This window comes from Prionailurus viverrinus, chromosome D1 (genome assembly GCF_022837055.1).
Source record: "Prionailurus viverrinus isolate Anna chromosome D1, UM_Priviv_1.0, whole genome shotgun sequence".
NCBI classification, from domain to species: domain Eukaryota; kingdom Metazoa; phylum Chordata; class Mammalia; order Carnivora; family Felidae; genus Prionailurus; species Prionailurus viverrinus.
Genome location: NC_062570.1, coordinates 20,235,001 through 20,437,952, shown reverse-complemented (window position 1 = coordinate 20,437,952; position 202,952 = coordinate 20,235,001). Strand labels below are relative to the sequence as shown.

General features: G+C 46.8%; 3 protein-coding genes, 2 non-coding genes and 2 pseudogenes across 5 annotated transcripts; 6 read left to right on the top strand and 1 right to left on the bottom strand.

Annotated features, from left to right (window-relative positions):
• The first annotated feature begins 11,614 nt into the window (after positions 1-11,614).
• CLMP (CXADR like membrane protein) lies at positions 11,615-111,651 on the top strand. The gene is given in 9 exon segments (XM_047877926.1): positions 11,615-11,758; positions 12,162-12,478; positions 86,402-86,559; positions 104,749-104,950; positions 105,946-106,113; positions 106,575-106,697; positions 107,686-107,827; positions 108,407-108,651; positions 108,654-111,651. Coding segments are annotated over 8 exon segments (1,122 nt in total). The 5' UTR covers positions 11,615-11,758; positions 12,162-12,447; the 3' UTR covers positions 108,707-111,651.
• LOC125176320 (small EDRK-rich factor 1-like) lies at positions 90,637-92,930 on the top strand (annotated as a pseudogene).
• Positions 111,652-114,665: 3,014 nt separating the features above from the next.
• Positions 114,666-119,316, top strand: HSPA8 (heat shock protein family A (Hsp70) member 8). The gene is made up of 9 exons (XM_047879418.1): positions 114,666-114,779; positions 115,505-115,714; positions 116,047-116,252; positions 116,493-116,645; positions 116,738-117,293; positions 117,510-117,712; positions 117,950-118,148; positions 118,355-118,587; positions 118,896-119,316. The coding sequence occupies exons 2-9, from the start codon at positions 115,510-115,512 to the stop codon at positions 119,079-119,081; spliced, it is 1,941 nt and encodes a 646-aa protein (XP_047735374.1). The 5' UTR covers positions 114,666-114,779; positions 115,505-115,509; the 3' UTR covers positions 119,082-119,316.
• Positions 117,353-117,440, top strand: LOC125147341 (small nucleolar RNA SNORD14). The gene has a single exon (XR_007145154.1). It is a non-coding gene; the product is annotated as a small nucleolar RNA SNORD14 (small nucleolar RNA).
• LOC125147342 (small nucleolar RNA SNORD14) lies at positions 117,780-117,865 on the top strand. The gene has a single exon (XR_007145155.1). It is a non-coding gene; the product is annotated as a small nucleolar RNA SNORD14 (small nucleolar RNA).
• A 50,278-nt stretch (positions 119,317-169,594) lies between the features above and the next one.
• On the bottom strand, positions 169,595-169,779 carry LOC125147067 (COP9 signalosome complex subunit 9-like; annotated as a pseudogene).
• Positions 169,780-188,944: 19,165 nt separating this feature from the next.
• Positions 188,945-192,755, top strand: BSX (brain specific homeobox). The gene is made up of 3 exons (XM_047823415.1): positions 188,945-189,283; positions 191,284-191,480; positions 192,516-192,755. The coding sequence occupies exons 1-3, from the start codon at positions 189,022-189,024 to the stop codon at positions 192,753-192,755; spliced, it is 699 nt and encodes a 232-aa protein (XP_047679371.1). The 5' UTR covers positions 188,945-189,021.
• The last annotated feature ends 10,197 nt before the right edge of the window (positions 192,756-202,952 follow it).

The window sequence follows — 202,952 nt, the reverse complement described above, 5'->3', positions numbered from 1 at the left end:
AGAGAGAACCTCATTGTTCTCTGGAAAAAAAAATCTCTCATATTTGTTTCGTGTTCTGCAGTTTGCTCACCACATGCATAAATTATCTCATTGGATCTGCACATCTGCCTGAGGAAATAGTCAAAGTTGATCTTATATTTGACCAAAGACCAGGAAATTGAGGCTCAGTAAGAACAAGATCAAACAGCTAACAAGCAGTAGAATTGAGATTTGAATCTGGGCTTTCTGATTCAAGATTTAGCGATTTGAGTTCTATTAATAATCTCCAAAAGGTAGACTAGGTCATGGCTGAGCTGGACCATTTAGGAGTAGATTTTAAAATTATTTATTTATTTATTTATTTATGAAAGAGACAGAGTGCGAACAGGGGAGGGGCAGAGAGCTAGGGGGACACAGAATCCGAAGCAGGCTCCAGGCTCCGAGCTGTCCAGCCTAATGCTGGACTCGAACTCACAAACCGCGAGATCATGACCTGAGCTGAATGAAGTCGGATGCCTAACCGACTGAGCCACCCAGGCTCTCCTAGGAGTAGATTTTTTAAAAAGGAACCGACGTTGTAGAGGAATAATTTTTCTTACTGTGGCCAAATGCACGTAACGTTAAATTTATCATCTTAGCCATTTTTTAAGTGTACAATTCAGTGGCATTAAGTGCGTTCAAATCATTAGGCCACCACCACCACCACCCATCTCCAGAAATCCTTTCGTCTTGCAAAGCTGAAATGCTGTACCCATTAAACACCATTCCCTCCTGCCCCCAGCCCCCTGGAAAGTCTTGTTCTCCTTTCTGTCTGAATTTGACCACTCTACGTCCTTCATATAAGTGGAATCATACAATATTTGTCCTTTTGTGACTGGCTTATGTCACTTAGCATAGTGTCCTTAATGTTCATCCATGTGGTCGCACGGGACAGAATTTCCTTCCTTTTAAAGGCTGAATAATATTCCATTGTACGGGTATGCCACATTTTGTTTATATGTTCATCTGTCAGTGAGCGTCTGCGTTGTTTCTGCCTTTCGGCTATTGTAAACGATGCTGTTATGAACGTGGGCGTCCAAGTACCTCTTTGGGTCCCTGCCTTCAGTTCTTTTGAGAATATATCCAGACGTGGAATCGCTGGGCCATATGGTAATTCTGTGTTTAATTCTTTGCGGGATCATCAGACCTTTTTCCGCAACAGCTGCACCATTTTATATTCCCAACTAGGGTCCCCAAGGGTCTTAATCTCTCCGCATCCTCATCATCACTTATTACTTTCTGGGCTTTGTTCGTTTGTTTTACACGAGCCATCCTATTGAATGTATGGATGGAGATTTTTCCACCCGTGGTTGTCCAGGTTAGCTTTTTCGGAGGGGTTAAAGAATGGTCCCTGGGAAACCAGGTTAGCTTCTATTTGACATGCCAGCCCTAAGCTCAGCCAGGAATCTCACAAAAGCATTCACTGGTCACCAGGGAAAGCACTCGAATTATTTGGGCTCATCCATGAATTGCTGTTAGAGATAATGAACCAACCCCAAGCACAGAGCTTCCTTGTAGAAAGTTCATGTACCTTCACTGTGCATGGGAAGTCATTAGATGATGCATACTGGATAAAGCCCTCCCACCACCATAACTAGAGGGTATGTGTGAGTGCACACGCAGGGGAGGCTGTGCATCTACGTGGCTAAAGATGAAGGTGGAAGGTTCCATGAAGGCTGATGTGGCCAAGCCCAGGGGCCTCAGATTGTATCCAAGGCTGATCAGCAGGCTCTCCTTCCAAACAGCTCTAGAATCTCGAGACCTCCCTTCATGTCTGTGAGCCCCCTTCTTTATTGTTTATCCACCCCTGCCCACTATAGACGGATGAGTTCGATTGTATCTTTAAATTTTTTTTAAATGTTTATTTCTGAGAGAGAGGGAGACAGAGCATGAGCAGGGGAGGGGCAGAGAGAGAGGGAGACACAGAATCCGAAGCAGGCTCCAGGCTCTTGAGCTGTCAGCACAGAGCCCGACGCGGGGCTCGAACTCACGAACCGCGAGATCATGACCTGAGCCGAAGTCAGACGCTCAACCGACTGAACCACTCAGGTGCCTCAGATGGTATCTTTAAAGGACTCTGAAGAAAGTGCTCTGTGAGTACAAGATGTAATATCTGATTATGTCTGGCAGTTATAATTTTTCCACCTGGCGAGAACGGTTAGATTACCTACAACGTGGCTCAGAATAGTGGGGAAGTTTGGGGCTGGCGAGTCTGTCGCTGGGAAACATGTCTGATTCTCCCGACCTTGCTTGTTCAAGTTCTATCCATCTCAAATGCCACCTCCTCCATGAAGCAGTCCCTGATGACTACACAGGATGAAATAATAGTGTCCTCCTTTTAAATTCTACAGCACTTGACTATGCCTGTTTTAGGCCAAAGCCTTATCTTAGGTTTGTGGTTATGTAAGAACACATTAGGGGCACCTGGCTGGCTCAGTCAGTAGGGCATGCCACTCCTGACCTCCAGGTTGTAAGTTCGAGCCCCATATGGGGTGTAGAGATTACTTACACACACACATACACACACACACACACACACACACACACACATTATACGCTTCCCCTTAAAACTGGATGTTCTTTACAGGCAAAATCCATTTCTGGCTTACACATAGCATAAAGCAAATATTTACCAAAAACTCCTTAGCAAACTTCTCTTACTCCTGACACATTGGCCAGAACGACGTCACATGGACTTCCCCGGAGCAAGGCAGGCCCTGGAAAGGTTTCAGGTTTTTTTCAGTTCTCTCTAGGGTAGAGTTGTGTTGAGACTGGGGCTGGGCGATCCAGGGACCAGACTCACCCAAACTTGTCTTTGTGCTCAGCACATCCTCGGGGAAGCCAGAGGGGAAGAGCTACCCTGAGTCCCGAGCCCGGGTTCTGCTGCTTCTGTGTCTATCATGGGTAGACACTAAACACTCCTGGACTGATCGATTCTCTGCTCCAGCTGAGAAAGAGGGGGCCCAGAGAAGAACGACCAACTCAACTTAGGTCATTCTATTTCCTGCAATTTACACTCTTAACAATCCTTACCTCGCATCCGTAAAGAACTTGAGAGTTCGCAAAGCACTAGCATCCCTGTTTTCTTCAGACAGAAGCCTGAGGTTAAACAATTCGCTCAAGGGAACTCGGTGAGTGCCAGTGCCGGGTAGTATACAATCCTGCTCTCCTGATGTCACTCATCGGGCTCCATCCCCTACCCTCCACTGCCTCTCACACAGCGCACAGACCGCAGCTGGCCTGTTCCTCACCCCTGCTCCTGGGAATAGTATAGTCGGGACAGATGCCAGACAATGCAAGGGGCTGCATGACCACGACCCAAGTTGGTGTCGTGCGTGGTAGCTGGGAAGGTGGGAAATGTTTCTCCTCCCCTCCTGTCTCCTCGGCCTGGCCACCACACACATGAGTCTTGCCACAGAGCAGCTGCAAGCAGCTGTTGACAGCTCTCAGCATCTCAGCCCACAAAAATACGCGTTCCCCACAGGACCCTAGTGGCCTGTTCAGGCTTTGCATATGTTGTCTTGAGTTTTATGCTGTGGTTTTGACAGCCTTATCCATTTGTAGGAAGAAAGAAGAAAGAAAAAGAAAAAAGAAAGAAAGAAAAGAGAGAGGGAGAAAGCAAGAAAGCAAGCAAGCAAGAAAGAAAAGTGTCCCAGCTCCTCCCTGAGCCCTATCACACCTGTTTCTGCCACCATGGATTTTTCTGTTCTCATTCCTGACTGTTCAGGAAGAGGCTGTAAGCTAATTTGCACACAGCTGGAAGGAAAAGGGGGCTGGTCGCTAGGTAACTGGTCTCAAACTTGGCTCTGCCTCTAACTTGAGTTGTGACCCCCGAGACAGCACATGCCTTGTCTGGGGCTAAGTCTGCAAAATGAGGAAGTTCAACTGAAAGGAACTCGAAGGACCCATCCAGCTTGATAGTGGAGACAGCAGCTGCCCAGAGGGGGAACTAATGCAGGCTTTCAGGCTGGAACGCGGCTTTCAGGACTGAATGAATGAAAAGGACACGAGAGTTCGTGCTAGCTGGGGACAGCAAGTCACTGCTCCCCAGCCGGAAAGATATGAATTATTTCTGTCTTCTGGTTGGGCAGTTTGCATTCTCTGCGATGTGTTTACACGTCACAGAGGGAAACATGCTGGAGTGTTCTCGGAAAAATCACCCAGGTCTCTGTTGGGCTGCAGGATGAAGCCAGGCATGGGTCTGGTTACCCAGGGGACCACAGCAGGCCTGCATGAGACGCTGGACTAGGAATCAGACTAGGGCTCTCATAACTGCCATGCCACCAACTTAGCTGTGTGGCCCTAGACGAGGTGCTGTTCCTCTCTGAGCTTGTGTCCTTTCCGTAAAATAATCAAGTTTGATGAGTGGCCCCTAATACTCCTTTAGATCCGACGATCTGAAATTTAGTGCTTAATCTTATTCTTCTCCCATTTGGTTTCCTTAGGACAGTTGGTCTTGTGGGTAATTCTGAGTATTATTATTTTTTTAAAGTTTTTATTTGTTGGAGCGCCTGGTGGCTGAATCGGTTAAGCGGCTGGGTTTAACCAATCAGGTCATGATCTCACGGTTCATGAGTTTGAGCCCCGCGCCGGGCTCTGTGCTGACAGCTCGGAGCTTGGAGCCTGCTTTGGATTCTGTGCCTTCCTCTCTCTCTCTCTCTGCCCCTCCCCTGCTCACGCTCTCTCTCTCTCTCTCTCTCTCTCTCAAATAATTATTAAAATTTTTTTTAAGTTTTTGTTTACTTATTTTGAGAGAGAGAGAGAGCACAAGCAGAAGAAGGGCAGAGAGAGACAAGGAGAGCGAGAATCTCAAATCCCAAGCAGGCTCCACGCTGCTAGCATGAAGCTCCTTGTGGGGCTTGAATCCACGAACCGTGAGATCGTTACCGGAGCGGAAATCAAGAGCCGGACACTTAACCAGCCGAGCCACCCAGGTGCCCCTAATTCTGAGTATCATTAACCAAAGAAAAACCTTCCGGCGTCGATCTCAACTCAGAGGTGGGGAATGAGGGGAGGGAGAAAGCTACCGATGCTTTTACTTCTCCTTTTGCTGTGTGTTTCTAGGGAAGCTATAAGACTTCACCCTTCAAGGGAGGAGATTCTGTCCTCCCAGTCTCCGAGGGGTGAAAGGAGCATGCAGAGATCCAATTACCACGTAGACTGGCGTCAGGGCGCTTGCTGTTGCATTAATAAAGAGAGAACAGGGGCGCCTGGGTGGCGCAGTCGGTTAAGCGTCCGACTTCAGCCAGGTCACGATCTCGCGGTCCGGGAGTTCGAGCCCCGCGTCGGGCTCTGGGCTGATGGCTCGGAGCCTAGAGCCTGTTTCCGATTCTGTGTCTCCCTCTCTCTCTGCCCCTCCCGTGTTCATGCTCTGTATCTCTCTGTCCCAAAAATAAATAAACGTTCAAAAAAATAAAATTTAAAAAAAAAATTAAAAAAAATAAAGAGAGAACAGAGAAGGGAGCTTAACTCTTACCGACCACCCATGTGCCCTGTGTTAGGCTTTCACATGATCTTCTGATCAACCCCAAGAGACATCTTACAGCTGAAATAGGGGAGGCTGAGAGAGGTTAGGAAACTTGCCCAAGTTGGCCACAGTAAGGAGACTAGCGAGAATCTCAAACCAGCCTGCCTTTGGCTCCTGGCTAGCTTAGTCGGTAGAGCGTGTGACTCTTGTATCTCAGGGTTCTAAGTTCGAGCCCCGTGTTGGGTCGAGAGATTACTTAAAAATAAAACCGTTTTTTTTTTAATTTAAGTTTATTTATTTACTTTGAGAGAGACAAAGACAGCACAAGTGTAAGAGGGACAGAGAGAGAGGGAGAGAGAGAGACTCCCAAGCGGGCTCTGCACTGTCAGCACAGAGCCCGATGGGGGGCTTGAACCCATGAACTGTGAAATCATGACCTGAGCTGAAACCAAGAGTTGGACACTTAACCGACTGAGCCACCCAGGCACCCTGAAAAATGAAATCAGCCGGTCTTCCTCCAAAGTCTAAACTGCCTCTCCGAGGGTGTGAGTTTAGCAGAAACTGAAAGTGGGATGTAGGGAAAAGCCGGGGACCCCCAGATCTTGCTGACCTCTGGGAGGAAGGGCAGTAAAGATTCTGACTGTACATCCTTCGGCTCAGCAGCTACATACACCTCTGTGTTTCATCTTGGCTCTTGATTCTCCCACTGGCCCCCTCCAGACCCCAATGGGGTCGAGGGACAGGTCTGTGCATCCTGCCTTCTCAGCTGGCCACACGGATCAAAGTTGGGGACTGTCCTCTCACAGGGTGGGACAGAGCAGGGCCCGGCAATTGGCACTTCTCCCCCAGTCCCCGGCCCTCTGGGTGGAAAAGAGCTGCTTTCTCTACCTTTGGAAGAACTCCTTATTCCTTGGCCCCCATTAGCTCACAGGGATCCCTAGACACAGCCTCCAGTCATGACCCTGCAAGCCAGCCGTGGCCTCGTACTGTTCAGCCAGAAAAAGAACCAGCACACTGAAGAGCCAGGTCAAGAAGCATCCTTGCGAGACAGGAAAGAACATTAAAAGATAACCTTGTTTTAGTAGAAAAAGGAAATGAGACAGAAGTTGGCTCCTTTTTACTGCGGGGAAGGGGATCCTATGAACTCAAGTTATCTTGCCGGAACAAATATTTACTGAGTCTCCTGTGGGTTACACTGTGGTAGGCACTTTCTTCAGAATCTCCTTTCTTCCTCGGAACAGTGTTGGGGAAAGAGGAAAGGAAGGCTCGGTGAAGCCAGATGACCTACTCAAAGCCACGAAGCCACGAAGAGCTTCGTCACTTTGTTCCCTGCCCCCTATGTTTACAGGGCTTTTTCCCGCCCCGGGGAGGTCTCCCTGGACGGCTCCTCCGCTCGGTACAGGGTCCTGCCATCAGCCCCATGGTGCTGTGCCCTTTCCCGTTCAGATTACTTCTCATTGCCCATCGTGACTGCTTAAATTATCCATTCTCCTTAACTCACCATAAACATCTGGAGGGCAAGGGCAACTTTGGCTTTGTTCACCATTGATTTTCCACTGAATTGCCGATTGAAAGAAAAAAATAGAAAAAAATGGATGGATGCATGGATAGATGGATGACAAATGATGGTTTACCATCCCCTGAAAGTTACCATGTCTCAAATGTATCTTTCCCTTCCTGATAAGTTAACTTACTTGACTTCCCTAGTTTGTTAGTGGTATCATCAAAAGACAGTGAAGTATAGGGGCTTTCAGTCTTCTGACTTTATGTCCTGCCTCAGTTGTTTACATAGAACTATAAGCAATTGATTTAATCTCTCCGAACCTTAACGTCCTCATTATAATATGGTGTTGTGGGGCTTATTGATGATGTTTCTAAGCCCTGGAATTGACTAGGAGGTCAGTAAATAAATGTTATTAATCTTAGCATATATAACAATATATGAGATCACTTATTTTTGGTGTCTCTTTCATCCCCCCCACTACGATGACCATTGGCTATGACCTGTGTAATCTGTCTTCCAAGTATCTTCCTTGTTTGTTTCACAACCCTCATGTGATCTCCCCATGTGATGCAACAAGTCCTGATCAGTTTCTCTGCTTCAGGTTTTTCGTTTAATGTTTTCATGCACCCTGTGGTGGTTCTAAAATTCCCGTACAGGGGCACCTGGGTGGCTCAGTCCGTTAAGCATCCGACTCTTTATTTCAGCCCCAAATCATGATCTCATGGTTCAGTTCCTGAGTGGATCCGAGTTTGAGCCTGGTGTCGGGCACTGATAACTCGGAGGGAGGCTGCTTGGGATTCTTTCCCTCTTTGTCTGCCCTTCCCACATGCATGCTTGCGCGTGCTCTCTCTCTCTCAAAATAAATAAATAAGCTTTAAAAAAAATTAAAATTCCTGTACAAAAGAAATGTAGGGTGGTGCTCTTGGCTCCCCCATTGAGTGGGGAGGATAAGGGACTTGTCTTGAAACTGCATGTGTTATCACTTTAGAAGATACTGAGCTGGGCACCTGGGTGGCTCAGTCGGTTAAGCATCCGACTCTTGTGTTCAGCTCAGGTCCTGATCTCTTGGTTCGTGGGTTCGAGCCCCACATCCGGTCTGTGCTGACAGCACGGAGCCTGCTTGGGATTCTCTCTCTCCCTCTCTCTGACCCTTCCCCAATCCCTGCCTCTCTCTCTCTCAAAATAAATAAATAAACATTAAAAAAAAAAAGAAGAAGAAAACACTGAGAAAATGTTAGCTGTCACCATAATGCATGGGGGAGGGAGCCTGATGGATAGGAAAGGGGGTGCAGAAACCCTCCACCCTTGGCCGTCATTGGGATCACCTCTGGGCAAAAGCTGCCAATTTCTGTTTCCTAAAATATGGTTCTCATCAAAGTCCCCTCTGCTAAAAGTTTTGTCAGTGAGTCTGGAGAAGCCACAGAATCGTTTCCAGAATCCTTTGCCTCGCATTCAGGACTCCACCATTTTTGCTTCAGGCTATCCGTTCCAGGGGACTTCGCTTGTCCATCGGTTTTTCCTTTCATGTATTTCATTTCATTCAATACCCCCCCCCCAGTACATCAAACTCTACCTCTGCGTCATTGTCTAGAAATGCGCCCCCCCCCCCCCGCAATGGTCCTCCTCAGGTCTTCTCATCTAATGAAATTCTATTCTGTTCATCATCCCCCAAGGCTTGACTCCAGCGTTGTTCTCCCAGGGAAACTTCACCACCACCCAGCCGACAGTGCTCCCTCCTTTCTTGGAATGCCCAGTGTTTCGTACTGTCAGGATAATTTATTCAGGCACTTAACTACATAGCTTTCTCATATTGTTGCTGAAACAGTTCACATGTTGACTTTTCCTCTCCCACGGGACGGAGAGGTCCATTTAGGGTAAGGACTGCCACATGGCTCTTTTGATTCCCGTGTCACCCAGCTGGGTCAGCGTGGGCTATGGCGTAGGTACGCAATGGGCTGCTGAGTTATGAACCGTCCCAAGGCACTGTCCACTTGGGGCCCACAGATGCGGGATAGTAGATAAGAGGCTTCAGGTAAAGCGACAGTCATCTTCAGGGACACAAAGCTCTTTCCAAGGAACATATGCCAAATGTCTACTGGTTATAAGACTTTGGACCTGGGAAAACCGAGTGTTTATGACCTAATCTCAGCCCAGGCGATCCATTTCCTTTGCTGATGACTCATGTCTTGGAGTGAAGTCTTGTTACCTTCCAGCTTGAGCAATGTAGGTTTAAACACACGCATGCTTACACCCACACACATCTGTCCTGTGCACACCAGCCCTTAAGCAATAAATGGTGTCACAAGGTTCAGGAGAAAGGCCACAGTGGTAGGGGGATTAGAAATGGGGCTTTAAAACCTTTGCAAAAAGATCTCCCTTAGAAAGAAATAAAAAGGAGGAATCTGGGTGAAGGGTACCCAAGAATTCTTTGTACTGGTCTCGCAACTTTTCTGTAAGCCTGAAATTATTCCAAATACTAAATAAAATTTTAAAGCAGAAATAACAAAAAGCCACCTTCTCTATTTTCCCTCTCACCTTTGTCAGCCTTTAAGAATAAACCTTGTTTCAACACATTCCCATGTGAATTATAGTTGTGAATATTTCGATTTCTCCTATTGAACCAGAAGTATAAAATGGAAGATAAAACTACTCAGAGTCAGAGAGCTTTTAAATCTTTTATAATATAAAATAATAATATTTTAGATTATTAAATTAAAGGGGCGCCTGGGTGGCTCAGTCGGTTGAGCATCCGACTTCAGTTCAGGTCACGATCTCGCAGTTTGTGAGTTCGGGCCCCGCGTCGGGCTCTGTGCTGACAGCCCGGAGCCTGGAGCCTGCTTTGGATTCTGGTCTCCCTCTCCCTCTGCCCCTCCCCCTCTCATGCTCTGTCTCTATCTCTCTCAAAAATAAACAAACATTTAAAAAAAAAAGAATATTAAGTTAGAATATTAATAAAAGAGAGAGGTTTTAATATTTTGTGATATGAGGCATAATATTAATCTCTCTGGTTTCTGGTTTCCTCATCATTAAGATGGAGTTAGGGGCGCCTGGGTGGCGCAGTCGGTTAAGCGTCCGACTTCAGCCAGGTCACGATCTCTTGGTCCGGGAGTTCGAGCCCCGCGCCGGGCTCTGGGCTGATGGCTCAGAGCCTGGAGCCTGTTTCCGATTCTGTGTCTCCCTCTCTCTCTGCCCCTCCCCCGTTCATGCTCTGTCTCTCTCTGTCCCCAAAATAAATAAACGTTGAAAAAAAAAATTAAAAAAAAAAAAGATGGAGTTAAAAATGCCTCTTCCTGGCACCTGGGTGGCTCAGTCGGGTAAGTGTCCAACTCTTGCTTTCCCCTCAGGTCATGATCTCATTCACGAGATCAAGCCCCCCCGTGGGGCTCTGCACTGATGGCATGGAGCCTGCTTAGGATTCTCTCTCTCTCTCTCTCTCTCTCTCTCTCTCTCTGTCTCTCCACCCCTTCCCCACTCACACTTGCTCTCTCTCTCAAAAGTAAATAAACATTTTTTTTTAAAAACGCCTATCCCTTAGCATTGCTCTAAGAATTAAATGCAAAGACAAATGTTAAATAATTAACATAATTCGTGGTCTGTAGTCGGTGCCCTGACATATTAGTTCCAAATATTGAAATAATGTCCATAACCAAGTTCTACTTGCTTTGTGTCCTCACCCTAAAAAAAGCACCTGGTGCACAGTAGATGAATAAATCATTACTGAAGAAGCAGAGACAACACAGATAAACGTTGGCATTCTAAAGGAACTTACAGCTGATCCCAAAGCCGCCACGACAGCCCCTGCCTTGACCCTCCCTTCTGAGCGATGTGGCGAGAGTCCCCTACCTCTCCAAGCCTCTGCTTTCCTCATCTATGAGATGGGTTGGTTTTCCTTAGGACCAGAGGGTACTATACAGCTCCTGGGATCTAAGACTCCTAGAGAGAGGCCTGGAAAGATGGGGCAAATGTGTGATCAGGCAAGCCTAACAGGCCTGGAGGGGTTCATCTCTTGGAAAGCATCCCCAACTTCTCAGCGCGGGGTGGGGGGGGGGAGCAGCTCTCACTCATAGACACGGTGAGGCTGGAGAGGAGCGGGTCCTCATGCCTCAATGTGGCTGAAAGAGAAGTCACTGCTCCAGGAACATCCAGAGTCTGGGGACCAGAGAGCGCAGCTCCACGGTTTCCCAGAGCCCAGGAGGCGTGTGTGCCACACGTCGTGCTCCAGGCAGTGGAGACCCGAGCGTGGCCCCTACTGCCCTTTCCTCTAGTATCCTCTAGCCTCTGTGCTCCAGGGCCCTCTAGGGCAGACCTCTCCCTCCCTTAGGCCAGCTCCCACCTGTGCCACTGGCCGGCAGGCGGGTCCCAGGAGCGTGGCCCTGGCGAGGAGGGAATTGCACGCCTTCTGCCTTTTCTTTCTGGAAGGGAGTGATGCCTACTTGGGCCAGAGCCACGTGCAGTGCTTCCTAATGGACCAGTTCCACTGAGGTCTGGACGGCCCACTCCCCCGGGGGATCTGAGGATGGGCTGCTGTAAATACTGACAGCAGAAAGAGAGAGCGAGCGAATGCGAAAGGCCAAGGGAGGGCCAGGCGAAGGGTGGCTGGGGTTCCCAAGCAGGCAGGGAGCAGCCAGCGGAGGGCTGCCGGACCGTCGCAGTCCCTTCCACGCCTAACCGTCCTTATGGTCAGCCTGCGCTTTCCTACGACGCAGCCAGACAGGGAGGGCCGAGCAGAGGAGAGAAGGAGCGAGGGAAGAAGGGAGAGGAGGGAGGAGGTGAGAGGGGAGCGGCCAGAAGAATGTAAATGGGAGAGAAATGAAGAAAGAGAGAGAGAGAGAGAGAGACGGTGGCGGGAGGGAGGGCAGATGAGGGAGAGAGTTGGAAGCACAGAGGGTGAGTGGGGGCGAGAAAATGAGATGCCAGGGAGAAGGGGAGAGAGGCACAAAGTGAGAACGGAGAACGGAGCCAGGCCTCGGCCGATCCCCCGCGCGGGTCGGTGCGGCCCGGCCCCCTGCCCTCCCGGCCCCGGCGGCGGGCCCGGCTGCGCGAGGGCGGGCGCGGGGGGGGGGGGGGGGGGGGGCGAGGGAGGGGCTGCCGGTGGGAGGCGACCATGTGGTTCCAGCTCACTCTTTTCTCCCCCCCCCCCTCTTTCTTCACTTCTTTTTTCTTTCCTAACAGGGAAAAGTGTTCCGCGGAGCGGTAGCGTCTTCCCGCCTGGCCCTGTCCTCCCCGACCCTGGTCCCCGCTCCCGTCCGGGCTCGAGCTGCCCCTCGGCGCCGGGGGGGTGGCGGGGGGCGCGGGGACCGGGCGCGGGGACGGCTCCCGCGCCGGCACATGGCTGCGGCCGCCCCGCGCGCACCCCGAGGCGCCGCGCCCGGCTCGCCCGAGGTCCGTCGGCTGCGCCCCGCCGGCCCGGAGCCCAGCAGCGGCTGAGCGGGGGAGCGCCCGCGCCCGGGGCGTCGGGATGAGCCTCCTCCTCCTCCTCCTCTGGCTAGGTGAGTGCTCGCGAGCGCGGGCCAGCTCCGCAAGGCCGTCCCCGCGGCCCCCAGGGAGCGCGGGCGCCCGGGTCCCCGCTCGCCGCGCGGGGTTGGGGGGCGGGGGCACACATCTGGCCGCGGAGACCCGCCCGGTCGGCCATCGCCAGCGGCTCGCACATCTGGGCCCGGGAGCGGGCTGGGGGCCGGGGGCGGGGGGGGGGGGCGCCGTCTCCGGGGGGACTTTGGGCGTGAACCGTCTGATGCGGAGGATTGGGAGGGGGGGCTGGTGGTCAGTTTCAGGAGTATCTGGGGAAGCGGGAGGATCGGAGGAGGGAGGAAGGTTTATTCAGGAATTTTTGTGCCAGGTTCCTGAGGGTGGGGGGAGCTTTTTTGTTTCAAACGGGCGCCTCGAGGGCTCAGATTAGAAACAGATGTGTGGAAGGGTGAGAGGAAGGGAGTGGAGGAAGAGACGGGGGAGGGTGGGGGGACGAAAAGGAGGAGAGGGAAAGGGGCAGAGCGCAGGCAGGACCAGGAACGGGAAAGTGAGGACGGAGGGAGAGAAGAGGGACAAGGGGACCGGGCTGGGAGCTGGAGAGAAAAGAGGAGAACGGGGGATAGGAAGCAGAGGAGGAAGACTGAGGGAGATTGAGCAACAGAGAGTCGGGAAGACAGAGGAAAATGGAGTGGGAAGAGAAGAACAGAGAGGAACAGGTTCTGGGGCAAAGAAGAGCTTTCCCGGTGTCCATCTGGATGTCACCCGGGCCGGGCTCCTGAAACCTCACAGGCCCTAAGGCGCAGACGCACTTGGGCTGGAAGCAGTCGGGTTTGCAGGACAGGGCAGGACAGTTCCCATCAAGGATGTGTGTGGGCAAGAGCGGACAGGAAGACCAGGAGTGTCTGAGGCGCCAGGGGCAGGCAGGAGCTGAGCTGAAGAAAAGTCGTGGTGTGCACCAGGGAAGGTGGGGGCTCCCTGGGGACAGGACAGAAAAGTTAGCCAGGGTTCAGGAAACCGAACCCAGCTGGGCCTGGGAGCGCGCACGGCCTGGGACACCGGACCTCCCGACAGAACGAGTTTTGACTTTGAGCTGACTAGCTGGGTGATCTCGAGCAACTTTACTCACTACCCAGGGCTTCGGTTTCCTTGGCTCCAAAACAAGCACATTAGATGGTTCCTAAATCCCCACGTAGCTCCGACGGCCTGAAACACCGGGAGGGCGACAGGGCCTGATGTCTAGAAATAGAAAAACCAAACCCAAATCGAAGTGAAGAGGCACAAAATAGCCACCCTGACTCAGATGGCTAGAGCTCTCTGTCTCTCTTTTGTTTTTAAATTTTTTTTTTTAATGTTTTTGTTTATTTTTGAGACAGAGACAGAGCATGAGCAGGGGAGGGGCAGAGAGAGAGGGAGACACAGAATCCAAAGAAGGCTCCGGGCTCTGAGCCGTCAGCACAGAGCCCGATGCGGGGCTCAAACTCACGGACTGAGATCATGACCTGAGCCGAAGTCAGACACTGCACGGACTGAGCCACCCAGGCGCCCCTCTCTTTTGTTTTTAAACGTACAAACCAAGGAGGCCACGTGCAGGCCTTTGGAGGCCAGCCTCGGGCCAATAATCACCCAGGTTAGAGGAATAAAGAAGGTGGATTAGCCTAAACTATTGCTCAAGTAGGGCAGGTGTGGAACCACTGTGTTGTCCTTGATACTTGGCCGAGTCTTGCAGTGCTGCTTCGGTGCACAGCTGGTGTATCTGGATGGCACCTTGGTCCCCTTTACTGGCCCCTAGCCCGAAGCTATGAATCACCAGATGTTCAGTAGACTCAAACTTCAGAGCTCCCTTATGAAAAGCAGCTGGAGTTCTTTAAGTACTTACCCGGCGTGCTTGATATGCACCACCTTGTTAACTCATTTATCCTTCACACCAGCCTTATTGGTTACCCACTTTCATTATCCCCGTTTTAATGGAAATCAAGGTGTAAAGAGGTCAGAGAAGTTGCTTGAGGCTGTAAGCTCGTAGTGAACGGAGATGGGACTTGAATGTAGGTTGTTTGCCTCAAGAGATGGCTTGCTAAACCGCAGTGAGTACAGCCTTCTTTCACGACAGAAGGACTTGAAGGTGTTGTTTGTAGCGAAATCCGGTTTAGTCCTCGTCATGAAGCCTGAGGTGTCAGAGCGAATCTGCCAGTGGGGGGTCTGGGGAAGGGAGAGAAAACTAAGCTAAGCCTGTCTGAACACCTGCTCCATACCAGCACTGTTTGGGCACAGTTTACGGTGGAAAGTGAAAAGTGACTGTCCCACATGGCCCGTTGAAATCAACTGGCTGGCCTCGATGATCGTCATCCTCTCGGTTCATGAGAAAGAGGAACTGATAAGACAAGCATCAAAAAGATGTCACTGATTCACTGTCCCCTCTTTACCGCACGCCTGTTACGTGTGGCCATTCCTCTGGCAAGAAAATAATCTGTTGGGTTGATACTTTCTTTCTCCTAGAAGCTGCTTCTCCTGATTCCCTTGTTGGTTCTGTCTTTACGAAACTGGCACAAATGAAAGGCCAACATAGAAGGGGAAAAGTCAGACTATAGACTTAGCATTCTGCACAACTGGATGTTTGCCATTCACACTATCCAGCTTTTGTCACACCTATGTTCTTGGTCAGACATACTCAGACTCCTGACATCCCAGTTCAAGAAAGATGAGCCAGTCACAGAGTTGATGAGCTGACGGGTCTGGACAAGGGACAAAGCAAGAGACCTGAGGTGATGCTGGTGATCCAGAGACCGGCCACTGAAGGGAAAAACACTGGAAGGGACCCCTCTATGCCAGACATTCCTGCATGGGTCAGAAGCCCCCAGGGAAGCACTCCTGTGGGCTGGAGGAACCTCATTTGCTAAGTGGTTTTGAGCCATGGTATGCCTGGCACTCTAGCAAAGCCAGAAAGAAAACCCTCAGAGTTGCCTGAATCCTAAAGTCATCTACCGGTCCCTTAAAGGAACAGTTCCAGGGCTGCTTATGATCACTGCCGGCGTGATTTCTGGCCTCTTTTCTCTAGAGAATGCACAGTACTGAAGGGGAGTTGGGAGGGCTAAGAGTTCATAAGCTGAGTACGGATGGACCGGTTGACTCTGGACCTGCCGGTGAGTGAAATCAAATGCCACACCCCTCTGATGTGAATGAACACGTAATGCTCTGAGCTTCATGGAGCAGAGAAAAGGGATATTTCATGGCCGCCCCCAGCCCCAGCCCCTCCTCTGACTGCCTCCCTCCCCTGATGCTCAGGTTCTCTTTATTCCACCTTAAATTCTCACTTGGACTCCTGTAATGGCTGCCATATTGGTCTCCTGCCTGAACTCTTCCTTCTCCACCCTACACACTGCTACCAGTGGGACCTCGTGAGGCGGCTGGTATAATGCAAAGAATTTGGACTTAGGAATCTGGCAAGCTCTCTGGGTTCTTGTTCTGACTCTCTTGTCCCTAAAACAGGGGTAAAGAGATCTTTAATTCAGAGTTTCTATAATTCTATGATTTTACTCCCTTCGTCCGTAAACCTTTGGAAATCTCCATTGCTTATAACATTGAGTACCAACACCATTCTCGTTCAAAGATTTTACACAATGTCATTCACAACTCCTCTCCTCCCACCCCAGGCAGCTCTACAGGGAATCTGGATTATTTCCTGTGCCTTACACAAGCCCCATGCTTCTTTCTGTTTCTATTCTTTTGGCCTACGAGAATCCCTCCACCAAAGATGCCCTCTTATTCTCCCCCTACCCCAGCAGATCAAAATCTTGTTCACCCTGCACATCTCACCCCCAATACCGCTTCCTCCGTATGCCCTTCCATGATTTCCCCAACAGGATACACTTTCCTTCTTTTGAATCACAGTAGTCTGTCTGTGAGGCTGCTTGGCATGATAGTGATCCGGAGGCTTGTCTTTGCCCCGGTGAGAGCGTAAGCTCCATGCAGGCAGGTCAGTGTCTCCTTTATCCATGTACCACTTTCAGTACCTTGCGTAGACTAAAAGCTGTGGACCGTTTGTTAAGATAGTTGGATTTTTGGAACATTTAAGGTCAAGAGAGGTGAAAGATTGGAGGATTGTCACTCTGACTGTGGAATGACACAATTGTGAGGAGCCCAGTTTTAACTCAGCTTGCCTTGGTGCTTTCTTGTCCATTAATGCAAATGGGACTAGTACCACTTGAAAAAAAAATATACACAGAATTGTGGAATTGCAGACCCCACTGAGAATCGGATGAAACCCGTGAAACCATTTCTTAGAAAAAGGCATATATACATTGAATTTTGCCTGTAACCTCTAGGGATTCATGGACGTCCTAATGCCCTTCCTCGGGACGAGTAAATGCTTGATCTAAACCTACTCCTTTTCCTATGGTGAAGAAGGAACCAAAGTTCAGAAAGACTCAGCTGAAGTCAAACAGCTAGCTTCATAGAAAGGCCGAGACTGGAATCCTGATTCCATAATCTGTTCTGTCACACATTCTTGAAATAGAAAAGGTCTCTCCTTCCTTTTCAGCGCGTGTAGTTAAGCTCCAAGATCACAACTGCGCTTCAGATGCTTCAGTTAAATGTGCTACATGCCGATTAATTGGCATTGGTTTTGTGTTGAGAAATTGCCTGAAAAATAGGGCAGATGTCGTAACATTCCAATTTAGCCATCATAAGTGGAAATCCTGGAAACTTCTGCAGTGCCTTGTAGAATGTCTGGTGTGTTCAGAAAAAGAGAATTATACCCATAGTCCCAAAGAGGGTGTGTGTGTGTGTGTGTGTGTGTGTGTGTGTGTGTGTGTGTTTACAAGGAATAGATTGGAAAACCAGTAGCTCTGGCGCCTTCATAATTTTGCCGGGTTATTCTGGGTGAATTCTACCACTTTGAACCTCAGTTTCTTCTTCTGTGATGTGAGATCATTAGACTAAGGTTATCTCTAAGTTTCTGTACATCATTAACATTCTCTCTCTTTTTTTTTAATTCTGAGAATTTGCTGGCTGGTCTGAACGCGGTTGGGGTTTAGGAACACATGGGTGTTGGCATGCGTTTCTGATTTTTTTCACGCACTGTCCACTCATGGCGGTTGGTTGCATATGATTATAAATCCAGAAGGGCATCCTGCCTAATGCGAAGAGAGCAGAGACTTCACCATGGAAGTGCACTGTGGCACTGTTAACGAGGGAGGGAAGATCATTCAAGGTCAGGATGGGTGGTTAGAATCCTATGCCCCAGAAGGTTAGTAACTGAAATACTCACCTAAATGACCTCATCCTAAGCAGAGTTACCTACAAAACAGCCCCCGGCATGGACACCAGAGTAAACTTCTGCATAGAGGGTCTATTGTGTGAAACTATTTGCAAGCATTAAGCATGAAAAATAAGGTGTAATTCACATATAATAAAGTGATCTATTAAGTATGTGGCTTCATGGGTTCCTTGCACGGTTTTGAACTTGTGGTTAGGTTTCGAGATGTGAATTGTATATTATTAGGTTACTTGTAGTACCTGAGAGAGGATTATATGGGTAGGATTATCATGACAGTAGGATTCATGTCTAACAATCGTACAAGGTTGAGCAATTTACAAAGTTTATTAACATACTTTACCTCCTCCCTAAATCACTCTTTGAGGGCAAATGTCATTATTATGCCATTTTACAGGTAAATAAACTGAGGCTTAGAGAATTCAAGTAAGTTTCTCAAGCTTACCCTGTTAGTAAATAGTTGAGCCAGAATAGCAACCCAGCACTTCAGATTCCAAAGACCATTTGCTTTTCATTTACCAGGAGGGACAGAAATATTCTAGAATCAAGGATATATTACCAAGAAGCAGAGGCTTCATTGACTGGATGCCAGAGATTAAACCCTATGGTGGAAAATACAGTGAGGACATTTATCACTTACCCCCTTCCCCTATTCCATTCAAATGGTTAATCTGGCTTGTGTGGGTTGGGTTAATATGACTATTGTTTATGATTTAGAATTCCTGTGTATGTCTCACATGGATTACTAGCTCTTCTGATTAAGCAGAAGACTCTTGTAGTCAGTTATCCAAGGTTATTCAAATTAATATCGAGGTAGTTAGTATTCAAGAGACCTTGCCCTGCTTCGGGGTCAGATTCGTGAACTGTCGTCTTTAGCACACAGTCCTGTGGCTATGGGTGGCGAAGGTGTATGATTGGGTATGACTTGCCCTTTATGTGGCTTTTCTAGTTAAATCCCTGTTTTCAGCAGTTTTGACTTCTTTGCCTCCCCTTCCAAAAAAGAATGCAGACTCTACCAAAAAACAAACAAACAAAAAATCTGGTTATCTGAACTTCCTAAGTATCTGGATTCCAGAAAAACAAAAGCTTATTTCCTTTGGCACCGTATAGATCAAAATGGGAAGGAATGCTGAAATCAAACAACCTTTATTTTGTTAGTGACCGTCTGTTGGATCCCTGTCTGGGATCAGCATCAGCCAGAGTCTGGGAGTGATAAGACCGAAAGCTGCTTTGTTTCAGTAGAAGGCAGGGGAGAAAGCGGTCTCCCTTGCGCCCATGGGGAAGCGGGGAAGAGAAAATGGGCAACCATCCTCAGAATGGCTCCCCAGTCAGTGGGGGGATTTTGGAGGTTTTTCTGAAGTGACACAGCGAGGGAGGTAGAAGGGAGGCGCCTCGTGGATTCAGGTCCCGTAGTAGGCTCTCAGACCCCGGGATATGAGAAAGCCACGGTTTCTACCGCCTAAGAACTCAGGCCAGTGGGGGTGAAATAGGCATAAACGAGGAATTACCGATATATGAAAGCGCTCTCGTCGAGGAAAGTACCAAGATTTCTAGGAGTCCCAAGGAGGAAAGGAACTTTATTATGAGCTGTCTTGTGGAAATAGGGTATTCCTGCTCGTGTAGGTCTTCAGGGACTGGGCCAGCTGTCCTTCTATCCTTCAGAGCACTAACACATCCTGAGGTTGGTGCTAAGTAAACAGCTCGGGGGGTGGGTGGGGGGTGTGATGGATCCCCCCCATCATCATCAGAAAGGATATTTAAGTGGTGTGTGTCCTTGGCCTTCGGCCAGGTGCTTCCTGGAGGGATTGAACCTCCCGATGTCCTTGCCTATTGAAGATTATGGTCTCATCCTTCATCACAGCCTGCCAGCTCCCTAGCTACCTCTATTGCCTCATCCTTCGGGGGATGTTAGGAAAAAAAAAAAGGAAAGAAAAAGAGAAAGAAATACATCGATGAATTTGGATCTCGTGATTAAGAGCAGAGGTCTGTTCACCCACGGCTGTAATTGGTATTTGTCCACATGGAAAGCACATAGGATCAAGCCAAGGAGGACTTTTTGTTCCAAGAGAAATCCATTGTATTGAGCAGAGACTCGGCTCCCGTCATAGTCTTACTTTTCTGGTTGGAGGGCGGGGCAATCAGATCTCAGAGGGGGGGAAATTGCCTTGTGACTTCATTGTTTAAATTTAGGCTGGGCTTTGTCGGATCGTTCAGACTGGGAGCAGTAAGCCTCTAACCCAGCCTCTGTCACTTCTCATTACTTCCAGTGACAGTTCCAATTATTTCCAATCACTCTTCAAGGGAAGAGCGGGGGAAGCATGGAAGGACCAGCAGTGCAGCGACTTCAGTAAGAGCCAGGGCCCCGGGCTCCTCAGACCCCAGCTTTGAAGCCCTGCTCGGCCACCTCCCCATCACGTGACCCTCACCTCTGCCCTTACTTTTCTCCCCGGCCACCGGCCACCGCACCTAGTGACGATGTCACAGGTTTGTAGCGACGGTTACCCGAGGTCGTGCATGTAAAGAATCTCAGCGCCCTGCTTGGGACAAAGGAATCCAATGGCCGTGGTGATGACCGTGACTGTCCTTGCTGGGGGAGGGTCGGCCCATGGGGATTTGGCCGATGTGAGGATATTCTGCTTGAAGTCAGCTGACACCGGGCCGGCAGGGCCAGCCTGTGGAGCTCCGGCCACTGCTGCTCCTCCCCCATGCAGACAAGTCCCCAGATGTCCTCTGGGGATTGTCTCCCTGCTCCGGGACCCCAACAGGTGCACAGACCCCATCTGTGCCCCCCGCTAACTGCGTGCAGCCGCCCTGGGAGAGTAACGTTTGCGTCACGTAGCCCTGGGCAAGAGGTGCCCTTCCTTACCCCACTTGGCACCCTGTGTGCAGGTTGCTGAGACAGTAGCTCAGCGTGAAGCCCCTCTTTCCCCAGGCTCTGTCCTGGCCGCTATGTGCTCCCGAATGCCTGTGCCAACGTGGGCTGCCCCCACCGGGCAGACACTGGGTGCCTCATTTCTGCATTCGCCGTCAGGTAGTGTTTTATTGAGCATCAACTACGTACTAGGCATTGTGCTAGGGACTTCCATACAAGTGGTTTCTTGGATCCTCCTAACAAGCTGTGAGGCAGATATTATTATCCCCATTTTATTATTCTTATTTTTTAGTGTTTAGTTTTTAGTTTGAGAGAGAGAGTATGTGAGCAAAGGAGGGGCAGAAAGAGAGAGAGAAAGAGAAAAAGAGAATCCCAAGGAGGCTCCACACCGCCAGTACAGAGCCCGACACAGGGCTCGGACTCATGAGCCATGAGGTCATGGCCTGAGCTGAAATCAAGAGACAGACTCTTAACCGACTGAGCCACCCAGGCGCCCCCAGTATCCCATTTTATAGGTCAGCAAAGTGAGACAAGGGGTCAGGTGTTCTGTCGTACGGACTGGAGCTGGGTTTGCCTCCTGCTTCAGCAATGATCCAGGGAAGACGGGAATAAAGAGACAGGTGGGTAACCTCCGTGTAGTGACGCCCAGACGGGAGGCCGCTCAGGGACCAAGGTGTGCCTGGCCTTCCTCCGAAGGAAGTGTCAGCCCTTCGTTCACCCACTTTCCAGGCTGTCTTTTGTCCTGACCAGAATTAGACTGCAGCACGCCCAGCACCCACATTCAAGATGTGTTGAGTTATATTTCCTTTTTAAATTTGGGAGGACAGGAAAACCTCAAGGTGAGAAGGAAAATGTCTGTTTTTTCCACTGACCTGAACAACAGAGAGTGTGACAGCCCTCTCCACTGAACGGGGCTAAGCAGAGCGTCCCAGATTTCTGCAGACCTAGAATTCCCACTCCGAATGCATCCTTGGGCCAGGCAGGTAGGGTCTGGGTGTCCAGCCGAGGCCTGCTCTCCATCTGCTTCCCTCTGGTGGAGTTTCATCCCCCCAGGCTGCGTCGGCCAACGGCCCAGCGCAACAGGCTCCCGCCTTACCCTCTCTCCCCTCAAAGGAGAAGAGGCAGAAACGGGGCCACCTCTCCACAGCCACCCTCTCCGCTCCACTGCCTCTCCCTCCCTGTTCCCGGAGTCCTGCCGCTTCCCAGCCCTGAGGAATCCAGTCCCTCACACGCCTGCCGCCACGTTAACCTGACCTTCTCGCTCTTTTGTTCTCTCGTTGGGCCCAGTATGCCCTGCTGTCACAGAAACACACAGAGAGAGATGAGATACACAGGGAGAGACAGAAACAGACACATGCACAGAGGCAGAGACAGAGGGGGAGAGAGAGAGAGAGAGAGAGAGAGAGAGAGAGAGAGAGAGAGAGACAAAAAGAAAACAGAGTGGGGAGCCTGGGTGGCTTAGTCGGTTAAACCTCCAGCTCTTGATTTCGGCTCAGGTCATGATCTCACTGTTCGTGGGCTCGAGCCCCGCGTCGGGCTCTGTGCTGACAGTTCAGAGCCTGGCGCCTGCTTCGGATTCTGTGTCTCCCTCTCCCTCTGCCCCTCCCCCACTGGTACTCTGTCTCTCTTAAAATAAACATTTAAAAATAAATAAATAAATGACAAACTTATGAATGAAAAAGTTGATGAATATAAAGTATAAGCTTACAAAAATAAAAAGCTGATCTCTTCCTAGAGCATCTTTTTTTTTTTTTTAAGTTTATTTATTTTGAGAGAGAGGGGTCCGGGAGAGGGTGAGCAGGGGAGGGGCAGAGAGAGAGGGAGAGAGAATCCCAAGCTGGCTCGATGCTGTCAGCAGCAGAGCCCGAGGCGGGGCTGGAACTCACGAACTACGAAATCATGCCCCGAGCCAAAAATCAGGAGTCAGATGCTTCATCGACTGAGCCACCCAGGTGTCCCTTCCTAGAGTATCTTTAATGAGGATTCTTCATCATCAGAAAGACCCCGAGGAGGAAATGGTGATCTTAGGCACAAAACAGATGGTGGAAAGATTTCCAGATAGAGCAGCCCGTCCAGCATGCCTGGAAACCCTACCCCCCAGCAGACCAACCACCGTTGGTCGCTCCTGGAACAGGACTACACGCTCTCTTTGTAAGGGGATGGTCAGGGCTGTGCAGTGAGCAGGTGCATAGGTGGGAAGTGGCCAGACACCCTGAAAACCCTCTGCTTTCCGCCCGGTGGTGGGGAGCCTATAGTCATCAGCCCTTTTACACGTTGGGGACTTATTTTCCATGTTCCATGTGCTGTAATAATTTGGGAAACCTGAGGCTTTCCCTTCCGGCGTAATCTGAACTTTTAGCCTCATTAGTGGAGAAGGCCAGCCCAGCCATGCTGACCGACTCATTCCCTGGCCCTCTGGGGGTGAATGGCTTGTCCTTGGGCACACGGAGTTAAAAGTCCTCTCTCTCCTCCTTTCTCCTCTGCCTTGGCGGATTTACCCTGCACCTCACTAACTAGCGCAGTGTCACCGAGGCAGGGCGAGCAGAAGAAACGCTCATCGGCCGACCAACACCGAAAACAGGGGTGGGGTGTTAGCGATATTTTTACATTTTATTTTATTTTATTTCCAGGCTGAGTGCTTTTCTGCATACATTAGCTCTTCATGACAGCATGGTGAGGCAGGTAGTGGCAGCTTCCATTTTATAGAAGAGGGATCGGAGAGGTTAAGGGATGTCCCCATTAGTAGCAGAGCCAGAACGAGAAGCCAGTTCTCCTGGCCCCCGGATCATTGCTTGTGCCACTTCTCCACACGAGCTGGAGCCCCCTTAGGAGTGGCAGCAGCAGCATCCCACGGGCCTGACCTGGCCTCTTCCCTGCCCCCACCCTGTCGTCTGTTGTCCCGGCAACTCGCTGAGTGTGCGCTGAATGAAAGATCCTTGCCCGGTATGGCTGCCCTCCTCTTTGGGGAGGTTTGAGATTTCGTATGTGCGGTGACGGACCATGCTGATTTGCCCAGGATCGCGGGGTTTCTCAGGATGTGGACACACAGGATTTTCAGCGCTGAAACCACAACCGTCCCGGGAAAACCGTTCTGCTGGTCAACCATCTGGCTACTCAAAGTGTGGTCCTCACATCAGCAGCAGCGGTATCACAGGAGCTGGTTAGACAGGCAGAATCTCAGGCCCCACTGAACCAGACGCTGCAAGGTCTGTGCGGGATCCCCAGTGAACGTAAGAAACATCTGAGAAATGGGGCGCCTGGGTGGCCCCGTCGGTTGAGCGTCCGACTTAGGCTCAGGTGATGATCTCGTGGCGCGTGAGTTTGAGCCCTGCGTCGGGCTCTGTGCTGACAGCTCGGAGCCTGGAGCCTGCTTCGGATTCTGTGTCTTCCTCTCTCTCTGCCCCTCCCCTGCTCATGCTCTGTCTCTCTCTGTCTCAAAAATAAATAAACGTTAAAAGAAAGAAAGAAAGAAAGAAAAGAAACATCTGAGAAGCTACATAGAGCAGGATCTAAGACACCTTTGACAGGAGTTGGGGAAATGGCAGATTCGGACCCGAATTGTCTGACCTGGGAAAAGCTTGGCTGTGACCTCAGCTGATGTGCGTTAGACACACAAGGCTTATAGGCTGAGGAAGAAAGAAGTCAGGGGTCCCATGTGTGACCCAACTGGGGTGCGTGCAAAGTGGGAGAGTGTCTTGATGCTGTCTCGGCATGACATGATCCAGGGTTCAGCTTCTCCGTCTGTGAAACGATGATGTTCTTATTAAGGCTCTGAAGTTCCTTGGACTCACCCTCCCTTTGACTCGGGAGAGGCTGGCACTGTCCGTAGTGAGCAGCCAATTACCCAGACTTCATGCAATGGTGGCAGCGGGCTAAGCTCCCCACCCCGGGGCCGGGCACTCAAACACCTGAAATGAAAGCACAGGGGCGCACTTAACATACAAAAGAGCTACGCGTGGCAAAGAGCAGACCCACCCTCGGTGGTCAGTTATTGAAGGAATAATGAGGCTGTAAAAGCGGTATTCCGAACCCATGCGTTTTTTTTTCCCCCCGTTTGGTGCCTGGCTCCTTGTCACAAGAGCTGAACCCAGCGTTGCAAACAAGAAGTGATTGAACCCGTACTCCAGGAGAGGACGCGGTTGCCAGCTCCTGCTAGGTCCCAACAGCTTCTCTAGACCTTGGCTCTTCTCAAAGCAAACCGGGGTCAAAGCCTTGGTCCCAGGCCTTTCCGTGACGGTGCTGGCCCGTTATCTTCTGCTCGTCTCCGGGCCCTGCAGCCTGACCGTCAAGACGTTAAAATCGCAGGCACCGGGCAAGGTAGGAAAAGACATTCGTATTTCTGGGCTGGCAGCGCGGCCTCGGACTAAAAGAAGCATAACCCACATTTGTCAACTTTCTCTCTCTTCCAAGTCACACGGCCAGTAGGGACTCTGAAATAAGGGCCGCCCCAGGGACGGGGTGACAGGCAGGCGGGGAGATGAATGTGTTCATCCGTTCAGTGAGAGCGGTTTTGGGCAAAGCTGATTTCTGCCGTGATACTCGTCCCACCCTGACACCAAGAAATCAAACCGTCACCTCTGTCGTAATAAAGGGAGACGCCTGTGACCCAGGTCGGTCGGTTTTGTAACAGTTTCTTCTCGGCTCGTCGTTTTCCCTGGGATCTCGAAGGGCTTGGGTGTGGGCGGATTTTAAAAGAGGATAACCGATTTCCATCGTGAAGCAACGCTCCGTGCTTGGTTCCGAGGGTAGAGAAGGACCCGTTCGTGACCCAAGACCCCACGCATCAAAGTCTGGTGGGGGGACCAGACCGGCCGAGGAGAAGGAAATGGTGAAATATGTTGGACAGACTGTCATAAAATGCCCAAGTGTTTGGTACGGACAGGAAGTGGCTAGGAGTTTTGGGAAAGGGTAGTCATCGAGGTGCGAGGGCTTCCTTCAGCCAACGGTGGAGCAGGAATGTGAGGTGAATACAGAATGACTTGAAGGCATTTCATCTGGGGCCAGGGAGGGGCAGGAAGCCAGAGAGGCAGAGCCCGGAGCAGAGGAAGAGAGGGGGAAAGGGCACGAGATGCGGGGCCAGAGACCATGTGAAATAGTTGTTCCATCTGACTCTAGAAATAACACTCATTCAGTTTACAGGCCCCTTTGGGCGCCTTCCTCAGGTGGTGTTGAGGAGTGACCTTGGGCACCTCACTCTTTGGGCCTGGGTCTTCACCGTGCAAGAGGGGAGATTTTAACGGAGCATTTCTAGATCCTTCTGGCTCTGCAGATGGAGGGCTCTGCGGTATTCCTTTGTGGGAGGCCAGAGCCCCAGGCCACTCCTGGGGTTCTCACCTGCCCCTCAGCTCCGCACCCCCAGGCTCCCTGCTGCTGCTCGGGCTGGGCCCCCACTGCTTTCCCTTGCGCTGGAATGGACCCCACACACTCTGATCCTGCCCAGGCTTCTGTCCCCAAGAGGCCAAAGTCCCTCCAGGCTCAAGGTCTTTGCATTGTTTTTCCCTCCCCCAGGAATGCTCTTTCCCCCTGATTTTTGCAAAGCTGGCTCCTTGCCTTCCAGGTTTCAGTGCAACTTTTGCCTCCGTGAGACCTTTTCCTGAGCTCCACCCACCGTCCCTGGTCTAACCAGAGTTCTACCTGCTCACTCTCACCTTACCCTGTTCTGTTTTCTCCCTAATATTTATCACAGTCGGAAACACTCGTTTTCCCTCCATTCATGCACTTTTCTATTGTTCCTTGCTATGAGAGTCTGGACTTGGCCTGCATCATTGACTTCTGTGTCCTCAGTGCTAAGAACAGTGCCTGACAGAGAGCTAGAGGCTCAGTAAAGGTGTGACGAATAAACACGTGTGCTCTTTCCTGTGTGATATGCATAGCGACAGAGAAAGTTTATAGGTGACAAAAGTCATTTATGGGCCCAATTATATGCAAAGATCGTCATCCCCATGATTTCATTCCATGCCCACGGCCACTCTACTGAGTAGCTGCCACCAGTAGCTACTGGTGGTACGGAGGCGAACGTGGAACACTACAGAGGTTGAGCCCTTGCTGAAGACTGAAAAGCTGGTAAGGCATGAAGTTAGGATTTGGACCCAGGCAGTTTGACCACAGAGCTGATGCCATAAATTCAAGTACTACTCAAGTCCTCTAAGCCAGTGTTTCTCAGCATTTAGGATGCTTTTGAATCACCTGGGGATCTTGTTAAAATGCAACTCTGATTTGGTAGATCTGGGGCGGGCGATGGGGCTCAGATTCTGCTTCCACGTTCCCAGCCGGTGCTGCTGGTCTGTGGAAAATAGCGCTCAGGAAGGAGAGGAGAGATGGAGGGAGAGAAACTGAGGCTTACAAGGTTAGGTGGCTTTCTTTAGATCATGCGGATAGTTAGTAGCAGAGCAGGGACTCCAGCCCGGTGTCCCTACTTCTAGCTCCAGGCCCTTCCAACAGCTCACAACCTCAGGGATTTGGAAGCATGCACGCATTTTTAAAGACTGTTTGATGGGGCACCTGGGTGGCTCAGTTGGTTAAACGTCCGACTTCGGCTCAGGTCATGATCTCACAGTCTGTGAGTTCGAGCCCCGCATCGGGCTCTGTGCTGACCGCTCAGAGCCTGGAGCCTGTTTCAAATTCTGTGTCTCCCTCTGTCTCTGACCCTCCCCCGTTCATGCTCTGTCTCTCTCTGTCTCAAAAATAAATAAACGTTAAAAAAAAATAAAGACTGTTTGCAGGAATATAGCCACCTGAATTAGAGATTGCAAAGATGATCCTGTGTCCTCCATTGGAGCAAACAACAGGAAGTCAGTACTTACAAATGCTTCTTCCACTCTGAGACGGCTCTTACTACCGGGAAGGACATTCTACTCTGAGCTGGAGTCACCCTTCCTGGGAACTGCCCCCAACTGAGGCTACAAAGATTAGTTGCCACAGTTGCCTTGCAAGTAAAGGACCCTCCATTAAAAAAAAAAAAAAAAAAAGCTTATTTATTTATTTTGAGAGGGGCAGGGAGGGGCAGAGAGAGAGGGAGAGAGAGGATCCCAAGCAGGCTCTGCACTGTCAGCACAGAGCCTGACGCGAAGCTCGGATTCACGAACCATGAGGTCGTGACCCGAGCCAAAAGCAACAGCCGGACGCTTACCCTACTGAGCCACCCGGGGTCCCAAGGATCCTCCACTTTATGATGGGTGCTGTGCTAGATATTTTCATCTGTGTGTCACCTCAGGCCAATAACCATGCCTTGAAGTATGTAGTCTCAATCCCCACTTTACAAATACAGAAACTGAGGCTCGGAGGGAGGAGGTTAAGCAACTCGTCCCAAGATACACAGCCAATAGGCTGCACGGACAATGTCCTTTCTACCACAGTATCCCCACATACCTTCTTTCTGCCCCCAAAGCCCTGTGAATAAATGAGGGAAGTTGCTTTCATGTATGTCTCCCATCCTGCTCTTCTCTTTTGGAACCAAACCCTCCAGTTTCCTGGAACGGTTTCCCCTAGTTTTCATAATAGTCGGGCTCACCATCATTGACCGAAGCCATGAGATGTGCCAGGCACACAATATGTAGACTGAATTAATCTCCGTAGGAGCCCTAAGAGGTCTCCATGTTATAGATGGACGGAATGCTGAAACCCAGAGAAGTAACTTGTTCAGCGTCACTCAATTAGTAAGTGACGGCAAGCCGGGATTTGAGCGTGGGTCTCCTGGACTGTGAACATGAGGGAGGACGCTGGATGGAATGAGGACAGTGGGGATCCAAGTGGGAAATGACGCAAATCTGGCTGCCCTCCCGTTGTAACTTTCTGTATTGTGTTGGCACGCATGGCCTCCCCTACGGACAGACTTCGCACAAAACAGGGGAGCCTGATCTATGCAGGGGGGTGGGGTCTTGAGTTATTGAAGGCATTGGTCTGGGGAGGTTATTTAAGATCAATTCTAAGTACTTAAAAAAAAACAGCATCAATGATGGCGATATAACCGAAATACAACATACCATGCATATTTAAAATGTATGGTTTGTTATGTTTTGGCGTGGATGTATGTCCATGAAACCATTACCATAACCAAGATATTTATTTATTTATTTATTTATTTATTTATTTATTTTTGTGTATATGACTGTTAAACTGCCACCATAATCAATATAATCAATATATATATGTATATATGTATATGACCATTAAACTGCCACCATAATACACACACACACACACACACACACACACACACACACACACACACACATTATTTTGAAAGAGAATCCCAAGCAAGCTCCACTCTGTCAGCACAGAGCCCGATGCGGGCTAAATCCCAGGAACCGTGAGATCATGACCTGGGCCGAAATCAAGAGTCAGATGCTCAACCGACTAAGCCACCCAAGTGCCCCCATAATCAAGATATTTTAAATATATGTCACAAATCCACAAGGATAACAGCCCTAGTAATGAATTTTTGAGATTCTGATCTTCACTGTGAGGGTGGGCAGGAGAAGGACCCAGGGAAGATGAAAACCCATCTCCAGTCCCTAGAAAGCCTTGGGGAAGGTGTTGACCCAGATGATCCCGATGGTGGGGTGGGACCCTTCAGCCTCTTAGATTTCCATGCTACCTTGTAGCTTTCTGATTTATTTTGATCTAGACTCGCATGTGCAGCCCAGTTTGGCTTCTCCAGATTCCCATGTACTTTCCACTTGGGTTCAAGAATAAGTTAACCATCAAGTTCTTGGGGTTGAAGAATTTAGTAAAATGGAATCCAGCGGGGCTGGTCTTCCAGATAAAGCCTCAAATTTCAGGGTTCTCAATTCAGCCAGAATGAGATGACCCACCGGAATCTCCAAGAGGACACCCAGAAGACAGGAGCCACAGGGTCAGTGTCTACCTCCCATCTTCCCAGCCTATGTCCTTGTCTCCTGAACCCCCACCCCCAATACATACTGCATCAAAGGGAGCAAAATACCCTAAGTAGTGAGGATTCCCAGTGAAGGGCTCTGAACGCAAAGGGCTTACTCTAGGATGACTGAAATGGCCTGAATACCATCTTTACCCGAAGAGCGTTCTCATTCTCCCCAGTCGAGGTCATCTCTCTGTCTGCTCTAAACTGCCATCAACTTTCCATTATGTCAGCAAGCACCTTCTACCTTCTGAAACATAATTGTCCACACGCACATCTTCTTTCACTGTAAGCTCTCTGAAGGCATGATCCTGGTTTGATCGTTTTCGCCTCCCCTGTGGTGTCTGACCCATGGTACACGACCATACTTGTTGAACAAATGAATGAATGATGCACCTGTCCTAAACCTCCAGGAACAGCGGTACGGCTCTGCAGTGGGCTTGTCTAGGACTCAGAGCTGAACGAACGTTACCTTGGCGCCTCTCACACCAGATGTCACACATGAAGTATTACACCCCAAATGAGGATTCTCACTCGTGTGATATAAATAGAGCCAAGGAGATACATGCTCTGTCTTCTTCACGTACACTGTTAATGCTAAGCAAAGGTGAGGCTTGGCCTGACAGGCTTGGCTCACAGAAGGAAATTGACTGCTGTCACTGGTGAGGCTATCTCTTGAGGGAGACACAGCTCCTGCCTCCAGTGGTTCCAGCAGGTGCTAGTGGTTCAGCCAGGGGGTGTGGGGCTCAGCAACTGGGGTCCCATTTGCTCAATCTCAACCTTGGAAGGAAGTCTATAGAGCAGTAGAGCTCACGGATCACCGCTCTCATTCCTTGTCCAGAGATATCCATTCCTTGTGGGCCAACGTGGAATGGCCCGAGCAGTTAAGTTTCCGTTAGGTCACTCGAAAAGGAATTCATTTACGGGTTAGACAAAATTTGATCTGAAGTATAGGCATGCCTAAATCAGTGTTTCTCGGACTTTTAGGTTTCAGGGACCAAATACATGTGGGGCCCACTTTTCAAATATTGCTGACTACAGGTATTAAACGAAAATACAAACTACCGGCATGCCGTTAAAATTATTCCTAAAAGGAAATGGCATTTCAACAACAATAATAGCCAAAAGGCAAAAAGACAACCACACAAGAACAGCCCTCTGTCTACAACAACTAACACGGACTGAGTGCTAACTCTACGCTGGGCGCCGATTTAGGAGTCTTACTCTTATTTCGTTTTACGCCATTCATATTCCATCATGTATATTTTTTTCTTCTCTAGGAAGCTATGAAAATGTCTTCATGTTCCAGAGGTGCCAGTTTCTACCCCAGACTTAGAAAATCAATGAGGGGCGCCTGGCTGGCTCCGTTGGAGAAATGTGTAACTCTTGATCTTGGGGTCGAGGGTTCGAGCCCCACGTTGGGTGTAGAGATTACTTAAATAAATAAATACGTAAACTTTTTTTTTTTAAAGGAAAGGAAGGGGAAAAAAAAAATCACCAGATGAGAAAACTTCTTTGAGGTAACTCACAGCCCTAGGACTCAAACTTTCTATGACCCTTAAAGTTTGCACCTGATCTGGAGGCCAGGATGTGATCTTTCAGACCAGCTTCTTATGCAGGATCCAGGTGACCAACATCTTCCTCCGAAGTTTCTTTGCCAGAGGGACACCCCGAGTTCCGATTCCACTTGCACCTGAGACTCACGAGTTTGGAGTCTTCATTGACAAATGCAACGGCCCAAGTGAATCGCAATCCAGCCAGAGCTAACGTACTTCCAACTACATTTGCGGGTCTTGAACAATGAAGGAAATGCTACCACTTTTGTAAGATAGAGCCTCCCCCACTCCCTTTTCTTGCCTGAACTTTCAAAAACTTAATATCCCATTATAAGGTTTCACAATGAACACAAACCAGATGGCTTTGGCCAGAGGAAGGAATGCTGGATTGAGTCACAGGGTATGAATTAAATAACCCTAAACAACCATTAAAAAAAAAAAAAAAACAACCGAAGTGTTCCTTAATTTCGAGATTAAAGGAAATCCATGGGGCCTGAAATAGAAAGAGAAGATAAAGCATGTTAGGAGGCTGCCTCTAGACAGAAGGGCCTTCTTCAGAAAATGAACAGGCCAGCGGGGTCATCCACTGCAAAGCCTCCCCAGAGACCAAACACGTCTTCAAAAGAAGGAAGCAAGTGGGAGACTCTGTTATTTATTTTTCCAAAGCTTAATAAATCAGCTCAAGGAGACCCAATGTCAGGCTTAGCTGAGAAATATTACATTTCGGGAGACAGAGCCTTAGTATCCAGGTGGGAGAGGAGCCAGAATTCAGGATGATTTAAGTCCAGATGACCCTTGCTTGTGTTGTCCCTTCCTCTGGACCGTCTTGTTTCCCTGAATAAGAAAGAAGGCCATAGTCAGAACTTCCTATTACCCATGGAAAAAAAAAAATGTTCAAATTCTCTCCTGTTCCCAAAGAACTGGATTTGGAGGGCGATATGAGGAAGCATATCGTAGTAAGAAACGCATTTAAGTAAGTGTAAGAAGGTAAGTCCTGGCCTCTCCATCAGGTAGAAAGCTTAAGGTTCGCAGAAGTTTAGACGTAGGGAGCTGGAATTTTAAGATCGATAGGGAGGTAGGGAGCCCCAGAGAGCTCCATTTTTCTATCAGCTATGTCACTTGTCACTGAGGCTCCGTTTCCTTATCTGCCAAATGGGGACACAACTCCCATTTCACAAAGGAGGAAGGCAAGGCGCTTAGAGACGGAGGAACTTGGCCAAAGTCCCCACCCTCTACATATCTTGTTGCAAAGCCTGTGCTCTTTTCCCTAACCACACCAACTCTCGAGATGAGATCATATACATTAAAATGTCTGTCGGGAGCCAGGCGCTGTGCAGTCATTCCCTTGTGGTTATTAGGCACAGACTTCCATCTGGCATGCACAAAGAGACGTGTCAGCTCACATCTGCGTGCGTCCATGAATATATTCATCCAAGACTGCTTTGCAAACATGAGCAAGTTTGTGGTCTGACTAGCATAAAAATACTTTAGCAGTAACAGGACAGAACCAGGGAATCTTCCAGAAATCAGGCTCTGCAGTGGCTTCAGCCACATGAAAAGCAGTTCTATGCTCTAATGCCAGTGCTGATCTTTCGAGCATTAGTGACACGTGGCTCACTTTGGGATAATCCTGGACCTGCTGTCCCATCCCAGAAATGAGTTTCTTTCTTCTTTCTTTCTTTCTTTCTTTCTTTCTTTCTTTCTTTCTTTCGAGAAAGAGAGAGAGAGTGCATGCGAGTAGGGGAGAGGGGCAGAGGGAGAGAGAGAGAGAGAGAGAGAGAGAGAGAATCTTAAGCAGGTTTCATGCTCAGTGCAGAGCCCAATGTGGGTCTCGATCCCAAGACCCTGGGATCATGACCTGAGCTGAAATCAAGAGCTGGACACCCAACCAGCTGAGCCATCCAGGTGCCCCAGAAATGAGTTCTTTCTAAGAGATCAAGGCAAACCATATCTGCTGTTACTGGCCATTATTCTGGGGAATCTGGGAAAGAGGGTGTTAGCTTTGAGGCAATGATAAAGAGGAGAAAGAGGCTCCTGGTCTGGACCCAAGGGTATTCAGGGGTGACATGTTCTGCACCCTGAAAAGGTGTCCTCAGAACGGTGAAGAGGAAGAGTATGATGCTTTCAGAAGGTCCCTCCAGGAAGGCTCATCTACGATTAGTGGGGTACAGTTAGCACAAACTATTTTATTTATTTTTAACCAAAAATTGAAATTTATTTTTGTCATCTTATTTATTTATTTATTTATTTATTTATTTATTTATTTTAATATCATTTATTGTCAAGTTGGCTAACATATGGTGTATACAGTGAGCTCTTGGTTTGGGGGGTAGATTCCCGTGATTCATTGCATACATACAACACCCAGTGCTCATCCCAATAAGCGCCCTCCTCAATGCCCATCACCCCTTTTCCCCTCTCTCCCAACCCCCCCCCATCCACCCTCAGTTTGTTCTCTGTATTTAAGAGTCTCTTGTGGTTTGCCTCCCTCCCTCTCTCTTTGTAACTATTTTTTTCTCCTTCCCTTCCCCCATGGTCTTCTGTTAAGTTTCTCAAGATCCACATATGAGTGAAAACATATGATATCTGTCCTTCTCTGAGTGACTTATTTCACTCAGCATAATACCTTCCAGTTCCATCCATGTTGCTGCAAATGGCATGATTTCATTCTTTCTCATTGCCAAGTAGTATTCCGTTGTATGTACAAACTACATCTTTATCCATTCATCACTTGCTGGGCATTTAGGCTTCTTTCATAATTTGGCTGTTGTTGAAAGTGCCGCTATAAACATTGGGGTACATGTAGCACAAACTACTTTAAGGAGTAGTTTCGAAGTCTGCTTCAGGAATTTTAAGATTTTTTTTTTTTAAGTAATCTCTCCACCCAACGTGAGGCTCGAACTCACACCCCCGAGATCGAGAGTTGCACGCTCAGCCAACTGAGGCAGCCAGGCGCCTCTGCCTCAGGAATTTTAAAAATACTTATAGTCTTGGCCATTGTTGGGAACCTGTGCTGAAGAGATAAACAGAATGTACCAAGTTTATGTCCAAACATGTTTACTGCAGTAAAAACACTAGCACAAACTAAGTGTCCCCAGATAGGATCATGGCTAAGTAAATTATGTTCGTGGATCTGTACGATCGAATAGAATGCTGTTAGCAAGACATAACAAAGAATTTTCGTGACTTGGTAACGCTTACGATATCATGTTGACTGATGAAAACACAACAGAACTGGGCATACGGTACAGTCGCTACTTTGCGCTCATGTAAAGGCACCGAAAAAAGGCTGTAAGGAAGTTTTACTGGTGATAGTTATTTTCCTCATTATTTTGTCCTTATTGGCCAAGTTTTGTATAATAAGTAGGTATAACTTTTATTTTTAAATGTTTCTTCAATAATGGCTTAAATATCTAAGGGCCACCCCTCCTTAAATGGCTTTCTCTTTTGCTGGAAAAAGACCGGAGGCTCCCAGGGGCCCTTCCTCCTCTCCCGCTCCCTCCCCAGCCCAGCCTGTACTGTCTCCAGGGTTCCCTTCTATGACTCAAAGCTGACCAGGGTTAATACCCCTTGGTTTAGCACAGGCTTCAGCTGCCTGTTGCCTCTAGACTAGAAGACAGGGTTCAAGCTCCTTCGTGTGATTTGCTGTTCCGCATGGGGCAGACCCTTTTAGATCTTCCAGTCTTCATGCACGGTCTTCCCTCTGCTTACAACACCCTTTCCCCTCCTGGGGCACCTGGGTGGCTCAGTCGGGTGAGAGTCCGACTCTTGATTTCCACTCAGGTTGTAATCCCAGGGTCGTGGGATTGAGCCCCAAGTAGAGCTCCGTGGTAAGCATGGAGCCTGTTTGAGATTCTCTCTCTCTCTCTCTCTGTCTGTCTCTTTCCCTCTGCCCCACTCCCCCACGCACGCTCACTCTCTCTCTAGCGCTCTCTCTAAACAAACAAACAAACAAACACCGTTTCCCTTCCTTTTTTACCTGGGAAAGTCTTACTTGACCTTTATAGCCAAGATCAGAGGTGAGCCCCTTTGCGAAATCTTACCCCTCAGTTCCAAGCAGAACTGGTTGCTGTTGGCTCTGCTCCCAGAGACTTTGCCCATAGCGCCATTTGCGCAAATACAATTTGTTGTAATAAATGCATCTTTATGTCTCTTGCTCCCTCCCCCCTGCCTCTCTCCCCACATAGGACCATACGACTGGGAGAATGGAGTCTGAGACTCATTTGTCTGTAGGTGCCCAGGGATGAGTAGGTAAAAAACAAAACCAAATCTGGTGGTTGAGTTGGGACAGACGAAGCAGCAGGGAGTTCCCAGGCCAAGTAGGTAGTCTCTATAAGATGGCTGTGGCCTGACCTCCCTGGAAGCAGCAAGAAAAAGCAGGCTTCATTGCAGCCATATTTAAGTTAGCCAAAAGGAGGAACTTCCACAGGTTGCTGTCACTGGACTAGACGAGTGATGGGGGGTGGGGTGGGGTGATGCCTTCAGAATGGGGTGAAAATCTCCCTAAGAGGAGTTGGGCACTGCCCTTCTGGGAGCCCGGAAGGTAGACAAGGTGACCTCAGCCGGACCTGGGTTTCAGTGTATCGTCCAAGGCAACGCAGTCGGAAACTCTGCTTTCTCCCAGGGCCCACTGTGATTCAGCTCTAGGCCTGGGCAGTTTTCCATGTTCAGCTGCACTTCCAAACCCAGATCTGCAATTTGAACCTAACGCCCCCCAGACAAAGAAGACTGTTGCAAGTAAGGCGTTTGCTCCCGAAGCCCAGTAGGGCTTTGGCTCCACAGCCCTCATTAGCATCTGCAGTCACATAAATATATATGAGGACTGTGGATTCCCCTGGGAGTCCCGGAGGCCCTCACAGCCAAGGCAGCATCTCTCCCTCTTTGCACCTCCTCCTGGACCCTCTGAGCCCAGCTGCCTCTGGGAAGCCCAGCTCCGTGAGGCTATTCCCCAGCAGGGGCCCGACAGCTCATTTTCAGGGGGGCAACAATAGACGCTTGGTCGTTTGGGCTTTGGGGAACCAGCCCTGTTCTGGCCCTCCTCCTCCCCCCCCCCCCTTATGTTGGGCCAGGGTCTCTAAAGATCAGATATTTCCCCACTGCCCTCTCCTATGCCCCGATCCTGGAGACATGAGGGCAGAGTGAACCGCTGCATGGTACCCACATACCCTGCATGAACCCGCACGGCGGAGCCCTGTGCGGAGCCCAGATTGGATGCTGCAAAACTCAGGACGGAGGGAGGTGAGGAGACTCAGGGCTTTTTGTTCCTAAAGTCCTCCTGATCTAATGGGTCGACAAAATAGAGAAGGAAACAAAAATTAGAAACCTGAGACACAGCACCAACCTCAGAGAAATATACATGAGAACATAATCAATAGCATGTGAACCTTGTAAATTCCGCGAGGGGGTGGGGACAGAAAGCTGTGCTGTTAGATACAGTGCTGAAGTCTCAGAGGGCTTTCGGAGGAGGTGAATTTCGACTGGGGAAGGGCGGAGTTGGGAAGGGTACTGACTGGCTGCCCATCCCCCTCACGGGGGGCACTGCAGCACAGTCGAAGTGGTGGGGAGTAAAGCAGCCCCAAGGGTCCTCAGACTCCCAGTAACTAGCCCGCTACCACAGTTGTTTCCAAGACTGGAAGGAAGGGACTTTCAGAGAAAAGCCACAAAACGAAGCCAGTTGAATCCCGATGTATGGGGGGGAGAGTCTGGTGTGGGTGGCTGTCCTCCGGTGCTTCTGGCCGAAGCTGGAGTACCCTGGCCCTGACTTTGGGGTGCGATGCCACAGCACTGCCCTGGCCAGATACATGACCCCGCCCTCTGCAGCTCCTCTGTGATGGAAAGCCATGGATCCCTCAGTGGACTAGGGGAGGGCAGTGGATAAAGTGGAAAGAGGAAATGACCGTGGTAGATTTCCAAATGTAGATTTCCAGCTCAGGTTGTTTGGAAAAGGTTTCTCCGGTCCCACTTCCTTTGGCCACCTTGGTGGCCTGGTGGCCTCAGTCAGCTCAAGAACAGGCATTCTGCTCTCCGAAGCGTCCTTCACCCCAGGTAGCCTGTCTTCCCTAGGGCCTGATAAGAGAGCCCAAGCTCTTCATTTCTTCTCGGGGAACTCCATCATCTGTCCTCATCTGTGACAGCTTTCTCTTAGGGAAGGAGGCAGATTTCTCAGCCAGGGAGGAGCTCCCCCTTTCCCCGAGACTGGCGATCCCAAGTCACGGCACGTCATACTGGAAGGATCCTCGGAGGTCACTGATTTCAACTCCTGCTACAAGCCCAGAATGAGGATGTTGGAGGGGCATGGGGAGGGAATAATCAGAGCTGGGACCATAATCCGTGGTCATCTCCTTGCCACCACGGTATAGGGGGCACAGAATGATCTCTGCAACCAAACCAGCCTGGCTCCGCACTCCATCTTTCTGACTTGCTGGCCATGAATAAGTCTTTGAACTTCTCTGAGTGTCTGCATCCTGAGCTGCCAAAAAACAAAGGAGAAAGAAAGGTGATCTTTTTGTAGGATGGTCTACAAGATGGTTGCTGGTAATGGCTGTCACTTACTGAGTACTTACTACGTGCCAAGGGCCAGGCGAGCACTCTGTGGCCTAATGCCAGGCCTGGCATACAGTCACGTTTGCTGTAATTATTAGTATGTGCAGTCCCCGACAATTGACCCTGCTCACGGTCATGCCTCACCTCTGGCAGCAGACTTCTCAAATGATAAAACTCCATCGCCCCCCACTTTCTAGAATCCGGGAAGACCCCCAAAGCAGGAAAGCAATTCATGTTCAGTCTGAGCAGTGACTTGCTGACCTGCTCTCCAGCACTGAGGAACGGCCACCAGCCTTCTCGTCCAAACGCAGCCTGCTGTCTCTTGTTTAAACAAGGCCAAGGAGGCAGGCAGGCAGCCTGTGGTTGGGGAGGAAGAAACAAGGGCTGTTTGGGATTCCATGCAGACTCTGGGCTATTGAAGCTGTCAGGCTGATACACAAGCTCTGTCGGGCTTATAGCTCTTGGCATTCTGGCCGCTTCCCCCTGATGACCATTTATAGTCAATCCTTCTCAAGAGGGTGTAGCCCTGGGGTTGGGCAAAAGTGATGAAGTTGGAGGAAAGGCACCTGGCACAGGGGAGGCAGGCCGTAACTACTAGAAACTTCCCTACCTCCGAACACCACTGATTTCCCAGAATTTGGGCTCGGCGGCTCCCCCTTCAGGCTCGCAGGGTAAGAACAAGCCAGTGCCAGAGGGAGGTTGGAAGGTGGAACGAATGGAAAGATCAGGGCCACCAATCAAAAGAGGTTTTAGTGGACTTTAATGTAAGACAACCCATATGGCCTTGTGGTGGGGGATTCCGTTCCTATGCCCCTGAATTTTTCTTTTGTTTGTTCCCTTGAGATTACCTCAAGACCCTTTTCTGCACATTGGAAGTAGCAGACCTTTCACAGAGCTTGGAAAAGGGAAGGGTGGCTTACAGCACCCACAGTCCAGTCTGGTTGTTGACCTGTGGCAAGTTCTGCCCTTGGCATCGTCGGGACTTCCGTGGTCTCTGCTTGGGGAGAGCGCACTAGATTCCACGTGTTCTAGGTAGACCTCATGCTCTTTAGGTGCCCAGGAGGATGAAAGGGTAAAAAAGAGGGTCTGGAACTGGTCCTACAGACTTGGGGTTGGGCGAGAAGAACACTGGCCCTAAAGTCAGCTGGAGGAATTGCTAGGAAGTCCGGGAACTGAAAATAAGGGTATGAAGACAGGCTTGCTGCTGCTGAGGCCATGGTGGTCACCATGGGCCTGTGTCCACCTGCAGGAATGCAGAATAATAATATGTCCCTGTTAACCATCAGAGGGATATCCGAGGGTGGGGGTGGGGGGAGGATGATCAGAAGCAGGGATGGACGGGAGCATTGATGGTTATTTTGTTAGGTTCTAGACACTGGGTTTTATCTACACTGTTTTTTCAAATTTTTTTTTCTAAGGTTTATTTATTTTTGAGAGACAAAGAGAGACAGAGCATGAGCGGGGGAGGGCCAGAGAGAGAGGGAGACTCAGGATCCAAAGCAGGCTCCAGGCTCTGAGCTGTCAGCACAGAGCCCCACGTGGGGCTCGATCTCGTCAACTGCAAGATCATGACCTGCGCTGAAGTCAGACACTCAACGACTGAGCCACTCGGGCGCCCCTACACTGTTTTGTTTCTTAACGTTCATAACCTTGGGAAGTTAGTTTCATTCTTCTTTTACAGATGAAGAAACGAACACTCATGGAAGTCAGGGAACTTGCTCAAGGTTTCAGACTTGGCGGTGACGGAGCTGGGATCCAAATTTCTTTCTACTCTGTCAGGCGGGTTTTAGCAGCCTATACCAAGATTGGTTACTTGTTTAGAACACTCCCGCGGGGCCAGGGGCGGTTACAGGTCCTCAGGAGGGCAGATTACAGACCAGGGGATGCTGTGGTAACTAGAAGGATCCTTCCATTCGGCTGGTGTAACTGGGCAAGCCGTCTCCAGCTTGAAGAGGTGTCTGTTTTCATTAGAAGAACAGTCTGTTCCCTGCACAGGGTAGAATGACACCGTCCAAACCTCATTTTTCTGTTTCCTTTGTCCAGAACTTCATAGAGATCGCGACTCTTTGGTTATGACATCCGTTCTTTGGCCAAATGAAAACATACTGGATTATGTTATAACAGTCTTTGGTTGTTTCAGTCCTGGGGATTCCGGGGTCCCTTTTACTAACTTCAGGAGTCGATTATCACATTTCGAAAACCTTTGAGTGCAAACTACAAGATCATTCATTCGTCCAAATTTATTGAGCACTTACTATATGCCTGATGCTGGGTTCACTACTGGGAACAGAATGATGAAAGGTGTCTCTGCCTACGTGAGGCAGATACATAAACAAAACATCATGTGTGGGCAAACAGCATGATGTTTAAAGCGCTGTACAGGTAGTTACTCTCCCTCCATTGGTTTTCCATTCATTGAAACAAAACCCAAAAAATCAAGTTTAGTGTAAGACCTTATATTTAGTACTGGGAAACCAAAGAGGGTTTTTTTGGGGGGGGAGGGGGGGAGATAGACAAATAAGTAGATAAACTATATGGTACAAAAATGTACAACAAAAAAGGCAGTTTTGGGCAGGCCTGTTCTTACGGATTTACATAGAAGTAAATTATTTAGTACTTTATCTAGAACAGAGCAAGCACTCAACAAACGGTAATATATGTTGTTATCAACACTATTATTATTGTTGGCAAATGTTTGGTGACTTAATTTGGATTTTTTCCCCTATAAAATCTGGGTAATATCGTCATTTTTCCATTTTACAGAAGCAGTTGTACATAATATGATTTAAGTGGCTACACCAAACAGTTTGGACTCGAAGTAAAGATTCAAAAATTAAAACGAACATTCTGGCTCCCAGCATATCCCTCTTACTGTAGGCTTCTGAACCCACAAGCTGGCCATCAGTCGGGTCTTCTCCGCCTCCGCGCAAACTTATTCTGACTCTACCCCCTACTCTTTATGATCCAACCCTCAAAACATCTGACACTACCTTAAAATCCCCTTTCTCTACTCCCTACTTTTAGTCAGTAAGCTGTCTGGGCTGAGGAACAGTGCTTCTCTGCCTTTACTGTGAATATAGACCGCCCACGGTTCTTGTTAAAATTCTGGGACAGATTCTAGGGGTGCCTGGGTGACTCAGTCGGTTAAGCATCCGGCTCTTGGTTTTGGCTCAGGTCATGATCTCATGGGTTGTGAATCTGAACCCCATATTGGGCTCTGTGCTGACAGCGTGGAGCCTGCTTGGTGTTCTCTCTCTCTCTCTCTCTCTCTCTCTCTCTCTCTCTCTCTGCCCCCCACCTCTCTCAAAATAAATAAATAAATAGACATTAAAAAATTTTAATGCAGATTCTGACTCAAGTAAGGATCTGGGTGGGGCCTAAAGCCCCACATTTCTAATAAGCTCCCAGTCGATGCTGGTGCTGCTGGTCCCAGGACCACACTTTGAGTAGCAAGCTGTCCATTATAACTCCAAAGCCTCTCTTTCAACTCTCTCTCTTCCTTACGCTCCTGCTGCCCCAGCTCAGGCCATCCTTCCTCCTCTAGAGCTGAGACCCCAGCTCCTCAGTGACCTCCCTTCCTGGACTCCCTGCTTCCGCCCCATCCTACACGCTTCTGCTAAATTCAGCTTCCTAAAATGCAACTTCCTTCACGTTACTCTCCTGCTGTAACGCCTCCGGTGACTCCCCACTGACCAGCACACTGGACGCAAATGTCTCTAACGGAAGTTGAGATCCTGTAAGAGTGAGCCCCAGCTTTTTCGGTGTGAGAGATCCCATGGTTCCCATTGGTTTACCCTACCCGTGACCTCCATTGCTTCTTGCCTTGGGGACTTTGTGGACACTGTTCTTTCCGCTGATGCTCCTTCCCAGGCCCAACCGTGGCCCTAATCTCAGCACCCAAACCCTCTCCTTCCTTCAAGGCCTGGGCACCCTCTTCCGCAGCTGGAAGCATCTCAAACCCGCACAGCTCTTTTCCCAAATACGGTTATTTGTGTGCCTTTTCCCTTGTGCGTTCCTTCATCTCTCCGCAAACCCCACAGCATCTCGCGCCAGGGCCTTGCTCCCAGCAAGCCCTCAGTTAATCCATCCCCGGTGCCTGAAAGATCTATTTCCCAGTTCTTTTAGTGGGACTCTGTTCTACTTGCATTGTTTATGCCCCTGTGTTAGACGTGTTGCGACACTCTAAATCCCCTTGAATCCTTTTTGGAAATTGGCGAGTTATCAATCATAAGTAATCAGCTGCAAGGGTAGACCCTCAGGAATCGTTTGTGAACTAGAGGGATGCCTTCTTCAGGGCTGAGTCAAGAGCAGGTTACTGGCTTCACGCTTTCCATTCCTTCCTGTTTCCGGCCCTTTGGCTCGTCTGTCCCCTCAGAGGTCCTCCCACGGCTCTTTGGGGTCCTGCTCAGCTTCAGGATGCAGGGTGAGCTCGAGCCCTTCCAGGAGCTGCCCCCCGGACAAGCAGTTCTCTGGCCTCCCACACCAACCAGGCCTGTTGAATCCGATGGTTCCCAAACTTGAGTGCCTGCACGCGTCATATGCACCTGAGGGCTTGTTGACACGCAGAGCACCTGCCCCACCCCAGGGACTGCGGGAGGGGACCGACAATTTGCATTTGTAACAGGTTGGCGGATGATGCTGACGCTGTTTGAAAATGGCTCTTGGAGGACCACTGCCCTGGAGGTGAGGTTCTGGCTGTGAGGAAGAGAAATCACAGCTCAGGCAGGCACAGCAGGGGCTTGAGAAATACTTAATGGGTAAAATTATTTGCTCCACCTATCTTAGCTCTCCCTCCCCACATGGATTATAAGTCACTTGCACTTGGAGACCAAGTCTTATTAGACTACTTCTCCAGCAAATTCCATCAGGCAGAGCCCAGGGCTGGGCGCAGAGTTCCTCGCTTCTTCCCTTTTGGACTAGAAACGGAAAAGATCGGTTTTTAAAGTTCATTTATTTATTTATTTAATTTTTTGGATGTTTATTTATTTTATTTTATTTTATTTTATTTTTAAATTTAATTTATTTTTTTATAATTTACATCCAAGTTAGTTAGCATCTAGTGCAACAATGATTTCAGGAGTAGATTCCCTAATACCCCCCCTACCCACTTAGCCCCTCCCCCCTCCCACAACCCCTCCAGCAACCCTCTGTTTGTTCTCCATATTTATTTTTTTTTAAATTTTTTTTTCAACGTTTATTTATTTTTGGGACACAGAGAGACAGAGCATGAACGGGGGAGGGGCAGAGAGAGAGGGAGACACAGAATCGGAAACAGGCTCCAGGCTCCGAGCCATCAGCCCGGAGCCCGACGCGGGGCTCGAACTCACAGACCGCGAGATCGTGACCTGGCTGAAGTCGGACGCTTAACCGACTACGCCACCCAGGCGCCCCTGTTCTCCATATTTAAAGAGTCTCTTGTGTTTTGTCCCCCTCCCTGTTTTTATATTATTTTTGCTTCCCTTCCTTATGTTCATCTGTTCTCTGTCTTAAAGTCCTCATATGAGCGAAGTCATATGATATTTGTCTTTCTCTGACTAATTTCGCTTAGCATAATACCCTCCAGTTCCGTCCACGTAGTCGCAAATGGCAAGATTTCTTAATGTTTATTTTTGAGAGGGAAAGAGCGAGAACATGTGTGAGCAAGGGAGGGGCAGAGAGGAGGGTCGGGACAGAGGATCCAAAGCAGGCTCCACACTGACAGCAAAGAGCCTAATACGGGGCTTGAACTCATGAACCGTGAGATCGTGACGTGAGCTGAAGTGGGATGTTCAACTGACTGAGCCACGCAGGCGCCCCTTAGTTTATTTATTTATTTTGAGAGAGACAGCCGGCACATGCATGAGTGGGGGAAGGGCAGAGAGAGAAAGAGAGAATCCCAAGCAGGCTCCGCCCTGTCAGTGCAGAGCCTGACATGGGGCTCAAACTCACAAACTGTGAGATCATGACCTGAGCCAAGATCAAGAGTCGGACGCTTAACCAACTGAGCCACCCAGGTGCCCTAAAAAGAACTTTATTAAGCAACAGTTATGACTCAACTGAGAGCATTTGCAGAGAATTATGGAAAACGCCATTCCTTGTAGACGCAGGGCATCACAGCTGTCCTGTGGGTGTTCCCACACTTCATCAGGTCCAGGGTGCCGCTCCCTCCCCCGTGTGGCCCCCGGCACAGCTTGGCGTCTCCACCAGAACAGCACTTACCTCACTGCCTTCCAAAAGTCAGTTGACCATCCCTATTCTTTTAAGTGTGAGATAGTTAAGACTGAAGCAGTAAAGCTAACAGAAATTATAACCCATGCAGCACACGGCTTTTCAACATCTATTGACTCCGTTCAGCAAGCCACGTATTCTCATGTTCTCGTTCAGACATTACACACACTCAGATGATTCCCACACCTGCTTGGGGCATCACTTGTTGCCTGTAGGTGCATGGGGAACCTGAACAGACCCTAGGGGACAGTACTCACCCTTCTCACCCACTGGATCTGTTTCTCCCCCCTCCTTCCCTTCATGCCCAGGCTCGCCCAGGGTGGGGACAGCAGCTCTGTCTTCATAGTGGCCTGCAGGTAATCGTGAATGAGCACGTTCTGGAAAGTTCACAGCCTGATATTTATCTTCTCACTGAAAGTAGCTGTTAAATGGCTCCCAGGAGACACTGGCTTTTTGCTGAGCTTTCAGACACTGTCTTAATCATTTTTAAAAATAACACACACACATCCATATTTAAATACATTCGTTTCTTTAGTGTTTTGACAGATCATTGGTCTTTCCCACATTTTCCAAAGGTCTTAGAGCCAAGCCTAGATAGGAACGACCTCCTGAACCTCTTGAGAAAATTATTGTCTCTTATATTGGAATCCCCAGTGCCTAGCACAATTCCTGGCACATAAAGTGGGCTAAGGAATTAGATACAAGATAGAAAAAGTATAGCTAATATCCACTGAACATCTTCTCTGTGCCACACTGAGAAGTCCTTTATGGGATGATCTTATTTAATACCCTCATAACCACCTGCGACCTGGGCACTAACAACCACCATATTTGGTAAATGAAAACAACCCGGGGCTCAGAGGGGCCAAGTAACTTGGCCAGGTCCATCACCCAGAAGGGATAACACAGATTTTAAATCCAGGTCCGTCTAGCTCCAGAGCCCCCGTATTTACCACAACACGATGTGAGGTCAACAGTTGAACAAACTTTGATCACACGGACTGTAAATATTTGGGTAGTCTACTGGCTTTGTGGGTTTTTTGCACAACTAAAATGATATACCCAACAGCAGAACTTATATGAGAAAATAATTAGGAGTGCCTTTTTTTATGTTTAGTTTTGAGAGAGAGAGAGAGAACACAAGCAAGGGAGGGGCAGAGAGAGAAGGAGACACAGTATCCCAAGCAGGCTCCAGACTCTGAACTGTCAGCACAGAGCCCGACACGGGGCTCGAACCCACGGACCACAAGATCATGACCTGAGCCTAAGTTGGACGCTTGACCGCCTGAGCCACCTAGGTGCCCCGAGCAGTGCCTTTTAGAGAGGGAGACGGTGGGGCCCGGCTAGGTTAACGGGCCCGCCCAAAGCCAGCAGGCCACGGTCGTGCTGTCCATGGAGTCCCCAAGTCTGATTTCTAGCGGTAGAGATTGGCACTCAAGCCTTCCACCGTGCCTACGTTCTCCACTATCTTCTAGCCCTTACACCATCTTCCTGCCCTAACAGAGGCTTGCTGGCCATCAGAGTTTGAACAGAGCAGCATGGATTCCTTTTGAAAGGGGGGGTTGAGTGATCAGTGTGACCAAACTTCTGGGGTTTGTGCAGACGGGACCAGGTAGGAAGGAGCAGGAAGAAAATGCGTGACCACAGACGGGGGTGTGGTACAGTGCTGGTACAGGAGAAGGTGATAGTTCCACACTGTCCTCTGGAGGGAGCCCTGGAGGCACTTAGAACAGCCTGCACTTCAAATGCCAAGGCCAGAGCTCCAGCCCCGGCCGAATCATCTCCCTGCACGGCACTTGACACGTGGGCAGGGTACTGAGCCCCTGGGCCTTCGTGTCTTCTTGCGACATAAAGAAAGAAGTTGATTTCTAAAGTACTGGTGATGTCTGAGGTACTGTAGCTCTGACATTCTAAACGGGGATCGTTTAAGGTTAGGCCTGATGTCCTAAACCCACTCGGAAAATTCTGCAACGGTGGCAGTCACCTCTCCAAGTTCTTCTCGGAGCCCGCCGATAAATGGGTCCCAGGTGTTTAACCCCCACGATTCCTCCATTCTCCCAGGACTGAATGTATATCCCTCAGTGTTGCCGCTTCTCAAACTGTTAGACGTTACTGTGGTCATAAGCCTCAGCGTTCAATAGAAACATTAACCAAACAATTTATTAGCAAGGTAAAAGAGTTCTGGAAAGAAAGTGTCCAATTGGTGATATTCTTGGCGGTGGGGGGTGGGGAGGGGTGTGGTTCCCTGGAGCCACAAGCAGGGCTGAGGAATGCTCAACAAACCTTTTTAGGGAGAAGGAAGCATCATTAGGGAGATGTTACTCTGTGGGCCCGAGCACAGCTAAGCATCTCTCCACCATTTTGCAGAGCTGAAAGAAGGAAGCATCGAATGAGCTTTTTGCCTGCAGGATAGAGCAGAGCTGGGCCCCATCCCACAAGTAAAGCCCCATCCACGACTGCCGACTGCCGCTTCCTTCCTGCTGTTATGCAAAACGCCCTGGGGATAAATAGGGCCCCCTCCCTGTCCCCTGGCGTCAAGTATCTCTCGCTGCGAAACCAGTGACCCACTCCCCACGTTAGGGGCTTAAAACTACAAACACTGATTGTTTCACCGTCTCTGTGGGGCAGGGATTCAGAAGAGGTTAGCTAGATGGCTCTGGCCAGCGATTGCTCCCGAGTCTGCAGTCAGGCTGGGGCTGGTCATCTGCAGCCTCGGCAGGGCCGAAGGATCTGGTTGTCCGTATTAGTCTGACTGGCCTGCCGTAAGAAAAATATCACGGGCCCGGTAGCTTTGCCAGCGGTTGTGTTCTCACAGGTCTGGTGGCTAAAAGCCCACGATCAAGGTGTTGGCAAATTCGGTTTCTTAGGGGACTGTCTTCCTTGTGGACAGCTACCTTCTCACTGTGTTCTTACGTGGCCTTTTCTCGGTGGACGGGTGCAGGGGCCAGCACGGCTGGGGAGGGGAGGGGAGGCACTCTCCCTGGTGTCTCTTTGTATAAGGACAATAATCCTACCAGATTAGGGCCCCACCCTTTTGACCTCATTTAACCTCAGTTACTTCCTTAGAGGCCCCATCTTTTTTTTTTTTTAATTAAATGTATTTATTTATTTATTTTAATTCAAGTTAGTTAACATACAGTATATAGCCTCGTCTTCAGGAGTAGAACCCGGTGATTCATCACTTCTGTGTGACACCCAGTGCTCATCCCAACGAGTGCCCTCCTTCATGCCCATCCCCCAGTTAGCCCATCCCCCACCCACCGCCCCTCCAGCAACCACCAGTTTGTTCTCTGTATTGAAGACTCTCTTACGATTTGCCTCCCTCTCCGTTTTTATCTTCTTTTTCCTACCCCTCCCCTCTGGTCATCTGTTGTGTTTCTTAAATTGCACAGATGAGTGAGGTCATATGATACTTGTTTTTCCCGGAGGCCGCATCTTTCAATGGAGCCACATTGGGGGTTAGGGCATCAACATGATGATAATGGAGGAGACAGATTCAATCTACGACAGCTTCCAAGGTGGCGTGTTTAGAGGGTGCTGGCTGTGGGCAGGAGGCCTTGGTTCCTCCCCAAGTGGGTCGCTCCCACGTATTGCTTTATGGTCCTCATGCCCTGATGCCTGGTGTCCCCTAAAGAGTGCAGTCCGAGTTGTAAGCTGTGCACACGCTAAACCTCTCTGCGTCTGTTTCTCCATCAATAGGATAATTACAGCTTCCTCAGGATGGTTGTGTTAAATGACAGAACAGACGTGCTGTGTCACAAGTAGTGCCCTCCCCAACCTTCTCCAGTCTGTACAATGACAACTTCTATAGGATGACAACACAAGACAAGAATTCCAAATTGTCAGAACTAGAGGGGTTTCCGTAGCATCTAGTTGAACAGTCCCCACTTTTTTAACCCCCAAGGCTCTTCTGATTTTTCTCTCAATGAGCCCTATATTTTGAAATCCTTTTGATCCCAGGGGCACCTGCCTGGCTCAGTGGGTAGAGCATGCGACTCTTGATCTCAGGGTTGTAAGTTGGAGTCCCACGTTGGGTGTAGAGATAGAAAGGAAGAGAGACAGAGAGAAAAAGAGATAAAAAAAGAAAAGAAAAGAAAAGAAAGGAAAAAAGAAAAGAGAAAGAAAGACGGGGGAAGGAGGAAGGAAGGAAGGAAGGTAGATCTTTGATCCCCAAACAAATGTCATGAACTGCATGTTTCATTTCCCGGTATATTCATTAAAGCCTATATAACTGCTCATCAGAACTTCTGATCGGTGAAAGACCATCCGTGCTTCCACCTTGAGTTGGGATAATTTCAGTGAAAATCAAAGCAATCATTACTTTAGAGGCTTAGAAAGATGAAGGAATTTATCCAAGTTCATTCAGATTAGTTAGTAATAGATCTAGGGCTCAAACCTGGACCTCCTGATTCCAAGCCAGTGACCATCCCTGAACTCTAAATAGTCACCCTATCCATTTCATGTGCTGTGCCATATTTCATGATGTTGGACATAATAAGAGATCCAAGGTCTCCCTCAGTCTAACATTACAGAACTCTGGAATAAAACATCCACCTTTGCAAGGCCCCAGCTGCATGGATAGCACAAATGGGCAAGACCCCCAACCCCCCAAATGGAGGGAGGCCCATAAGTATCATAGAACAGGCCATTGCCCATGTGGCCTCCTTGAAGGGCTGTTCCATTAGCTGATGTGTCGATAACTTCTAGAGCTATTTAGAGCTTTAAGGTAGAGAGCTAGTTCTGTGTCTTCAAGTTCGCTGGCCCACACTCCAATCCCAAAGAGAAGCTAGCTTCTCACTAACAAATAGAAGTCAAGTCAGGAGAGGGGACAAGGAGATCATCTTTGACCCTACCTGCATGGAGCAGGGGGTGACAGCATGATTCAGCCATGCTCTGTCTTGCTGCCATGGAGAATGAGAGCTGAGAATTATGGGGGCTCTGTATTCACCCTGGGGCAGGCCATCAACCCACCATGGTCAGAAGGTCAGTATATGACAGATGTCTAATCCCAACATCTTCTCTGAAAAGAAACCAAAACAAACAAAAAAACCAAAGGAAGAAAAGCCAAAGAATTAAAGAGGAATTTACTCAGCCTAGAGGTGGAAAGAACGGTGCCTGTGAGCAAGCTAATTGGGCCGATTGTTTAAGAACAAATGTTTGTAAATGTTGTTCTGCTCCGTGTCCGCGTCTATTGCCCCCTTCCCTGTTAGTCCCTAGTCGGGTTCCTTTTGAATGTTCCAGCCGGCCTCTGCTTTATTCAAGGGCACGAAAACAGGGTTTGTATTTTCCATACTTCTGCCAAAATCTTAATTGGGGGAGGTACATCTCTGGGGATTTATGTGGTCCGGGCAACAGGACTCAAAGGAGAAGCTGGCAGGAGAAAAAAGGAACTCGATCAGATAAAAGTTTTGAGCTGCACCTTTCTCCGTAAAGAGAAAGTAGCTGGAGCTCTTATTTGCTCAACCCCCTGGGGGCCGTTCTGTGCCTGGGGAAAGGAGAAGAATTCAGTGTTCCAGACGATGGGCAAGCTTGAATGTCAGTGCTTGGTGCAACCCGAGCCTGAAGCCTGGGAGCTCCGTCAACCGCAGTCCAGGGAGATGCTTTAATGTCAATTACACTTAATGTCATTGCTCTGTACGCTCTCAGCCAGATGCGTTTCATCACGAGAGTTCATTTCCTGGAGAAAAACCTTTAGAAAAAAGAACGAGTGTCCTCAACGAACTTCCTTTGAGGGCAGTCTGTATCAGCCCAGTGGCTGAGACGCTTTTCCAACATGCTTCCCCCTTCAGGCATTTCTTATACAACCTCTGTGCTCAAAGTCCCTTACTGGGCCCTACTGAGTATGTGTAATAGACGACATGGCCCTGACTTTTAGTAATTTACAGCCTGCGTGGGACGTATACGATACACCATATGAAAAGATACGGGTTGGGGGGGGGGGCGGGGATACGGAGCCAAGTGAGAAAAAAAATGACAAGGTCCTTGGCAAATGTTTCCCTTATTTGAGCTCTGGAGAAAATTAGAAAATGGCAGCCTTTCAGCGTGGTATCACTTTGCCATCATAACAAAGTACCACAGATTGGGTGACTTAAACCACAGAAAGTCATTCTCACCATGCTGAAGGTTGGAAGTCCAAGATCACGGTGTCCGCAGGGATGTGGACGGTTGTCTTCTGGTGGCTTCCTACAGTCTTCCTTCTGTACCTGTTTGTGTCCTCATCTCCTCTGTAAAGACATCGGTCAGATTGGCTTAGGACCCACGTTAATGGTCTCCTTTTAACGTAATTCCCCTTTAAAGACCTTATTTCCAAATACCTTCACATTCTGAGGTACTGTGGGTTAGGATTTCAACATTCATAAGTTGGGGGGGGGGTGGGAAGGAGGGTGGCCCTAACTCAACCCATGCAAGGGGTGTTTAGAGGAGGAAACTATTCACACCCATTGAAAAGTGATACAAATCTATCCATGTGGCTGCCGTGCTACCTGCCAGGTGTGTGGTATTATGGGAAGGAGCTCAGGGGATGGGGAAATTGCCATGAGCCAGTGTGGTTTGAAAGGAGCCTATCCTGAAGCGTGAAAACTGAACCAGCTAAAAAGGAAAGGAGATACGATTCGGATGAGGGTAGAGTGGGGGTTAACAGGGGAGGAGGAGAGGACATTTCAGGCAGAAGGAATCGCCTGGAAAATGGTGCAGATGGGATGCTAAGAAGACGCACACGGGCGATGTGGGTTAGACCAATCCTGTAAGATTGGAGCATTCGTTTTGTTAGACACGAGGAGGGACGAGCCTGAGACAGTGGCCTGCAACTTGAGAGTGAAGGGTTGGGCTGTGGATAGACTCTCTCCCATGCAGGGCCCTGAACTTGGCTGGTAAAATGACAACAAGAATAACATACGCGGGATCTCTCCTTACACCCGTTAAGATTTTTCACAAACGTCGTCCCATTTCTTCGCCACAAATACGTAACAGGATCAGCAGGGCATCATCATAACCACTGTATACATTTCGGAGATCGAGGTGGAGGGAGTTTAAATTGCTTGACCAGCAGATGAGAGGGCCGCGATCAGAATTCACTCCAAGCGAATTAGTCTGACAGGCTGTGTGTGAGGAGCCCCTTGCAGACGGGGAGCAGGGGGCTGGGAGTTACTAGAAAGAAGGGGAGTGCGGTGGTGACAGCCCGAGTTAGAGGAGCGGTACTTGACCCGGAACACTTTAAACAGACATACTGTGCTGGTTTTGATCAGTAAACGGGCGAGAAATGAAAACGCTGGGAAATAAGCAAAAAATGCCTCTGGGAGGGGTTAGCGTATTTGGGTCTCATCGGACTTCAGGATCTCGGCTCGACTTAATCTTTTGGATTCTTTCCCGGCTTGGACATAGGAGCAGGGAGAACAAAAGCGCAGGTATGTCCGCACGTGCCCCTTACAGACCCTTGGTATGTTGTACCGTAACTGTGTGTGCATATATCTGTCCCCTCCCAGACTGTGAGTTCCTCCAGGGAGGTGACAGTCTGTTCTCCATCGTTGTATATCCAGTACCTAGTAAAATTCTTCAGGGGTTAGAAGCTCAGTAAACACGTGTTGAGTGAATGAATGAATGAATGAATGAGCGAGAGGAAGTGGGACATGAGCATAGGGGAGGAGAAGAACATATAAAGCAGAGAGGAAAGACCTTGAGGACAAGGGCTGGAGACTTCCCAGGTGTCCCCAGGACAGCCTCATGTGCAGGCAGGTAAATCCAACCTAAGAGAGAACTCTACAAAGCCCAAGAAACTTCAAGTAAGTGGTTTTGACCACCGGGTCACTGCAGGCAGCCGTGGCCTTTCTCGTACAGAATTAGCCTGCTTTCTTATGCACAGAGCGGACTTCATAAAGCTTGTGGACTCGATCGCACAGAATTGCTGGGGAAGCGGGACACGCGACACGAAATAACTGATTTCATGGAACAGGTTTCTAGGCAGAACCCAGTGGTTTCTTCGCCATGGCCTTCCCCATTAGTGCCGGAGCGGTCCTTTCCCCTCAGCTCCCGGATGCTCTCCTGTCCTGCTGCCCGCTGCCGTCCCCACGCTGTGTGTCTGCGTGGCACGTGGAAGGCCCCCTGCTGAGTGGACAAGTCCGGCTGTAAAAGGAACATGGTGAGATCAGGTGGAAGGACCCCAATACATCAGAGCAACTCGGTCTCCTCTCAGCGTGTTTATCAAGAAGCCTGCATGGGCTAGAATCAGTGGGCCTGCTGTTCTTTTCTTCCCCTGAGGATAGGACTGTAATCCGGGGCTCCTAAGTCAGTTTGGTTCAATAAGCAAGTTTTGTGAAAACTACCAAGACGGGCACCAGACCGCCCTGCCTCCCAGGAATCTATTCTCTTTGTGGAAGAGCGACGTCTTGCTGATTCGTGTTGAGTTTCTCCTATGCCCTTACTACCCTGAGCAAATCCCAGTCTCATGCATGCGGCAGAAGTGCTAAGATTTCCAGAAGTTCGTCTACATGCCGCCAAAGCAAACGCTAACATTTCCAGATGTGAAGCGACACCTTCCTGGGGCACCTGGGTGGCTCAGTTGGTCGAGTGTCCAACTCTTGGTTTCGGCTCCGGTCATAATCTCCTGGTTCATAAGGTCAGGCCCCGTGTCGGGCTCTGCACTGGCAGCATGGAGCCTGCTTGGGATTCTCTCTCCCTCTCTCTGCCCTTACCCCAATCGCACGCATGCTCTCTCTCGCTTTTTCCCTGTCTCAAAATAAATAAATAAACATTATAAAACAAGCAAACAAGAAAGCAACAACACGGGGCCCCCGGGTGGCCCAGTCGGTTAAGCGTCCGATGTTGGCTCACGTCATGATCTCACAGTTCATGAGGTCGAGCCCCACGTCGGGCTCTGTGCTGACAGCTCAGGGCCTGGAGCCTGCTTCGGATTTTGTGTCTCCTTCTCTCTCTGCCCCTCCCCCGCTCTCTCTCTCTCTCTCTCTCTCTGTCTCTCAGAAATAAACATTAAAAACAACAACAACAACAACAACAACAACAATGCCTTCTCACCAAGGCTCAGTGGGCTTTTCAGAGCCACATGCTGTGGCATATTCTTCACAGCCATGTCTTCTGGTGATCATCTAGGCACCTGCCCCTGATATCTGGCCCATCCATCACCACATCCTAGCCCAATTCCCCTTGCTTGAGCACATGCGTTGATTATACAGGAAACAGAATATAACCCTTGCCTTACAAAGCAGTGAACAAGTGCTCTGTGGGGGTACAGCCACGATAGGGTAGAAGTAGCCCTTAACGTGCGACTCATGTTTCAGCGAGAAGCCAAGACATCAGGTGGACACCCTAGACCTCAGCCTCTATGCAACAGAACAGAGGCAGTGAGTTAGTGAAGGACAAGTCTTGGTAATTTAAAAAATGTTTAGTACTGACCAGAACCACACTGGTTGACTCTCTTCCCACTGTAAATGCCAGGGAGATACAGATGGGGTGAGGGCGGAAGGTTTCGGGGATCTAGCGTTTAGACTTGGAGTCCTTCGGGGCGTGATCTGTTCATCTCTTAGAAGGTCTGAATTCTGGGGGTAAAGATCCCCACTGTCCAGGGGAAGAATCCTAGGCATCAAAATCCTTCCTCACTTTGATGCCCATTTTAACCTTATTTGACCAAGAATATCATCATCCACAAAGAGCTATCGAGAGTGTGATGTGTCTGACCCTATGCTAGATGTTGGGCTGTGAGTATGTCGTACCCTGCAGATTACAGATCCTTTACACACGGACCAAAGGGGCAGGCGTATTAATTACCTATCGCTATGTAACAAAGTACCACAAATTTAGCAGCTGAAAACAACACACATTTAGTATCACAGTTTCTGTGGGCCAGGAGTCCAGACGTGGTTTAACTAAATCCTCTGCTTAGAGCCTCTCGAGGCTACAGTCAAGGTGTTGGCCAGGACTGGGTTCTCATCTGGGGGCTCAACTGAGGAAGGATGGGCTTCTCCATTCACATGGCGGCTGGCAGCATTCAGTTTCTTGTGGTTGTAGGACTGAGAGTTTCTGTCTTTTGCTAGCTTGCTGTCAGTGACCACCTATAGTTCCCTGTCGTGTGGCGCTTTCCATAGGCAGAAAACATGGCAGCTTGCTTCTTCAAGGCCAGCAGGAGTGCTTCTAACTCCAGTCTGCTAGGTGGGAGCCTATAATTTGATGGGATCGTGGGAGTGACAGCCCATCTACTTGGCCACGTTCTATTGGTTAGAAGCTAGCTATAGGTCCCACCCACATTCAAGGGCCCGTGATTACCCAAAAGCATGAATACCAGGAGGTAGGGATTAGGGGGGCCCCCTTAGGGTCTATCCACCACAATGGCAATATCCCTACTTATCAGAGATGAGCAGTGAGGGTCAGGGAACATGATCAGCAGTAGTCACTCAGCTTGTAGGGGACTAAGGTCCATGTGTTCTGATTCCATTGGCCACTGTTCCTTCCACCAAATAGAGACAGTGATAAGGATCCTGCCCTTAAGCAGCTTGCCAAAAATTTGGGGAGTAGGACTAGAAATAGGACCCCCCAGAACTCCGGAGTGCCATCACACAGGAGAGGATTGGCCCAGGGGATAGGTTGTCAGGAACCTTCACTGGGTTCTTTTTTTTTTTTTTTTTTTTTCCAATGTTTATTTATTTTTGGGACAGAAAGAGACAGAGCATGAACGGGGGAGGGGCAGAGAGAGAGGGAGACACAGAATCGGAAACAGGCTCCAGGCTCTGAGCCATCAGCCCAGAGCCCGACGCGGGGCTCGAACTCCCGGACTGCGAGATCGTGACCTGGCTGAAGTCGGACGCTCAACCGAATGCGCCACCCAGGCGCCCCCCCTTCACTGGGTTCTTGATGTGTCCCTCCCTGGACGTACCCAAGAGACACCAGAGATGAGAGGTAGGACTTTGGCTTGGAGCTAAGACATCGTGAACTCATGTCCAGCAGCAGACTGACTATTTTCAGAAATCCTGTCCACCCAGGAGCCTCAACCACAACTTTTCCTAGGTGATTTTACAAGAGAAACCCCACAACTTTCGTTTCCCCCTTCTCCCACTTAGTGTTTTGCCTGTGGGATTCAGAGGTCAAAGCCACTTGCTATAGGTTCCTTTGTCTCCTCTGCCAGGTGCCATGGAAACTTCCCTAAAGATTGCTCTTTAATCTTCGGCTCACATTTCAGCTTTAAGATCATTTGAGTACCCGTAAGGGAAGCACCTAGACATTTGGATCTCCCATTGCCTCCCTTATCCCACCCCTGACCTCCAGGATCAAGGTCCCACCTGAAGAACTTTGACCGGATCCGCTTAAGTCTCTCTGGCTCTGACAGAGAGCTGTCCTGCTGGGCCACAGTGGAGAGGAGAATATTTGTGTGAATAAGTACTATTGAAGTCTTTGTGGGCACTCGTGCGAAATCAAAGAAGTTACAAAACACCGTCCCTGTCTTACCGAACACATTCATTACGCTTTGGGGGGTGAAATCGGCACACTGCAAATGATGAACCCAGACCAATATGAGCCACTTTATGAAAAACTATTTAAATTAACTCAGTAATTAATTTTTTCTGCTTAAGTGCTGAATTACAATACAGGGTAAATGCCTTACCGACGCACAGAGGGAAGAGCCCACTGTGAACCAGAATCTGGTAGCTTGCGCCAGGCTTAGAAAGAGACCCTAGAGAGCGGTGATTCTCAAACGGGGGCCATTTTGTTTGCCCGGAACCATCTGGCCATGTCTGAAGACACTTTCGATGGTTGCAACTTGATGGGGGAGGAGGGGTTATAGAGTGAGTGCACAGAGGCCAGGGATGCTGCTATATATCCCATAAAGCACAGGGCAGCTCCCACAACAAAGAATTATCTGGCCCAAAATGTCAACAGTGCTGACTTGTTGAAAAAAGCGAAACCAAACCAAAGTTGAAAAACTCTGGTCTAGACTTGTCCCAGAGGAAGCCTTTTAGCAAAGGTTGGGGGAGGCGGGGCAGCAGGGGAGCGAAGCAACAGATGGAGGGACGGTGGAGGCACCAACCACGGCCCCACAGGCTAATCTAGAGGGTTCTCTCTCTCCAACTAATGACAGCCCATCTTCTGACATATGGCTGGCCAGCCGCAGCGAACGTAAGAATTACCGAGTTAGAATCTTAAAGTGTTATCACTGAAAGGGTGCTTCGAGATCCAGTCTAACCCCTCAGTATTACAGATATGGATACTCAGCCATAAGGAGACAAAACTGAGTTCCTTCCTGCAGGTAGGACACCATCACCGGCTCTCAAACCCAGGCCCCTAGCGCCCAGCCCAGTCCTCTTTCTTCCGTTGTATGTTTGATTTTGTTTTAAGATTTTATTTTTAAGCAGGGTCCGCCCCCACCACGGGGGCTCGAACTCACGACCCCGAGATTCAGAGTCGCATACTCCACCGACTGAGCCAGCCAGGCACCCCTTTTTTTGATTTCTAAGAATACAATAACCTTTTGAAATCTCCCATCCAAGGTGGTTCCTCCTAAGTTGAAAACTGTTCTACAGCTCAGAAGTTTGCGTATTTCCGTATTCCGTATTCCGTATTTCCGTAAAGGACCAGAGAGTAAACATGTTAAGCTTTGTAGGCCCTGCAATTTCTGTTGCAAATACTCAGCTGTGCCGCTGTAGCGTGAAGGCAGCCGCGGGTGATGCAGACAGGAATGCATTTGCTCTGTGTTCCAATGAACTGGATTTATGGACACTGAAGTTAAACTTCGTATCATTCTCGTGTGACAAAGAACATTATTCTTTTTTTGTATTTCCGCCATTTAAAAGTGGAAAAACAAATTCTTTTTTTTAACTTTTTTAAAAGTTTATTTATTTTGAGAGACAGTGTGTGTGAGCGGGGGAGGGGCAGAGAGAGAGAGAGAGAGAGAGAGAGAGAGAGAGAGAGGATCCCAGGCAGGCTCCCCGCTGTCAGCGCTAAGCCTGTTTCAGGGCCCCAACTGTGAGATTGTGAACTGAGTTGAAACCAAAAGTCTGACGCTCAACCAACTGAGCCACCTACATGTCCTAAACCATTCTTAATTTTTAATTCCGGGTCATACAGAAGGGGGGGCAGGGGCAGGGACAGGAAAAGTGTTACTAGATTTGGCCTACAGGTCACAACTGCTGAGGGCCACCTGGGTGGCTCAGGTGGTTGAGCGTCCGACTTTGGCTCAGGTCACGATCTCTTGGTCTGTGGGTTCGAGCCCCGCATTGGGCTCTGTGGTGACAGCTCGGAGCCTGGAGCCTGCTTCGGATTCTGTGTCTCCTTCTCTCTCTGCCCCTCCCCACTTGTGGTCTGTCTCTTAAAAATAAATAAAGGTAAAAAAAAATTTTTTTTAAGTTAAAAAAAAAATGCTGATAAGTTACTATAGCCAATCCCTCTCTCTTGTTTGTTCCCCACTTTTTATAATTATAAATCCAATTTGGGAACAAAAGTTTGCTCTCTATAGTCTGGCATGAAACAACTTTCAAAGCCTAGTGAAAATAAATGGCAAACCATACACGCAACACGAATCTCATTTTGTTCTATGTGAAACCGAGTTTTCTATGTATATGTACACATGCATGTACGTATAAACTACAGAGAGGAAACTTTAGAAGAGCATTTCTAAAATCGCTACCAGGAATTACATGGGGGAGGGGAGGAGGGTTGAGGAGAATGAGAGAATATATTTCTGTATTAGTCTTGTAATTCTTTGAAGTTTTTTTTTTTAATTTTTTTTTTAAACCTTTATTTATTTTTGAGACAGAAAGAGACAGAGCATGAACGGGGGAGGGCCAGAGAGAGGGAGACACAGAATCTGAAACAGGCTCCAGGCTCTGAGCTGTCAGCCCAGGGCCCCACGCGGGGCTCGAACTCATGGACCGCGAGATGGTGACCTGAGCTGAAGTCGGACGCTCAACCGACTGAGCCACCCAGGCGCCCCGTGAAGTTTTACATTGAAAAAGGGTTAATGTGTCTCTTACACTACTTTGATATACATACCGGCCCTGGACCTTCACTCCCAAATCCGGCCCTTCTTGCTGTCTTACCGGAGGGAGTTGGGAAACCTCCTATAAGTAGAAAAATCCGGGAGACGGGGCTCGGAGTCAAAGGCCCCAGGCCTTGGGGTTTCTGGTCATTTTCTGGTATTCGGGGGTGGGAGGTGAGGAATGACCTTTCACTAAATTAAGGGGGACAATAAAAAAGAAAAAGCCAGCTACAATAGTGCTTTTTCTGCGGGGACACTGGTGGTCCAGGGCCCTGCAGAGGGAGACTGGAGTCGGAAAAGGACTCACAGCCTGCCACCTCCTCCGCCCCAAAGCCTGGTGGGGTCTGAGGCATTCTCGAACCCTCCAGCCCATGTGGTTTCAATCCCCAGCCCTGCGCCTTCCGCCCAGCCCACCCCCGTAAAGCCCAGCAGCTCGGGAGGCCCTCTGAGTTCTTTGTTTGCTCAGAGCTGGGCCCCTCGGGGCTGGCGGGCTTCCCCTTTCTAGGACATTCCGGAAATGGTAGGGCAGCCCCAGGCGAGGGCTGCAGGCTGCAGGCAGCGTGCTGGGGGAGCTGGGGCTGCCTGGGGCCCTGCTCAGGGTCTCTGGGGAGAAGTAACCCTGCGACCTCTCAGCCAGCGCTGGCCAAAGCAAACAGCGAGCACACGTCCCCAGCGCAGCTTCTGGTGACACGGTTCATTCTTAGGGAGATGGCCATCTCCCCTCTGGGACCCCACAGGCTTCACGGGCCTTTTCTCCTCTCACTCCCTACACCCGCCCACTCCCCTGCTTCGAACCGGTTTCTTCTGAATTTGAAAGGGGTTTGTAGGGGAAATTCAAGCTTTCAAAGGTGGAAGATTAATTTGGTTTTCTAGAAAAGAAGGGCTGCATGTAAACTTCTGTGGGATTCCAGGAACTGGACAGGGGAGGTTTGCTCTCGCCCAGTTTGGAATGCGGACAGACCCTGTCAGTCGGTGTGGGCAGCTTGCCATTCCTAAAACTGAGGGCTGTTGGCCAGCCCATACGTGAGATTCCACTTAAGGCAGGTTATGAGAAAGTTACACTTTGGGCCTAGATTTCAGAAGTGTTGCTTAAAAGTAATGATCTAGGGGCTACTGGGTGACTCAGTCATTAAGCGTCTGTCTGCGGCTCAGGTCACGATCTCAAGGTTCGTGGGTTCAATCCCCGCATCAGGCTGTGTGCTGACCGCTCAGAGCCTGGAGCCTGCTTTGGATTCTGTGTCTCCCTCTCTCTCTGCCCCTCCCCCGCTAACGCTCTGTCTTCTCTCTCAAAAATAAAAACACATTAAGAAAAAAAAACCTGTCTCCCCTTAGCCTTGGCCATTCGTGCCTATCGTTTGCACTCCACAAATCAGGATTGCCATTTTCACAGAACAACCTTACTTTCTCAGAACATCAGCATGAACATTGCAATTATGTTTGGCAACTTTCTTGAGTATTTTGCTATGCTTCTCTCTCTCTCTTTTTTTTAAGTAGGCTCCACGCCCAATGTGGGGCTTGAACTCACGACCCTGAGATCGAGTTTTGCATGCTCTTTGGACTGAGCCAGCCAGGCGCCCAACGTGTTGTTATTCTTGAGGTGAATAAGGAAAAGGGAAAATTTTCCCAGGATCAAAAACAGTTCGTTTGTTTATTGCTGCTCTCAGATTCATTGCAGTTGGCCCCCGTGATCCAGGCCCCTTCTTTGCAGTTAATTTGTCACACTGCGAACAGAGCTGTCATGCTAGAGTGTCAATGTGGGCATGAGACACCCCTGCCTGCAATTCCTCTGGCTCCCGGTTGCCCGTGCTTCAAGGAGAAATTCTCGTCTCCTTAGCATGTCGCACAAACTCTTCCTGGTCTGGCCCCATCTACTTTTCCAGTTAATTTCCAGTCCCTAGCTCCTGTCAATTCCCTACTAAAGTCCCTGGAAATTTCTCATCTTTCCCTGAGCATTTCTCCGGGTCATCCAACAACTCTGGAATTCCTTTGGGTGCAACTACAATGTCATAGTGCAGAGAAATAGGAAACACTGTGGTGACTTATTAAAGAAATCGTTTTCTCCACATCCACCCTCCAAACGGCTTCCCCTGTTCCACACTTAAGTGGGATCATACCGTAATTGTCTTTGACAGGTCCCCAAAGCAATCATTCCTTTCCCAAATGCCTGAATAAGGGCTGCTGCGCACTTACTGGCCTGTGTCTGTGTGGGGCTCAGTCAGCCTGAAGGAAGATAGAAATCCTGTCCTTCCGCAGTTTGGTCGGGAAACTAGAGACCCTGTTTCCATCTTTAGGGTTGGTTCTGCTGCTTCCTGAGAGGTTTCTTGCCTCTATGTCCTCCCTCTCACTAGGATTATTCCTTTCTTTCCACTTTTGTACTCCTTGTTATAATAGCTAAGGTAGATTTCATACTGTGTGCTTTAAACCCAGCTTTCCTGTGATTAATCCTTACAATAGACCAGCGAAATCAGGACTATTGTTAGGCAATTTATGGATAATAAAACCAGGTTTATTAAAGTTAAGGATCTACGTTAGGAAAAAAAAAGGGGGGGGGAGGGGGATCTTACTGAAGGACTCCTTTTGGACCCAAGCCCACTTAGGTGACCGTTCTCCATGCTGTCTTTTAAACCTACTATTTTGAGACTTTGGAGGAGTAAGTTTGGGGCTTATTTTGTTGTTATCGTCTGTTTGTTTTGCTTTGCTCCTAATCTTAAATACATAAAATTAAGCTAAGAGGAGTGCAATATTCCCTCCAAGACTCCAAATATTCTTTTCCCTGTTTGTTGCCTAACCTCTGTGGCTACCAGGAAATATTTGTTAATGGAACTGACAGGGCAAGTGAAATTTCTTCTGTACCCTTTATATCTGAGGGAGGAGAACAAAGAACTCGAACCAAATGCGGTTTGAGGGAAGGAAAAACAATCATCTAGATCCCATTTTGGAATGATGTCTATCATTTTTGAAATCCATTTAGGGAAGAAAAACAAAGAGTTTTTGGGTCTTAGCACACCTTTTTAGATGGGTGTGAATATCACACCCCCATGGAGAGACCATGCATGATGGTGTTTAGAAGAAGCAACTTCCAACCAAGTTTTATTTTTTATACATTTTTTAAGTTTATGTATTTATTTTGAGGGGGGCGGAGGGGCAGAGAGGAGGGAGAGAGAGAGGATCCCAGCAGGCTCCGCACTGCCAGCACAGAGTTCAGCACTGGGCTCGAACCCACAAACCGCGAGATCATGACCCGAACTGAAACCAGGAGTCGAACGGCTTAACCGTCAGAGCCACCCGGGGGGCCCCTCAACCAAGTTTTAGATCTTTGAACTGTTTTCTGACTCGTGAACTACTTTTCTACCCCCCCAACCATTTTCAGAAGCCCAACCCTCATCATTCAGAATGCTTGCTGTACATTCCCGGCTCGTGCAGAAGACCCGGGTATGACGTTGGTCACATTGGGTGCCTGCCAGGGAAGGTGAGAGTGTCACTTAGGGGCTTTCCACCGTGTGTACCAGAAAGTGTGCCGACCTTGTTCTTTCCCTCCTGATCTGCTCAGACACCATCCAGCCCACACCGTTGCTCTTCTTGACCCTCAGTGCTCGGATTGCAAGGATGTTTTTCTTCCTTTGTAAGAAAACGCTTTCTGCCAACGCTTTCCAGAGCGCAGGTCAAAACACCTGAGCCTCCTTGCCCCGGGGGGGGTCACTTCCCAGCCCCTCTCGGGCTGTTCTAGGTAACATGTGAGTAAGTCGCTGGGACGGGACTGATCTTTGTCCCAGTGGCTGGGACAAGTGGCTGATCTTTGTCACCAAAGGGCCAGTCCCAGGCCTCTTGAGGCACTTACACATTTGGGGTTTCCCTGTTCGGGCCCCAGAGCTTCACATTTCTAGAAGGTAAATACCATCCAGTATTCTCTATCCCCGCCTCTAACTTTCTTAACTTCCTTTTCTTTTTAACACATGTGCTTTCTCACCGTGTCCATTCCTGGGAAGGGAGGCTCCCACCCGATCCTGCCTCAGCCTGTTCTTTTCTGAATGTGGGCGGCTTCCTGTCTGTGGCTTAGTGGTTTCCACTGCAAACAGAGTAGGAGATGAAATTCAATCCTTGGTTCTCTAAATTATATTTATTTCTCTAGTATTTTGGGCCTAGAGCTTCCATGGAGGAAAAATGTGTGTTTTGGTGAAAAGGAGGAGTGAGGGGGGAAGGATTCGACGTGAAAGGAGCACATAGTTTCTGGAAAAAAAAACAGCGCCCCCAGAAGGCCCGGGTTCCTGTCCCAGTCTTGCCATTAACTTGCATCGGTGTGACCTGACACTCAGTCACCTACTCTCTGTAAGGCAAAGTGGCTAGACGTTGTGAGGACAGTGGTTAAGCCCACAGTCCTTAGTTTCAAGTACCGGCTGTGCCATTTGTGAGTCATATTTCCTTAGGAATTTACCTGATTTCTCCAAGCCTCGGTTTCATTGTCCGTAAAATTAGAATAAAAGTTGTACCTATTCTATAGGGTGGCTGTAAGTATAAAAAGATAGTGTTCACTGAGCGCTTAGCAAGTGCTCAATAAAATTAGCTCAGCGAGCACTATCTTTTTATACTTACAGCCACTCTATAAAATAGGTACAACTTTTATGATGAGCGTAGGGGCTCCACAGGGTTCTTCCCACATCTATACAGTTTATGACTTGATTTTTAAAAAGATCACTGATGGAGCGCCTGGGTGGTTTGGTCGGTTAAGCATCCGACTTCGGCTCAGGTCACGATCTCACGGTCCGTGAGTTCGAGCCCCGCGTCGTGCTCCGGGCTGACAGCTCAGAGCCCAGAGCCTGCTTCAGATTCTGTGTTTCCCTCTCTCTCTGCCCCTCCCCTGTTCATGCTCTGTCTCTCTCTGTCTCAAAAATAAATAAACGTTAAAAAAAAATTAAAAAATAAAAAGATCACTGATGATTACATTTTAAATTAGTCTTCCAATTTTTTTTACTGGGAGTTCTATTTCAGTTTTGTTTTTTAAGAAGTTCCTCTTCTTCCAGGTTTGCTGAGAATTTTTTTTTAATTCATGAATGGGTGTTGAATTTATTATGTTCTTTTTCTTGATCTGCTTAAATGATATTGCTTCTCTCTCTTTCTATAAATATGGGTAATTACAATGATTTTTAAAAAATGTTTATTTTTGAGAGAGAGAGAGAGGGAGAGAGAGCGTGTGTGTGTGTGTGTGAGGGGCAGAGAGAGGGAGACAGAGGATCCAAAGTGATCTCACCAACCCAACCGTGCGACCATGACTCGAGTTGAAGTTGGATGCTTAACTGACTGAGCTGCCCAGGCAACCCACAATGATTTTTTTTTTTTTTAATGTTGAACTAACCTTACATTCTGAGGATAAAACCTACTTGGTCTGATTCATTATTTTTTGTATTTGTTACTTGATCTGATTTTGTCAAGAAATGATCGCGTATGTGTTCACATGGTCTGCGGTTTTTGTGTGTGAGATTTGTGTGTGTGTGTGTGTGTGTGTGTGTGTGATATCTTTATCTGGGTTTTGGAATCAGAGTAATATTGATAAAATGTGGTGGGAAGTGTTCCTTCCTTCTCTGGTTTCTGAAAGATTTTGTGTAGAATTGCTGTCATGCCTCCAGAAGACCTATCTCTGTTTGTTTGGGTTTTTTTAGAGATTTTATTTTTAAGTACTCTCTACACCCAACGTGGGGCTCGAACCTGCAACCCCAAGATCAAGAGTCACATGCTCTACCGACTGAGCCAGCCAGGTGCCCCTATCTCTGGTTTTTAAATGTGAAAGAGATTGTCCCCTTAATACCCCCTTCCCTGTCCAAGCAGTCTTAATTACCAATACGGAAAAGAAGTCATTGTCTCAAAAGGTGGAAAAGTCTAACAATACGGTTCAAAAAGAGCTTGAATAGGTGAAGGAAAAGTTTAAAAAGGAAGAATTCGGGGCGCCTGGGTGGCGCAGTCGGTTGAGCGTCCGACTTCAGCCAGGTCACGATCTCGCGGTCCGGGAGTTCGAGCCCCGCGTCGGGCTCTGGGCTGATGGCTCAGAGCCTGGAGCCTGTTTCCGATTCTGTGTCTCCCTCTCTCTCTGCCCCTCCCCCGTTCATGCTCTGTCTCTCTCTGTCCCAAAAATAAATAAACGTTGAAAAAAAAAATTAAAAAAAAAAAAAAAGGAAGAATTCTACTGTACTCAAAAATTATTTAGCTGTGTAGGATATTACGAAATCAAATATATTTCATGATGAAAGTATAGGTTTATAGCTTCCCATGCTTTTCCTTTATAACATTTATCACATTTACAGATTTGATCTAATTACTTAATCATATTAATTTATCACATTAAACATAATTAGATACTTATAATTATTTTTCTTTTATTCTTGTGAGTCTTCTTTAGACAATTATAAGCTTCATTAGGGGAGAGACTAACTCTGTTTTCCTTACTATTGTCTTCATACACCTGGCTCAGTAGTAGAAAACTGGTAAATATTTAATTCGTGACTGGATAGATAAGGAATAAACCCATTAATACTCTTACAGAGGCTGGTGGGTACTGAATAGGTGCTCAGTAATTGTCTGTTTAGGGCGTGCTCACTCCTGCCGTGGGAGGGGGGTCTAGGAAGCAGGGAGCGTGAGTTCTCAGCAAGGTGGCTCGGGACCACTCTTACAGATATAGAACGTGGAATGCTCACAGAGGAGTTTCCCCTTGATCCTGTAGGCCAAGGTGAGGCCATCGGAGGCAGTTAAGGAAGGCAATGCTTTGCAGACTTTCCCCCCAAGTACGCCTAAAGGCAGAGGAAGGAGCCTGCATGTGTACCCCCGGGGACTTGGGAACACAGCCCAGAATAACCTGCCACAAGGGCATTTCTTTACAGTCTTGCTTTAGCTGAAAACTGCATATGAATTTTGTGTTCTATATTTTTAAAAAAAATACAGGTCCTTGTTTTCAATTACTCACCACAAGCTTCCCCGAAGGAGGCAAACCATAAGAGACTCTTAAAAACTGAGAATAAACTGAGGGTTGATGGGGGGGTGGGGGAGAGGGGAAAGTGGGTGATGGGCACTGAAGAGGGCATCTGTTGGGATGAGCACTGGGTGTTGTATGGAAACCAATTTGACAATTTCATAAAAAAAAATAAATGAATGAATGATGGCCATGAAATGACATAATCTGACCAGATACTCTTTTTTTAATGTTTTTATTTTATTTTTTTAAAGTTTATTTATTTTTGAGAGAGAGAGAGACAGAGACAGAGCACGAGTAGGGGAGGGGCAGAGAGAGAGAGAGGGAGTCACGGAATCCGAAGCAGGCTCCAGGCTCTGAGCTGTCAGCACAGAGTCTGATGTGGGGCTCGAACCCACAAACTGGGAGATCATGACCTGAGCTGAAGTCAGATGCTTAACCACTGAGCTGCCCAGATGCCCTGAATGTTTTGAATGTTTATTTATTTTGAGAGAGAGAGAGAAGGAGAGAGAGATAGCGTGCACACTCACAAGTAGGGGAGGGGCAGGGAGAGAGGGAGAGAGACAGAGAATCTCAAGCAGGCTCCGCATTGTCAACACAGAGCCCAACCTGAGGCTTGATCTCATGAACCGTGAGATCATGACCTGAGCTGATATCAAGAGTCGGGAGCTTAACTGCCTGAGCCACCCAGGCGCCCCCTGACCAGATACTGTAAATGGGTTTTTTTTTTGTTTTTTTTTTGAGGCGGGTGGGTGGAGAGCATAAGCAGGAGAGGGGCAGAGAGAGAGGGAGAGAGAGAATTCCAAGCAGGATCCATGCTCAGTGAAGAGCCCAATGCAGGGCTCAGTCTCACGAACCAAGAGATCATGACCTGAAGAGCTGGACACCCAACCGACTGAACCACCCAAGTGCCCCCTGACCAGATATTTTAAAAGGTGACGTGGACAGGTGGCTGTTGGATTATTTCAGAGACGCAGCCCAGTCATATTGGCACTTCAGTCCTCTGCTGCCCCATAGGCCTGTCTGCTGAGTTTTCGAGATAGAGCCTTGTCCCTTTTCATCTCCATTCACTCACCTGGACAGCACAGTCCACCAAAAGCGTGGGAATTTAAGAAAGTTGGGGCGGGGGGGTGGCAAAAATAAGTCTCCACTTGCCTCTGATTTAATCCCAAACAGTGGCTAACCAGTGAGCTGGGAAAATTGTACATAAAAACAGAGACAGTTGTTCAACTAAAAATAACAACAACAACAAATTAGAGCTGTTCTCGAGGGGCCGATTCAAACAGTGTTTTTCTAGAAGCTTCCCTCTCGTAAACCTCACCTCAGATGACTCACTCCTTCCTCTCTGCAACCTTGAGTGATGAATCCACTGCTGCTCGAACGTCCAGGACTCATTCCTGCCTCTCTGGCTTGGCCAAATCCCTTCACCCTGTCACCCACCCCACCCAGTGATCTTTCACACTGGAAGTTTCATATCCTTCACTGATTTCATCATCCACAGGCTGCCACCTCCTCTGAGTTCCTGTGGCTTTCCAGGTTGTACCAATTTTGTGCTGTCTTCTGGTGTTCTTTGATTCTTTCATCTAACTTAGCACTTTACTGGACGCTCCGTGAGGACGGAACCGGGACTCCCGTGTTAACCCTACTCCCGTTGTCTTCCACAGCATTCCCGTGCAAGGCTGGGAAGGGGTACCTGGGCACGTGGTTGGTTCACTGGTCGCTACAGGAGCTGGTAGTCACCGAAGTCTGCCTGCCCGTCCCCCGCAGCTGCTCACGGGGTTTGCCACCAACTCATTAACGAGAATCTTCAGATCTCTGCTAGAGTCCTGTTAGAGTTCGTGGCCCCAGAAAGGTCACAGCTGGAGGCCAACGTATCATGCCCAGAAAAGCTGATTCCAGGACTAAAAACCACAGTGGCTTTTAAAGACCACAGAGAAAACGAAAGAGTTCAACAAACATGTGTCCTGAGAAGGCCTCAGTCTCTGGTAGGGTTTCCAAGTTGCAGACACAGCAGAAGAGAGGAGGGTACAGGCAGGAACTCTGTCTGGCAGAACAGGGTTTCATTTATGCTGAGCATGGTGACTTCGTCCCCAGGATTTCTGCACTTCCTTCATGTGGTCTGAGAACCTTCACGCGTTTTGCCCCAGTCTGACCAAAATAGCTTAAATGCAACATGCCTGGTGAACAGAAGGGAAGGGAGGAAGAAGGGAAGGAAGGAAGGAAGGGGGGGAGGGAAGGAAGGGAGGGAGGAGGGAAGGAAGGAAGGAAGGAAGGAAAAGGAAAGGGTAGGGAAAGAAAGGGAAGGAAAGGAAAGGAAGGGAAGGGAAGGGAAGGGAAGGGAAGGGAAGGGAAGGAAGACATTCACAAAATTCCCGCACACCTTTTCTCTGTGCATTTCCTAAATCAAGATTAGCAAAAGGACTCACGGTTTTCTCATTCCAGACGAGACTTGCTTTCACATTTTTCTGTGCCCTTCTCTCAGGCAAGATCTTATGCAGAAGAGACAGAATGCGCTGGGAAGCAGCAGCTTCCTTTCCCTCTTCTATCATGCCGAGCAAAGGCTGTTCCAGCAGAAATGCTTTCTGGCAGGAGCGTGACCACCCTGTCCCGATGCGCACATCCCAAGTGCAAGAGTAAGCACTTCTGTTCCCAAAGAATGACCCCAAAGGGCACAGGGTTCCATGGCAGGATCCCAGAGGAGGGACATAGCCCTGCCAAGATGACTGCCTGTTGGACAGAGGAAGAGGGAGGGTCAAAGGCCACAGACACTATCAAGCCTTGAGTTATTCTCAAAAATGGTGAAAAGAAAGTGTCTACAGTATTGAAGACAACAGGGGCACCTGGGTGGCTCGGTCGGTTAAGCGTCCAACTTCAACTCAGATCATGATCTCAGGGCTCATGAGTCCGAGCCCCCCATCAGGCTCTGTGCTGACAGCTCAGAGCCTGGAGCCTGCTTTCGACCCTGTGTGGCCCTCTCTCTCTCTCTCTGCCCCTCCCCCACTCATGCTCTGTCTCCCCCTCTCTCTCTCTTCCAAAAACTATAATTAAAAAAGAAAAAGTTGGGGCGCCTGGGTGGCGCAGTCGGTTAAGCGTCCGACTTCAGCCAGGTCACGATCTCGCGGTCCGGGAGTTCGAGCCCCGCGTCAGGCTCTGGGCTGATGATGGCTCAGAGCCTGGAGCCTGTTTCCGATTCTGTGTCTCCCTCTCTCTCTGCCCCTTCCTCGTTCATGCTCTGTCTCTCTCTGTCCCAAAAATAAACAAACGTTGAAAAAAAAAATTAAAAAAAAAAAAAAAAGTTAAAAAAAAATCAGGGCAGTATCCAAGACGATACCTGCCCCCACCCAAATCACTTACTGATGTTTGAGGTCATGTGGTCGATGGAACACCGTTGTGTTTCTCTGCTCCCCGAATCCCATTGAGATGAAAGCGAAGGAGTAAAATGGATATAAATCCACAAGGACAAGAGAATGAGGGAGGAAACAAAGGAGAAAGAAAGGCTGACAAATGTTTGGGTGAAGCGAAGCAGATGCAGGAGAGACAATCGACTTGCCAAACTCTCTGGGATCTTGAAATTTTAAAATATGCAACGAGGGCCTTTTTGTAAGGAGTGGAAACCCCTTTAATGACCATTCCTAAGTGTTAGCTTTGGGCCGAGTTCTGAATGCCACGCACGTATATTTGCTGCATTTGTTTCTTTTTTTTTTAAGGCTGCTTTTTTTTTTTTTAATTTGATTTTTAAGTAATCTCTACACCCGACAGGGGGCTTGCCATATTTGTTTCCTTGTTTATTTTCACTTTCTCGCGGTGCACGTGCAATTCAGCCGCCTCCTTGCAGAACGTGGGGGCACCTGTGACTCGAACAAGCCCCGGTTCTTAACGTCAAAACGGACGCGGTGAACCGTGTCTGTGCGTGTGTATGCACGCCCACTGTGTGCGGGTGAGCTGCACAAAAACGGGGCTGTCTTGCGGCTGTGTGCAAACACTGGCTTTTTCTTTTCAAGGTGGAACCTCAAGAGTGATCTTTTTCTTGTGTCCCATCTCAAAAAATGAATATTTTTTCCCCCGAATGCGGTATCGACCAGGTTAAAGACAGAGTATTCTAAATCTAGTAAAGCTGAGCCCCCATTGCTTATGGATGGGGAGCCAGTTCGCGAAAAGTCTCAGGAACTGGGGGCGCCACAGATACAGCAAAACGCGGAGCAGAGACATGGTCTTAAAGCTGGGGAGTCAGATGAAAATCTGTTTAAAAAAGATCTCAGGGGGCGCCTGGGTGGCGCAGTCGGTTAAGCGTCCGACTTCAGCCAGGTCACGATCTCGCGGTCCGGGAGTTCGAGCCCTGCGTCGGGCTCTGGGCTGATGATGGCTCAGAGCCTGGAGCCTGTTTCCGATTCTGTGTCTCCCTCTCTCTCTCTGCCCCTCCCCCGTTCATGCTCTGTCTCTCTCTGTCCCAAAAATAAATAAACGTTGAAAAAAAAAAATTAAAAAAAAAAAAGATCTCAGGTTCTCCTGGTGGACAGTCCATGGAACGGCCCAGCTCCTCCCCCATCCCACAGGAGAAGGGAGTTTGAGAGGCCTTCTCTCTGAGGCTGTTTGATTTGCATTTCAAATTGGACTCCCCAACCCCTTTACTCACCCGGCTGGGAGATCATGGGCCACTGCCCACCTCCCACTGACAGATGGGTGATTTAAGAATTCTCCTCCGGAGAAAGAGAACAGCTTCCGAGAAGAGGCCTACAGACGCTGACATTTGGGAAGGCCACGGTGAAAAAAAAAAAAGCTACAGAGAAACCCACCGTACAAAGCCATTTGCGAAAAGTAAGAGGAAAACAAATAGAAACAGAGATTTTGCAGGGAACCCTGTGATTAATATCCTCGGAGACGTAAGGGAAGATATTGTACGATGTTTTGCAAAAGGAACAGATTAATAATAATAATAATAATAGCAGTTTTTATTGAAAATTTACTGTGTACCAGGCTTGTATGCAAGCTAACTTTACCAGCATAGCATTCCTTTACTCCTCTTTTAATGCCTGTGAGTTGGGTACCATTATTTCTCCTCCATTTGATACATGAGACAGCTGAGGCACAGAGAGGTGAGGGAAGTGTCAAAGGTCATATACTAAATAGATTGAATCCCTGATTTTAACAACTACCGTATTTATAACGTCCCCTGAGAGAGCCTTTGAAAAAAATTCTTGGGAAAACTCAATCAAAAACCATGAGAAAAACATGAAAAATAGAGGATCAATCCAGGATCAATATAACACATATATATATACTAACGGGAAGAAAATAAAATGAAAGGAATTATTCTTTATTTATTCGTTTATTGATTTATCTATCTTTGAAAGAGAGAGCACGGGCACATGCGGGGGGAGGAGGAGGGGGCAGAGAGAGCGGGAGAGAGACAGAATCCCAAGCAGTCTCCGTAGGTTGTCAGCATAGAGCCCAATGCAGGGCTCGGGCCCACGAACCATGAGATCATGACCTGAGTTGAAATCAAGAGTCGGATGCCCAGCTGACTGAGCTACCCAGCGCTCTGGAAGGAATTATTTTTAAATAGTATAATAACATTTCCTGACATTTAAATAAAATAGGCTTTCAGACTGAAATGAACAGAACAAGAGACTTGCAAACAAAAACCCATCTGGGCACCCATCTTCATTCTGGGAATGAAGATAAGACCCTAAAAACTTTCAGAAAAAAGAGGTCACTTACAAAAGATGGGAATTAAATTTGGCATCAGATTTCTCAACAGTAACCCTGGAAAGCTGGAAGTCCATGGAGCCATGCCTTCTGAAATTTGAGTGAGAATCCTATCCAGCCTAACATTCTATACCCAGCCGAACCGTGAATCAAGCGTGAGACACAGAATGCACAGGAACTAACAAGTGTTCCCTGTAGGAGGGAAACTGAGACCCGGGTGCGGGCAAGAGGCTGACTCTTCACCATATGCCATTTTGTTCCGTTTGTTTACCATACGCTTATATTATCCCAAGAAGTTTTTTAAAAGCTTTTTTACGTGGTCCTAATAATGACCTGGATTTGGAAGGCACCCATCTTAAGTTATAAAGCACTTGGGTGATGTCTCGTTCGTCACCAGTCCTCTCCCGTAAGCGTGAAATACACCTGGTCAGGGGGCAGGGGGAAAGGGAGGTCGACCGGAACCTGTTTGCACTGCTGATGGCGAAGATCATCTGGAAGACAATTCTTGGGCGTTGCAAAGCCAAGACTCATCATTAGGCCATTTGAATAAATACATGAGGGAATGAATGAATAAATGAGCAAGAAGCAGCCATGTGAGTCATCTGGGTGTGGGTGAGTAACAGGAAGAGAGCAAAGTTAGGGGAAATTACTTGGCATTACGAATCCTCCCTTGCAGAGAACTGACATGTTCTTCGGGGATATATCCTGAGTGCAGGGAGCCAGATCGCAATTCTGGATCTGTTCTTGCCACCTTAATGTGAGAAGCTGCCGTCTGTTGTAGCTGATTTATCTGCAGACCGTCATTAAGTAGCATACAGATCAACGTCCAGATTTTTAATTGCCATTATCTGTCTCTGGGAGAAGAGAAACTCTATGTTTCCTGTGAAGCGTGAGCTATACCTGATTACAATTCTGCTCATACACTTGATGTAAGAAGAATATTAAAGCTCACTGCAGTCCTTAAGAGCTTATCTAATACACTAATCATTTTTAAGCCCTTTAGGAAGAGTTGCTGTTAAGTGAATAGTATGATGAATATGGTCAACTTTTTACGAATATGTTAGTAAGAATGTATTCCAAGCACTTTACCTGAATGATCACAGCTCGGTAGCATCAGCCTCTCGGAGAAAGATTAAAATAGTCTTTAATGTTGGATACAAACACCATATGGGGAATTACTGTCTTTTGCCTTCTACCTGCCATAATCTCTGAAGACAGTTCTGCCCCCCCCCCCGCCCCCAAACACACACCAAGATCAGGATGGCACAGCTTTTATAAAAATTTTCCCATGATGGGGCACCTACGTGGCCCAGTCAGTTAAGCATCTGACTTTGGCTCAGGTCATAATCTCATGGTTCATGAGTTCGAGTCCCACGTGGGATGAGCACGAGCCCTGCTTGGGGTGAGCTCCACTTCTCTCTCCCACTCTCTCTCTGTCTCTCTCTCTCCCTGCCCCTCGTGGAATTCTCTCTCTCTCTCCCTCTCTCTGCCCCTTGCTCACTCACTCTATCTAAAAAAAAAAAAAAAAAATCCCATGACATAATTCTAGGAAAATGTATTATCAGAGTGATATGAAGATTATAGTTTACCTTCTTTGTAGAGCATAGGAAGTCTGACATCAGAATCTTTAGGCTGGAATTTTGGCTCTAGATATTATTAGCTCTGGAGTCTTAGCAAATTAGTAGCCTTTCTGAGTCTCCAGTTTTGTTCTGTAAAATGAGGCAAAACCCTGCCTCATAGGGTTAAATGATTAAGTGAATGATTAAGTATACACACACACATACACACACACACACACCATATGTATCCATACGTAAATATTCCTTAGCATACAGTAACTGGTATATAGTAAGCGCTCAATAGATGCTAGTTATTATTAATATTATAAAACGTTTTTGTAATTTTCATAGTACTTTCAGATAAACTAACACTAAACTATAATTCCCACTTAGTCTGCATAGCAAAACTGAAAATACATGTGGGGAAGAACTGTGAAATCTGAACAGTGCTATGCAAATATAAAAGTGGTAATATCAGACTTACTATTGCATTTCCATAAAACAGAATGAAAAATTCATGTCATCACCTACTCTTAAGGGAAGTTGTGATTACCAAAACATTAATGAATGGTTAAAGCACTTTTAAGTCTATAAGACAATGATTATCATTGTGAGTGGAGAGGTAGAGGAAGTTATTGTATAATTTTTAAAGCTTTTATTAAGTTGGGTAGTAGACAGCCTCTAAGATTGTCCCTAATGATTCCTGCCTCCTGCTGGTCCCCTCTCCTTGAATGTGGGCTGGAATGATTTGATTGCTTATAACAAATAGAATATGGCAGCAGATGTCTCCTCTGAGTTTCCATCTTAGGCACTGTTTTGTGCTCCCTCTTGGATCCCTCACGCCGAGGGAAGCCAGCTGCCATGTGGTGATGTAGCCCTGTGGAGAGGCCCACGTGGTGGCTGAGACCTGCCACCAACCACATTGTAAGCTGACAGGTGGATTCTCTGTGCCTCAGGTGAGCCTTCAGATCAGACCACGGCCCCATCCAGCAGTTTGATTCCACCTCATGAGAGTCCAGAGCTGCCTGGCTGAGCTATGCCCGGATTCCTGCCTCCCAGACACTCCGAGATAAGATATGTTGGTTATTTTGAGCTGCAGAGTTTAGAAGAGTTTGTTATGCAGCAATAGATGATTAGTGAAAAGTGTAATACATAAAATGCACAACCCGTAAGTGTACAGCTTGACAAATTTCACAAAATGAACATGCCCCAACAGGCACCCAAATCGAGAAATAGAACAGGGGCACCTGGGAGGCTCAGTTGGTTAAGGGTCCAACTCTTGATTTTGGCTCATGATCTCACTGTTTGTGAGTTTGAGCCCCAGATAGGGCTCCACACTAATGACCCAGAGCCTGTTTGGGATTCTCTCTCTCTGCCCCTCCCCCAGTTATGCACGCATGCTCTCTCTCTCTCGCTCTCTCTCTCTCTGTCTCTCAAAATACATAAATAAACTAAAAAAAAAGAAAAGAAAAGAAATAGAACATAGTCAGCACCTTAGAAGCCTCCCTACGTTCCCTTCTACTCATCATCTCTTCCTCTGAGTAACCACTCTTTGGAATCCCGACAGTATAGACTAATTCTTTCTGCGTTTGTACGTTACGTAAATAGAATGATGTGGTACGTACTGTTTTGTGTCTGTCTTCTTTTGATCAGCATTATATTCATATCTAGGTTCTTAAAAGTGTCCTCTAAACTGCCATTGTGTAATCACAGTATTTAATCTATTCCAAATAACAGTAAAGAAGAGTGTGAATTTTTATATATGCAAAAAATGGGAGCGTAAGTAGAGAGATATTGAGAAGCAATTCTGTATGTGGCCAAGAGTAGAAAAGATGAAGAAAAACTTTGAGGGAACTCCTAAGAATGCTAGCGTGACATTTGATCAATAAACTTTTTGTTACATATATATCCTGGGAGGCAGTATAATATACCATTAAGGGTATGGTGTTAAAGTTAAAATGGCTGGGTTTGAACTGTGGCACCAGTCCTTACTAACTTTGTGATCTTGGACAAATTCATCTCTCTGCATTTCAGTGTCTTTGTCTGTAGAGTGTGGGTAATAATAGTTAGTGCTTACCTTACAGGATTGTTGAGAAGATTAAAAATGGAAACGAATAGGGGTGCCTGGGTGGCTCAGTCAGTTAAGCGTCTGACTTCGGCTCAGGTCACGATCTCACAGTCCGTGGGTTCAAGCCCCGTGTGGCGCTCTGTGCTGACAGCTCAGAGCCTGGAGCCTGCTTGGGATTCTGTGTCTCCCTTTCTCTCTGTCCCTCCCCCGCTCATGCTCTGTCTCTGTCTCTCTCTCTCTCAAAAATGAATAAACATTACAAATTTTTTTAAATGGAAATGAATAGAAATCAAGTAGCACAATGCCTTGCCCGTAATAAGCATTCAAAAATTGCTAGCTATTGTTAAGAAATGCTTCCATAGAGGGGTTTTAAAATATACTGGATGGCGAATGTGTATTACCTATCATTTCGTCTCATGTAGGAAATGATTTGCCTGTGAGTAGAAAATACAGCTTGCTTGATTCTTTTTGTTTGTTTTGTGAACCTTGAAAAGAAAATAACCAGTGAGTTTATCAGCAAGATGAGTTAATCAAGGAATAGCAGAGGAATTGCAGTTTGGGACATGCAAAGCATGGGGAACCATAGGCAAGTCCAGACAACAAAGGAGAGGAAAGAAGGAAGTTGGGAGGGGCTGTTTTAAATGAAAGTCTATTGGACCAGAGCAAGAATTTGGGGTTATGGTGACTTCTCATTGGCTGAGTTGCAGTGGTTCTCATTAGCTGAGTTGTTGCCGGGCAAAAAGAAAACCTTCCTTCTTCCTGCTGGGGTATGTAAAGTAAGTTTTGAGGAGTGGTACCTGCATAAGCACGTCCCTTCAGAACTTCCCAACTCCATTTTGGTGGACATTTTTTCTTTATTCATTTTCAAAGTTTCATGACTCTCCTCTCTATCCCTAGAGAAGGTGACTGAGGGAGAAAGAGATCTTCTCTCTGAAGATCATCTTCTCTTTGTTACTAGTTTTTATAGGAAGGTAGATGGGATAGATAATGGCTGAATTGCTGCTTTAATTTATCAGTGGATTTTTATCAGCGTAATCTCAATTTTCTATTGCCATGAGTCCCTAACAACGGACTATCGCATTCTCAAGTGTAAGACTGTGTTTTTAATTTCCTCCCTCTGTTCAAATCTCTGCCGAAGGTAATAAAAGATTTAGATTTAGAAAGAGACTTAGCATTTGAAATGAGACAGAGGCTATAAATAGACATGTCGATGAAATAGGTTAGTGAGGGATCTAGCTCTCAGAGTCTCAGAATCAAAAGGCTCACATTCTTGTCTGATCTGTGTACGGACACAGACATGCTTGTAGGGTTCTCTGCACAGGTTTTCCCATGTATAAAAACGAATACGTGTATGGAAAATGTACTAGCATGTTTCCAAGAACAGAATTCCGAGGGATAACAAGTGTATTTCTGAGCAGCAGGGTGATTGATCCCTGTGGACCAGGTCAGTATCCTTTCTCTGACAATTGTTACTAGAGGTATCAGGATAAAACTCTTGCACAGTCAACAAAGTCAACCCCCAGTCTGTAGGACTGTGGCACAGCTCACATGCCGTTTATGTGATATTACTGCCCATTCCGTGGGAACTTGTCAAGACCAAGGGTCCACGGTGATGTTCCAATCTGGCAAGTACTGAGGTCGGCTTTGCAACTGGTTTCCTAAGCAGTCAGGCTGCCGTTTTCAGTCTTTGGAGTGCCATCCCCTCAGTTATCACTGCTAAAATTCCAATCTGTTCTTCAGGGTCCAGTGCTCCCTTCGGCAGCACATTCACTAATAATCCTTCAAGGCCCAGGTGACATACTTCCCCTTCTATGAAGCCATCCCTGGTCACCTTGGTGATCTTCCTCTTCTTAATTCCCTTACCACTTCCTGACCGTCACGTTGATATCGATCACACGCCGTCCTGAACTGGGTTTGTTGAATACCTGTTTTGTTTCTTTATTATTGTGATCTCTTTATAGACAAAAGACAGTGTCATTGATCTTTGTTTCCAGCAGCATCTAGTAGGGTAGCAGGAATGCCACTCATATTCGTCCAACAAAGGTGAACTTCTAGTTACTCCCCTCGGGTTACCCACCATGTTGTCAGTGTTTCTTTTGGGGGCACCCGGAATCTGAAGCATTGAGGATAAGGTGTTTGTTTAAGGACATTCCATAGAAGTCAGTATCCCTGATTATCCTACGACATAGAAGTCAATATCCCTAAGCATCTCCTGATTGTACAATACTAAAAAATGTGATCCTAACAGATATCAGTATCTTGGAACAGTTTTGCTACGATTTCAGATTCTCAATGATAATAAGAGAACATGAACTATTTGATACGTTTCAGCAGACTGGTTTTAAATATGAAATTGTCCGGAAGGCAAGACAATGACCTTCTGCAGCCCTTCCCAAACTTGAGATTGTGGATTACGTATAACCAGGACATTCCAGGATTTTGTAATTCAGTACGATGCCGGCCTAGAACAAAGACTATACTTCAAGACTGAAAAGACCTTGAGATTTCTTTTGCTGATTCCTCAGTCCTTCTAAGCCATCTGTGATGGATTTTTGTTCCTTCCCTTTGTCTTTTCTTATTGACTCTCTGCTAAAACAATATTTCACAGCGCCTGAGTAATCGATTTGCTTCATAATAAATTCTACAAGTAAAATAAGGTTTTTGATCTCAAGGTAAACATCCATTTCAGTTGGAAAAAGTTAAAATCGTGAACTTAAGCTACTAAAATAGTATACGCTTCTCTTTCCTTGATAAGGTTCCTCTCAAACGTCTGACCATATTTTCTGATTCGTGTTGCCCTTGAAAACTAAATGTGCATCGTTTGAAATTTAGTATATAATCACAAGTGGCAACAAAGTGCTTATCAAGCTTAAATCCAAGGTCATCTATAAGTCTTTGTCAATTATCATCCTTCTTACTAATATAAGAACTGCATTAAAGAGGAGGCATGGCTAAGCCTCTCTAAGTAAATTCTGCCCCCTTGTGGATTTAAACGTCCACAGATAGGAAAGAAATGTAACTGCTCGGGTCAGTTCCCTTGAATTCTTTCAAAAAGCACCTCAACAATCTTTAAAAGCAATGATAACAATGAAACCAAACTAGATCATTTGTGTAAATTGCATGAGAGATGATTGATGGTGGGGCGCCTGGATGGCGCAATCGGTTAAGCGTCCGACTTCAGCCAGGTCACGATCTTGCGGTCCGCGAGTTCGAGCCCCGCATCGGGCTCTGGGCTGATGACTCAGAGCCTGGAGCCTGTTTCCGATTCTGTGCCTCCCTCTCTCTCTGCCCCTCTCCCGTTCATGCTCTGTCTCTCTCTGTCCCAAAAATAAATAAAAAACGTTGAAAAAAAATTAAAAAAAAAAAGAGATGATTGATGGTGACCAAACACACTATACTGACAATAGAAATACATTTTATCTTATACTTTGCATCCCATTCAGCTAGGACAATGCCTTGGATATTAATATATCAATTAATACTTCATACAATATTATAGTTAGAAAGGACTTTGATGTTGATTCAACATCCATGTATAAGGATCCCTCTTATAGCCCCTGACGCATCCCCAACTTGAATGATGCCGGTAATGGAAAATCCACGAAATAAGGGGGGGTGCCTGGGGGGCTCAGTTGGTGAATCGTCTGACTCTTGGTTTTGGCTCAGGTCACAATCTCACGGTTCTGTGCTGACAGTGCAGAGCCTGCTTGGAATTCTCTCTCTCTCTGCCCCTCCCCCACTTGCTCTCTCTGTCTCTCAAAAATAAATAAACACACATAAGTAAACAAGCAAACAAACAAACAAATGATACAGCTCATTCTCCTGTCAGACAGGACGGTTAGAAAGTCTGTCAACATAGGAAGCTGAAATGGAATAAGTCTTTTGTAAGAAAACCATATCATTTGAGAACTGGAAAGAGGTGTTGGAGATCTCCCAGTCTATCATTTTATGGTGCGAGCTATTATGCCATCTGGACCCAATCCTACCTTCTAGAAGAACACCCAACAAGTAACAATACTTGTTTTGCAGCCTTTTAAATGTTGGAAGGTAGGTACTGTGTGGCCCCTTAGCCTCCCATCTTCCTAAGTTTTCCCCTATAATTGTGTCAACCCTTACTCATCGGATGTTTTTCAGACCCCCTCCTCTGGCTAGCATCGAATACGATGGAAGTGTGCCACCCCATATTTGGGACCTCAGACCTCTGTTAATGCAGCCCAGACTCTTGTCAGTTTTCTCCGCAGCCATATCACACTGGTGGTCACTCTAAATCTTGTAGCCACCCAGGTCCCCTGGCCTTCCTGTTCTGGGCTTGTGTCTAGCTGTAACTTCTAACATTTGTCTCTATTAAATGTCATCTCACTTTTGGCTCAGGATCCCAGCTAACAAGATAATTATATGTATTTTTTTTTAATTTATTATTTGAGAGAGAGAGAGCAGAGCAGGGGAGCGGGTGCCGAGCATGTGCGCACGAGAGAGAGAGAGAGAGAGAGAGAGTCTCAAGCAGGCTCATGGCCATGAGATCATGACCTGAGCCAAAACCAAGAGCCAGACGCTTAACCGACTGAGCCACCCAGGTGCCCCAAGATAATTATATATCATTTTATTTTATTTTATTTTATTTTATTTTATTTTAGAGAGAGAGAAAGCACATGAGCAGGGGAGAGGGGCAGAGGGAGAGAGAGAAAATCTTAAGTAGGCTTTACACTCAGTGTGGAGCCCAGTGTGGGGCTGGATCCCACAACCCTGGGATCATAACCCGAGCTGAAATCAAGAGTCGGACGCTCAACCGACTGAGCCACCCAGGCGCCCCAAGGGAGGTGATCACTTTTAATCCATCTGTGTTTAGTCTGAAGATGTCTTCAATTGCCTTCTGTAGCGTGAGGCTCTCCGTTCCCCTCTTCCTCTGACCTTCCCCCACTAGCTCAGGCTCTTAGGCTCCTTCTTCACTCACCCCTCCCCCACTCCATCTTCCTGTTCCCTCTTCCTTCCTCTTCCTTCTCCCTTTCTCTCTTTTCATCCCCCAGACCAACCCACAGACGGGAGAGGGGGAGGAAGTTCAATATCTGGCCCCCTGACCCGAGCCCACCTCTCAGGCTGCCACCTGGGTCCTTGCACACACACACCACGAATTTTAGGGACTTCAAGAACAAACAGTCGCCTCGGGAGGGACACAAGTAAGAAATCACCCGCCCTTTCAGATGCCTGAAATTCCACTGATGACCCACCAGCCTCGCTGAGTTGGCTGTAGGCTTTCTCTAAATATCGAATATATGTTTGTGTTTGAGAAGACATGAGAGCATATCAGTTGCTTAATAGGTCACAGTGAATGTGGTTTTCCTTTTCCGAAGACCTCATAAAGGGAACTGGCCCGAGAGATTCTGGGGTGGAACTGGGAGGGAGTAGGTTGGGAAGGCAAAATATATAGAAGAGAGACTTCTCCAGTTGTCAGTGAGGGAGCTTGAAGGAGGGGACAGGAGAAGACCGTGCTGCCTTCTGTCAAAGTTGCCCCTACACCACCTCCGGGCTGCGCAGGAGAAGCATGTCTGTCTTTCCAGAACTATCTCAATCCCACTTATCACCAGAGCCTCCTTCACCCACTCTTGTCAGAAACGATCTTCCAGGGGCGCCTGGTTGGCGCGATCAGTAGAGCATGTGACTTCATCGCGGGGTTGTAAGTTTGAGCCCCATGTTGGGTGTAGAGGAGATTAATTAAAAATAAAAAACCTTAAAAAAAATAAATGAGCTGCCATATAGTATTATTAACTTTCTTAGGTGTGATATTATGGCTGTGTAGAAGAATGCTCTTGTTGGTTTTTTTTTTTCGTGTTTGTTTATTTTGAGAGTGAGTGTGTGCGCAAGCTGGGGAGGGGCAGAGAGAGAGAGAGAGAGAGAGAAGAATCCCAAGCAGGCTCCATGATGGCAGTGCAGCACCTGATTCGGGGCTTGAACTCCCAAACCATGAGATCACGACCCGAGCCGAAATCAAGAGCCGGACGCTTAACCAGCTGAGCCACCTAGGCGCCCCGAGAATGCCCTTAGTTTTCAGAGGTGCTTGCTGAAACATTTAGAGGTTAAATGTTCTGCTATCTGCGACTTAGTTTCAACCAGTGCAGCAAAAAATATACATAGAGAGAGAGAGAGAGACAAAGCAAATACGGCCAAATACTAACAGTTATCCAGCAAAATGACTTCCAAACTCCTCACCATCCTGCTTTATCTCCTCAGCATGTTCTTCTGGTTTTTCTTGCCTTTTGAAGTACAGTTGTAGAATTATGAATAATAATAATTACCATGTGTGACTGGTTACTGTGTACCGTGTATCTGTGCTAGGCACTTTACATACATCATATATAATCCTACAACAGTCTTTCCGGGTTGATGTTTTTCTTCTCGTTTCGCAGGGAGGAAAAATGACCTAGAGTGGTCAGGAAATTCATTGGACTTATGGGTACTGTTTAAGTCCCTGTTGATCTGACTCCAAAGTTTATGCTCTTTCTATTACATCATGCGGTCTCTTGAATTGTACATAGTGTTCCAGAAACAGCCAGGAAGGCGCATGCCTGCAAACACACACACACACACACACACACACACAGAATTGTATGTATGTCATTAGTCTAGAAATCAGGAGGCCTTTGGGTGAGTCACTTCTCTCTGAGCCTCAGTTTCTGGATCTATAACACAAGAGAAGTTGATTTATTTTTTTTTTAAGTTTTTTTTTTAACGTTTTATTTATTTTTGAGACAGAGAGAGACAGAGCATGAACGGGGGAGGGGCAGAGAGAGAGGGAGACACAGAATCAGAAGCAGGCTCCAGGCTCTGAGCCATCAGCCCAGAGCCCGACGTGGGGCTCGAACTCACGGACTGCGAGATCATGACCTGAGCCGAAGTCGGACGCTCAACCGACTGAGCCAGCCACCCAGGCGCCCCGAGAAGTTGATTTAAAAATATCCCAAGTCCTTCTTATTTTCCTGACGGACATTTGATGCTTTTGATTCTCATGAGGCTTTCTGGAACATGTGAAGGGAAACACAAGAAAATTCTCTTCCCATTCAGGTAAGCAAACAGGCCCAATGAGAAAAATACGATCCCTAGTGGAAGGAGGCCTTACCCACCCCAGAAGCCCATTGGTGGGGGCCCCACTGTACATGAAACGGGGTGAGGTCACAGCTCCTGTACCCGACATCAGGTAGTGACTCTAACTGCCGCTCTCTAACTTTGCTACTTGCAAACTGCATGTCTACACAGCCTGGTAAATAGCTCAAGTCTTACAAAAAAAAAAGCACCTATCTATCGTTGACCTGTGCACCAATCACTGTGGCCTCTCCTAGGTAGAGGCGCCAGGGAGCATTGGGTGCCTGTGTCGACGACAGGTGCTGGAGGGTCCATCCTTGGCGGGGAGTGAGCATGCAGACTTAACCATGAGGTCCTAGGGCACCTTGCACCCCGTGGGCATCAGGGAGTCCTTGAGAAGCTGAAGAATTCTCCGTTAGGGAAATAAGAGAGAAGTAGATATTTTACATGCAGCATCCTGGTTGCTGTGAAAAGCTCTCCTGTTCCTTTGCCTCCTTGAATCCGCGACAGCAAGACGGGTACCAGCAGCTCTAGAGGAGCCCTTCGAGAAAGTTCGCCAAGTTCTTGCTCTTGCCGCGTCTGCCCAAGCTGACAGAATTGTCTGTATGTCATTGGTTTGATCCAGAAATATGGCCTCCGTATGTGATGGGACACAAGCGTGTGAGGAATAGAGGCTTCGTGTGGTTGGACTGCGTGAACCTGCTTGAACGGATCGTCCAAGACATCTGTCTACCTGACAGCAGAAATGATGCTGGCTCTCTGAGCATAAAAGTGGTTAAAGGCTCAGATTCTGTCTGTTTTCGTGTGAATGGAACAGTGAACTGGTTATAGAAACCTCCTTTTTAAAATGTCCTATTATCTCCTCAGCGGATTCACCTTCGAAACAGATACCTTATGTCCCTCAGTTATATAAAAGTATTTATGCTGAAAAACCAAACGTTACCCCTGCCCCATCTCTTTAAAGGAGGTTCAAGAGAATCTTTAGGGGGCGCCTGGGTGGCTCAGTCGGTGAAGTATCCGACTTCAGCTCAGGTCGTGATCTCGTGGTTTGTGAGTTCGAGCCCCACGTCGGGCTCTGTGCTAACAGTTCAGAGCCTGGAGCCTGCTTTGGATTCTCTGTCTCCCTCTCTGTCTCTCTATTCCTCTCCCGCTTGTGCCCTCTCTCTCAAAAATAAATAAACATTAAAAACAAAGAGAAAACAAAAATCCTCCTTCTAGTAGAGGAAAGCAGGGGAAGGGAACTGACGTTTTGGCGGCGGGGGGAGACTCCCATGTGCCATCACACAGCTGGGTGCCTTACCTCCAGTGTCTTGGTTAATTCCCATTTTGCAGATGAGAACACTGAGGTTCAGAGAGGCTAATTCTCCCAAGCTCAGGCTCCCAAAGGTCCTGTGTTAAGTGCCTGAGTTGCATGCCGAAGCCTTCCCTCAGGGAGAGCCCAAGGCTTCCATGACTGCCTCTTGCACGGGCACACAGAGAGGATTTGCACCCCTGCTACCTTCCAGCACCTCCCCGCCACCAACTACCACGAGTGTCCCAGACACCCAGTGGAGACTTCCGTTGACCCTTGAACAACACCGGTTTGAATCGTGTGGATCCACTTATATGTGGATTTCTGACAGTACAGTAGTGTGCAACTGTTTTCTCTGTGATTTTCTTAGTATTTTCTTTTTTCCCATCTGACTTTATTGCAAGAATATAGCGTATAATACGTATAACATGTAGACTATGTGTCAAATGATCGTGTTGCCGGTGAAGATTTCCGTCAACGGTAGGCGGCTAGCGGTTAAGTTTTGGGGGAGGCAAAAGTTATACGTGGATTTTGGACTGCGAGGGGCACTGGTGTCCCTAACCCTGCTTTGTTCCAGATCAGCTGTATCTTCCTACTACCAGTTCTGCCGCTAACCCTGTGACTTAGCATTTCAATTCTCTGGGTTGTGGTTTCCTCCTAAGTTAAGTTTTGATGACCTCTTAAGGTCTTTCTTTTTTTTTTTTTTTTTTAAGACTTCTAATTTTTTCTTAATGTTTATTTATTTATTTTTAATTTTTTTAATGTTTATTTTTGAGACAGAGAGAGACAGAGCATGAATGGGGGAGGGGCAGAGAGAAAGGGAGACACAGAATCGGAAGCAGGCTCCAGGGTCTGAGCCATCAGCCCAGAGCCTGATGCGGGGCTCGAACCCACGGACCGTGAGATCGTGACCTGAGCTGAAGTCGGACGCTCAACCGACTGAGCCACCCAGGCGCCCCTTAATGTTTATTTTTGAGAGAGAGACACACACACACAAAGTGTGAGCAGGGGAGGGACAGAGAGAGAGAGAGGGAGACACAGAATCCGAAACAGGCTCCAGGCTCTGAGCTGTCAGCACAGAGCCCGACGCGGGGCTCGAGCTCACGAACCGCGAGATCAGGACCAGAGCTGAAGTCAGACGCTTAACCGACTGAGCCACCCAGGCGCCCCTCCTACGGTCTTTCTCGATGAAGATGAATCCTTCGATGCCCGGGAGCCCACGGCTGGCTTTTCCCACTCACCCACCAGGCAGTGGACAGACACATGCTTGGCCGTCCCCTTACACACTGCCAAGCCTGAGAATTATAAATAGAGCCCAGGCACCTGTGTGTTCAGGCCATCCGCCACAGGGGAGGGGTGGGGGGAGCACAGAAGGAGCAATCTGAGAAATTTGCAGGGATCCCAGCAAACCCCTGAAGTCTGAGATTCCCTGCCTTGGTGGAGTCATTTGTATTCGCTGGCTGGCCCCCTCCCTGCCCTGCTGTATTTAATTCTGGACATGGTATAAATAGAACTTGGCACTCTGGTAAAATACACCACCCTCCGCTTTGTTCCTTTCCTTTGGGGACAGCAACCAAATCTGAGCCTTTGAGTCCCTCTAGTGGCTCCAATCGGCAACTTGCCTGGTTGTTTCTTGGCCTGTATTTAACGTATAGTGCCTACTGTATGCACCAGATCGGTGCTGGGTTCTCTCGCTTTGCCAGGGGTGTGGGATGCTGGTTTCATTTGATCACTGTTGTGTCCAGGGGAAAGTGAGCAGGGGTAGAAGGCGGAACTCCTTCTTGGGCTAATCTCCCTGCTGCTCTATAGGAAGTGTGCCTTCCCGGGACCGAGGGAGGATGGGTTTTGTATGGGCTATTTCTGCCTTTAAGTGATTTGTAGGACCTCAGGGCGACTCCTTTATCCCTGGGCCTCAGTTCGCTCAGGGTGAAAGGAGTACACAGGTTAAATTCGAGTCAGTCCAACAACTATTTAGTGAGCACCTGCGATGTGAGAGACCCTGAGCCGAGTGCATTGAGAACGTAGCGGTGGATGGTACCTAACCTCAAGGAGCCTAGAGGCTAATGGGAGAACCAGGTGTCCGGGAAGCCGCATATGACACAGGGGGGACGCGGCACAGAATGGCCGTCAGGGCGTGAGCTTTGCAGCGGGACAGATCTGGGGTTGAGCCCCCGATCTGGCACCTTTAGCGGCGTGACCTTGAGCAAAGTGCTGAGCTCCTCTTCCTGTTTCATCCCTAGATGCGGATAACATCGCTTTCTTCATGGGGTTTAGCGCTCAGCGTTCAGCCAGGGCACACAAAGGGTGGCCACTCTCAACGCGGTTTAAGTTCTAAACAGAAAGAACAGAAACCTTACTGGGAGCGTCAGTAAGACTCCGGAAGGGGCTTATCCCGTTGGTTCTGAAGGCCCCTTTTTAGGCCCAACGGGTTTCTGTGGTCTCCTTTCTTTGCCTCCGAGCTTGGGAATCCACCTGCTGCTTCTCCAGGGTGGATGCCTCTGGGGGTCCCGCCCTGCAACGTCAAACCAGTCTGCCTCCCCGGAGAGGGAACTACAGTCTCTCCTGCCCCCTTCTTCCTTCTTTCAGGCTCTTTTCCTTCCCACAGAGTTACTGCTAATCTATCTTGGGAAATGAACACAGAATAAAAAAGGTAGCTTACATGCTTCCGTTAGTCATGATCCTTGATGCTTAGTGCTTAAAACTCTCTGAACTGGCAGAGTGAGTTCTCCCCGGGAAAGGGGACTTCGTAGAAACCCTGACGCTGGGGGCTATTGCAACTCAGAGGTTGTATGATTCTGTTACATGGTGAATGAGGCACGGGGACGTTGTAAGTGACTAGAAAGAGAAAGAGACCATTTTCACGCTGAGCCTCTTGGTCACTGTGTAAGGAGACAAAGGAGGACCTTACAGCCCACCTTAACGCCAGACACATCACACCTAGAGTCCAGGGGAAGTTCTTTAATTCTGTGGATTTAATGGCCAACAATGTCTGAGATTAATAGGAAGGAGAGAAGGTGAGCTTTGGAGCCCGGAGTTGCTGACGGAATACCGTTCCTGGAACAAGATAAAAATTAGGGGCGCCTGGGTGGCTCGGTCGGTTAGGCGTCCAACCTCGGCTTAGGTCATAATCTCACAGCTCATGAGTTCAAGCCCCGCATCGGACTCTGGGCTGACAGCTCAGAGCCTGGAGCCTGCTTTGGACTCTGTGTCTCCCTCTCTCTCTGCCCCTTCCCCGCTCACGTTCTGTCTCTCTCTTAAAAATAAATAAACACTTAAAAAATATTTTTAAAAAGATGAAAATTAGAGGTAAAGAAAGTCAAAAATGGAACCGAAATCCCGGTGGCCAAAGGGATACTGGATGGGTGGAGGGACGGGATCCAAATGTGGGAACTTGGAATTTCACTTTGGATAGGAAGGGTTGCCTCTATATTTTGAAGCCATGTGGTGTGAAACTATAAAGAATGGAAGATAGAAGTTGGGGTTAAGAGAATGAGTGTCCCTAAAGGAAGTAGTAACTGCCTATAAGAGCCCACTTATTCTCCGAGGCATCCTGCGCTCCCTGTAGGTCTGTGGGGGGATCACCTGTCTCTAAGATGGCTCAAGGAGTGAAAATGGTACCTAGAGCCTGTTCCGGGGAGGATGCCAACCCCTGCCTTTCTCCTTCGGTCTCTGTTCTTAAGGAAGCCTCTGCTAGTAAGGGAGAGAAGGTCCAGATCACACAGTTGTTGACCTGAGTCATTTCATCACTCATAAAAAACCAATAAGGTAGGTAAGAGTGTAATCTGGGGGGCCATGGAAGATACAATGAATTCAGTTAATGGAGGAACCACTGTGCGATTCCAGGACTTCCGGTGCTTCTGGTCTAGGATTCTTCGGACACCTTGATTTGCCCCTTGCCTGCAGGAACATCCAATAATTATTACTTGTAATAGTTGCTTCCTATACGTTGCTACCCAGTTTCTGCATTACTCACTAGAGGCTCTTCTTTTTCAGTGTCCTACTATGTTGGAACCTTGGGGACTCACACTGAGATCAAGAGAGTGGCAGAGGAAAGGGTCACCTTGCCCTGTCACCATCAACTGGGGCTTCCGGAAAAAGACACGCTGGATATCGAATGGCTGCTCACCGACAACGAAGGGAACCAAAAAGTGGTGAGTGTACAACTGGCCAGACCCCTCGCCTCCCCCGGCTCCCCTCCCCACCCTCCTACAGTCGCCTTCCCTCAGTCCTCCAGTTTTCTGTTTCTTCCATCTGGCTTATCGTTGAAAGACTCCAGATACAAACATTATACATAAGAAAAGGTATTTGGGTCTTAAAGACAAGAGAGTCTGTACTCTTTGGGCAAGCAAACACTCCTAGGAATCCACCTGTCATTTGCCCGAGGAGGGCATCTGCAGTATTAGCGTCTTTCCTAAGAAGGAAGCAAAGATACAGTAGCTTGGCTCCCTAGCCAAGTGGCCAGAACCCCAGATCTATACTAGGAAGCCTGCTCCTCCCCATCCTCGGAAACCATTACCACCTGCCTACATGTAAGTTTTGCACAAAGCCATGACTCGCAAGCTCGGAGATTGTATATAATACGACAAACCACATACAATGCAGGACGCGGCTGAAAATGTTAACGCTTCAATAATTGGCCAGCAGAAGAATTGATATGGGTTCTGGAGTTGGAAAAATGAAGGAACTGACCCCGGGTCTTCGGTGGTCAGGATGGGAGGTCCGTTGGTGTTTCTGTGCTTTTGGGGCAGTGTCAACAGAGCTTGTAGTGAGTGCTTTGCTCCCAACGATCCGCTGGGCTGGTCTCTACCGAGTGAGAACTAAGTTAGCTACTGTATTATCCTGTCTGACTTGGCTGCATTCAGCCTCTGTACCTTTCTCCACCTGGCTTTTCTAGCGTAACTCTTCCTATCCCATTTACCCACTGACTTTTAAAAATTCTTTGGGTTGAGGGCCACCTGGGCTGGCTCCGTTGGTGAAGTGTGCAACTCTTGATTTCGGGGTTGTGACATGGAGCCCCGCACTGGGTGTAAAGATTGCTTAAAAAACAAAATCTAGAGTAAATAAATAAATAAAAATCTGTTGGTCGAAAGTTTTGTGATTTAAAAACATCACACAGAATACCAGGGAAGCTGACTTTTTAGACTTTTTGTCCTTTTCAGAACTTTACCTCTTGCCCTACTAAAAAGTGAAAGGTGTCCTTTCTTCTTCTCTGTCTATACCGCCGATTTCATACCATGGTTTGTGCTGGGGGAAGCTAAGGTTTTTATTATTTTTTATACATTTTTTTAATGTTTTTAATGTTTATTTTTGAGAGAGAGAGAGCGTGCACACACACACACACACACACACACACACACACACACACAAACACGTGAGAGTGGGGGAGGGGCAGAGAGAGGGAGACACAGAATCCGAAGCAGGCTCCAGGCTCTGAGCTGTCCGCACTGAGCCCGACCCTGGGCTCAAACACAGGAGCCATGAGATCATGACCTGAGCATAAGCCGGACGCTTAACCTACTGAGCCACCCAGGCACTCTTAAAGAAATGATTATTATTATTTTTTTTTTTTTAGAGAGAGAGAGAGCGTGCAAGCAGGGGAGAAGGGCAGAGGGAGCACTCAGCACAGAGTCCCACATGGGGCTCGATTCCGTGACCCTGGGATCATAATCTGAGCTGAAATCAAGAGTTTGATGCTCAACTGACTGAGCCACCCAGGTGCCCCAAAGCTAAGATTTTCACTAAAAAAAAAAAAAAAAAAAAAAAAAAAAAAATCCAAGGTAACTGTTGGATTTTAGCTCCTACATCACTTTGTCATTTTGTTCTCATAGTACATCGTCCTGAGACTCTCTGTTCTCTGGAGAGCAAGGTCACCTTAACCTGAGCATATTGATTCCCACGGGGTCTTAGTCAATCATAGACATGATAGTCTCAGTTCTGCATGAAGCAAATAAGAGCCATGCCTGCTAATAAAAATTAAAAAAATGAAAAACTCCGCTCATCTAACTTTTTAGCCACGAGTTTTCATTTAAAGAAAAAGAAAGGTTGCATGCTTATGTAGCCAAGTGAATATAAGGCTGAGAAGTTAATGGTTGATTCAAGCAGGCCTTTCAGAGACCTTTGAAGCAGGGACAGTTCCCTACTTGTCTTCGATTCATACTCCTGTCGCAGGATTTTTTTTCTCAATACCCGGGATTCGTTGTCTCACCACTTGGAAGAATGAAGAGGTGGAGGCAGAATGAGCAGCAGGCAGAAGTTTATTAGAGTGGAAAATCAGAGAGCAAGAATAGTGTGGAAGCTCTCTTTCCAGAGAGGGGGCATTTCCAAGTGTGAATGCCTGCGACGATAGACACGCGTCTTTGTTTTATAGGGTTCTGGTTGCCACTCCCCTTCCCATCCCCCCCTCGTTCCCTCTCAGGTCACACCCTTACTGGCTCAATAAGCTCTAGGTGCTGGGTTGTCCATTCCCGATGGCCACCACTGCACTGTACGAGGGGTGGTCTATGGCCATGTCATTCCTTGTGGGTCATATGTTTTATGACTACTTATTTTAGTTAGGTCTTTTATCAAATTCCTGAGGGAATCCTGAGGGGGGTAGGTGGTGTCTCTTACGTTCTTTTTTTTTTTTTTTAATTTTTTTTATTTTTTAATGTTTATTTCTGGGAGAGAGACAGAGCATGAGCAGGGGAAGAACAGAGAGAGAGGGAGACGCAGAATCGGAAGCAGGTTCCAGGCTCTAAGCTGTCAGCACAGAGCCCGACGCGGGGCTCGAACCCACACACCGCGAGATCATGACCTGAACCAAAGTCGGGTGCTTAACCGACTGGGCCACCCAGGCGCCCTGGTGTGAGTTATAGCCTTAAGAGGAACTTCAGGCCCAGGGGAGTTTGCTGTGGTCAGACACTCCCGGCGGTGTTCCAAAATATGTGCTTCCCCTGCCACCCCCCCTGCCCCCAGCCCCCCAGGGACCTCAGGTCCTATCCTTTCCCTGTCTGCCTACTGAATCCTATCTTTTCCTATCATACTCCAAAGTAAGAATCAATCATTTATTCAGTCATTCAGATTACATGCATTTATTCAGCACCTACCGTATGCCATGGTAGACACTGGCTTACAATACTGAAGAAGATGTCCAAGTCCCTGCCTTCATGGGGCTTACAATGCAGCCATTCCGTGATTTAAAACAAACAAAAAAATTTTTTTTTAAGCAGAGAGCACTATTAGCTACTTGCCAGGTTCAAGTCTGTTTAGCACATATGATCTCATTTAACTTAATCCTCGTAACCAGGATTACTAGTCCTATTTTGCAAAAAAGAAAGGAACCACATACAGCATGTGCACCTACACACACACAGTGAGAAAAATGCAGAAGTTCACCCATTTTGCAGTTTGAGATGAGGCACTGTGATGTCAGTACCTGGGCTGTTAACTGCTAGCTATGTTCCCTTCGTAAATAATTTGAAGTTATAATACGTGCTATGTGGGAAATCAGGAGAACGTGGGAAGAAAATTGTTCCAGACAGAACGAATTATGCCAGGGCCCTAATTAATGCTGGAACAAGCCTGGCACTGTTGAATGTTCTAAAAGTTCAAAAAGCAATTTAGGTTAAATTGAATAAACCCTGGATTCCCACTATACACGTACTCTGTCATGAAGGAGGTGGTTGAAGAGATAAATGTGTAAAGAGACAATTTGACATAGATCATGATAGAAGCAGAGCGTTCTAGATGAACATAAAGGAGGAGCCACTGGCCAGAATTAGTTGGAGGAGGGGGAAAGGCCAAGGGCAGCTCCCTACAAGAAGTCACAGCTGATCTGTTGTTAGAAGGCGCTGCCCTGAGGATCTCCCAAGAGCACAGACTCAAAGGCTACAATATTCTGGGAAATGGTAAAGTAAGCAGCTAGCACAGGCGCAGCTCAAAACGTAAGCACACAGAGGTTGCAGGACCAGAACGTGAAAAAGGTCTTGTGTACCATGCTAGGGAGCTCAGATCCTTTTCTATGATGTCATGGAGTTTCTTGAAGGATTTTAGGAATGAAAGGGACATATATGCATCTCAGATGATCACTCCGGCCCCGCGCAGCGCCGCACTGATTTAAAGCAGACTCGAATGGAAGCAAGGTCAGTTGAACAATTTCAAGCTATACAATAAGGGCTTAAACTATAGCCATGGGTAGTTGGAATATCACGATGGGCATAATAAAAAAGGTAGTGGGTAAATTTGGCACCATGTCCGGAATGAGAGTGAGGGTGGGAAAAAAATCCGGGAGGGGCTGGAACGGAGGTGGTGCCTAAGGTAGGCTAGCCAATGACCTAGACCCCAAGTTTAGCTTTGCGTTGGCTCCACCCCTTTTGTCTAGGATGCTCAGAGGTGCCGGAAACGCTTGGGGGTGGGTAGACAGTTTGGGGAATATTTGAATTTCAGTCCAGGTGGGTAGCATGGCCGCTAGAACTCTGGAGTTTTCCTCCTGGTTCTAGGGATGGGCACATAGTTAATTTCCAAAGTCGGAGTGACCACCTCCCCCCCACACACAATGGACACACAACGGAGACCTTTCCCCTCTATTTTTCAGACGAAGAAATTAGGACAGGGATGTTCTCATTCCCCTGCCAGACCTCTCTGGCACATCCTTTCTCCCTTTGCCCCTTTTCTTTGATACCGAACAGGAAAAACCCTCATCAAAACCACAGAGAGGGGCCTACGTCCATTTCCGTTCAAGGCAGTTGCACGATTACTGCGCGGGGCCCTTGGCGCAGCAGAGCCCCTGCTAGAAAGCTGAGCTGCTCCATCTGTTCCATCAGGTCCTAACAAACCGTCCTCCTCCTCTCAAAAATGCGCTGGGAACGGGTCCACCTGGAATGTCAGAAGACAAACAGCCCCACAGCAGCTGCAATTCATGTACTTCATTTGTTGTCTGTTTGCAAAAGGATTGAATGTATGTGCACTGTTCTCCCGTCACACCTGGAACAAGGACTTAGCCTCGGCTCTGGGTTTCCTAGAATTAAAACCACAACAAAGCAGGGCCTCGGCGGGCGGGGCTGTGGGAGGAGCAGAGGTGTCTGCCCTGCAGAGGGCGCCCCTAGGGGCTTAGCCTTCAAGAGCTGCGGGTGGGCACGACCGACAGCCTCGCTGAGCGACCTGGGAGGCCGCTGCTCTCTCCCCAGTAGCTCTCTTCCGGGCTCGGTCCGGGGTCTGCGTGGCCCTCGGAAATTAGCGAGAACTTGCCCGCCAGAAAAACATGAAGAAACCCCAGGAAATTAGCAAGGGAAAAAGAAACTGATGTGGTTTTGGAGTGGTGGGCGGTGGTCTGGTGCCGATGGCCAGGAAAGAATTCCTGAGAGGTCTTTGGGGCGAGAAGGTGGTTTTATTTTTTTATTTTTTTATTTTTTTTTTTCAAGTCAGCTGGCTTTATTCACATTTTACCAAAAATTTAAAGGAAAAATAAGACCAATTACCTTGACACAATACAGAAGCAAAGACTTTGCAGAAAAATCAAAGCACTGGCCAATATCTGTTATGAACATAAATTCAATAAGTCTTTAAAAATAAAAAATGAATGCAGCAACTTATGAAAAGAATAATACATCAACACTAAGTGGGACATACTGAGGAATGCTAGGTCAGTTTAATGATTGCAAATCAATGTAATATACCATACTGATAGATAAAACACATGCACACACAAAAATAACAATCATTTCAGTAAATAGAGCATGTTCATCATCAGGTGACTTGATACACAAATTGTGTTATATCCAACACTGAAATACAACTCAGCAGCAAAACAGAATGAGTTATTTATACATGCAATAACATGGGTAGGTGAATGTCAAAATTATTATGAGAAGGTGGTTTTATTAAAGCACGGGGACAGGACCCGTGGAGTCGGGGGAGGTAAAGGCCAAAGGGAGGTTCCCAAAACGACTTTCATATGCTAAAGAGGACTGCGGAGGCCTTGTTATTGTTGAACTAAAGTTATCTTCCCTCCAGTAAGGCATTAACATTAAGACTGAGAGTTCCTGGAGGAATGTTTTACTCTGCCTAAGTATTTGTCAGTGGGCTGCAGGTTCTAAAGAAACTTAATTTTATGTACCATTTTTTTCTTGCCTTTGTTCCCTGCGGCACTATGAAGGGGAGGGTGATGTTGGGGCTCCGGGAAACTGAGTCTATGGGTTTCTGGAGATTAGGCTATTGATAAGATTGCTTTTTTCTTGTAATTTACTAAGACTTTTGTGAAGTGATGGGAGACTCCTATCCTGGCTAACTGTGATCTCTATCAGTCAACCATTGGTTTTTCTCTTTCCTTTGTTCTTGGGCTGCCTGGAGTGCCTGAGGAATGTCACACAGGTCCCACCTGGGGCGGGGGGAAGGGGGTTGCGGGGTGTCAGCTGGCCTTAGGCTCCCTCATCAAAAAGAGGATAGCTTGACTATCTCTCAGGGAAAGCCGAGGGACTCTGAGATAATGCAACAAAAGCAGAAGGCAGCTAATGAGAAGACGTCTGTGCAGACCAGAGAAAAATGATGACTATTTAGAAAAACCTGCCCGCTGCTGCCAAACAAAATAAGCTCTATGATCAAAATTTGGTGGCGTGAACAGTCGTATGTTATAACATATCCTTATAAAACTATTTTAAACTAAAAAAAAAATCACACAACAAAACAAAGAGACACAAGTATCTAAGATTAAATGTGTGTCTGAAAAAATGGAGACAAACTGCAAGGCTGTAACTGATCCCCAACCTGTGTCATAAATGAGTGTAAAATGTTTATATTAGGTCATGGTTATTTAATTATAGTCAGATTATTATGGAGTTGTATAATGTCCGCTCTCCAAAGATGTTAACTACTTACCTTGGTTGTCTCCCCCCGCCTTTTTTCTTTCCATTAATTAATGGGACGGCGGGGGGGGGGGTGCTCCTGGCTGGCTTAGTCGGTAGAGCATGTGACTCTTGATCTTGGGGTTGTGAGTTCAAGTCCCATGTTGGGTGTAGAGATTACTTAAAAATAAAATCTTCTAAAATAATAATAATAATAATAATAATAATAATAATAATGGGGGGGCAGGATTTGGGGGAAAGGAGAGAAAAGTTCTCAGGAGTCAGCCCTACCTGAATGTATTAAGTGCTATGGTGGAGATTTGCCCAAAGGGCTGAGGCTTGCTGGAGGAAGTCAGTGATTCTACACAGGGAGCCAGGAAAGGCTAGAATACAGAGAAGCTGACCCTTGAGCTTGATCTTGAGGCCTGTAGGTGTTGTGTAGGCAAAAATAAAAGAGAAGCATTTCAAAAGAAGAAGACTGCATGATCTGAGACAAAGACACATCTGAGGGTGTTGTTCCAGAATCAAGGGACATCGAATTTGGGGACTAGGCTCTTCAGAGAGGTGAGGACAGGGACCAAAGATTAGGTGGAGTCCAGGCTGTACTGGCCTTAGGTGCCACATTCAGAGGGCTAAGCTTTGGTCCATAGGGCACACAGGTGATGGAAAACAAATGGAGGCTTTCAGCTAGGGAAGCTTTAATATACAAATGTATGGAATGACTAATGTTGTTTGGGTACTGGGCTGGACAGTTTTGGAAACCTTAGGGGCTTTCGTAAACCCGGAATCAGACTAATGAAAGTAATTGTGAGCGCTTATTCTCTCATTGCCACAAAAACCCGATGAAGTAGCTTATTCCTGTTTTACAATTGAGGAACTAAAGGTTTGGAAAGGTTGATTAACTGACCCCCATCACACAGCTCTAAGTGGCGGGGCTCCCATTGGAATGTAAACCGGTGGACTTTCCAGCCAGCTCACTCTCAATCACTGTGCCCTGGTGCAGCCCTGGGGCTAAGGTTTTCAAAATCAAGGCCCTGTAGTGGATTCTAAGTGAGCAGACTTTTTTTTTTTTTTTTACCACCGACTGGAAAAGCTATTTCATGAAACTCACGCTTTGGTTGTATGTACCTGCTATGTGTAAAGGTTCACCAACTTCCCAAAGCCCACAAAACCCCAAAATGCATAAAAATTACCCAGCTCTTGGGGTGCCTGGCTAGCTCAGTTGGTTAAGCATCTGACTCTCAATTTTGGCTCACGATCTCATGAGTTGGAGACCGCTTCGGGCTCCACGCTGACAGCACCTGGGATTCTGTCTCTCCCTGGTCCTCCCCTGCTCGTGCTTGAGCTCCTGCGCTCTCTCTCTCTCTCTCTCTCTCTCTCTCTCTCTCTCCCAAAAATAAAAAAAAAAGAAAAAAAGAAAAAATATTACCCAGCGCTTTACCGGTTTCTAGGTTTAGAATCTCTTCATTCTTCCTAGGAAGTACAAACTAACTTCCTCGTAGTGATTATGCACCTACGAGGTAATAGGAAGAAGTCAGAAAGAAAGGGACATTAATTGGGCACCTGTTAGGCATTCCCATCTTACTCCAAACATCAGCCCCCAACTTTCAGTCTTAGGAGATAAGATCCCAGCCTTCCAGGTTTTTTCCTATCACTAACTTATTTCCTCCTCTTGCTATTGTCTCAGCGATTTGGCATTTCTTTTTTTTTTTTTTTTTAATTTTTTTTTCAACGTTTATTTATTTTTGGGACAGAGAGAGACAGAGCATGAATGGGGGAGGGGCAGAGAGAGAGGGAGACACAGAATCGGAAACAGGCTCCAGGCTCCGAGCCATCAGCCCAGAGCCTGACGCGGGGCTCGAACTCACGGACCGCGAGATCGTGACCTGGCTGAAGTCGGACGCTTAACCAACTGCGCCACCCAGGCGCCCCAGCGATTTGGCATTTCTATGGTCACTCCTTCCACTAGCCCCCAAGAAACCTATCCTTTCTTTTTTAAAAAAAATATGATTCTCTTTTTTATTTATTAAAAAAACCTTTTTATATTTATTTACTTTTGAGAGAGATAAACATAGCGTGAGCAGGGGAGGGGCAGAGAGAGAGGAGACACAGAGTCTGAGGCAGGCTCCAGGCTCTGAGCTGTCAGCACAGAGCCCAATATGGGGCTTGAACTCATAAACGGTGAGATCATGACCTGAGCCAAAGTCGGGCACTTAACCGGTTGAGCCACCCAAGTGCCCCAATGTTTATTTATTTTTGAGAGAGAGGAGAGGGAGAGAGAGAGAGAGAGAGAGAGAGAGAGAGAGAGAGAGAGAGAGACAGGGTGCAAGAGGGGGAGGGGCAGAGAGAGAGAGAGAGAGGGAGAAACAGAATCCGAAGCAGTCTCCAGGCTCTCAGCACAGAGCCCAACGCGGGGCTCGAACTCCTGAACGGTGAGATCGTGACCTGAGCCAAAATCGGGTGCTTAACCAACTGAGCCACCAAGATGCCCCAATGAGCTGCAAGTTGTAGGGAAATTTAATTTTATCTATATTTCTTTTGCCTTTCTTCTCCACATTACTGGCTGTAGCCTGGCACACAAGGTTGGTCACATTTTAAGGGATAAGAATAGGAAAGAAACCTCTGCCTGGCCCTAAGAACTCCTTGCTGGGATGCCCAGTCTCCATGGGAATGCAGTAATGAGTTAGTGAACATAGGAGGGCCCACAAAAACAGCCCCACTTGAGTAGGACCAGACTGCAGCTGCCCCATTTTAGATTGGGATATATGTACCCACTTCGTTGAAGGCCTTCTCTAAGTATTTGTGAAACAAAAGAACGGCCTTAAGTCTAAGCAGTTTGTCTCAGAGACTCACTTCCTTAATCTCCTTAATCTCGTGAACGTTTCACTGCCAAGGTTTTCTCTTTAATGAGAGGAGTTAATACTTGTAAAGTATTTAGGACAGTGCCTAGCACAAAATAAATACCACATATGTGTTTGTTAAATAAAAACACAACCCCCTGGCCGAACGTATTGCGTCGTGTTGATGGATTTTCGTTTCTAGGCCTGATGCATATTTTCCTAACTCCGGGGCCGAGTGCTGAATTTGTCACAGTGTAGTCACTGAATGGTCAGTGAGCAAAGGAATGAGGTCCTTCCACAGATATCTGCTCTTAAAATTAGTACTATAAGCTTGTGGAGCTAAGAATTGTTTTTGTAATTTTCTTTTAATACTTAATACGTGAAGAAAATTAGACCTTAGGGGCGCCTGGGTGGCTCAGTCGGTTGAGCGACTGACTTCGGCTCAGGTCATGATCTTGCAGTCCGTGAGTTCAAGCCCCGAGTCGGGCTCTGTGCTGACAGCTCGGAGCCTGGAGCCTGTTTCAGATTCTGTGTCTCCCTCTCTCTGACCCTCCCCCGTTCATGCTCTGTCTCTCTCTGTCTCAAAAATAAATAAACGTTAAAAAAAAAATTAAAAAAAGAAAAAAGAAAATTAGACCTTAACTCTTCTCCAGAAAACTTGGGCTTCAAACCTTCTTTTTTATTTATTTATTTATGTATTCATTCATTCATTCATTCATTCATTCATTTTTAAGGTTTATTCAGAGAGAGAGAAACAGAGGGTGGCATGGGGAGGGGCAGAGAGAGAGGGAGACACAGAATCTGAAGCAGGCGCCAGGCTCTGAGCGGTCAGCACAGAACCCGACGCGGGGCTCGAACTCATGGACCGTGCGGGGCTTCATACCTTGTAGACTTTAAAAGGTGAAGCCCCTTGCCCAAGACAGATTTCAGAGCTAGGATCTAAAGCCCAAATTCCTGAAGCTACATCCCTTTCTCTCCCTCTGTCGCCACCCCCGTAACTTACAGCTCCCTGCTGAAAAGAATGCAGAACTTCAAGGTAAAACTTTTGTCCGGAAGTAAACACTGCACATTTGATTGAAGTCATGCATTTCCTGTACTTTCCAGAATATGCCCCTGCGTGAAGATGAAGTTCAGGAGTGACCTCCCTGTGGTGTCTGTGGGAGGCTGTGGGCAGGTGTTCAGGCTGGGGTAGGGAGAGGTCTTCTATTTGCATGATAATGAGTGCAATGAACCCCTTCGAGGCTGCTCCCCCTGCCCCTACTCCCCTCCTGCCTCCTGCCTCAGCAGGTGGTTTCAGGGTTCAACTCACTGAGTCTCTAGGAAAGAGAGGGTTGGAGGGAGAGGCGGTCTCATCCAGGCGTGAGGCTGGAAATGGTGAGCAAAGGCTGGACTTGAATAGTCAGCAAAAAAAGATCCGAGATGGCATTATCAATTTTACTCTGAGGTTGGTATTTTAAGTTTGTTTGTTTGTTTATTTATTTTTAAATGTTTATTTTTGAGAGAGAGAAAGCGTGAATGAGGGAGGGGCAGAGAGGAAGGCAGAAGGAATCCCAAGCGGGCTCTGCGCTGTCAGCACAGAGCCCGACAATGGGGTTCCATCCCACAAACCTCAAGATCGTGACCGGAGCCAAAATCAAGAGTCGGACGCTTAACCAACTGAGCCACCCAGGCGCCCCCCCCCAACCCCGTGGTATTTTAATGAGTTTTAACCTTTGTGTTTAGATATCCACCATTTGGATAGCCTCCTTATGCCTTCTTTTCTTAATCTGTAGATTCGTGCCCTCCAGGATCTTATCCAGTCTCACAGCCTTAAATACTATCCACAAGCTTAAATTCCCAAATGTACATCTCCAGGACTACCGCCCCCTGAATATCTGACTCATTTTTATGCAACTGCTTACTTACTCTATGCCTCCTCTGGGAGTCTAACAAGCATCTGAAACCAAACTCCCGATTCCCCTCACTGTGCACACTCTGACCCCAAACCTCCTCTCCCTGGCTTTCTTCTCTTGGTTAGTAGCTGTTCTCTCTTTTCAGAGGCTCATGCCAAACACCTGAGCGTGGTCCTGGACTCCTCTCTTTTTCTCATACCACAAATATACATTTAAATAAGGTGGTCACGGGACGCCTGGGTGGCTAAGTCAGTTAAGCATCCGACTTCTGCTTAGGTTATGATCTCGCGGTTCGTGAGTTCGAGCCCCGCGTCGGGCTCTGTGCTGACAGCTCGGAGCCTGGAGCCTGCTTCGGATTCTGTGTGTGTGTGTCTCTCTCTGCCCCTCCCCCGCTCATGCTCTGTCTCTCTCTGTCTCAAAATTAAAATAAACATTAAAAAAATGTTTAAAGAAGGGGGTTAGTTTATTGGGAGATCCAGTTGGTTTCATCTTCAAAGTACACTTTGAATCTGATCACTTCTTGTCTCTTCCACTGTTACCACCGTAGAGGCTGTGCATCTATTGCCTGGATCTTTACTAGAATAGCCTCTTGACTGGTTTTCCCATTTCCACTCTTGGCCTCCTACAGCCTATTCTCAAAATAAATCATATCATGATGCTATTCTGCTCAAGATCCTATAATAGCCCCCCACTTCCACAAAATGAAAGCCATCATCATCTTTATAATGGACCAGAGCCCCGCCCCCGCAGGATCTGGTCCCACTGCCTGACTTCGTCGTTGACAATTCCCCTGGCTTACTCCAATTACCTGACCTCTCTGCTGGTCCTCAAGTATGTCAAGGTACTCTTCTGCCTTAGGGTCTCTGCACTGGCTTTTTCCTCCACTTAGAACTCTCTTTCCCCTAGAAAGCTCCAAGGTTAGTTCCACATCTCAAGTATTGACTGTTCTGTCTCATTCCAATAAGGTCTACTTTGACCACCTTATTCAATTTGCAGAGTTGATCCGTGAAGCCATCTGCTGACAGAGGAGGCTGTCGGGGAGTAGGGGCAGGGCAGAGGGGAGCGGTCTTCAAGGACTCTAACCCTTCGAGGCTCCCCCCCTAGCCCAATAGGAACACTTGCTTCCACCTCCCACATACAAGGTCCCTCCCAGACATCATCTTCATGCTTAGACTCCATATTTTCCAGAGATGAATTAGGGTCTAATTTTCCTCACGTATTAATTTCTGCAGAAGTAGAAATTAACTCATGGAATGCCCATAGCGATTTCCCTGTTTCCTACCCATCGCATAGCTGTGGTTCCTGTTTGTAGAAATGCAAATTAAATTTGTCCGAAGGAGACTATGAATCTTAGTCCAATTCTCATTTGAACCTGTTGCAAAATCTTTCTGGTTCCATCATTTATTAGTGACTGAAATAAAATCTTCGACATGGGCCTATTTCTATGCATATGAGGGTCATAATTTTCCCCTTGTTTTTAATATTTATTTTGGGGAGAGAGAGAGACAGAGTGTGAGCAGGGGTGGTGGAGGGGCAGAGAGAGGGAGACACAGAGCTGGAAGCGGGTTCCAGCCCGACGCGGAGTTCGAACTCACGAACTGCGAGATCATGACCTGAGCCAAAGGCCAGACGCTTAACCAACTGAGCCACCCAGGTGCCCTTTACCTTTTTCTTTTCTAAGTTGTCTTTTAAAACCGCAGGAGAGGGAAAAGAATATCTTTTCCCCTTTCTCTTCCTAGGATCTCCAGCTGGGGCACTATAAATTGGACTGACAAAAGATTTTTGTTGGTTTGTTGTCTCTCTTTAAAAAGTGTAAAATTTTTTACTGAGATGCAGTTGACACATACCCTTATATTTCAGATGTACAACCCTTATATTTCAAGGGACAGATGAACAGGAAACTGACAAACAAGTTTGTAACTTCTGTGTACCATTTATGTAGCATGCAGCGAATACCCACAGATGAGTAACCTCAAGTGGTGGCTAGAATTCGGCTGTCTGCCTAACTTAGTGGGGGAAAGGGAAGAGGAGGGAGGGCAGTTAGGGAAAAGCAAATGACTTCTGAGGAAAAGAAATGGGCCCTCAGAAGAACAGATGGGAGATCTGCTAGTCTGTGACCTTGTCTGTCCGGGTGGGGGGTGTGGTGCCAGATTTCTGGTCTCCTCGAAGAGATTAGAGTTGCTCTCAGGAGGGGATTTAGGACAAATTCTTTTGAGAGGCTCTGCTTTTAGGTCTGATAAGGAACTTCAGGAACTCAAACGCCTTCAGCATTTGAAGTGAATTCTTAGGCACGTGCAAAGTGGCGTATTTTGGCACGTCCTGGTCCTCAACACGTTCATAAAACAATTTTCTCTGAATTGGTATCCTCTCTAGCACAGGGCCAAGCGCAGAGTCTGTTTTCAGGGACTGTGTATTCACGAAAGGACTGCCGAGTTGCAAAACAGCCTAGCCAAAGACCATTCAGGGCAACAGACACATAAAACCCGAATGCCCTCAACGCTCTCCTGGACGACACCCAGCCTTACAGGAAGGGGATCCAGCAACCTATGAGACCAAAGTCTTTCACGATTTCTCCTCACATAAAAATGCTGCAAAACAAAACAAAACACAAAAAACCGCTATGGGTGAGAGCAAAGAGAAGAGACCATTAATCTGAGTGTCATTAACAGGGAATGTGTCACGCAAAGTTAACGTTGATTTTGGATTTAAGAGAATGATTGGGAATTCTTTATGTGGAGAGATGGAGAAAAGGGAGTTTCTGTGTGGGAAAATGCAGCGGGCAAAGGCATGGAGTACAAAGAAAGCATAACCCATATTAACGGAAGGGAGATGATGTTACCTGATAGTATGCAGGTAGGGGAGGTGGCCAATAGGAGCTGAGATTGGGAAGGTAAAGCAGAGGTCATTGTGAGGACTCTAGACTGAATCTGGTCATCATTCAGAGGTGGCCGGGAGCCACTGAAGTCTTTTGAGCTGGAAAAGAGCCCCTGTGAGTTTTACATTGGTATTAACTTGGCATCCAATTTACAATGTTACAGGCTGCAGAGGGCAGAAATACAGACGCAGCCACGCAGCTGGAAATATGAAACTGGGGCCCCAAACCGTGTTGGCACAGAGAGATGAGAATGATCACAACAGTAGTGCTGGTTGAAACGAGTGGGTGGAATTGAATACTAAACATGTCTTAAGTCTATTTATTTTTTATTTTTATTTTAGAGAGAGAGAGAGAGACAGCGTGTGTGAGTGGGGGGGAGGCGTAGAGGAGACAGAGAGAGAGAGAGAGAGAGAGAGAGAGAGAGAGAATCCTAAGCACGTTCCATGCTCAGCGTGGAGCACAACACAGGGCTCCATCCCATGACCCTGGGATCATGACCTGAGCTGAAATCAAGAGTCGGACGCTCAACCAACCGAGCCACCCAGGCACCCCGAAAATGTCTTAAGTTTAGTATCGGTTGCAGGGTCTACCTTTACTTTTCTCTTACTTTCTTCTCCCCAACGTGTCGCCCACAAGAGTGTGAGGTCCTCAGGGTAGGCTCTGGTGTCTTATTCCTGCTTGTCGTCCGGCACCCGGCCCTGTACCCTGCCATGCGAACGCAATACATGTTTGCTGATGAAAAAGAGTACGCAGAGAAAGGAGAAAACTCGTTTCTCAGAAAGATGGCGAAGGTAACATGGATGATGCCACTGAAGGGTTTTGACATAATGGAGAGAGAACGGATGGACGTTTTCTTTGATGGCTTCAAATCTTTTCAGGAAAGCATTTGATGCATTGTAGAGCATCCTGTGATGGAGGACGGGGTTCAGGGCTTGAGCGGAGCGAAACAATTTGAACAGCTGCAGCCAGAAATGTGCCTGGGAGACTCCCCTAGGCCTGCAAGCCTGTTTTTAGTGCCTTCTGTGTATCTGGAATGCTCCCTGCAGCCCGCTTCGCCCTGCCTCTGTTATCTCTTACTTCATCTACTTATCTTTCAAAGCCTAACTCGAATGCTTCCAACTTTTCTGGGACATTCTCTCTGATACTATTTCAAGTTAATTAATCCTTTTTCTATGTTTATACTTCTCTCCTTGTTAATCCCATTAGATTTTAAATCACTTGAACACAGGAAGAGGGTTTTAGTCATCTGAATAGCCTCCCCCGGACCTGATGGGAAGCAGTCATTCCAAAAAAATGTTTGCTGGCATTTAAAATCAAATGAATTTAAGAATATGATTGATGAGTGGTAGGAAGGGCAAAGCTGAAGTTATATAGCTTGAAGTCTTGGTGGACTGGATCAGTATGGTTTTTGTGACTAACAGGGGTGAGACAAAGGAGGAACAGAACCCAGGAAGGATTCGAGAACTATGGGCTGTGATGCAGGCAGATGAAACTTCACAAAAACTTTTTTTTTTTGCTAAGGAGATCTAAACTTTGGTTTCCCTGCCTTCAAAAACAAAGGCATGATGGCTCACATGTATTTTATGGAAGGAAGGGATGTCATTTTTTTTCCACCCGACTTCCCTTTACTAATTGTCAGTGACACCCCCCACAAAGGAAAGCCAAACAATGAAGTCCTCAGTATTAGACTTGAATTTTAAGCATGGACTCCTACTCTTTAACTCCTCCAAACCCTTTGGCTGGCCTCTAAACTTTTGATTTTTTTTTTTAACGTTTATTTATTTTTGAGAGAGAGAGTGACCAGGGGTAGGACAGAGAGGAGCGGGGGGGACAGAGGATCCCAAGCAGGCTCCATGCTGACAGCAGAGAGCCCAATGTGGGACTCGAACTCACAAACCGTGAGATCATGACCTGAGCCGAAATCAAGAGTTGTACACTTAACCGACTGAGCCAACCAGGAACCCCTGGACTCTAAACTTCTCTAAGAACAAAACAGATTGATTTGATAGTGTCGCTTTTCCTCCTTCACTTCCAAACTTTCTAGAAAAGCAGTTAATGAGCAGTGAAATGAGTGGAGATGGCCACAGGAAGTGGCTGAGAGATAACTGGTATACCGGGACAACGAACTGACTGGCCTTAGACGGTGATGTTCAAATCCGAGTTCTGCTACTTGTCTGTGAAATGGAGATCATGAATACACTGTCCCCCTCTTACCCACGTGGGATGTGTTCCAAAACCCCCACTAGATGCCTGAAATCATGAATAACGCCAAATCCTATCTGCACTGTTTCTTCCTATACATACATACCTGTGATAACATTTAATGGATAAGCAAGGCAGAGTAAGAAATTAACAATCATTAATAAAATAACTAATAATAAAATGACCCTAAAGCTATATGACCATAGTTTTTCTCTCCCCCTCTCAAAATCTTATTGTACCATAGTCACCCGTCTTCTTGTGATGATGTGAGATGATAGAGTGCCTCTGTGATGAGACGGACAAGGAGAACGACACAGGCGTTGTGATACAGTGTTAGGCTACTGTTGACCTTCTGACAATATGTCAGAAGGACAATCATCTGCTTCCAGACCTTGGGTAACTGACACCATGGAAAGTGAAACCACAGATAAGGCAGGAGGAGGGCTACTTAACTTGTAAAAATCATGTGAGAAATAAGCTAGATGTAAAAGCACCCAGAACAAGGAGTGTTGTGTATTTTTTTTTTTTTTTTTTTGCGACAGAGAGAGAGCATGAACGGGTAAGGGGCAGAGAGAGAGGGAGACACAGAATCGGAAACAGGCTCCAGGCTCCGAGCCATCAGCCCAGAGCCTGACGCGGGGCTCGAACTCACAGACCGCGAGATCGTGACCTGGCTGAAGTCGGACGCTTAACCGACTGCGCCACCCAGGCGCCCCTGTTGTGTATTTTTTAAAAAAATGTTTTAATGTTTGTTTATTTTTGAGAGAGAGAGACACAGCACAAGTGAGGGAGGGGCAGAGAGAGAGAGTGAGAGAGTGTGGGGGGGGGGGGTGGGGGTGGGCGGAGAGGAGCAGAGAGAGAGAGAGACACGCAGAATCCGGAGCAGGCTCCAGGCTCTGAGCTGTCAGCACAGAGCCCAACACGGGGCTCAAACCCACGAACCGCGAGATCATGACCTGAGCCGAGGTCAGACCTTAACTGACTGAGCCACCCAGCTGCCCTGAGTGTTGTGTATTTTGAACAGCTCACATGCAGTTCGTAGGAAATGCAAAAGTTAGAAAGTCTCCTTCCCGTGCCATTCTGCCAGTTCTCCTCACAGCCAGCTCTTGATGCATTTATTGTGCGTCAGCTTCCTTCCTTGCCTTAGCTGTGTGGTCATGATTACACAAGTAACTCAAGTTTAAAATTCCTTACCTATGGAATGAAATGGTTCTGGGGCACCTGGGTGGCTCAGTCGCTTGAGCAGCCAGCTTCGGCTCAGGTCATATCTCACAGTTTGTGAGTTCGAGCCCCGCGTCGGCCTCTGTGCTGACGGCTCAGAGCCTGGAGCCTGCTTCCGATTCTGGGTCTCCCTCTCTCGCTGCCCCTCCCCCACTCCTGCTCTGTCTCCCTCCCTCTGTCTCAGAAAGAAAGAAAGAAACCTTAAAAAAAATTAAATGAAATGGTTCTGAGAATTTAGTGAAACAGTTGCTACTCTGTAATTAAAACGTGCACAAATATGAAGTGTTGCTATTTTGGGAAGGAGGAGAAAGGCCTAGAGAAACATATTGTGCTTTTAACTTCATTTAGAACAGAGGTCTTTTGGACCCTTAGAATCAGCCCCAGTCTTGGCTGCATTGTTCCATTAGGAGTGTTCTCATCCCTCATCTTGACATCAGCAAGAGAGGAAGGCTGAGGGCCACATTGCTTGACCCTGCCTTGGTCTGTCCCACAGGTGATCACTTACTCCAGTCATCATGTCTACAGTAACTTGACTGAGGAACAGAAGGGCCGAGTGGCCTTTGCTTCCAATTTCCTGGCAGGAGATGCTTCCCTACAGATTGAGCCTCTGAAGCCCAGTGATGAGGGCCGGTACACCTGCAAGGTGAAGAATTCAGGGCGCTATGTGTGGAGCCACGTCACCTTAAAAGTCTTAGGTAAGACAGCACCAAGGTAAACGCCTGTATCTTAGTAATAAGGTTTCTGTGAGGAATAGCCAAATGCATCATGGGGGTATGAAACTTTTCAATACCCTGCATTATGCATGCAGAGATCAGCTAGTCCAGTTTCCGGAAAGAAATGTGTATGTTCTATAGTTTATGTTCTATATTTTAGACGTAATAAAAGGAGAAAGAAGAATCACAATTTTCCATGGTAGTGCATTACAAAATTTAAATCTCCTTTGACATTTAAGTGGTGTTCTTGTATTTAACTTAAATCTCACAGGTACGATTCAACTCCCTTTCTGGTTTCTGACAGCGAGAGCTGCTGAGTTCCATTTAATTGCTTCCGAATTAACAGACTTCTGTCCCTGTTTCAGTATTAGTAAAATCACACTCAACTTTCCTAAAATTTTTTTATTTAAAAAAAGTTTTTTAATGTTTATTTGAGAGAGAGACAGACAGACCACGAGCAGGGGAGGAGCAGAGAGAGAGGGAGACACAGAATCCAAAACAGGATCCAGGCTCTGAGCTGTCAGCACAGAGCCCGACGTGGAGCTCGAAGTCAAAAATCGTGAGATCATGACCTGAGCTGAAGCCAGACGCTCAACTGACTGAGCCACCCAGACACCCTTAAAATTTCTAATTAAAGAACAGTGTCCTCTTTGAGAAGTGATGAGGAGGTTTCTGAGGGAGCCTCTGCAAATTACAACAGCACCACTGGAAGCAGCCAGAATTGTGTGTGTGTGTGTGTGTGTGTGTGTGTGTGTGTGTATGTGTGCGCGCGTGCGCACACACACACACACACAGGGGATGGAGGGGGCGTATATTTCTGGGGGTGGTGTAAAGCATAGTTAGGTAGCAAAAGGCTACTGAATCCCCACCCAAAAGTTGACCAGATGACGGCCAGCTAGAGAAACAACTCAACAGGACATAGTTCTTCCATGGAGTCTGGTGTGTGGCCATCTTTGAAGCTTCTTTCTTTTTGCCAGTGAGACCATCAAAGCCCAAGTGTGAGTTGGAAGGAGAGCTGACGGAAGGAAGTGACCTGACTCTGCAGTGTGAGTCAGCCTCTGGCACAAAGCCCATCGTGTATGACTGGCAGCGGGTTCGGGAGAAGGAGGGAGAGGATGAGCATCTCCCTCCCAGGTCCAGGATTGGTAAGTCACCTTCCCATCAGTCTGCTGAGACCACAGAATGGTACTCTAGCCATGAATCCTAAATCCAGTTTGTCAGCAACTCACCACGTGACCTTGAGTGCACGGCCAAATCTCCCTGAGCTCCTACTTTTCATCCGTCAACCGGGACAGGAAAAGAGAAAAATCCATCCTTTCCCTCCTCAAATGGCACCTAAAAGTGGCAGAAGAAATGAGGAAGAAATATACTGCGTAGCCATTGTATCTAAACGATCGTGTTTGGTGTCCCTTACACGTTCAGTCTTTTGTAACTCTTGGTGGACGCACACGTTAAAAGAATGTTTGCCTTTTCCGTCTTCCAAGAAATCTACCATCTCCTCCTCACCAAATTGTGTTAGAGAATCTTAGGTCAATGATGCACTGAAGCAAACAATACAGAGGCCCTGTCACTCAGGGGATTACAGTCGTTCCTTCTGCTTATGTAGACTACAATAACCCTGGACGCGTTCTGCTGCAGAATCTCACCATGTCCTCCTCTGGGCTCTACCAGTGCACAGCAGGCAACGAGGCCGGGAAGGAAAGCTGTGTGGTGCGAGTGACTGTACAGCGTAAGTATCCAAACGGTTTATTCCTGTGGTCGCGTCGTGGTTTGGCGTACAGCACCTTTCATCGCAAGTAAGAGTAAGGTCAAGGCCAAAATCTTTCTTTCCGGGAGGACGTGGTGACCGTGAAAATAAATTCGGTAGTTGCAGTGACCATTCAACTGGTGTAGCTAACTGTATTTACAAACGTGTGAATCTGTCAGCTCCCTAAAGAAATGTGTTAGGTCCAGGAGGGGACCGGAGGGAGATTTCCTTTATAAATGTAAATTTCCCTTATAAAAGGGGAACTTGTGCTTTGTTTTTAGAACTTCTCCTGTGTCTGCTGTTTCTCAAAAATAATCAGATTAAGGGGGCATCTGGCTGGCTCAGTTAGTAGAGCATAGGACTTGACTCTTGATCTCAGGGTTGTGAGTTCAAGCACCACGCTGGGTGTGGAGCCTACTTTAAAAAAATCAGCTTAGGGGCACCTGGGTGGCTCAGTTGGTTAAGTGTCCGACTTTGGCTCAGGTCATGGTCTTGTGGTTGGTGAGTTTGAGCCCCGCGACAGGCTCTGTGCTGAGCCTGGAGCCTGCTTCAGATTCTGTGTCTCCTTCTGCCCCTCCCCCACTTGTACTCTCTCTCTCAAAAATAAACATTAAGAAAAAAAATTAGGTTAAAACAGTCCTAATGGTAAAGAGGCATATTTTGAGGTGGCATATTCTGCCACCTTTCAATACCAAGAAGGACAGTCATACATCAAGGGTAAATGGGAAACTCCAAAAGATAGAAAGATCTGGAAATACCCATCCTGTCCAGGACTTATGGGTTTGTTTGTTTGTTTGTTTGTTTAAGTAAACTCTACCCCCTATATGGGGCTCAAACTCACAACCCCAAGATCAAGAGTCCTCAAATCAAGAGTAAGCCAGCTAGGCGCCCCCAGGGCTTATGTTTTTAAGTTCATGCGTTCCCTAGCTTATGTTTGGTTTTACTTCTGCTTTTGTTTCTGAGAAAATAGATGTACAAAGCATCGGCATGATTGCAGGAGCGGTGACAGGCATGGTGGCTGGAGCCCTGCTGACATTCCTCCTGGTATGGCTGCTAATCCGAAGGAAAGACAAAGAGAGATATGAGGAAGAAGAGAGACCTAATGAAATTCGGTAACCCTCCCTCCAAAATCCCTTGTCCTAGGCTTCCTTTCCAGCTCCGTAGTGACCAGGGAACATAAATGTCCCATTTGCTCTTAACTGTGAATCTGTTAAAAGGATTATTCTGGTAGGCAAGGAGTTCCTGCCTAGGGACAGAAAGTCCGGTTTCCCTTGCCTTTATCGTGAAACTGTCTATCCTCAACTGGTAATTAAAAGATCAACTTTACATTACTTCTGATTCGTGTCCACTTATGAAGGGCCTACAATAAGGAATGGGCATAACCGATGGGCCGTGAAAGGGTTTGCGTAGACAAACCCCAGGTCAATCTCAATGGTAAGCGTGTACTCTCCCAGAGTAATAGAGTTGACTTCAGGGCTGACAAAACATCCATTTGCCTAAGTCAACCGCTAAGTCTCAGCGACTGGGGAAGTCCCTCTTCCCCTAAATGGCTGCCTTCCAGTGGTGTAATGTGAAGTTTACGGCTTGAGGAATTTATTGGGAAGCCTCAGAAGGAAGCAACCGTAGTGGAAGGTGTTATCATAGTCTTGCCGGTGTTAAAGTTTACCTTTGCTGGTTTTTTTCCTCCTCAGAGAAGATGCGGAAGCCCCGAAAGCCCGCCTGGTGAAACCTAGCTCCTCTTCCTCAGGCTCTCGAAGCTCACGCTCTGGTTCTTCCTCCACTCGCTCCACAGCAAATAGTGCCTCACGCAGCCAGCGGACGCTGTCGACGGAAGCAGCACCCCAGCCGGGGCTGGCCACCCATGCATACAGCCTGGTGGGGCCAGCGGGGAGAGGTTCTGAACCAAAGAAAGTCCACCATGCTACCCTGACCAAAGCAGAACCACACCCGGCATGATCCCCAGCCATAGCAGAGCCTTGCAAACCGTCTGAATTAGAGTGGACTTGACTCCTGTGCTTTCCTAGGAGTCAGGATCTTAGGACTCTTCTAGGCATTGAAGCTCAGTCACCAGCCACACAACCCCCTGGAACCAGATGACCGGTCATTTAAGTAGCGGCGAGCATTGCGTGGAATGGATCGAAATGAGCGCTTTCTTTCTAGGACACCGAACAAGAACAAGGATGTAAACTGTTCATCTCCAAAAAGGCATCTCGTGGTGCCTTGAGACCAGAGTGGGGAAAAGCGGGGGTCCAACTCCGTGTGTTTGTTGGCCAGGACCTGTGGTGGAAAAAGTGGGGAAAGGGGAACTGAACACACTTAAAACTTCTCACCGGAAATGTTTTGTATCAATACTGATTCACCATAGTCAAGGGGAAATGAGGTGGTGTTCATACATTTTCTATGCATTTCTGCAAATCTACTGGATTATTGTGATTATTCAGAGTCAAGGGGAACCCACAGCCTTATATTACACCTAGCTGCACCAGGTACTGGGCATATCACTTCTGAGAGATTTCAAAGAAGGAAGTAACGTTTCTTCTGACCTGACTTCATTTACCATAAGGTTTGGATGTTAATTTCACAAGGCGCCGAACTAGTGGGCGGTGCCAGTTTTCCCACTCTATCCACTACTAATCTCCCTACTTCTAGTGAACAGTAAGAGAACTAAGAGAGGAATCCAAAACGTGTGACCAGGGACTGCAAAAAACTTTCCACCTTAATCATGTTCAGAGGGTCACTGACAGATCTCAGAAATCTATACTGGAACAATTGTGGACTTTCCCTCAAATCTGATGTCTCTAAGGACTTTCCTGCTGGATATCTCTGGAGCAAGAAAACGTTCACTATGTGTCATTTGACAATGTTCTCAGAAGTCTTCTAGAGAAAAAGAGCTCGTTCAGAGATGCTGAAAGATCATGTGACATATCCTTGCATTCTCTTCTGAGAACATATGAAATCAGAATTTCAAGATTGACTATGACTAGAAAGGGAGCTTAGATCGGTTTTCTCTTCATATTCCGTAACATGTCAAGGAGCGGTATAAAGAAGTTTACTATTATACCAAACTTGGAGCTTCCTCCATTTCTTTTCATTTTAGGACAAGGACGTGAACCTGGGACTTTTGATAATTCTAAGCCTTAAATTATCAAAAAGATCAAGGATTACCGTTTCCTAATGGCATTGCAAGTACTTCATTACCATTCTCTCCTGAGAGGGTGACACAGAATTTCGGTAATTTCCCAGCCTAGCCTCTGAGGAAGTCCAGGTGTGGGCTGGAAGGAAAGGGAATTATATTTAAGGAAGAGCTGGTGAGGATAACTAGTGGGTGGCAGGACAGGGCTGGATTAGTGACTGCTAACATTTGAACTGTTACCCTCCTGGAAACAACAGAAATGATTCACCAGGATAACCATCAGAAGGGTTGATTCATGGGGGAAAAAAAAAGGTGTGTGAAAAATAAAAAGGAAGCGGCAGCCTCCAATACAAGAACTTGCCTTTTTAATCCTTTTGACTGTTCTGTTAATCAAAACGGACCAACTATTCTGTTAGTCTGATCATGTGGCAAGAATGGGAGACCTGAAACCGCCCTGCAAGGACCCCGGTGCAGATGTCACCAGATCACCGTTGGTATTGCAAAATATTTATTATTAAAAGGGCAGCAGGTTGCAGGGAAGAAAAAAATCATGCGGAATTTGGAGATGACAGCATGGTTTCTAAAATGGGAATCGGATGCTTAAAGAGAAATGGTGGATCTGAGATTTTGCCCCATTTCTCTGTTTTTTTCACGTCTGTGTTTCTCACAATAGAGCCCTCGGATATTGCAAATGCATTTCCTTCTAAGGTTCTTTAAGAAACAAGGGTTGATCCCTGGGTGAAAATTGTAATTTGAGTTTTATCTTCCTCTTAAAAAAAAGGTGGGAAATAGGAGACATGGAGGAAGTAATGTAAAGAATGTCTATTAATTTAAGAAGGCTGGCATATTTGGAATGCTTCTTATACTAACACTGCCTCATTGTAAGATATTAACTCCCTTCCTTACTCTACTTTTTTATTCTTCTGGTAGTGTGATAACATATCACTTCTGCTATGTGATTCTGAGAATTCTTATTCCTACCGTACCTGAGCCAAACAAGTACACTACGGAGGCTGTGGCTGTACCATCACAAGCAATTTGTTCTTATCATTATTTGTACCTTTGAACCTAAGGTTTCCTGCCTATGCCTTTGAAAGCAGGAATCGGTCCCCTTTGCATGATATGGAGATTTAGATTATTTAAGCCTGTTAGTTATTAAAAGACAAATACCAGGTGGATATCCAGATTATTTTGGAAATCTATTCATAGTGGAAATCTACAAAAAAAAAAATCACAGATAACTACCTAATATCTGAGAAATTCTAAGGAATTGAAAATTCTGAGATAAGATGTTCAAGTCTTAGCAATGATAGTGCACTTCTCTTGGAGTCTGGCTTTTGGGTTCAGACATGGCAAATACTGGGCTTAAGACACAGTTTTGAGACACTACAGGTTTCAAGCCATATTTCCATTAACACTACAAGTCAAATACATTTGATCCTTTAATGGGAAACAAACAAAATGGTAAAATAACTAAAAGGTAGAAGGAAAAAATGTTTGTGGAAGAAGACAACGGTGGAATGGTGTGAATGTTTAGAGAATAACCATTTCAATAAAACATATAAACCAAACTGAAATTTGGAAAACCATGAAGTTGATGCCCTTGCTGTTACACTGTGTAAAAATATTTTCCGAATGGCTCATGCAAAAAGATGGAGAATTTTGCTTCATTTCTGGTGTTAAACTGTTCATATTTTAACTTCTAAGTTGCCTTGTAATTGAGACTGTATTTGATCACAAAAACCAAATATTTATTACAGATGCATCTGTATCAGCAATTAAAAAATAAATAAGTAAAGGCGATACTGTAGAAGGTGAAGCTCGTATAAGCCGCACTGGAAATTTGTTCATTAGCTTGCTGACAAGAGAGGAATGGAAGAACTCAGCCTACACAGGGTCTATTATTTATTGATTTCAGTCCCAAATATACCAAGTACTATTTTCTCACAAGGCAAGATGCTAAGCAGTACTGGAGATACCAAGTTATGGCAGAGTTCCTGCTCTAAAAGACTTTACCAAAATAAATAGTATTTCTTAAGCAAATATTTTATGCCAAGGTCAAGTGCCAACAGAACTCCACACTTGGGGGTTCCAATAAATCTCAAAAGAAGTCAATACAAGAGATTCAAAGGAATCTGAAACAAAGTTCACAGAATTAGAGGAGGTGATACACACAGAGCACTTAGAACATGTGACAGGCTCAGATATGTTAAGGGCTCCATTCCCCAGTCAGAAACCCAAGCCCTCAGACTTCTTCACTGCAGTTCCTATGCCCCCAAACTTTAACTTTCCATCCTGAATGTGTTTGAAACCTTGTGCATTTAAAGAGGTGGAGACAGGACAGTCATCTTATTGACCTTTAAATCCACAAACTCTGAATCATTCTATGTAATAAGAGCATAGTTCAAGTCCTACAATGTACTTTTGAATGACTGGAAATTGGTTATCTACTCTACTTTAATCACTGCTGTTAGGTGGCTTGGCCCTTGTTCCATTTTCCAATGGTTCAGTAGTTAAAATGTGGGTAGTTCAGAGGTTAGTTAAAAACTGTGATATGTAGGGCATAGTTCAGAGACTGTCCTTGATAGGTTGAGTGGGAGAAGACTGTAGATACCAAAGAAAATTGAAAGGAGCCTCCCACAGCACACATCTTCCACTTTCTGGAGTTGAAGTTATAAGTGTTTCTAGAAAGAAAATTACACTGTAGTGTAACTAAAAAACAGACCAGGGGCACCTGGGTGGCTCAGTCCATTAAGCCTCCGACTTCCGTTCAGCTCACCATCTTGAGGTTTGTGAGTTCGAGCCCCTCATCGGGCTCTGTGCTGACAGCTCAGAGCCTGGAGCCTGTTTCAGATTCTGTGTCTCCCTCTCTCTCTGCCCCTCCCCACTCACGCTCCGTCTCTGAATAATAAATAAACATTAAAAAAATAAAAAAAACAAAACAAACACAGACCAAAGATTCTGGAATCAAAAGAGCTAAGTTCCATTTGAGCTCAGCTAGCTGTTAATCCTTCCACAAGTAACATCTCTGAACCTCATTTTTCTCCTCATACCGGATGTACATCTGAGAAAACTGTTTTGATGATTGAATGATATAACAAATGAAAGCACTTTATATGCTGCGAAAACACCATATAAAATTAATATCTTGGGAGGTGGGAAGAAATTAAGTATATACCTCCACGTACTCAAGCCAACATTGCCCCGGAAAAAGCAAATGTGAAAAGAAAATGTCTCCTTCGTATGTTTGAATCTGTCTGTAGGCTTTACTGGCTTTGACAAGGACAAGGTGTCCTCACTCTTGTGACACCCTTTCTGGAGGCACTGTCTGGAAGGTCTTTCTAATTCCGGCCACACCACTGTGTCAGATAGTGTTAAAAAAATCTTTTCATCTATCTGCCCCTTTATCTATCAAATAAGAGTATCAGCTGCCCTGCCTGTTTGAAAGAACACACTGGAAAACATTTCCAGGTACTGAGAAAGGCTCTTAGAATGACAAGGCCTAAATACCTGCCACCATGCACCACAATTTTAATTCTAAGTAGTACTGTTTCGTGGACTCGATTAGTAATGTTTTCAAGATGCCTCTGAACGATCTGTCGCTTAGTTTTTTATAAGTCAAGGCAGGAAAGACATTACATCATGTTACTGAAAATAAAAGCAGCTCCGAGAGTCTAAATCAAGGACACGGGGCTACCGGAACCCAGGTTCCTAATGCCTGATTCTCCTCCACGGAAAAATCTGGCTAAGCTTTTCTTTTTCACAAGTAACTGCGAGGTGCGGGACTTGGGCAAATGCAGAGGCAGAGCCGAGACGCCAAACCTGTTCTTGGCGGGAGGTGGGGAGTGGCGGAGTTGTCTGGGGTCAAGGAAGCGGCTTTGGCCACTTATTTTGTCGAGGGTCCAGGCACAGCATCCGGCCTTAAAGGCTCTGAAAAGCCGGAGCCCCTCCAACCTCGGCCTCGAGGGCTGCCGGCCTCCAGGTGCCACGGTGACTGAGGGTTCTGGAGGCTTGGCCTGGCTAACCTGTCTCTTCCTACACCCAAGTGGGGCCAGGCGGCTCCCTCCAGCCACAGATCTGTGTGTCCCTGGGCAAGACACCCTAGTAGCGCTCAGGGGTGGGGACATTCCTCCCGGTTCCTGGAAGGCCGACTTAGCCCAAAGGCACCCTAGATACGAAACATAGGAACGTGGAATCCGGGAGGGCCTAAATGAGCCTCTACAACGCCGAAGTGGGGGGTGGGGAAAACAGAACCAGGACGGAGGGGGGGGGAGGGGCGCAACAACCTTCGCGGCCATTTTGTCCTCGCTCCACTTCCGTCTTCGCTCCTGGGCTGCCGGGTCCGGACCCCTCCCTTCAGGCCCTGCGTTCGTCTTCCCCCGGTTGCACGTAGATCCAGATTGCGGCTAGTGCTGCTGTCATTGGCTGGTTCCAAAATTGCCCGCCCCTCTTCCTCCACCTCCTTCCGTCCGCTCCCGCCCGCGCTGACGGGGAGCGCATGCGCAGAAGCGGATGCACCCCCCCCCTCCCCCGGCCCGGCTCCCCGCGCCTGGGGTGACTGAGGACTCCCGCGCGCGGGCTCTCACGGCTCCACCCTCCCTTTCCCCGGGGCCGTTCGGAGAGCGGGGGCGAGAATGAAAGTTCCAGAACGCTGCGGTGAGTGCGTCATCGCGAGGTGGGGTGGGATGGGGGCGGGAGTGGGCGAGGCCCGAGGGTAGAGCCGGCTTAGTCATTGGGGCTCACAGAGATGGTCGCGTGCCCATTGGTCGAGGAAGTCATGATGGGCAGCCGGCAGGGGTGGGCCCCTTCTGGAAGGTTCTGAGGCAGGGTATAAGAGACAGGGTGGCGGGCGGAAACCGGCCTCATTCAACGCGGCGTTAGCTCTCGAGGTAGCTGTTTGTTTGGCAAGCGGGGCCGGGCCCATACTGAAGGTAAGGCCTGTCTTCTGAGCTTTTGGGAGTTTCTAAGAAATGTGTAACCTACCACCGGGCTGGTCGGGATTGCAGAGGCCCAGAGGCTTCTGATCATTTTCTTGTAGGTGGGGGGCCCCCCAGGCCCCTGCCCGCCTGGGGCGCGCTCCTTACGGGGAGGCGGCGGACCCGGCCTTGCTGGCAAGCGGAACGTGGGCTGCAGGCCGTGATGGTCGCCGCGGGGTCAGGGCGGTGCCCGCGAGGAGGGCTGGGCGTAGGCCGCATCCGTTTGCGGGGCACGGGAAGTCCAGCCGGCCCCCTGGAGCGGACCCTTCCCTAGGCTCTCAAAAAGAGGAAGCCGCTTTTGGCAGGGGCCCAACACGGGGGGAGGGGGCTTCTGAGCTCGCCACGCAGGCCGTATTGTGTTGGCTCCGGAGCACGGGGTGGGGGGTGGGGTTGGAGAAGGTTGCGCTGAGTCGAGGCCACGTGCTCCTGTCGCAGACCCTCCGGGCAGGTGCTTAATTCAGGGCCGGACTCGCCCGCGGTTGGCCCGGTAACACCCCGATTGCAGCATTTTTCGCTCTGGCCCTCCCGCGTGGTTTCCTCCGACAAGGGCAGTGTTTCTGGGGGGAGGTGCTGAGTGTAATCTTCTTACCAAAGTGTCCATACCTGATAGCTTGAGGAGCAGGAAGCGTTTCCAAGTGCTGGTGTTTTTTTCCAAACCCTGGGCTTTTTTTTTCTTTCAGCAACTATGTCTAAGGGACCTGCGGTTGGCATTGATCTTGGCACCACCTACTCCTGTGTGGGTGTTTTCCAGCACGGGAAAGTGGAAATAATTGCCAACGATCAGGGAAACCGAACCACCCCAAGTTATGTCGCCTTTACGGACACCGAACGATTGATCGGTGATGCTGCAAAGAATCAAGTTGCAATGAACCCCACCAACACAGTTTTTGGTAAGCTGTTAATTTCGAGCAACATGCCTTGAGTTTTAAGTGGTGTAGACTGAATGAGAAAGTTCAAAGTTTATCAATGTAAGGTAGCCATGAAAGTTTTGAAAATGGGAAAAGCCTTTTTAAGAATTTACCTGGTAATTTTGTACTCTTAAATGCTAAAAATAGGGTATCAGATAAGGAAATCTGAGCAATTCTGCCAGAGAGAACTTGAGTCCATTTGACTAATCTGGAGTTTGGTTGCTAGGTCTCTGATCTTCACATTTCAGTAATGGTGTACTAGGGTTCTTACTTGGTAGATGCAATGTAACACTTGACCTGATAAACTTTTATAGATGCCAAACGCCTGATTGGACGTAGATTCGACGACGCTGTTGTCCAATCTGATATGAAGCATTGGCCCTTCATGGTGGTGAATGATGCTGGCAGGCCCAAGGTCCAAGTAGAATACAAGGGAGAGACCAAAAGTTTCTATCCAGAGGAGGTATCTTCTATGGTTTTGACAAAGATGAAGGAAATCGCAGAGGCTTACCTTGGGAAGGTGAGTAGCCTGCTAATCCTAGAGACCACGTGGCTGGAAGTTGAGCATTATGCACTAGATTCCCTGATGAATTCATGCATGGGGTTTTGATTGAAGGATCCACATTAGTAATCTGACTGCCTTATCTTTAGAAAGCATGTGATTGCTATCTTCAGTACACGCAGAAGTAGACGGAGATGGGAGTATTGCCAGATTTATGAACTGATCTCTAACACGGTTTTGTTTTTTCTGTATTTCTAGACTGTTACTAATGCTGTAGTCACAGTACCTGCCTATTTTAACGATTCTCAGCGTCAGGCTACCAAAGATGCTGGAACTATTGCTGGTCTTAATGTACTTCGAATCATCAATGAGCCAACAGCTGCTGCTATCGCTTACGGCTTAGACAAAAAGGTATGTATGCTTTGTGGAGCTGGGATTCATTTAACGACTGACTTGAGCCATTGGAGATTTGGATGAGTAATCACCTTGTATTCTAATTGCAGGTTGGAGCCGAGAGGAATGTGCTGATCTTTGACTTGGGAGGTGGCACTTTTGATGTGTCAATCCTCACTATTGAAGACGGGATCTTTGAGGTCAAATCTACTGCTGGAGACACCCACTTAGGTGGAGAAGACTTTGACAACCGAATGGTAAACCATTTTATTGCGGAGTTCAAGCGCAAACACAAGAAGGACATCAGCGAGAACAAGAGGGCAGTCCGTCGCCTCCGTACCGCTTGCGAGCGCGCCAAGCGTACGCTTTCTTCCAGCACCCAGGCCAGTATTGAGATTGATTCTCTATATGAAGGAATCGACTTCTATACCTCTATTACTCGTGCCCGGTTTGAAGAATTAAACGCTGACCTGTTCCGTGGCACGCTGGACCCTGTAGAGAAAGCCCTTCGGGATGCCAAGCTAGACAAGTCTCAGATCCACGATATTGTCTTGGTGGGTGGCTCTACGCGTATCCCCAAGATTCAGAAACTTCTACAAGACTTTTTCAATGGGAAGGAACTGAATAAGAGCATCAACCCTGATGAGGCTGTCGCTTACGGTGCAGGTAATCCACTATTCGAATTAAATGGTTGTAACAGGTGGTCTTGAAAGCCCCACGCTGACTCGCTATGATGAGTGATTCTTAAACATTCGTAGTTTCCACCAAAAGCTTAAGCTGATGATGGTCTAACTTCCTTGGATGTCTGAGCGATAGACATTAGTTAGGTAACGAGGTTGTTTTTATTTTATTATTTTTTTTAACTAAATGTTTTTGTTTTAGCTGTGCAGGCAGCCATCCTTTCTGGAGACAAATCCGAAAACGTTCAAGATTTGCTGCTGTTGGATGTCACTCCCCTTTCTCTCGGCATTGAAACCGCTGGTGGAGTCATGACTGTTCTCATCAAGCGCAATACTACCATTCCTACCAAACAGACCCAAACCTTCACTACCTACTCTGACAACCAGCCTGGTGTGCTCATTCAGGTATGTTTTACTGTATTGGTACCAATTGTTATGCTTCAGGTCCTATGAGATTTTGGGAAGACTTGTCCTGCTATGATGATCGATTCCAAAACCATTCGTAGTTTCCACCAGAAGTCTTGTGTTGGCCAATTCCTTCCTTGGATGTCTGAGCGAGGTCTTTCCTGGTTGACTTGAACGTCTGTAAACTGGTATGCTGTGATGCTTGCAACTCCTTAGTAATTCTCATTTCCTACCAAGGTTTATGAAGGTGAGCGTGCCATGACCAAGGATAACAACCTACTGGGCAAGTTTGAACTCACAGGCATACCTCCTGCCCCCCGTGGCGTTCCTCAGATCGAGGTCACCTTTGATATTGATGCTAATGGCATTCTCAATGTCTCTGCTGTGGATAAGAGCACAGGAAAAGAGAATAAGATCACCATCACAAATGACAAAGGTAGGCACAACTTTGGCACTTTTTCCTTTGTCTTAAAAGATCTGATCTGGGGTCCTAGGGACCATAGATCTTATAAAATCTGTCCAAGGGCATTGAACCCAAGGGCTCGCTTCTAATGGGCTCGGAGCATTAACGGCTAAGGTTGGCAGGATAACTGAAGGTTCAATGTCAAAAGTCCTGTCTAAAAGACCAGTTAACTTCCACAGGTCGCTTGAGCAAGGAAGACATTGAGCGCATGGTCCAGGAAGCTGAGAAGTACAAAGCTGAAGATGAGAAGCAGCGAGACAAGGTGTCCTCCAAGAATTCCCTTGAATCTTATGCATTCAACATGAAAGCAACTGTCGAAGATGAAAAGCTTCAGGGTAAAATCAACGATGAGGACAAACAGAAGATCCTGGACAAGTGTAATGAGATCATCAACTGGCTGGATAAGAACCAGGTTTGTAATTTCTAATAAATTGAGAGTGGAGAGGGTATGGGGGTTTCAGCAAGATTAGATGGGATTTTACGATACACATCGGTCACAATGATGAATGGTCCATACATTCGCGGTTTCCACCAGAACTTCTGATGTTGGCAACTTAGATTCCTTCCTTGGATGTCTGAGTGACCCAAGAGTTCCGTTGGTAATTAAGACTCCTATGTGATGGTAGGTCTTTGCATTTTAGGAACATCAGGTTGACTTGGTGTAGGAAGTTTCCTCCTTTGAGGAACCTGTAGTAAAGAATTTTGTTTTGTCGTCTTCAGACTGCAGAAAAAGAAGAATTCGAACATCAGCAGAAAGAGCTGGAGAAGGTCTGCAATCCCATCATTACGAAGCTGTACCAGAGTGCAGGAGGCATGCCTGGAGGAATGCCTGGAGGCTTCCCTGGTGGTGGAGCTCCCCCCTCTGGTGGTGCCTCCTCTGGGCCCACCATTGAAGAGGTTGATTAAGCCAACCTGAGAATAGGTCTAGCATTGTTCCACACAAAACATTTGAAGGACCCAAATTTGTAGCAAATTCCATGGCAGTGAAGTTGAGCTGCTATAGTTAATAAACTGGGCATTCTTGATACTTGAATATGGAATATGTGCACAAGAAAAGGAAATACAACATTGCACTTTATAAGCACTGTATTGTTAAGTGGAAAATGCAATGTCTTAAATAAAACTGTATTTAAAATTGGCACCATATGATTGTCTTGAGTCTATACAAGGGCAGCAGGCATTTTTGGTTTGGGGCTGGATGGATATTTATTTGGCTAACTGCAAATCACACAAAATAGTATTTGGGCAGTTATATCTTTCAAAGAGGCCTTGGGTTAATGAATTCATGCTAATGTTGTATTTGGGGTTTGAGATTAATAGTAAAGTGAACTTCTTGAATTTGCAGATTTTTCAGTGTTGGGAGAACTGTTGATGGGAAGGAAGCATTAAAAATACCAGAAGGGGTTTTTGTGCTTGGATGGTCCGTTTGAACAGTGAAATAGCCAGTCCATGGAAGTAGCATTAAGCATGTGAAACTGACCCACGTGTGGAACTGTAAAGCCCTGCACCAGCACGTTTGATAACAGTTCTGTTCCTTTTTCTCAACTTGGCTGGGTGGGAACTTGAAGGGGGTGGCAATGGAGTTTGAGGAGGGTAGGGTTTATTTACCCATAGAATCAAACCATGAGCATCTAATTCTGACTTTAATACTAAACACCGATTAACCTTCAGGGACTTTGTTGAACAAACATTGCTACATTTCCACTTAAATCCACTTAACTGGATTGCCTTTATGTGATCCTGGTTTTGGAGCAAAGCTGTACATTCGTGGCCTTGATTCTTGAGGAATGTTAGCCAAGGTATTGGGCTACACAAGTGCTGCCATGAAATTTCAGTCCCAAAATGTCCTTGTGTGCAATGTATAGCTCTGTCCTGAGAACCCTCAAGTAAGGAAACAGGTAAAGGGATTGTTACCCACAGTGCCTGGTGACACCTGCCATATGGTGGTCAGTTTAGGAGAAACCTGCTGTGTGTTGGCGAGGTCTTAATGCTCCCAGTGGAACAGTCCAACTTTAAGATCTGCTTGGAATCTTTCCCTGCCTTTATAGAATTGTTGGTTCCTGGGTGACTCCTGTTATGACAGTTAATATTAGGATTTCAGTGGTAATTGCAGAATGGTCGTTTAGTTCAGTGAGTATAGTGAAGATGTTTGGAAGTCCTCAGTTTTTCTCTAAATGAGGTTATTACTACATGGACTTCACTACATAGTGATTTATGGCCATGCCCATGTAGTGCTTGGAGTCTACAGGAGACTTGGGGTACCATATGTGATTTATATTTATTTTCCCTTAGCTTATCCAAAATTTGAAAGCCATGCATGATCCTTGGGAAAGGCCCAGGGTGGAGTATTTCTATAATTTGGTTTCTTAATCTGACTTGTTTTAGTCCCTTTTTGTCACTGCATTCTTTATGAACTGGAACAAAACTGACTTGAGATCTCAAAAGGGAACAGTAGTATAATCAGTGGAACAAACAGATTGAAAAGTGGTGGCAGTCCCTTTATGCAAATGGGAGAAGCCATACCTGTGCTAGGGCAAATAACGGGGCTTTGTCAAGAAGGTGGAAATTAACTCTGCTAGAATTAAAATTAATCTGCATAAGGTGGTGTTTACAGTTGACACAGATTGAGTTGGATTGATTTCAAATTGCACGGTAGGAGAGCAGATCGAAATCTTCAAATAATGATCGGCTTTATTCCAAAACCTGTGTTTTTTGCTCCTTCATTACCATGGTGAATTCTGAAACTCTGGCTCCTTTCAACAGAGAGCATCTGGGATTCATACTGGAAAGAATATTTTCTTAAAGGAGTTTCATGATCTTGGTCCTCAAAACACATGCAATTGTGTACTTAGTAACTTGGTCCCAATATTCATCTGAGCATTTTTTGAAAAAATTCTTTTTATTTTTGACAGAGACAGAGCATGAGCGGGGGAGGGGCAGAGAGAGGGTGACAGAATCTGAAGCAGACTCCAGGCTCCAAGCTCTGAGCTGTCAGCACAGAGCCTGACACAGGGCCTGAACCCACAGGCTGTGAGATCGTGACCTGAGCCGAAGTCAGACGCTCAACCGACTGAGCACCCAGGCGCCCTCTGGGCATTTGAGAAGCACAGTGATTCAAATCAACTTTCGTTTTTGTGATTAATTAGGTTCCTGCTGTGCGAGAGACCTGGTTTGTGGTCATAGATACAAAACCTGGTAAAAATGTGTTTCAGCCTTATGTGTCTATAGGATAGCAGGAGAGAGTGACTGAAGATAAATTGGTAACTCCGAAGTAACAAAGTATAAAATGGCATGCTTGCAAGAAAATTCTGGCAAGAAGAATGCTTAGAAGATGGAGAGAAGGTGGCCCTAAGGAAGGAACAGTAGTGTTTACCACTTATATTCAGTTTAGAGTTAACAGGTAGCTTTCACTTTTCCTACTTTTTTTAAACAACCTCCTAGGGGAAGGATGGGTGGATGGTCAGCTGTGCACTCGTAAATCTATATAGGGTGGCAAAGGCAATTTTACTAACGGTGATTTGGGGTTGTGGTTATAAGCGGTAACATCATGGTGCTTGATGGCTGGTTCCTAAATTTTGCACAGGATCCCACTGGACTGGGGAGAGGGAGCAAAAAGTGCACTGTTCCTCCCATCTCCACCTTTTTAAGAGTTAGTGTTGGTTTCAGCTAAATGTATTTGGCAATAGCTTAAGTTTTTCGTCAACAGTAATTGTTAAACTACTAAGGGCGTAGTTTTTATCTGTAAAGCCACAGCAAGACATTTACTTTCAACAGCATTGATATTTATATACTTAAAACATAGTACAAAATAGCGTGGTAATACTTGCAAACAATCCTTTGCTCAAACAATATTTATGGAGTACATATAATTTTCCAGGTCCTCTACTTTCATAGGAAAAACAGCCTTTTGGATTCTGGTAAGGTAGCGTGGAGTGATGGTGGAACATAAATAGGAAAAAAGTTCAGAATTTTCATTGGCGGGGTGGGGTCTGCATATGGGTGTAAGGGCCTCTTTTCCCACTAGATGGCAGTAGCTATTTAGAAAGCAACTGCAAAGGGTAGCTGAGGAAAGTACAGGTTTTGCCTAACCCGAAGCATAGCAAGTGCTGAGGAAGAAAGCCCCGTGTATTCACATTCGTGTTCTAGGTAAAGCATTTCCTGGTTGGGGTTATAGCTTTGAGTAGAGGTCTCCGAGTGCTTGGGGTTTGGAGGTGGTGGTTAGATCTAGAACTTTGAAACTTGGGAGGGAGCGGTGCCTGGGTGGCTCCATCGGGAAGGTGTTTGACTCTTTGATTTCTGCTCAGGTCAGGATCTCAAGTTCTTGAGATCGGGCCCTGCATCAGGCTCAGTGCCGGCAGAACCTGCTTGGGATTCTCTGCCTCTCTGCCCTTCCCCCACTTTCTCTCAAAAAAAAAAAAAAACCCCATAGAGGAGAAAAAGGGTTAAATCTCTGTGGTTAGAGTAGTCTTAGTGGATACACTGTCCCCAGTTGAAGCCCCTGTGTTATTTTGAACTTCTCCCGAGAATCCTATTTGTATGAAATGCTTGAATTCCCACCTACCCCCAGACTCAAACCCAAGAATGCAAGAGTATTCACACACTCCTATATTTCTAGTGTTTGGCACAAGTGAAAGAAAAAGGAGAACAGGCACCCAATGGGTTGGTGGCAGAATGTACTCCCTTTGAGCTTTCTGAGGGTGTGGTCACGGTCATGGGTCTTGGAGTGGTGAGTGGCTGGCTGGCTGGCTGGCTGAGCTCAGGCCCCTGACAGATCGGCTCCTTGCAGAATTTAGGAGCCAGGATTAGAGTTGGTGAGAGGAGGAAATGATCAGTCAAGCCTGGAATAGGTCTAGCCAAATGAAAGTTGGCGGCAACAGGACTGTTGGAACCTTTGGCCTAATGGACCCCCTGATGTCTTTAGGTTGCCCTGCAGTTGGGGCAGTATGTGGGGGTGGGCTGGGTGAGCAGAGGAGGCACAACTAGTCTTTGCCATATGAGAGGACAGACAGCACAACTTGGAGGGAATAGGGCCTATTCTAAGGAGCTGGGCCACAGATCAGGGCATTCAGAGGATGCAGCCAGCCCCAGAGCTCCAAATCTTGACTTGGGTTAGGCAAGGTTTTCTTAGATACGACCCCAAAAACGCAAGCCACAAAAAGACTTCCTGAAAATTAACTTCCATAAAGGATACCATCAAGGAAGTGAAAAAAGCCCACAGAATTGGAGACAGTATTTGCAAACCATATATCTAATAAAGGACTGGTATCCAGAAGATCTTTAAAATATATTTAGGGGTGCCCGGATGGTTCATCGGTTAAGCCTCCGAACTTCAGCTCAGGTCATGATCTCACAGGTCGTGGGTTCGAATCCGTTTACCAGCCCATCATCCCTGTGGATTCCCAAACAATGCCTAATTCTATTCATGCTCAGCGATTTCCCCCGTGGGCAGCAGTTTATTTCTGTCATCAAGATTCTGATGAAATCTTTAGCCGTGAAACGTTTAGTCCAATCCGCACAAATCGTGTGTAGTGTTAACATGTCACAGGCTGCCGGTGGCCTGCATTATGTGGTAATTTGGAAGCGAGAGAAGTGATAATATAGGGCTGGGCTGCTTTTGTGAGCTCGCATTAATGCTGGAGCTGGTGATGTCAATTGACAGCCCATTGATTTGGGCTAATAGTGCCTGGAGGGGGCAGAATTGGAGCGAGGTAGGGAATAAAGGATATCGACGACTGTCGCCAGGATCCCGGCAGCTTTTAATCTATTACTGCCCTCTTTTAATGCAGCTTCCATGTGGACTGCATTTACTTCCACCAGCTCTGCCTGCTGTGCTGAACTGCGAAGCCAGGGAGGTGCCACCCCCAGAGTGCTCCAGAGTTCCCCCGTATTGATTTCTTTGATGCTCTGGGGTGCGAATTATAATTATTTCATTAAGCCCTTTAATGGGTATCAACTATGAACTTTCCCCAGCCCAGGCCGGGGCCGCCAGGGCGAGGTCTGCATCATTAATCTATGCTCGTGTCCTTGCCACCAATTGTGCCCCCCCCCCCCACCTCGACCCTTTTTTTTCCCTCCTATTATCGCGTCTGTGGTTTTAGTGGGAAGCAGGTCGATCTGCTCTCGGAGAGGAGCTGCGAAGGGGAGTTGGCCGATTTGGGGAGGCTGGAGGGGAGGCCACGGTTGAGCAGATTGTAGTGTTGGCTGTTCACACCAAGGGACTGGCTAATCGTGCTGTTAGATCTGCTCTGCCCACTTCTAGTTTGCCTGTGCAGGGAGGTGATGAACCGTACCTTGGGATAAAGCGAGAGATCCCGCAGCCGCCTCCTTGTGTGGCTTTGAGTCCTGTTGTAGCTCAGAAATCTGCCACACCCTCCCTGAAAGTCGGGAGTCTTTCTTACCAGGGGTGCTGTGAATACGAAGGTGTACAAAATCGTGCCTTGTGCCCTCAGGGAGCTTCAACTGCGGTAAAGGGACCAATAACCAAATAGGCAGCAAGACACTAATGGGCCTTGAGAAAGGGCGAAGTACTGGGAATTATGGGACCCCACGGAAGGGGCCTTGACCCAGGCTTGGGGGTTAACAAGGGCTTCCCGGAGGGGCAAATGCTACACTAAACCTAAGAAGGACTAGGAGATAGAGGAAGGAGGAAGGGCATACCAATCAGTGGGAACAGCATGTTTAAAAGGCCCAGAAGTGGGTTGCCTGGGTGGCTCAGTCAGTGAAGCCTCTGACTCTTGATTTCGGCTCAGGTCATGATCTCATGGTTTGTGGGTTCGAGCTACGCGTTGGGCTCTGCACTGACTGTGTGGAGCCTGCTTGGGATTCTCTCTGTCTCCCCCTGCCTTTCTCTGCCCCTACCTACCTCTCTAAAAATAAACAAAAAAACTTAATAAATAAATAAAAGGATTGGATGTGAAAGACAGAAGGCACGTGAAATTTTGGGGACCTCCCCTAGGTGAGTAAGGTCAGCACTTTGTATGAGGTGGGGAAAAGTGCCCCCAACCCCCAGTCTGCTTTCTTGGCTTTACTCACTTGCCATTGCTGATTAATCCCATGGAAGTCTCAGGAAAGCTCTGAGTCTTAGGTGGCATTTCCCATTTAATCAGAAGCTTTCTTGTTTCTACCATGCTTTTCTTTAGGCTCAAAGTGAGTTTTATGTCAGGTTCTTCACTTGTTTGGTTCATGCGGTGGCTTTATTTATTTATTATTTATTTATTTATTTATTTATTTATAAAATTTTTTTTAACGTTTATTTATTTTTGAGACAGAGAGAGACAGAGCATGAACGGGGGAGGGTCAGAGAGAGGGAGACACAGAATCTGAAACAGGCTCCGGGCTCTGAGCTGTCAGCACACAGCCCGACGCGGGGCTTGAACTCACAGACTGAGAGATCATGACCTGAGCCGAAGTCGGCCGCTCAACTGACTGAGCCACCCAGGCGCCCCCATGTGGTGGCTCTAAAACATGTCTGCAATTTTTTTTTTCTTGCAACTTTTTTTTGACATTCCTTGCCATGAGGGTATGGAATCTAATTCCTCTTCCTGTGGATATGGGCTGGCTTTGGGGACTGGCTTCCAACAGATAGAAAGTGGAGAAAGTAACTCAGGGTAACTTCCGAGTCTAGATTGTTAAATCCATGCCGCTGTCACCTGATTCCCGGGACCCTCACTGTAGGAATCTTCAGCTACTCCTCAGGAAGTCCCGCCCCCCCCAGGAGGCCCATGAGTAGAAAGACCCAGAGGAAGAAGAGCCCCCGCTGTTGAGCGGTCCTGGTCTGCACCCCAAACACGTGAGTGACAAAGGCTTGAATATGATCCAGCCGCGGCCATCAACTGACTCCATCTTTACTCAGAGCCCAGTCGATCCCCAGGTTCGTGACCAAAGTAAATGATTGTTACTGTTTTAAGCCACTGTTTCGGGATGCTTTGTTACACAGTGATAGATAATTGGAACAGTGAGGTTTGATTAAGTTTGTATCTGATTAAGTCTGATTACTATAGCTTTATGGTTAGTCTTAAAATCAGGTAGGATGTATGAGTCCCCCAACTTTGTTTTGACCCTTCTAGATCTTTTGCTTTTTCATGTAAATTTTTAAGAACAAACTCATTTTCTACCATAAATGTAGCTTGAATTATAATTGGGATTTTAATGACACTACGGATTACGTTGGGTAAAGTTGACCTCTTAACAATATTGAGCACCAATCCAAAAGTGTGATATTTATTTAAGTCTTTTTAAGTTTCTGTCAGCAGTGTTTTATAATTTTATTTAAAAAAAAATTTTTTTTTCAACGTTTATTTATTTTTGGGACAGAGAGAGACAGAGCATGAACGGGGGAGGGGCAGAGAGAGAGGGAGACACAGAATCGGAAACAGGCTCCAGGCTCTGAGCTGTCAGCACAGAGTCCGATGCGGGGTTCAAACCCACGAACCACGAGATCATGACCTGAGCTGAAGTCGGACGCTTAACCGACTGAGCCACCCAGGTACTCCAAAACAGAACTGTTTTTAAATTTCATTTTCCAATTAATCACTCCTACTTTGTAGGAATGTGATTGAACTAAAATATTAACCATGAATTGTGTGACTTGCTAAATTCACTTATTAATTCTAGTAATGGTTTTGTGGAGTTCTTTATTATTTTTGCCAGAAGCAATCATGGTATCTGTGAGGAAAGATGGTTTATTTCTTCCTTTCCAGTCTGTATGCCTTTTACTTCTATTTCTTTCCTTATTGCTTTGATCAGGACTCCAGTAAAATGTTGAGTAGAATGACATTGACAGAAGACATCCTTGCTTTGTTTCTGATCTTAGGACAAAGCATTTAATATTCCACCATTAAGTGTGATGTCAACTTTGGATTTAACAGAGTGGGTTTGGGCATTATGCTTATATTAAGGGTAAATTTGTTGAGCATGGCAATCTATCCATGACAAAACCGTCTGCAGGGACCAGGATGGAGGAAGAGGGCTAACATAAGTAAACATAGGTCTCCTCATTTAAAGGAAGTGACTGGAAGTAGCAAGGAGTGTTGTAAGATGTGGCTTCCCAGAAAGAATGGAGACTGGTAGAGCCAAGAGAGAATCACATCCTCCGAGCAGGACTTGGGGGCTTAGAATGGCTTCTTTCTTCTTCTCTACCTGGTGATCTATTCACTTTTCAAAAGCCAGATGAGATATTCTCTTTCTGGAATTCTAGGCGAGGCTGGTGACTTCCCCACCCAGAATTCCCTATATGCTTTGCACCTTTAGTATAGCCTTTTCCACACATTTGGGAGATGTTTTGCAAGCCTGGCTGTCTTCCCCCTGGATAGGGAGAGCCTCTGAGGTCAGAATGGTGGCTTCTTTGTTTTCATATATGCCGCTCCTATCGACCCTGCCTCTCTTGGAATCATGGGGCAGAATTGGAGCTCTGGGGTTTGCATACCATATTTCCCCAGCTGTGAAAGCCTCAAACAAGTTTCCCTCTCAAAATACTTTTAAATATATAAATACTCTTTAAAATAAAAAGAGGGGCGCCTGGGTGGCGCAGTCGGTTGAGCGTCTGACTTCAGCCAGGTCACGATCTCGCGGTCCGTGGGTTCGAGCCCCGCGTCGGGCTCTGGGCTGATGGCTCAGAGCCTGGAGCCTGTTTCCAATTCTGTGTCTCCCTCTCTCTCTGCCCCTCCCCCGTTCATGCTCTGTCTCTCTCTGTCCCAAAAATAAATAAACGTTGAAAAAAAAATTAAAAAAAAAATAATAAAATAAAAAGAGAATAATAACACTACTCTTAGAGGTAGTTGCTACCTGCTTTTTTTCTGGCAGTGCCTATTTGTTGAATGAAGGGACACAGTTTTGTTTTAGAACAGAGGTGTGGCCTAGAGATGAACAAAGGCACAATCTTGCATGATCCCTGATTTGAATGGAAACTTGGTTAATTAAATCCTACCCATCTTTAGAAAGTGTATTAACAATGCAGCGGGGTTCCCAAGCCTATTAGAGCTCGCACCTCTGTTTTTACAAGAAAGATTTTGTAATATCCTCTTTACCATCGTGGGTAGTATTCATAGATACATAGATTCATATCTACTATTCACAGATAACCAACACATTCTGTGGTAATTGTAAATCTGAAGGAGAGTTAAAGAAAAACAACTTGCAATAAGATACCGTGTTTCGATAGATTCATGCTCAAATTCAGATAAGCTGGAAGGCGCAAAGGACTAAGTGAGATGCTCAGTCCTGCAGAAACTTTGTGAAAGCAAGTTACAAATCCACACGGATTCAGGCCAGTGCGTTGATGGCTCAGGTATCAGTGCACCTGGGTGACTTGATTGATTAAGTGTCCGACTTCGGCTCAGGTCATGATCTCGCGGTTCCTGAGTTCGAGCCCCGCATCGGGCTCTGTGCTGACACCTTGGAGCCTGGAGCCTGCTTCGGATTCTGCGTCTCCCTCTCTCTCTCTGCCCCTTGCCTGCTCACATTCTGTCTCTCAAAGGTAAATAAACGTTAATAATTGTAAAAAACTACAAAAAATCCTTCATGTGATTGTTGTATACATAGTTAATTCTGGAACGTTTGTTTTCACCTATATGAATATTTGGAAAACATTCCGTAGTCACTTGGGATGCGGACATTTCTTCCACGTATAAAACTGACTTGAATGTTGCAAGATGCTAGGCACCCCTCTCTTCCATGCACTAAAAGCCAGTGGAGCCTCCAATCGTGGCAACAATCAACAATGTTCCCACAGATTTCCCAAGTGCCCTGTGCGGGGCAGAACCACCCTGAGCCCAGATTCTGGAGTTGGCCTTCGGTTCAAAAACCCTGGCACTGCCTCTTTTTGTCTGCGTGGCCCCTTGACTTTCAGTTTCTTCACCTCTAAAAGGGGGGGTGTGTGGGGCGCCTGGGTGGCACAGTCGGTTAAGCGTCGGACTTCAGCCAGGTCACGATCTCGCGGTCCGTGGGTTCGAGCCCCGCGTCGGGCTCTGGGCTGATGGCTCAGAGCCTGGAGCCCGTTTCCGATTCTGTGTCTCCCTCTCTCTCTGCCCCTCCCCCGTTCATGCTCTGTCTCTCTCTGTCCCCCCCCCCCAAAAAAAAACGTTAAAAGTGGGGGTGTGTGATGTATCCAGTCACAAGGTGTGTAAAGGTTTAAATGACAGGGTAGTAAAATGACACTTAGCACCGTGTCAAGTACCTAGCACTCGGAAAGAGCTGATACATACCGAGCATTGATTATTTGTCACGAATAGCAACAATCCTTTGCGTTCATTATTTACTCTAATTTTCAGTTGGGTAAGCGAGGCCCAAGTTACTTGGGCCAAGGTCACACAGGAAGTGACATGCAGTCTGACTCCCGGCCCTGTTTGGTTGCCTCCCTCCCCTGCATTATGCCAGCTCTGTTGCAAACAGTACAAGAAGACTACCCCTGTAGCTTGCCAAGGGTTAACCCCTCTTCAGAGCCCACTACTCTTTTTTTTTAAGTTTATTTTGAGAGAGACAGAGACAGAGTGAATGAGGGAGGCAGAGAGAGAGAGAGGGAGACAGAGAATCCCAGGCAGGTTCCACACTGTCAGCCCCGAGCTCAATGTGGGGCTCCAACTCGCGAAACCATGAGATCATGGCCTGAGCTGAAATCAAGAGTCGAACGCTTAACCGACTGAGCCACCCAGGCGCCCCAGCCCATGACTCTTATAAAGGATCTCTACTGGCCGACTCTCTAGAATACTGAGGAGTCTGAGGAGGAAAGACAAGCTAGGCCAAGAGCGAGGGAAAGGTGCAGAGGGCATGCAAATTATCCCACCAGTCCCTTCTGTGTTTTTCTCTCAACCCACTCCCTTGATTGTGGGACTGAACTGTAATCAGACCAGGGAAACTGAGGCCTGGGATGGGTGAGGTGGTTTGCCCAATTGGATAAGCCACTTGCTTTGAGGATGGGCTGATTTGGGCTCAATACAAAGACCAATTTCTTTTTTTGTTTTTTGTTTTTAATGTTTTTATTTATTTTTTGGGGGGGGAGGGGAGGTAGTGAGAGAGGGAGACACAGAATCTAAATCAGGCTCCAGGCTCTGAGCTGTCAGCACAGAGCCCAACGAGGGGCTTGAACTCACAAGTTGCGAGATCATGACCTGAGTCGATGTCAGACGCTTAACCGACTGAGCCACCCAGGCGCCCCCCAGAGACCAATTTCTGAACGTTTAGAACAATCCGACAATTCACATCAACTCTGAGAAAGCCCCTGGTGTGGTCATGGTGTTAGGCTGACTCCAGAGGGGCGCAGAAATGAGTCTCCCAGACTCCCTGTCCTAAGGAGCCCACTGTGGAGAAATCAACACAGAGGCTCTGTTAGGCTGGAAAAGGAAAGCATGGGGAGGCTGGGATGGCTGTTTTTGCCTAGTTGGAGAGTATGAACGTACTGGTATTACTCTGGAGGTCAGGACCGGCTTCTGTAGTTGACTTGAAGTAACAGGCAGCAGTTTGGGAGCTAATGTGCCAATTCTTAAGTTATTGCCTCTGGTTCCAAAACCATTCTTTTTTTTTTTTTAATTTTAAATGTTTATTTTTGAGAGAGAGACAGTGCGCATGCACGTGCATGTGCGTGCAAACGGGGAGTGGCGGAGAGAGAGAGGGGGATGGAGGATCCAAAGCGGACTCTGCTGACAGCACACAGCCCGATGTGGGGCTCGAACCCACAAACCGTGAGATCATGACCTGAGCCGAAGTCGGATGCTTAACCGACTGAGCCACCCAGGCGCCCCTAGTTTCTGGTTTCTTACCCTGGACCCTGACCTAATTATTATCAAGAAAGCTTTTGCTACGACCTATTCTTCCAGTTAACTCTTCATTTCTGAAAGCATGGAATCACGGAATTGGTAGACCTCGAAGCATCCTTACGAATTATGTGTTGCACCTCGTTAATTTATGGAAGCCCAGAAAATTAACTGGCTCACCGAAAAGTACGCTATTTCATTTAATAATTATATACAGCACTTACTATATGTGAGGCAGTTTAGACAGTTCCTTTAAGCCATAACAACGTTCTTGGGTTGGTACTATTACTCCTTCCTCTTTTCCGAGATCCAGAGAAGTTACGTAACTTCCCCAACGTCACACAGATAGTACATTGCAGAGCTGAGATTTGGACCCCAGCCTTCTGGCTTGAGCTCCTACCATTAAGAAACTCTTTTCTCTGTGTTGCTGTTAACTCACAGCACCGGTGCTCAGACTGCAGTCTGGGGTGGCTCACTCCCATTCTAGCATTCTCCTACTGCCCCACTGAGGGTAGGGCAGATGGCCCCTGCAGACCATTTGAGCCCTCCAACACACTGACGCTAATTTCTATCATATTTTTATACACTTCCGGTTACCCACCTCAAGAAATTCTGTGTTCTTTTTTTTTTTTTAATTTTTTTTTCAACGTTTATTTATTTTTGGGACAGAGAGAGACAGAGCATGAACGGGGGAGGGGCAGAGAGAGAGGGAGACAGAATCGGAAACAGGCTCCAGGCTCCGAGCCATCAGCCCAGAGCCTGACGCGGGGCTCGAACTCCCGGACCGCGAGATCGTGACCTGGCTGAAGTCGGACGCTTAAACGACTGCGCCACCCAGGCACCCCTAGAAATTCTGTGTTCTTTTTATTCAGCACCTACACTTAAAAGTCCTTTAGAGCCTTGCAGTGTCTGGCAGAATGGATACTCTGTTATAGTCTGATAACAGTCTGATATACTCTGATATGATCCCTGTTCATGTTAATAGTAGCAGCAACACTTAACATTTAAGTTTAAGGGTTTTTTTTTTAACTTTTTTTTTTAATTTCAGAGAGAGAGAGAGGGAAAGAGAGGAAGAGTGGCAGAAGGGGAGAGAGAGAATCTTAAGCAGGCTCCACACTCAGCGTGGAGCCCAACGCAGGACTCAATCTCACCACCCTGGGATCATGACCTGAGCCGAAATCAAGAGTCGGACGCTCAACCAATCAAGCTACCCCAGGTGCCCCATTTTTATGATTTAAAAATGTCTTGTTTGTTTTTTTTCTGTTTTTAAATTTTTTTTAATGTTTATTTATCTTGAGAGAGGGAGGGAGACAGAGAATCCCAAGCAGGCTCCACAGGAGCAGCATAGAGCCCAGTGTGGGGCTTGAACCCGTGAATCATGAGAGCATGATCTGTGCCGAAATCAAGAGTTGGACACTTAACTGGCTGAGTCAACCAGACGCCCCTAAGATGTTTGTTTTTTTTTTTTTGCCTGTGGTGAAATACATGTAGCAAATGTTCCCATCTTCACCATTTTTAAGTACAGAAAAGTGTTAAGTATATTTACGTTGTCGTGCAATCAACTCCCAGAACTTTTCCCTCTTACAAAATGGATATTCTGTATCCATGAAATCACTCCCCATTCCCCACCCCCCCATTGACAACTACCATTCTAATTTCAGTTTCTAGAAAACTGACTACTCTAGATACCTCGTATAAAAGGTTTACAAAACCTTTTTCTAAAAAACCAACTTTACATTCTTAATATTATTTGATTACAACAATAATCTTAAAAATTTTTTTTTAATGTTTATTTTTGAGAGAGAGAGACAGAGCCTGAGTGGGGGAGGGGCAGAGAGAGGGAGACACAGAATCTGAAGCAGGCTCCAGGCTCTGAGCTGTCAGCACAGAGCCCGACGCGGGGCTCGAACTCACGGACCGTGAGATCGTGACCTGAGCCGAAGTCGGACGCTTACCCGACCGAGCCACCCAGGCGCCCCTATAATCTTTTTTGTTGTTAAGTAATCTCTGCACCCAACATGGGGCTCGAACTCACAACCCCCAAATCAAGTGTTGCAGAAGGGGCTCTACCCACTAAGCCGAACAGGCGCCCCTGATTACAACAATAATCTTACAAGCAGGCAGGACTCTTGGAGGCTTGGTCCATTTCCAATTTTTTAGGCTCTCAAAATATAAAGAAATACCAAATTGATATTACAAAAATTGTGGTACATTAAAAATTTTACCCTGAATGAATGAATGTCTTCAGAATGTAATGCCGTGCACTTGTCCCAGAAAATATTTATTTAAAAAATTCCTTAGAGTGTGCTGCAGGTGTGGCCCAAAATGTCACATAAGTTTCAAATCGGGGGGCGAACACCTCCTTCCAAGGCTGTGTTTCTCTGTGGCTGAATGTATATTTGTTTTGAGATGATGTCAAAATCTAAATGTGAGACATTCAGTAAATGCAAAGTCTGGGTAAAAGGACCATTTCTCCCTCTCCACCATCGCTTCCACTTTAGGAAAAGGTAGGCATCATCCCCTCAGTTTTACAGACCAGAAGTGTCTCAGCAAGTATTGTTCCCAGGTAAAAATATAACCGCACGTTGGTGGTGGGGATCAAGACTTGAACTCTGAACACAGCAAGCACCGAGCCCAGCTGACCGGTGCTGCCCACCCTTTTCAGTTCAAGAATGTTAGTGTGGGTGGCTCAGTCAGTTGAGCATTGGACTTTCGATTTTGCCTCCGATCATCAGAGCTCACGGTTCGTGGGATCGAGCCCCATGTCGGGCCCTGTGCGGAGCATGGAACCTGCTTGGGATTCTCTCTCTCCCTCTCTCTCTGCACCACCACCCCCCCTGCTCTCTAAGTAAGTAAATAAATGTTATCGTGAAGAGAAGGTATCTGGGTTCTCCCGAGCATGCTAATTGAAACAGGTTGCTTTGCAGGTAGTGAGATCCCAGGCTCTGGGGGGCAGTCAAGAAGAGGTTTGACAGCCATCGTCTGGGTTTGCTGCAGAGGAGATTCAGGAATGGGCAGTTGGGAGCGAGGAGGAGGGGGAGTGGCGTTCGATTATTTCCGACTTCCCTTCGGAGCCCCAGCGCAGGGCCCAGCCCAAACCGTCAGCACATCTGTGTGCTCTGGGGAGAGGCAGTCTGGGCCACGCATTCAGCTCCCCACGGTTTCATTAGCAGCAGCCTGTCGCCGGTTGTTGGGCAGCTCCAGCTTAATTTGAACAATTGGGCTCTGGGTTCCCGAGGAAAACAGTCTGGGTGCCTCTGCCATCCATCAGTATTCTCTTCAGTCCCCCGACAGCTGCTCACTGCCGGCTGACTCAACCCGCGCTGACCTCATCTTCCCACACAGAACAGAGGAGGATTTGGAAAAAATTAGTTATATTAGTGACTCCCTGAAACACTCCGTTTACTTGTGATATGACAAATATTTCAGCCATTAGGATCTCTCTGTCTCTTATCATCTTAAATGCACTCACTTACATTCCAAATCACTACTTAATTTAAAAGCCTATTTGTTGAGATTGTGACAGACCCAGGGAGAAGGAGAGACAGACACTCACGCAGCTCTGGCTGGAATAGAATCAGACTTGGAACTTTGATTGAATCTCTCTCCACAAGACTTATGCTCAGTCAGGTACAACCTAAACACGTAGGAGGCAAGAAGCTTAAAGGGAAACCCACCCTATAGAGATTTACAAGCTCTGCTTTAAAGTGGCAGGGGGCATGGTGACCTTGGGCAAGTGACTTCGTTGCTGGGTGTCCTCATGTTCCCCGAGCCCTGGAGATAGTGACTCACTCAGTGAACGTTTACTGAACCCCTAATATATGCTAGGCAGTGTGGCAGATTCTGAGGATACCTAGATGAATGAGCAATGCCCCTGTGCTCAAAGCTTTTCTCAGTTTATTAAAAATAAATATTTATTGAGTACTTACTATTTGCCAAGTATGCTAAATATTATACATGCTTTTGTTAATAAAGTTGTTTTATGTTAATTTATTTTTGAGAGACAGAGCGTGAGTGGGGAAGGGGCATAGAGAGAGGGAGCCACAGAATATGAAGCAGGCTCCAGTCTCTGAGCTGTCAGCCTGACGTGGGGCTCGAGCTCATGGACCGCGAGATCATGACTGGAGCCAAAGTCAGATCAAACTGACTGAGCCACCCAGGCGCCCCTATACGTGCTTTTTAAATTTAATCTGCACCATTATCTTACTCCTAAATGGTGCAGATAATTCTATTTCCATGTTACCAATGAGGAGATTAGTCTGTCTCTTTGATTCATAATATTAAACCCTGTGCAGTACTCTCTCCCCATAGAAAAACTTCTCCTAGTGGAATTTATGAACGGAAAGTTCCCAGGACAGACCGTGTTCAATACATACGTGTACCGCATGGTCGGGATATTAGTATATTATTGGATCTGTGATAGGGACAAAATTATTCTCAGCATATGACGTAAGGACCGATGGAATTCATCATGCCTGCCATCACTGGGTAGTTAGCACTCATCAGGAGCCCTGTCACTTAGATTATTGAATACCTCTTATTTCTCTTTATTTTGGTCTCTTTGGTTCCTCTTGAAGTTCTGGCAATTTTTTTTTTTTAAGTTTCCCCATTTTTCAGCTCTTAGAGGGAAGCGAGGAAGGAAAACCATCCATCCTCCCTGGGCTTGGATTTGAAGGTTAAAAGCAGACAGAGCAAACTCCTTGGGTCAACGTGTGTGTGTGATGGGAGATACACACTTGGGTGACCCCCTGGGTCCCCTGTCTGTGCTAGGAGGTGGCCTCGCCTCCCTGCCACAGCTGAGTGATTCAGACGTAGACTCCTGGCTCAGACTTGGAGCCAAGAGGCGTGGACGCCAGACTTTGGAATAGTCACATTAATGACAACTCGGACAGATTTGCACAACTCCTACTGCGGAGGGCCCATGTAGCAGTTATCTGTCTCTGTGTAACAAACTGTCCCCCAAATGGAGAGGCTTAAGACAACAATTAGTTATTTCTCAGGATTCTGTTAATGTGTTCGGGTGGTTCTTCATCCAGGCCCACCCATGTGGCTGCATTCCGGTGGCAGATTGACTGGGAACTGAGCCCAGCTGGGAGCCTGGCGTGGCTTCTTTTCACACGGACCTGCATCCCCGGGCAGTCTAGGCCAGGCTTCTTCACCGGGCAAAGACCGTGTTCCAGAAGGCAAAGGGCAGGACTGTATCTGGACACTGCCGCACGGTCTTCCCTGCTCTTCTATCGGGGAAGGCCTTCTAGAAGACCCCACGTCTTCTACCATTCAGTATGCGTTGCGAGACCAGTCCGGAATCACGGGGTGGAGATGTGGACTCCATTACCTGATGGGAGGACCTGTGGATAATTGTGGTCTGAAGATAGACTTAGCTGATTGACGATGCACAAATTATCTGTGGCCTTTCCCAGTAAGAGGCGGGGTCTGGTTCCTCAGCCCTAGAATTTGGGATGTCCTGGTGATGTTCTCTGACCAACGGAAAGTAGCAGAAGCGATAAACAGCTGTCAAGATACAGCTCCCGTCGCCCTCTTGGAACATTTCCCATCACCGGGGGAAGAGGCGACAGAAAAATAGCTACGTATGATATTGACATAAAACAACCTTTCATCTCACAGCAACCCAGTGAGGTAGTGGGTTGGTGTCAGTCCTCCTCCTTATAAAAATGAGAAAACGGCCAATTAGAGGGGTTAAGTAATTTACCCAAGGCTACACAGCTAATATGCGGCCGAGGTCAAGTTGCCTGACTTAGGCCCCGTGGATTCTCTGTGGATCTATTTCCAGGAGTGAAACGTGGAGCTTAGGTGTTTTGCTTTTAATACAGGATCCGTGCGTGGATTCACATCTCTGACCCGGGACCGCTGCAGGAGGTTCTGTCATGAGTGGCCCTGCGGGAGGGCAGGGGGGGGGGGGCCTGTGCTTGTAAGGAGAAGGACCTGCCCCGTGTGTCACCTAGAGGCACCCAGCACACTGGGGCATTTTGCATCTCCGTGGTGGAGCACGACAGTGAGTGGCCTGCAACCTATTTAATTCTGTTAGAGAATCAGTGAGGTGCTTGATGAAGCCATTAACTGGGGTTCGTGTCTCCTTTCTACTTATAAGACTCCAGGAGGGCAAATGCTGATGGAAATTTATTGATTTCTTTTTCTGCCTTTACCGAATGGGTCAAAAACATGGTATAACACTGCTGGTTCCAATTAAAATCACCTGTTAGCTTACAAAGGTTGGCTCTTTTCACCCTCCCCTCCCTTCCCCCCCGTTTAAAAAGGGTTTAAAAGATTTTCATTTAATTGATTTGCTGTAAAATGCCCTTTACAATTACCCAGATAAACTAGGCGTCACCTGTGGAGTAAGAGCCAATTTGAGCTGTTTATCAAGACTTTGCCTCTGGCCACTTCTCACCCTGGGATCTTGAGTCTCTGTATTGATAGCTTGTATCTGTCAACATTGGATATTTTTAGTGGGCTTCAGAAAGCTTTTAGGGAGATGCGGAAGGTAGGGCTGCATCTTTGAGCAGGTGAAGAAAGCAGGAAGGGTTTTTGTTGTTGTTTGAACCGAGAGGGCCTTATTGTGCCGAAAACAAGTTCAGAAAAGCAGTCTTGGCCCCACAGGCCTAAAACTAATCAGAGATGGCCCCATTTAGAAACCGGGCAGCGAGCCTCAAGGAAATGGGGACGTGGGCAGCGGATAAAACGGAGTAGCAAAATTTGCCCGGTTTTTCTTGGTTTGGGCTTGAGGTCAAGCTGTGTTTCATGTTAGGAGGGAGACGTTGGGAGGTCTCTGCAAGAGATGTCTGCGAAGTGACACTTATGTTCTTTGAGCTGGCGGGGTAGTTACAGAGAGGGGAACAAAGAAGGAAGGACACAGGGGTATTTAGTCAAAGTCTTGTGTATTTCCGAAACCATACGCCCGCATCATGGCAAGAGTGTCAGTCCTGGCTAAAGAATTCTGAAAAAAAAATTGGCATCAGGAAACTAGACACAGGTAAATACGGAAGGGGAGAGGTAAATTCCGGGGGGCATAAACCAATCATCTTGAAATTGATTACGGCAGAGTTCTAGAATAAATTATGGGAAGAAACATTTGGGGAGCCTTTGAAAGATGGTCGCTGAGAATGAAGTATAATTTCCACTCTGACTAGCATCAAACAGGAAAGTGCTCTAGTCATCGGAAGTCTAGGAGGATGTGACACAGGAAGTAATATGGCGGTCAAAGAGACTAAATGACCGAATATTTATGAAAGCTTGAGGCTCTAGGTGGATGCATGATAAGTATTAGCTGCTCTGGTTCAGGCTTGCATTACATCCATAATAGTCAAACCACTTCAGAGACTTGTCTACACTGCCATTTCTACTTCTTCATCTGCTTCACTCTTGACTCTGATGAGAACCCCCCTCCATCCACTGACGCTGCTCTCTCCCTATTACCAGTGACCACACGGTCACTAAATTCAGTGGATACACCCAGTTCTTATTCTGCTTGAACTCGTTGAGAATTTTGACATTGCTAACTTCACCCTTTTCTTTGTCTTTTTTTTTTTTTTAAATTCTTAAATGTTTATTTATTTTTGAGAGAAAGACACAGAACATGAGCAGGGGAGGGGCAGAGAGAGAGAGGGAGACACGGAATCTGAGGCAGGCTCCAGCCTCCAAGCTATCAGCACAGAGCCTGAGGCGGGGCTCGAACTCACGAACTGTGAGATCATGACCTGAGCTGAAGTCAGACATTCAACCGACTGAGCCACCCAGGAGCCCCTGGATTTTTTTCTGTTCTATCCACCCCTTCCTAAACTCTTTGGCCTCATAGCATTTCTCTGCTGTTCCTTAACTAAGCGTGTTTCCCGGGTGCTTTCCTAGATTCCCCTTCTCATTCTTCTCGGGAGCAATTTCAATATATTTCCTCTCCGAATTTCATCAAGGTGAACAATTAGATTTGCACATGCAAAGTAATGAATTTAGACCCCTACAACACACCATATACAAAAAGGAACTCGAAATTGATCAAAGCCCTAAAGGCAATTCTAAAACTATAAAACTCTTACCACAAAACATGGGCGTAAATCTTTGTGACCTTGGCTTTGGTCAGTGGCTTCTTGGATGTAACAAAACAGCAAGAGAAAACAAAACAAAAACGGCGAGAGAAAATGTAAACACGACATCATCAACATTAAAACCTTTTCGTGACAAAAGATATCGCCAAGAAAGTGAAAGACGGAAGCCCGTGTGCAGTCGGTTGGGCATCCGACTCTTGATTTCGGCTCAGGTCGGGATCTCACCGTTCATGAGATTGACCTCGGTGCTGTCAGCTCAGAGCCTGCTTGGGATTCTTTCTCCCCTCTCTCTCTCTCTCTGCCCTTCCCCCCACTCACATGCGCAATCTTTCTCTCAAAATAAATAAACATTAAAAAAAAGGTGAAAGATAACCAAAAGAATGGGAGACAAATAATGCAAACCATGTATATGGTAAGAGATTTGTATCGAGAATACATAAAGAACTCTTACAATTCAACAATAAAAAGAAAAATAACCCAATTTAAACATGGGGGAAGATCTGGGGCGCCTGGGTGGCTCAGTCGGTTGAGTGTCCAACATCGGCTCGGCTCAGGATCTCACTCGCAGCTTGTGAGTTCGAGCCCACCCTGCATCGTGCCCTGTGCTGACAGCTCAGAGCCTGGAGCCTGCTTCACATTCTGTGTCTTCCTCTTGCTCTCTGCCCCTCCCCCGCTCATGCTCTGTCTCTCAAAAATTAAGAAAATATATAGATCTTAAAAAAAGGGAGTTTGGTCTTTAGCTTCATGGTTGTGGGAAGCCATGACAAGATTGAGGCTAGAGGTGAGGTGACCAGTTTGCCCTTCAGAAAGACCTCCAAGCCAGCAGAATGGAGGCAGCATGGTCAGTTAGAAGGCTTCTGTGGTGACCCAAGTCGATGATAGCAGGCTGGACAGAGAGAAGTGGACAGATTTGAAGGCTGAGTGAAGTGACCATTCACGAAGGTGAAAGCACTGTGCGAGGAGAATTTGTTTTAACACCTTCGTGGAGACATAATTCACATACAGTTCACCCCTTTATTTTAAAAAAAAATTTTTTTTTCAACGTTTATTTATTTTTGGGACAGAGAGAGACAGAGCATGAACGGGGGAGGGGCAGAGAGAGAGGGAGACACAGAATCGGAAACAGGTTCCAGGCTCTGAGCCATCAGCCCCGAGCCCGACGCGGGGCTCGAACTCACGGACCGCAAGATCGTGACCTGGCTGAAGTCGGACGCTTAACCGACTGCGCCACCCAGGCGCCCCCAGTTCACCCCTTTAAAGTGTCCAAGCCGATGACTTTTAGTATATTCACAGATAAGTGCAACTATCACCACAAGCAATTTGAGAACATTTTTGTCACTCCAAAACAAAGCCCACACCCATTAGCACTTACTCCACATTTCTCCCCAAACTCCCTACCGCACAACTCTATGCAACCACCAGTCTGCTCCCTGGATTTGCCTGTTCTGGACAGTTCAGACAAACAGAATTATAAAACACGTGGTTTGCTGTGACTGGCCTCTTTTACTTAGCACGCTGTGGTCAAAATCCGCCTATGTTTTAGCACATACCCGTGTTTCATTCCTTCTTATGGCTCAACATTCCATTGTATGAATATACCATATTTTGTTCATCCATTTAGCAGTTGACGGACATTTGTGTTGTTGACTTTTTGGAGCTATTATGAAGAACGCTGCTAGGAACACGCGTGTACAAGTTTTTGTGTACAAGGATGTCTTCATTTCTCTTAGGTATCTGAGTAGGAATGGACTTCCTAAGTCTACGGTAAGCCTCTGTTTAGCTTTTGGAAGAGTGGCCAGACTGTTTTCCAAAATGGCTGCACCATTTTACACACACCAGTGGTATACGAGAGTTCTAATGTTTCAACATCCTCGTCAGTATGAAATGATATCTTGTGGTTTGGAATTGCATCTTCCTGACGGCTAATGGTGTCGAGCAACTTCTCATGTGCTTCTTGGCCATTTGTATGCCTTCTTTGAAGAAATGTCTATTCAGGTCTTTTCCCCGTGTTTTTTAAAAATTAAAAAAAAATTTTTAAATGTTCATTTGTTTTTGAGAGAGAGAGAATCTGAAGCAGGCTCCAGGCTCTGAGCTGTCAGCATAGAGCCCGACGTGGGGTTTGAAGTCGTGGACCATGAGATCGTGACCTGAGCTGAAGTCAGACACTTAACCAACTGAGCCACCCGGGCGCCCCCAAGACCAGACTCCTTAATCCAGTTTAAAAGGCCCTGTGTGATCTTCCCCCTGCTTGCTTAGTTCCTTAATCTCGTTTCCCACACCTGACCGGTCACGGCTCACCCCTCCAGACATCCACATCTTCTTTCAGTTTGTGAATCTGTTTGCCTTGTCTTGTTTCCGGACCTTTGCAAAGGCTGATCGTTCCACCTTTTGGGTCTCAGCTTACATGTCACTTGCTCTGGAATATTTTTAAATACTCCCCTTCTCCACACCTTCGGGTTAGATGCTCCCTCTTCGTGTGTTCTTATTTCTTTTATACTGCTTACTGTGCACCAGGCACCATTCTGCGTGCTTCATAAAATAAACTCATTGAATTTTCGTAATCACCCTAGAATGTACATGCAGTCATTGTGCGGATGAGAAAATGGAAGCACAGAGAGTCTCGGTGATTTTTCCCAAAGTCACACAGCTAGTGGTAGTGCCTGGAATTGAATCCAGACAATAGAGCTCTAGAGTTTGTGCTATGATGTCATGCTGCCTGCAATTGCTTAACACATCAAGCACTTCGCATAGTACATTGTAATTGACTAGTTATGTCTCCACGGGACCTTTGGTTCCCTGAAAGTAAGGATTATGTCAGGCCTATTTATTGTCGTGTTCCCAGTATGAGGCTTAGACTACAGTCCTTTAATTAAAAGAAAAATCATTGCATGAACGAAGCAATTAGTTAAGATACAGATATGTGAGACGTACAAGAAAAGAGTTTGTAAGATTTGCAAAACATTACGAAAATAGTACAAAGAATTCCTATGTGCTCCTCACCCAACTTTCCCAAACGTTAACACATTGTATAACCTCCGTACGATAATAAAGCCAGGAAATCACTATTGCCAATATACCATAAACTGTCCACTAATGATCTGTTTATGGTCCAAGGTCCAATCCACGATTACACATTGTATTTATTCGTCATGTCCCCTTGGCCTTTTTAAAACTGAGACAGTGTCCAGGAGCGCCTGCGTGGCTCAGTGGGTTGGGTGTCCGACCTCGGCTCAGGTCGTGATCTCACGGTTTGTGAGTTCCAGCCCCGCGATGGGCTCTGTGCTGACAGCTCGGAGCCTGGAGCCTGCTTCGGATTCTGTGTCTCCCTCTCTCTCTGCCCCTCCCCTGCTCGCTCTGTCTCTCTCTCTCAAAAATAAAATGAAAACTTAAAAAAAAACCAAGAACACCCTGAGACAGTGCCTTGATTTGTGTCCAGCTTTCATGTACTTGACAGTTTTGAATAGCATTGGCTGCTTGGATTGTAGACTGTCCCTCAGTTTGGGGTTTGCCTGAGTTGCCTCATGTTTATTTTATTTTTTTAATGTTTACTTATTTTTGAGAAAGCACAAGTGGGGGAGGGGCAGAGAGAGAGGGGGACAGAGGACCTGAAACGGGCTGTGTGCGCTGACAGCAGAGAACCTGATGTGGGGCTTGAACTCACGAACTGGGAGATCATGATCTGAATCGAAGTCGAACACTCAGGCTCAACTGACTGAGCCACCCAGGTGCTCTGAGTTTCCTCATGTTTAAATTTGGTTATATATTTTGGTTAGGACACCACGGTAGGGATGCAGTATCCTTCTTATCACATCATATCAGGAGGCACATAGTGTCTATGCTTTTTTTTTTTTCAAAGTGAACCCCATTTTATTTAGTTAGCATTTTCCTCCAAAGAGAGTAAGGCATTTATTTTTACTGCAGGCTTATGTTTTTATGTTTTTATTTATTTTTATTTTTTTATTTTTTTCAACATAAAACTTTATTTTTTTAAATTTACATCCAAATTAGCATATAGTGCAACAGTGATTTCAGGAGTAGATTCCTTAGTGCCCCTTACCCCTTTAGCCCCCCCCCCCTTCCCACACCCCCTCCAGCAACCCTCAGTTTGTTCTCTATATTTAAGAGTCTCTTATGGTTTGTCCCCCCTCCCTGTTTTTATATTATTTTTATTTCCCTTCCCTTATGTTCCTCTGTTTTGTCTCTTAAAGTCCTCATATGAGTGAAGTCATATGATATTTGTCTTTTTCTAATTTCACTTAGCATCATACCCTCCAGTTCCATCCACGTAGTTGCAAATGGCAAGATTTCATTCTTTTTGATTGCCGAGTAATACTCCATTGTATATATAAACCACATCTTCTTTATCAACTCATCCATCGATGGACATTTGGGCTCTTTCCATACTTTGGCCATTGTTGATAGTGCTGCTATAAACACGGGGGTGCGTGTGTCCCTTCGAAACAGCACACCTGTTTCCCGTGGATAAATGCCTAGTAGTGCAATTGCTGGGTCGTAGGGTAGTTCTGTTTTCAGTTTTTTGAGGAACCTCCATACTGTTTTCCAGAGTGACTGCACCGGCTTGCGTTCCCAGGTGTCTATGCTTCTTTACTGGTGACGTCAACTTTGATCACTTGGTTAAGGAGATATCTGCCAGGTCTTTTCCCTGTGAGGTTGTTATATTTCTCCCTGTAACTAATAAGGATCTCGTAGAGAGAGACCTTGAGGCTCTGTAAATATCCTGTTTCTGGTCACATGTTCATCCACAACTTTTATTTACTTGTTTGTTTGTTTATTGAAATGTTTATTTTTATGTTTGAGAAAGAGTGAGTGCATGAGCGGGAGTGGGGGAGGGGCAGAGAGAGGAAGACAGAGGATCTGAAGCAGGTTCCGTGCTGACAGCAGCGAGCCAGAACTCACGGGGCTCGAACTCACGAAATGTGAGATCACGACCTGAGCCGAAGTCCAATGCTCAACGGACAGGGCCACCCAGGCGGCCCTCATCCGCAAGTTTTAGCATCCGTTGATGATACTTTCTTGAAACAATTATTGTGGTGGTGTTTGCAATCAATGATTTTCTATTTTCTCCATCACTTCTATGTTTATTAATTGGAATGCAATAAGAAAGAACGTTCCCTTTCTCTCCACTTACTATCTGTTTATTCATTCAATCAATCATCTATTTGAAAACTTGTTCTGTGGATTGTAATTCATTATTGTCATTTCTTATTTTTGGCCCAAATTGTCCCAGAATTTGGATCCCTATCAAGTTCGCTTGCATCATCTCAAAAGGTTCTTATGTTTTTGAGCGCATCCTTACCTGCTGGTACCACAAGATGTTCCAAGTTCACCCTGTACTTTCTCTGCCCCAGCTACGTAATCAGTTGTCTATTGGAGTACGCCTGGTTCCTTTTTATGGGAGCATAGTGTTTAGAAACAGAGGTCTGAATGCTATAGGTTCATTGCCACTGGAGTGTCACTATTTCTTCACTCAGTGGGCAGAGCTAGGAAATATATGTATGTGTGACATACAAACCCATCTGTACTAATTTCCACATCTGGTTGTCTATCTGTCTATTAAAAACCATAACTGGATACTGATCCCTCCGATTCCATCCAACACTGGGTACGTTCTATCCTTTCTCTTTCTTATTCAGATTCCTTTCTCTGACAGTAAAAATTCTGGTGCTTATTATTAACAATATATTTACTTATTTGCTCAACCTTAGAATACATGTAAAGCAGCTTCAGAGTTGCTAATCTACAACCTGTTTGAAAAACAGATTTATTAACTGGGGTACAATACTGTGTACTTGTTAGTCTCAGTGCAGACTGTTTATATTACTGTCCAAAGGTTCTTGGGTAGATTCTTTTTTCATTCACACCCTTTACTGTGGTTATGTTGTTAATTTCTATTAAAGTCCATACATGTTTTTATTTTTTTTTAAAGGTTTTTTTAATGTTTATTTATTTTTGACAGAGAGAGAGAGAGCGAGCATGAATGGGGGAGGGTCAGAGAGAGAGGGAGACACATAATCTGAAACAGGCTCCAAGCTCCGAGCTGTCAGCACAGAGCCCGACGTGGGACTCGAACTCACGAACTGTGAGATCATGACCTGAGCCGAAGGTGGACGCTTAACCAACTGAGCCACCCAGGCGGCCCCATACATGTTTTTAAAAGTGGATACTATTTGGAAAAAGATTTTGAAAAGCCCCATGTATAGGGGACTGTTTCTTTCTTCCACGCATAACACAGAAGATTTGGAGAAATATTCTCAAGCTGGGTCCTCCAGAGCCTGTAGGGAGGTTTGAACCCTATCTCTTCCCACCCTATTCCTTTCGCCAGTAGCCTTCTCCGCTCCTGTATCGCCTATTTCTTCAGTGCCCTGGGAAGAAATTCTCACAAGTGATTTCAAAGGCCTCCATTTCAATCCACCCACCTCCACTGAACTCTCTGCTGCTTTGGCCCCCAAGTAAAACCTTTTGAAACCTGGAATACCACGTTCTTCCGTAGGGAATTTTCTATACCAAGGATCAGGCCTACCTGATCAAACCCCTGAATTCAACCCCTTTTCCTTTTGCTTGCGCTGTAGGTGGCCACCAGGTGGCGCCTCAGAGTCGACTGCAGTTCTGCTTTAAAGAAAAGTCTGCTTCTCCCGTGCTTAGGTTTTGCTCCAGGAAGCAAATGCATTCCTGAAGGGGGAAGAGACATTCTAGTTGCATTTTTAATATAGTTAAGACTTTTTTTTTTTTTTTTTTTTTGCCATTTAGGTCTTCAGCTCAGCTTTCAGCCAAATAACAAAGGAAGCACACTGTAGCCTGTGTCTTCAGCTCTACCTAGAAACCTTGGGCTCTTTGCCTTTTCTTTTCCTTAAAACCTGCTCCGAGGAACAACAAACATACCTTCGCTGACAGCCATAATGCAGTTACCTGCCAGGGGATGCTTCACAGTAAGTGTCACCGAGTTGCTTGGTTGGTCAGGCTCTCTGCAGAAGCAGCTTAGGTAGGGTATCTGGAAGCTGGAAATCGTGCAGAAAAGTCCCCCACTATCCATGCCTACTCAAGGGGGCCACTTAGCCTTTCCTGGAATTTGATGTCCTTACATGTAAAATGAAAAGATTACTGAACTCCCTGGTCTCAAACACAAATCCCTCAGAAGCTAGGGTGGGATAATGGAAATCTACGAAGAGGCTGAAGAGTGGTTTAAGACAATAGGAAGCTGGGTTGACTAAAGTAGAATTGGAAAGTGCACACCCTGCTGAAATGCTTTCAAATTTAACCTTTTTTTAATTAAAAAAAATTTTTTTTAACATTCATTTTTGAGAGACACAGAGAGACAGACAGAGCACGAGTGGGGAAGGGGTAGAGAGAGGGAGACACAGAATCCGAAGCGGGCTCCAGCCTCCGAGCTGTCAGCACAGAGCCCGACGCGGGGCTCGAACTCATGAACTGTGAGATCATGACCTGAGCTGAAGTCGGATGCTCCACCGACTGAGCCGCCCAGGCACCCCTCACATTTCAACTTTTACAAAACATCGAGGAGACCAAGTAACGTACGTCTGGGTGCTAAATGCATCCAGAAAGCTGCTAGTTTGCAGTTCATGGGCTAGAGAATCTTTATCACCATGGTTTCTCCCAGGCCTGAGTTTCTGTACACACTCAGTAATTTGTTTATGCTCTTCCTCTTTTAAAAAAAATTACTTGTTTTGAGAGAGAGAGCCAGAGACAGAGAGAGTGCATGCACACCGGGGGGCGGGGGGGGGGGAGGGCACAAAGAGGGAGAGAGAGAATCCCAAGCAGGCCCTGTGCTGTCAGCACAGAGCCCGATGTGGGGCTCGATCCCACGCACCATAATTTCACGATCTGAGCTGAAACCAAGAGTCTGACGCTCAACTGACTGGACCACCCAGACGTTCCTGCTTTTTTTCTTCTATCTGCTTGTGGTATTAGCCATTACTATCATTCCCCATCACCTCTGCATGACTGAACCCTAATTTCTTTTTATCACCTCTGCATGACTGATCCCTGATTTCCTTTTACAAAACCCACTCAAATGCCACCTACTAGAGGAAGTTTCCCTTGATTTATCTCTCTCCAAACTGGAAAACGTTTTCCCTCTCCCCTGAGTTCTTCTAGCATTTTAAACTAACTTCTTCATGGCTCTCACAGTATAGCTTTTTTTAAAACTATGTTATGGTTATTTACTTGCTATATACATTTTAATCTCCTTGTGGGCTGAATTCATGTCTTATTATTGAGTTTTATATTTCCACCATCTGGAAAATCAGCTAACACATATTTACTGAGGGCCTAGTCTGTGCCAGACATGGTTTTTATTTTATTTTATTTTATTTTATTTTATTTTATTTTATTTTATTTTATTTTATTTTATTTTATTTTTTAGTATTTTATTTTTTAAATTTTGTATTTTTTTAATGTTTTACCTTTTGTTTATTTTTAATTTTAATTTTATTTATTTATTTTGAGAGGGAGACAGAGAGAGTGACCTGGGGAGGGGCAGAGAGAGAGGGAGAAAGAGAATCCCAAACAGGCTCTGTGCTCTCAATGCAGAGCCCGACGCAGGGCTCTATCTCATGAACTGTGGGATCATGACCGGAGCTGAAATCAAGAGTCGGATGCTTAACTGACTGAGCCAACCAGGTGCCCCTCTTCGCGTGTGAAAAAAAAAAAAACATTTTTCTCTGACCTTCCTCCTAAAGAAGTTTCGTTTGCTCTTAAGCATCCTCACCAGAGCAACTCGGGCAACTGTGGACCCTGAGAATCCAAGGTGGGAATTCCAAAGGGAGGGCAAAGGAGTTGGACAGGAGACCCGGGGGATCTGCCCTGGGGAGTGTGAGGCTGCCTGCAGGATCTGCATTGTGGGATGCTAGAGACTAGGGGGGCCCGAATGCCCGTGCTTGGTTATAACGCCCCAGGGTAGCCCCATAGGCCCTGGATATTTACCGAGCACTTCCTCTGTTAGTTATTGTAGCATATCAAACTACTCTGAAACTTAGTGGCTTACAACACTGATAATCGTTTCTTTTCTCTCATGATTTCTGTGAGGCAAGAATTCAGGAGCAGCTTGGTTGGGTCATTTGGGCTCAGGATGCCTTGTGAGACTGCAGTCAGGATGCTGACCCAGGCTGCCTCATCTGAAGGCTTGGCTGGGGCTGGCCGGTGTACTTCTAAACTGATTTCACCCACACGGTTGGCAGCTGGCACAGGCTTTTACCCGGAGGCCTTCATTGCTCTCCACAGTGCTGGTTGAGCATCTATATTAGTATTTTAATGCTGCATATTTAATGCATATTTAAATGCAAGCACTTAGTGGCTTCAAACGGCACCCATTTATTATCTCCCAGTTCTGTAATAAAAAAGTCCAGGCAGGCTCAGTTGGGTTCTCTGCCTAAGGTCTTACAAGGCCAAAATCGAGGTATCAGTGGGTCTGGGCTCTTCTCTGGAAGCTCTGGGAAAGAATCTGCTTCCAGACTCATTCAGGTTGTTGGGAGAATTGTTCCTTGCAGTCATATAGGAGTGAGCTCCCCATTTGTTTACTGGCTGTCAGCTGAGGGCGGCTTCCCGGGTTCTAGAGGCCACTTTTAGGCCCAGCTAAGTTACAACAGTGCATCACATCTTTCTCATGCTTTGAATTTCTCTGGTGCCCCCTTCTGCCACCAGCTGAAGAAAAGCTCTCTGCTTTTAAAGGACGCCTATGATTTGAGGCACCTGGGTGGCTCAATAGGTTGGGCATCTGACTCTTGATTTCGGCTCGGGTCACGATCTCACGGTCTGTGAGATAGAGCCCCAAGTCGGCTCTGTGATTGGTGTGGAACCTGCCTGGGATTCTCTCTCTCTCCCCGTCTCTCTGGCCCTTCCCCACTCTCTCTCTCTCCACAAAAGAAAAAAAGGGACTCATGTGATTAAATGGGACCCACCCAGATCATCTCCCTATCTTAAGGTCAACTGGTCAGTAACCTTAGTGACATCTACAAAAGCCCTCTCGCCATGCAACCTAAGATAATGATGGGAAGACAGTAGAGAGCAAAGGTCATTGGCGCCAGCAGAATATGAAGACTGCTGTCCATCCTCCCAAACACTTGGTATTATATGTCTTTTTCTTTTTCATTATTCTGGTTGGCCGTTTAATACCATTCATTTAGCAGGCACTGGTCAAGCCCCTACTATGATGTGCTAAGATAGCATCTAAAACCATGTCTAATCCAGATGGCCAACCGACACATGAAAAGATGCTCCACATCACTCATCCTCAGGGAAACACACATCAAAACCACAATGAGATACCACCTCACACCTGTCAGAATGGCTAACATGAACGACCCAGGCAACAACAGATGTTGGCGAGGATGCGGAGAAAGAGGATCTCTTTTGCACTGCTGGTGGGAATGCAAACTGGGGTGGTCGCTCTGCAGCACGGTGTGGAGGTTCCTCAAGAAGTTAAAAATAGAACTGCCCTATGACCCAGCAATGGCGTTATTAGGTATTTACCCAAAGGATGTAAAAATACAGATTTGAAGGGGCACATGCACCCCAACGTTTATAGCAGCATTGTCAACAATGGCCAAACGACAGAAAGAGCCCAGGTATTCCACGACTGATGAATGGATAAAGAAGATGTGGCATACATATACAATGGAAAATTACTCAGCCATCAAAAAGAATGAAATCTCGCCATTTGCAATGACATGGGTGGAGCTAGACTGTATTATGCTAAGTAAAATAAGTCAGTCAGAGAAGGACAAACACCATATGATTTGTGGAATTTAGGAAACAAAATAGATGCATATATGGAAAGGGAAAAAGGGAGGGAGGCAAGCCATAAGAGACTCTTTTTGTAAAAAAAAATTTTTTTTAATGTTTATTCATTTTGGGGAGAAAGAGGCACAGCACAAGCAGGGGAAGGGTGGAGAGAGAGGGAGACACAGACTCTGAAGCAGGCTACAGTCTCTGAGCTGTCAACACAGAGCCCGATGCAGGACTCGAACCCATGAGCCGTGAGATCTTGACCTTAGCCAAAGTTGTACGCTTAACTGACTGAGCCACCCAGACTCTTGAAAAAAAATTTTTTTAATCTTTATTTATTTTTGAGAGACAGTGTGAGCCAGGGAGGGGCAGAGAGAGAAAGGGAGACACAGAATCTGAAACAGGCTCCAGGCTCTGAACTGTCAGCACAGGGCCTGACACGGGGCTCAAACCCACGAACCGTGAGATCATGACCTGAGCTGAAGTCGGACGCTTAACCGACTGAACCACCCAAGCGCCCCCAGACATCCAAGACTCTTAACGGTAGAGAACAAACTGAGGGTTGATGGAGGGAGGTGGGTGAGGGGTGGGCTAAATGGGTGATGGGCATTAAGGAGGATAGTTGTTGTGATGAGTACTGGGTGTTATATGTAAGTGATGAATCTCTGAATTCTACTCCTGAAACCAATATTACACTATATGTTAACTAACTAGAATTTAAATAAAAATTTGGAAAAAATTAAAGAATAAAATGCTAAGGGGCACCTGGGTGGTTCATTCAGTTAAGCGTCTGACTCTGGGTTTCGGCTCAGGTCATGATCTCATGGTTTGCGAGGTTGAGCCCCACACTGGGCTCTCTGCGGGCAGTGCAGAGTCTGGTTGGGATTCTCTCTCCCCTTCTCTCTCCGCCCCTCCCCTGCTCCCTCCCTCTCTCTCAAAATAAATAAACTTTTAAAAAATGGGAAGAAACATATTTATTTCACAAGAATACTGTTAATTAAAGGATAATGGTATGAAAAAAGATAACACATAGTCATTAAATATATCTATAGAAAAAACCTCTATACAGATGGGGAACACTGCCCAGAATCACAATAACAGACAACGTCTATTTTTAAATGGAAAGAGGAAGGTTCAGAACAATGTGTATATTAAACTCTTACTCTGTTACAAAAAGGATGTTTGTAAATATATACTGTATAGGGGCAGCGTGTCTCTGGTAGAAGATTGCCTTTTGGGAAGAGAACTGGCTCTTTGGAGGCAAGGGTGGGAGGGAGATCTCTCTTCATCTTTTGTGCCTTTTGAATCCATGCACATGTATTATCAAAAATAAAGTCCTTTCTTGGAAAGAGATAGTAGGCGCTCACCAACCATTTCCTGCTTTCCTACTCCCTTCCCTTAACACAGTCACACACAGCTAGAACTCTCTGCACACCCCCCCGACACCTTCCTTCCACATGTACCCTCTGAACAGTAAACACACAGCCAAATGTTCTCCCTTGCAACCCCAGAGCCCTGGTATGCTCACAAGGGAAGCCGTGCATCTCTGTGCTCAGACATCCCCATGCACACACCCGACAAGCCTGCAGTCCTGTGTGTGACATGGTCGTGTATGTGTGTGCGTATGTGTATATATGTGTACACACGCATACGTGTATATGTATATACGCACATGTATCTATATGTATATGCATGTGTGTATGTACACGCACACATGTATGTATGTGTATATGCACATGTGTCTGTGTATGTACACACGTGTATATATGTATGTGTGCACATGCATACATATATATGTGTATGCATATGTGTCGAGGTGTGTCTATATGCACATATATGTATGTATGTACATGCATATGTGTATATATGTGTGCACATGCATATATATGTATATGCATACATGTCTATGTGTATATATTTGCATATATGTATATATTTATGTGTGTACGTGCATATATGTAAATACATGTATGTGCACGTGTCTGTATGTATGTACATGCATATGTTCATATATGTATTGTGTACATACATACGTGTACATATGTATATGCATATGTGTCTATATGTATATATGCTTGCGTGTATATGTGTGTACATGCATACATGTATGTATATGCACATGTGTCTCTGTGTACATGCATATGTGTATATATGTGTGTACATGCTTCTGTATGTGTGCACATGCGTACATATATATGTATATGCATATGTGTCTAGGCGTATCTATATGCATATATATGTATGTGTGCACATGCATATGTATATATATGTGTGCACATGCATACGTATATATGTGTATATGCAGACATGTCTACGTGTATATATTTGCATATGTATATATTTATGTGTGTACATGCATACGTGTATATATGTGTATGTGCACGTGTCTGTGTGTATGTATATGCATATGTTTATATATGTATGTGTGTACATGCATGTGTGTATATGCGCGTGTATGCATATGTGTCCATGCATATGAGTACATATGTATGTATATGTATGTGAACATGTGCATATGCATCATGTGCCTTTGACCTAGTCCCTTTATCCTCTACCCTCACCGGTGCCTGCTTCCAATGTGCGTACACCTGGATGGATGCCCCAATTACAAAGTGAAATAGGTTAAAAGTATCCTATTCAAAAGCATTAAAGGGGCCTAATTGTAGGTGACTGTAAAACTCTAATTAGGGGAGGCCTCATTAGCTGCTAAACAAGGAGGAGGATGCAGACCCGAATGACAAAGGCAGCCTCCTCAGACAGGAGAGAGGGGCTTAATTGCCCTTTGACAAAACTGGAATGGGGGGAAGGGAAGGAGGGGAGGCGGCTAATCAAAGGAGGGGGGTCCCCCGGGCAAGGCCTCTCCCCCCTGCTCCTCCAGCATCTGCCTGGAGGCCATTTGTATGTAAACAGTCACTTAGCTCCCATTGCTGGCAGACAAGTAGGGGACAGCATCCTGTTGTCCCCTTGCTCCCCTCTCTGAGCTGCCTCTGAGCTTCCACAGGAATCCCAAGTCCTTCGTCCCCTGCCACCTGTCAAAGTCCATCCTCTGGGGGCTGCAAACACGGGGAGGGCACGTGTTCCAATCCTGGCTCAGCCACCCTCTAGCTGTGTGACCTTTGTGAGTCATTCACCCTGAACAAACCGGTTTCCTCAGTGACAAAATGGACTCACGACCCCTACCTTCCAGAGTTGTGAACAGGCACGGAAGGGTAGATGATGAGAGCGCTTGGCAAACTCCAAGTCGCTACCGAATTATTACCCGTGGTGGTCACATCACGTGTTCCTGGAGGACGGGAATTCGGCCTTAGTCACCTTTGCTCTCGGTCTCCTGGCACGTGTATCTCACAGGGTGGAATTCAAGAGTCATCCTCACGGAGGGTGAAATGGAAGAACGGGACGAATCAGTTGTCTCTGCCTTGGTGTGGACAAATGGACAGACTTCCACAATGGGACGGAACGGGTGGCTCTACCATTAATTCTTTTTTTTTTTTTTAAGTTTATTTATTTATTCGGGGCGGGGGGAGGAGGTGCAGAGAGAGAGGGAGAGAGAGAGAATCCCAAGCAGGCTCTGCACCAGCAGCCCTGAGCCCGACGCGGGGCTCGAACTCAGGAACCTTGAGATCATGAGCTGAGTGGAAACCAAGGGTCAGACGCTCAACTGACTGAACCACCCAGGCGCCCCTGTACCATTAATTCTAATCTTTATCGAGCATTTACGGCATGGCAGAACCATCCGAAACAGTTTCGGTTGCATTCGCTTACTTGCTCGTCACGATGTCCTGAAGAGGAAATGACATAATCAGCATCATCCCCGTTTTGAAGATGAGGAAATAGAATCTCAGCTTTAGGGACTCACCCAAAGCTTTGCTGCTGGTAAGTGGCGGAGCAGGTTTGGAACCAAAGTAGCCTGGCTCTCAGCTCCCACTCTTGACCATGTAGTTTAGGTACCAGCAAGCTGGGTGGTGAATGACACTTGGGGTTTGTGGCTTTTTTTTGATGCTCTTGAGTTACAGCTAACACTTCTTGAGTGCTTACAATATACCAGGCACCGTGCCTGGTAAGAAGTTTACGTGTGATCTCCTTTACTCCTTCAAACCACCCAATAAAATAAAGGCTACTGTTTCTTCTTCCCATTTTACAGGTGGAGACACCGAGGCCCAGAGAAGTAAAGTAAATTGCCCAAGATCACGGTGAGAGATGCCTTTGGAGTTAACGTCGGAACCTTGTTAGTCTGACTCAGTAGCCACATCCTGAACCGCGTATTATTTTGCAGGTACTTTGCCTAAGCGGTTGCCCCCTTTGTTGAAGCATTAAGACTATTCTGTGAGGTCTGGCTAGTCTGGTTCTGCAAGAGGAGAAAGGTCTGGGCTGGAGGAGGGGGAGGGGGAGCGGCCTTGGAGGTAGAGAAGAGATTGGGCCAATCAGGACCATGTGACAATGACAGTGTATCTTTTTTTTTTTTATGTTCTTATTTTATTTTTGAGAGAGAGAGACAGAGTGCGAGCAGGGGAGGGGCAGAGAGAGAGGGAGACACAGAATCCGAAGCAGGCTCCAGGCTCTGAGCTGCCGGCACAGAGCCCGACTCAGGGCTCGAACTCACAAACTGCGAGATCATGACCTGAGCCGAAGTCGGACGCCCAACCGACTGAGCTACCCAGGCTCCCCGACAGTGTTATCTTTTAAAAGCAAGATATTTTTCTAGTCTCTTTGGGGTGAAAGCTGTTAGAGGTCTTCAAAGAGTTTGTGGTCTCCATGGAGGTGCACAAAACTAACCCTCAGATGATCCTGCTGTGAGGCTTATGTGTTGAAGAGAGGTGCAGTGAGCTTTGGAGGTTCATCACGGGGAGCATATGGTGGATGGAATCTGAAAAAGCATCATGGATAAGGAGGAAAGGGTCTTGAAGGGAGGAGAGGATATCAGTAAATGAAGGTAGCTGAGAAGGGCTTTCAGGGGGCTCTGCTTGTGAGGCCTACACCTTTCTCTTGGCAATGGCCCCACACTTGAAAGATTTTGCCTCTCCAAGTGGACTTACCGAGTAATACATTTTCCTATTTATAATTAAAGTCAACAAAACTGTCGGGGCGCCCGGGTGGCTCAGTCGGTTAAGCGGCCGACTTCGGCTCAGGTCATGATCTTGCGGTCCGTGAGTTCGAGCCCTGCGTCGGGCTCTGTGCTGACAGCTCAGAGCCTGGAGCCTGCTTCCGATTCTGTGTCTCCCTCTCTCTGACCCTCCCCCGTTCATGCTCTGTCTCTCTCTGTCTCAAAAATAAATAAACGTTAAAAAAAAATTTAAAAAAAGTCAACGAAACTGTAGATTAAGGGGCGCCTGGGTGACTCGGTTGGTTAAGGGTCCAACTTCGGCTCAGGTCATGATCTCCTGGTTCATGAGTTTGAGCCCCGCGTCAGACTGACAGCGCAGAGCCCGCTTCGAATCCATTGTCCCCCTCTCTCGGCCCCTCCTCAGCTCGTGCTCACTCTCTTTTTTCTCCCTCAAAAATAAATAAACGTTTAGTATAAAAAAACCCCACAAAACTGCCGATTAAAGCTCCTGATCATCACAAATTAGCCAACGTTTATTCAGCAAGCCAATACTTAGCACCTTCTTTGCGTGCTGGGTACTTGGAATACATTCACAGTAGATTGATAGATAAGATACTGCCCTTCCTTCAGGGAAGTCTCTGAGTTTAACAGTTGAAATCCTGCGTTATGTCGGGTAGAAAAATGTACATCTGTTAGCAGGCCTTTTGAAATATTTGAAAAGAAAAGCCGTTACCAGGGCGCCTGGGTGGCTCAGTCGGTTAAGTGCCCGACTCCCGGTTTCAGCTCAGGTCATGATCTCACGGTTTGTGAGTACGAGCTCCGCAGTCTCTCTCTCCCTCTCCCTCTCTGCCCCTCCTCTGCTCACTCTTTACCTCTTTCAAAACAATCAATAAACTTCAAAAAAATATATTAACAAAAGAAAAGGAAAACGGTTACTATTTATCGAGAGACAGCTGTGTGCTAGCCACGCCTTGAGCACTTTACATGCATTCGGGTTTTTTTTATTCATGTGTCCTTCCCACCTTCTGTTGGAGGCAAGCTCCGTGTTTTGTCCATTGCTGTATCTCCGGGACCCACAGTGATGCCTGCCACGTATGGGTGGTCAACAAATACTAGCCGAACCGGCCAAGTGAGTTAACTCTTATCTCTCAACAACCCTGCAACGTGGTTGGAATTATTTTTCTTTTACTGATGAGGCATCCAAGACAGAGAGACTGAATACGTTGGTCAGGTTCGTGCAAACATCAGTGACGGGACAGGAATTTAAATCTCAGATGTGTTTGACTCCTCCTGTTCTGTTCTTCTGAGCCGCAGGTATGCCTAAAGCCAGGCACGGTAGGCTGGACAGCTCTGAGCTAGGACGTGAATATGCAACAGCCTGTTTGAGCAGGGGGAGTAGTCAGCATGCCGGGCAGAGGGAAACAAGGAATGGGGCAAGGCAGTATGGAGGGCCCAGAAGGCTGAGGATGTGACCGGATTTGGAAGGCACTGCGTAATGCAGATTTTCAGTTTGATTGAAATTGTATTTTGGAAAGGTTAACAGGATGTAAGAGTGGTTTGGATTTTAGAAAGGTGGGAGGTGACAAGTGTCATTGATTTGCCGACTGGGGGAGAGGTACCCAGTGATGGAACGGAGGCAGTAACAAGAATGGACAGGAGGGATGATGGTGGAGTAGACTCAGCTGTCCCAGGATAAAGCTCGGAGATCAGTTTGCAGCGGGTGAGGCAGCTAGTGTGGATGGTTTTCTCCCACTCCTTAGAGTTATCTCCAGGTGGGTAACAGCCTCTGTTTCAGGAGCACAGCTTCACGCTAGTCATCTTGGCTGAGTGTATGACTAGCCGATTCTTTTTATTTTTTATGTTTATCATTTATTTTTTTTGATATAGAGAGAGAGACAGTGTGTGTGTGTGTGTGTGTGTGTGTGTGTGTGTGTGTGTGTGCGGGGGAGGAGCTGAGAGAGAGGGAGACACAGAATCCGAAGCAGGCTCCAGGCTCTGAGCTGTCCGCACTGAGCCCGACGCGGGGCTCGAACCCACGAACTGCGAGATCGTGACCTGAGCCGAAGTCGGACGCTCAACCGACTGAGCCACCCGGGTGCCCCTGGCTAGTCAATTCGAGAGAGCAGATGTTTATGGAGCACTTAGTATTATACGCTCATGGCACCACCAGCAGTTTTCTTTGCTACGTGGGTTTAGGTCAATAGAATACCTTAAGGCCATACGGTGTTAGGGTTTGGAGATTCCAGGAGAACAGATACGCGGGACCCTATCAGGCTTCCTAGTTCCATCCGTATGCAACCCCTGCCTGAGGAGTTGATGAGTTAATGCTGGTTAAGCAAATAGCACAGTGCCTGACATACAGTAAGTGACTGGTGTTTGTTTAAGACTAAGCCACTCCCCTCGAGGTCACAGTCATGTCATTGGGTTCATCCAGTCCATCAAGACATTGCAATAATAGACATTCATGCAAGGCACAGAAAGTGTTCGAAAAGGAAGTGATTCTGTTTTGTTTCACGTTTATTTATTTATTTTTAAACATTTTCAAAAATGTTTTATTTATTTTTGAGAGAGGGAGAGAGAGAGCATGCAAGCAGGGCAGGGGCAGAGAGAGGGGACAAAGGATCCAAAGCGGGCTCTGCGCTGACAAAGCGAGCCTGATGTGGGGCTTGAACTCACGAACTCAGAGATCATGACCTGAGCCAAAGTCGGACGCTCAACCGACTGACCACCCAGGTGCCCCTATTTATGTATTTTTGAGAGAGAGAGAGAGAGAGAGAGAGAGAGAGAGAGAGAGAGCAGGGGGCAGAGAGAGAGGTAGAGAGAATCCCAAGCAGGCTCCCTGTTGACAGAATGGAGCCCAATGCAGGGCTTGATCTCACCATGAGATCATGACCTGAGCTGAAATCGAGAGCGGGACGCTTAACCGCCTGAGCCACCAGGCGCCCCTCGAGGGAAATGATTCTTATAGATACTTGTCTCTTGCTCAGCCCCATCCCTCCCCCTGGCAGCCAAGCTCTTCATAGTCCCTGAAGCTACTGTGTCACCCTCATTCTTCTCTGCAAACTCCTTGATGACAAAATGACTTATTAACTCGACCCAAGCCCTATGGCGCTAGGACTTCCCAAGAGTCTGCAAGAGTCAGAGCCTGGAGGCAGTTTTGGAGGTGACCTTTATCCCTTGCCAGCTCAGCAGACCTGCCAGGAATTAAATCTTTGCTTGGGACAAATGAGATTATGTTCCCTTTGGAGAGAGGGAAAAAAAAAGATAATCTTCAACTCTCCTCGGACACAGATATTCATTTGCCTGATCACCTGCAAAGCAGATGAGCCTCTGAGACGCCCTCTTTCTTGTTCACTTAGGGGTGAAAAATTACCAGCAAGAAACCAATTAGCATCCTCTATGAGTGGGTCCCAAGCCTTCTGGAGTCCATTCTTTTACTCTCTCTTCTGTACATAAGCAGCATCTGCTTTGGGGGTCTTGTCCTAATTGGGTCGAACCTGTGCTGTGATCATTTGTTGATCGTAGCCCCCAGAGGAGAGAGGGAGGGAGGGTGGGAGGGACGGGGCTCTGTGCTTCCTTTGTCTCCAGCCTAGGAGGCGGCAACTGAGAGACAGGGTGATGGGACCAAGGGGTCAGAGGTCAGCCACACAGGAGCCACCTAGATACCTAGGTGGCTGGTTTATATTCAGTGACGAAGAATGAAAAGACTCTTTCTTGAGCGCTTACTATGCACCAGGCACTATCGTAAATGCGTTGTATGGATCAACAGATGTAATCATCACCACTCTGTAAATTAGGTGTTCTCATTCGTTTCCACTTGACATTGAGGAAAACGGAGGCACCAAGAGGTTACGTACCTGCCCGAGTCACGCAACTGGTTGGAAGGGAAACCAAGATTTGGGCCTTGACGTTCCTGCTCCTGCTTCTGCGCTCACGGCCACTCTGCTGCTGTTTCTCGCCTCGGCTGGCCCGCTGCTGTCCTGGGCGAGCCCGGTCGTCAGGTGCACCGTTGGACCAAAGACTCCGGTTCCAGCCGCTGCCGCTGAGACATAACCAAGCCTCCATCTTCGGGAGCTCCTAGTGGTCTGCTGGGAGAGCCTTGATGAGCATCAGGTATGGGCAGGTCCCTGAATGCAGAGCGCTGACCTGGCTGCAGAGGAGGCGCCGAGGCAAGAGAGGCAGCGTCTTTCTAGGGAGCCCTGGTCTAATGGGGAAGCCGGATGCACAAAGAATCAAGATCAGCGAAGGCAACGGTTTGAAACCCAAAGCCCAAACCCCCGAGTAAGGCGAGCGGGCCCCTCACTCTGTGGCTTCTGGCAACCTCCCCGTCTCAGGGTGCTGCCTTGAGTGGGGACTGAGAAGAAGAAATTGTTTTCCTCTAATACAGCTTCTTCTCCTGTCAACCCTACTGGCAAAGCCCGACACGTCTCTCGCTGGAGTAAAACTGCTTGGGTGTGAATCCAAACGTCAGATTCCAGTCGTTCTGTTTCCTAGAGCACAGGGCTGCATGCTCAAGTGCCCACGTGGGCCAGGCAGGTCAAACCAACAAATAACAGAGGTACAATCCACTAGTGAGCGGCCCAGCCTGTCTCAGCCGGAAGAGCACACGTTTCTGCCTAAAGGCATTCAGGGTAAAACAATAAAAAACCACTGGGTGTGTAGCAGGCAAACCCTCCGGGTCCATCACTGTAGGCTCTTAGCTCCCAAGGCGGGAGGAGCGAGCGGAGGGGACCCGGAATTTCTCCTTTCCTGTGGATTCCTTTATGGTAAGGAAACAGCACAGCGGTTCGTCCACACCGTAAAGGCATGCATGGATGCTGAAGCCAATGGCGTGGTTTTGATGCCAGCTCTGCGGTTTATTGTCTCCGTGACTCTCGGACAAGTTGTACACCTTCCTTTGCCTCAGTTTCTTCATCTGTAAGATGGGGAGAATGTTAAGTACCACTTCATGAGAGCAATTGTATGAACTAAGTGAGTTTTATGTAAAGTGCTTAGCCAGTGTTTGGCAAGGATTTTTTTTTCTTTTTTCAATATATGAAGTTTATTGTCAAATTGGTTTCCATACAACACCCAGTGCTCATCCCAAAAGGTGCCCTCCTCAATGCCCATCACCCACCTTCCCCTCCCTCCCACCCCTGGCACACATTTAGTGCCAACTTTCTCTCTTCCTTCATTTCTTTCTTCCTTCCTTCATCCATCTTTCTTTCTTTCTTTCTTTCTTTCTTTCTTTCTTTCTTTCTTTCTCTTTTTCTTTCTTTCTCCCTCCCTCCCTCTCTTTCTTTTCCTTCCTTCCTTCCTTCCTTCCTTCCTTCCTTCCTTTGTTTCTTTTTTGAGAGAGAGAGATTAAGAGCAGGGGAAGAACAGAGGGAGAGGGAGAATCTAAAACAGGCTGCATGCCCAGCGTGGAGCCCAATGCAGGGCTCAATCTCACGAACCTTGAGACCATCACCTGAGCTGAAATCAAGGGTCAGACACGTAACTGACTTAAGCCACCCAGGTGCCCCAACAACTGTGTCCACAGCACACGTTTCACAGGTCCTGCATGCTGTGCACGTATAGCAATAATCTACAGTTCTTTAAGCAGTCTGCCAGGAAGGAGGTAATCAAGAGTTATATTTGTGGCAACATCTCTAGCTTTCTGGGTTTCTTAGAGCCCACAGTTACATCTCTACTTATTACAATTAACAGTGATAAATAATTAGCAATACTGTTAGTATTACGTATTTATAATTATATAATATAATTATTATTTATTATATAATAATAAAATAAATAAAAAGTAAGCATGGTAATAGATTACACAGAGTGCTTTCTGTGAGTTGGGCAGCACACTAAATGCTTTCCGTTGGTGTTCTCTCGATCTTCACGGTAAGCCCGGGTGGCGAGAGCTATTACTTTCTCCATTTCACAGATGAAGTTACTGAGGTTTTGAGAAGTTCAGTAATTTGCTCAGTTTTTAAAAAGCACCCCCAAAATGTGCTGCCTAGATTTAGTAGACTCCTCTGCCAATGTCTGCGAATCTTACGGACAAGAAGGGCTAGGGGGTAAGGACCACTTTCTAAAAGGAAGCTTGTCTGGTGCCTGTTTCCAGGGAATGACCTGTGTGCCTAGACCTGAGACACCTGCTTGGAGCAGAAGGAAGCAGAGAAACTTAAGGCTCAGAATGTTCATTTTGAACTTCTGCGTAGCATTTGACATCGTATTACAAAGGTTCTGGCTGCTGCAGATCCTTTTTAAAACAAGGCATTATGTACCTATACACATAGCGTTGTCACATTCTTTTTCTTGAACAACCCTCCACAACAGAACTGGGAGCCAGGCATCATGATCCTCATTTAAAAAAATTTTAATGTTTATTTATTTTTGAGAGAGAAAGAGAGACCGAGCGCAAGCAGGGGAGGGGCAGAGAGAGAGGGAGACACAGAATCTGAAGCAGGCTCCAGGCTCCGAGCTGTCAGTACAGAGCCCGACGTGGGGCTCGAACCCACGAACCGTGAGATCATGGCCTAACAAAAGTTGGACACTTCGCCGACTGAGCCACTCGGGTACCCCATGACCCCCCATTTTACAAATGGGGAAACTGAGACTGGGGAGGAGAGGTTAGGTGACTTACCCAAGTTAAGTGCAGGGCTGGGATTCAAACCTGCATCTCACTAGTTACTATGTAGCATTCTTTCCCTACGCCGTGCTGCCTAAACAAGTTCATGTCACTGCTGATGGAGTCCGTCCAGTTGCCATACCCGCCCCACTGTACTAAATGCCACAGAGGAATCAGAGAGTATCCAGAGTATCCTTTACCCCTTATGGTTAAAGTGGACGGGCTGGATACACCCGGGGCAAGAGTTGATGATAGGAGAAGTGTCCCAAAGCAGTTCAACTGGAAATGGAGGGAAAGCAGCTCTCAAATGTCGATGGGGGGGGGAGTCAGATTCTGTGCACATCAAAGATTTGTGCACAAAGTATATGGAAGATACTGACCCAATAAAAGAAGCCAAAGAGGACGGAGGCTACTGCCCCGCCCAGCCCCGCAGCCCTACCCGGCCCCCGGCTGAAGTCTCAAACACAGAATCCTGTATTGCCACAAAACTCTCTCCTCTTTCCTCTTCTCCAGTTCCATGTGTGTTTCACTTTGATTTTGACCAAGGGCTGGGTAATTCACGTCCTGCAACTCTGCTCTCCAGCTTCCTCCTATCACTCTGCTCTGCTGAGCTGCCTACTTACCTAAATACTTCTGGCCAACAGGCGGGATAGGGACGTTGCGGCTGGTGTACCTATCACCTTCCTCCTCTTCCCACTGCAGTGCCGCCCCCATCTCAATTCCAAAGGCCCAGCAGTCTGCATGGGAGTAGAGCAGCTCCATTTTCCTCCAATATTAATAATTATGACATTAGAAGGGTGATCTGTTGCAATTCAGCCTTTCTATTTGCAGGCTGGTGGCTGCATATCAATGGCATGATTAGGCAAATGAAATCAGATTGGCACTGTTATGAAATATTTACATGGCCAGAATGCATATGCTTCAATCTCATTGTTCCCATTATTAAGCCATTTTATAATCTCATAACATTTAGACTCACACTTTGCATTTCTAATTAACTTGAGGAGTGACTTCGCTGGGAATTAATTGCAACTTGTGCATTCTTATACACACAAACTCCCTGAGAAACAAACTCTGGTTGGCAATCATGCAATTCACCCCTAAGATGGACCCTAGGCTGACTTCTGTTCGAAACCGTCTTTTCCGTCAGTTGGGAAAAGTGGCTGGGGACATTGGTTTTCATTAAAATTTGGCTACAAATCACAGGCAGGAACAGTTTGAGTGTGAGAGTCCCTTCGGAGGGACTAGTTTCCACCTGAATAGCTTTTCACAAAGAAGCAGTTTGATATGGGGTGATGGTTTTTCAGCCTTTTGGATTTCGGGGATCAATTACATCCCAATAATGATAATGATAATGATAATAAAAAAAGATTTGGGACATTTATTTTTAAAAAAATATTTAGTTTTGGGGAGAGCGCAAGCAGGGGAGATGCAGAGAGAGAAAGACAGGGGATCTGAAGTGGGCTCTGTGCTGACAGGCTGACAGCCGTGAGCCCAACGTGGGGCTCGAACTCATGCACCATGAGATCATGACCTGAACCAAAGTCAGATGCTCCACCAACTGAGCCACCCAGGTCCCCTAAGATTTGGGGTATCTAAATAGCTGTTAGAGTGACTTATTATATTGCCTTGATTTAAAATTGCTTCCGTATGAAGAGTTAGCATTTGAAAGTCTCTAATCAAAAGTCCGTACCTCTCAAGTGACTGCTACGGCCACCTCGGTGAACTTCTCCCCCTGTTCACACCAGCGTTTGCTACTATGAACAACTGGTGTCAGAAAAGGTTTTTTTACTGGCGTTATGAGCGGTGTTCAAGATACGTGGATTGGTTAGAAATATCGATCAGGCACTTTCCTCTCAGGGACGTACAGGGAACGTGCTGCAAGCGTGCCCGGTAGCCTACACCCTTTGGAACACTGCCTAGCCCTAGAAAGGTCCCTGGTTATACTCTAGGAAGCTTGCACAGGATCTGGTCGCCTGGCTCTGATTAAGAATTAATATATGAATCTACCATGAGCGAACCTTGCTTGCAAGATGCCTTGTTTTGGAGTGAGGATTCTCAGCTGGGGACAATTTTGCCCCTCCCCCACCAGGGGAGGTAGGGGTGAGGAGGATGAGGCAGGGAAGCATTTGCGATGCCTGGAGACGTTTTTGTTGTCGCAATTGTGCGTGTGTGTTGTGTGTGAGGGTTGCTACTGGCGTCTAATGGATATTGGCCAGAGATGCTGCCCAGGACAGCCCCCTCCCCCAAGAATGACCTAACCCTGAATGTCAATAGTGGCAAGAAATTCTGGAAAAGGACGGAGAGCTCCAACTTCACTGAGCTCACGGAATTGTCTGTATGGCGGTTACAAAAAACAATTTTTTTTAAAGCTTTATTTATTTATGTTGGGGGAGGCGGGGGAGGGCAGAGAGAGAGAGAGGGAGAGAGAACCCGAAGCAGGCTCCGCACTCTTAGCACGGAGCCTGACGTAAGGCTTGAACCCACCGACCTGTGAGATCATGCCCTGAATGGCATTCAAGAGTCGGATGCTTAACCGCCTGAGCCACCCAGACGCCCCTGTGTGGCTGTTTCTATATCTAATTGCTAATGTTTGTGCGTGTGACAGTGTTGCAGGATTTTTTGCCTCAAGACCTGGGATTTGTCGTCTCGCTGCTTCGAAGAATGAAGAGGCGGGCACAAAATGAGCAGCAGCCGAAAGTGTATTAACAATGAGATCAGAAAGTGAGAATAGTATGAAAGCTCTCTTTACAGAGAGGGGACATTCAAAGGTGAACACCCCCGACTATAGGCAAGGGACTTTGTTTTACAGAGTTTTGGTCTTCCCCCCCCTCCCCTTCCCCCTTGCTCCTTCTCAAGTCCTACCTTTGTTGGCTTGATAACTCTGGGTGCTGGGTTGTCTGTTCCTGATTGGCTCGATTCTGCTGGGTGAGGAGTCAGACTGTGGCCATGCTGTCCCTCGTATAGCGTAAGTGTTATGGTTTACTTCTTAGGTAGCTTGATCGTCAGACTCCTGAGGGGAACCTGAGGGAGGGTAGGTGGAGCCTGTTCCAGTCTTAAGAGGAACCTTAAACCCCAGGGGGTTTGCTGTGGCCGGATGCTCCTAGCGTTGTTTTAAAATGTGTGTTTTTCCAGGCGCCTGGGTGACTCCGTCGGTTAAGTGTCTGGCTTCAGCCCAGGTCATGATTTTGAAGTCTGTGGGTTCAAGCCCCTCGTCGGGCTCTGTGCTGACAGCTCAGAGCCTGGAGCCTGCTTTGGATTCTGTGTCTCCAGCTCTCTCTGCCCCTCCCCTGCTGGTGCGCTCTCTCAAAAATAAACAAACATTAAGAAAATAAAGAATAAATAAAATATGTGTTTTTCCCCACCCAGGGACCTAAGGTCCTAACCTTTCCCACTCTGCCTATTTTATCCTATCTTTCCCTATCATAACAGAATTTGGTCTGTGGCTCTCTTAGTAACATACAACCTGATGGTGAAATTGCAGGAGGGAAACATAAAGCTTTTTTCTTTTCCTTTTTGAAATTTTATTTATTTGCGGGGGGGGGGGGTGCAGGGAGGGACAGAGAGAGAGGGAGAGGAATCCAAGCAAGCTCCACACTGTTAGCACAGAGCCCGATGTGGGGCTCAAACTCACAAACTGTGAGACCATGACCCAAGCCAAAAACAAGAGTCGGCCACTCAACCAACCGACTGAGCCACCCAGACTGAGTCCCCACCTAGATCTTTTTTCTATGTCAACTAGTTAGTGGAGGTTATCAACGTCCATCAAAAAGAGCCCCGTAACTGTGCATAACCACGTTGTCTTAGGTCAGTTTGAAACAATGATGCAGATTCTCAGTTTTTTTTTAAATTTTGGACAAAACTTGAAATTTTGTGAATTCCTGACTTTAAAAAGAAACAACTACCGGGGCGCCTGGTTGGCTCAGTCATTGAGCATCTCATTCTTGATTTTGGCTCAGGTCATGATCTGAGGGTTGTGCGATCAAGCCCCACGTTGGCCTCTGCACTAACAGCATGGAACCTGCTTGAGATTCTCTTTCTCCCTCTGCTTCTCTCCCCTGCTTGTGCGCTATCTCTAAAATGAAAAAAGAAACAACTACTGTCTACTATTATCATGATATAATAGCAGAATAAAAAGCTTCAAGACACCAAAGACATCATAAAGAACAATGCTTTTAATAAAACGTATTTCGGGGTGCCTCACTGGCTCAGTCATTGGAGCACGTGACTCTTGATCTCAGGGGTCATGGGTTCGAGCCCCACATTGGGTGTAGAGAGTACTTAAAAATGATGAAATCTTAAAAAAGAAAGAAAAATAAATTTAAAAATATGTTTAACTTTTAAAAAAATCTTCATTTTTCTCAATTCATCACATTAGGATTTGGTCTAGTTTCCCCTTATACTGAAGAACATGCCCAATTTAGAAGCAAATGTTGCTCTGTCTTCAATGTTTTTGTTTGTTTGTTTTTGTTTTTAGAGACAGAGAGAGAATTGGTTAAGTGTCTGACTCTTGATTTCTGCTCAGGTCACGAGTGAGTTCAAGCCCTGCATCAGGCTCTGTGCTGACATCAGGTGGAGCCTGCTTGGGATTCTCTCTCCCTCTCTCTCTGCCCCTTTCCTGCTTTTGAACTTTCTCATTCTCTCTCTCTCTCTCTCTCAAAATAGATAAATAAATGTTAAGAAAAAAAGAGACAACTCGGGGCACCTGGGTGGCTCAGTCGGTTGAGTGTTCAACTTCAGCTCAGTCATGATCTCATCGTTCGTGAGTTCGAAGCTCCGCGTCGGGCTCCGTGCTGATGGCTCAGAGCCTGGAGCCTGCTTTGGATTCTGCGTCTCCCTCTCTCTCTGCCCCTCCCCTACTCACACTCTGTTTCTCTCTCTCTCTCTCTCAAAAATAAAAGTAAACATGAAAAAGAATCTTAAAAGACAACTCTTCAAGAGAAATTGAGCTGTATGAAAGATTCATTACGGTGTCTTTATTGAACTCGTTTTATCTTAATAAAAACCTCATTACGTGTCACATGGTCCATAGACCGGCCTCTGGGAACTCTGGATCTACTGCTTTTGTCTCCTTCCAGGGACAGATCCCTAAGTTATCCCAGATGGAAGGAAATCAGAACAAAATTTAGATGTAGTCTGGGTTCTCACAGGGCTCAGGGTTCATGGCTCAGGTGGGAGATGGCAGGCGATATGGGCGCCATGGGGTAGTGTGAACCAGGTATCTGTGCTCACAATGCTTGGCGCTTTGGTGAAACCAGTAAAGTGGCATTTTCCACCTGACCTTACTTTGTCTGCCTTGTCTACACCCTCGATAGGAAGTTTGGAAATCCTCCAAAACATCCTAGGCAACTTTCTGCGTCTCAGTTCACCGCTGCTTCTCAGCAGCCCTGGGAGGCTAAGTTCATTTCACGCTTAGGGAAACTGAACCCCAGGAGGAGACCATCTGGTGAGGCTGGAATGGCTTTAGAACCAATCCCGGGATCTACTCTGGGAACGAGTCAGAGAGTCCTCTCTGTTCGGAATAGAAAAGGCTGGAAACATATTCTCCAGGTCTCTGTGACAGCAACCTGGTTTGTTTTCTCTCCTTAATTGTTTGGGCTCCACCTCTTCAAAATCCCCCTTCCTACTCTGTCCCAAGCAGTGACCTGGGAGTTCAGGGCAATGAGTTTGCACGGCTAATATCTCTTCCTCGCTGAGCTGTCCAGCAGGCTCCGAGATGGCAGCGATTCAAACACTGAAAATTATACCAGAGAGAGAGCGTCATGAAAAGACAGCAACAAGAGGGGGGAGACGCAGACCCGAAAGTCTGAAACTGGAAGCTTGTTCAGTTAGCTTCCCGGTGCCACCGAAATCCTACATGTGGAAACGAGAAGGCCAGGATCTTTGTCCTCGCTTGACGGTTGACCAAGCTTCCCCTACTCTGCGTGAGCGTGGTTGGTTTTGTTCTTGGGAAAGGGAATCCTGGCTGGCTGGGATCTTTGGGTGACATCATGTCTCTCCTTTGGCCTCCAAGCAGGGCTGAGTTTGCATTATTCCTGTGGCTTACCAAGATCTCTCTCTTTGGCCTTGAGAAGTATGAAGTAACTTTGTGAGGAAGATGCCCCTCTTTCTCTTTGATTCTTTAGGCCAAGGCTAACAATGAATGTGTGGTCTCTGAGCCCGTAACAACTGAAAGCCAAAGGGAGAATCCCAGGAAGCGTGGTTGGATTGAGAGCAACATCCTTGGAATTAGTGCTTGGTCACTGATAATCTTCAACATGCACCATTAAGAGGTCATTTTTCTGGAGAATATTATTTTATTATTTCGTATTGAGATATAATGATCATGCAACATTCTAGTTTCAGGTGTTTGACATCGTGATTTGCAGTATCTATTTGTAGATACTGCAAAATGATCGCCACAATGAATTTAGTTATAATCCATCACCATACGTAATTACAGATTTTTTTTTTTTTTTCTGGTGACGAGAACTTTTAAGACCTTCTCTCTTAGGGAAAGAGACAAACCAAGAAACAGACTCTTTTTTTTTTTTAAAAGTATTTATTAATTTCTTTTAGTAATCTCTACACCCAGTGTGGGGCTTAAACTCACAGCCCCAAGATCAAGAGTGCCATGCTTTACTGACTGGGCCAGCCAGGAGCCCCAGTGGACTTCTAACTATGGAGAACAAACTGATGGTTGCCAGAAGGGAGGTGGGGGCGGGGATGGGTAAAATAGGTGAAGGGAATTAAGAGCATACATATTAGGGCACTTGGGTGGTTCAGTGGGTTAAGCATCTGACTGTTGATTTCGGCTCAGGTCATGATCCCATGGTTCATGAGATCGAGGCCCACATCAGGGGGCTTAGGATTCTCTCTCTCTCTCTGCCCCTCTGCTGGAGTGGGTGTGCTCTCCCTCTCTCTTAAAATAAAATAAAAAAAATAAATTTATTTATTTTAATAAATATCTTTAATTAATATCTTTAAATAAATCTTATTTTTAATGAGACACGTGAGCACACATATCTTTTTTTTTTTTTTTTTAGAAAGCCCACAAGTTCCGGTGGTGCTCTTTTTATTTATTTATTTATTTTAATGTTTATTTATTTTTGAGACAGAGAGAGACACAGCATGAGCAGAGAAGGGGCAGAGAGAGAGGGAGACACAGAAGCAGAAGCAGGCTCCAGGCTCCGAGCTGTCAGCACAGAGCCCGACGCGGGGCTCGAACTCACCAACTGTGAGATCGTGACCTGAGCCGAAGTCGGACGCTTAACCGACTGAGCCACCCAGGCGCCCCCAAGCACACGTATCTTAATGAGCGCTGAGTAATGTATAGAATTGTTGAATCACTATACTGTATGCTTGAAACTAATATAACACTGTATGTTAACTATATTGGAATTAAAATTAAAAGCTTAACAAAATTTAAAAAAGGATTTACTCTCTCTTTGCAACTTGCAAATGTACAGTGCAATATCATTATCTATAGTCACCATCCTGGAAAGGAAATCTTGTATATATAGCATTTATTAAGGTATTTAATATGTATATCCATCTATGTGACTAGCTTAGTTTCTGCTGGCAATAAATGTTGGATTAATTAGTTAATCAATGAATGAAATTCAATATGTATATCTATCCAACATTATCAGACCACACTTGGACTTTTAGGTGCAGTTGAGGCAGGCGCCCTTTATTTTTTTTAATTTTTATTTATTTGTTTGTTTGTCTTATTTTTATCCGGCAAATGATGCCATCATTTTTTTTTTTTTTTTAATTGAAGGACAAAAGTTGGTCACATTCGGAGACTAGTGGGCCTCACACAGAGGGTTAAAAGCATCCTTCTCTTTCTTGGGTAACCATCTCTTAATTTCAAGTACTGTCCACAAGTTCTTTAGAACCATTTGAAATTGTTCTTTATTTAAAAAAAATTTTTTTAATGTTTATTTTTTGAGAGAGAGGGAAAAAGAGAGAGAGAGAGAGAGAGAGACAGAGCGCAAGTAGGGGAGGGGCAGAGAGAGAGGGAAACACAGAATCCGAAGCAGGCTCTAGGTTCTGAGCTGTCAGCACAGAGCCCAATGTAGGGCTCAAACCCTTGAACTGTGAGATCATGACCTAAGCCGAAGTTGGATGTTCAACTGACTGAGCCACCCAAGCGCCCTGAAATTGTCCTTTGAGGAGATCCACCACACCAATACGTGACAGAGTTGTGACCACACGCATCACTGGACCATACCTCACTGGATACCATCATCATCAAAGAGATCTTCAAAATCATTAACCAAAAAAAAAAAAAGTCTGTATGAACTGCCTTTTCACTGGTTGCCAAGTTCATCAGGAGCCCGGTGCTGCCTCCTGCCTCTTCCAGGTCCACGTAGAGCCCAGCGCCCTCAGGGAACACCTCATCGACCACTGCTGTCATATTGCTTCCGGTGCCTCCCACGTCCTCCAAGGCAGGTACCCTTTAAAGTTGAGAACCCCAAAATTGTAAGAGGGTGTAAAACTCCTATGTGATGAGGGGCTGTGCAGGTTCTGGGTAAGAGAATACTCAGAGCAAACAGTAGAGCTTTTAAAATGTTTGCCTTTGTTGTCGTTGTTGTTATTGTTTGTGTTTTAATATTGGAAAAGCTTCTCTGTAGCAGAGTTTTCCAGGTGATTCCGGAGGTCAGAACAGGAATCAGTAGTTAGAGGTTATCCAGAAGTAAATTGAGGCTTCCTCTGGGGAAGTCATTGAACTGTCCCCGACGTTTTAGGTGGGAGGCCCACTTTGGGTGGAGGTTGGGCCAGATACCCGTTAAGGCCCTTTCCTGCAATAAATTTATACTATACAGGGGTGCCTGGATGGCTCAGTTAATTAAGCGTCTGACTTGATTTCCAATCAGGGCACGATCTCACGGTTTGTGAGTTTGAGCCCTGCATTGAGCTCTGTGCTGAGAGTGCAAAGTCTGCTTGAGATTCTCTCTCTCTTTCTCTCTCTGCTCCTACCTCCCTCATGTTCTCTCTCTCTCTCTCTCCAAAATAAATAATCATTTTTTTTTAAAAGAAAAATACGCTATACAGCTTACCCACGACAGCACTGGTTGTAAGTGCACGGGTTCACCCACACGCAGATTTGTTTCGGTAAATACAGTGCCGTACTGTCCAGGTATTTTCTCTTCCTTATGAGTTTCTTAAATTTTTTTCCTCTCGCTTACTTTATTATAATACAGTATATAATACGTATGATGTGTAAAATATGTGTTAGTCAACGGTTTATGTTATTGATAAGGCTTTGAGTCAACAGTAGGCTGTTAGTAGTTAAGTTCTGGGGGAGTCAAAAGTTATACGTGGATTTGTGACTGCATGGGGTGGGGGTTGGTGCCCCTAGCCCCCCCATTGTTTAAGGGTCAACTGTATGTGTGTGTGTGTGTGTGTGTGTGTGCGTGCGTGCGTGTGTGTGCGTGCGCGCATGTGTGTATGACCTATGGCTCTCCTGTACTCAGATGTAGGTTTTTGTTTGGTTGGTTTTTAATGGGTAAAATGTGGGTATGACTGTTCATTCTCTGAAAGTACACTATTTGGGGGAATGTGAACACGATCATATGTAGATTTACATGTAAAGACGTATAAGCACATAACAGGATTGCTTAGACACACCACTTCCCAGGCACTGTCTTATTTAAAGATCCCCACCATCCTGAGAGGAAGGAGGGACCATTTATTTATGTCCCCATTTTATAGATGAGCACGAGGCTCCTGGAGGTCACAGATAAGATACCCAAGGGCACCCAGCTAGGTGTGTTGAACATCCAGGTGTATCTGATGACCAGCCTTATAAAAGAGAATGTGTGTGGGGGCACCTGCGTGACTTAGTTGGTTAAGCAGCTGACTTCAGCTCAGGTCACGATCGCCTGGTTCATGAGTTCAAGCCCCACGATAGGCTGTGTGCTGACAGTTCAGAGCCTGGAGCCCGCTTTGGATTCTGTGACTCCCTCTCTCTCTGCCCCTCCCCTGTTTGCTCTCTCTCTCAAAAAAAAAAAAAAAAAATTAAAATTAAAAAAAAGAGAATGTGTGTTATTTATTTATTAAGCATTTATTAAGATAAATAATATCTTTTTATTTTAGAGAGAGAACACACGAGCAGGGGAAGGGCAGAGAGAGAGGGGGACAGAGGATCCGCATCGGGCTCTGTGCTGACAGCAGAGAGCAGGATATGGGGCTTGAATTCACAAACCCCGAGATCATGACCTGAGCCAAAGTCAGACGCTCAACCAACTGAGCCACCCAGCTGCCCCGTGATTTGTATTTAAACACGGACACACATCCGAAGGCCGTGTATATGTTACGGAGACAAGTTTCAAAGGGTAGAGCCACGTAAACACCTGCTTCTGTGCAGTTCAGTCACCGGCTCGTCAGATGATGGGAATGAAGAGGGGGTGACTTTGTCTTGATGATCTACTTACCGCACCCTTAAGGATGCCGGAGGCCCGTGGCCATGCTGGGCCCCTGCCACAGCCCGTCACGGGATGTAAATAGCCTCAGGTTTCTTTAGTTAAAGCGAATGAAGTGTTCCGTGACTTATTTCTTTTTGATATTTGCGTGCTTTGCGTCTGTGTGTAGCTGTGCACGTGGGTTTTCTTTTTTTTTAATTTCCTAGTGGATGAAGTTAGCTCAGCTCTTTTCAGCCTAGCAGAAGCCTCCAGATGAATAGGGATGGTTAAACGAGAGGAGACGCTTTCCATAATTTGTCTCGAACAATCACATAATGGGCCCAGAACGTTTCTGCGAAATGGGTGAATAGCGTGGGTCCAGGCCCTCAGTGAAGGAAAGCCCGCTGGCTTTTAAGACCCAGGCAGCAGACAAAAAGTGGTCTTTATCCTCACACACCAAATCTGTGCGTCAGTAAAGTGCAGGCCCTGACAGGAATTTCAATTATTTAATCAAAAAGAAAATGAAAGAGGTCTTAAGTGTTGTGATTCGAAGACAGCCTTTTCATAGACCAATCTAGTGTGTGCTCACAGTGAATATGAAGCAAAATGGGAAGGAAATTAAGGCAGCTTCGGCTTAAATCATGTGATTGCAAATAGTAAATTAGTTTCTCGATGTTTTCATTTAAGTGTTTAAGTGGAAGGTTTTATTCCTAATGTAGTGTAGTGACACAGAAGAGAACCCTCAGCCAATTCCAGCTTCCCCGTCCTCACTACTGTGATGCATTTGCCCTTGGGAGGGAGAGGGAGGAAGAGAGGCTAAGATATAGAGAGACAAGGAAAAAGCAAAGCCTCAGGCACGTTAAGGTGCTTTTGTTTCAAATTGCTACCAAAGTACGCTTTCACCGCAAACTCATTAATCGAGCAGATGAGTAACGTCTGTTGAAAATGTACTAAGCGAAACGCATTTAATTTGGAAGGGAAATCAGGAACTGCATTAGTCAGAGCAGATAAATGGCAACATCATCCATTCTGCTGTTGTTTTGTTTGATGTGGACCCACTGAATTTGTTCTGAAGGGATAAGGGCCGGGTTAAAAAAAAAAAAAAGGTCAACATTGAGCTTGAGAGAAAAACATACTCCTCGGGCTTTCAAAGGCTTCTGGGTGGCTTTACGCTGGCTCCAGCTAGAGCCTGCTGTTGGGATGGGCTTGGAGGTCAGGAATCTCACGGGGAAAGTACTAATTGGGTTGGACTGAGTTGACCTCTGATGGTGCAACAAGTAGCTGTGGGTCATTTCTTTGCAAATGAGCGTCCCTTTGTGTTTGTAATTAGCTTTGATTATTCGGCGGCGGCTGGGAGCTCACGCGGTGCACCGTGCACCGTGGGAGGTCAGGCTCTGGGTTCACTCTCTGGACCAACTGTGAGTGGACTTTTAATATCAAATTAGGCAATGAGGCTCGGGCACCTTTGAGTGTCAGACTCACCAGCATCTCTCCTGCAGCCCACGTGGGAGAAGCGTGGAGGTGAGTGTGCCTTTAAACTGACACTTGTCCAGGCTCTGCTCAGACCCTCCGTTCTTTCTGCCCGTGCACCTTTCTGTTGCGTTCACCAAGTCCCTCCCCAGGCCAAGACCGCTTTCTTCTCCAGACTCCTAGAAAGCTGTTGGTCTGTTCCTGGGCTGCCTTCTGGACGCTGGGTACTGAGCGTACCCTGACTTAACACACCACGTCCGACCTTTTTTTAATGGTTGAATAATATTTTTGCTTTTTCTTTTTATTATGGAAAATTTCTGACAAATACGCAAAATAGTATAAGGAACTTCCATGTATTGATCACTAAAATTTAAGTTATTTTTTTTAATGTTTATTTATTTTTGAGGGAGAGAGAGAGAGAGAGCATGAGCAGGGGAGGGGCAGAGAGAGGGAGGGCCAGAGGACCCAAGCGGGCTCCTCGCTGATAGCAGCAAGCCCAACGCAGGGCTCGAACTCTTGGCGAGCTGTGAGATGGTGACCCGAGCTGAAGTCGGGCGCTTAACCGACTGAGCCACCCAGGCACCCCGAAAACGTAGCAGTTATTAACGTATTGTCATATTCATTTCATCTCTACCCCACCCCTGAAGTTTTCTTAAAATATATTCAGACAATATGTTTCACCTAAATTACTTAAAAATACACCTTTAAAAAAATTAGAAGGAGGGGCGGCCTGGGTGGCTCAGTCAGTTAAACCTCCTACTTTGGCTCAGGGCATGATCTCACGGTTCGTGGGTTCAAGCCCTGCATCGGGCTCTGTGCTGACAGCTCAGAGGCTGGAGCCTGCTCGCACTCTGTCTGTCTCTCTCCCCCTCTCTCTCTCTCTCCCTCTCTCTCTCTCTCTCTCTCTCTCTCAAAATAAAGAAACATTAAAAAATTTTAAAAAGATATTTTCCTATATAACCACAATGCCATAATCACCTCTAACAAAATTAACAACAATTCCTTAATATTTGAATACCTCGTCTATATTCAAATGTCTCTATTTCTCTAAAAGTATTTTTTTTTTTTTTATGGTTGGTATGTTCAGCATCCAGTCAAGGACTGCGCACCGTGTGTCTTAAGTCTTGAGTCCTCACTTTATTCTCATTTTCCTCAGGGCATTGCCTTTGCCGAAGGAAATGGGGAGCAGTCCATACAATGTTGGACCTCCTGGATATTTCTGAATGCTTCCACATGGTATAGTGTAGCTTGTTTTCTATCCTCCGTACTTTCTGTAGCTTCAGGTAGGGTCTAAACCTGATTGGGCTCAGGTTAAAATATTTGGCAGGAATATTTTGTGGGTGATGGTGTATCTAATGATCATAAACTTATTTATCATTTAGCATCATCACAGGGCACCTGCGATGCATGTCTGGTTGTCCCACTGTGACGGCTGGTCAGATTGATCCCTGGGTCGACGTGGTGACAGCCTGATCACATCACATACAGTTGCACTTGCCTGTTTGTAAACAGCAAGTAACCTGTAGGGGGATACTTCGGTACCAGGCAAAAACCCTAGTTTTCCCCATTTCATTGCAAAATCAAATGAGGGCCAAAGAACGCAGCTTTAGAGAGTTTCCTATTTTCTGTACCGCTTAGGAGGATGAGATATGGAGTAACATTCCCCGAGACCGACTGGTTGAAGGAGTGAACGGATGAGTGGATGGATGCGTGAAGTTTTGAGGGAGTAAAATGAAAAATTGAACATACTGAGAAAGTGTGCCAACCCACGGTGACTGACGTATCGGTGAAAGAATCCAACATCATTGGGAATCACGAAATGGTAACACTTCAGGGGGTGTAGAAAGACTTTTTTTTTTCCTACCTCGGCTCTTCCAATAATTTGCTATGTGTGACTGGACAGACCACTGACCTTCTCTGGAGTTTATTTGTACAACAAGGAGTACAAAGAGGAAAAAAAAATCCCCAAAGTTGTACCCGCCTTAGCATTCTAGGGTTCTAAAAAAAAAAACACACACACAAAAACACAAAAAACTATTTGGGCCGGGTAGTTGGGACCTGCAGATCTTACACCCATTCGAATCTGGGTTTTTCCAGGGCACGACGGGCTTGTGGTATTTGATAAGCTTACAGGTTGTCATAGCAACCACCCTCCTCTGGACTTGTTATCTGCTGACCAGCCATTCCAACTCCACCGCCACCTACAATCTCGGCCCCATTTGCTACTGAATCAGAGAGGTGACCAGGGAGGATTAGCCTTCGCGCCACTCTGTGAACAACAGAAAACACTTGCTTCTTTCCCATGTAAAGTCGAGTCTCTCCGGCTGGATCATCCGAGTGGCTTTCACCTATGTGCTTATTTAGTTATTCACATTACAGTTCAGGGAAGGAGATAAACGACTGAAGAGGCAGTTGCGATACAGTGAGAAAAATATGATGATATCAGAAGTGCGTGGTAGCACACGGGGGGCAGGGCACCCCTCACACCCTGGGGGCATCCGGGAAGACTTCTGGGAGGAAGCAATTTTTTTTTATTTTTAAAAAGAATTTTTTTTTAACGTTTATTTATTTTTGAGACAGGGAGAGACAGAGCATGAACAGGGGAGGGTCAGAGAGAGAGGGAGACACAGAATCTGAAACGGGCTCCAGGCTCTGAGCTGTCAGCACAGAGCCCGACACGGGGCTCAAACTCAGGGACCGCAAGATCATGACCTGGGCTGAAGTTGGCCACTTAACCGACTGAGCCACCCAGGCGCCCCTGGGAGGAAGCGATTTGTTCTGAGACCTGTCGAGGAGTGAAAGCCAGGGTTGGAGAGATGGTTACAGCAACACATGTTGCTGGCGGGGAAGGTAACAAAACATGCTACCAAAGGATTTTAAGCGCGGACTACGGACTAATATAATCAGATTTGCACTTTTGAATCAACATTCTGGCTCCTGAAGAAAGGATTAGAAGGAGCGATGAAAGCTGTTAGCAGTTAAGATCGTGCCATTATCATGAGGTTTGAAAGTCTGAATAGCAGAGACCATGTGGTATTTATAGTTATATTTTCTTTTTTTTTTTTTTAAGTTTGTTTATTTATTGTGAGAGAGAGAGCGAGAGTGAGCACATGTGCCAGCAGGGGAGGGGCAGAGACAGAGAGGGAGAGAGAGAATCCCAAGCAGGCTGTCCACACTGTCAGCACTGAGCCTGATGTGGGGCTTGAACCCACCAACCCGTGAGATCATGACCTGAGCAGAAGTCAGAGGCTTAACCGACTGAGCCCCCCAGGCGCCCCTATATTTATATCTTCTGAGCTACTCTTACCATGTCTGACATCCAGAGAAAGGGCCTAATAAATATCTGTTGAATGAACGGATGGTTGTTTTTTTGACTGAATGGCTGCATGGACCCGTCTGGAAACATCGATACTTTCTGCACTTCTGAGTGCCTCTCCTCTAACTCCTCATGCATAAAGACTTGACATAAAATGTCCTACCACATTATCATCCACAGTTACAGCTCTTTTCGGAAAATCTTTATTGGCCAGTACCCTCACCCCACCGCCCTCCAAATTAAGAATGAAGTCTTCTGAACTGTCTTCCAAAGTACCCATTAATAAGGCCCAAACCACATTTCCAAATCCCGCTCCCAGTCTCCACTCCAGTTTTGATGGTCTCAGGATCCCGAAAATACACTTGTTCTACCCTCTCGCTCTGAATACTCGTATTTGCTATTCTCCTCTATGGGAACGGTGTCCTCACCTCCTTCCCCCCAAATTCTACCAATTCTTTTTTATTTAAAAAAAAAAATTTTTTTTTTCAACGTTTATTTATTTTTGGGACAGAGAGAGACAGAGCATGAACGGGGGAGGGGCAGAGAGAGAGGGAGACACAGAATCGGAAACAGGCTCCAGGCTCCGAGCCATCAGCCCAGAGCCTGACGCGGGGCTCGAACTCACGGACCGCGAGATCGTGACCTGGCTGAAGTCGGACACTTAACCGACTGCGCCACCCAGGCGCCCCAAATTCTACCAATTCTTCACGGTCCCTGGTTGTGTCTTGCAGGAGACCCTCGCTCTTTCATTATGTTTGATAGATTTAAATGACATTTTATAAAAATTAAAGCAGTAATACTGTATTTATTTAAATTACAAGTCAAATGCCCAATCATTATATTGTATACCTGAAATTGACAGAACACTGTATGTTAATTACACTGGATGAAAATAAATACATAAATAAATAAATAAATAATTGAATGGAAACAAATTATGAGTCAAAGTGAAGCCCAGTGGAAAGAGCCCAGTCTTTGAACCTGTGCAGACCTGGGTTTCAATCCCTCTTCTGTCCTTACCAGATGTGTGGCCTGTTAAGTCTAAGTCCTGTCTCTGAGCTTCAGTTTCTTGAAATAGAAGTCCAAAGCAATTATGCTCACTTTGCAGTATAGAGAGAATACATTTAAGCGTGTAATACAATGCCTAGCATGGTTTAAGGGCTAGAAGCTGTTACCCTTAATAGTAATTAACATTTTCCTCTTGCTGGACAGTTTTTAAAGCTCTTTTGCCAGTTTTCCTCACAAAATAGTCCCTACAATAGGTCTCTGAGGTAGGTGGCATTGTACCCACTTGGCGGGTAGGATAACTGACGCTCTCAAGGGTTAAGTGACCTAAAAACCAGGGTTTTGTACCTGACATCATTTGCATGTGAATCACCTGGCTTCTTTCATGTGCCACGGAAGAGAATATAAATTGGCACTCCATTTATGGGGTACAGTTTGGCAAAGAGAGTCAAAATTACAAACTCGAGGGGCGCCTCAATGGCCCAGTCGGTTAAGCGTCTGACTTTGGCTCAGGTCGTGGTCTCACGGTTTGTGGGTTCGAGCCCCACATCGGGCTCCGTGTTCACAGTGTGGAGCCTGTTTGGGATTTTCTCTCTTTCCCTCTCTGCCCCTCCCCCATGCATGCTTTTTCTCTCTCTCTCTCAAAAATAAATAAAATTGAAAAAACAATAACACACTTAATCCAGCAATTCATCGTCTAAGAATGCCCATGTGTAAAATAATATGTGTATATGGTTATTTATTGCATGTATTTAGTGCAGCATTGTTTGTAACAGCACAAGATTGAAAACATCCTAAATATCTTAAGAAATCATCCTGGATCTCATAGAAAGAAACTGGTTAAATAACCGTGGCACATCCGTACATGTTACAATGTGCAACCAAAAAAGAGTTAAGTAAAAAATCAAGGTGTAGAAAGTATGTAGGAGGCTACCCTTCTCCCTTTGTTTAAAAAGAGGGAGACGGGGTGTGTCTGTGTGAGGAATGTATATACATATAGATTTCACCCATACATTTATTTATTCACAGATATGTTTGTTCATATATACGTATGTGTGTGTATGTACATATATAATCTGTATACGCTTAAAATATGTCTGGAAAGATACTTAGAAAGCAGTAACAGCAATGGGCTCCAAAGAGAGAATTGGCCAAGAGAGGGAAAGGGGAGATGTTTCAATTCATAACTTTTTCTAATTTTTGACTTTGGAATTATTCGAATAGACAGCCTATAAAAAATGATCTAGTTGGAAGACAGAACATGGCAATGAAAAGAGATAAACCGCGTCAATATAATATTTATCCTATTTCAAAAGTGAGGGGCACGTCTGCCAATATTATGGTGATTCAATACCAAGGAGGAGTGGTTTTCTGATGGAGAAGGGAATGATCTAGGTGTAGATTTGGATGGAAATTACCTATGTAGATGGGAGGTGAGAAGGATGATCCTTCCAGAAAGACAGACGAAAGCAATTTTTACTAATTGAGTTAGGTGAGGCTAAGACCTCAGCGTGCAAAGCAGAGGTTCTATTAAAAAAATTTTTTTTAAATGCTTATTTATTTTTGAGAGACAGAGACGGAGCGTGAGTGGGGGAGAGGCAGAGAGAGAGGGAAACACAGAAACCAAAGCAGACTCCAAGCTCTGAGCTGTCAGCACAGAGCCCGACGCGGGGCTCGAACCCACAAGCTGTGAGATTATGACCTGAGCCGAAGTCGGGCACTTAACCGACTGAGCCACCCAGGCACCCCAGAGGTTCTATTTTAGTTCGGTTTGAAGAGACTTCCCCCAATTCACCAGTCCATATCTCTTCCCCCCACCAAACCACATGGCATTAAAAAAAAAAAAAAAAAAAGATATGGCGTCACCACACCTTCTTAAGGAGCTGCCTGCCTTTCATTCAATGGAGAAGGATCTGGTAACCAGGACTCAATTATTTTACCTGGCAACTGTCAAATAATACTGCAATCAATCATAGAAGTATTTTCGTGTCAATTTTGGGAAAGTCCACTGTGCAGTGGAAAATATTAAAGACATGGTAGATAAAATTAAATCCTTGGCTTAAAAGTGGAAGCAAAATAAACACCTATGAGAAAAAGTCTCCGAATGCATACCCACCTTTTTCCAAGGTACATGTTCAATAAATGTTTGCAGATGAAAACTGAACAAATCACAGAGTTTTTGGCCTTACTGTCTCTCACTATTATTTTCTATTCTAATTACAACTGAGCCTATATCATCTTAGTGATGTTTTCCTAATGAAGCAAAATACACACAGAAGCTCTTGGTTAGTTTTGTTTGTTTTGCATGTTTCGAGTTATATGTATTGTGTGTGTGTGTGTGTGTGTGTGTGTGTGTGTGTCTGTGTATTTGAAGCAGACATAAGCCTACTACTTTTCTTTGTTTCCTGTACTTCACTACCCTATCTCTCCAAACCACCTCATACAGAGCCTAGCAAAGGTAGGATACTTGGTAGACAATAAATGCTCTTTGTCAGATTGTTCTCTTCTGGTAGAGAACAACACCAGACTTGGTGTTGATCTTACAGTATTTTCTAGTTTAATGTTTTTAAACTCTGGCAGGGGAAAGTTGGATGATGCCATCTTCAATTTTTTTCATAAATCTTTTTTTTAAATTTTTGTTTTAGAGAGCACGAGAGGGGGAGAGGGGCAGAGGGAGAGAGAGAGAAGGAGAGAGTCCCAAGCAGGCTCCACACTCAGCATGGAGCCTGACGCAGGGCTCGGTCCCATGACCCTGGGATCATGACCTGAGCCAAAAGTCAAGAGTTGGATGTTGAACGGACTGAGCCCCCCAGGAGCCCCAGATGCTGCCTTTTTCCTTAAAATCTTCTTCAAGGTGTCTTCTAGAACTAAATAGATATTCCCCACTTGTTCCCATTTGTATGCAGGAGAGTACTATTTAGGCACTGTCTCCTTCCCAATACCTTCCTTTTTGTTGACAAGAAACTCTTTCTGGGATTATATAAGCTCCTTTTATATAACGATACGATGTTGGATGTGTTAATCACCCATGTCAATAGTAGTCCCAGGGTTCCAGAATTGATCCTGTGGTCTTGCTTGTATCAGTCAGGCCACCATCAGTCTCCACTATCCCTGATATCACCATCACCAACAGCATGAGCAGTGGTCATAGGTTTACTTATTGAGATCTAGCTGTATGCCAGGCATTGAGCAAAATGCTTTACATATATTACCTTTTAAAAATTGAGGTCTCATTGACCTAAAACATTGGCTATGTTGAGGGTGTATACATTCTCTGAATCACTCCCCCAAGCTGTCCTATGAACTAGGGCTTAGATGGGTTAAATAACATTCCAAGTTCATAGAGCTAGCATGCAGCGATGATGGAGCCAGACTGTAAACTCCAAGCCCTTTTCTGTTTACCATTGGCAACGTTCACCTTGAAGTGATGATGCGAAGTGTGTGAGTGTGTGTGTGTGTGTGTGTGTGTGTGTGTGTGTGTGTGTGTATTCATATTCCAAAGTTAAAACCTTGAAATATCCTTTCTGGTATTTGAGATTCTAGGTATCGAAGGTAATGGTATGAATTTATAAATCCTCCAAGGAGGACTGGGAAGATGGGTGTCTTAAATCAAGGCCTATCGTTTTAGGTTTTCCTCCAGATGAGAAATAAACAGCATCTGTGATAGCTTTACTTGTTTATTTTACAAAGATAATGTGGTTGAAATGAACAGACTATGGACGCTGGGGTCAGAGAAATCTGAGTGCATGTCCTGACATACAGAGCCGAGTGATCTTGAGTTCATGACTACCGAAGGGGTACTCCATGTCTTTTTTTTTTTTTTTCAACGTTTATTTATTTTTGGGACAGAGAGAGACAGAGCATGAACGGGGGAGGGGCAGAGAGAGAGGGAGACACAGAATCGGAACCAGGCTCCAGGCTCTGAGCCATCAGCCCAGAGCCCGACGCAGGGCTCGAACACACGGACCGTGAGATTGTGACCTGGCTGAAGTCAGACGCTTAACCGACTGTGCCACCCAGGCGCCCCTCCATGTCTTTATATGTAAAAACAAAAGAGGTGAGATCTTCAAGTCAGAAAGCAGCACAAAGCACGTGATGTATAATGTAAATACGAGAAATGTCCATATCACCATCATTGAAAAAGTCAAAAAGTATTCTTCAAAGCCCTTTCTTTCTTTAAGTGATTACGTAGGTATTATCCCTAATTTTGGATGAGAGTGGGGTGTGCGATTAACTTTTTGAAAATCATAAATATAGGAAGAAGCATTGGAGGACCTTTACTAAGGAATAAAACTTTAATGTCCTTTATAGGCAAATGTCTGTGAAACACAACTTTATACTACTTTGGGTTCGGTAACTTAGGGAAAAGGGCTAAAATCATAATGTAATGTAGTGAATTCTGATTTGGACATTTTGGGGTTGAAGTCAAAGAATTCCTTTTTCCTTTAGGTTTTAATTTGAACACGATTGAGTTTTTAAGAACACCACATTCATATGATTCCCATTCAAAAGGTGCCAAAGGGCATGTAGGAATTGCATCAAAGTGTGAGACTGATTATTTCCCCCACAGTTTTGCCAACAGAGTGGGCAATTAGATTTTTTAATTTCTTAATTCCATATATTAATGATGCTGTCTCAGTGTAGCTGATCTTTCATTAGGCTTCTTTTTAGCATTGTGATTAGCCTCTTTAAAATGTTTAATAGCCACGGGTGTGTGGGTGGCTCAGTCAGTTGGGTGACTGACTTTGGCTCAGGTCATGATCTCGTGGCTTGTGAGTTCGAGCCCTGCATCAGGCTCTGTGCTGACAGCTCAGAGCCTAGAGCCTGCTTCAGATTCTGTGTCTCCCTCTCTCTCTACCTCTCCCCCACTCGTGCTCTCTCTCTCTCAAAAATAAATAAACATTAAAAAAATAAAATGTTTAATAACCATTTATATATTCTTTTTTTTGTGAACTGTTTCTTCGTATCTTTTGCCGATTTTTAAATTGTTCTCTTGGCCTTTTTCCTTATTGATCTGTAGGAACTTTTTATATATAACAAATTATCCCTGTGTCTGGGATATGAGTCACAAATACTTTCTATCCATTTTGTTGTTTGTCATTTTCCTTTGCTTTTGATAATTTTTGGCATGCAGAATTGTGAAAAGTTAATACAGTTAATTTTATCAGCATTTTCTTCTTTGGCTCCCAGGTTTTAGGTTATACATAGAACGACTTTTCTTAGTTTCTGTTTATTCAAGAAAACCTCTCAAGGACACCTGGGTGTCTCAGCCGGTTAGGCTCTTTATTTTGGTTCAGGTCACGATCTCATGGTTTCTGAGATCAAGCCCCGCATCCGGCTCTGCACGGTCAGCTTGGGATTCTCTCTCTCCCCTCCTCCTCTCTCTCTCTGTCCCTCCCCCCATGCATGGGCTTGCTCTTTCTCTCTCTCTCTCTCAAAATAAATAAATAAACATTAAAAAAAACAACCTCTCCAATAGTTTTTCTGCTGTTTCCTTTTAAGATTAACTACCATCTTGGTCATTGTTAAAACCACTTCAATGCTATCCTCTTGTAGTGCAAACATTTGGACTTTCTATTTCTTTTGGTCCACTAACTTGATTGCATTATCAAGGAAAGTCGGAAGAGCAAAAATCAATTCATCTTCGAGAACAGTATTCCCAAACAAATATAGCCGATCCACCATTTTAACAAAAATATACCAAGTATTTAGTTCCATGCACAAAGTCCTCTTGGGAAATGTTTACCAACTCATCTCCATGCCTCCTAATAGAGTTTGAAAAGGTTTTACAATCTCGAACATCAGAAATTCGCAGTTCATAATGGTAGCATTTTATGCCCCATAATTTTCAAAGCTATGCATACTAATCTGGTGTTCTTGTTTGAAGTACATTGTATCAATAGGTACCAAATTTTAAATCTGCGAATAGAATTTGGATGGTTTAGAATGGAAGAAAAGGATATTTAAAAGGCATTTTGATTAGCTTATTGCTTTTTCTCTGGTAATACATTTGGTTACTTTTTTGGGACTTGATGAGGAAAATGGTGGGGATATTCTCACTTCACTATATATCTTTTAGAGGATTAAGTATTTCAAACTCCAGGTCTTTCTTTCTATCGCTTTATGAAGCATGTTTTAAATCAAGATGTTAAGGGCAGCACAGAAAACTTTGAAAGAGAAATGAACGTTTTTTAAATTTAATTTTATTTATTTTTTATTTTTTATTTTTTTGGGAAATGAGAGTATTTTTTAAAGTTTATTTATTTTGAGACAGAGAAATAAAAAGCATGAGTGGGGGAGGGGCAGAGAGAGAGAGAGAGAGAATCCCAAGTAGGCTCTGCGCTAAGAGAGTGGACCATTAGTTCATGACCTGAGCCGAAGTTGGACGCTCAACCGGCTGAGCCACGCACGTGCCCTGAGAAATGAAAGGTTTTGACCCTATAGACTGACATTGTCCTGAATGAGCAAACTGGATGGTCCTTACCTGAGGAATACTGTGATTTGGATATCTTGAATGTGTTCTCATGGGAGTTCACATCCTAATTTCTGGGGGTAAGGGCATTATTTGAAGATGCATTTGCAGGAAGCATTTGGTGACTCCTTTCTCTAGACATATCATCCACTTTGATAGTGCTTAAAATAAAGTACTCAGAAAGCGAGCTGAAACCGACAAAAAGCAATATAAGACAAAATGTTATGAGTAAAGCGTGTTACTCGGATCCTTCTAAAATACATTTCCCCCCTTATTTTGAAGGCCACTGTATAGGCAACGTGGCTAATGGCACCAGTCTCTTCCTTTGATCATCAATAGAATTATCTTTTTGGGAAACCAAGTCCCAGCTCAGATGACAGTTTTAGATGAGGCAGACATGAAAGAGAGAAGGGTTGTTTAATTATTTGCTCCCTGAAAAATATGTCTTTTCTCTCTTGGAATTCGTAATTCTTCAGTTGAAACCATAAGCGGGAGCTCTATCGGCTCTTGTGGGTTGGGTGGGGGGAAATGCATGTGATCTTTATTTATTTTTTGCTCAGGGCAAATCCTGAGCAACAGCGTGCAATCCTGTTTATATGTCAGCCTATCATATAGCTCCAGCCTGCTGGATCTGGGTGACAGATTTTAGTCAAACGAGAATCAATAAATGTGAGTCCATTTATCTAATGTCCTAAACCTTGGGGAAAGCTCAGGAAGGTGTGTACTGAGTAGCCTGGCATATAGTCGATGTTCGGTGAATACTCACAATAGTTATATATATAATGCATGGGTAAAAGGCAGGCCTACGAAAGTGCTAGGGTGGCTTCGGCCACTGCTTCCCATTTTTCTGTGTATGTCTACCTACACTGGAACGGGGTAAAAGGGATTATGACAATGAACTAGCCATGTGCTTCCCAATAGGTAACTAATAGTTTAACCAGTAGCCACGTGCATGTGGTTACTGAGCACTCGAAATATGGCTAGTAAAAACTGAGATGTGCAGTGACTATAAAATACACGCTGGGTTTTGGAGATTTAGTATTAAAAAACACGAAGAAATTAATCTATTTGTATTGATTGGATGTTGAATGGTATTCTTGGTATATTGGGGCTAAATGAAATACATTAATGTTTCACCCGTTTCTTCCTACTTTTTACAGGTGACTAGTAGAAAATTTAAAACTACCTATGTGGCTCACATTATTGGACAGTGCTGGGCTATCCTTTGGAGATAATCCAGGCAATGAAACATCTCTGCTTTTAAGGGGCGAATTGTTTATAAACTACCTAAAAATATAACTTTGGGGCACCTGGGTGGCCCAGTTGGTTAAGCCTGTGGCTCTTGATTTCGCCTTAGGTCATGATCTCACGGTTTGTGGGATCGAGTGCGTCTGGCTCTGTGCTGACAGCGCGGAGCCTGCTTGGGATTCTCGCTCTCTCTCCCTCTCTCTGTGCCCTTCCCCCCTCTCTTTCTCTCAAAACAAATAAGGTTTAAAAAATTTAACATTGTTTAATTTATTTTTTGAGAGACAGAGCGTGAGTGGGACAGGGGCAGAGAGAGGGAGACACAGAAACTGAAGCAGGCTCCAGGACCTGAGCTGTCAGCACAGAGCCCGATGTGGGGCTCAACCTCACTAGCGGAGAGATCATGACCTGAGCCGAAGTCCTATGCTTAACTGACTGAGCCACCCAAGTGCCCCAATAAATAAGTTTTTAAAAAATAAATAAATATATAACGTTTACCCTTTAGGTAGATTGGCCCTAAAAGGGCCAGGCCAGGTGGCAGGGGAAGGTCTATAAGCTCTGGAGTGCCTCTTCCTCCTTTGGTAGGACAGACCAGAATGGAACGTCAAAAGGAGGCTGGACATCTTGGGGGCCTCCTTCACCCCAAAGCAGAAGTAGGATGGGCCAGGCCAGAGCCTTGGGGGGAAGGTAGGGAATGGGTTCTGGTAACCCTAGCATTTCTACACTAGAATACCCTAGAAACTCAGCTTCTGCTCAGTAGCCCCACCACCAAAGAGAAACTTCCCAGCTTTCTTGACTTTTCAACTTCCCCCAAGGGTGTGGGCCACAGCTCCAGAAGGAGTCTGAGGCCAGGACTCAACAGGCACGTTTGCAGCACAAGGTTTCCCTGTACGGCCTGCCTATTGGCAGGCAGGGCTCACCCCCTAGAGCTCTCAAGATAAGCCCCAGCTGTGATTATTGGAGCACCCTGGGAGGAGGGGTTCGTCCTCATGGAAAAGGGTGGTGACCGAGGAATCCCTGTCTCCGCCTCCACTTCCGATCCTAGTTCCGCCTCGGCGTCCCCGGGCCTGCTTTGGTGTGGGCTGCTGGCACTCTCAGCTACAGAGCTTTGTTTCCTTTGGGTACAGAAAGGGGAGGCGGAGGCGGAGGCGAAGGAGGAAGGAAAACTCTCGCAGTCTTCGAGGTCCTACTTCTTTCCATAGCTATCCAGTTTCCTCCCTTCCTCTTTCGTCGTGGTAGGTTCCTGCTGGGGCCTAGGCAAAGGCAGTATAACTGGATTCCCCAGGGAAATGCCTTCAACTCTCCCTCGGTGGCGCTCAGCGCTTGGCTCGGGAAAGCGAGTCCCAGCGTGAGCAGAACTAGAAAAAGGGGAGCGTGTCTGCCAGAGAGCGGGGGGGGGGGGGGGGGGGGGGGGGGGGGGGGCTGGAGAGTTCTGGGGGAGAGCAGGGAGCTGAGTCCTGCTGACGTGGAACAAGGGGGAGGGTAAGGACCCAGCAGGCAGCCTATCCCTTCCCTCCCCTTCTCGGATCCCCCCCCCACCCCCGTCCCGCCCCCAGAACGCCCTGGTTCTTGAGTAAGGCTAAATTCTGACAAAGGGTTGCAGTGCCTAGACTCAAAGGTAACTGTCACCTAAACACATTTTTAACTGCTCCTGCTCCCAAAGGGACATTCACTAGTCTCCTTATTTCTGTTTCCCAGGCTCAAGTTAGTCTCCGAGCCCAGAAATGAGGCTGAAATACCACCCCCCCCCCCCCCCCGCAAGGCTGGGTGCAAATATGTAGGGATGGAGTTCAGGGTGCGTTCAGGGTCTTTACTGAGGCCAGGGTCTGGTTGTACATCGGCCACGCCTTCAGTAGCCACTCAACTCAGCCTTTAGGGTCTTAGGAGACAGGATGGCTTGGCTTTCACTTGCTGTGTAGGGTCTCACTGAGAGAAGTGAGCATCGGTAAGGTGTGGACTGTCACCCCCAGCGCCACTCCCCAAGTCTCCTCGGTTTCGGTTTCCCTCTAGCCCTGCGGAAGATAAACAGACCAGGGCTACAGATGAGGAAGGACTCCTGAAAGTCCACTCTTTTCCTTCTCTGTGGATGCCTGCTCTTGAGTTTTCAGTTTTTATAATCAGTTGAAAGAAAGAAAGAAAGAAAGAAAGAAAGAAAGAAAGAAAATGAATCACAGTTCAGACTCCAGGACAAAGCATTCTGATTTTGTTTGGATGGCCTACTTGCCGAGATCTTATCTTAAAGTTATTTCTCCCCCTCTTCCCCCCTTCTTCTCACTCCTCATCTATTTACCATTTACCAGTTCATCCGTATGGAATACGACGCTCCCACTTCGTGGAGCACCGTAGTTTGGGGCCTAATTGATTCTGGTAATTAATTTGTTCTACCTGCTGGATCAGATGGAAATCCTACCCGCGCGCCCAAGGATTAGCACTTGGCTTTCTAACACCTCCTCTAATTATCTAATAGCATGGGTTGTGAGGACTCAGTCTCTATTAAAACACTTTTACTATTAGCGGTGGTGATTGGAATTGTGAGGACGACTATATTTCAACAAATTAGAGCTTAAAAATGGGGAGATGGAAGAGAAGTGGCTTCTTTTAATTTCCCCGAGTTTAACATCAATAATTAGAGCAATTTTCGGAGATGCGAGCTGAAATTACCCCTGCTGTGCTGTAGATGATCACCTTAATTTTAGCAAATTGACTCCAGGGAAATAAATGGGACAGATTAGAAAGAGACAAACAGAAAAACAAAACAAAACAAAAAAAATTAAAAAAAAACCCAAACCAGAAGGATTGGGAGTGAGGGAAATGAAAAGAAAGGCTGGGAAATAGAACAGGACACAGAAACCTAGGACAATGATTTGGGGGGGGGGGGCTAGCGTGGAAAGGGGTAGAATAGCAGAACTAGGAAGCTGTGTGAGTGGAACGAGGAGGAAGTAATGGAAATCTGAGAAGAGATGGAGACTGGCATTAAGAAGTAGGTCTGGACATACTTACACAGACCAAATTACTTGACTAATGTAGATAAAAGTCACACCACTCTCTATAACTGAGGGAAAGAATGTTATGATCATCAGCATTTTATTTATTTACCTCGACAGTCCTTCCACGCCTCAGCCATCAGTTTAAGTTCGGTGTAGCGGATATGGACTTTTTCTCCTCACGTCTCCCTTTCTCCTTTGCTATCATCTCTCTAAAGTTTTAAAACCTAGGCCCAACTGCCAAAATAAGTGCCTTATCCCTATTGCTTTGGGGTCGTTTAGATGCCTTTTGCTCTCTAAAGAGGAGTCTGTCGAAAGACAGAGACTTTTTATTTATAGCTTTCTTTTTAAATGGCTGAAAGCAAAGCAGCTCAAATTGAGATCGAGAAACCAACCTGGTAGAGAAGCGAGAACCCTGTCCGCTCCGCTCCCCCTGGGCCTGGCCGGTTGTATTCAGCACCGCGGACAGCTCCCCGCCCCGCCCCGAGCCCACCGCACCCTCCCCTCCGCGGCTGGCAGCTTTGCCATTGGCTCTCCCACCTCCCCTTCTCGAAGCTGCCGATTCTACACATAGACCCAACCTACCCAGGAGCTTGTCTTCTTGCCTCTCCAGCGCCCGGGGTAGCCCAGGCCGGGGAGAGAGCCTCGAGGGTTTCTGAGCCTCGGAGGGTGGTTGTCGGCTCTCGACTAGGCTTGCTGAGTCGCTGCCTGCTTCCTACACTTCGTCTCCGGCCCTCGCCCTGTGGCAGGCGCTTGGCTCAAGATGAATCTCAACTTCACCTCCCCTCTGCACCCGGCGTCTTCTCAGAGGCCCACGTCCTTCTTCATTGAGGACATCCTGCTGCACAAGCCCAAGCCGCTAAGGGAGATGGCCCCTGATCACTTCGCCAGCTCTCTGGCCTCCCGGGTGCCTCTCCTAGACTATGGCTACCCCCTCATGCCCACACCCACCCTCCTGGCTCCTCACCCTCATCACCCTCTGCATAAGGGAGACCACCACCACCCTTATTTCCTCACCACCTCGGGTAAGTAACAGGGGCCTCAAGGTTTGGGGAGCGGAAGAGCAGGTCTCCCACTATCGGCCCTAAGTCTGTGATGGAGCTGAGGAAAGGCCAGAGCTGGTTTGGCCTGGCTTGGCGGCTTCCTTCCCTAAGTGACAGTGGAAGGTTGGGGATATGGCTGGGCTCCCTTGAGGCATGCCAACCCATGGAGAGCACTCATGGTCACTCTGCATTCTTTACAATGGAGGAAACGTTCCTATCCAAGAGGCGACTGGAGGGTTTTGATGATAGTCTTGGTAGACCATGCTCAGTCTCCTTCCCTGTGGTCTTCCTGGCCACTTTGGTCCAGCTCTCAATCCTGATTCTCTGCCTCTCCTCATTCTAAAGGAGACTCCTGACCACCCCATGGAACACAGCTCAACTTTCCAGCTCATTAGTTCCAAAGGCTCCGGGCGGGCCAGCTCTCTCCTCTCAGGCACTGAGCATTCACGGATGCTGAAAGGGCTTAGAAGTGAAAGAAGGTTTGGGATATTTGGAGGACTGAAGGTTTGACGTGGCCGGAATAGGGGAATAATGAACCGGGGCGGAGGAGGAGGGACGCTGCTCCTCTTGAACTCTCCTTACTCCAGAAGTCTAACTCACAATCTTGGGCTTGGCTGCCCTCCTCTGCCCTGGTTGCTGGCTGAGCTGGAGCCCTACGCCAAAGTATCTTGATTTTCCGTGAATGACAAGGACGGGGGGGAGGGGCAGCAAAGTGTGGTTGGGACAGGGAGAGGTGAGGAAATACCCAGATTTTTTTTTTTGTTTTTTCCTGCTCTCTGAAAGGCCACATTCACGCTTTCTTCTCTGGCATTTTCATTCCAGTTAAAACATAATAGTTCGCTGCGTGCAGGTGCAGAGCACGGCCGAAAAAAACAACCCTGGTCTGGGGGAGAGCCGTGGAAACACATGAGGCAGTTTGCGAAATGTGGGCTCTGGGATCTACGGCGAGAGCTAGAAGTTTTTGTGACGCGGTAAAACCCCGATTCTGAGGCAGGAGGTCGGGAGGGCAATTACAGAAGCTATGTGGAAGCCTGCATTTTGGTATTGTCTTCACTGCCTGGCCAATGACAGTCTCTTCTGGGTTCCCCCCAAACAGCAGTGGCCAAAGCCCGCGATGACAGAACTGCTTGTTTTGTTTTTGGGTTTTCCCTGGGATTGGCAGAAACGGATGTCTGTGGCGGTTTACTTGGGGGCATCTCAGACCCTGTAATGCCTGTGAAGGTCAGGAAAGACAAGATAAGTCTCCCCAGACCTGGCCGGGGTGGGGAAAGCACTTCAGTCCTTCTGCCTAGGGTCCGAGAGAAAGAATGAGGGCCGGATTACAGGTCTGGGTCCCCAGCGGGCCTCCTCCTTCCGGAACGTGCTAGGCGGGCACTGCCCCTCCCTTCTGGCCCTTGAGCTTCTCCTGATGAGTTTTCATCTGTTTCCTTCGGCCGCAGGCGAGAGAATGGGGGCAGCCCGGGAAAGAGAAAGGTGTTTTTTTTCAGTGAGGTGGGGAGGCGAGGCCACAGTCGCGCCTCTAGTAGCCCAAGAGCAATGCTGAATGTCGTCAGGGGTGGGGAAGGGCGGCGGGTGGTCAGAACAGCTACTGACTGGACCAGCGCGCGATCGCAAGAAAACTTCGGGAGGCGCCACAGAGGACTGGGAGCTGGCAGGCGTTATGGAAGTCTTTCAAGAGACATTTTTTTAAGGCCCCCGATTAAAAACAATTTCTTTCCCGTTTTTCTTCACCGTTGATTGTTTGCGTGTCTAGATGGCCTTCCCGATAAAGACCTTCCAGCTCTATTCTTGTGATGTGTTCTTTCCCCTGCCCTGAGGTTCCTGGGAGAAGGGCTGGAGTAGGTCTGGGGCGGCGAGGGGACCAGCGGAGGCACGCACGAGGCGGCGGGAGGCGCTGGGGACCAGGGGAGCGCGGCGGCGGCGGCGGCGGCGGCTCCCGGGTGTCAGGGCTCGACCCACTCGGTTGCTTTTCTCTCTTGCAGGGGTGCCGGTGCCGGCGCTGTTCCCGCACCCCCAGCACAGCGAGCTGCCGGGGAAGCACTGCCGCCGCCGCAAAGCTCGCACGGTTTTCTCGGACTCGCAGCTTTCCGGCCTGGAGAAGAGATTCGAGATCCAGCGCTACCTGTCCACGCCAGAGCGGGTGGAGCTGGCCACGGCCCTCAGCCTGTCCGAGACGCAGGTGGGCCGGGGAGGGGCAGATCCGATCCCCGCCCCGCTTTCCTCTCCCGGTAGCTCCCGCCGCCGCGGAGTTCTGGAGTGGGAGTGGCCCCTCTCCCCGTTATTCTAGGCTTCTCCAAAGATCCTTAGTAAAGGTACCGACACCTCCAACCTCGGGTCAGACTTCCCGAGACCTGATCTCATCTCTCTCTCGAGCGCTAGACCTGGAAGAGAAACACCTTTGGTGATCCTGATGTCCACTGTCTGTGTGTCCGAGGACCGCTCATTCCTGTGCCGCCCCCACTCCTCTCGGAGCCGGGCGGTAACCCTGGTCGGACGTAAAAATCAGAGACTAGGCCGGCTCTTGCCCCGAGAGAAGCGCGCACGGAGGAAAATTCTTTCCTTACTATTTTAATCTCTCTCCCGCCTGCGAATCCAGCCTCCCCGCTCCCCTCCTCCTTACTGCCCTGTCCTGAGTGGAAGAACTGTTTTTTTCCATCTCCCAGATGCTGTTCACCTGCAACCTTCAAACTCCTTCCTCCACTGCCGCTCTCTCTCTTCTATTCTCTGTACCCGGGAGCCCCGCCGGGCGCCAATGGTTTTTCTTTCTGATGAGAACCAGCAAGATTGATTCTCCCCCTCCCGTCCAGGAGTCTTGCTGGACCGGGTGTTTAGAGGTCATAATCAGGAGAACGTAAGGTAAACACGAAGGAGATTCGCCCACGTAGCACTTACTACTGGCCATTCTAATTAATAACATTAATTAGATATTAGTATTAACCAGTATTAACTAACCACACCCGTTTGACCTTTACTATTGTTTTGGATAATGACTTCCAGGAGCCTTAGGATGTCTGGTTCTCATTCAGCCTAAGACGGTAACTTGCGAGCAGTTCAGGTGTGACTTAACCCAAGGGAGAGATGGCCACAGCTCCTGGGTAATTCGTGAATGGGTCGCGGTCCATTTTCCTAGCCCCCAGCAGTCTCTGAGATCTTAGTAACTATGGGACTGAAGGGATGACGCGGTTGTATATTTTTTTTTCCTCCCTGCAATCAGGTGAAAACGTGGTTCCAGAACCGGCGGATGAAGCATAAAAAGCAGCTGAGGAAAAGTCAGGATGAGCCCAAAGCGCCCGATGGGCTCGAGAGCCCCGAGGGCAGCCCTCGCGGCCCAGAGGCCGCATCCGCCGAGGCTCGGCTGGGCCTGCCCGCCGGCCCCTTCGTGCTGACCGAGCCCGAGGACGAGGTGGACATCGGGGACGAGGGGGAGCTCGGCTCGGGGCCGCACGTGCTCTGAGCCGCGTGGCGGGGGAGGCGGGGAGGACGCGGCGGGGCGGGGCGCGGGGCCCTCCGGGATCCCGAACACTCGGACTCGGGCCGGGGGGCGGGCCTCGGAGACAAACAAAACACACCTGTCAACCCTCGAACTCGTGCGGGGGCCCCGTGCTCGCGCCCTCCTCCCCCTGCGGCCCGCCGAGGCCCTGCCGGGCGAGCGCGCACCTGCGTTAGCTCATTCCCGCGCCCCGCGTCTTAAGTGGCGCAAGCTGGTTCTCTTAACTCCGCCGCGATCGCAGACCCTCTGGGCCCTCACCTCTCCGCCACCTGCCCCCAGCTCCGTTGTGCAGGCTCCGCGACCTCTCCACCGGGACCCTTTGCCCTTCCTTGGGTAGACCGATTGGCCGCAGGTAAGGGACCGGGTGGGCGCCTTCCGCTCTGCGGGGAGCCAGGTTGAGCCACAACCAGATGCTTAAGACGCCGGTGCCCGACCGACTCGCGCGCTGCTTGCCACTGACCGCGCACTCGGGTCCCCCGTCTCTAACTCAAAAGCGAAAGCGACGCCCCCTCCTCCGGGCGGCGCTTCGCTTCCCATCCTCTCCCGTCGCGGTTCCCTCCCGAGCTTGCGGTTCGCAACCCTGGCACCCCTGGTTTGTGGCCCCCGGGTACCCCTGCTCTTGACGCCGCCTCGCCCCCGTCCGGAGCGGCGCGCCCACCCGCGGCGAGAAACTTGGGCAGAGAAAACACCCCCGGGCGACGTCTGCCTCCTGACCTTGCCGCACCTGTCCCGCAACTCTTACACGTCCCATGATGGGCTACAGATACTTTGAAAATGAGCGTTCCTTGGCTTGCGTGTGGAAATGCCCATTCTCCTTGCGTTTTAGGGATGCGGAGTTTTAGCGAGATTAAAGCTCAAGGGGGAGACGCATCCCCTGGGGGGCGGGCACCTGTTTGTGGACTATTGAGGTGGGGCGGGAGGCCGGCCCAGCGCGTCGCCCCTCTCCCCTCTCCCCTCTCTTTTTCCCCTACGAGGTCTCCTATTCTCTCCCCGGGCTTGCAGTCTCTTTAGATAATAAAGGGCTCGCCGGGCAAAACTGGGAACGAAGACGAGTTTCCGGGAATCGTTTTGTTACCGCGTCCTCCTGCGAGCGCGCCCCCTCCCCTCGGCGCTGGGTGGTTTCCTGTGCGCGACCGGAGTGAACGGGGCGAAAAACCTTTCCGTGGCCGACCCCCTCACAGCCACCCCGATTTTCCTGTTTTTACTCGTTTGGTATAGTCGTGAGTTTCACCTACACGGAAAAGGTCACCGCAGATGGAATTTTTTTGGACTCTGAAACACCGAAGGGACAGAGATGACTCGGTATTTGGAGTTTGAAATTCTACCAAATGGTGTGTCGATGCTACGCCCCCAGTACACTTAGAAATGCAGCGGCCAGCTAGAGGCGAGCTCGGCTTGCGATCTTCCTTTGGCCCTGGTTGTGTAGTTAGGTAGGGAGCCCAGAAAGGCTGCAAAAGGGCGTGTGGCGACGTGGAATCCTGACCCTTGGGTTCTAAGGATGAACAATAATTCTATACGCCATGGCGGTGTGAGCTTGGGTTAGTTACATCTAATCTTTGTGTTTCCTTGTCTCGCTAATAAGAGGACAATCCTAAATACCCTTGTAGGTCTAAGTTCTAGGATTCTGTGAATGTAGCCATAGGAATTCTTTTCTTTCTTTCTTTTCCCTTTCTCTTCTTTCTTTTCTCTCCTTTTCTCTCCTTTCTTTTCTAACAGGTTTGTTCCAGGAAACCTCATTTTAAGCAAAGATAAGTGTCAGGGTGAGACCTCTAGCCAATCTGCATCATTTAGGATGCAAAGCTATTGCTTTAAAAACGTAAGGGTTGTATAGGTGTTTGGATTTCCCAAAGTGCTATTTATCAATCGACATCTTGTGAGTCATGACAAGGATTAGTTTTCCCTTCCATAGTTAACAAAATTGAGGCTTGGCAGGATGGAAGGATCTACCCATGAAATCAGGACTAGCTAACAGCCAAAGCAGGACCAAAAAAATCTCTCTTCTGATTCCTTGTTCGTGTCTTTGTTCCGTACACTGTTTTCTTGTAACAACGTACCGGTTGGCATTTTGCCTCTATCACTTTATGTGAACACCTCTCTCCTTGAGTTAGAATGTGTGGATGTGTGCTATTAAAAACAAATTTACACTCAGATTTCTCCTCTCTCCCTGTTCAGATGATGATACCTTTTTAAGGCCGGGGGTTTTTTGGTAAGTGCTCTACAATAAGACAAAAGGCTTGGTTATGGGGGGGTGGGGAGAGGGGAAGTGATTTGTGAATAAGAATGTTCCCGGTAACTTGGAAGGTATAGTAGATACTATTCCACAAGGGGGAGAATCTCAGATTCTTTTTCTTTAATGTTTATTTTTGAGAGAGAGAGAGAGAGAGAGAGAGAGAGAGAGAGAGAGAGAGACTGAGCACAAGAGGGGGGAGAGGGAGACACAGAATCCAAAGCAGGCTCCAGGCTCTGAGCTGTCAGCACAGAGCCTGATGCTGGGCTTGAACCCATGAACCACAAGATCATGACCTGAGCTGAAGACGGACGCTTAACTGACTGACCCACCCAGGCACTCCGGAGAATATCAGATTCTTTGAATACTAGAAAGAAGAGCTACCAAAAGGAATTTGGGGAGAATCTTTAAAGTGAGTAGAAATACGGGGGCGCCTGGGTGGCTCAGTTGGTTAAGCGTCCGACTTCAGCTTGGGTCACAATCTCGCGGTCCGTGAGTTCGAGCCCCGCGTCAGGCTCTGGGCTGATGGCTCAGAGCCTGGAGCCTGCTTTTTGGCTTTCCGATTCTGTGTCTCCCTCTCCTTCTGCCCCTCCCCCGTTCATGCTCTGTCTCTCTCTGTCTCAAAAATAAATAAACATTAAAAAAATTAAAAAAAAAAACAAAGTGAGTAGAAATACTTTTTTTTTTTTTTAAGTTTATTTTGAAAGCGAGAGCATGAGCCAGGGAGGGGCAGAGAGTGGGGAGAGAATCCCAAGCAAGGCTCTGTGCTGTCAGTGCAGAGCCCAATGTGAGGCTCCATCTCCAGAACCGGGAGCTCATGACCTGAGCTGAAACCAAGAGTCGGATGCTTAAAAGACTGAGCCACCCAGGCACCCAGAAATACTATATTTTGGAAAGACTTAAAAAAAAATTTTTGAATCGGATGGTTAACACAAACCCCAAAGCCCCAGACATTTAGATCTTTGTCCTCCTGTCTTCACAGGAAGATGCTAGGGTCTATTTTGGCCCTGACAGAAGCGGGTGAGGCATGTCTCCTGAACTTTTGAAAAGGCAAGTAGATAGGAAACATTGTTAGTGTGGGCACCGTTCTGCCTGATCAGAGGCAGAGTGAATCCCGGAACCAGGGAATGGCCTTGTCTTTGATTCTTGAGCATTACATGCGGAAAGAAGGTTGTTCTGCCTTATCGTGGCCGCCTTATGTGGCTGTTTTCTGCCTAGAGTAAGTGGGAAGGGAAGAGCTCACCTCTGTAGCACCTGCCGCACTGACTGAGGCACGGTTTTCTCATCAGGCAGCGTTCCCTGAAATTGGTGGCCAACAATCCAACAGCACAGTTCTCCTGGTTTTTCTTTTCTCTTTCCACACACAGGGGCGATGATAGTCGAGGACAGACCCAGTTAAGTTTCAGTTTAATGTAACACGATGGCACTGGTTTTGGCTTTCAAGACCGATCAAAGCCTCCATAGGCTGAAGAGGTATTTTGTCTGAATTACCTAGGCTTTTGCCTCGACGCCGTTTCCCTTGGTGGTGAAGATCTGACAAAACCACGTTCATTAGGATGGATTAAAGACCCGGGGCTGGTTCTGAAGGGGCGAAAACATCTTAAACTAGCCGAGGTGGCCTACCGGGAATCCCAGGTGTAGTAAATACTTTGTTCCGGGTTTGTTCTCAATGCTGTTGGCGACGGACTTCGTAGATTCTCAGAGATGAACTCTTGATGCTATTTCTGCTCACGTGATACAAGAAATGGACAACACCCCATTCTGCCCAGTACTAGCTGAGAGTCCTCCACTAAGAATTAGTTGGAATTCATGACCCCACTTCAGAAGGTAGAAGACGGGCTCCGAGTGTTTGATGACTAGAGATCAAGATCTGTGAGGGCACAGAGCAAGCAGGATGCTTCTTGGTGCTAAGAGAATCCTGCAATAAACCTGTTTAGCAGAAGCCCTAACTCTCTGGTCGTCTTGAGCTGGGCTCGGTGCAGACCTAATGAGGTGACTGCAATATTTATGTTCTTAGCGTCACATTTTAAAGAGGGTGTTGACAAGCTAAAATCCATCCGGTATACAGCAACGTGGATAGTCAAGGTGTGGAAAACAACGAATAAAGGAGTGTGAGCTTTAGGGCTTGGAGGAGCAGAGTCGTGGAGGGGGGCAGGAGAGGGGATTAGCTATGGTAGTTTGGATGGTTGTAGGGCTCCTCGTATCAAGGGCTATATCTATGGGGCTATGCTAAAGAAGGCAGAACCAGAACCGATGGGTGGTTTCCAGGGAAACAGATTTGGGAACAGCATTTGCGTACCTCCTATGGGCCAGGTACTGTGCTGTCCGTTAACAGGACAGGCTAAGTCCAGAAGACACTGAGCACCTTTCTCTAGAAAAGTCGGTCGGAGCAGAAGCTGGAAGGCTCTGTTTTGGTTCTTTGTTAGTGGGAAGTCAAACCCGGTTGGTTCTTTCTAACGCTTAAGGACCTAGTATCCTATCTTTTTTTTTTTTTTTTTTGTAGGCAAGGAACTATAAATTCCAGCTTATTAAAGTTATTGTCCTCTCATTAAGATTTCCGTTCATGTACTCTAAATATATCCATAACAATTAGAAGAATTAAAAGAAACAGGAAAAAGAAGGAAAAGATCTTTTATTCATTGAAGAAGTCCCCAACACCTCATTTGAGAAAGGAAGCAAAAATAAGGTGATGATCCATGCAATTAAGGACAAATGTATACTCAGGAAAGAACTGTCCGCGTTAGAGACATCTGACAAAATCTAAGCCCTTCATTTTAGAAGTGAGGAAATTGGGATCCAGCTATAATGAATGTGTTGTCAATGTCAAGTAGACGGCAGAATTAAGACGAGAAGCCAGTTTTAATGATCCCACTTTAAAGTGTCAGGGGGTTGGTGTCATTGTATTCTGTAGAAGGATCTCCCATAGTGGTTTTGGATGTAAAAATTATATTTAATTTTTTAATGTTTATTTTTGAGAGAGAGAGAGCGTGAGCAGGGGAGGGTCAGAGAGGGAGGGAGACACAGAATCCCAACCAGGCTCCAGGCTCTGAGCTGCCAGCACAGAGCCCGATGCAGGGCTCAAACCCACAAACGTCAACATCGTGACCTGGGCCGAAGCCAGATGCTTAACCAGCTGTGCCACCCAGGCACGTTAAATTTTTAAAAAATTTAAAAAACTTTAAAAAATTTTAAAAATTAAAAAAAACTTAAAAAATTTTTAAAAAATTAGCTGGGAATTATCTAGTAAGATCTTAGATCAATGTATGGAAACTATTCGATTAAGGGCCGTCTGAAATTTAAATTTGGCTTTCCGAGGAGGTACTGCACTCCTTAGCCCTTTACATTCAAGCCAAAGTTGAATAACAACTTGCTGGAATGTTTTCGGAGAGGTTGACACATCGAGTAGGATGAAAGACGAAACTAAAAGTTTTGCCCTAATCCTTATGGATAAGGTGACTGAGAAAGAGATTGTTGACGTGTTCAGTGTCTTCTGGCCGATTAATCTGGCAGGTTACAGAATTAATACATGGAGAGTTCAGAGAGCAGTCCAATAAATATTTAGAGTGAGGTAAAAAAAAAAAAAAATGGGTATGATGCTTCTGTTTTCTGTCCAGATTCTCTCGCTTGTATTTTCTGGTTTTAATTCCCCCTCCCAAAGATTCCTTTCTTTTTTATTTACTCCTTCCCGCTCAGAATTCTCTGTGTATATGCCAGTTAACTTTCCTCCACGATTTCATTTATAATTCTGTGGGCCTTCTCTTCTTACCCTCTTTACAATATTGTGTAGCTGCATTTGGATTTGGCGTCACGGCCACTGGCTAGATGGCTTGGCTTGGAGGCTTAAATTCTAATCTTCCTTTTGCAAGGATTACGTTACTTCCCTCACATGACCTCGGAAACACGAGAGTGTCTTCTAAGTTACAAATGGCGAGAAGATGTGATCTAAGACGGATGAAACTACCTACTCTGAGGGGTGCCTGGGTGACTCAGTCGGTTGAGTGTCCAACTTCAGCCCAGGTCATGATTTCATGATTCGTGGGTTCGAGCCCCGTGTTGAGCTCTGTGCTGACAGCTCAGAGCCTGGAGCCTGCTTTGGATCCTGTGTCTCCCTCGCTCTCTGCACCTCCCCTGCTCGCACTTTCTCCCTCTCAAAAATAAATATTTAAAAAAATTTAAAAAGTACCTACTGTGAGATCTTGGATGAAAAGTGCTAGAGGAAGACAATGAATTACAGTACGGATCTGAACATACCAGGTTGGTTCTCGATATCACACTGTGGGTAGGTCTGTGTAAGACTGCAGTAGTAATGGGGCCCCTGGGTGGCTCAGTCGGTTAAGCGTCCGACTTTGGCTCAGGTGATGATCTCACGGTTCATGGGCTCGAGCCCCGCGTTGGGCTCTGTGCTGACAGCTCAGAGCCTGGAGCTGCTTCGAATTCTCGGTCTCTCCTTCTCTTTCTTTCTGCCCCTTCCCTGCTCATGCTCTGTCTCTCTCAAAACTAAACATTAAAAAAACCCTAAAAACTGCAGTAGTGACATGGTTAATTAAAAGGCGTGTGCCATCACTATCATTATGAGGAGTTCTTCTGTCCATTTCTAAGGAATTTTTAAAATCACTTATTTCTTTGTCGTGTGTGGACTAAGAGGACATGGTTGCCCTGGATGAAATAGGGCCACACAGGGCCACCCAGTTGCATTGAGGATCCTTCATTTAGAATGTTCCTTCTCTCCCCCTTTCCTATCCCACCCCCATCCCGCCTCAGGGTTTCTGTTCTTCCTGGCAGACATAAATGCTATATAGGGAGAGAAGGACGGTATAATTCAAATCTGTGGGAGCCCCGGTAAGAGACTGAGTTGCCTATTTCCAGTAAAAGCTATATACCAGGGAAATCCAAGCTTTTTTTCCCCCCAAAGCCTTTAAAACTTGTTCTCTTTTTGTTTTTAGTTTAAAAAAGACCCGCTTATGAATGTATTTCTGTGACAAGAATAACTAAGAGTTGCTTAAAAATGTGGACTAGTAAAATTCTTGGGTATTATCTGAATATTTGTAACCTCCATTCTCTCCCTGCCTCCATGGCTACAGATAATGGTATAACTCCGGTGCACTTGTCAATATCCTAGCCAGAAGTTAAAGAATGGCCAAATAGTCTTTATTCTTCCTCCGAGCTTGACATTGAATGGGAAATGGACTGTAGAAAGCGATGGAAATAAGGGTAGAAGGGTGGCTCTTTATCCTGAATTTCAAATGGAGATCATTTATAAGCTAAAGACAAAGTACTAGTACTTTAAGCTTGTTCTCTTTTCCCCGTGTCTTTTTCTTTTTCAATTCCCAAGTTCATTTATTGAAGATTTGAGTTTCATCATTTACCCATGCACATTGTTTCTAGAGTCCAATGGTTCTACAAGGATTGTTTAAAGAAGCAGCAGTCCCCTGACCCCTTCCCTGTTTTCTTTACTACAGAGGCAATCAATTTCTAGTACTGGGTGATTCTTTTTGTATTTCTCTTCGTGTTTCTAAGTTCCTGCTGCACTGCCACTTTCTAGGTATTTTACCTTTAGGCATTATCTAGTATTTCCTGCTATAAAAGATGAAAATTTAGTTCTTTCTTCCCTGTTCCCACCCTATCTGTGAACCCTGTTCGTCCCTTCTCTCTGTGTTTTGATTTTGGTTAGGTCCTTTTTTTTTTTTAATTTTGATTTTTAAAAAATATTTTTAATGTTTATTTTTGAAAGAGACACACACACACACACACACACACACACACACACACACACAAAGCTTGAGTGGGGGAGGGGCAGAGAGAGGTACAGAATCTGAAGCAGGCTCCAGGCTCTGAGCAGTTAGTACAGAGCCCGATGCAGGGCTCAAACCCATGAACTGTGAGATCATGACCTGAGCGGAAGTTGGATGCTTAACCAACTGAGCCACCCAGGTGCCCCTGGTTAGGTCCTTTCTAGGATATGCATATCTGACTCTCAGCTAAGCCAGGTAATCAACTCGGATTACTTTTTTTTTTTTTTTGCAAGACTTTGTTGTTTCTTGGACTTAATATTTGCCTTGTTAATCTTTAATGTACTTGTGACCAGTTTAACTCCAGACTCTTGACTGCTTGTCCATACCTGATTCTCAAGATAGTCTTGGGAAGATTTCATTTTCCTGAACAACTCTCTCCCAGAGCTCCCCTCTGGGTTTTATGTCCATGTGTCTCTCTTCCCCTTCATTCTGGGATTCCTTTCAGTTTACTCTTGTATCCAGTGTTTTCCTTTTTCTTGGTTTATTCTCTCATTTTGGGGGAACACAGCCTCCTGTAGTTTCCTGATCGATGGGTGAAAGGTAAATGTGTTGAGCTCCTCCTCCTCTAAAGAATATTCTAGTCACAGGCTTTATTAGTATTTTGACTAAGCGTAGAATTCTATGTTGGAAATTATTTTTGAATACTTTTGAGTAATTTTAAAAGCAGCATTTGATTTATTTTTCATTAACTTCCAGTTGCTGCTGTATACGTGGAAAGCCATTTCGATTGTTGATTCTTTGTCCTGTTTATTCATTTGTTTTCCTTTTTGGAAGCTTCTGGGACACTTTTCTTTGTAGCCAATGGACTGAAATCTTACAGATGTGTGCCTTGGCTGGAGGTCTGTTTTCACCTGTTGTTCTGGATCCTCAGTAGGTCTTTTCAGCCTGAAAACTCCTTCAGTTACAGGAAACTTTCTTGAATTAACTCTAAGAGAATTTCTCTTCTTTGTGTTTTTTATGGAACTCCTATTATGTGGATTTTTTTTTTTTTTTGCCTCCTGGATTTATGCTCTAAATTTGTTTTTCTCTCCCATTTTCTCTATTTTTATCTTTTTGCTCTGCTTTCTGGGAAAATTCTTCAATGTTCTAACCGTTAAAATGTTACATTTCTGCTATCCTATTTCTAACTTCCAAGATCTCTTAATTTCCTTCTTTGCCTTTCTATTGGCTTTCCTGTATGGTATCCTCAGACATGTAGAGATGGTCAGTTTTCTGCTCATGTTTAAATATGAGAAACAAAAAGGCTAATAGGAAGCAATGAATACACAGTGGGATGTTGTGGAGAGTGGGGTATGCTTTTGACTATGAGCTTTCCAATAATATGGTTGAATTCTTTAGCTGGAGAGCATCTGAAGTCAGAACTTAAAAAAACAATTTTTTTTTAAATTTATTTTTGAGAGACCGAGACTGAGCACAAGCAGGGGAGGAACAGAGAGAAAGGGAGATGCAGAATCCGAAGCAGGCTCCAGGCTCTGAGCTGTCAGCACAGAGCCCGACATGGGGCTTGAATTCACGAACCGTGAAATCATGACCTGAGCCGAAATCGAGTTGGACACTCAACCGACTGAGCCACCCAGGCGCCCCTGAAGTCAGAGTTTTTAAGTCTCTTTAGGGTGGTCAGATTCTCCAGGGAAGGATTTTTTCTTTTTCTTTTCCTTTTCCTTTTTTTTTTTTCTTTAATTAAAAATTTTAAGTTTGTTTATTTTGAGAGAGCAAGCAAGTGAGCAAGCAGGGTAGGGGCAGAGAGAGCATCCCAAGCAGGCTCTGCACTGTCAGCACAGAGCCCGATGCAAGGCTTGAACTCATGAATCACAAGATCATGACCTGAGCTGAAGTCGGACACTCAACTGACTGAGCCACCCAGGTGCCCCTCTTTTTCTTTTTTCTTTTAGAGAGCATGCGAGTGGGGAAGAGGGGCAGAGGGAGAGAAGAGAGAGAGAATCCCACGTGGGGTCCATGCTAGAGCCTGACGTGGGGCTCGATCCCACGATCCTGGGATCATGACCTGAGCCAAGGTCAAGAGTTGGATGCTCAACCGACTGAGCCACCCGAACATCCCATTCAGGGAAGGATTTTTCCAAACTCCTGCTCGTAGGATGAGGGCTCAGTGTTCTGGGAGCCAGGTGGCAGATGAAGACCAGA

Excerpts from the sequence above, each read along its gene's own strand:
- HSPA8 (XM_047879418.1), top strand. The coding sequence starts at position 115,510 with ATGTCTAAGGGACCTGCGGTTGGCATTGATCTTGGCACCACCTACTCC. Across the intron at positions 115,715-116,046 it reads CCCCACCAACACAGTTTTTG|ATGCCAAACGCCTGATTGGA; the intron begins GTAAGCTGTTAA and ends AAACTTTTATAG. Across the intron at positions 116,253-116,492 it reads CAGAGGCTTACCTTGGGAAG|ACTGTTACTAATGCTGTAGT; the intron begins GTGAGTAGCCTG and ends CTGTATTTCTAG.
- BSX (XM_047823415.1), top strand. The coding sequence starts at position 189,022 with ATGAATCTCAACTTCACCTCCCCTCTGCACCCGGCGTCTTCTCAGAGG. Across the intron at positions 189,284-191,283 it reads TTATTTCCTCACCACCTCGG|GGGTGCCGGTGCCGGCGCTG; the intron begins GTAAGTAACAGG and ends TCTCTCTTGCAG. Across the intron at positions 191,481-192,515 it reads TCAGCCTGTCCGAGACGCAG|GTGAAAACGTGGTTCCAGAA; the intron begins GTGGGCCGGGGA and ends CCCTGCAATCAG.